The sequence below is a fragment of the Artemia franciscana genome, chromosome 4, assembly GCF_032884065.1.
Source record: "Artemia franciscana chromosome 4, ASM3288406v1, whole genome shotgun sequence".
Taxonomy (NCBI): Eukaryota; Metazoa; Arthropoda; class Branchiopoda; order Anostraca; family Artemiidae; genus Artemia; species Artemia franciscana.
In genome coordinates, this window is record NC_088866.1 from 45,716,774 (window position 1) to 45,974,777 (window position 258,004).

The window sequence follows — 258,004 nt, forward strand, 5'->3', positions numbered from 1 at the left end:
GTTTGAACTAATTTTTTATCTTTTTTTATGGCCTCTTCCTATCTCATTTGAATATGTTATGATTTTTAGTTTTGCCCCAGTTGGAGTGCCATAAGCAATTTTTGGCAAGAAATCATTATTCATCCCCAGAACGTGACCTTAGCTTTTCTTGAATAATTATTGTAAAAAATATAGTCCAACCACCGTTTTATGTATAACTTAATCTTTGAGATGAAATTCTTCTTCAGCACAAAGTATTAGAACTCCAAACATTAGGGTCCTTGTGGCTTCGAAGGTGGCTGACGTGGTCGTTGTAGCTTCGAAGTTGTTAAAGTTGATTAAAGTTAATCGAAGTTGATTAAACTAGATTATCCTTGAACAATTTATATGTTAAAAATATCATATATATTCATCATCTTTTTGTATTCTATACATTTAAAACTGTGCTAGACAATTGTTATTGCTGTGGATTCCCTTTCCATTTCCATTTCCCTTGCCCACTCTTAATTTTGAAGCTTGTCTTCCTTTTCTTTCTTTTTTAACCTTCTTTTTAAACTGCCAAAAATATCCTGGATTTTGACTATTCTAATTTTTTTTATCTTCATTAAATCTATTTCCTTTTTCTAATGTACCCATATAAGTGAAGATAATCCACTAAATCAATTTTCTTGGTAACCATAACCACATCTTCAACATTAATTTTCAAACCGGCTCTTTTACAGTGGCAACGAAAACTCACAAAAATAAGAGGGGGTAAATATGTTCAAAGTTTAAGAGAGTCAGTTTTTTCAATTTCTTCTAATGAAAACACGCAAAAAAGAACATTTGGACCCCCTTCAATTGTTCAACGAAGTTGAGCTATTGTTAAATTGATTTAGCTTAGTAAAAGCCGATCTATAACAGAATTAACTAAAAAGAACAATTTTTTTTTGAACGAAAGTAAGGGGCAACATTAAGACTTAAAACGAACAGAAATTACTCCATATATGAAATTGGCTTTTCCTCCTCAACGGCCCGTCCTTTACTCTAAAGTTTGACTCTTTCTCTTAACTCTGCTTTTTAAATCAGTAAGAAACTTTAGCGTTAAGAGCAGGGCGTTGAGGAGGAAAAGCCCCTTTTATATGCGAGTAATTTCTGTTCGTTTTAAGTTTTAATGTTGCTCCTTACTTTTATTTAAAAAAGCTTGTTTTTTATTTTATTGAATACAGTATCGCCGGTTTTCAAGGAGGCACACTCGTGCCTCTTTAAAGAGGCGAACCACGACAATGTTAAACGATCTTCGGTTCCAGTGGTCGCAGAGGGATGGGGAGGGATGCATTTTGTAGCCCGAGCTCCAACTAAGAAACTTGTCAAATTTCATCCCCCTCCGACTTTTCCTTCATGGGAAAAACCTGGCCAAAAGTTTCGACCCGTCAACCCCAGCCCCCCTTTTAACATTGTCCCATCGGGCTGAAATTCACAAGTTAAGGTCCCCTAGGGCCCAGGAGCTTATCCGCGAAATTTCAGCTTGATCCAATGTTTTTTGTTATGGGGGGCTGCCGCCCCCGCTCTTGGCTTCGGAAAGGCCCTCTTTTAATTAAAAAAAAAATTGAAATGAATGAATAATGGAATAACTTCGAAAAACGTTAAACACATGAGGACAGGAGAACCATTGTGCCGAAACTAGTAATTAGTAACAATGAAGTCCCCCCACAACAAAAAACCTGTACAAAAGAGTCTTTAAAAGCGGAGGGTTTGGGGGGCGGCAGCCTAATTCCTGTACGTTTTAAGGTTCGACTTTGGGACACAGCCTCTTTAACTCTTTAAGAAAACGAAGTTTTTTTTCATATTATATTCTTTTAAGTCACCCATGCTCTTTGCTTAGAAGCATAAATTATACCAGGGCATTTTCTTTTTTTTTTACTTATTTTTGAATTAATGCATGTTTCGATCTTGGCTCTCCGCACATAAATAATTAAAAAAATTTGTATATTAATTAATTTCAACTAATTGGAAGACTTTGAGAAAAAAGGAGTGCTGGAGAAGGCCTAGTTCCCCTCCATGTTTTGATTACTTAAAAAGGCAACTAGAACTTTTAATTTTTTACAAACGTTATCATTGGTAAAAATTATAAGTAACTTATAATTAGGTTACGTAACGAACTTCTATATTCGTATGTTTTTATTGCGTATATGAGGGGGTCCAACCCTCGTCGATACCTTGCTCTTTACACTAAAGCTCAAATGCTCCAATTCCTCAAGAATAACCTCTCAATCACAAAGGCCGTAGAATAAATACTTGAAATAACTAAAATACTTTAGCGTAAAGAGTGAGGTATAACGAGGAGGCAAACCCCTCATATACGTAATAATTTTGTTCGTTTTAAATTTTAGTGCTGGTCCTTACTTTCAGAAAAAAAACTTTTCATATTTATTTTTTCATTGCGTATTATATCATATTATAAATTCTCTTCCCCCGTGAAAATTTCCTCCATGGAAATATTCTCCCACGTAACCCATCCCCCTTAACTCTCTCCCTAAACCAAAAAAATCCCCCTGAAAACGTCTGTACACTTCCCAGTAAACCATTACTATATGTAAACACGAGTCAAAGTTTGTAACTTGCAGCCCCTCCCACGGGGACTGCAGGGGAGTAAGTCGTCCCTAAAGACATAGTTATTAGGTTTTTCGACTATGGTAAATAAAATGGCTATCTCAAAATTTGGATCCGGTGACTTTTGGGAAAAAAAGAGCACGGGAGGGGGCCTAGGTGCCCTCCAATTTTTCGGTTATTTAAAAAGGGCACTAGAGCTTTTCATTTCTATTAGAATGATCCCTCTCACGAAAGGACCAATCAGGACCAATCACCCTCCTAGGACCAATCAGTCGATGCGATCACCCCTGGAGAAAAAAACAAGAATAAAAAAACAAATAAACATGCATCCGTGATCTCTCCTCTGGCAAAAAAAATGCGAAGTTCCAAATTTTTGTAGATAGGTGCTCAACATTTCTACAAAAAGGTTCTCTGATACACTGAATCTGATGGCGTGAATTTCGTTAAGATTTTGTGACTTTTAGGGGGTGTTTCCCCCTGTTTTCTAAAATGAGGGAAATTTTCTCAGGCTCGTAACTTTTGATAGGTAGAACTGATCTTGATGAAACTTATATATTTAAAATCAGAATCAAAATTTGATTCTTTTGATATAACTATTGGTATCAAAATTTTATTTTTTAGAGCTTCGGTCACTATTGAGCCGGGTCGCTCCTTACTACAGTTCGTTACCACGAACTGTTTGATTTCGTTAACAATCCTTGTCTGTATTAAAAAAAACTGTGTAGGAATATACGAGGGAACATTTTCTATCATAACTAATGTTAACTAACCAATCATTGAAATCTTATGAAGGGTTTTGGTGTTGGCTACCACTCGGAGCTGTTTAATTCTCGACGTTAGTTAAATCTCACTGTGACTAAGAATTAACAAATTTTAAATTTTTGTTTGCTGTTTTATTTCAGAGATTTCCAGCAGAATAGGCGTGCATTGAAAGTCTTAACAAGGAAAGCCTTAGACAGAAATCCAGATGAATTTCGAGTTCGTCTTTTTTTAACATAGGGCTGTTAAGAAAATAACCTGTGTTCAGGAACAGAAACGAAATCCATTGAAGGAAATATTTTGTTCATTGGAGATATAAAGGTATAATCTACAATTTGACGTAGTTTCTGCTCATATCAACTAAAAAAAAATGTTTTTCAAGTTAGTTATTTCAAGTGCACTTAATTGCTTTACAATGCATGGGATTGAACCTGCGAATCTTCACTTAGAATCTTCACTTCACTTTTAGGGAAGCCTTGTCCAGTGCGCTATCGCAAGGTATCTATAACAAAAATTTTTCTATAACTACATAAAATTACTTTCTTTAGTAAAACTTTAATGGCTAATGTACATAGTTTAATTAGGATGAAAATAAATGCATAACATGATGCCTTTTTTTTATCCTATTTCTTAATTTAATAATTTCTTTTGGAGGGAATTAAATTTTGTCTCTCGAATTGGGCCCAAAACAGTAAAAAAAAACTCTTGGTAACCCAAAATTTAAAAATTATGTTCCTAAAGAAACCGTTTAGCGAGAAAAATAGCCGTTAATATTAAATTCAGAATTGGTAATAATTATATCAAGAACTCTCATATTGCAATGATAATATAGAAACAAATTTGCTGAAATTTTAGTGAACCAGAATCCCTTCAATAATGACATCAATTTTTATGATTTTTTCAATGAGAAACCAAAAATACTATTGAGTTTTTCTTTTACTGAAGATACGGAGTTGGAAATACAAATCGACGCCTTACAATGCATGGGATTGAACCTGCGAACCTTCACTTGGAAAGGCAGATCTTGTCCAGTACGCTATCGCAAGGTATTTATAACAAAATTTTTTCTATAACTACATAAAATTACTTTCTTTAGTAAAACTTTAATGGCTAATGTACATAGTTTAACTAGGATGAAAATAAATGCATAACATGATGCCTTTTTTTATCCTATTTCTTAATTTAATAATTTCTTTTGGAGGAAATTAAATTTTGTCTCTCGACAGTAAAAATTTAAAAATATGTTCCTAAAGAAACCGTTTAGAGAGAAAAATAACCATTAATATTAAATTCAGAATTGGTAATTATTATATCAGGAACTCTCATATTGCAATGATAATATGGAAACAAATTTGCTGAAATTTTAGTGAACCAGAATCCCTTCAATAATGACATCAATTTTTACGATTTTTTTCAATGAGAAACCGAAAATACTATTGAGTTTTTTCTTTTAATGAAGATACGAAGTACATTTTGAAATTCAAGATAGAAAATTTGTATTTTTATTTTGCTGAATGGAAACATGAAAAAATTAACTTTTTTCCCTTGCTCCTCTCATAGGTGATTGTGTTGAACATTTTGGGGTCCCAAAAGGTAAAAACATTCTTAGTAATCCAAAATTTAAAAATAAATTCTCAAAGAAACTGTTTATAGAGAAAAAAACCATTTATAACCAATTCAGATTTTGTAATTATTATTTTATGTACTCTCAACATTGCAACACTATTATGGAAAAAATTTTACACAAATCTATATATATGAAAATAATTTGTCTGTCTTTTATGTCTGTTTTTTTTTTTCTTTTATGTTTTATATATATATCTTCTATATATATAAAAGAAAACAAACTAGAATGTAAAAACTGGAAATTGCATAAATATTTCGAAATATTTTGACAATAGATTAAAGTAATTCGAAAAAAGAAAAATAGACAATAGATTAAAGTAATTCTAAAAAAGAAAAATGGTAAAAAACTAAAAAAAACTAAAAAGAAAAAACTAAAAAACAAAATTAAAAAAAGAAAAAAAAATCTAAAAACAATGCGGAAGATGGATGGAATAATTTCAGAAAAACAATTTGTGAATTTGCTGATGGCGTTTTAGGGAAGAGTGCTAAGTCTGCAACTAGGAATATTAGTGAAAAGCTTTAAGTTTAATAGAGAATAGAAGGGGTGTGTATAAGAACTATCTGAGTGAAGGTCGTATGAAAACAAAAGAAATGTAAAGAAAGTGGAGAAAGCATTAAAATATGAACTAGGGAGATGTGAAATGGAGGCCTTGGATAAAATTGCTGAGGATCTGGAAGATGCGGCTAGACGCCATAATAGTAAAAAAAAAAAAAAAAATAATAAAAAGAAAAATTAAACACGCATCCGTGATCTGTCCTCTGGCAAAAAAAATGCGAAGTTCCATATTTTTGTAGATAGGTGCTTCACATTTCTACAAAAACGTTCTCTGATGCACTGAATCTGATCGCAGGATTTTCGTTAAGATTGTATGACTTTTAGGGGGTGTTTCCCCCTGTTTTCTAAAATGAGGGAAATTTTCTCAGGCTCGTATCTTTTGATAGGTAGAACTGATTTTGATGAACTTTTCTCAATCCCAATTTCTAAGGTTTTAAACATATGCAAATATATTTCCTAAATTTTGAAAAAAAACATTGATGTCGCTCAGAATTCTCCTCAAACAGCAGGACCTGTCATGTAGGCGAAGCTCATGGCCCTCTAGAGGGAGAAGGAGTGGAGGTGGGTACTTCAAAATATCTTCTCGAGACATAATTTAGCCCTTAGACTCATCCCTCAAAGTTTCATTTTCCTAACCTAACCACTTTCCGAGATAGCCAAATGTCAATCAACTAAAATTTTACCGAAAAATTCTTAGTAACCCGAAATTTAAAAATATATTAAGTTCAGAATTAGTAATTATTGTTTCAAGTACTCTAAATATTTCGATACTATTATCGAAATAAATTTGGGGATATTTTAAAGGACCAGAATACAGAAGACTAAGACTAGCAGGATCAATACAACATACTAGGGTGTATAGGAGTGCTGTTATCGATGTTAAAAGTAAAGATCACCATCTAGTAGTGCCTAAGGTTAATTTAAAGCTGAAATTTTGGAAGGGTAACTACCTCCCGGAAAGTTAGGATGTTGGTAGACTCCAGGATGAAAATTTGAGAGAAAACTTCCAGGAACAGTAGAATACTAAACTTGAGAGTATAAAATCTGACAATGCGGAAGATGGATGGAATAATTTCAGAAAAACAATTTGTGAATTTGCTGATGGCGTTTTAGGGAAGAGTGCTAATTTGCAACTAGGAATATTAGTGAAAAGCTTTAGGTTTAATAGAAAATAGAAGGGTTTGTACAAGAATTATCTGAGTGATAGGTCGTATGAAAACAAAAGGAATGTAAAGAAAGTGGAGAAAGCATTAAAATATGAACTAGGGAGATGTGAAATGGAGGCCTTGGATAAAATTGCTGAGGATCTGGAAGATGCGGCTAGACGGCATAATAGTAAAATATTATACTGGCATGTTAATAAATTGAGAGGGAGTAGCCAATCCTGACTAGTCCCAGTTAAAGATAGAAAGGGGGCCACAATTAGTGGTAAGGAAAAAGTTAAAGAAAGATGGGTGGAACATTTTGAGAATGTGCTAAACCGAGATACAGTTGCAGGAAAAGATAAAGATAAAAATGAAAAAGTTCGTGATACCTTGGATGTAAAGGAAGATTTGTTTAGTGAGGAAGAATTAGCGACAGTACTAAAAGGATTAAAAATAATAAGGCTCCATGTGCTGATAGTGTGATTAATGAGTTTCTTAAATATGGTGGCTTTGAGATTAGGAATAAGCTACTGAAGATTATGAACATGATTTTTGAAAAAGGGGAAGAACCCAATGATTTTAGGAAAACCTTAATTAAACCACTGTATAAGAAAGGTGACAAGAGTGAGTGTCATAATTATCGAGGCATTAATCTGGTCTCTGTAGGTAGCAAATTACTGAGTAATTTGATACTTTTTAGACTGAGAGATACAGTAGACAAAGTTTTAAGAGAAGAACAATGCGGGCTTAGAAAAGGTAGAGAATGTGTCGACCAAGTTTTTACTCCGAGGTAAATAATTGAGAAGTCCCTTCGTTGTCAAACATCTTTGGTCCTCAGTTTTATCGATTATGAGCAAGCTTTCGATTCTGTTGATAGAAGAGCGTTAGCAAAGGTCTTATCCTTATATGGTGTACCAGAAAAATACATTAAAGTGATTTGTGCTATGTACGAGAATAATACTGCTGCAGTTAAGGTAGTGAATGAGGTAAGCAACTGGTTTTGTATTAAATCAGGAGTTGAGCAGGGTTGTGCTCTATTTGCTATTTCTTTGCAGTAGTAACTTTCTTTATTATGATAAAATAATTTAGTCAGAAATAGACTGAACAAATTTATGGATGTATGTTCTAAATAAAAAAAAACTAAAATGAATTTTTCTGCATCAATCGTTTTAATTGGTTTTCATTCTTCTGCCTTACAATGCGTGGGATTGAACCTGCGAACCTTCACCTAGAAAGGGAGTTACAGAAAAAAAAAATTTCTGTAACTACATAAAAAACTTTAATTGCTAATGTACATAGTTTAACTAGGATGAAAATAAATGCATAACATGATGCCTTTTTTATCCTATTTCTTAATTAATTAATTTCTTTTGGAGGAAATTAAATTTTGTCCCTCGAATTGGGCCCCAAACAGTAAAAAAAATTCTTGGTAACCCAAAATTTAAAAATATGTTCCTAAAGAAACCGTTTAGCGAGAAAAATAGCCATTAATAGTAAATTCAGAATTGGTAATTATTATATCAAGAACTCTCATATTGCAATGATAATATGGAAACAAATTTGCTGAAATTTTAGTGAACCAGAATCCGTTCAATAATGACATCAATTTTTATGATTTTTTTCAATGAGAAACCGAAAATACTATTGAGTTTTTTCTTTTAATGAAGATACGAAGTACATTTTGAAATTCAGGATAGAAAATTTTTATTTTTATTTTGCTGAATGGAAACATTAAAAAATTAACTTTTTTGCTTTGCACCTCTCATAGGTGATTGTGTTGAACATTTTGGGGTCCCAAAAGGTAAAAACATTCTTAGTAATCCGAAATCTAAAAATAAATTCTCAAACAAAACTGTTTAGCGAGAAAAATGCCATTTATAACCAATCCAGAATTTGTAATTATTATTTTATGTACTCTCAACATTGCAACACTATTATGGAAAAAAATTTACACAAATCTATATATATAAAAATAAGTTGTCTGTCTGTTATGTCTGTTACACTTTGAAATCTGGAATCTGGGATACAATTGCTATTGCTGCAGTTACTGTATGTGGAAAGAGCACTAAGGCTTGGAATATATGAAGATGAAAATGCAATGTTGGGTAACAAAAAGATCAATCAAGCAGGCAGCTTCAGTTACCTTGGTAGTATTATTAGTAAAGATGGTGAATGCCATGCAAATGTTAAAAAGTAGAAGAGCTATGGGTCAGGTTTTTTTTTCAGAATTGAAAAAAAGTTTGCAAGAATAGGAAAATAAGTCTGCACACCCAGATTAGAATATTGGAAACTACAGTGATAACAGTGGTCAAACATGGTTCTGAAGCATGGGCACTCTTAAAAACGGACCAACATTTACTAGATGTTTTCTAGAGAAATTGGCTATAAATTGGTTTGGGTCCCCAACTGACTGACCATATTTCAAACAGAAGGCTCAATGGAAAGTGTGGTTCAATCCTGCTTTTGAAGACTACATTGAGAGAAAGGTTGAGATGGCTAGGGCATGTTCTGCAGATAAAGGATGACAGATTGCAAAAGATTGTCCCTTTTCAGCAACTGTTTAGGGCTAAACAGAAAACAGGACGTCTGCAGTTGGGGTGATAATATATCACAAAGAAAGACTTAAGGGAAATGGAAACGTCAATGGAGGGCATAAAGAGGCTTTTAATGGATTGAGATGAAGGAGGAGTGTGTATAGCTTTGTTGGTCTCAGGTGGCTTGTTACTGTAGTGAGTTCTCAGTAGTAGTAGTATTGAATTGACATCATCCACAATACAAGGCCTTCATCCACAATAACCCTCAAATCTCTTTTTGAGGTACTCTTGGAAATCAGTTGGCTCTCACCAGGATTTGATAGCATTGAATATTGCCATCATGGGTTATTTCTTTCAAAATGGAGAACCTTGCACTTTCCAAGATTAAACTCAATGCTCCACATATTGGCCCATTTGCAAAAGCAATCTAGTTCAGACTTTATTGAGGCAATGCCCTGCTGTGCGTCAACAGGACCAATAAGTTCAAGTCATCAGTATACAGGTTTAGTCTTTTAGTCGTGTTTTGGGGTGTCGTCAGTGTAGATTTTGAAAGTATAGGTCCCAAAACAGTTCCTTGAGGTACCCCACTTAAGACCTCTGCTATTTCAGAATAGAAAGCTTTGCCAACTTCACCAAAATTCCAACCTGTTGCTTTCTTTCCTTCACGAAATACATATTCCAATCCACCACACCCTCTTCAATACCTGTTGCCTTCAGTTTCAGCTGGAGCCTTTGATGACAGACTTTATTGAAAGATTTAGCAAAGTCTTCTAAAACCATATCAACTGTGGGACCTGGATCAAGAAGTTTAGTTATGTAATTTTATGAGTCAATCAGACTTGTTTCAACTGATCTACCTAGTCGAAATCTGTGTTGGCATTTTGATAGAAGATTTTTTGGGGCCAAATGTATGAGAACAATAGTAATTACAATGCCTTCAACGATTTTCCCAGCAGCAGAGGTAATACTGATTGCTTTGGTCCTGTCACTTCCTTTATGTATTGGTGAGATATGGGTAACTTTCCTGTCCAATGGTATGACTTTGGTGTCAATAGAGTTTTGGAAGAGCCTTGAGGGTGGCAAGACTTATTTGGTGTGAGCTTCTTTTAAGGGTTGTGTATGAATGCCATCTGGCCCAACAGACTTATTTGGATCAAGCTTTTTTAAGCCGAGATTCAAGCTCAGTCTTAATCCACTGTTATTGGTGACACTTGTGTTAATTAAGTAGTGTGGTAAGGTTGGGAGGGGGGCAGTGTCTGCAGGTTTCAATATTGATCTAAACTGGCAATGCAAGACATCAGCAATGTTTTGGGGGTCCTTTGACTGGATTCCATTACAAGCGAGCTCAATGACTGTGTACCTACCAAGCTTATGTGCAGAGGTGTATTTCTGAGAGTTTCTTAAGGCTGGTTTTTGAGCTTGCTGCAGTGACCTCTGCTTAATTCTCTATGAATTTTCTGGATAGTGGTAGAACTTTGTTCTTTGCAGCTTTGAAACTTAAATAGGTAGTCAGCCGTATGTGGGATCTGGTTTATGAGCTTTGACAGTTTATTTTTCTTGTTACTGGCAATCATTTCTCTGTTCATAAAGGGGAGAGTTCTTGGTTTGTGTCTCCATGATAGTTATGCTTTTATTGACAGTGTCTAACAACACATTTTTCATTACCTCCCGCATGCCTTCTACTTCTATAAATTTGACGAATGACCAATCACACTTACTGAGTTCATGCCTGATTTGACTATAGTTTGTATACACATATTTAGTTAGATTTGATGTCTGTGGGCACAGTCGAAATTGGCATTTTATTGCAATTTGGTCACTGTTTCCAAATGGGGGCTGTAATTTCTATGTTAATGAGTGAAACAAAATCAAGAAGTGAAGGATTTTGTCCATCTCGAAATCTTGTTGGAAGCATCGCCATCTGGAATAGAGAGTGTTCCTCTAAGATGTCCAGAAAAGACCATAATACCACATTACTTGTGTGGCTTTATCTCTCAGCCCACTCCATCAAAATTAAATTTTTAGGATTGTTTTTCTCTAAACATGGAGTCCAAAAATAAAGAACGTAATTTTTTCTCAAGTTTAGTAATTTAACTTTTTTCCACCTCAACTCAGTCACTTTGTTAACTGTTTTGAGTATGGTTTTGTTTGTTAAGAACAAAAATTTATGAACATCCATTTGGTTAAGAGAAGACCAATCAAAAATAATTAGTTCTTGTCTAGTCAGACTTTCGTCAACCTACTAATTTCTAACAAATCAATTTATTTTTGGATACAGTCTAAATTGATGAGGAGTAGAAATGTGGTTGCTTTAGCTAAAGGGAGGGTGGGATGTAGCATTCACTTTAGATTCTGGATCATGGTCAGTATGAAAGAGTCCGATGTGGCTTATAGTTTGTAAATTAGGAACTAACAGTCTTCAATTTAAACCCTGTGTGGTCTTTTAGGTGCCTATGTCGCGTACCCTCCTCCAATATTTTCTTCTAGATCTGCCAGTGGAAGTAGCCCTAGCCAGGGTCTACAAGATCCTCAAATATGGTCTTTCTTCTCACTTATTAATGATTGGTACTACATAAAGGTAGTTTTGCAGGCACATTGTTATGGGAAATTATGCAGCTTTTTTGTCCTCATTAACATAGTTGAGTTGATCTTAGTTTTAAGGGCATAGTTACAAAAGAAAAGAGAGGATCTTAACTTTGAGGTCCAAATAGCAGAGAATTGCAAGGACTTAAACTAGGCTTATATACAGTGGGGAAGAGTGCTGGCAGATTTTCCTAGTCTTTAGTTTTTTTTTCTATATATTCGCTTTTCTTTACTATGAATCATTTTTTTTGCAGAGGTTGTGTGTGCTCCTCCTACCATTTATTTGGAACATGTTAGAAAAACTTTACCATCATCAGTTGGTGTGGCAGCACAAAATTGCTACAAGGTTTCTAAAGGAGCATTTACTGGTAAGTTTTTTATTTGTAAAACATCCAAATATTTACATATTTCAGCCTAATAGTTGCCATTATACATTCAGAGTGTTTTCCATATGTAGAACTTTATCTGGTATTAAAAGTATATCCAATCACATGAAGAGACCATCCTAAAAAAATGTAGTCTAACAATTTCTTGCAACGAAAACAAAATCGTGCAATATGCAGTTCAATGAAATCAGTATTTACAAGGAAAGTAGAAAGTAAGTATTTTTCTGGGCAATAAGCGTTATGTTTACTTAAAAAAAAGCTGTCATACAAATAGTTGTACAATGTATCTAAGCCTACAATATAAAAACATGATATATATTATTAAATAAAGGGCTTAAATAAAAATAAGTTCTTTAGGCAATAAAATCCATTTATCAGAACATTTAAGTACAAATATGCAACCATCTTTCAAACGCCATTATTGAAGCACGTATTATAACAGGACACTTTTTTTGTCATGATTGATCATAGAAAGATGCCATCTGTGATTGGAATATTTTTTTAAGCTGATCCTCTTGCCTTGTCATCTTTTTTGAATTTTCGGCTATCTAAGGAATCATTTCATTGGTAATAAAAAGGATAAAAATCTAACTAATATATATATATATATACTAGCTGTTGGGGTGGCGCTTCGCGCCACCCCAACACCTAGTTGGTGGGGGCGCTTCGCGCCCCCCCCAAGCCCCCCCGCGCGCGTAAGTCGTTACGCGCCATAATAGTTACGCGCCATTGTAGTTGTGTCCCTATGTCCCACCTGTGAATATAGATATATATATATATATATGGTTTTAACTACGTAAAACTTGCGAATATACAACATTCTTTGCTGTCCCATTGTCTTTGCATATAAATAGATTGTCAGGTTATCCCCCTGTTTCCCCCGGTGTCCCCGTTGTAGTTGTGTCCCTGTGTCCCGGTCGTCATTTATATTCCCTGTGTCCCGGGTCCCGGTCATCATTTGTATCCCGGTGTCCCGGTCTGTATATACATTCGTTTTTTAGTTTTGTTTTTCTCCTTTATTTTTTTCCTTTTTTTTTCTTTTTTAGCTTATTTAGATTTTTAGATTTTTTAGTTTTTTTTATTAGTTTTTAGTTTTTATTTCTTTTTAGTTTTTTTGTCCCGGTCGTTATTTATATTTTTCTTTTTAGTTTTTTTGTAGTTTTTACCTTCTTTTTAGTTTTGTTAATTTTTTTTTTTACTTGTGTCCTGGTCGTCATTTATACTCCCTGTGTCCCGGTGCTTTGTTGATTGCTAATCGAACATTCCTTTTGTCCTGGTCGCTTTCTCTTTGAGTGTCGTCATTTATTTTTTTCTTTTTTAGTTCTTTTAGTTTTTACCTTTTTTAGTTTTTTTTTAGTTTTTAGTTTTTTTAGTTTTTTACCTTTTTTTAGTTTTTTTAGTTTTTTAGCTTTTTTATTTTTTTTATTAGTTTTTAGTTTTTTTGTAGTTTTTGCCTTGTTTTTTAGTTTTTTGTCCTGGTCGCTTTCTCTTTGAGTGTCGTCATTTATTAGTTTTTTCCTTTTTTTTTTTAGTTTTTTATTGGTTTTTACCTTTATTTTAGCTTATTTTTCAGTTTTTTCCTTTTTTTTAGTTTTTTTTTATTTTTTATTTTTTTTAGTTTTTTACCTTTTTTTAGTTTTTTTAGTTTTTTTAGTTTTTTAGCTTTTTTACTTTTTTTATTAGTTTTTAGTTTTTTTTTGTAGTTTTTGCCTTTTTTTAGTTTTTTCAGTTTTTTTTTTAGTTTTTTATTGGTTTTTACCTTTATAGTTTTTTTAGTTTTTTAGCTTTTTTATTTTTTTTATTAGTTTTTAGTTTTTTTTGTAGTTTTTGCCTTTTTTTAGTTTTTTCAGTTTTGACGTCACCTAATCCAGTTTTTTCAGGTGACGTCACCTGACACATCCATCCACACATCCATCCACACATCCACAGACAGACAACTTATTTTTATATATATAGATATATATATATATATATATATATACTAGCTGTTGGGGTGGCGCTTCGCGCCACCCCAACACCTAGTTGGTGGGGGCGCTTCGCGCCCCCCCCAAGCCCCCCCGCGCGCGTAAGTCGTTACGCGCCATAATAGTTACGCGCCATTGTAGTTGTGTCCCTATGTCCCACCTGTGAATATAGATAGATATATATATATGGTTTTAACTACGTAAAACTTGCGAATATACAACATTCTTTGCTGTCCCATTGTCTTTGCATATAAATAGATTGTCAGGTTTACCGACTCTTGAACATGCAACATATAATGGTCCATGGGAAAACAATCTGTATTCAGATCTATACCTCATGATTCTAATGATTGCCCTTGAGCTTTGTTGATGGTGATTGCTAATCGACCATTCCCTGTCCCGGTGTCCCGGTCGTCATTTACATCCCCCTGTTTCCCCCGGTGTCCCCGTTGTAGTTGTGTCCCTGTGTCCCGGTCGTCATTTATATTCCCTGTGTCCCGGGTCCCGGTCGTCATTTGTATCCCGGTGTCCCGGTCTGTATATACATTCGTTTTTTAGTTTTGTTTTTCTCCTTTATTTTTTTCCTTTTTTTTTCTTTTTTAGTTTATTTAGATTTTTAGATTTTTTAGTTTTGTCCTGGTCGTCATTTATACTCCCTGTGTCCCGGTGCTTTGTTGATTGCTAATCGAACATTCCTTTTGTCCTGGTCGCTTTCTCTTTGAGTGTCGTCATTTATTTTTTTCTTTTTTAGTTCTTTTAGTTTTTACCTTTTTTAGTTTTTTTTTAGTTTTTAGTTTTTTTAGTTTTTTACCTTTTTTTAGTTTTTTTAGTTTTTTTAGTTTTTTAGCTTTTTTATTTTTTTTATTAGTTTTTAGTTTTTTTGTAGTTTTTGCCTTTTTTTTATTTTTTTTAGTTTTTTAGCTTTTTTATTAGTTTTTAGTTTTTTTTGTAGTTTTTGCCTTTTTTTAGTTTTTTTAGTTTTTTAGCTTTTTTATTTTTTTTAGATCCAGTTTTTTCAGGTGACGTCACCTGACACATCCATCCACACATCCATCCACACATCCACAGACAGACAACTTATTTTTATATATATAGATATATATATATATATATATATATATATATATATATATATATATATATATATACAAAATCATACATGGTAATGTCAGGCTGTAGGTTGCATAGAGCTGAAGGTCCAGGCCACAAGAGTGATTGACAACAAAAGTCAGTTATTTTTCTACTTAATAATAAAATGAAAACCTACAAACATAATTATAACATGAGGTATAAATTTTTGTTAGTACAATGAGTGAAAACAAAAAAACCAAATATTTTCTTTTCACACCTGAAATCATTTATTAACAGAAAGAAGGAAGAAAAAACAGATCTAGTACCCAAAACAATACTAAATACATATCAAAAAGTATTTATTAAGAATACATTCTGGTTAAAAACTGTACAGACGGATAATAGATAGACATATCTATTAACAAATGAACTAACATCCTTTCTATACAATCCTATCAAGGGGGGAATTAATCCCATATTTTTCTTCTCACTCAATTGGACTATCTGTCTTGGCTTTTTCTGCAGTTACCCAAGATTTGATGCCCGCAACTATTCAATTTTAATTCAAAAATCAACGGACTCGTTCGAGGGCTCACAGTTGGGTCATTTACCATAGTACCTTGTATTCCTATTTACAGCAATCCTATTTAACCTAGTACCCTGTATTGATCCTGCTAGTCTTCAGTTTACTATAACATAATCAATAAGGTTTGCTGTCTTACCATCACGTGAATACCATGTCAACTTATGGGCCATTTTTATGACCGAACACCGTATTTAAATAACCAATACGTTTATAACAATAATATTTATATCGTTTTATGACAGTATAAATTGTTATACCTAGAAAATTGCAACAGTCAGTAGCCATTACTGTTTTCTTGTCCTACACCAAATTTACCTAGGCTAGGATACTATCTATCCATGTTTCTACCGAGGTGGGCATTAAAATTTCCTAGTTAAAAAACCATATTTCTACCAGGGACCCTGTCTATTTGCTCCTGTAACTGTAGGTAAAAATTCAGAGTCACTAGTATTTCCGTCAGTCGGTTCAACAGGGCATGTACTACTATAACTGATACCCTGAACTTTATAGTCATAAAATGAGCAATTAATATCCTGTTATTAATACCTTCTCAGCCTAGAAAAGACTGAGCAGCTTCCTTATTCATCATGAGCCCTACTCCCTGTCTATGTAGCCCATCCTTCCTGCCTGAGTGAACAAATTCTAATTCACCTAATTTTATGCTTCTTACCCCTGGAATATGAGTTTCTGAAATTTCTAATACGTTCTTTTCGAATCCTCTTAATTGGTCAGACAAAATGTCGGTACGATAGTCACGTTTTAACGTCGCAGCATTTTATGTTCTTTAAATCATTGGAATTATTTTGGTATCAGGAAGAGCAATGATCCTGGATACCACTGCAGGAAGGGGATCAACATAACTTCTCAAGCCTATACCGAAGCACTTAAGCCGGCGTAGAACCGGAGGCTTTGTGTATCCTGGGAATATCTTGATCACAACACGGTTTTCAGCACTTGGCGATGCTCTTCTATCAACAAGAGTCAAAATCCTGCACAGACAGTCCCAAGCCTATTACCTCCGACTCATTATGTGTTCATGCCTACTAATATTATGCTACTACGGAGAGGCAGCCCATAGTAGGTAAATTAGCTAGGAAGAGGTTTTTTCAGCGTTAAAACGCCCGTCAAAACAGACTAAGCCCAGAAGAATTATCCATTAATCAGAATTCCGTGCGAATGCTATGTCGTTTACTAGGGTATTATTTACTATAATGCCAGGGAATTAATGCCAGGTTTTTCTTATCACTCAATTTGACTATCTGTCTTGGCTTTTTCTACAATTAGCCATGACTTGATGCCCACAACTATTCCATTCTAATTCATTTAAAGCTAATAAGAAATTATAGCAGGCTCAAGACCTTCTAATGTAATAAAGGGGAAAAAAAAAATGAATGACTTTTCAGTTTGGCACCCTGGTGGAAGTATGCATTGTTTTTAAATTGTCATTGACAGCTTCAATGTTAATTCAATCGAGAGGATTGGCTAGGCTCTTCTGGGGGTGTTTTTTTCCAAAAGGGGTTTACAAAACTTTATATAACGTATCAAAAATGTGTTTAGGCTGTATGCATTTTTGTTACTCTTTTACGAGTCAGACACTTTATTCTTTAGGAGGGGGGCTCAAACCCGGTAAACAACCCCTCCGACCTGGATGCACACTTGTATCAGATATTTCCAATTCCTAAACTGTCAAAAACCGCTTGCCAAGCTGTTTTTAAAGGGGGGATCATCCGGAAAATAGAGATCAGGAAGATCAAAGTATTATCGAAGATACATTGCCCTACTCCAAAAAAATAGGTTGCGATTGCGACTAGTCGATTGCGAAATACCCAGGGCTATGTATTTTACTTGATATTAGTGAATAGTTTCACGGAATTAATTCTTCACAGAGTAACACCATCATCTTCAATGCCATCTTTTATTTATTACCTTTTTTATTTTTATTATATATTTATTAGTTATATTAAGCTTTACTTTGTAATTTCAAGCTGTTTGAGCATTGGTTTGTTTAATTTATAGATTTCCACTCTAACATACTGAACATCCCACTGAACATATACAGAGTAGGTCAGAACCTCAAATGCTTCAAGTAATGTCATTGCAAATAATCAGCCTCAAACTAGATTTGGGAAATGGAAAGATTCATTCAGTTAAATTAAATGCTGTATGTGTATTTAGTATGTGTATGTATGTATGTGTATTTGTATATCCTGTATGTGTATTTGTGTATCATTGATGTGTATTTAGCTTTAACTGACTTAACCTACAGCTTATACTTTTGCTTAAATAAATTGACTATATCATTGACTATATCAGGCAGACAGCTGATATAATTGATAATTGACTATATCAGGTAATTGACTATATAATTGATAATTGATAATGTATATATCTAATTGATAATTGACTATATAATTTTGATAATTGACTATATCAGACAGACAGCTTTCTCTGTTGCCTTGTGTGTTTTGATATAAAGTAAAATTATCCTCCTTGACAATAATAAAACGTGATGTTTTGTTGTCATTTTGATTTTGTATATTGTTGGTGTTTTTTCCATTTTCCTAATTTGTTTAATTTAGTTTGGGTTAGTTTGTTTCTTCTTTTTTACGGTTGATAAAGGCTCCTTGACATAACGCCTAAGGAGAAAATATTTTTTGATATTTTTTCACTGCCTATTTGAAACATTATACCTGTTTTTATGGCACTTGGTGTTTACCAAGTTACATATAGCGATCGCAAATTCTGTCAGTCTGTCGGTCTGTCTGTCTATCCCGGTTTTGCTGGTTTGGGCACTTCCAAATAAGCTAGGACGATGAACTTTGGTAGGTGTATCAGGGACTAAACCAGATTAAATTAGAAATAGTCGTTCCCCTGATTTGACCATCTGTGGGGGGTGAGTAGGGGGACGGTTAACTCCAAAAATAAGAAAAGATGAGGTATTTTTAACTTACGAAGGAGTGATTGGATCTTAATGAAATTTGATATTTAGAAGGACCTCGTAACTCAGATATCTTTGGGAAACGCTTAGAGTGGAGAGATCAGGATGAAACGTGGTGGGAATGATAAGCACAAGCCTAGATACGTGATTGACATAACCGGACCGGACCTGCTCTCTTTGGGGGAGTTGAGGGGGGGACCTAATTCGGAAAAAAATAGGTATTTTTAACTGTCGAATGGGTCATTGGATCCTAATGAAATATGATATCTAGAAGGACGTGAGAGTCTCAGAGCTATCATTTTAAATCCTGACCGGATCCATTGACATTGGGGGGAGTTGGAGGAAATCTTGGAAAACGCTTAGAGTAGAGAGATCGTGATGATACTTGGTGGGAAGAATAAGCGTAATTCCTAGATACGTGATTGATAGATACTTAACCAGATGCATAACCAGGTCGGATTAGCTCTCTTTGGGGGAGTTGGGGGGGGGAGGGGGTAATTCGGAAAAATTAGAAAAATGAGGTATTTGTAACTTACGAACGGGTGATCAGATCTTAATGAAATATGATAGTTAGAAGGATCTTGTGCTTCAGAGCTTTTATTTTAAATACCGACCAGATCTGGTGATATTGGGGGGAGTTAGAGGGGGAAATCGGAAATCTTGGAAAACGTGAAAATTGAGGTATCTTTATCTTACGAATGGCTGATCGGATCTTAATGAAACTCGATATACAGAAAGATATTATGTCTCAGATGCTTCATTTTCAATTTGAATCGGATCTGGAAATATAGGGGATCAGAGGGGGGAAACAGAAATCTTGGAATCTGGAAATCTTGGAAAACGCTTAGAGTGGAGAGATCAGGATGAAACTTGATGGGAAGAATAAGCACAAGCTCTAGATACGTGATTGACATAATTGGACTGGATCTGCTCTCTTTGGGGGAGTGGGGGGATTTCCAGTGCTTTGGCGAGTTCGGTGGTTATGGCCGTGCTAGGACGATGAAAATTGGTTGGCGTGTCAGGGTCCAGCTCAAATTTACTTGATAAGAGTCGTTTCCCAAATTTGACCATATGGGGTGCTGGAGGGAGAAGAAAAATTGAAGGAAATGGTGTATTTTTAACTTAGGAATGGGTGATTGGATCTTAATGGAGTTCGATATTTACGTATCTCAGTAAATGATACGAAGAAATACGTATCTCAGAGCTCTTATTTTAAATCCCGATCGTATCTGGTGATATTGGGGGGAGTTAGAGGGGAAATCTTGGAAAACGCTTAGAGTGGAGAGATCGAGATGAAACTTGGTGGGAAGAATAAGCACAAGTCCTAGATACGTGATTGACATAGCCGGACTGAATCAGCTCTCTTTAAGGGAGTTGGGTTGGGGTGTTAATTTGGGAAAATTTGAAAAATTGAGGCGTTTTTAGCTTATGAACAATTGACCGGATCTTAATGAAATTTGATATTTATGAGGGACTCGTGTCTCAGAGCCCTTATTATAAATTCCAATCAGATCTGGTGACATTGGGGGGAATTGGAGGGGGAAATCGGAAATCTCGGAAAACGCTTAGAGTGGAGAAATCGGGATCAAACTTGGTGGGTAGAATAAGCAAATGTCGTAGATACGTGATTGACGTAACCGGGCTGGATCCGATCTTTTTGGGAGAGTTAGGGGGGTCAAGTGCTTTTGCGAGTTTGGTGCTTCTGGACGTGCTAGGACGATGAAAATTGGTTGGCATGTCAGGGACCTGCAAAAAATGACTTGATAAAGTTGTTTTCCCCGATTCGATCATCTGGGGGGCTGAAGAGAGAGAGGAAAACTAGAAAATATTTTTAACTTACTTATTTTTAACTTACGAGTGGTTGATCGGATCTTAATGAATTTTGATGTTTAGAAGGACCTTGTGTCTCGGAGCTCTTATTTTAAATCCCGAACGGCAGTAAGCCTCTGATTTTCCTATTAAATCAACCTATTGGTTCTCAGAATTTTGCTAGAGCTCACACCATGAGCTCTTGGCTCTTCCAGCTTCGTCACAAGTGCCATATGAGCTTTTAACTCTTGTTCTATATTTTTGTTTCGTTTCAATTGTACATGAGATTAACCTGCATGCCTGTGATTATTTTTGGAATCTTTAGAGTTGTGTATCGTGGACATAAATCAATCTGTACCAGGGCATGCAAAGACTGAAGAAGAAGGATTTTTCAGTAGATTTTGCAGGGGTTGATTCCGAAAATTTAACTAAACTGATGTTTCTTTCTGTTAAATCCCATTAATTCTAGGTCATAATGGAAACTATTTCTTTTTTGTAGGAGAGACTAGTCCTGCAATGATCAAAGATGTTGGAGTTGAGGTGGCCATCTTAGGTCATTCTGAGAGAAGAAATGTGTTTGGGGAATCTGATGAGGTACTTATAGATCTTTAATTTCTTTTTGTAAGTTGTATGAAGTTGTCCTGCTTCAAAATTAGACCTTTTCTTGTGGCTTTATCCGACGTGCCTTATTCCTTGGTTGACTTGATGTGTTCCTGCTTAGTTTATTTTGTGTTGGTAATCAGGTATGTACCTAGGGTGAAGAATCTTCCCCTAAAAGAAACTCAAGAATTTTCATAGCTGTTCACAATATCCAAGTGTTTCACCTTAATGTCTGATTTTTTTTACACCCTTCCCCTCCCAGCGAAAATTTCACTATATCCCTGGTAGGGGAGCTTTCTCCTGAAAAAAAAAAAAAACAAAACAAAACAAGAATTATCATAGTTGTCTACAATTTCAAAGTAGTTGACCTTCTGTTTATTATTTTCTTTGGACATTCCCTCCCCCATTTCCTACCAAAGAAACATAAGCTTGTGCCTCTTGGTAATGTCAATTTTCGTTCAAAACCTGAACATGCATTTTTATTTCTTCTCAACAGTTCTTAACTGTTCAGTTTTGTTAGATTTTGAGTATTGAGGGGAGTGTATAGTACTTGAAAAAGTTACACACTTAATTTTTTTTCAGTAACTACCTCGAGCCCTATCTTAATTGCTTTGATTATCTTAATAACTCTTTTTATCTAAAATTGTTTGAACTTGACTCCTCTTTTGTCCATTGAAAGAAACTATGCCTGAACATGGAATCTTATCTAATGCTCCACCGTTAATATTCCAGCTAGCAATGTTTACATTCGTTAAGGTCATTGTTTAAGAATTTTCTGTACTACAGGCCATTTAATACTGTAGCAAGGATGGTTCTTCGAGCTGCGGAGGGCACATTTAAGGTCGTTAGTACAGGGAGTCTCTTTCGAGTTGGCATGTCCTTCCCCACATTGGGAGGGTGACTATACTGCTGACAATTGTAGCATCGCAGCGGGAGAAACTTATATTCAGAAATGTTTAGTCTCTCATAACCTAACGTAAGAGGAGGCTGGATAGCATCATTCAGGTAGATAACTGTCCCAGGAAAGTTATCTACTAGTTTCATTCAGGTGTTCTTTACTTTCGAAGTGCAGTTTGTACGTCCGAGTGGAACGGATTGTGTCGGTTTTGCTATAGTTTTTTATGCGAGTGGAGAGGTCGTCGGCGGAGACATCCTCGGGAATGAAACGAATTATTCCATAGAACGAAGGACTAGCGACTTTGACAGTAATAGACTTATATTCTCTTGCTAGGGCAGATGCAAGTGCCTGAGCTACTATCACAACGCGCCATTAATTTTTTCTTGGTTTCAAATCTACAATATGAGAGCGACTCACCACACTTAACTTTCCAAGAAGTTCTTACGTGAGGCAGGGTTATCAAGTTCTGCTGGAGGATGCTTTAAAACGACAGTATAGGTGGACTTTGTTGGGGAAGGGTCGGGCTAAGGGCCCAGTGGGGGTCAGGTTTTGAGCACGCTCAGAAGTGACATAAATTTGAAATTTGCACATGGCTCGTTGACTTTTCTCGTAAGGGTGGCGGTTACTTCACCGGAGAGTATAGGGACCTCATCGGGCTCGAATATTGATAAACGAAAGAGGAGACGCGTTTTTCTTCACAGCTTCTAAAAACTCGGATCAAGTCCAGGACATTATCCTGGTGACTCTGTCTTTCGGTCACGCGCATGGGAACACTGGCAAGAGACAATAATAAATTCCTTGGCCTGAAATATAGCTTCTGGCTTGTAGAATTGTACCGCTTTCATCGCAATTCCTTCGGATAGGTCTCCAGCTTTGTTAGCCCGGTAAACAAAGTTCAGCAAAGGGTTCCATAAAACCTGCTCGCTCGCCATTCTGTCATCGAGTAAAATTCAGGTAAATAAATTCTAACAAAATGGGAAGTGTGGAACCCGGTACACATATCCCCAACAGTTTAAGTAGAAAAGTACGGCCGGTACTACGACTCTTCTGTACCGTTCCTGCTCTCTTTTGCAGAGTTAGAGAGCTCGACGATGCTGATTTTTTTTGGCCAGAATAGGTTGTTGTGGCAACACTGCTGGTTGATTAGATAGTGTTGCCTGAAAATTAGTAATCATATAAATGCCCAAACTTTTAATTATCAGGATATTTGTTGAGAAAAAAAATCCAATAATAAATGCTATACATAAACAATAGGCCCATTTTATAATTAAGACACATTTCCCTAGAGGCTGAGGGGGTCATTTTATCTCCAAAGACATAATCTTTAGGCCTCTCACCTATGCTGAACGATATAGCTGTCTCAAAATTTTGATTGGATGATTTTGGAAAAAGTGGCCTGGGAGGAAGCCTAGTTGCCCTTCATTTTTTTGGCCACTTAAAAAGGGCTCTAGAACTGTTAAGTGAACCCTTTTCCTATATTCCACGCCCACTGAGTCGGTATGATCACTCCTGGGGAAAAAAAAACATGCATCCGTGATCTTTCTTCTGGCAAAAAAAAAAAATTACGTTTGTGCAGGTAGGAGCTTGAAGCCTCAATAGTAGGATTTTCTAATAGGTTGAATTTTATAACGTGTTTTTTATTCAGATTCTATGACTTTCAGAGGGTGTTTACCTCTTTTTTCGAAAATAAGTCGAATTTTCTCAGGTCTTTGATGGGTATGACAAAACTTAATGAGGCTTGTATATTTGAAATCAACATACAAATCCAGTTCTTTCGATATAACTATTGGTATCAAAGTTCTGTTTTTTTCTTTGGCTTCGGTTACTATTGAGCCGGATAGCTTTTTACTTACAGTTTGTTACCACGAACTGTTTGAAATATTAATTCCTTTGCAGCTAATTGGGGCCAAGGCTGGCCATGCCCTTAAAGCTGGGTTGAAGGTGATCCTATGCATTGGTGAAAAACTTGAAGAGAGGGAAAGTGGAAACACAGAGGAAGTTGTTTTCCGTCAGCTGAAAGCAATAACTGATAATATCAAGCCTGATCAATGGCAAAATGTGGTCATTGCCTATGAGCCGGTTTGGGCAATCGGTACTGGTAAAACAGCGTCTCCAGCTCAGGTAAAATTGCTGTTCTATCTTTTGTTTCATCATTATTTTGCTATTGTTATCTCTTTATCTTGCTATTGTCTTTATCGTGTAATTGTTTTATTCTTTATCTTTTGTTTGATCTTTAGCATATTCAGTTTTATACTAGGAGTAGATGGACTAGTTTTTTTTAATGTCTCCAAAAACGACTTGATTGTTTGCATAGACTACTATAATTCAGATAATCCATTTCGTTCTAATAGTAGATTAGTTACACAACATAAGAATAGAAAGATCAGTTTTCTCTAATCTATTTTAAAGATTAGTTTCCTAATTTCTTTTTTTGTCAGGTTTTCAGGACATTTTATTATTTTATACCTTAATTACGTTTCTCTCAATGTAACTAAGAGAATGTTCTTATGGAATAACCTGTGCTGGTGGGTGTACGTGGGTGGGGCGACAGTACGTCTAAGCAGAAGTATTCTTGGTTAATCGAATAATTATGTAGTTGCAAGCAATTCATGAGTTTCCTATTAAGCTGTAATTGAAACGTAAGAATTTTTTTTTTTGAATAAAAATATTTGTAATGATATTGTAATTGTCTATTTTTTTAAATCAATTTTTTTATTAATTTGGAAGAAATCAGTTATCCGTAAAATGTTGTTGGTTATTTAGAGCTCGTTTTAACAATGACTTTCTTGTGGCTTGAATTAACATTGAGAGTAGATGCTTACTCTTCTATTCTAAAAAGCCCCCGGACTATTGTTGAATACGGATTATTAGGGTACAAAACTTACCATATTGTAAGCTACATGGTAACATACCAAGTTACTATGGTAAATCCCTACAGTCTACCCTATGGTAATCCTGGAGGGTGGATCACCAAACACAAATCTGACAACAATCAGTCCTTTGTTACCTGACTCATTGTGTAGCAAAGGGAAAAAAGAGGCCTAAATATTATGTAGATAAACACCTTACTCTTCAGTCAATATGGGGATAGCCTATTAAACTGGTGTAATTTTAAAAACACCAATATCCCACCGCACAAGATTTATTTCAAAACTAAAAAGTGAATTGTCGTGTTTTTTTTACCGCTTGTAAAAAATTCATTTCAAAAAATAACATTTTTGGAATTGGCATTTCCAAAAAAAAATTTCTCTTAGCCAGATTTTGTTTTTGTATTTCAGTATTATCTATAGTTTACCCTATTTTATTTTCTCCTTTTTTTTGCTATTGATGTTTTTGTTTTTGTTTGGGTGAAAGTTTGACAGTTGCTTGGTGATCCATCAAATTTAAAAGAGAATGGAAAAGCAAAAATAGAAACATGTCAGGTTTCTCCTACAATAATAAAAAAAAGTGTTGTGCACGCTAGTGGTTTTTATGTATTTAAAATCTGGGGAAATTCTTTTTTTTTTTTTTTAGTAAAAGCCTTCCAACTATTCCAGTGGTTTTAAAGGAAAACGCTAAACTCCAGGCGAAAACCAGACACTTCGAAATATTTTGAGAGCTGAATAAGATAAAAGAAACCAGACTGAACCAGTAGATGATACTTCCTTAGTTTGATAAGGCGAGCTGTACCTGTCTTTCTTTCTTTCTTTTTAAAACCACATATCACCTTTTGAGCTATAGATATCGAAATGTACAGAAGGTTATAAAATTGGTTATGTTGCAGTTGTATTTTAGAAGCCAAACCACGAAAGCCCATAAAAAATGAAGACAATTAGAAAATAAAGTGTATTGCTGTTTTCCACATAGTGTATATATATCTTCTGCAATAAATATCTAGGATTTCTTCTCAGATTTTTAGTTTCTGTATATTGCAGAATAAGAACACAAGAATTGTTCTTATCAGAGCCCCAAGAACCCAAGCTTCAAACGTACCAAAAGCTTAATATTTTTCAATTCAAAAATTAACGTTACCTCTGACCTTAAATCCTCCAGAGGTGAAACTCAATGAATGCTCGAGTCAAACTTCAAAACGACTAGAAGAGAAACAGGGATTTGACCACCCTCACTGACAATTTAAGACAAGCAACTACTTTAAAGCTACCTAATAAATTATAGTTTTTTTTCCAAATTATTGGGGGCGGGACAACTGCCCTCCCCCTCAGCAACGTCACTGATGAAAACCACCTAGTTTTTGCTGTTGCAACAAGAATAGAAGACGAGGAATTTGTAACAAAATCTCTTCTTTTGAAAAAGTTAATATGTAATTATTTTTGCACTAAAAATTTGTGCTAATTGTTCTTTTTTTTATGGATGACATTATGGATTTATAGATTTATGAATTACAGGTTTTTTCTCTTGATTTTAACATCACATTCCTCCTCTTTTTCTATCTTTTTTTAAGAATTTATCAGTAGACACTGGGTATCATGACAGTTGATTTTGCATAACAAGACTATAGATTTGTTCTTATCAGTACCCCCAGGATCCAAGATTCAAAGGTCTCTTTAAGTTTTTTATTTTTTAATGTCAAAATTGAGCTTAAGTCCTCAAGAGGCAGTTTGGCATCCAAGAAGAGTTGCCAGTCATATCTCATTGATGCGGCTGCCCTGATATCTGCCCATTTGGATTGAAATGAGGCATTGAGATTTTGTAGATCTGTTTGGTAGAAATGTCTGATTGTGTTTTTGGGATGTCCTCCCTGTTGGAGCCCTTCGGCTGCCACTGAAAAACGATCTTGGGAATTTTGTTTTTAGGCTTGCGAATCACATGCTCAAGATACCTCCATTTCCTGTGCTTGATGAATTTGGTTATTAGAATCTAAAATTTCTTTTGCCGTATATAAGCATTTATTACTTTCTACGAGGATCTGTCTTCATAACATGTTTTTGAACCCTAGAAGTTTCTTTTTCAGTTGTTGGTCTAAATGTCATGTTTCTAAGCCCTAGCAGAGTGTGAAAAGGACATTGCTATTAGAGTCTCAACTTTAGTCAAGCTCTTAGCGCCACAATTTTTGTGTTTTTTGTACAGTTCAGTTCATATCAAAAATTTGAATTTTAGCTTCCTATGACTTCTTTTGATCTCTTGCATTGAAAACGAAATACTAGTGTACCGAAATACTGGCTTTTTTTCTAGCATACCCAATAAGGATTTGATGTTTACGACAAAATTGATGTTTACGCTCACGAATAAAAAAAAAAAAAAACGAAAAAAAAAACGAAAAAAATAAAAATAAAAAATGCATACCTGGATTGTTAATGGCTTGATTATCCCTTGTATGGAAAAGGAAATGTTAATTCTCCGAGATACAGGCGTTTTTTGGCTTAATTTTGACTTTTATTCCACAAAATTCGCACTTGTGAAAGCAATAATACTTTTTTTTTTGCAAAGGTGTGCAAACTATGACACCTTCCTGGATGACAATAAACGTGTACACTTTTTTAAATTACCACTAAGAACCGTGATTCTCTTAGTGCGTTCGATCATTTCAAGATTACTTATCCGACAAGCCAGATTACTTAACCTTACCGTTTTACGAGACGTCAATGGCGTCGGAGACTAGAAGTATTTCTACTTGAAACAGTCTGGATAGGTTATCAAATAAGTTACTCTTGAAAATACAGGATAAATGACTTCGTATGTGACAGAAAATTTAATCTCATCTATACTAGAACGAACTTATGAAATTATGCACAGAGAATAAAAAAAGAGAGAGAGGGTAATTGTGAAATACGGACCATATTTATGGATTTGTAAATAAGCTGCGTTTATAATTGAGCAAGTGATTAATGTTGTTATTCACCTAGTTATCCATATCGTTTCAGTTCACAGGTTGCCGCATCAGTATTCTTTGCAACTTTACAGATTACATCCAGGGGTAGTTAGTGTCAAGCTGATAATTTGAATAAGGGCCGATCAGACGTTCCATCTGTCTGATAACAGGGAAAAAGGATCTGGTTTTAGCGGTAACTGGATACAGCAATGACTTTTTATCCTATAACCTTTTATGAGGGGAGCCCAGATTTAATAAAATAAATGCAAAATTGGACAAATTGTTTGACTACAGTTGTAGTAGGGTTGTTCAAGCTACCTGCTAGGGGTTGCAACTACATTTTGGGGAAATTATTGCTATTAAAATGACAAGGAAAGTGTTTATATTGCTCTAAATAAATGTTGGGATTGCCAAATGGCAAAAATTTAGTTTACACATTCTCAAAATGCGTATTATTGAACTTTTTCTATGTGCAGGGCTCGACAGATAAATGGAAAAAGGTAATACTAGTGGAAACTGGAACGGGTGTTAGATGAAGGGCCCGACAAACTGAAACACCATAATTTTATAATCTTTCCTCGTTCTTTCTTATCTTTCATTTCCCCATTCATTCTTATTTGAGCATGCTGAGAGAAAAACGTTGATTTCTCAAGATTTCTCTCAAGGGAATGAAACCTCTACCCATTTTACTTCTGCTAAGCTTCGTTTTTCTTGGTGGTTTTGGACAACGAAGACCATGGAAGGGTACGTTCGCGTATCAGACCTTTCTTTCTCTTGACTTCTTTTTCTTGGGTATGCAAAAAGAAAAGTTAATTCGATGAAGATTACATATTGAAACAACTCAAGGGAACGCATTATCAGTCAGTTCACTGAACTTTACGTCGGTACAGACATAGCATTGAGTTCAATTGAATTTTTCAAAGCGTATTAAGTTGTATATTGAAAATGATGAAAGTCATGTTGAAGTTAAGTTTGGAATTAAAATTTGAATGGAATTTGAATTTATTCTATGAATCGTACATACAGTGACAAACGATTATAATATAAAAAGAGAAAATAAAGAAGGTGAATGACGATATAACAAAAGCGGAATTTTTAATATATAACTAGCGCAACAATAACACATAAATGCTTCATTCAACTTGAAGAGTGACTTAGGGTACATTCTTCACATACTTTCTATAGTGGTCGTAAGCTTTGTCGAAAATACTTATCTCTTACGGATTATAAAAATTAAAATCTTAAAATTTTTATTTTTGTTTTCGATGCACAAAATCATAATCTAATCTTAAAGTTTGTCTTTGAACCTTGCTCTTAAATTTCTTATGAAATCTTTTCTTCAGCGCTTACCCAGTACCATCCAAGCCAATTTTTTTTTTTTGCCTGTTTTCAACATTTTAATTCTAGACCTTTTTTAGGCTCAAGAGATTCACGTCAAGCTTCGCAAATGGCTAAACGATAACGTATCTGCAGATGTGGCTCAGAAAACACGAATTATTTATGGTGGCTCCGTAACTGCTGATAACTGTCGTGAGCTCGCCAGAGAGGGAGATATTGACGGATTTCTCGTTGGTGGCGCGTCCCTCAAGCCAGATTTTGTTCAAATTGTCAATGCCCGTCAGTAAATTATAGAGGATTTTGTTTAGTTTTTTTTTTTTTTTAATCTGATTGTTTGTGATACTTTTATTTTGTTGTGAGATACTGGCTGTGTTGGCTAAACAAATGGCGGAACTGCATTGTAAATGCAACCAGCAAATGTCGGTGTGAAAGATTGGTTGAAATAAAGTAAATTGTGCATGTAATAACTTGTTTTCATTTAATAGGTCAAGTAGCTTAATCTAACTAAACTACCATCTTAAGGCAGCTTAAAGATAATTTCTTAAAACACGTTGGCCTGCCATAATATAAAGAAATAAAACTATCGAAAATGTGGGTTTTAGGGCCAAATGAAAACACTTAAAAAACACACACAGCGAAAAACTTGTCCACATCTTGAATGGTCCACATCTTCTTTTGCTACTTGCGGGAATAATTTAAGCATTACTAATAGGAAATAAAAACTAAGTTTGTTTTTCAGTTTTTTAAATGTCCAAAATTTATTTCTTTTAATTTGACTCAGTATGCTGCCTTAATATAAAGAAAGAACTGATCAAAAATGGGGGTTTGAAGGCCAAACGAAAATACTGAAAAAACACACAAAGCGGATATTTCGAAAGGATAAACGCCTCTCCTCTTCAGTGTGAACAAAAATAATATATTCAAGGAAAATGCCGAAGAAGAAAAACAACAAAACAAATGTGGAAAGTCAATGTGAAAAAAACAAAAAACTTATGAAAAAAAACAACAAAAAATCAAAAGATAAATAAAATTTAATAAAAGCCAAAAATTATAAGAATAAATGGTAGGTATTTGGGTTTATTAAATCTTATTTATCTTTTAATTTTTTGTTTTTTTCCATTTTTTTTCACATTGAATATAAAAAAAAAATTTCACATTATGTAATGAAGGAGTGCTCCACCCTCTCATTTTACTCTTAAAAAGGTCTTTTCATGGAGCAGAAATTGTGTTTTTTGTGCAATTGGAGTTTAAGAATGTTTTATTTATTTTTATATTCTAAAATTGACCTCTGTTTAACAAAATCCGTCTTGGGTAGTGGCTAGGCTTTATTTGTGAATAAATTTGACAGGGATGGTTTGTTTTGCTGAAGAAGGCGAATGGCACTAATAATGCTAAATTGGAGCGCTGTTCACTTTTCTTGCTCATAACAGTATTGAAGTAATATCCCATTTCATGTTCAGAATGGCAATTGAAATAGGATAAGAAGATTTGGCCTCTTTTAACCGTATCATATTTGCTACTATGGAGACTCATAAGGGGGAAAGGTGTGTTCAGTTCTAACTGCTTTATGCGTTAATTAATACAAGACGAAATTTCATGACATTAATTGGTAAATTTTCTGATTAACTGAATATTGAGAAAGCTAAGAAACCTACGCTCCTTTAAAATTAGTGTTTCATCATGAATCCAAATATATCATTCGTCTGCATCGTAAATGGACTTTAAACCACACCGCTCTTACGCCTAGTGGTCATTTATACTGTATGAATTGTGTACATACTCTCAATTTTCGCTTGTTTTGATAAATCGCTAAGTCAATCTGAAAAAAAATATAACGTATGGAAAATTCGGTGCATATATATAATTAAGGCTATATATTTGACCATTTTAAGGGAGAAGGAGCGAAGCGCATTTGGAACGCAAATAAATGCCAGATTTAGATTCGCTATAAAATGGGGTTCACGATTATATGGGACTTTAAGTGAAAGCTATTAACATGACGCTTCAATAGAGTCTTAAAATTAAATTATAAAATCTATATATATAAAAATAAGTTGTCTGTCTGTGGATCAGGTAACGTCATGTTTCTGTGTCGACTGACGTCATGAAGTTAGTTGTCGTCATTTTTGCTATGACGGTGACGTCATTAAAGATGTTTAAGACATATATGTTCACGTAGAAATCTATTAATGTTTAAATTTACAATGACTGATGAACTTATAATGGCAAAAGCCGATGAAGATGCTCAAAGAGTCTATGCCAAAAAACTTGCTGCTGATAGAGAAAGTCAGAAAAGAAAGCGTGCCGAGGAATCAAAAGAACAGCAAGGAAACAGGCTTGAGGCTAAAGAACGCAAAACCGCGCAGATAGATGAAGATACACCTGGACAGCGAGAGTCAAAACATATCAAAACTGAAAATGATAGCGATGATGATTGGGTTTGGGATTTTGACTTGGATAAGGTCATCAATGCCTACCAGATTTTAGTTAAAAAAACAAAGGTTCGGCGATATGTATTTCATAGTGAAACTGAAAAATAAAGAAGATAAAGAAAACTGAAAAAAGAAAAAATGTAAAAAACTAAAAAATACTAAAAAGAAAAAACACTCAAAGAGAAATTACAGAACGGGACACAAATGACGACCGGGACAGAGGGAATATAAATAACGACCGGGACACTCAAAGAGAAATTACAGACTGGGATACCGGGACACAAATGACGACCGGGACACAGGGAAAATAAATGACGACCAGGACACAGGTATTTAATAATATTGTTCAAAGACAAATTTTTAATTGTAAGAAGACCGTTGAAAGAGAAATTTCCAATTGTAAAATGACTGAAGAACCTACAATGGCAACGGTACCACCATCGAAGTAGATAACCAGTGGGTTGTTCCGTATTCCCCATTATTATCAAAAACATTTAATGCACACATAAACGTTGAATACTGTAACTCCGTAAAGGCAATCAAATACATATGTAAATACGTCAACAAAGGCAGTGACATGGCAGTTTTTGGCTTGCAGCCCGAAATCAAAGATTTCGACGAAATCGTACAATATCAGGCTGGAAGATACATAAGCAGTAATGAAGCTGTTTGGCGAATTCTTTCATTTCCGATACATGAACGTAGTTCAGCTGTTGTTCACTTAGCGGTACATTTACAGAATGGTCAACGTGTTTATTTCTCGGAAACCAACGTGCAACAAAGAGCCCTGAATCCACCGGATAAAAAATTAACAGCTTTTTTTCGCTTTGCAAAAATGATTCTTTTGCAAAATAACTGCTATATACTGAAGTGCCTTCGTATTACACGTGGAATACTAAAAATAAAGTATTTGAACGTCGAAAACAGGGTAAGTCAGTCGACGGCCAACCTACCATCTTCAAAGATACCACGATAGGAAGACTCTACACCGTTCACCCCAATCAACATGAATGCTTCTTTCTACGCCTGCTTTTGGTGAATGTACCCGGTCCGATATCCTTTGAGTATTTGAGAATTGTAAACGGTACTATACATGACACTTACCGTAGTGCATGCCAAGCTCTGAATTTATTGGAGAATGACCAACACTGGGATAACTGCCTCAATGACGCGTGCGAAACGTCAACCCCAAGTCAGATTCGTGCATTGTTTGGCATCATTTTAACAACTTGCTCTCCATCAGCTCCTACAGAGTTATGGGAAAAATATAAGTCAAAAATGTCCGAAGATATACTCCATCGAAAACAGTCAGAGACGTCAGATATGACTTTTGATTTTACATCAGAAATTTATAACTACACTTTAGTTATTATAGAAGATTTGTGCGTACGTATGGCAAACAAACCTCTTCAGGATTTGGGAATGCCTTCACCTAACCGTATCGCTGCTGTTTCGACATGTGTAGAATTGGATCGTGAACAAAGTTACAGTACGAGTGATCTATTGTCGTATGTACAAAATAACATTTCCAAGTTAACGTCAGAACAAAAAGACATTTATGATACGATAGACTCAATTTCAGGACGTATACAACTACCTGCTGATTTCTGTAATTTAGTGACGTCCAAAAATGAATTGATTGAAAAATTATTTCTGAATATTCTAAAAAATTATAGAGGCCACAATCTTGACAGGGCCTTTTGAGGGTGAGGCTGTTCTTATTCCTCGCATTCCCATGATTCCAACGGATCTGCCTTTTCAATTTAAAAGATTGCGATTCCCAATTCGATTAGCATTTGCAATTACCATTAACAAAGCTCAAGGTCAATCATTAGAAAAATGTGGTATAGATCTTAATACTGATTGTTTTTCCCATGGACAATTGTACGCTGCATGTTCGAGGATCGGTAAACCTGACAATCTATTTATATACAGCGACAATTGGACAGCGAAGAATCTTGTATATTCGCAAGTTTTACGCAGTTAATTTGTATTGTATCTATCTATCTATCTATCTATATAAAAACGAGTTGTGTGTATGCATGTTTGTTTGTTTGTAAGAAGAGCGTTTGCATATGACGTCATTATTAGTACATACGGCTTTGTATATGCACAGACAATGGGAAAGCCAAGAATGTTGTATATTCGCAATTTTTACGTAGTTTAACTCCTGCAGACGAAATGAATGCTTGCCTGAAAAATTCTAATTTATGGGCACACGTAAAAATATTAAAATTAACTATAAATATGCATGTCCGATTGCAAAACGATGACTCTGGTCAAACATTCACAGATCAATTGCTGGCAATTGGAAACGGAAAGCTCCCAGTAGTGGGAAAGCCAAAAATGTTGTATATTCGCAATTTTTACGTAGTTTGAAACACATATATAAATCTATCTATATTCACAGGTGGGACACAGGAACACAACTACAATGGCGCGTAACTAATATGGCGCGTAACGACTTACGCGCGCGGGGGGGGGGGCGCGAAGCGCCCCACCAACTAGGTGTTGGGGTGGCGCGAAGCGCCATTCCAATGAACTCCACTGAACTCCACCCCATGAACTCCACTTTGATGAGGTAGCTTTTCCTTAATGGTTCACTCGAGTCATTTTAGGTCTCAATGTAAGTAGGGAAAGTTATTTCCTGACACATTATGAAAGTTTCCCCTCATTTATACCTTAGCTATTCCCACTAGAACCCTTTCCATGGGGCCACTTGTGGCTCATTAATGTGCACTACGTACTGCTTGTATGACGTGTGTGTACTTACCTGCGCCTGGAATTATTAGGGAGTAAAATCATGTTCATAGCTCGGAGTTATAATTTCTATGATATAATTTAAGTTTGTGGGTTCTGTCTTAAATATTATATTTGTCCCTGGAATATTTTATGCTTCTAAGCAAAGAGCATCGGTGACTTAAAAGAATGGAAACTGGCGATACTGTATACAAAAAAAAAAACACTAATGCTGTCTAGCGTTTGATGTTTATTAGCATTTTTACAGTGTCGTAATAAGGTAAAATTAGTGTTGGGAATTTGCTTGGAAAAATTAGTGTAATTAATTTAATTGGAAAAATTTGTCTAGTTAAAATTGTCTAATCTGAATTCCTGAAAAAAAAAACGTTAAATTTCTTTAAAGAACCCGGAACGTTTGATGGCGACGGTGATTTTTTTTTTTTTTTTTTTTTTTTTTTTTGTCGAAACCTACGCTCTGTCCACTCTTGTAAGTTACTCATACTCTTTGGTTCAAAATTAATGCTCATTTTCACTACTTTATTATTTCCACATTATATTAATAAATGCCAATGATCACTGCCAATGGAGAAAATGGTGCTGCCCATGGATGAAAAAGCTTGCCCAAAAGCTTAATAGCTTCGCAGTATTTGATTGACCGAAAGATTAAGAGATATGTTCATAATTGCAGCATCAAGTAGCTTTTCACTACGATGCGGCGCGAAGAGCCTTCACTGAGCTATTAAATTTATAAAAGGTAAGGTTTAGAAAAAAAAGCAAAATATTATTCGCTAAGCATGTCCTCATTCTTGGGTCAGGTTCTTTTCCTTTCCTGAGGAAACATATTCGAGGCTCTGGTATTTAAGCACTTCATTCACTGCAATAAATTCAGACTCTGGTAAAACTGCCACCAATAATGGAGATTGAAAAACGGTGTAATGGTGAAATATTGGTGGACGGGCAAAAAGGGTTAGGTGGAACCCAATTGAAGTTAATTATGCATAAGTAAATGTATTACCTTAACTCACCTTACCAACTTGAACTAGAAGCCTTCCTTAGACTAGAGAATACCTTTGGGGTACTTTAGGTAAGATCACTGATCCGTAAGCCCTTTTTATCTATCAAAATGTAAAAAGTACTATAGACACACTTTGCTAGTTTTCGAAAAACGAAGTGAAAAATGGTGAAATACTGGCGGACGGGCAAAAAGAGATTAGGTGAAACCTAATTAAAGTTGAGCATAATTAAATAAATATATTACCTTCACTAACCTTACCAACATGGATCAGAAACCTTCTTTAAACCAGAGAACACCTGTGGTGCACTTGAGGTAAGATTACTGATCCCTACACCCTTTTCTTATCTATGAAAATGTAATAGAAAAGTTTATGTGACAATTGCAGCTTTGAATGTAAACTGATAGACATATGGTGCAACAAATGAAGCAAAAGTAAGATTGGATTTGCCGCTAGCTCAACCAGATATGCTGAGAGCGCTCCTTCAACAACCCATCAACTCCCATCTCCCATAAAAGTAATTTATGTTTAATGGATTAATTTTAAATTGCAATTTCCGAGATATTGGAGGAGTGAAACACACGGGATACTGACTTCCTTTTATAGAGGAGGGAGGGGGGTTTTAGGCCAATACAAGTGGAGTAAATAAAATCGAAAATTAAAGGAAAGAAAAAAAGATTCACTTTGTTTCCAACAGGGTATGATTTCGGTTACAGTTTATTGAATCTTTAAAATTGTTGTCCTATGTTTAACTTGGTCAATTTTATAACAATATGTTGCCTGTTAAGGCGAAAAGTAATTTAAAATGATATTATCTGATTATCTGGGCATTTTTTTTCTGCTGGACAGCAGCTGTGTACAATATTACCTATATTGCTGCTTGTTGCAACGGGTTTGTTACGTTGGCTTCATGTCACAATGCTGCATGCAGTTGTTAAAAAGAGAAGATAATTATGACTTTGGGCTTGCTAACTATTAACAAATTTTAGCTAGGGAATTGTTTTTTTCTAATCTTTGGTCACTGAAATTCAGACCTTGTTTGAATTTAGTATGAATTTTGAAGTTTACAGCCAAGCAAACATTATAGTTGGTGTTCAAATTTGTGGTATTATTTGAAATGTTGTAAATAGTTGGTATTTGCAATGTTAATATTTGAATAGGTGAACTTGTCTGTAATTTTTAATTCTATTAAACACATAATGTAATTGTAGATAAGTAATAACATAAAAAGTGACATCTTTGGCTTAATTTGTCCTCAAGCTGCAAAATTAGAATCTTGAAGTCGTTCCAATGCTGTAAAAAAAAAAACCTTAATTAGTAATTTTTTGATTAATTAGTTAATAATATTAGTCAAACAAAATTTAATTATACGAATAAAGTACTCAATGTAGATTTAATAGATTAAATTTAAGTACAAATAAATTATATAGTAAATAAACAAAATAAAAAAATAAAAAAAGTAGTACTACTACTAACAACTGACTGCAGCACCAAGCTATCTGAGACAAATACGGGTAGGTACGCTCTTCCATCCAAATCGATTTAAAGCCTCTCTCTTTGCACCTTCACAGGAAGTTTAAATTTTTCTTCAATCCTTTCTTATGACCTCCAACCCTATTTGGAGTGGCCTATTTTTTGTTTGGCATTGTCGTCTTAAAAGGACGATGTTGAGCAATCTATTATCCGCAGAACGTGTTCTATTCTTCTCAACCTCTCTGTCATTATTCTCTATGATTTTTGACAGAAGAATGATCACGGATACGTACTCATTATTATTTTTTTTTTTCCCAGGGAGGGTGATATTGAAACAATGGCCATGGATGATCGGGAGACGGTACATTCCAACGTAAATTAAAAGTTCTAGTGCCCTTTTTAAGTGAGTAAAAAGATTGACCGGTTGTAATTGTCTTACTTTCTGTTTGCTAAGTGTTTCATGTGGAGTTGTTCTAGGGGAATTACCTGTGGGCTACTTTATGCGTGTTTTGATTTCTGGGAAATAATCTCCACAGAAGGGGGCATTTCTGAGGTTAAGATTAGAGATTAAAGTCTTATTCAAATGAAAAAATACAAAAACATGTCTTTTTAACTGAACGAGTGACATTAAAACCTAAAACGAACAGAAACTATTCCGTATATGAAATGGGCTGTCTCTTACTCAACGCCTCCCTCTTTACGCTAAAGCTTGACAGTTTGTCGCAACTCCACTTTTTAAAACAAAATTTGTTAAGGAGGGGACAGCGCTTTTTATATACGGGGTGATTTCTGTTCATTTTAAGTTTTAATGTCGCTCTTTACTTTCAGGTAAAAACAAATTGTTTTTCTATTTAATTTCCAACGGAAACTAAGCTAATACCTCTGTTATTACCACGCACACTCCTATAACCTTTATTATTGAGGGGTTTAATTAAAGTTTTTCTGAATATCATAAATTCATACTTTTTTCTTATTCACAAATGAGATATTTTATTTCGCAGCTCAGAAATTTAGTTTTTTAAGAAAACAATAGATTTTTTACAAAGAAGGCTAGGCAAATTAAATATGTTGTTAATTGATTTTAATGTTAATTATACTTTGTTTATTATATTAGTTAATTATGTATCAAAATATTGATTAATCATGGTGCTTCTCAAATTTAACTATTGTTGAGGTTAATAGTTGCAGTTTAATTTTTTCTGAACAACATTTTGATGAAAAGAAGCTCATTTATTATATTTGGCTTTCGAAATAAGGTTATTTGGAGTACTTCCAATAAATAAGAAAATGAGAAACATTCCCCCTTGAATTTTTGTGAAGACAAAGCTTCTGGTAGCACCTGCCGCTCTCCCCTTCCTGATAAATTTCAAGGAGGCATTCATAACCTCTCCCTCTGCCCCACATCTCCAGCATCTGTGCTGGTAAGCAAACTAATGCATTATTCTATGTTGGACAATTTGTCTCATCTATAAGAGGGGGAGCTAACATCAAAGCATCTATACAAATACAGAAAAGAGAATAATGAGGACTTTTTTCTCCACGAAAGTGAATGAAATGTTTGTTCACTGTCTTGGGAAAGAGTCCTCATTATTCTCTCCTCTGTATTTGTATTATGGAAAGGCAGTGCGGTCTTTGCATTATCAAAGCATCTATATTATAAACTTCGTCAAAAAATTTTTCTCTTCAATGAAAGGAGACTAGAAATTGGTTTCAACCCTCCTCCTCTCTAAATTTACCTGAAGGGCTCCCTGGAAAGAAAGAAAACATTGGAAGTTGTGTATAAAAAGAAAATTAGTAATAATACCATTTAATTTTTGGCAAAACAAACACGGATCTATACCCCCCCCTCCTTCCTTTACTCAGTACATCCTTCTATTTTTACCAAAAAGATAATAGAGGGAATAATTTGGGCATAAAAAATATGTTTTGAAGGTTCAGGCACAGTACTCCCCCCACCTGCACAACCAACAGGCGCAGTACCCCCTCCCCCACCTACACAAAGATAAACCGACCCTCCTTCATAATGGCTGATGTGCAGTCATGTACAATTGTCCATACATTTATCAATCCCTAGATGACTCGACCTATTTAAATGAAGCCTTGGATTAAAATTTTTGTGTTAACAGTTTGTTTTGTATGGACTAATTACATCTTTCGGATTGGATCTGCCATGGAGCGACAGTATAGCCACTGAAACTGTGGAGCTCTTTATATAACTTTCTGATAATTTTAAATCGATTAGTTCTCTCAGAATTTTCTGTCGATAGCTTTTTCTCTTTCTTTGGGGTTTAAAGTTCGTTTTGCACCGTAAAATGGCAAAAAACACCACTAGGGTATAGTTCTATCTTTTTTGCCATTTAAGATAGGCACTACAATTTTTTTAATCTCCGTTCGAATGAGCCTTCTTCTGATGTTCTAGGACCGCCGTGGTCCTAGAGGATTCTAGAACCACTGGCTCGATACGATAAAAAAAAACAACAAACAAGCAATTAACACAAATCTGTAATATTTCTCCCTCAAAAATGCAGAGTTTCACATTTTCCAGCATAGGAATTTGAAACTTCTGCAGTGGGGCTCTCTGATACGCTGAATTTGTTTGTGTTATTTTAATCAAAATTATTCACCCTTTTTCGGGTGTTTTCCCCCTATATCGAAAACGGGGTAAATTTTTCAAGCTCGTAAATAAAGGTAGATTGCTTATACTTAATGACTCATATGTTTAGAAACACCATAAGAGACAATTCTTTTAAAGTGTATATTACTATCAAATCGGTGTTTTCCTACAGTTTCGGTTACTATTAGCACGAGAACTTGAACGCTTGCGGTTTTAAGCACAAACTGCTTGAAAAGCTCATAAATAATTTTAAATAATTTTTTCTTAGAATCTCAATTACTAGTAAGAGGAGTTGTGTGCTTGCAGTTGTTTTTTTTTGTTTTTTTTTTTACCGCAAACTGTTTGTAACACTCATATTTTGAACTTATCTGCTTTATAGACATAGGACGACCTTGACAAATAGGCAATACCCTCACAAAGTAAAAGAGAAAGTTCCCTCTAAATGGAGGTTTTCTGTGGCTTAAGGAAAGATTAGACATTTTAAATAAGAGAAGACTTGTCAGACGACTTAGAATCCTATTCTAAGCAAGAAACAAAATTGTTAAACAATTTCAAACACTAAATTTCTAAATAATTTACACATTTACACTGAAATTTTGGTCTTACTAGACCGATCAATCTGGACCGAAAAGAAAGAGTGGAGCTTAATCAGACTAGAGTTGCCACTATGGAATATTTGTGCTCATAGAGGGAAAATAGACTTGAGTTGTGATTACCTTTTTGTAAATTGAAGGCATTTAGCTCCGAATTTCTTATTCTCGCCAATTCCCTCTTGAAATTCATTGCAAGTGCCTTCCGTTGAAAATCTGCTTCTATTTCATGCTTCGTCCGCGGAATGCGGAATTTAATGAAACTGCATATAAGGATTGCTGAAAGAATTGAATATGCATTTGATAATTCTGTTCGTCTATGCTGTCCCCTTCGGGTGGCAATGTCAACGTCAGACTTAGGCTAAGCTGCATGTGTACAACCACTTATAGAGAGGAAAAAAGAGCAAGATAAGGCACTAGCTTGCATCAAAGTCGACCAAAGTCCCGAAAACATAAAGTAAGTGAGCAACAATAAAAAATGCGCTAAGTGTTTTTCTGCTCGTCATTTTTGCTACTGAGACGAATTATTGATGTTTTTGTTGCATTGTTAAGGAATTAACTATCTATATAAAAAAGCTTTACCCTTATTCTTACATTTTAGAATTAAATTTCATTAAAATGGAAGTGGTGTTGGCTCTCTTTATCAGGGTTAGATCTAGGGGGGGCTAGAGGGGGCAAGTGCCCCGGGTGGCACATCCAGGGGGTGGCAAAACAAGCTTAAATTGTAATATTTTTGGGCAAAAATTATGATATTTACAGTTTTGATGGTGCGGCAGGGGGTGACAAAGTCTGAATTTGCCCGCCCCCCTGCCACTTGAGAGAAAACCTAATTGTGGCTCTGCTCTTTAGTCTATATTCGCACTGCAGTCAAGTCACAATTGCTAGCTGCTCAAGACAGTTGCATTCAGGCAAATTTCGCTTTTCGCAAGTTATTGACTGAATTATTAAAGACTGTATCTTACGTGTCTTCTTCTAATTTTAATCGGAAGTATAGGATACTCTTTAACTAAATCTATGTAAATATTGAAATATCGACCGTTGTTGCATATAACTTTAAAATTGAAATTCTTTCTTTGAGTTCACCTCCCCCCAAATCACCTCTACGTCTATTCAGAATATAAAAAAAATCATTTTATATATATATCAATTATCTCTGGAAAATCCTGTATTTCTTTTCCACAAAAAAAAGTTCCACACAATGTCTAGAATTTTCTTGAAGTGGTAACACTGATCGGAACTTCCTCTTTAATTCTAGTGCACCAATAGATTACGATAAACTTACTCAACAAAATGAGTAAACTATAAATAAAAATATTATGTCTAAACAAATATGAAAATTGTTTTCATCATCTTTGCCATAGATCTAATCTCCCTTTACTGAATTAAATAAAAAAAAACTAATTTTTTTAGCTGAAAGTAAGGAGCGACATTAAAACTTAAAACGAACAGAAAATACTCCGTATATGAAATGGGTTGTCCCCTCCGCAATCCCTCGCTCTTTACGCTAAAGCTTTTAATTGTTTTAAAAAGTAGAATTGTGGCAAAGAGTCAAACTTCAGCGTAAAGAGCGAGGGATTGCGGAGGGGACAACCCATTTCATATACGGAGTAATTTCTGTTCGTTTTAAGTTTTAATGTCGCTCCTTACTTTCAGCTAAAAAAATTAGTTTTTTTTTATTTAATTTCTGAACTTTTTTGAATTAATGCATGTTTGGTTTTGGCTCTCCGCACATAAATTATTAAAATGAAATTTGTATATTAATTCTTTTTTTGGCTAAATGGCTTTCTCTTAGTTTTGATCAGACGATTTTGAGAAATAAGGGGTAGAGAAGGAGGCGTAGTTGCCTTCCAATTTTTTGGTTACTTAAAAAGGCAACTAGAACTTTTAATTTTTAATGAACGTTTTTATTAGTAAAAAATACACGTAACTTAAGAATTAACTAACGTAACAAACTTTCATAACCTTATATTTTTATTATGTATACGAGGGGGTTTGTACCCTCGTTAATACCTCGCTCTTTACACTAAATCGTAAGTTTTGTCCCAATTCTTTAAGAATGACCCCTGAATCAGAAAGGCCGTAGAATAAATAGTTGAAATTACTAAAAATACTTTAGCATAAAGAGCAAGGTATTTATCTCCTCCTAAATACCTCGCTCTTTATGCTAAAGTATTTTTAGAACCCCTCATATGCGTAATTATTTCTATTCGTTTTAAGTTTCAATGCTACTTCTTCCTTTCATTTGAAAAAACGTTTTAATGTTTATTTTTCATTGTTTTCTTATAGTAATGCTAGAGAATCCTGCGCCCTTTTCATTGAATTTTTCTTCCCCCATGACAGATTCCTCCAAGGAAAGATCCTCCAACATAGCCCCCTCTCCTCAGCCCCACCCCCAAACAAAATAAAATCCCCCTGAAAACGTCTGTACACTTCCCAATAACCATTACTATATGTAAACACTGGTCAAAGTTTGTAACTTGCAGCCCCTCCCCCAGGGATTGTGGGGGAGTAAGTCATCCCCAAAGACATAGTTATTATGGTTTTCGACTATGTTGAACAAAATGGCTATCTCAAACTTTTGATCCGTTGACTTTGGGAAAAAATGAGCGTGGGAGGGGGCCTAGATGCCCTCCAATTTTTTTGGTCACTTAAAAAGGGCACTAGAACTTTTCATTTCCGTTATAATGAGCCCTCTTGCGACATTCTAGGACCACTTGGTCGATACGATGACCCCTGGGGAAAAGAAAAAAAACAAACAAACAAACAAATAAACACGCACCCGTGATTTGTCTTCTGGCAAAAAATACAAAATTCCACATTTTTGTAGATAGGAGCTTGAAACTTCTATAGTAGGGTTCTCTGATACGCTGAATCTGATGGTGTCATTTTCGTTAAGATCCTACGACTTTTAGGGGGTGTTTCTCCCTATTTTCTTAAATAAGGCAAATTTTCTCAGGCTCGTAACTTTTGATGGGTAAGACTAAACTTGATGAAACTTATATATTTAAAATCAGCATTAAAATGCGATTCTTTTGATGTAGCTATTGATATCAAAATTCAATTTTTTATAGTTTTGGTTACTATTGAGCCGGGTCGCTCCTTACTACAGTTCGTTACCACGAACTGTTTGATACCCGTCTTTCTTGTTTATTATTATTATTATTTGTTTGAAAACCTTCTATACAAGAAAAGAAAGACGGAACATTATCAAAAAAAAGAAGAAAAAACTAAACACAAATAAAACAAGATTTGCGGAAAAAACCCTGTTGAAGTTAATTTTCATCTCCCTGAGCCTCCTTACAAGATAGCCAACGATTTGAACCTGCATCTTGCGTCCATAGTACAAAGTCTCCCCCCTTTCACTGGCTCAGGTCAAACTATTCCTCCCTCCACTTCTTTCCCCCAAATTTCTTCCTCTGATGTTATAAATAAAATCCGAAAGCTCAAAAAATCAAGTACTTGCCCATTAAATATCCCAATTGACTTGAATAAAGCCTTTTCAGACACAATTGCTGGACCTTTATCTGATATTTTCAACCAAATTACAAAATCTGGTAAATTCCCAAGTTGCTGGAAACTAGGTTTTATAACACCCATCCCAAAGAAATCTTCCAGTCTGACTATAACCAACATGCATCCTATTACACTCACTCCAGTTTTTTCTAAGCTTTACGAAGGGTTCCTTTGTCACTGGCTTAAAATTAAAATTATACCACGCATTGACATCCGACAGTTTGGTAATTTAAGAAAAACCTTCACCACCCATTACCTTGTACACTTGATTCACAAGTGTACAGAAGTGGTGTTGGCTCTCTTTATCAGGGTTAGATCTAGGGGGGCTAGAGGGGGCAAGTGCCCCGGGCGGCACATCCAGGGGGTGGCAAAACAAGCATAAATTGTAATATTTTTGGGCAAAAATTGTGATATTTACAGTTTTGATGGTGCGGCAGGGGGTGACAAAGTCTAAATTTGCCCGCCCCCCTCCCACTTGAGAGAAAACCTAATTGTGGCTCTGCTCTTTAGTCTATATTCGCATTGCAGTCAAGTCACAATTGCTAGCTGCTCAAGACAGTTGCAGTGATAAGTTTTCATGTTTTTAAACTCACTGAATAGTCTCGGCCACAACATTGATAGAAGCTTGGGGACATCTCCTCTTGTCCTGACCATTGTGATACACGCAGCTGCAGTGTCTCATTGTGAGCTGGCGCCTTTGAGTTTCTGCTCCTGCTAATAGCAGTGCCTCCTCTAAATAAAATGTCTTCTGAAGAAAGTGAGCTTGATGCATTTGAGTGGAAGACATGGTAGAAGACTTACTGTGCTCTGCATTCAGGCAAATTTCGCTTTTTGCAAGTTATTGACTGAATTATTAAAGACTGTATCTTACGTGTCTTCTTCTAATTTTAATCGGAAGTATAGGATACTCTTTAACTAAATTTATGTAAATATTGAAATATCGACCGTTGTTGCATATAACTTTGAAATTGAAATTCTTTCTTTGAGTTCACCTCCCCCCAAATCACCTCTACGTCTATTCAGAATATAAAAAAAAATCATTATATATATATCAATTATCTCTGGAAAATCCTGTATCTCTTTTCCACAAAAAAAAGTTCCACACAATGTCTAGAATTTTCTTGAAGTGGTAACACTGATCGGAACTTCCTCTTTAATTCTAGTGCACCAATAGATTACGATAAACTTACTCAACAAAATGAGTGAACTATAAATAAAAATATTATGTCTAAACAAATATGAAAATTGTTTTCATCATCTTTGCCATAGATCTAATCTCCCTTTACTGAATTAAATAAAAAATAACGAATTTTTTTAGCTGAAAGTAAGGAGCGACAGTAAAACTTAAAACGAACAGAAATTACTCCGTATATGAAATGGGTTGTCCCCTCCGCAATCCCTCGCTCTTTACGCTAAGGCTTTTAATTGTTTTAAAAAGTAGAATTGTGGCAAAGAGTCAAACTTCAGCGTAAAGAGCGAGGGATTGCGGAGGGGACAACCTACGGACAACCATATACGGAGTAATTTCTGTTCGTTTTAAGTTTTAATGTCGCTCCTTACTTTCAGCTAAAAAAATTAGTTTTTTTTCATTTAATTTCTGAACTTTTTTGAATTAATGCATGTTTGGTTTTGGCTCTCCGCACATAAATTATTAAAATGAAACTTGTATATTAATTCTTTTTTGGCTAAATGGCTTTCTCTTAGTTTTGATCAGACGATTTTGAGAAATAAGGGGCAGAGAAGGAGGCCTGGTTACCCTCCAATTTTTCGGTTACTTAAAAAGGCAACTAGAACTTTTAATTTTTAATGAACGTTTCTATTAGTAAAAAATACACGTAACTTAAGAATTAACTTGCGTAACAAACTTTCATAACCTTATATTTTTATTATGTATACGAGGGGGTTTGTACCCTCATTAATACCTCGCTCTTTACACTAAATCGTAAGTTTTGTCCCAATTCTTTAAGAATGACCCCTGAATCAGAACGGTCGTAGAATAAATAGTTGAAATCACTAAAAATACTTTAGCATAAAGAGCAAGGTATTTATCTCCTCCTAAATACCTCGCTCTTTATGCTAAAGTATTTTTAGAACCCCTCATATGCGTAATTATCTCTGTTCGTTTTAAGTTTCAATGCTACTTCTTCCTTTCATTTGAAAAAACGTTTTCATATTTATTTTTCATTGTTTTCTTATAGTAATGCTAGAGAATCCTGCGCCCTTTTCATTGAATTTTTCTTCCTCCATGACAGATTCCTTCAAGGAAAGATCCTCCAACATAGCCCCCTCTCCTCAGCCCCACCCCCAAACAACATAAAATCCCCCTGAAAACGTCTGTACACTTCCCAATAACCATTACTATATGTAAACACTGGTCAAAGTTTGTAACTTACAGCCCCTCCCCTAGGGATTGTGGGGGAGTAAGTCATCCCCAAAGACATAGTTATCATGGTTTTCGACTATGCTGAACAAAATAGCTATCTCAAAATTTTGATTTGTTGAATTTGGGAAAAAAATGAGCGTGGGAGGGGGCCTAGATGCCCTCCAATTTTTTTGGTCACTTAAAAAGGGCACTAGAACTTTTCATTTCCGTTAGAATGAGCCCTCTTGCGACATTCTAGGACCACTTGGTCGATACGATAACCCCGGGGAAAAGAAAAAAAACAAAAAAAAACCAAACAAATAAACACGCACCCGTGATTTGTCTTCTGGCAAAAAATACAAAATTCCACATTTTTGTAGATAGGAGCTTGAAACTTTTATAGTAGGGTTCTCTGATACGCTGAATCTGATGGTGTCATTTTCGACTTTTAGGGGGTGTTTCTCCCTATTTTCTTAAATAAGGCAAATTTTCTCAGGCTTGTAACGTTTGATGGGTAAGACTAAACTTGATGAAACTTATATATTTAAAATCAGCATTAAAATGCGATTCTTTTGAAGTAGCTATTGATATCAAAATTCAATTTTTTAGAGTTTTGGTTACTTTTGAGCCGGGTCGCTCCTTACTACAGTTCGTTACCACGAACTGTTTGATACCCGTCTTTCTTGTTTATTATATTATTATTTGTTTGAAAACCTTCTATACAAGAAAAGAAAGACGGAACATTATCAAAAAAAAGAAGAAAAAACTAAACACCGACAAAAAAAGATTTGCGGAAAAAACCCTGTTGAAGTTAATTTTCATCTCCCTGAGCCTCCTTACAAGATAGTCAACTATTTGAACCTGCATCTTGCGTCCATAGTACAAAGTCTCCCCCCTTTCACTGGCTCAGGTCAAACTATTCCTCCCTCCACCTCTTTCCCCCAAATTTCTCCCTCTGATGTTATAAATAAAATCCGAAAGCTCAAAAAATCAAGTACTTGCCCATTAAATATCCCAATTGACTTGATTAAAGCTTTTTCAGACACAATTGCTGGACCTTTATCTGATATCTTTAACCAAATTACAAAATCTGGTAAATTCCCAAGTTGCTGGAAACTAGGTTTTATAACACCCATCCCAAAGAAATCTTCAAGTCTGACTATAACCAAAATGCATCCTATTACACTCACTCCAGTTTTTTCTAAGCTTTACGAAGGGTTCCTTTGTGACTGGCTTAAAATTAAAATTATACCACGCATTGACATCCGACAGTTTGGTAATTTAAGAAAAACCTCCACCACCCATTACCTTGTACACTTGATTCACACGATCCTAAGTGAACTAGAGAAACCAAATGTTTGGCTAAACCTGGTTTTAGTCAATTTCCAAAAAGCGTTTGACTTAGTTGACCACACTATCCTAATTCGTTTACTACATTATAACTTTGAAATTGACCCACTTTTAGTAAATATTGTTATATCGTTCCTTTCAGAAAGATCACAAGTTGTAAAATACAAAAATACCTTCTCTTACCCCCTCCCTAGGTACTGTGGAATACCTCAAGGAACCTTATTGGGACCATTATTATTTCTTGTCATGATTAACGAAATTGGCAAAGAATTCCCCCAAAGATGGATATATGTGGATGACCTGTCGATCCTTGAAGTATGTCATAGGAATATTAAAAGTGACCCCGTTGAAATCCTAACCCAATGTTCGGATGAATCTAAACATCTAAATATGACAGTAAATCCCACTAAATCACAGATAATGACAATCAACTTCTTGAAATCTACTCCTGCTTTTTGCGACCCGATCCCACGCGAAATGCTAGTGAAACATGTTAAGCTTCTTGGTGTGTTTCCAACATTGTTAAACAAGCAAATGTTTCACTATCCATTTTTAAGCTGCTAAACAAATTTAATTGTCCTAAGATACATTCCCCCCGTGTTTACTTATCCTTTATCAGGCCGTTATTGGAATATGCATGTCCGGTCTGGCATTCGCAACTTTCAAATGAACTTAGTGACAAAATCGAGTCGGTCCAAAAGCGTTCGCTAAGGATCATTTACAAAAAAGGCAAAATTCCATACTCCTTCCTCCTTAAAGCTGCACGCATTACCACCTTAAAAGAAAGGAGGGAAAAAATTTGCCTGCTTTTCGCTAAATCAGTCATTTCCAATCCCCGTACTGAGGACTTACTCCCTGATTTTCACAATCCCATTAGACTCCGACTCCCCGGGTCAGCCTCCTTAGCAATCCCAACTTACTCTCCGATCCATGCTGTTACAGAAAGGTTTCGTAAAAGTTTTATACCCTTTATTCTGGAACACCTTAATAATAATTCGTGATTATGTACTTGCCAAATTCCCCTTTTCCTCTATTGCCGTTTTTATTCTTTTTTGATTTACTGTAATGTTTTTGTAATTTAATTGTTAAGTTCAGTGATTTGCCCTTTATCTTTGATGATTTTGCTTTTTTAATTCCTTTTAAATTTAAGTTTTTGACTTAATGTACTGTTTTGAATTTTTTTTTCTTAGCTTTTACTGATATATAAAGCAAATTCGGCTCTATAGAGCTTGTGATAGTCTTTTGAAGATAAATATTATCTTATCTTATCAAAATACAGAATACAGTTAATGTAAATATCTATGATAGCGTGTGAGACCATGAATGGCTGTGTACCGTACCTAGCTACGCATTGCGCACAATCAATGTGGCGAACCAAAACAATTGCATATTCCTATATATGCTTTGCAGAGCTAAAGAGGATTATTTAGTGCATTGCTTAAGCTGGTGCCAGGGGCTCTCTACAATAAGGAAAGGGATATCTGGAAATAATAAGTTGATACTTCAAGGTGTCTTAAACAGTATGTCTCCTCAGTTTATTTGTAGATTAGCAAAGAATCTAGAAATTTTGTTAAATAAAAAAAAAAATAATAAATAAATAATTATAAAAAATCTCAGTATAATATAAATGTAATGTTTTATTTATGACTCTTTCCGAGTGGTAAGCGTTCTTTTCAAGCATTCAATGCTAGTATTAGGTTAATGCATATTTCATTTAAGCGTTTTATGATGATCGCTGATCAAAGTTTATGTTATTTGTGTCTTTCGCTTATTTTAGGTCACTGTGTTCATGGCTGTATATTTGACTTTAAAATACACTTATCTATCTATCTATTTATACCTATAGCAAGTAGTTAGTTAAAAGACTTACTAACTCCCAAGAGACCTAACAAAATTAGGCATGTCCAGTGCCAAACTCTAAGACCACCAAAATTATTCTCTATCCATGGAATACCTTCACTCTCCATTCCTAACATAGAATATGGAATTATTTTCTAAGGGAGTCACAACTTCACATACGCCTTGATTTTATCGGCATTTAATTAGCAGGTAGGTAATTAATCTTCTTTGAGTTTAACGTCGTGTTTCCGATTCTATGAATTATTTTGTTGATCCACTGAATTAGGTGATTGTCTGCGGGCAAAAAACGCAGAGAATCTATGGAATACCTAGGGAGAAAACGGAATCCTATTGATAATGTTATATTCTCCTTATAAATAATTTCACCCTATTTACGCCTTTTTTTTAGTTCTGATGATTTTGATTACCATTTTTTTTAATTTCAAATTGAGTTTTTTACGGTCTTCAATCTGCTGTTTGGGCTTTATTTAGGTTTTTTTTTTACTAAGCTAAACACTTAGCTTAGTGGTTTACTTATCTTTTAAGGTTCGGTTCATAAATATCACCTGTATGGCTCTGCCCAGTCTGTTGTCAAGTTTTTCTTAGCTTGCAGATTCTCATTCTTTTAGAAATTGAAATTCCTCTCATAACTCTCTTCAAACTAGAATTTAACAGCCGTGTAATTTCTGTATCCAAATTTTTTTTCCCGGTTTGCGTCATATCATTACTGAACCTGTTTGAGTTCGCTTGTAAAATATTTTGTAGACATGAATGGTTTCTTTAAAGGAATAAGAATACGGCGTTAGACTTTACATTCCCTACCGGCAGTGCTGATCTCCATTTCTTGGCCCTTCAGCCAGGAAATACAATGGCGGGTTGAGGGCCACCCATCCTGTGCTTTCGCACACCCTTCCTGTTTCCCTTCTCCAGATTTATCCAGGTACCCATTAGAGCTGGGTTGACTCTGGCTAAGCTTACAGAGTCACGCCATTGACCCCCGTCCCATACTGAAGAATTGTGTACACTGGGATTCGAACCCACGTCCTCTCAGACAAAGAATCCTGAATCCAGCGTACCAACCCACTCGGCCAGGACGGCTTTAAAGGAATGACAGGAAGAAAATGCTGAAAAAAATCCTTACATAAAAAGAGATTTTTTTATAACCAAGCTGGCTAGCAAAAGAGAAAAAGCTTTAAATGTTTCCAATCTTTTACCCATGAACGATGATCATGGGAAAAGCTACTGGTTTTTGCGGTCATATAACATAGTATATGCTTGAACCACAAGACTTCTAAGGCATGTAGGGGTTTAAGGAATATTATTCAGTATTCTTTGCGCCGTCTACAGAATTTCTATGAAAAACTTCCAACGTTTAGCGGATTATAATTTCTAACCTATAGAAGAGCAACTGTTCAAACTATTTATAGTAAACAGCTATAAATAACTAATTACATTCTAAAGTAATAGTTGGTACGTGGTGAACAGAACTCTTTAACCCAATTTTTCATATGGAACTAATGTGACTGTCATTTGGCTTGAGTATAACGTTACTTCTGGTACGGTTTGGCATCTTGGATGTTGGATGAAGTGATGTTTCAATGGACAAGTCCATGAAAAGACCCATCTGGTTTTCATTACATAAGGTCTCTTGACCTGTGTATATTTACCTTTACCTTAACCCGGAAAGCTTTAATTTCATCTATAGCTTATTCTATTTTAACCTTTTAAATAAAAAAATCATCAGAATTCAAAGCTGATACGTCAATGATAGAATATGTTTATTTTCTTTTCAGCAAATTAATTACGAAATAAATTCTTGGAAATTACAAAAAAGTGCTTGATACTCTCTCCTCCCTATTCACACCCTGAAGAAAAAAATAATGAGTTTAATTTACCAACTACCAGGAAAGGTATAAAAATCTGGTATTTAGACTGAAAATCGATGAGGTCCTACTTGAATGGGGTAATTTTTAACTCTGCCACGGACTAAAAGAAATGTGCAAGCAGAATCCTGACAGAGAAGCGTTGTAATTGGTTGTTAATGACAGAAATTAGTTGCAATCACGGCTCTGCCGATTCTTTGTCTTTGGTCCAAATTAGTTTAGCTTGCCCAAATTGGTAATATAAGTTAGAAACTCTTAACGAACCGTAACAAAAGAAGCATATTTTGAACTTCTAATCAGTATTAGTTCAAACTTATTATTAAACCTTGGGTTGAGTTCAGTCAAGAAGGCTTAATTTAAATGTGCGTTTGTTACATAAGGGTTAAGTCAAAAGAGGATTGATTTAAACGGGGGTTCAGTCGAATATCAGTTTTGTCAGATAAGGCTGAGTTGCATGGAAACTCTGTTATGTGGGCTCAGTTACGCACACGCCTCTTTTGTGCAATGTAAACAGGGTTGAGTTGCACGGGGGCTCAGTCAAGCAAGGGTTCAGTTGCATGAGACTTAGTTAAACGGGGGTTCAATTGTACGACAGTCCTTCCAAATAGAGTTCAGTTAACGGGTGTCCAGTTGGATGGAAGCTCTTTTACAAGGGTTCATTTATATGTATACCCTTTTTATATAATGTATAACGTCATTGCAACACTATAATGTTTTTTTTTTGCTCTTTAGATGCATTTGAATGTGACGTGATCCACATGAAAGCAGGCTTTTTTTTAAATTAAGGCTCTAAAGTAAAGTCAGCCAAAGAATACACGTTCTGTCCATGACCCACCAAAATTTTGGATTTTGCCCTAACTCGGGAGTCACGGAAGTAGGCTGTACCAACAATTGGGTTTGATTCCAGTTTCTATGGCTATGATGAGAGAAAGTATAATATTGCTAGGACACATCTTGCAGAGGAACGTTGATATATTGCCAACGCTTATCCTTCTTGACAAACTGTCTAGGGCCAAAATAAAAGCAGGTTGCCCCCAAATGGGGTGGGAGAATGTTGTAAGGAAAGGTTTAAGGGAAATAGGGGCTTTTTGGAATGGTGAAAATGGGTAGGCTTTAAATAGATTGGGATGGAGGAGGAGTGTGAATAGCTCTAGTGGCCTCATGCAGCTTTGTGCTGTAGTGAGTTGTTAGTAGTAGTACTTGGTTTGTTTACCAGATGTACTTCTACAAACATTATCATAATATATAATCATATATTCTGAAGAGTATATTGAACAGACTACTATCCCTAACAACTCATCCCACCAAAAGTTGCCTGAGATCAATACTGCTACCCACATTTTCGGTTCATCCTGCTCTATAAAGAGTACGTTTTACTAGTTTCCAGGAAGGTTTGAACTAATTTTTTATCTTTTTTTATGGCCTCTTCCTATCTCATTTGAATACGTTATGATTTTTAGTTTTGCCCCAGTTGGAGTGCCATAAGCAATATTTGGCAAGAAATCATTATTCATCCCCAGAACGTGACCTTAGCTTTTCTTGAATAATTATTGTAAAAAATATAGTCCAACCACCGTTTTATGTATAACTTAATCTTTGAGATGAAATTCTTCTTCAGCAGAAAGTATTAGAACTCCAAACATTAGGGTCCTTGTGGCTTCGAAGGTGGCTGACGTGGTCGTTGTAGCTTCGAAGTTGTTCAAGTTGATTAAAGTTGATCGAAGTTGATTAAACTAGATTATCCTTGAACAATTTATATGTTAAAAATATCATATATATTCATCATCTTTTTGTATTCTATACATTTAAAACTGTGCTAGACAATTGTTATTGCTGTGGATTCCCTTTCCATTTCCATTTCCCTTGCCCACTCTTAATTTTGAAGCTTGTCTTCCTTTTCTTTCTTTTTTAACCTTCTTTTTAAACTGCCAAAAATATCCTGGATTTTGACTATTCTAATTTTTTTTATCTTCATTAAATCTATTTCCTTTCTTCTAATGTACCCATATAAGTGAAGATAATCCACTGAATCAATTTTCTTGGTAACCAAAACCACATCTTCAACATTAATTTTCAAACCGGCTCTTTTACAGTGGCACCGAAAACTCACAAAAATAAGAGGGGGTAAATATGTTCAAAGTTTAAGAGAGTCAGTTTTTTCAATTTCTTCTAATGAAAACACGCAAAAAAGAACATTTGGACCCCCTTCAATTGTTCAACGAAGTTGAGCTATTGTTAAATTGATTTAGCTTAGTAAAAGCCGATCTATAACAGAATTAAATAAAAAGAACAAGTTTTTTTTGGAATGAAAGTAAGGGGCAACATTAAGACTTAAAACGAACAGAAATTACTCCGTATATGAAATGGGCTTTTCCTCCTCTACGGCCCGTCCTTTACGCTAAAGTTTGACTCTTTCTCTAAACTCTGCTATTTAAAACAGTAAGAAACTTTAGCGTTAAGAGCAGGGAGTTGAGGAGGAAAAGCCCCTTTTATATACGGAGTAATTTCTGTTCGTTTTAAGATTTAATGTTGCTCCTTACTTTTATTTAAAAAAGCTTGTTTTTTATTTTATTGAATACAGTATCGCCGGTTTTCAAGGAGGCACACTCGTGCCTCTTTAAAGAGGCGAACCACGACAATGTTAAGCGATCTTCGGTTCCAGTGGTCGCAGAGGGATGGGGAGGGATGCATTTCGTAGCCCGAGCTCCAACTAAGAAACTTGTCAAATTTCATCCCCCTTCGACTTTTCCTTCATGGGAAAAACCTGGCCAAAAGTTTCGACCCGTCAACCCCAGCCCCCTTTTAACGTTGTCCGATCGGGCTGAAATTCAAAAGTTAAGGTCCCCTAGGGCACAGGAGCTTATCCGCGAAATTTAAACTCGATCCGATATTTTTTGTTGTGGGGGGCTGCAGCCCCCGCTCTTGGCTTCGGAAAGGCCCTCTTTTAATTAACAAAAAATTGAAATGAATGAATAATGGAATAACTTCGAAAAACGTTAAACACAAGAGGACAGGAGAACCATTGCGCCAAAACTAGTAATTAGTAACAATGAAGTCCCCCCACAACAAAAAACCTGTACGAAAGAGTCTTTAAAAGCGGAGGATTTGGGGGGCGGCAGCCTAATTCCTGTACGTTTTAAGGTTCGACTTTGGGACGCAGCCTCTTTAACTCTTTAAGAAAACGAATTTTTTTTCATATTATATTCTTTTAAGTCACCCATGCTCTTTGCTTAGAAGCATAAATTATTCCAGGGCATTTTCTTTTTTTTACTTATTTTTGAATTAATGCATGTTTTGATCTTGGCTCTCCGCACATAAATAATTAAAAAAAAATTTGTATATTAATTAATTTCAACTAATTGGAAGACTTTGAGAAAAAAGGAGTGCTGGAGAAGGCCTAGTTCCCCTCCATGTTTTGATTACTTAAAAAGGCAACTAGAACTTTTAATTTTTTACCAACGTTTTCATTGGTAAAAATTATAAGTAACTTATAATTAACTTACGTAACGAACTTCTATATTCGTATGTTTTTATTGCGTATATGAGGGGGTCCAACCCTCGTCGATACCTTGCTCTTTACACTAAAGCTTAAATGCTCCAATTCCTCAAGAATAACCTCTCAATCACAAAGGCCGTAGAATAAATACTTGAAATAACTAAAATACTTTAGCGTAAAGAGTGAGGTATAACGAGGAGGCAAACCCCTCATATACGTAATAATTTTGTTCGTTTTAAATTTTAGTGCTGGTCCTTACTTTCAGAAAAAAAAACTTTTCATATTTATTTTTTCATTGCGTATTATATCATATTATAAATTCTCTTCCCCCGTGAAAATTTCCTCCATGGAAATATTCTCCCACGTAACCCATCCCCCTTAACTCTCTCCCTAAACCAAAAAAATCCCCCTGAAAACGTCTGTACACTTCCCAGTAAACCATTACTATATGTAAACACGAGTCAAAGTTTGTAACTTGCAGCCCCTCCCACGGGGACTGCAGGGGAGTAAGTCATCCCTAATGACATAGTTATTAGGTTTTTCGACTATGGTAAATAACATGACTATCTCAGAATTTTGATCCGGTGACTTTTGGGAAAAAAAGAGCGCGGGAGGGGCCCTAGAGCTTTTCATTTCTATTAGAATGAGCACTCTCACGAAAGGACCAATCAGGACCAATCACCCTTCTAGGACCAATCAGTCGATGCGATCACCCCTGGGGAAAAAAACAAGAACAAAAAAAAATAAATAAATAAACATGCATCCGTGATCTGTCCTCTGGCAAAAAAAAATGCGAAGTTCCATATTTTTGTAGATAGGTGCTTAACATTTCTACAAAAAGGTTCTCTGATACACTGAATCTGATGGCGTGATTTTCGTTAAGATTTTATGACTTTTAGGGGGTGTTTCCCCCTGTTTTCTAAAATGAGGGAAATTTTCTCAGGCTCGTAACTTTTGATAGGTAGAACTGATCTTGATGAAACTTATATATTTAAAATCAGAATCAAAATTTGATTCTTTTATGTAACTATTGGTATCAAAATTTCATTTTTTAGAGCTTCGGTCACTATTGAGCCGGGTCGCTTCTTACTACAGTTCGTTACCACGAACTATTTGATTTTGTTAACAATCCTTGTCTGTATTAAAAAAAAAAACTGTGTAGGAATGTGCGAGGGAACATTTTCTATCATAACTAATGTTAACTAACCAATCATTGAAATCTTATGAAGGGTTTTGGTGTTGGCTACCACTCGGAGCTGTTTAATTCTCGACGTTAGTTAAATCTCACTGTGACTAAGAATTAACAAATTTTAATTTTTTGTTTGCTGTTTTATTTCAGAGATTTCCAGCAGAATAGGCGTGCATTGAAAGTCTTAACAAAGAAAGCCTTAGACAGAAATCCAGATGAATTTCGAGTTCGTCTTTTTTTAACATAGGGCTGTTAAGAAAATAACTTGTGTTCAGGAACAGAAACGAAATCCATTGAAGGAAATATTTTGTTCATTGGAAATATAAAGGTATAATCTACAATTTGACGTAGTTTCTGCTCATATCAACTAAAAAAAAAAATGTTTTTCAAGTTAGTTATTTCAAGTGCACTTAATTGCTTTACAATACATGGGATTGAACCTGCGAACCTTCACTTAAAAAGGGAGGCCTTGTCCAGTGCGCTATCGCAAGGTATCTATAACAAAAATTTTTCTATAACTACATAAAATTACTTTCTTTAGTAAAACTTTAATGGCTAATGTATATAGTTTAACTAGGATGAAAATAAATGCATAACATGATGCCTTTTTATCCTATTTCTTAATTTAATAATTTATTTTGGAGTGAATTAAATTTTGTCTCTCGGATTGGGCCCCAAACAGTAAAAAAAAAAAATTCTTGGTAACCCAAAATTTAAAAATATGTTCCTAAAGAAACCGTTTAGCGAGAAAAATAGCCATTAATATTAAATTCAGAATTGGTAATAATGACATCAATTTTTATGATTTTTTTCAATGAAAAACCGAAAAAATACTATTGAGTTTTTTCTTTTAATGAAGATACGAAGTACAATTTAAATTAAAGATCCACGCCTTACAATGCGTGGGATTGAACCTGCGAACCTTCACTTGGAAAGGCAGGTCTTGTCCAGTACGCTATCGCAAGGTATCTATAACAAAAATTTTTCTATAACTACATAAAATTACTTTCTTTAGTAAAACTTTAATGGCTAATGTCAATAATGACATCAATTTTTATGATTTTTTTCAATGAGAAACCAAAAATACTATTGAGTTTTTTCTTTTCATGAAGATACGAAGTACATTTTGAAATTCAGGATAGAAAATGTGTATTTTTATTTTGCTGAATGGAAACATGAAAAAATTAACTTTTTTCCTTTGCTCCTCTCATAGGTGATTGTGTTGAACATTTTGGGGCCCCAAAAGGTAAAAGAAAACAAACTAGAATGTAAAAAGTAGAAATTGAATACAGTGCCTTACAATGCGTGGGATTGAACCTGCAAACCTTGATTTAGAAAGGGAGGTCTTGTCCAGTACGCTATCGCAAGGTATCGATAACAAAAAATTTTCTATAACTACATAAAATTACTTTTCTTTAGTAAAACTTTAATGGCTAATATACATAGTTTAACTAGGATGAAAATAAATGCATAACATGATGCCTTTTTTATCCTATTTCTTAATTTAATAATTTCTTTTGGAGGAAATTAAATTTTGTCTCTCGAATTGGGCCCCAAACAGTAAAAAAAAAATTCTTGGTAACCCAGAATTTAAAAATATGTTCCTAAAGAAACCGTTTAGCGAGAAAAATAGCCATTAATAGTAAATTCAGAATTGGTAATTATTATATCAAGAACTCTCATATTGCAATGATAATATGGAAACAAATTTGCTGAAATTCTAGTGAACCAAAATCCCTTCAATAATGACATCAATTTTTATGATTTTTTTCAATGAGAAACCGAAAATACTATTGAGTTTTTTCTTTTAATGAAGATACGAAGTACATTTTGAAATTCAGGATAGAAAATTTTTATTTTTATTTTGCTGAATGGAAACATGAAAAAATTAACTTTTTTCCTTTGCACCTCTCATAGGTGATTGTGTTTAACATTTTGGGGTCCCAAAAGGTAAAAACATTCTCAGTAATCCGAAATTTAAAAATAAATTCTCAAAGAAACTGTTTAGCGAGAAAAATGCCATTTATAACCAATTCAGAATTTGTAATTATTATTTTATGTACTCTCAACATTGCAACACTATTATGGAAAAAAATTTACACAAATCTATATACATAAAAATAAGTTGTCTGTCTGTTATGTCTGTTACACTTTGTCTGTTACGCCAGATTATATCTTCTATATATATAAAAGAAAACAAACTAGAATGTAAAAACTAGAAATTGCATAAATATTTCGAAATATTTTGACAATAGATTAAAGTAATTCGAAAAAAGGAAAATGGTAAAAAACTAAAAAAAAAAAAAAAAAAAAAAAGTAAAAAAAATTAAAATTAAAAAAAGAAAAAAAGAAAAAACGTAAAAAAATAAAAAAGATAAAAAACTAAAAAGAAAAAAAACTAAAAAAAGCAAAAAAACTAAAAAAAAGAAAAAACTAAAAAAATGGGAATTGCACAAATATTTCAATATATTTTGACAATAGATTAAAGTAATTCGAAAACTTTAAAACAGATACCCCCAAATATTGAGGTTTAATATAAATTGTTGGAGGTTTAGCATGCTTGGCACGTAAAGATTTTTCCAAGTGTCAATGATAGAATGAAGATTGACAAATTGAAGAAAACAAATCAATAAAAAGAAGAAACTGAAAAAAAAGAAAAAACTAAAAAAGAAAAAAAAACTAAAGAAGAAACTGTATCTATATATATAAAAATAAGTTGTATATATGCATGTTTGTTTGTTTGTGGGTTTGCATTTGACACCTTTTGGGGCCCCATTAAAGACTCAAAATTTTATTTTTTCCAAAATCAATATATTAAACTACGAAAAAGTATAAAAAAGGCATCATCTTTCTTAGGATTAGATGGGATCGTCTCTTACTTGGCCGCTAGCTACCAATGCAATCTTATAGGCTATTGTTTTGTAGTATTGGACGTGATCGTCTCTAACTAGCTTGCTAGCTACCGATACTTTTTTAAAAAAATTTCTTAGTAACTCGTAACTCGACTTTTTTCCTTTCCTCCTCCTGTAGGTGATTGTATTGAACATTATGGGGGTCCCAAAAGGTTAAACAATTCATAGTAATCTGAAATTCAAAAATATATTCCTAAAAAAACTGTTTAGCGAGAAAAATGCCATATATAACCAATTCAGAATTAGTAATTATTATTTAAAGTATCTCAATATTGCAATACTATTATGGAAACAAATTTGCAGAAATTTTAAAGAACCAGAACCCCCTCAATAATGACGTCAGTTTTGTTGTTTTTTGGATTTTGCTCAATGAAAAACCGAAAATGCTACCTCGGCTTTTCTTTTTAATGAAAATACGAAGTTCATTTGAAATTCAGGAAAGTAAATTTTTATTTTTATTTTGCTGAATGAAAAAATTTAAGCAAATTTGTTTCCATATTATCATTGCAATATGAGAGTTCTTGATATAATAATTACCAATTCTGAATTTACTATTAATGGCTATTTTTCTCGCTAAACGGTTTCTTTAGGAGCACATTTTTAAAGGGTTACCAAGAATTTTTTTTTTACTGTTTGGGGCCCAATTCGAGAGACAAAATTTAATTTCCTCCAAAAGAAAATATTAAATTAAGAAATAGGATAAAAAAGGCATCACGTTATGCATTTATTTTCATCCTAGTTAAACTATGTACATTAGCAATTAAAGTTTTACTAAAGAAAGTAATTTTATGTAGTTATAGAAAAAGTTTTGTTATTAATATCTTGTGATAGCGTACTGGACAAGGCCGCCCTTTCTAAGTGAAGGTTCGAAGGTTCAATCCCACGCATTGAAAGGCAGAGAGTTGATACGAATCGTATAATATTTTTATTATTATTTTGCTGAATGAAAACATGAAAAAAGGACTTTTTTCCTAAGCTCCTCCCATAGGTGACTGTAGTGAGCATTTTGGGGCCCCAAAAGGTAGAAAAATCCTTAGTAACCGGAAATTTAAATATATACTCCTAAAGAAACTGTTTAACGAGAAAAATAGCCATTTATAACAAGTTCAGAATAGGTAATTATTGTTTCAAGTACTCTCAAGATGACAATGCTATTATCGAAATAAATTTGGGGATTTTATATAAAACCAGAATGCCCTCAATAATGACGGCAATTTTTTTCTTCGATTTTGTTTAATGAAAAACCGAAAATACTACCGAGTATTTTCTTATTAATGAAGTTATAAAGTACATTTTGAAATTCAGAAAAGCAATTTTATTCTTATTTTGCTGAATAAAAACATGAATATCTTAAGGGTTATTGTTTTTTTAGTATTGGACGTGATCGTCTTTTATTAGCTTGCTAGCCACCACTTCTTTGTTCCTTCTTTAATGTAATTAAATAAAAAAAATAAGTTTTTTTTAAATGAAAGTAAGGAGCAACATTAAAACTTAAAACGTACAGAAATTGCTCTGTATATGAAAGGGGCTTTTCCTCCTCAACGCCCCGCTCTTTACGCTATAGTTTGACTCTTTCTCCACTTTTTAAAACAGTAAGAAACAGTAAGCTCTATTGTGACATTGGACCACTTGGACCACTTGTCACATATTGTGACATTGGACCACTCAGTCGATAAGATTACGGTATCTAGATAACGGTATCTCTTAACGAGATGTTTATACAATCCTTTTATGTTTTTGCATCCTCTCGTCCTAATCCTAAATCCTTAGATTTCACTTAGAAGTAATTTTTAACATTTTTTTAAATTGATAAGAGCAGAAACTACGTCGAATTGTAGTTTATACCTTAATATTTCCAATGTACAAAATATTTCCTTCAATGGATTCCGTTTCTGTTCCTGAACACAAGTTATTTTCTTAACAGCCCTGTGTTAAAAAAAGGCAATTTTTCCTTACCTACACGCGAGAATTTACCATACGAACTCGAAATTCATCTGGATTTTTGTCTAAGGCTTTCTTTGTTAAGACTATCAATGCAACCCTATTCTGCTGGAAATCTCTGAAATAAAACAGCAAACAAAAATTTAAATCGGTTAATTCTTAGTCACAGTGAGATTTAACTAACGTCGAGAATTAAACAGCTCCAAGTGCTAGCCAACACCAAAACCCTTCATAAAATTTCTATGATTGGTTAGTTAACATTAGTTATGATAGAAAATGTTCCCTCGCACATTACTACACAGTTTTTTTTTTTAAATACAGACAAGGATTGCTAACGAAATCAAACAGTTCGTGGTAACAAACTGTAGTAAGGAGCGACCCGGCTCAATAGTGACCTAAACTCTAAAAAAATGAAATTTTGATACCAATAGTTACATCAAAAGAATTGCATTTTAATTCTGATTTTAAATATATAAGTTTCATCAAGATCAGTTCTACCTATCAAAAGTTACGAGCCTGAGAAAATTTTCCTCATTTTAGAAAACAGGGAGAAACACCCCCTAAAAGTCATACAGTCTTAACGAAAATACTGCCATCAGATTCAGTGCATCAGAGAACCTTTTTGTAGAAATGTCAAGCACCTATCTACAAAAATATGGAACTTCGCATTTTTTGCCAGAGGACAGATCACGGATGTGTTTATTTTTTTTTTTTACTATTATGCCGTCTAGCCGCATCTTCCAGATCCTCAGCAATTTTATCCAATACGATGCGGCGCGAAGAGCCTTCACTGAGCTATTAAATTTATAAAAGGTAAGGTTTAGAAAAAAAAGCAAAATATTATTCGCTAAGCATGTCCTTATTCTTGGGTCAGGTTCTTTCCCTTTCCTGAGGAAACATATTCGAGGCTCTAGTATTTAAGCACTTAATTGACTGCAATAAATTCAGACTCTGGTAAAACTGCCACCAATAATGGAAATTGAAAAACGGTGTAATGGTGAAATACTGGTGGACGGGCAAAAAGGGTTAGGTGGAACCCAATTGAAGTTAATTATGCATAAGTAAATGTATTACCTTAACTCACCTTACCAACTTGAACTAGAAGCCTTCCTTAGACTAGAGAATACCTTTGGGGTACTTTAGGTAAGATCACTGATCCGTAAGCCCTTTTTATCTATCAAAATGTAAAAAGTACTATAGTCACACTTTACTAGTTTTCGAAAAACGAAGTGAAAAATGGTGAAATACTGGCGGACGGGCAAAAAGAGATTAGGTGAAACCTAATTAAAGTTGAGCATAATTAAATAAATATATTACCTTCACTAACCTTACCAACATGGATTAGAAACCTTCTTTAAACCAGAGAACACCTGTGGTGCACTTGAGGTAAGATTACTGATCCCTACACCCTTTTCTTATCTATGAAAATGTAATAGAAAAGTTTATTTGACAATTGCAGCTTTGAATGTAAAATGATAGTCATATGGTGCAACAAATGAAGCAAAAGTATGATTGGATTTGCCGCTAGCTCAACCAGATATGCTGAGAGCGCTCCTTCAACAAGCCATCAACTCCCATCTCCCATAAAAGTAATTTATGTTTAATGCATTAATTTTAAATTGCAATTTCCGAGATATTGGAGGAGTGAAACACATGGGATACTGACTTCCTTTTATAGAGGAGGGAGGGGGGTTTTAGGCCAATATAAGTGGAGTAAATAAAATCGAAAATTAAAGGAAAGAAAAAAGATTCACTTTGTTTCCAATAGGGTATGATATCGGTTACAGTTTATTGAATCTTTAAAATTGTTGTCCTATGTTTAACTTGGTCAATTTTATAACAATATGTTGCCTGTTAAGGCGAAAAGTAATTTAAAATGATATTATCTGATTATCTGGGCATTTTTTTCTGCTGGACAGCAGCTGTGTACAATATTACCTATATTGCTGCTTGTTGCAACGGGTTTGTTACGTTGGCTTCATGTCACAATGCTGCATGCAGTTGTTAAAAAGAGAAGATAATTATGACTTTGGGCTTGCTAACTATTAACAAATTTTAGCTAGGGAATTGTTTTTTTCTAATCTTTGGTCACTGAAATTCAGACCTTGTTTGAATTTAGTATGAATTTTGAAGTTTACAGCCAAGCAAACATTTGTTACAAATTTGTGGTATTATTCGAAATGTTGTAAATAGTTGTTATTTGCAATCTTAATATTTGAATAGGTGAACTTGTCTGTAATTTTTAATTCTATTAAACACATAATGCAATTGTAGATAAGTAATAACATAAAAAGTGACATCTTTGGCTTAATTTGTCCTCAAGCTGCAAAATTTGAATCTTGAAGTCGTTCCAATGCTGTAAAAAAAAACCTGAATTAGTAATTTTTTGATTAATTAGTTCATAATATTAGTAACACAAAATTTAATTATACGAATAAAGTACTCAATGTAGATTTAATAGATTAAATTTAAGTACAAATAAATTATATAGTAAATAAACAAAATAATAAAATAAAAAAAGTAGTACTACTACTAACAACTGACTGCAGCACCAAGCCATCTGAGACAAATACGGGTAGGTACGCTCTTCCATCCAAATCTATTTAAAGCCTCTCTCTTTGCACCTTCACAGGAAGTTTAAATTTTTCTTCAATCCTTTCTTATGACCTCCAACCCTATTTGGAGTGGCCTATTTTTTGTTTGGCATTGTCGTCTTAAAAGGACGATGTTGAGCAATCTATTATCCGCAGAACGTGTTCTATTCTTCTCAACCTCTCTGTCATTATTCTCCATGATTTTTGACAGAAGAATGATCACGGATACGTACTCATTATTATTTTTTTTTCCCCAGGGAGGGTGATATTGAAACAATGGCCTTGGATGATCGGGAGAGGGTACATTCCAACGTAAATTAAAAGTTCTAGTGGCCTTTTTAAGTGAGTAAAAAGATTGACCGGTTGTAATTGTCTTACTTTCTGTTTGCTAAGTGTTTCATGTGGAGTTGTTCTAGGGGAATTACCTGGGGGCTACTTTATGCGTGTTTTGATTTCTGGGAAATAATCTCCACAGAAGGGGGCATTTCTGAGGTTAAGATTAGAGATTAAAGTCTTATTCAAATGAAAAAATACAAAGGATAATTTTTCACACTGAATCGTCTGCAAGCAATTTTAGAGGGAGGGGATTTTCAGAGAGGATGGTACTGTCTGGAGGGAATTTGGGGGGGGTGCACTTTATGTTAGATGAAATTTCTACGGAGAATTTTTCTGTGAGGGGGAGGTGTATATTTTATAGAGGGTGAGCCAGATTTACTGGCATTATTTAAAAAACAAACAGAAATTATTACATATATGAAGGGTTGCCCCCTTCTCAACACCTTGCTCTTTACGCTAAAGTTTGACTTTGACTGTTAGTCCCAATTTCTTAGGAGTGGCTACTGAAAAAAGAAGAGTCTTTTAATTAGAGTAGGAGAGAGTATCGAAAAGAGGACAACCCTTCATGTCCGGAATAAATCTGCCAAAATTAATGTGCGAGTTTTGTTTTAATTTTCCGTGTACGGTGAGCCAAATTCGTACCTGCATTAGTTGAAAAACGAACAGAAATTAATTAAAAAAAACAAGTCTTTTTCACTGAACATAAGGAGTGACATTAAAACCTAAAACGAACAGAAACTATTCCGTATATGAAATGGGCTGTCTCTTACTCAACGCCTCCCTCTTTACGCTAAAGTTTGACAGTTTGTCGCAACTCCACTTTTTAAAACAAAATTTGTTAAGGAGGGGACAGCGCTTTTTATATACGGGGTGATTTCTGTTCATTTTAAGTTTTAATGTCGCTCTTTACTTTCAGGTAAAAACAAATTGTTTTTCTATTTAATTTCCAACGGAAACTAAGCTAATACCTCTGTTATTACCACGCACACTCCTATAACCTTTATTATTTAACTTAAAGTTTTTCTGAATATCATAAATTCATACTTTTTCCTTATTCACAAATGAGATATTTCATTTCGCAGCTCAGAAATTTACTTTTTTAAGAAAACAATAGATTTTTTACAAAGAAGGCTAGGCAAATTAAATATGTTGTTAATTGATTTTAATGTTAATTATACTTTGTTTATTATATTAGTTAATTATGTATCAAAATATTGATTAATCATGGTGCTTCTCAAATTTAACTATTGTTGAGGTTAATAGTTGCAGTTTAATTTTTTTCTGAACAACATTTTGATGAAAAAAAGCTCATTTATTATATTTGGCTTTCGAAATAAGGTTATTTGGAGTACTTCCAATAAATAAGAAAATGAGAAACATTCCCCCTTGAATTTTTGTGAAGACAAAGCTTCTGGTAGCACCTGCCGCTCTCCCCTTCCTGATAAATTTCAAGGAGGCATTCATAACCCCTCCCTCTCCCCCACATCTCCAGCATCTGTGCTGGTAAGCAAACTAATGCATTATTATATGTTGGACAATTTGTCTCATCTATAAGAGGGGGAGCTAACATCAAAGCATCTATACAAATACAGAAAAGAGAATAATGAGGACTTTTTTCTCCAAGAAAGTGAATGAAATGTTCGTTCACTGTCTTGGGGAAAAGTCCTCATTATTTTCTACTCTGTATTTGTATTATGGAAAGCCAGTGTGGTCTTTGTCATTATCAAAGCATCTATATTATAAACTTCGTCAAAAAAAAAATTTCTCTTCAATGAAAGGAGACTAGAAATTGGTTTCAACCCTCCTCCTCTCTAAATTTACCTGAAGGGCTCCCCGGAAAGAAAGAAAACATTGGAAGTTGTGTATAAAAAAGAAAATTAGAAATAATACCATTTAATTCTTGGCAAAACAAACACAGATCTATACCCCCCCTCCTTTCTTTACTCAGTACATCCTTCTATTTTTACCAAAAAGATAACAGAGGGAATAATTTGGGCATAAAAAGCATGTTTTGAAGGTTCAGGCACAGTACTCCCCCCACCTGCACAACCAACAGGCACAGTACCCCCTCCCCCACCTGCACAAGGATAAACCGACCCTCCTCCATAATGGCTGATGTGCAGTCATGTACAATTGTCCATACATTTATGAATCCCTAGATGACTCGACCTATTTAAATGAAGCCTTGGATTAAAATTTTTGTGTTAACAGTTTGTTTTGTATGGACTGATTACATCTTTCGGATTGGATCTGCCATGGTGCGACAGTATAGCCACTGAAACTGTGGAGCTCTTTATATAACTTTTTGATAATTTTAAATCGATTAGTTCTCTCAGAATTTTCTGTCGATAGCTTTTTCTCTTTCTTTGGGGTTTAAAGTTGGTTTTGCACCGTAAAATGGCAGAAAACACCGCTAGGCTATAGTTATATCTTTTTTGCCATTTAAGATAGGCACTATAATTTTTTAATCTTCGTTCGAATGAGCCTTCTTCCGATGTTCTAGGACCGCCGTGGTCTTAGATGATTCTAGAACAACTGACTCGATACGATAAAAAAAGCAACAACAAACAATCAATTAACACAAATCTGTGATATTTCTCCCTCAAAAATGCAGAGTTTCACATTTTCCAACATAGGAATTTGAAACTTCTGCAGTAAGTTCTCAGATACGCTGAATTTGTAGGTGTAATTTTAATCAAAATTACTCACCCTTTTTGAGTGTTTTCCCCCTATATTGAAAACGGGGCGAATTTTTCAAGCTCATAAATTATTGTAGATAGCTTTAACTTAATGACTGTTATATGTTTAGAAACACAATAAAAGACAATTCTTTTAAAATGTATATTACTATCAAATCGGTTTTTTTACACGTTCGATTATTTTTTACAGGTTCGATTATTATTTTACAGCACGAAAACTTGAACTCTTGCAGTTTTTTAGCACAAACTTCTTGAAAAGCTCATAAATTTTTTTTCTTAGATTTTTTTTTAGGTACAAGGAGTTGTGTGTGCATTTTTTTTTTTTTTTTTTTTTTTTTTTTTTTTTTTTTTTTTTTTTTTTTTTTTTTTTTTTTTTTTTTACCGCAGACTGTTTGCAAGGCTCATATTTTAAATGTACCTGCTTCATAGACATGGGACGACCTTGACAAATAGGTAATACCCTCACAAAGTAAAAGAGAAAGTTTCTTCTAAATGAAGGTTGTCTGAGGCTTGAGGAAAGATTACAAATTTTAACTAAGAGAAGAAATGACAGACGACTTAGAATCCTGTTCTAAGCAAGAAACAAAATTTTTAAACAATTTCAAACACTAAATCTCTGAATAATTAAACATATACACTGAAATTTTGGTCTTACTAGACCAACCAATGATTTGAACTAGACCGGAAAGAAAGAGTGGAACTTAGTCAGACTAAAGTTGCCACCACCACATATTTGGTTCTTTTTAAATCCTTTTTTTTTACCGCAAACTGTTTGCAAGGCTCATATTTTAAATGTACCTGCTTCATAGACATAGGACGACTTAGATAGGATGACAAATTGGTAATACCCTCACAAAGTAAAAGAGAAAGTTCCCTCTAAATGGAAGTTGTCTGATGGTTAAGGAAATATTAGAAATTTTAACTAAGAGAAAAAATGTCAGACGACTTAGAATCCTATTATAAACAAGAAACAAAATTGTTTAGCAATTTCAAACACTAAATCTATGAATAATTTACACATTTACGCTGAAATTTTGGTCTTACTAGACCGATCAATGAATTGAACTGGACCGAAAAGAAAGAGTGGAGCTTAGTCAGACTAGAGTTGCCACTATTGGATATTTGTGCTCAGAGAGGGAAAATAGACTTGAATTGTGATTACCTTTTTGTAAATTGAAAGTATTTAGCTCCGAATTTCTTATTCTCGCCAATTCCCTCTTAAAATTCATTGCAAGTGCCTTCCGTTGAAAATCTGCTTCTATTTCATGCTTCGTCCGCGGAATGCGGAATTTAATGAAACTGCATATAAGGATAGCTGAAAGAACTGAATATGCATTCGATAATTCTGTTCGTCTATGCTGTCCCCTTCGGGTGGCAATGTCAACGTCAGACTTAGGCTAAGTCGCATATGTACAACCACTTATAGAGAGGAAAAAAGAGCAAGATAAGGCACTAGCTTACATCAAAGTCAATCAAAGTCCCGAAAACATAAAGTAAGTGAGCAACAATAAAAAATGCGCTAAGTATTTTTCTGCTCGTCATTTTTGTTACTGAGACGAATTATTGATGTTTTTTGTTTCATTGTTCATGAATTTTTTATCTTCATAAACAAGCTTTACCCTTATTCTTACATTTTAGAATTAAATTTCATTAAAATGGAAGTGGTGTTGGCTCTCTTTATCAGGGATAAATCTAGGGGGGCTAGAGGGGGTAAGTGCCCTGGGCGGCACATCCAGGGGGCGGCAAAACAAGCTTAAATTGTAATATTTTTGGGCAAAAATTGTAATATTTATAGTTTTGATGGTGCGGTAGGGGGTGACAAAGTCTAAATTTGCCCCCCCCCCCCTCCCTGAGAGAAACCCCAATTGTGGCTCTGCTCTTTAATCTATATTCGCGTTGCAGCCAAGTCACAGTTGCTAGCTGCTCAAGACAGTTGCAGTGGTAAGTTTTCATGTTTTTAAACTCACTGAATAGTCCCGGCCGCAACATAATCGTAGTCATGGAGAAGGCACTGACACAAAGCAGTGCCTTCGCACTGCTGTTATGTATGATAGAAGCTTGGAGATATCTCCTCTTGTCTTGACCATTGTGAAACACGCAGCTGCAGTGTCTCATTGTGAGCTGGCGCATTTGAGTCTGCTCCTGCTAATAGCAGTGCCTCCTCTAAATGAAAAGTCTTCTGAAGAAAGTGAGCTTGATGCATTTGAGTGGAAGACATGGTACAAGAACTACTGTGCTCTGCATTCAGGCAAATTTCGCTTTTCGCAAGTTATTGACTGAATTATTAAAGACTGTATCTTACGTGTCTTCTTCTAATTTTAATCGGAAGTATAGGATACTCTTTAACTAAATTTATGTAAATATTGAAATATCGACCGTTGTTGCATATAACTTTGAAATTGAAATTCTTTCTTTGAGTTCACCTCCCCCCAAATCACCTCTACGTCTATTCAGAATATAAAAAAAAATCATTATATATATATATATATATCTCTGGAAAATCCTGTATCTCTTTTCCACAAAAAAAAGTTCCACACAATGTCTAGAATTTTCTTGAACTGGTAACACTGATCGGAACTTCCTCTTTAATTCTAGTGCACCAATAGATTACGATAAACTTACTCAACAAAATGAGTAAACTATAAATAAAAATATTATGTCTAAACAAATATGAAAATTGTTTTCATCATCTTTGCCATAGATCTAATCTCCCTTTACTGAATTAAATAAAAAAAAACTAATTTTTTTAGCTGAAAGTAAGGAGCGACATTAAAACTCAAAACGAACAGAAATTACTCCGTATATGAAATGGGTTGTCCCCTCCGCAATCCTTCGCTCTTTACGCTAAGGCTTTTAATTGTTTTAAAAAGTAGAATTGTGGCAAAGAGTCAAACTTCAGCGTAAAGAGCGAGGGATTGCGGAGGGGACAACCTACGGACAACCATATACGGAGTAATTTCTGTTCGTTTTAAGTTTTAATGTCGCTCCTTACTTTCAGCTAAAAAAATTAGTTTTTTTTTCATTTAATTTCTGAACTTTTTTGAATTAATGCATGTTTGGTTTTGGCTCTCCGCACATAAATTATTAAAATGAAACTTGTATATTAATTCTTTTTTGGCTAAATGGCTTTCTCTTAGTTTTGATCAGACGATTTTGAGAAATAAGGGGCAGAGAAGGAGGCCTAGTTGCCCTCCAATTTTTCGGTTACTTAAAAAGGCAACTAGAACTTTTAATTTTTAATGAACGTTTCTATTAGTAAAAAATACACGTAACTTAAGAATTAACTTACGTAACAAACTTTCATAACCTTATATTTTTATTATGTATATGAGGAGGTTTGTACCCTCGTTAATACCTCGCTCTTTACACTAAATCGTAAGTTTTGTCCCAATTCTTTAAGAATGACCCCTGAATCAGAAAGGCCGTAGAATAAATAGTTGAAATCACTAAAAATACTTTAGCATAAAGAGCAAGGTATTTATCTCCTCCTAAATACCTCGCTCTTTATGCTAAAGTATTTTTAGAACCCCTCATATGCGTAATTATCTCTGTTCGTTTTAAGTTTCAATGCTACTTCTTCCTTTCATTTGAAAAAACGTTTTCATATTTATTTTTCATTGTTTTCTTATAGTAATGCTAGAGAATCCTGCGCCCTTTTCATTGAATTTTTCTTCCCCCATGACAGATTCCTTCACGGAAAGATCCTCCAACATAGCCCCCTCTCCTCAGCCCCACCACCAAACAAAATAAAATCCCCCTGAAAACGTCTGTACACTTCCCAATAACCATTACTATATGTAAACACTGGTCAAAGTTTGTAACTTGCAGCCCCTCCCCTAGGGATTGTGGGGGAGTAAGTCATCCCCAAAGACATAGTTATCATGGTTTTCGACTATGCTGAACAAAATAGCTATCTCAAAATTTTTGATTTGTTGAATTTGGGAAAAAATGAGCGTGGGAGGGGGCCTAGATGCCCTCCAATTTTTTTGGTCACTTAAAAAGGGCACTAGAACTTTTCATTTCCGTTAGAATGAGCCCTCTTGCGACATTCTAGGACCACTTGGTCGATACGATAACCCCGGGGAAAAGAAAAAAAACAAAAAAAAACCAAACAAATAAACACGCACCCGTGATTTGTCTTCTGGCAAAAAATACAAAATTCCACATTTTTGTAGATAGGAGCTTGAAACTTCTATAGTAGGGTTCTCTGATACGCTGAATCTGATGGTGTCATTTTCGTTAAGATCCTACGACTTTTAGGGGGTGTTTCTCCCTATTTTCTTAAATAAGGCAAATTTTCTCAGGCTCGTAACGTTTGATGGGTAAGACTAAACTTGATGAAACTTATATATTTAAAATCAGCATTAAAATGCGATTCTTTTGATGTAGCTATTGATATCAAAATTCAATTTTGTAGAGTTTTGTAGAGTTCGTTACCACGAACTGTTTGATACCCGTCTTTCTTGTTTATTATATTATTATTTGTTTGAAAACCTTCTATACCATAAAAGAAAGACGGAACATTATCAAAAAAAAGAAGAAAAAACTAAACACCGACAAAACAAGATTTGCGGAAAAAACCCTGTTGAAGTTAATTTTCATCTCCCTGAGCCTCCTTACAAGATAGCCAACTATTTGAACCTGCATCTTGCGTCCATAGTACAAAGTCTCCCCCCTTTCACTGGCTCAGGTCAAACTATTCCTCCCTCCACCTCTTTCCCCCAAATTTCTCCCTCTGATGTTATAAATAAAATCCGAAAGCTCAAAAAATCAAGTACTTGCCCATTAAATATCCCAATTGACTTGATTAATGCTTTTTCAGACACAATTGCTGGACCTTTATCTGATATCTTTAACCAAATTACAAAATCTGGTAAATTCCCAAGTTGCTGGAAACTAGGTTTTATAACACCCATCCCAAAGAAATCTTCAAGTCTGACTATAACCAACATGCATCCTATTACACTCACTCCAGTTTTTTCTAAGCTTTACGAAGGGTTCCTTTGTGACTGGCTTAAAATTAAAATTATACCACGCATTGACATCCGACAGTTTGGTAATTTAAGAAAAACCTCCACCACCCATTACCTTGTACACTTGATTCACACGATCCTAAGTGAACTAGAGAAACCAAATGTTTGGCTAAACCTGGTTTTAGTCAATTTCCAAAAAGCGTTTGACTTAGTTGACCACACTATCCTAATTCGTTTACTACATTATAACTTTGAAATTGACCCACTTTTAGTAAATATTGTTATATCATTCCTTTCAGAAAGATCACAAGTTGTAAAATACAAAAATACCTTCTCTAACCCCCTCCCTAGGTACTGTGGAATACCTCAAGGAACCTTATTGGTACCATTATTATTTCTTGTCATGATTAACAAAATTGGCAAGGAACTCCCCCAAAGATGGATATATGTGGATGACCTGTCGATCCTTGAAGTATGTCATAGGAATATTAAAAGTGACCCCGTTGAAATCCTAACCCAATGTTCGGATGAATCTAAACATCTAAATATGACAGTAAATCCCACTAAATCATAGATAATGACGATCAACTTCTTGAAATCTACTCCTGCTTTTTGCGACCCGATCCCACGCGAAATGCTAGTGAAACATGTTAAGCTTCTTGGTGTGTTTCCAACATTGTTAAACAAGCAAATGTTTCACTATCCATTTTTAAGCTGCTAAACAAATTTAATTGTCCTAAGATACATTCCCCCCGTGTTTACTTATCCTTTATCAGGCCGTTATTGGAATATGCATGTCCGGTCTGGCATTCGCAACTTTCAAATGAACTTAGTGACAAAATCGAGTCGGTCCAAAAGCGTTCGCTAAGGATCATTTACAAAAAAGGCAAAATTCCATACTCCTTCCTCCTTAAAGCTGCACGCATTACCACCTTAAAAGAAAGGAGGGAAAAAATTTGCCTGCTTTTCGCTGAATCAGTCATTTCCAATCCCCGTACTGAGGACTTACTCCCTGATTTTCACAATCCCATTAGACTCCGACTCCCCGGGTCAGCCTCCTTAGCAATCCCAACTTACTCTCCGATCCATGCTGTTACAGAAAGGTTTCGTAAAAGTTTTATGCCCTTTATTCGGGAACACCTTAATAATAATTCGTGATTATGTACTTGCCAAATTCCCCTTTTCCTCTATTGCCGTTTTTATTCTTTTTTGATTTACTGTAATGTGTTTGTAATTTAATTGTTAAATTTAGTGATTTGCCCTTTATCTTTGATGATTTTACTTTTTTAATTCCTTTTAATTTTAAGTTTGTGACTTAATGTACTGTTTTGAATTTTTTTTTTCTTAGCTTTTACTGACATATAAAGCAAATTCGGCTCTATAGAGCTTGTGATAGTCTTTTGAAGATAAATATTATCTTATCTTATCTAAATACAGAATACAGTTAATGTAAATATCTATGATAGCGTGTGAGACCATGAATGGCTGTGTACCGTACCTAGCTACGCATTGCGCACAATCAATGTGGCGAACCAAAACAATTGCATATTCCTATATATGCTTTGCAGAGCTAAAGAGGATTATTTAGTGCATTGCTTAAGCTGGTGCCAGGGGCTCTCTACAATAAGGAAAGGGATATCTGGAAATAATAAGTTGATACTTCAAGGTGTCTTAAACAGTATGTCTCCTCAGTTTATTTGTAGATTAGCAAAGAATCTAGAAATTTTGTTAAATAAAAAAAAATAATAAATAAATAATTAAAAAAAAATCTCAGTATAATATAAATGCAATGTTTTATTTATGTCTTTTTCCGAGTGTTAAGCGTTCTTTTCAATGACCTTTTTCAAGCATTAAATGCTAGTATTAGGTTAATGCAGATTTCATTTAAGCGTTTTATGATGATCGCTGATCAAAGTTTATGTTATTTGTGTCTTTCGCTTATTTTAGGTCACTGTATTCATGGCTGTATATTTGACTTTAAAATACACTTATCTATCTATCTATTTATACCTATAGCAAGTAGTTAGTTAAAAGACTTATTAACTCCCAAGAGACCTAACAAAATTAGGCATGTCCAGTGCCAAACTCTAAGACCACCAAAATTATTCTCTATCCATGGGATATCTTCACTCTCCATTCCTAAGATAGAATATGGAATTATTTTCTAAGGGAGTCACAACTTCACATACGCCTTGATTTTATCGGCATTTAATTAGCAGGTAGGTAATTAATCTTCTTTGAATTTAACGTCGTGTTTCCGATTTTATGAATTATTTTGTAGATCCACTGAATTAGGTGATTGTCTACGGGCAAAAAACGCAGTTAGAGAATCTATGGAATACCTAGGGAGAAAACGGAATCCTATTGATATTGTTATATTCGCCGTATAAATAATTTCACCGTATTTACGCCTTTTTTTTAGTTCTGATGATTTTGATTACCATTTTTTTAAATTTCAAATTGAGTTTTTTACGGTCTTCAATCTGCTGTTGACGCTTTATTTAGGTTTTTTTTAACACTTTACTGTTTTACTTATCTTTTAAGGTTCGGTTCATAAATATTACCTGTATGGCTCTGCCCAGTCTGTTGTCAAGTTTTTCTTAGCTTGCAGATTCTCATTCTTTTAGAAATTGAAATTCCTCTCATAACTCTCTTCAAACTAGAATTTAGTAGCCGTGTAATTTCTGTACCCAAATTTTTTTCTAGGTTTGCGTCATATCATTACTGAACCTGTTTGAGTTCGCTTGTAAAATATTTTGTAGACATGAATGGTTTCTTTAAAGGAATAAGGATACGGCGTTAGACTTTACATTCCCTACCGGCAGTGCTGATCTCCATTTCTTGGCCCTTCAGCCAGGAAGTGCAATGGGGGGTTGAGGCCAGCCATCCTGTGCTTTCGCACACCCTTCCTGTTTACCTTCCCCAGATTTCTCCAGGTACCCATTTAGAGCTGGGTCGACTCTGGCTAAGCTTACAGAGTCACGCCATTGACCCCCGTCCCAAACTGAAGAATCGTGTACACTGGGATTCGAACCCACGTCCTCTCAGACAAAGGATCCCGAATCCAGCGTACCAACCCACTCGGCCAGGACGGCTTTAAAGGAATGACAGGAAGAAAATGCTGAAAAAATCCTTACATAAAAAGAGATTTTTTTATAACCAAGCTGGCTAGCAAAAGAGAAAAAGCTTTAAATGTTTCCAATCTTTTACCCATGAACGATGATCATGGGAAAAGCTACTGGTTTTTGCGGTCATGTAACATAGTATATGCTTGAACCACAAGACTTCTACGGCATGTAGGGGTTTAAAGAATATTATTCAGTATTCTTTGCGCCATCTACAGAATTTCTATGAAAAACTTCCAACGTTTAGCGGATTATAAAAAAGAGCTTAACGTTAGTTAAACAACAATTGTCAAGTTCAATATTTCTAACCTATAGAAGAGCAACTGTTCAAACTGTTTATAGTAAACAGCTATAAATAACTAATTACATTCTAAAGTAATAGTTGGTACGTGGTAAACAGAACTCTTTAACCCAATTTTTCATATGGAACTAATGTGACTGTAATTTGGCTTGAGTATAACGTTACTTCTGGTACGGTTTGGCATCTTGGATGTTGGATGAAGTGATGTTTCAATGGTAGGCACAGGTCCATGAAAAGACCCATCTGGTTTTTAATACGTAAGGTCTCTTGACCTGTGTACATTTACCTTTACCTTAACCCGGAAAGCTTTGATTTCATCTGTAGCTTATTCTATTTTAACCTTTTAAATAAAAAAAATCATCAGAATTCAAAGCTGATACGTCAATAATAGAATCTATTTATTTTCTTTTCAGCAAATTAATTACGAAATAAATTCTTGGAAATTACAAAAAAGTGCTTGATACCCGAACGTGTCTCCTTTTTCTTTCTCTTTTTCCCATTGAATATACTTCTGAGGTTCTTGTAATTAGTATTTTATTTCCCCCAGCCCATAATAGATAACTGGCGATTGGTTTGATGTCACATAACGCACTTTACCCAAATTTTCCAAATAAAAAGACGATTGATAAGCTATTCAAACCTGGTCACAAGTATAATAATCGCTACCCTCATTTGCACATTTTTTTTCAGCAGAAATTTCCAAGCCTTTAAATGTTTAGTTTCTTCCCAATACTTTTCAATTGTTCTTCAAGTTCCTTCTGACTTTTGTATGTTCCTAGACTAGAGACTATATTCTGTTAAAATTTAAGCCTGACCAGAGAAAAAGCTATTCCTAATCTTAGAGCTGAGGCCCAAATTCTACGACCCTCTCTCCTCCCTATTCACACATTGAAGAAAAAGATAATGAGTTTAATTTACCAACTACCAGGAAAGAAATCAAAATCTGGTATTTAGACTGAAAATCGATGAGGTCCTACTTGAATGGGGTAATTTTAACTCTGCCACGCACTAAAAGATACGTGCAAGCAGAATCCTGACAGAGAAGCGTTTTCATTGGTTGTTAATGACAGAAATTAGTTGCAATGACGGCTCTGCCGATTCTTTGTCTTTGGTCCAAATTAGTTTAGCTGGCCCAAATGGGTAACATAAGTTAGAAACTCTTAACGAACCGAAACAAAAGAAGCATATTTTGAACTTCTAATCAGTATTAGTTCAAACTTATTATTAAACCTTGGGTTGAGTTCAGTCAAACAAGGCTTAATTTAAATGTGCGTTTGTTACATAAGGGTTAAGTCAAAAGAGGAATGATTTAAACGGGGGTTCAGTCGAACATCGGTTTGGTCAGATAAGGCTGAGTTGCATGGAAACTCTGTTATGTGGGCTCAGTTACGCACACGCCCCTTTTGTTCAATGTAAATAGGGTTGAGTTGCACGGGGGCTCAGTCAAGCAAGGGTTCAGTTGCATGAGACTTAGTTAAACGGGGGTTCAATTGTACAACGGTCCTTCCAAATAGGGTTCAGTTAAACGGGTGTCCAGTTGGATGGAAGATCTTTTACAGGGGTTCATTTCCTTTTTATACAATGTATAACGTCATTGCAACACTATATTGTTTTTTTTGCTCTTTAGATGCATTTGAATGTGACGTTATCCACATGAAAGCAGTTTTTTTTTTAATTAAGGCTCTAAAGTAAAGTCAGCCAAAGAATACACGTCCTTTCCATGACCCACCAAAATTTTGGCATTTACCCTACCTTGGGAGTCACGGAAGTAGGCTGTACCAAAAATTGGGTTTGATTCCAGTTTCTATGGCTATGATGAGAGAAAGTATGATATTGCTAGGACACATCTTGCAGAGGAACGTTGATATATTGCCAACGCTTATCCTTCTTGACAAACTGTCTAGGGCCAAAATAAAAGCAGGTTTTCCCCAAATGGGGTGGGAGAATGTTGTAAGGAAAGGTTTAAGGGAAATAGGGGCTTTTTGGAATGGTGAAAATGGGTAGGCTTTAAATAGATTGGGATGGAGGAGGAGTGTGAATAGCTCTGGTGGCCTCATGCAGCTTGGTGCTGTAGTAAGTTGTTAGTAGTAGTACTTGATTTGTTTACCAGATGTACTTCTACGAACATCATGATAATATCTAATCATATATTTTGAAGAGTATATTTAAGAGACTACTATCCCTAACAACTCATCCCACCAAAAGTTGACTGAGATCAATACTGCTACCGGTTATTGATCTCAAATATTGAGATCAATATTTTCGGTTCATCCTACTCTATAAAGAGTACGTTTTACTAGTTTCCTGGAAGGTTTGCACTACCTTTATATCTTTTTTTATGGCCTCTTCCTATCTCATTTGAATATGTTAAGATTTTCAGTTTTGCCCCAGTTGGAGTGCCATAAGCAATATTTGGCAAGAAATCACTATTCATCCCCAGAAGATGACCTTAGCCTTTCTTGAATAATTATTGTAAAAAATATAGTCCAACCACCGTTTTATGTATAGCTTAATTTTTGAGATGAAATTCTTCTTCAGCTGAAAGTATTAGGACTCCAACCCTTAGGGTCCTTGTGGCTTTGAAGGTGGCTGATGTGGTCGTTGTAGCTTCGAAGTTGTTCAATTAATTAAACTAGATTATCCTTAAACAATTTATATGTTAAATATATCGTATATATTCATCATCTTTTTGTATTCTATACATTTAAAACTGTGCTAGACAATTGTTATTGCTGTGGCTTCCCTTTCCATTTCCATTTCCCTTGCCCACTCTTCATTTTGAAGCTTGTCTTCCTATTCTTCCTAACTTGTCTTCCTTTTCTTTCTTTTCTAACCTTCTTTTTAAACTACCAAAAATATCCTGCATTTTGACTATTCTAATTCTTCCATCTTCATTAAATCTATTTCCTTTCTTCTAATGTACCCATATAAGTGAAGATAATCCACTTAATCAATTTTCTTGGCAACCAAAACCACATCTTCAACATTAATTTTCAAACCAACTCTTTTACAGTGGCACCGAAAACTCACAAGAATAAGAGGGGGTAAATATTTTCAAAGTTTAGAGAGACAGTTTTTCGATTTCTTCTAATGAAAACACGCAAAAAGGAACATTTGGACCCCCTTCAATTGTTAAGCGAAGTTGAGCTATTGTTAAATTTATTTAGCTTAGTAAAAGCCGATCTATAACAGAATTAAATAAAAAAAACAAGTTTTTTTTAAAATAAAAGTAAGGGGCAACATTAAGACTTAAAACGAACAGAAATTACTCCGTATATGAAATGGGCTTTTCCTCCTCAACGCCCCGCTCTTTACGCTAACGTTTGACACTTCCTCTTAACTCTAGTTTTTAAAACAGTAAGAAACTTTAGCGTTAAGAGCGGGGTGTTGAGGAGGAAAAGCCCCTTTTATATACGGAGTAATTTCTGTTCGTTTTAAGTTTTAATGTTGCTCCTTACTTTCATTTAAAAAAGCTTGTTTTTTTTATTTAATTGAATACAGTATCGCCGGTTTCTATTCTTTTAAGTCACCCTTGCTCTTTGCTTAGAAGCATAAATTATTCCAGGGCATATCTTTTTTTACTTAGTTTCTGGACGTTTTTGAATTAATGCATGTTTTGATCTTGGCTCTCCGCACGTAAATAATTAAAACAAAATTTACATATTAATTAATTTCAACTAATCGGAAGACTTTGAGAAAAAAGGAGTGCTGGAGAAGGCCTAGTTCCCCTCCAATTTTTTGATTACTTGAAAAGGCAACTAGAACTTTTAATTTTTTACAAACGTTTTCATTGGTAAAAATTATAAGTAACTTACTAATTAACTTACGTAACGAACTTCTATATTCGTATGTTTTTATTGCGTATATGAGGGGATTCAACCCTCGTCGATACCTTGCTCTTTACATTAAAGCTTAAATGTCCCAATTCCTTAAGAATAACCTCTGAATCACAAAGACCGTAGAATAAATACTTGAAATAACTAAAATACTTTAGCGTAAAAAGTGAGGTATAACGAGGAGGTAAACCCCTCATATGCATAATAATTTTTGCTCGTTTTAAGTTTTAGTGCTGGTCCTTACTTTCAGAAGAAAAAACTTTTCATATTTATTTTTTCATTGTTTTTTCAAATAATTCTAGAAAATCCTGCGCCCCCTTCATTGAAATTCTCTTCCCCCGTGAAAATTTCCTCCATGGAAATATCCTCCCACGTAACCCCTCCCCCTTAACTCTCTCCCTAAACCAAAAAAATCCCCCTGAAAACGTCTGTACACTTCCCAGTAAACCATTACTCTATGTAAACACGGGTCAAAGTTTATAACTTGCAGCCCCTCCCACGGGGACTGAGGGGGAGCAAGTCGTCCCTAAAGACATAGTTATTAAGATTTTCGACTATGGTAAATAAAATGGCTATCTCAGAATTTTGATCCGGTGACTTTTGGGGGAAAATGAGCGTGAGAGGGGGCCTAGGTGCCCTCCAATTTTTCGGTCATTTAAAAAGGGCACTAGAGCTTTTCATTTCCATTAGAATGGGCCCTCTCACGAAATTCTAGGACAACTCAGTCGATACGATCACCCCTGGGGAAAAATCAACAACAACAAAATAAACAAAAAAAAAAAAAATAAAAAAAAATAAACACGCATCCGTGATCTGTCCTCTGGCCAAAAATGCGAAGTTCCATATTTTTATAGATAGGTACTTGACATTTCTACAAAAAGGTTCTCTGATGCACTGAATCTGATGGCAGGATTTTCGTTAAGATTGTATGTCTTTTAGGGGGTGTTTCCCCCTGTTTTCTAAAATGACGGAAATTTTCTCAGGCTCGTAACTTTTGATAGGTAGAACTGATCTTGATGAAACTTATATATTTAAAATCAGAATTAAAATGCGATTCTTTTGATGTAACTATTGGTATCAAAATTTCATTTTTAGAGTTTTGGTCACTATTGAGCCGGGTCACTCCTTACTACAGTTCGTTACCACGAACTGTTTGATTTTGTTAACAATCCTTGTCTGTATTCAAAAAAAAAAACTGTGTAGGAATGTGCGAGGGAACATTTTCTATCATAATTAATGTTAACTAACCAATCATAGAAATTTTATGAAGGGTTTTGGTGTTGGCTAGCACTCGGAGCTGTTTAATTCTCGACGTTAGTTAAATCTCACTGTGGCTAAGAATTAACCGATTTAAATTTTTGTTTGCTGTTTTATTTCAGAGATTTCCAGCAGAATAGGCTTGCATTGATAGTCTTAACAAAGAAAGCCTTAGACAGAAATCCAGATGAATTTCGAGTTCGTATGGTAAATTCTCGCGTGCAGGTAAGGAAAAATTGTCTTTTTATCAACTGTATTATCTAGGAAGAGTGCAGCACGTTATCCGAAGTAATCATTACACGGTTAGCTTGATTGTAAGGCAATGGTATACGGTTTTCTGCATCGAGTAAGCGATATATGCCAATAGAAAGCTCATTTGAAAGGATCATATATGAATGATCCTTCTTCCTTGCGACGCATATGATTGAACGTGCGAACCTTTTATTTAGAAGGTGAGACCTTGTCCAGTACGCCATCGCAGGGAATCATTAACAATACTTCTTTTGTAATTTTCTAAACTTACTTTATTTGGTAAAAATTTTATGGCTAATGTACACAATTTAACTAGGATGAACATGAATGCATAACACGATGCCTTTTTTTTTATCGTCTTTCGAAAGTTAATAATTAGTTTTGGAGGAAATTAAATTTTGACCATCGAAAAAATTCTTAGCAACCCAAAATTTAAAAATATGTTCCTAAAGAAAACCGTTAAACGAGAAAAATAGCCATATCTAATCAATTCACGATTGGTAATTATTATATCAAGTACTCTCAATATTGCAATGGTAGTACGGAAACAAGTTTGCTGAAATTTTAAATAAAATTAAATAAATTTGAAATTTATCGATTTTGTTCAATGAAAAACCAAAAATGTTACCGAGTCTTTGTTTTAAATGAAATGTAAATTTCATTGCTTTCAAAAAGCGATGTAAATGGATTTCTCACGTTATAAAAAAAACATGTATTTGAATTAAACTCTAAAGTATGCATCTCCATATTGTTGTTCTATATTTCCAAAGATAGAAAAATCTTTTCTTTATTTTAGTTTTCAGTTCATACTGCATACATCCATAAATTTGTACAGTCTATTTCCGACAAAATTCTTTTATCATAGTAAAGAAAGTTATCAAACAGTTCAAGGTAACGAACTTTAAGTAAGGAGCGACCCAGCTCAGTAGTAACCGAAACTCTAAAAAATGGAATTTTGATACCAATAGTTACATCAAAAGAATAACATTTTAATGCTGATTTTAAATATATAAGTTTCATCAAGATCAGTTATACCCATCAAAACTTAAGAGCCTGAGAAAATTTGACTTATTTTAGAAAATAGAGGGAAACACCCCCTAAAAGTCATAAAATCTTAACGAAAATCACACCATCAGATTCAGCGTACCAAAGAACCTTGTTGTAGAAGTTTGAGGTCCTTATCTACAAAAATGTGGAATTTCGCATTTTTTGCCAGAAGACAGATCACGGATGCGTGTTTATTTGTTTTTTTGTTTGTTTTTTTTCCCAGGGGTAATCTTATCGACTGAGTGGTCCTAGAATGTCACAATAGAGCTTACTGTTTCTTATTGTTTTAAAAAGTGGAGTTAAGAGAAAGAGTCAAACTATAGCGTAAAGAGCGGGGCGTTGAGGAGGAAAAGCCCCTTTCATATACGGAGCAATTTCTGTACGTTTTAAGTTTTAATGTTATTCCTTACTTTCATTTAAAAAAACTTATTTTTTTTATTTAATTACATTAAAGAACGAACAAAGAAGTGGTGGCTAGCAAGCTAGTAAGATACGATCACGTCCAATTACAATGCGTGGGATTGAACCTGCGAACCTTCACTTAGAAAGGGAGGCCTTGTCCAGTACGCTATCGCAAGGTATCAATAACAAAAATTTTTCTATAACTACATAAAATTACTTTCTTTAGTAAAACTTTAATGGCTAATGTACATAGTTTAACTAGGATGAAAATAAATGCATAACATGATGCCTTTTTTATCCTATTTCTTAATTTAATAATTTCTTTTGGAGGAAATTAAATTTTGTCTCTCGAATTGGGCCCCAATCAGTAAAAAGAAAATTCTTGGTAACCCAAAATTTAAAAATATGTTCCTAAAGAAACCGTTTAGCGAGAAAAATAGCCATTAATAGTAAATTCAGAATTGGTAATTATTATATCAAGAACTCTCATATTGCAATGATAATATGGAAACAAATTTGCTGAAATTTTTTCATTCAGCAAAATAAAAATAAAAATTTAAGATATTCAGCAAAATAAAAATAAAATTTACTTTCCTGAATTTCAAATGTACTTCATATTTTCATTAAAAAGAAAAGCCGAGGTAGCATTTTCGGTTTTTCATTGAGCAAAATCCAAAAAACAACAAAACTGACGTGATTATTGAGGGGGTTCTGGTTCTTTAAAATTTCTGCAAATTTGTTTCCATAATAGTATTGCAATATTGAGATACTTTAAATAATAATTACTAATTCTGAATTTGTTATATATGGCATTTTTCTCGCTAAACAGTTTTTTTAGGAATATATTTTTGAATTTCAGATTACTATGAATTGTTTAACCTTTTGGGACCCCCATAATGTTCAATACAATCATCTACAGGAGGAGGAAAGGAAAAAAGTCGAGTTACGAGTTACTAAGAAATTTTTTACCTTTTGGGGCCCCATTAAGGACTCAAAATTTTATTTTATCCAAAATCAATATATTAAACTACGAAAAAGTATAAAAAATGCATCATCTTTCTTAGGATTAGATGGGATCGTCTCTTACTTGGCTGCTAGCTACCAATGCAATCTTATAGGCTATTGTTTTGTAGTATTGGACGTGATCGTCTCTTACTAGCTTGCTAGCTACCGATACTTTGTTCGTTCTTTAATGTAATAACTTTCTTTATTGTAATAAAAGAAATTAGTCAGAAATAGACTGTACAAATTCATGGATGTATCCAGTATGAACTGAAAACTGAAATAAAAAAACATTTTTTTTTCTTTGCAAATATAGGACAACAATATGGAAATGCATACTTTACAGTTTAAGCCAAAAAGAGTTTGATTCTAGATGAAAATTATAACTTTGAACTGAGAGATAGAATAAATATATAATATTTTAATTTACTGGAATTACTTTAGTTCCAATTTGCAAATCAAATATTTTGTTAAAACCTCGAAAGAGAATTTCTCCTTTTTATATACTCATATCTACATGCTTTTTATAATGTTAAAAATCCATTTATATTGCTTTGTGAAAATCCTTTTTTCATATTTCCATTCAGCAAAACAAAAATTAAAATTTTCTTTCCTAAATTTCAAATTGTACTTTGTAGCTTCATTAAAAACAAAAAACACAGTAATATTTTCGGTTGTTCATGGAATAAAATCAAAAAATAAATTGACTTCATTATTGAGAAGATTCCCGTTATTTAAAACTAGCTGTTGGGGTGGCGCTTCGCGCCACCCCAACACCTAGTTGGTGGGGGCGCTTCGCGCCCCCCAAGCCCCCCGCGCGCGTAAATCGTTACGCACCATATTAGTTACGCACCATTGTAGTTGTGTCCCTGTGTCCCACCTGTGAATATATATATATATATATATATATATATATATATATATCTATATATATAAAAATAAGTTGTCTGTCCGTTACGCCAGATTATATTTTCTATATATATAAAAGAAAACAAACTAGAATGTAAAAACTAGAAATTGCATAAATATTTCGAAATATTTTGACAATAGATTAAAGTAATTCGAAAAAAGAAAAATGGTAAAAAACTAAAAAAAAACTAAAAAGAAAAAACTAAAAAAAAAATTAAAAATTGAAAAAATAAAAAAAAAGAAAAAACCCAAAAAGAAAAAACATAAAAAAATAAAAAAGATAAAAAACTAAAAAAAAACTAAAAAAGCTAAAAAACTAAAAAAAAGAAAAAACTAAACAAACTGGGAATTGCACAAATATTTCAATATATTTTGACAATAGATTAAAGTAATCCGAAAACCTTAAAACAGATACCCCAAATTTTGAGGTTTAATATAAATTGTGGGAGCTTTAGCATGCTTGGCACGTAAAGATTTTTCCAAGCGTCAATGTTAGAATGAACATTGACAAATTGAAGAAAACAAATCAATAAAAAGAAGAAACTAAAAAAAAGAAAAAACTAAAAAAGAAACAAAACTAAAGAAGAAACTGTATCTATATATAAAAATCTATATACATAAAAATAAGTTGTCTGTCTTTTATGTCTGTTACACTATGTCTGTTACGCCTGATTATATCTTATCTATATATAAAAATAAGTTGTATGTATTTTTTTATTGAGAGTTTGCATATGACGTCTGAAAAACAGAGAAGAAAAAGAAAACTGAAAAAAGAAAAATGGTAAAAAACTAAAAAAAACTAAAAATAAAAAAACTAAAAAATTAAAAAAAGAAAAAACTTAAAAAGAAAAATGTAAAAAAAAATAAAAAAATAAAAAGGTAAAAAATTGGAAGAAATTTAAAAAAGAAAAACTAAAAAAGAAAAAACCTAAGAAAAGAAAAAACTAAAAAAGAAAAAAAACTGAAATGAAACTGTATCTATCTATATATATATAAATAAGTTGTCTGTCTGTGTGTCTGTCTGTCAGGCGACGTCATGTTTCTGTGTCGACTGACGTCATGTTTTCAACTGACGAAATTACAGACTTGGACATCGGGACACAAATGACGACCGGGACACCGGCACATAGGGAATATAAATGACGACACTCAAAGAGAAAGCGACCGGGACAAAAGGAATGTTCGATTAGCAATCACCATCAACAAAGCACCGGGACACAAATGACGACCGGGACACAGGGAGTATAAATGACGACCAGGACATAAGTAAAAAAAACTAAAAAAACTAAAAAAAAGGTAAAAACTAATAAAAAAACTAAAAAAGCTAAAAAATAAAAAAAACTAAAAAAGAAAAAAAATAAAAAAGGAAAAAAATGAAAAAATAAAGGAGAAAAACTAAAAAAACGAATGTATATACAGACCGGAACACCGGGATACAAATGACGACCGAGACACAGGGAATATAAATGACGACCGGGACACTGGGACACAACTACAACGGGGACGCCGGGGGGCACAGGGGGATATAAATGACGACCGGGACACCGGGACACAAGGAATATAAATGACGCCCGGGACACTCAAAGAGAAATCACAGACTGGGACACTGGGACACAAATGACAACCGGGACACAGGGAATATAAATGACGACCGGGACACAGGGACACAACTACAAAGGGGACGCCGGGGGCACAGGGGGATATATAAATGACGACAGCGACACAGGGAATGGTCGATTAGCAATCACCATCAACAAAGCTCAAGGGCAATCATTAGAATCATGAGGTATAGATCTGAATACGGAAACCTAACAATCTATTTATATGCACAGAAAATGGTACAGCAAAGAATGTTGTATATTCGCAAGTTTTACGTAGTTTAAAACATATATATATATATATATATATATATATATATATATATATATATATATATATATATATATATATATATATATATATATATATATATATCACAGGTGGGACATAAAGCCCCCCCGCGCGCGGGGGGGCTTGGGGGGGCGCAAAGTGCCCCCACCAACTAACAGCTTGCATATCTATATAAATGACGACCGGGACACTCAAAGAGAAATTACAGACTGGGATACCGGGACACAAATGACGACCGGGACACAGGGAATATAAATGACGACCTGGAAACAGGGACACAACTACAACGGGGACGCCGGGGGCACAGGGGGATATATAAATGACGACGGGGACACAGGGAATATTCGATTAGCAATCACCATCAACAAAGCTCAAGGGCAATCGTTAGAAAAATGCGGTATAGATATGAATACGGATTGTTTTCAAATGGACAATTATTATGTTGCATGTTCAAGAGTTGGTAAACCTGACAATCTATTTATATGGACAGACAATAGGACAGCAAAGAATGTTGTATATTCGCAAGTTTTACGTAGTTAAATATATATATATATATATATATATATATATATATATATATATATATATATATATATATATATATATATATATATATATATATATATATATATATATATATATATATATATATATATATATATATATATATATATATATATATATATATATATATCTATATATATAAAAATAAGTTGTCTGTGTGTGGATCTGTGGATCTGTGGATCAGGTGACGTCATGTTTGTCCGCATATGACGTCTGAATTATTTCACACTAATACAAAAGAAGAAAAAAACTAAAAAAGGTAAAAACTACAAAAAAAAACTAAAAAGAAAAAAAAACTAAAAAAGCTAAAAAACTAAAAAAAACTAAAAAAAGGTAAAAATCTAATAACTAAAAAAAACTGTAAAAAATAAAAAAAGGCAAAAACTACAAAAAAATAAAAACTAATAAAAAAACTATAAAAACTAAAAAACTAAAATAAACTAAAAAAAACTAAAAAAAGGTAAAAAACTAAAAAAAACTAAAAACTAAAAAAGAAAAAAACTAAAAAAAAGGAAAAAACTGAAAAATAAAAGAGAAAAAGAAAACTAAAAAAATATGAATTTAATATATATAAAAATAAGTTGTTTGTGGGTTATGTCTGTCTGTCTGTCTGTCGAGTGACGTCGTGTTTGTCCGCATATGACGTCTGAATTATTTCACACTAATACAAAAGAAGAAAAAAAACTAAAAAAGGTAAAAACTACAAAAAAAACTAAAAAGAAAAAAACTAAAAAAGCTAAAAAACTAAAAAAAACTAAAAAAAGGTAAAAAACTAAAAACTAAAAAAAACTGAAAAAACTAAAAAAAGGCAAAAACTAAAAAAAAACTAAAAACTAATAAAAAAACTAAAAAAGCTAAAAAACTAAAAAAAAAAACTAAAAAAAGGTAAAAAACAAAAAAAAACTAAAAACTAAAAAAGAAAAAGCTAAAAAAAAGGAAAAAACTGAAAAATAAGAGAAAAAGAAAACTAAAAAAATATTAATAAATATAAAAAATATAAATATAAATATAATATAAATTAGCAATCAACAAAGCACCGAGACACAAATGACGACCGGGACACAGGGAGTATAAATGACGACCAGGACATAAGTAAAAAAAAAAACTAAAAAAACTAAAAAAATGGTAAAAACTACAAAAAAACTAAAAACTAATAAAAAAACTAAAAAATCTAAAAATCTAAATAAACTAAAAAAGAAAAAAAAAAAAAGGAAAAAAATAAAGGAGAAAAACAAAACTAAAAAACGAATGTATATACAGACCGGGACACCGGGATACAAATGACGACCGGGACACAGGGAATATAAATGACGACCGGGACACAGGGACACAACTACAATGGGGACGCCGGGGGGCACAGGGGGATATAAATGACGACCGGGACACCGGGACACAAGGAATATAAATGACGCCCGGGACACTCAAAGAGAAATCACAGACTGGAACACCGGGACACAAATGACGACCGGGACACAGGGAATATAAATGACGACCGGGACACAGGGACATAACTACAAAGGGGACGCCGGGGTGCACAGGGGGATATATAAATGACGATGGCGACTCAGGGAATGGTCGATTAGCAATCACCATCAACAAAGCTCAAGGGCAATCATTAGAATCATGAGGTATAGATCTGAATACGGATTGTTTTCCCATGGACCATTATATGTTGCATGTTCAAGAGTCGGTAAACCTGACAATCTATTTATATGCACAGACAATGGGACAGCAAAGAATGTTGTATATTCGCAAGTTTTACGTAGTTAAAAACATATATATATATATATATATATATATATATATATATATATATATATATATATATATATATATATATATATATATCTATCTATATTCACAGGTGGGACATAGGGACACAACTACAATGGCGCGTAACTAATATGGCGCGTAACGACTTACGCACGCGGGGGGGCCTGGGGGGGTTCGCGAAGCGCTCCCACCAACTAGGTGTTTCTATATATATATATATATATATATATATATATATATATATATATATATATATATATATATATATATATATATATATATATATATATATATATATATATATATATATATATATATATATATATATATATATATATATATATATAAAAATAAGTTGACTGTCTGTGTGTCTGTCTGTCAGGTGACATCATGTTTCTGTGTCGACTGACGTCATGAAGTTAGTTGTCGTCATTTTTGCTATGACGGTGACGTCATTAACGGTATTTAAGACATTTGTTCACGGAAAAATGTTTAATTGTAAAATGACTGAAGAACCTACAATGGCAACAGCCGAGGAAGCTGCTCAAAGAGTTTATGCCAAAAAACTTGCTGCTGATAGAGAAAGTAAGAAAAGAAAGCGTTCCGAGGAATCACAAGAACAGCAAGAAAACAGGCTTGCGGCTAAAGAACGCAAAACCGCGCAGTTAGATGAAAATCCACCTGGACAGCGAGAGTCAAAACATATCAAAACTGAAAATGATAGCGATGATGATTGGGTTTGGGATTTTGACTTGGATAAGGTCATCAATGCCTACCAGATTTAAGTTAAAAAAACAAAGGTTCGTCGATATGTACTTCATAGTGACGCTGAAAAATAAAGAAGAAAAAGAAAACTGAAAAAAGAAAAAAGGTAAAAAACTAAAAAAAACTAAAAAGAAAAAACACTCAAAGAGAAATTACAGACCGGGACACAAATGATGACCGAGACAGAGGGAATATAAGTGACGACCGGGAACCTCAAAGAGAAATTACACACTGGGACACCCAGACACAAATCACGACCGGGACACAGGGAATAAAAATGACGACCGGGACACAGGGACACAACTACAATGGGGACGCCGGGGGCACAGGCAGGATATATAAATGACGACCGGGACACAGGGATTTTAATCCCTGTTGACTTTTGGAAAAAAAATAGCGTGGGAGGGGGCCTATTTGCCCTCCAATTTTTTATCACTTAAAAAGGGCACTAGAACTTTTCATTTCCGTAAGAATGAGCCCTCTTGCGACACTCTAAGACCACCTGGTCGATACGATGACCCCTGGGGAAAAGAAAAAAAAAACAACAAACAAACAAATAAACACGCACCCGTGATTTGTCTTCTGGCAAAAAATATGAAATTCCACATTTTTTTAGATAGGAGCTTGAAATTTTTGCTATAGAGTTCTCTGATATGCCGAATGCGATAGTGTGATTTTCGATAAGATTCTATGACTTTTAGGGGATGTTTCCCCCTTTTTTTTCCAAAATAGGGCAAATTTTCTCAGGCTCGTAATTTTTGATGACAAAGATTAAATTAATTGAAACTTATATATTTAGAATCAGCGTGAAAATTCGATTCTTTTGATGTATCTTTTAGCATAAAAATTCCATTTTTTAGAGTTCCGTTTACTATTGAGCTGGGTCGCCCCTTACTACAGTTCTTTACCACGAACTGTTTGAAAAGAAAATTATTCGGTATTTCGGGGCTTCTGACATTATTACTCTTTTGCGGAAGTTAGGCTCAAAATTGAAAAAGGATTATATTTTTTCTCTGTGCCCCTTCCACCTCTTAGTTCGTTTCTTTTCCCGTTAGTTTTCACCTGTTTTCGCTTTATAGTTGTGTTATCTCTTAGCAGTTCTTTCGTTAGTTGAGTTATGGTTGTGGTATATATGTTTTATCGCTCATATAGTTGTGTTATTTTCAAATTATACTCCATAATAGAGAAGCTCCGAACACCCAGCATTGTATATTAAGTTCTGAATTTGACGTTTTTTTCTAACGTGACCAGATTCGTCCTGCGCCCTTTTCATTGAATTTTTTCCCCCATGGCATATTTCTCCAAGGAAAGATCCTCCCACATAGCCCCCTCCCTCAACCCTACCCCCAAAACCCCAAAAAAAATCCCCCTGAAAACGCCTGTACACTTCCCAATAACCATTATTATATGTAAACACTGGTTGAAGTATGTAACTTGCAGCCCCTCCCCCAGGGACTGTGCGGGAGTAAGTCATCCCCAAATACATATTTTTTATGATATTCGACTATGCTGAACAAAATGGCTATCTCAAAATTTTGATCCGTTGACTTTGGGAAACAAATGAGCGTGGGAGGGGGCCTAGATGCCCTCCAATTTTTTTGGTCACTTAAAAAGGGCACTAGAACTTTTCATTTCCGTTAGAATAAGCCCTCTTGCGACATTCTACGACCACTTGGTCGACACGAAGACCCCTGGAAAAAAAAAAAAAAAAAACAAACAAATAAACACGCACCCGTGATTTGTCTTCTGGCAAAAAATGCAAAATTCCACATTTTTGTAGATAGGAGCTTGAAACCTCTACAATAGGGTTCTCTGATACGCTGAATCTGATGGTGTCATTTTCGTTAAGATTCTACGAAGTTCCATATTTTTGTAGATAGGTGCTTGACATTTCTACAAAAAGGTTCTCTGATGCACTGAATGTGATGGCAGGATTTTCGTTAAGATTGTATGAGTTTTAGGGGGTGTTTCTCCCTATTTTCCTAAATAAGGCAAATTTTCTCAGGCTCGTAACTTTTGATGGCTAAGACTAAACTTGATGAAACTTATATATTTAAAATCAGCATTAAAATACGATTCTTTTGATGTAGCTATTGATATCAAAATTCAATTTTTTAGAGTTTTGGTTACTATTGAGCCGGATCGCTCCTTACTACAGTTCGTTACCACGAACTGTTTGATTCTAGGACCACTCAGTCGATAAGATTACCCCTGGGAAAAAAACAAGCAAAAAAACAAATAAACACGCATCCGTGATCTGTCTTCTGGCAAAAAATGCGAAATTCTACATTTTTGTAGATAGGGGCCTGAAACTTCTACAATAAGGTTCTTTGGTACGATGAATCTGATGGTGTGATTTTCGTTAAAATTGTATGACTTTTAGGGGGTGTTTCCCTCTATTTTCTAAAATAAATCAAATTTTCTCAGGCTCTTAAGTTTTGATGGGTATAACTGATCTTGATGAAACTTACATATTTAAAATCAGCATTAAAATGTTATTCTTTTGATGTAACTATTGGTATCAAAATTCCATATTTTAGAGTTTTGGTTACTATTGAGCCGGATCGCTTTACTATTGAGCATCATACGTTAGCGTAAAGAGCGGGGCGTTGAGGAGGAAAAGCCCACATTCTGAATTGGAGTTACGAGTTACTAAGAAATTTTTTACCTTTTGGGGCCCCATTAAAGACTCAAAATTTTATTTTATCCAAAATCAATATATTAAACTACGAAAAAGTATAAAAAATGCATCATCTTTCTTAGGATTAGATGGGATCGTCTCTTACTTGGCTGCTAGCTTACCAATGCAATCTTATAGGCTATTGTTTTGTAGTATTGGACGTGATCGTCTCTTACTAGCTTGCTAGCTACCGATACTTTGTTCGTTCTTTAATGTAATAACTTTCTTTATTGTAATAAAAGAAATTAGTCAGAAATAGACTGTACAAATTCATGGATGTATCCAGTATGAACTGAAAACTGAAATAAAAAAACATTTTTTTTTCTTTGCAAATATAGGACAACAATATGGAAATGCATACTTTACAGTTTAAGCCAAAAAGAGTTTGATTCTAGATGAAAATTATAACTTTGAACTGACAGATAGAATAAATATATAATATTTTAATTTACTGGAATTACTTTAGTTCCAATTTGCAAATCAAATATTTTGTTAAAACCTCGAAAGAGAATTTCTCCTTTTTATATACTCATATCTACATGCTTTTTATAATGTTAAAAATCCGTTTATAAGGTCATCAATGCCTACCAGATTTAAGTTAAAAAAAAAACAAAGGTTCGTCGATATGTACTTCATAGTGACGCTGAAAAATAAAGAAGAAAAAGAAAACTGAAAAAAGAAAAAAGGTAAAAAACTAAAAAAAAAACTAAAAAGAAAAAACACTCAAAGAGAAATTACAGACCGGGACACAAATGACGACCGAGACAGAGGGAATATAAGTGACGACCGGGAACCTCAAAGAGAAATTACAGACTGGGACACCCGGACACAAATCACGACCGGGACACAGGGAATATAAATGACGACCGGGACACAGGGACACAACTACAACGGGGACGCCGGGGGCACAGGCGGGATATATAAATGGCGACCGGGACACAGGGATTGTTCGAATAGAAATTACAGACCGGGACACCGGGACACAAATGACGACCGGGACACCGGGACACAGGGATTGTTCGAATAGAAATTACAGACCGGGACACCGGGACACAAATGACGACCGGGACACCGGGACACAGGGAATATAAATGACGACCGGGACACTCAAAGAGAAATTACAAACTGGGACACCAGGACACAAATGACGACCGGGACACAGGGAATATAAATGACGACCGGGACACAGGGACACATCATTAGAATAATGAGGTATAGATCTGAATACGGATTGTTTTTCCCATGGACAATTATATGTTGCATGTTCAAGAGTCAGTAAACCTGACAATCTATTTATATGCACAGACAATGGGACAGCGAAGAATGTTGTATATTCGCATGTTTTACGTAGTTAAAAACATATATTTATATCTATCTCTATTCACAAGTGGGACACAGGGACACAACTACAATGGCGCGTAACTAATATGGCGCGTAGCGACTTACGCGCGCGGGGGGGGGGGCTTGGGGGGGCACGAAGCGCCCCACCAACTAGGTGTTGGGGTGGCGCGAAGCGCCACCCCAACAGCTAGTATATATATATATATATATATATATATATATATATATATATATATATATATATATATATATATATATATATATATATATATATATATATATATATATATATATATATTAACTACGTAAAACATGGAAATATACAACATTCTTTGCTGTCCCATTGTCTGTCCATATAAATAGATTGTCAGGTTTACCAACTCTTGAACATGCAACATAATAATTGTCCATGGGAAAACAATCCGTATTCAGATCTATACCACATTTTTCTAACGATTGCCCTTGAGCTTTGTTGATGGTGATTGCTAATCGAACATTCCCTGTGCCCCCGTCGTCATTTATATATCCCCCTGTGCTCCCGGCGTCCCTGTTGTAGTTGCGTCCCTGTGTCCTGGTCGTCATTTATATTCCCTGTGTCCTGGTCGTCATTTGTGTCCCGGTCTGTAATTTCTCTCTGAGTGTCCCGGTCGTCATTTATATTCCCTGTGTCCCGGTCGTCATTTGTGTCCCGATGTCCCGATCTGTAGTGTCATCTTATAATGACGTCATATACAAAGCCTTATATACTTATAATGACGTCGAATGCAAACCCGCAAACAAACAAACATGCATATATACAACTTATTTTTATATATATAGATACAGTTTCTTCTTTAGTTTTTTTTTCTTTTTTAGTTTTTTCTTTTTTTTAGTTTCTTCTTTTTATTGATTTGTTTTCTTCATTTTGTCAATGTTCATTCTAACATTGACACTTGGAAAAATCTTTACGTGCCAAGCATGCTAAAGCTCCAACAATTTATATTAAACCTCAAAATTTGTGGGTATCTGTTTTAAGGTTTTCGAATTACTTTAATCTATTGTCAAAATATATTGAAATATTTGTGCAATTCCCAGTTTTTTTTAGTTTTTTCTTTTTTTTAGTTTTTAGCTTTTTTAGTTTTTTTTTCTTTTTAGTTTTTTATCTTTTTTATTTTTTACGTTTTTTCTTTTTTTTCTTTTTTTAATTTTTAATTTTTTTTTTAGTTTTTTCTTTTTAGTTTTTTTTTATAGTTTTTTACCATTTTCCTTTTTTCGAATTACTTTAATCTATTGTCAAAATATTTCGAAATATTTATGCAATTTCCAGTTTTTACATTCTAGTTTGTTTTCTTTTATATCTATATATATAAAAAAAAGTTGTTTGTCTGTCTGTCGACTGACGTCATGTTTGTGTGTCGACTGACGTCATGTTTGTCGACTGACGTCATTATAAGGATTGAGCTGTATGTCGTCATGAAGTTGTTTGTCGTCTGACGTCATGTTTGTCGACTAACGAAACTACAGACCGGGACACCGGGACACAAATGACGTGTTATGTCTGTTATAACGTAATAGAGGCAACAATCTTGACAGTGCCTTTTGAGGGTGAGGCTTTTCTTATTCCACGCATTCTCATGATTCCAATGGATCTGCCTTTTCAACCTAAAAGATTGCAATTCCCAATTTGATTAGCATATTTAGTTTTCAGTCCAGAACCACTAAAGCTATTATGTAAATATCAAAAATATTTATGTTGTCTGAGCAATAATTTTTAGTTTGAACCTTGGCTTTAGCATTAATACAAAAGAAGAAAAAAACTAAAAAAGGTAAAAACTACAAAAAAACTAAAAAGAAAATATATATATACGGACACAGGGACACAACTACAACGGGGACGCCGGGGGGCACAGGGGGATATATAAATGACGACGGCAACAAAGAATCATAGAATCAAAGCAATCAATAGAATCATGAGGTATAGATCTGAATACGGATTGTTTTCCCATGGACCATTATGCGTTGCATGTTCAAGAGTCGGTAAACCTGACAATCTATTTATATGCACAGACGATGGGACAGCAAAGAATGTTGTATATTCGCAAGTTTTACGTAGTTAAAAACATATATATATATATATATATATATATATATATATATATATATATATATATATATATATATATATCCGATGAAGATGCTCAAAGAGTCTATGCCAAAAAACTTGCTGCTGATAGAGAAAGTCAGAAAAGAAAGCGTGCCGAGGAATCAAAAGAACAGCAAGGAAACAGGCTTGAGGCTAAAGAACGCAAAACCGCGCAGTTAGATGAAGATCCACCTGGACAGCGAGAGTCAAAACATATCAAAACTGAAAATGATAGCGATGATGATTGGGTTTGGGACTTGACTTGGATAAGGTCATCAATGCCTACCAGATTTTAGTTAAAAAAACAAAGGTTCGGCGATATGTATTTCATAGTGAAGCTGAAAAATAAAGAAGAAAAAGAAAACTGAAAAAAGAAAAAATGTAAAAAACTAAAAAATACTAAAAAGAAAAAACACTCAAAGAGAAATTACAGACCGGGACACAAATGACGACCGGGACAGAGGGAATATAAATAACGACCGGGACACTCAAGGAGAAATTACAGACTGGGATACCGGGACACAAATGACGACCGGGACACAGGCAATATAAATGACGACCAGGACACAGGTATTTAAGAATATCGTTCAAAGACAAATTTTTAATTGTAAGAAGACCGTTGAAAGAGAAATTTCTAATTGTAAAATGACTGAAGATCCTACAATGGCAACACCCGAGGAAGCTGCTCGAAACGGATGTATTCACGCCGAAGTAGCTGAGTTGGTAAAGCGTTATGTTTCAGGTTCTAGGTCCGAGAGGCTCCAGGTTTGAACCTTGGCTTTAGCATTAATACAAAAGAAGAAAAAAACTAAAAAAGGTAAAAACTACAAAAAAACTAAAAAGAAAATATATATATATATATTTATATATACCATCTTTTCCACAAAAATAATAATTTAGTGCTTCTGCTTTAAAACAGCAATCGAATTGATGCCTCCTGATACGCAACTATCAAAAAAGTGGCAATCAGTTCTTACCTCGAGATAATATTCTTTATAGGCGAAACAATCAGTTGACAAGAATTGCTTAAACTCATCGATGCTACGATGCCCTACAATATCCTGACGAATATAAATGACGCCCGGGACACTCAAATAGAAATCACAGACTGGGACACCGGGACACAAATGACGACGGGGACACAGGGAATATAAATGACGACCCGGACACAGGGACACAACTACAACGGGGACACCGGGGGGCACAGGGGGATATATAAATGACGACGGCAACATAGGAAATGGTCGATTAGCAATCACCATCAACAAAGCTCAAGGGCAATCAATAGAATCATGAGGTATAGATCTGAATACGGATTGTTTTCCCATGGACCATAATGCGTTGCATGTTCAAGAGTCGGTAAACCTGACAATCTATTTATATGCACAGACGATGGGACAGCAAAGAATGTTGTATATTCGCAAGTTTTACGTAGTTAAAAACATATATTTATATATATATATATATATATATATATATATATATATATATATATATATATATATATATATATATATATATACTCACAGGTGGGACATAGGGACACAACTACAATGGCGCGTAACTAATATGGCGCGTAACGACTTACGCGCGCGGGGGGGGCTTGGGGGGCGCGAAGCGCCCCCACCAACTAGGTGTTAGGGAGGCGCGAAGCGCCACCCCAACAGCTAGTAGAAGATATAATCTGGCGTAACAGACAAAGTGTAACAGACAGACAACTTATTTTTATATATATAGATTTGTGTAAATTTTTTTCCATAATAGTGTTGCAATGTTGAGAGTACATAAAATAATGATTACAAATTCTGAATTGGTTATAAATGGCATTTTTCTCGCTAAACAGATTCTTTGAGAATTTATCTTTAAATTTTTGATTACTAAGAATGTTTTTACCTTTTGGGACCCCAAAATGTTCAACGCAATCACCTTTGAGAGGAGCAAAGAAAAAAAGTTAATTTTTTCATGTTTCCATTCAGCAAAATAAAAATAAAAATTTTCTATCCTGAATTTCAAAATGTACTCCGTATCTTCATTAAAAGAAAAAACTCAATAGTATTTTCGGTTTCTCGTTGAAAAAAATCATAAAAATTAATGTTATTATTGAAGGGATTCTGGTTCACTAAAATTTCAACAAATTTGTTTCCATATTATCATTGCAATATGAGAGTTCTTGATATAATAATTACCAATTCTGAATTTACTATTAATGGCTATTTTTCTCGCTAAACGGTTTCTTTAGGAACATATTTTTAAATTCTGGGTTACCAAGAATTTTTTTTACTGTTTGGGGCCCATTTCGAGAGACAAAATTTAATTTCCTCCAAAAGAAATTATTAAATTAAGAAATAGTATAAAAAAGGCATCATGTTATGCATTTATTTTCATCCTAGTTAAACTATGTACATTAGCCATTAAAGTTTTACTAAAGAAAGTAATTTTATGTAGTTATAGAAAAATTTTTGTTATTGATACCTTGCGATAGCGTACTGGACAAGGCCTCCCTTTTTAAGTGAAGGTTCGCAGGTTCAATCTCACGCATTGTAAGGCAGTTTCTTATAAGAATTAAAACCAATTAAAGCGATTGATGCAGAAAAATTCATTTTAGTTTTTTTTTATTTAGAACATACATCCATAAATTTGTTCAGTCTATTTCTGACTAAATTCTTTTATCAGAATAAAGAAAGTTACTACTGCAAAGAAATAGCAAATAGAGCACAACCCTGCTCAACTCCTGATTTAATACAAAACCAGTTGCTAACCTCATTTACTACCTTAACTGCAGCAGTATTATTCTCGTGCATAGCACAAATCACTTTAATGTATTTTTCTGGTATACCATATAAGGATAAGACCTTTGCTAACGCTCTTCTATCAACAGAATCGAAAGCTTGCTCCTCTATATATATAAAAATAAGTTGTTTGTGGGTTATGTCTGTCTGTCTGTCTGTCTGTCTGTCCGACGTCTGAATTATCTCATCATATACCAATTCAAAAACGAAAGTATACAAGCTGATGTAGCTGAGTTGGTAACGCGCTATGTTCAAGGTTCTAGGTTCGAGAGATTCCAGGTTCGAACCTTGAATACAAAAGAAGAAAAAAAACTAAAAAAGGTAAAAACTACAAAAAAACTAAAAAGGAAAAAAACTAAAAAAACTAAAAAAGCTAGAATACTAGAAAGTTAAAAAACTAAAAACTAAAGAAGAAAAAAAAAACAAAAAAAACGTAAAAAATACAAACCTAAAACCTAAAAAAAAACTAAAAAAAAGGGTAAAAACGAAAAAAAACTAAAACAAAAGAAAAACTAAAAACTAATAAAAAAACTAAAAAAACTAAAAACTGAAAAAGAAAAAAGACTAAAAAGAAAAAAGAAAAAAACTAAAAAAGCTAAAAAAAAGGGTAAAAACCAATAATAAAACTAAAAGACACAGGGACACAACTACAATGGCGCGTAACTAATATTGGTAGAACGTTATGTTTCAGGTTGTAGATCTGAGAGGTTCAACCCTGAATAAAAAAGAAGAAAAAAAAACTAAAAAAGGTAAAAACTACAAAAAAACTAAAAAAAAGAAAGAAAAACTAAAAACAAAAAATTTATTTCATCAACCAATTCAAAAACGAATGTATTCAAACCCGAGTAGCTGAGTTGGTAACGCGTTATGTTCCAGGTTCTAGGTCTGAGACACTACAAAAAAAAAATAAAAAGAAAAAACTAAAAAAAACTAAAACAAGGTAAAAACTACAAAAAAACTAAAAAGAAAAAAACTAAAAACTAATAAAAAAATTAAAAAAAAAACTAAAAAAGAAATAAAAAGAAAAAAGAAAAAAACTGAAAAATAAAGGAGAAAAACAAAACTAAAAAAAAGGCTAAAAAGATAAAAGCTACAAAAAAAAACTAAAAATAAAACAGAAAATATTCGAAATATTCGTATATTCGAAAGTTTTACGTAGTTAAAAACATATATATATAGTAAGAAAAGAAAGCGTTCCGAGGAATCACAAGAACAGCAAGAAAACAGGCTTGCAGCTGATAGAGAGAGTAAGAAAAGAAAGCGTGCCGGGGAATCACAAGAACAGCAAGAAAACAGGCTTGCGGCTAAAAAACGCAAAACCGCGCAGTTAGATGAAAATCCACCTGGACCGCGAGAGTCAAAACATAACAAAACTGAAAATGATAGCGATGATGATTGGTTTTAGGATTTTGACTTGGATAAGGTCATCAATGCCTACCAGATTTAAGTTAAAAAAACAAAGGTTCGTCGATATGTACTTCATAGTGACGCTGAAAAATAAAGAAGAAAAAGAAAACTGAAAAAAGAAAAAAGGTAAAAAACTAAAAAAGAACTAAAAAGAAAAAACACTCAAAGAGAAATTACAGACCGGGACACAAATGACGACCGAGACAGAGGGAATATAAGTGACGACCGGGAACCTCAAAGAGAAATTACAGACTGGGACACCCGGACACAAATCACGACCGGGACACAGGGAATATAAATGACGACCGGGACACAGGGACACAACTACAACGGGGACGCGGGGGCACAGGCGGGATATATAAATGACGACCGCGACACAGGGATTGTTCGAATAGAAATTACAGACCGGGACACCGGGACACAAATGACGACCGGGAGACTCAAAGAGAAATTACAAACTGGCACACCGGGACACAAATGACGACCGGGACACAGGGAATATAAATGACGACCGGGACACAGGGACACATCATTAGAATAATGAGGTATAGATCTGAATACGGATTGTTTTTCCCATGGACAATTATATGTTGCATGTTCAAGAGTCAGTAAACCTGACAATCTATTTATATGCACAGACAATGGGACAGCAAAGAATGTTGTATATTCGCATGTTTTACGTAATTAAAAGCATATATTTATATCTATCTCTATTCAAAGGTGGGACACAGGGACACAACTACAATGGCGCGTAACTAATATGGCGCGTAACGACTTACGCGCGCGGGGGGGCTGGGGGGGGGGGTGTGGCGCGAAGCGCCACCCCAACAGCTAGTAATCGATAAAACTGAGGACCAAAGGTGTTTGACAACGAAGGGACTTCTCAATTATTTACCTCAGAGTAAAGACTTGGTCGACACATTCTCTACCTTTTCTAAGCCCGCATTGTTCTTCTCATAATACTTTGTCTACAGTATCCCTCAGTCTAAAAAGTATCAAATTACTCAGTAATTTGCTACCTACAGAGACCATATTAATGCCTCGATAATTATGACACTCACTCTTGTCACCTTTCTTATACAGTGGTCTAATTAAGGTTTTCCTAGAATCATTGGGTACTTCCCCTTTTTCAAAAATCATGTTCATAATCTTCAGTAGCTTATTCCTAATCTCAGAGCCACCATATTTAAGAAACTCATTAATCACACTATCAGCACATGGAGCCTTATTATTTTTAATTCTTTTAGTACTGTCGCTAATTCTTCCTCACTAAACAAATCTTCCTTTACATCCAAGGTATCACAAACTTTTTCATTTTTATCTTTATCTTTTCCTGCAACTGTATCTCGGTTTAGCACATTCTCAAAATGTTCCACCCATCTTTCTTTAACTTTTTCCTTACCACTAATTGTGGCCCCATTTCTATCTTTAACTGGGAATAGTCAGGATTGGCTACTCCCTTTCAATTTATTATCATGCCAGTATAATATTTTACTATTATGCCGTCTAGCCGCATCTTCCAGATCCTCAGCAATTTTATCCAAGGCCTCCAGTTCACATCTCCCTAGTTCATATTTTAATGCTTTCTCCACTTTCTTTACATTCCTTTTGTTTTCATACGACCTATCACTCAGATAATTCTTGTACAAACCCCTTCTATTCTCTATTAAACCTAAAGCTTTTCACTAATATTCCTAGTTGCAGACTTAGCACTCTTCCCTAAGACGCCATCAGCAACTTCACAAATTGTTTTTCTGAAATTATTCCATCCATCTTCCGCATTGTCAGATTTTATACTCTCAAGTTTAGTATTCTACTGTTCCTGGAAGTTTTCTCTCAAATTTTCATCCTGGAGTCTACCAACATCCTAACTTCCCGGGAGGTAGTTACCCTTCCAAAATTTCAGCTTTAAATTAACCTTAGGCACTACTAGATGGTGATCTTTACTTTTAACATCGATAACAGTACTCCTATATACCCTAGTATGTTGTATTGATCCTGCTAGTCTTCTGTATAGTCTCCTTTAAAATATCCCCAAATTTATTTTGATAATAGTATCGAAATATTTAGAGTACTTGAAACAACAATTACTAATTCTGAACTTAATATATTTTTAAATTTCGGGTTACTAGGAATTTTTCGGTAAAATTTTAGTTGATTGACATTTGGCTATCTCGGAAAGTGGTTAGGTTAGGAAAATGAAACTTTGAGGGATGAGTCTAAAGGCTAAAGTATGTCTCGAGAAGATATTTTCAAGTACCCACCTCCACTCCTTCTCCCTCTAGAGGGCCGTGAAATTCGCCTACATGACAGGTCTATACCTATTGAAATTTTGTCAAAACAACATTTTACCTTAACTTTCAGTTACCAGTTACTTTTTCTCTACCTATAGTTCCGAAAAAGCAAATCCTGCTGTTTGAGGAGAATTCTGAGCCGCATCAATGTTTTTTTTTTCAAAATTTAGGAAATATATTTGCATATGTTTAAAACCTTAGAAATTGAGATTGAGAAAAGTTTTGAAGTTGAAAACAGTTTTGTCGTACTTCATTCAAGCAGAAAATCTATCTTGTAAGGTTTCACTTTAGAACGCACTAGCTGTTGGTGTTCGCGCCACCCCAACACCTAGTTGGTGGGGGCGCTTCGCGTCCCCCCAAGCCCCCCGCGAGCGTAAGTCGTTACGCGCCATATTAGTTACGCGCCATTGTAGTTGTTTCCCAGTGTCCCACCTGTGAATATAGATATATATATATATATATATATATATATATATATATATGTTTTTAACTACGTAAAACTTGCGAATGTACAACATTCTTCGCTGTCCCATTGTCTGCGCATATAAACAGAAACAACCCGTATTCAAAATATATTGAAATATTTGTGCAATTCCCTGTTTTTTTTAGTTTTTTCTTTTTTTTTAGTTTTTTAGCTTTTTTTAGTTTATTTTTCTTTTTAGTTTTTGATCTTTTTTATTTTTTTACGTTTTTTCTTTTTATTTTTTTTCTTTTTTTCTTTTTTTAATTTTTAATTTTTTTTTAGTTTTTTCTTTTTAGTTTTTTTTAGTTTTTTACCATTTTTCTTTTTTTGAATTACTTTAATCTATTGTCAAAATATTTCGAAATATTTATGCAATTTCCAGTTATTAAATTCTAGTTTATTTTCTTTTATATATATAGAAGATATAATCTGTCGACAGACAAAGTGTAACAGACATAACAGACAGACAACTTATTTTCATAAATATAGATTTGTGTTAATTTTTTGCCATAATAGTGTTGCAATGTTGAGAGTACATAAAGTAATAATTACAAATTCTGAATTGGTTATAAATGGCATTTTTCTCGCTAAACAGTTTCTTTGAGAATTTATTTTTAAATTTCGGATTACTAAGAATGTTTTTACCTTTTGGGACCCCAAAATGTTCAACACAATCACCTATGAGAGGAGCAAAGGAAAAAAGTTAATTTTTTCATGTTTCCATTCAGCAAAATAAAAATAAAAATTTTCTATCCTGAATTTCAAAATGTCCTTCGTATCTTCACTAAAAGAAAAAACTCAATAGTATTTTCGGTTTCTCATTGAAAAAAATCATAAAAATTGATGTTGTTATTGAAGGGATTCTGGTTCACTAAAATTTTAGCAAATTTGTTTCCATATTATCATTGCAATATGAGAGTTCTTGATATAATAATTACCAATTCTGAATTTACTATTAATGGCTATTTTTCTCGCTAAACGGTTTCTTTAGGAACATATTTTTAAATTTTGGGTTACCAAGAATTTTTTTTTACTGTTTGGGGCCCAATTCGAGAGACAAAATTTAATTTCCTCCAAAAGAAATTATTAAATTAAGAAATAGGATAAAAAAGGCATCATGTTATGCATTTATTTTCATCCTAGTTAAACTATGTACATTACCCATTAAAGTTTTACTAAAGAAAATAATTTTATGTAGTTATAGAAAATTTTTTGTTATTGATACATTGCGATAGCGTACTGGACAAGGCCTCCCTTTCTAAGTGAAGGTTTGCGGGTTCAATCCCACGCATTGAAAGGCAGTTTCATATAAGAATCATAGAAAATTTTTATTTTTATTTTGCTGAATGAAAACATGAAAAAAGGACTTTTTTCCTAAGCTCCTCCCATAGGTGACTGTAGTGAACACTTTGGGGCCCCAAAAGGCAGAAAAATCCTTAGTAACCGGAAATTTAAATATATACTCCTAAAGAAACTGTTTAACGAGATAAATAGCCATTTATAACAAGTTCAGAATAGGTAATTATTGTTTCAAGTCCTCTCAAGATTACAATGCTATTATCGAAATAAATTTGGGGATTTTATATAAAACCAGAATGCCCTCAATAATGACGGCAATTTTTTTCTTCGATTTTTAAATGAAAAACCGAAAATGCTACATTCTTTTTAATGAAGTTATAAAGTACATTTTGATATTCAGAAAAGTAATTTTATTCTTATTTTGCTGAATAGAAACATGAATATCTTAAGGGTTATTGTTTTTTTAGTATTGGACGTGATCGTCTCTTACTAGCTTGCTAGCCACCACTTCTTTGTTCGTTCTGTAATGTAATTAAATAAAAAAAATAATTTTTTTTTAAATGAAAGTAAGGAGCAACATTAAAACTTAAAATGTACAGAAATTGCTCCGTCTATGAAAGGGGCTTTTCCTCCTCAACGCCCCGCTCTTTACGCTATAGTTTGACTCTTTCTCTTAACTCCACTTTTTAAAACAATAAGAAACAGTAAGCTCTATTGTGACATTCTAGGACCACTCAGTCGATAAGATTACCCTTGGGAAATCTTACGCTAAAGTTTTTAATTGTTTTAAAAAGTAGAATTGTGGCAAAGAGTCAAACTTTAGCGTAAAGAGCGAGGGACTGCGGAGGGGACAACCCATTTCATATACGGAGTAATTTCTGTTCGTTTTAAGTTTTAATGTCGCTCCTTACTTTCAGTTAAAAAAAAACTAGTTTTTTTTGTATTTAATTTCTGAACGTTTTTGAATTAATGCATGTTTGATTTTGGCTCTCCGCACATAAATTATTGAAATGAAATTAGTATATTAATTTTTTTTGGCTAAATGGCTTTCTCTTAGTTTTGATCAGACGATTTTGACAAATAAGGGGCGGGGAAGGAGGCCTAGCTGCCCTCCAATTTTTCGGTTACTTAAAAAGGCTACTAGAACTTTTAATTTTCAACAAACGTTTTTATTAGTAAAAAATATACGTAACTTTAGAATTAACTTACGTAACAAACTTTTATATTCTTATATTTTTATTATGTGTACAAGGGGGTTTGTACCCTCGTTAATACCTCGCTCTTTACACTAAATCTTAAGTTTTGTCCCAATTCTTTAAGATTGACCCCTGAATAAAAAAGGCCGTAGAATAAATAGTTAACATACAGAGCGAGGTATTTATCTCCTACTAAATACCTCGCTCTTTATGCTAAAGTATTTTTAGAACCCCTCATATGCGTAATAATCTCTGTTCGTTTTAAATTTCAATGCTATTCCTTACTTTCATTTGAAAAAACGTTTTCATGTTTATTTTTTCATTGTTTTTTTTATAGTAATGCTAGAAAATCCTGCGCCCTTTTCATTGAATTTTTCTTCCCTCATGACATATTCCTCGAAGGAAAGATCCTCCCACAAAGCCCTCTCCCATCAACCCCACCCCCAAGCCAAAAAATCCCCATGAAAACGTCTGTACACTTCCCAATAACCATTACTGTATGTAAACACTGATCAAAGTTTGAAACTTGCAGCCCCTTCCCCAGGGATTGTGGGGGAGTAAGTCATTCCCAAAGACATAGTAATTATGGTTTTCGACTATGCGGAACAAAATGAATATCTTAAAATTTTAATCTGTTGACTTTTGGAAAAAATTAGCGTGGGAGGGGGCCTATTTGCCCTCCAATTTTTCATCACTTAAAAAGGGCACTAGAACTTTTCATTTCCGTAAGAATGAGCCCTCTTGCGACACTCTAAGACCACCTGGTCGATACGATGACCCCTGGGGAAAAGAAAAAAAAACAACAAACAAACAAATAAACACGCACCCGTGATTTGTCTTCTGGCAAAAAATATGAAATTCCACATTTTTTTAGATAGGAGCTTGAAATTTTTGCTATAGAGTTCTCTGATATGCCGAATAGGATAGTGTGATTTTCGAAAAGATTCTATGACTTTTAGGGGATTTTCCCCCCTTTTTTTTCCAAAATAGGGCAACTTTTCTCAGGCTCGTAACTTTTGATGACAAAGACTAAATTAATTGAAACTTATATATTTAGAATCAGCGTGAAAATTCGATTCTTTTGATGTATCTTTTAGCATCAAAATTCATTAGCATCCATTTTTTAGAGTTCCGTTTACTATTGAGCTGGGTCGCCCCTTACTACAGTTCTTTACCACGAACTGTTTGAAAAGAAAATAATTCGGTATTTCGGGGCTTCTGACATTATTACTCCTTTGCGGAAGTTAGGCTCAAAATTGAAAAAGGATTATATTTTTTCTCTGTGCCCCTTCCACCTCTTAGTTCGTTTATTTTCCCGTTAGTTTTCACCTGTTTTCGCTTTATAGTTGTGTTATCTCTTAGCAGTTCTTTCGTTAGTTGAGTTATGGTTGTGGTATATATGTTTTATCGCTCGTATAGTTGTGTTATTTTCAAATTATACTCCATAATAGAGAGGCTCCGAACACCCAGCATTGTATATTAAGCTCTGAATTTGACGTTTTTTTCTAACGTGACCAGATTCGTCCTGCAACCTTTTCATTGAATTTTTTTCCCCCATGGCATATTTCTCCAAGGAAAGATCCTCCCACATAGCCTCCTCCCTCAACCCTACCCCCAAAACCCCAAAAAAATCCCCCTGAAAACGCCTGTACACTTCCCAATAACCATTATTATATGTAAACACTGGTTGAAGTTTGTAACTTGCAGCCCCTCCCCCAGGCACTGTGGGGGAGTAAGTCATCCCCAAATACATATTTTTTATGATTTTCGACTACGCTGAACAAAACGGCTATCTCAAAATTTTGATCCGTTGACTTTGGGAAAAAAATGAGCGTGGGAGGGGGCCTAGATGCCCTCCAATTTTTTTGGTCACTTAAAAAGGGCACTAGAACTTTTCATTTCCGTTAGAATGAGCCCTCTTGCGACATTCTAGGACCACTTGGTCGACACGATGACCCCTGGGAAAAAAAAACAAAAAAAACAAACAAATAAACACGCACCCGTGATTTGTCTTCTGGCAAAAAATGCAAAATTCCACATTTTTGTAGATAGGAGCTTGAAACCTCTACAGTAGGGTTCTCTGATACGCTGAATCTGATGGTGTCATTTTCGTTAAGATTCTACGACTTTTAGGGGGTGTTTCTCCCTATTTTCCTAAATAAGGCAAATTTTCTCAGGCTCGTAACTTTTGATGGCTAAGACTAAACTTGATGAAACTTATATATTTAAAATCAGCATTAAAATGCGATTCTTTGATGTAGCTATTGATATCAAAATTCAATTTTTTAGAGTTTTGGTTACTATTGAGCCGGATCGCTCCTTACTACAGTTCGTTACCACGAACTGTTTGATTCTAGGACCACTCAGTCGATAAGATTACCCCTGGGAAAAAAAAACAAACAAAAAAACAAATAAACACGCATCCGTGATCTGTCTTCTGGCAAAAAATGCGAAATTCCACATTTTTGTAGATAGGGGCCTGAAACTTCTACAATAAGGTTCTTTGGTACGATGAATCTGATGGTGTGATTTTCGTTAAGATTGTATGACTTTTAGGGGGTGTTCCCTCTATTTTCTAAAATAAGTCAAATTTTCTCAGGCTCTTAAGTTTTGATGGGTATAACTGATCTTGATGAAACTTATATATTTAAAATCAGCATTAAAATGTTATTCTTTTGATGTAACTATTGGTATCAAAATTCCATTTTTTAGAATTTCGGTTACTATTGAGCTGGGTCGCTCCTTACTTAAAGTTCGTTACCTTGAACTGTTTGATAACTTTCTTTACTGTGATAAAATAACTTAGTCGGAAATTGACTGTACAAATTTATGGATGTATGCAGTATGAACTGAAAACTAAAATAAAGAAAAGATTTTTTATCTTTGGAAATATAGAACAACAATATGGAGATGCATACTTTACAGTTTAATTCAAATTCCTTTTTTTTTTATAACATGAGAAATCCATTTACATCGCTTTTTGAAAGCAATGAAATTTACCTTTCATTTAAAACAAAGACTCGGTAACATTTTTGGTTTTTCATTGAACAAACTCGAAAAATTTCAAATTTATTTAAAATTTCAGCAAACTTGTTTCCGTACTACCATTGCAATATTGAGAGTACTTGATATAATAATTACCAATTGTGAATTGATTAGATATGGCTATTTTTCTCGTTTAACGGTTTTGTTTAGGAACATATTTTTAACTTTTGGGTTGCTAAGAATTTTTTCGAGGGTCAAAATTTAATTTCCTCCAAAACTAATTATTAACTTTCGAAAGATGATAAAAAAAAGGCATCGTGTTATGCATTCATGTTCATCCTAGTTAAATTGTGTACATTAGCCATAAAATTTTTACCAAATAAAGTAAGTTTAGAAAATTACAAAAGAAGTATTGTTAATGATTCCCTGCGATAGCGTACTGGACAAGGCCTCACCTTCTAAGTAAAGGTTCGCACGTTCAATCATATGCGTCGCAAGGAAGAAGGATCATTCATATATGATCCTTTCAAATGAGCTTCCTATTGGCATATATCGCTTACTCGATGTAGAAAACCGTATACCAGTGCCTTACAATCAAGCTAACCGTGTAATGATTACTTCGGATGACGTGCTGCACTCTTCCTAGATAATACAGTTGATAAAAAGGCAATTTTTCCTTACCTGCACGCGAGAATTTACCATACGAACTCGAAATTCATCTGGATTTCTGTCTAAGGCTTTCTTTGTTAAGACTATCAATGCAAGCCTATTCTGCTGGAAATCTCTGAAATAAAACAGCAAACAAAAATTTAAATCGGTTAATTCTTAGCCACAGTGATATTTAACTAACGTCGAGAATTAAACAGCTCCGAGTGCTAGCCAACACCAAAACCCTTCATAAAATTTCTATGATTGGTTAGTTAACATTAGTTATGATAGAAAATGTTCCCTCGCACATTCCTACACATTTTTTTTTTTTAAATACAGACAAGGATTGTTAAAAAAATCAAACAGTTCGTGGTAACAAACTGTAGTAAGGAGCGACCCGGCTCAATAGTGACCAAAACTCTAAAAAATGAAATTTTGATACCAATAGTTACATCAAAAGAATCGCATTTTAATTCTGATTTTAAATATACAAGTTTCATCAAGATCAGTTCTACCTATCAAAAGTTACGAGCCTGAGAAAATTTCCATCATTTTAAAAAACAGGGGGAAACACCCCCTAAAAGACATACAATCTTAACGAAAATCCTGCCATCAGATTCAGTGCATCAGAGAACCTTTTTGTAGAAATGTCAAGTACCTATCTATAAAAATATGGAACTTCGCATTTTTTGCCAGAGGACAGATCACGGATGCGTGTTTATTTTTTTTATTTTTTTTTTTTTTTGTTGTTGTTGATTTTTCCCCAGGGGTGATCGTATCGACTGAGTTGTCCTAGAATTTCGTGAGAGGGCCCATTCTAATGGAAATGAAAAGCTCTAGTGCCCTTTTTAAATGACCGAAAAATTGGAGGGCACCTAGGCCCCCTCTCACGCTCATTTTTCCCCAAAAGTCACCGGATCAAAATTCTGAGATAGCCATTTTATTTACCATAGTCGAAAAACTTAATAACTATGTCTTTAGGGACGACTTGCTCCCCCTCAGTCCCCGTGGGAGGGGCTGCAAGTTACAAACTTTGATCCGTGTTTACATAGAGTAATGGTTTATTGGGAAGTGTACAGACGTTTTCAGGGGGATTTTTTTGGTTTAGGGAGAGAGTTTAGGGGGAGGGGTTACGTGGGAGGATATTTCCATGGATGAAATTTTCACGGGGGAAGAGAATTTCAATGAAGGGGGCGCAGGATTTTCTAGAATTATTTGAAAAAACAATAAAAAAATAAATATGAAAAGTTTTTTCTTCTGAAAGTTAGGACCAGCACTAAAACTTAAAACGAGCAAAAATTATTATGCATATGAGGGGTTTACCTCCTCGTTATACCTCACTTTTTACGCTAAAGTATTTTAGTTATTTCAAGTATTTATTCAACGGTCTTTGTGATTCAGAGGTTATTCTTAAGGAATTGGGACATTTAAGCTTTAATGTAAAGAGCAAGGTATCGACGAGGGTTGAATCCCCTCATATACGCAATAAAAACATACGAATATAGAAGTTCGTTACGTAAGTTAATTAGTAAGTTACTTATAATTTTTACCAATGAAAACGTTTGTAAAAAATTAAAAGTTCTAGTTGCCTTTTTAAGTAATCAAAAAATTGGAGGGGAACTAGGCCTTCTCCAGCACTCTTTTTTTCTCAAAGTCTTCCGATTAGTTGAAATTAATTAATATGTAAATTTTGTTTTAATTATTTATGTGCGGGGAGCCAAGATCAAAACATGCGTTAATTCAAAAACGTCCAGAAACTAAGTAAAAAAAGATATGCCCTGGAATAATTTATGCTTCTAAGCAAAGAGCAAGGGTGACTTAAAAGAATAGAAACCGGCGATACTGTATTCAATCAAATAAAAAAAAACAAGCTTTTTTAAATGAAAGTAAGGAGCAACATTAAAACTTAAAACGAACAGAAATTACTCCGTATATAAAAGCGGCTTTTCCTCCTCAACACCCCGCTCTTAACGCTAAAGTTTCTTACTGTTTTAAAAACTAGAGTTAAGAGGAAGTGTCAAACGTTAGCGTAAAGAGCGGGGCGTTGAGGAGGAAAAGCCCATTTCATATACGGAGTAATTTCTGTTCGTTTTAAGTCTTAATGTTGCCCCTTACTTTTATTTAAAAAAAACTTGTTTTTTTTATTTAATTCTGTTATAGATCGGCTTTTACTAAGCTAAATAAATTTAACAATAGCTCAACTTCGCTTAACAATTGAAGGGGGTCCAAATGTTCCTTTTTGCGTGTTTTCATTAGAAGAAATCTAAAAACTGTCTCTCTAAACTTTGAAAATATTTACCCCCTCTTATTCTTGTGAGTTTTCGGTGCCACTGTAAAAGAGTCGGTTTGAAAATTAATGTTGAAGATGTGGTTTTGGTTACAAAGAAAATTGATTAAGTGGATTATCTTCACTTATATGGGTACATTAGAAGAAAGGAAATAGATTTAATGAAGATGGAAGAATTAGAATAGTCAAAATGCAGGATATTTTTGGTAGTTTAAAAAGAAGGTTAGAAAAGAAAGAAAAGGAAGACAAGTTAGGAAGAATAGGAAGACAAGCTTCAAAATGAAGAGTGGGCAAGGGAAATGGAAATGGAAAGGGAAGCCACAGCAATAACAATTGTCTAGCACAGTTTTAAATGTATAGAATACAAAAAGATGATGAATATATACCATATATTTAACATATAAATTGTTTAAGGATAATCTAGTTTAATTAATTGAACAACTTCGAAGCTACAATGACCACATCAGCCACCTTCAAAGCCACAAGGACCCTAAGGGTTGGAGTCCTAATACTTTCAGCTGAAGAAGAATTTCATCTCAAAAATTAAGCTATACATAAAACGGTGGTTGGACTATATTTTTTACAATAATTATTCAAGAAAGGCTAAGGTCATCTTCTGGGGATGAATAGTGATTTCTTGCCAAATATTGCTTATGGCACTCCAACTGGGGCAAAACTGAAAATCTTAACATATTCAAATGAGATAGGAAGAGGCCATAAAAAAAGATATAAAGGTAGTGCAAACCTTCCAGGAAACTAGTAAAACGTACTCTTTATAGAGTAGGATGAACCGAAAATATTGATCTCAATATTTGAGATCAATAACCAGTAGCAGTATTGATCTCAGTCAACTTTTAGTGGGATGAGTTGTTAGGGATAGTAGTCTGTTAAATATACTCTTCAAAATATAGGATTAGATATTATCATAATGTTCGTAAAAGCACATCTGGTAAACAGATCAAGTACTACTACTAACAACTTACTACAGCACCAAGCTGCATGTGGCCACCAGAGCTATTCACACTCCTCCTCCATCCGAATCTATTTAAAGCCTACCCATTTTCACCATTCCAAAAAGCCCCTATTTCCCTTAAACCTTTCCTTACAACATTCTCCCACCCATTTGGGGACAACCTGCTTTTATTTTGGCCCTAGACAGTTTGTCAAGAAGGATAAGCGTTGGCAATATATCAACGTTTCTCTGCCAATAACATACTTTCTCTCATCATAGCCATCTCATTCTAACTTATATTACCCATTTGGGCTAGCTAAACTAATTTGGACCAAAGACAAAGAATCGGCAGAGCCGTCATTGCAACTAATTTCTGTCATTAACAACCAATGGGTAATATAAGTTAAAAACTCTTAACGAACCGAAACAAAAGAAGCATATTTTGAACTTCTAATCAGTATTAGTTCAAACTTTTTAATAAACCTGCGGTTGAGTTCAGTCAAAAGAGGCTTATTTAAATGTGCGTTTGTTACATAAGGGTTAAGTTGGTTGTGTAAACACGGTTGTATGTAAACACGGGTCAAAGTTTGTAACTTGCAGCCCCTCCCACGGGGACTGAGGGGGAGCAAGTCGTCCCTAAAGACATAGTTATTAAGTTTTTCGACTATGGTAAATAAAATGGCTATCTCAGAATTTTGATCCGGTGACTTTTGGGAAAAAATGAGCGTGAGAGGGGGCCTAGGTGCCCTCCAATTTTTTGGTCATTTAAAAACGGCACTAGAGCTTTTTATTTCCATTAGAATGGGCCCTCTCACGAAATTCTAGGACAACTCAGTCGATACGATCACCCCTGGGGAAAAATCAACAACAACAAAATAAACAAAAAATAAAAAATAAAAAAAATAAAAAATAAACACGCATCCGTGATCTGTCCTCTGGCAAAAAATGCGAAGTTCCATATTTTTGTAGATAGGTGCTTGACATTTCTACAAAAAAAAATACCCTATTTTCCTAAATAAGGCAAATTTTCTCAGGCTCGTAACTTTTGATGGCTAAGACTAAACTTGATGAAACGTATATATTTAAAATCAGCATTAAAATGCGATTCTTTTGATGTAGCTATTGATATCAAAATCCAATTTTTTAGAGTTTCGGTTACTATTGAGCCGGATCGCTCCTTACTACAGTTCGTTACCACGAACTGTTTGATTTTGTTAACAATCCTTGTCTGTATTCAAAAAAAACAACTGTGTAGCAATATGCGAGGGAACATTTGCTATCATAACTAATGTTAACTAACCAATCATAGAAATTTTATGAAGGGTTTTGGTGTTGGCTAGCACTCGGAGCTGTTTAATTCTCGACGTTAGTTAAATCTCACTGTGACTAAGAATTAACCGATTTAAATTTTTGTTTATTGTTTTATTTCAGAGATTTCCAGCAGAATAGGCTTGCATTGATAGTCTTAACAAAGAAAGCCTTAGACAGAAATCCAGATGAATTTCGAGTTCGTATGGTAAATTCTCGCGTGCAGGTAAAGAAAAATTGCCTTTTTTTTAACATAGGGCTGTTAAGAAAATAACTTGTGTTCAGGAACAGAAACAGAATCCATTGAAGGAAATATTTTGTACATTGGAAATATTAAGGTATAAACTAAAATTACTTCTAAGTGAAATCTAAGGATTTAGGATTAGGACGAGAGGATGCAAAAACAGAAAAGGATTGTATAAACATCAAACAGTTCGTGGTAACGAACTGTAGTAAGGAGCGATCCGGCTCAATAGTAACCAAAACTCTAAAAAATTGGATTTTGATATCAATAGCTACATCAAAAGAATCGCATTTTAATGCTGATTTTAAATATATACGTTTCATCAAGTTTAGTCTTAGCCATCAAAAGTTACGAGCCTGAGAAAATTTGCCTTATTTAGGAAAATAGGGTATTTTTTAGGAATTAGGAATAAAAGTCGTAAGATCTTAACGAAAATGACACCATCAGATTCAGCGTATCAGAGAACCCTACTGTAGAAGTTTCAAGCTCCTATCTACAAAAATGTGGAGTTTTGTATTTTTTGCCCGAATACAAATCACGGGTGCGTGTTTGTTTGTTTGTTTTTTTTTTGTTTTTTTTTTTCCCAGGGGTCATCGTATCGACCAAGTGGTCCTAGAATGTCGCAAGAGGGCTCATTCTAACGGAAATGAAAAGTTCTAGTGCCCTTTTTAAGTGACCAAAAAAATTGGAGGGCATCTAGGCCCCCTCCCACGCTCATTTTTTCCGAAAGTCAACGGATCAAAATTTTGAGATAGCCATTTTGTTTAGCATAGTCGAAAATCATAATAACTATGTTTTTGGGGATGACTTACTCCCCCACAGTCCCTGGGGGAGGGGTTGCAAGTTACAAACTTCAACCAGTGTTTACATATAATAATGGTTATTGGAAAGTGTACAGACGTTTTCAGGGGGATTTTTTTGGTTTTGGGGGTAGGGCTGAGGGAGGGGGCTATGTGGGAGGATCTTTCCTTGGAGAAATATGCCATGGGGGAAAAAATACAATGAAAAGGGCGCAGGACGAATCTGGTCACGTTAGAAAAAAACGTCAAATTAAGAGCTTAATATACAATGCTGGGTGTTCGGAGCCTCTCTATTATGGAGTATAATTTGAAAATAACACAACTATACGAGCGATAAAACATATATACCACAACCATAACTCAACTAACGAAAGAACTGCTAAGAGATAACACAACTATAAAGCGAAAACAGGTGAAAACTAACAGGAAAATAAACGAACTAAGAGGTGGAAGGGGCCCAGAGAAAAAATATAATCCTTTTTCAATTTTGAGCCTAACTTCCGCAAAGGAGTAATAATGTCAGAAGCCCCGAAATACCGAAATATTTTCTTTTCAAACAGTTCGTGGTAAGGAACTGTAGTAAGGGGCGACCCGGCTCAATAGTAAACGAAACTCTAAAAAACGGAATTTTGATGCTAAAAGATACATCAAAAGATTCGAATTTTTACGCTGATTCTAAATATTAAGTTTCAATTAATTTAGTCTTTGTCATCAAAAGTTACGAGCCTGAGAAAATTTGCCCTATTTTGGAAAAAAGGGGAAAACATCCATTAAAAGTCATAGAATCTTAACGAAAATCACACTATCGCATTCGGTATATCAGAGAACTCTATAGCAAAAATTTCAAGCTCCTATCTAAAAAATGTGGAATTTTGTATTTTTTGCCAGAAGACAAATCACGGGTGCGTGTTTATTTATTTGTTTTTTTTTTTGTTTTTTTTTTCCCAGGGGTCATCTTATCGACCAAGTGGTCCTAGGATGTCGCGAGAGGGCTCATTCTTACGGAAATGAAAAGTTCTAGTGCCCTTTTTAAGTGACCAAACAATTGGAGGGCAAATAGGCCCCCTCCCATGCTCATTTTTTTCCAAAAGTCAACAGATTAAAATTTTAAGATAACCATTTTGTTCAGCATAGTCGAAAACCATAATAACTATGTCTTTGGGAATGACTTACTCCCCCACAATCCCTGAGGGAGGGGCTGCAAGTTACAAACTTTGACCAGTGTTTACATATAGTAATGGTTATTGGGAAGTGTACAGACGTTTTCATGGGGATTTTTTGGTTTGGGGGTGGGGTTGATAGGAGAGGGCTTTGTGGGAGGATCTTTCCTTTGAGGAATATGTCACGGCGGAAGAAAAATTCAATGAAAAGGGCGCAGGATTTTCTAGCATTACTATAAAAAAAAACAATGAAAAAATAAACATGAAAACGTTTTTTCAAATGAAAGTAAGGAATAGCATTGAAATTTAAAACGAACAGAGATTATTACGCATATGAGGGGTTCTAAAAATACTTTAGCATAAAGAGCGAGGTATTTAGGAGGAGATAGATACCTCGCTCTTGATGCTAAAATATTTTTAGTGATTTCAACTATTTATTCTACGGCCTTTTTGATTCAGGGGTCATTCTTAAAGAATTGGGACAAAATTTACGATTTAGTGTAAAGAGCGAGGTATTAAAGAGGGTACAAACCCCCTCGTACACATAATAAAAATATAAGAATATAAAAGTTTGTTACGTAAGTTAATTCTTAAGTTACGTATATTTGTTACTAATAAAAACGTTCGTTGAATATTAAAAGTTCTAGTAGCCTTTTTAAGTAACCGAAAAATTGGAGGGCAGGCTAGGCCTCCTTCCCCACTGGCTTTTTTCTACAATTGGCCATGACTTCCACTTTTCTCCACAACTATTCCCTCTTTTTTAAATTCAAAAATCAACGGATCTCGGTCGAGGCCTTTGATCAAAACTAAGAGAAAGCCATTTAGCCAAAAAAAAATTAATATACTAATTTCATTTCAATAATTTATGTGCGGAGAGCAAAAATTAAACATGCATTAATTCAAAAACGTTCAGAAATTAAATAAAAAAAACTAGTTTTTTTAACTGAAAGTAAGGAGCGATATTAAAACTTAAAACGAACAGAAATTACTCCGTATATCAAATGGGTTGTCTCCTCCGCAGTCCCACGCTCTTTACGCTAAAGTTTTTAGTTGTTTTAAAAAGTAGAATTGTGGCAAAGAGTCAAACTTTAGCGTAAACAGCGAGGGACTGCGGAGGAGACAACCCATTTCATATACGGAGTAATTTCTGTTCGTTTTAAGTTTTAATGTCGCTCCTTACTTTCAGTTAAAAAAAACTAGTTTTTTTTATTTAATTCTCGTTAAGAGATACCGTTATCTACTATCCTGACTAAAGGAAATATATCAACTGTATTATCTAGGAAGAGTGCAGCACGTCATCCGAAGTAATCATTAGACGGTTAGCTTGATTGTAAAGCACTGGTATACGGTTTTCTACATCGAGTAAGCTATATATGTCAATAGGAAGCTCATTTGAAAGGATCATGTATGAATGATCCTTCTTCCTTGCGACGCGTATGATTGAACTTGCGAACCTTTACTTAGAAGGTGAGGCCTTGTCCAGTACGCCATCGCAGGGAATCATTAACAATACTTCTTTTGTAATTTTCTAAACTTACTTTATTTAGTAAAAATTTTATGGCTAATGTACACAATTTAACTAGGATGAACATGAATGCATAACACGATGCCTTTTTTTTTTTATCATCTTTCGAAAGTTAATAATTAGTTTTGGAGGAAATTAAATTTTGACCCTCGAATGGGGCCCCAAAAGCTAAAAAAATTCTTAGCAACCCAAAAGTTAAAAATATGTTCCTAAACAAAACCGTTAAACGAGAAAAATAGCCATATCTAATCAATTCACAATTGGTAATTATTATATCAAGTACTCTCAATATTGCAATGGTAGTACGGAAACAAGTTTGCTGAAATTTAAAATAAAATTAAATAAATTTGAAATTTATCGATTTTGTTCAATGAAAAACCAAAAATGTTACCGAGTCTTTCTTTTAAATGAAATGTAAATTTCATTGCTTTCAAAAAGCGATGTAAATGGATTTCTCATGTTATAAAAAAAAAAGGAATTTGAATTAAACTGTAAAGTATGCATCTCCATATTGTTGTTCTATATTTCCAAAGATAAAAAATCTTTTCTTTATTTTAGTTTTCAGTTCAAACTGCATACATCCATAAATTTGTACAGTCTATATCCGACTAAATTATTTTATCACAGTAAAGAAAGTTATCAAACAGTTCAAGGTAACGAACTTTAAGTAAGGAGCGACCCAGCTCAATAGTAACCGAAACTCTAAAAAATGGAATTTTGATACCAATAGTTACATCAAAAGAATAACATTTTAATGCTGATTTTAAATATGTAAGTTTCATCAAGATCAGTTATACCCATCAAAACTTAAGAGCCTGAGAAAATTTGATTTATTTTAGAAAATAGAGGGAAACACCCCCTAAAAGTCATACAATCTTAACGAAAATCACAACATCAGATTCAGCGTACCAAAGAACCTTATTGTAGAAGTTTCAGGCCCCTATCTACAAAAAAATGTGGAATTTCGCATTTTTTGCCAGAAGACAGATCACGGATGCGTGTATATTTGTTTTTTTGTTTGTTTTTTTTCCCAGGGGTAATCTTATCGACTGAGTGGTCCTAGAATGTCACAATAGAGCTTACTGTTTCTCACTGTTTTAAAAAGTGGAGTTAAGAGAAAGAGTCAAACTATAGCGTAAAGAGCGGGGCGTTGAGGAGGAAAAGCCCCTTTCATATACGGAGCAATTTCTGTACGTTTTAAGTTTTAATGTTGCTCCTTACTTTCATTTAAAAAAAACCTTTTTTTTTATTTAATTACATTAAAGAACGAACAAAGAAGTGGTGGCTAGCAAGCTAGTAAGAGACGATCACGTCCAATACTAAAAAAACAATAACCCTTAAGATATTCATGTTTCTATTCAGCAAAATAAGAATAAAATTACTTTTCTGAATTTCAAAATGTACTTTATATCTTCATTAAAAAGAAAATACTCGGTAGCATTTTCGGTTTTTCATTAAACAAAATCGAAGAAAAAAATTGCCGTCATTATTGAGGGCATTCTGGTTTTATATAAAATCCCCAAATTTATTTCGATAATAGCATTGTAATCTTGAGAGTACTTGAAACAATAATTACCTATTCTGAACTTGTTATAAATGGCTATTTATCTCGTTAAACAGTTTCTTTAGGAGTATATATTTAAATTTCCGGTTACTAAGGATTTTTCTACCTTTTGGGGCCCCAAAATTTTCACTACAGTCACCTATGGGAGGAACTTAGGAAAAAAGTCATATTTCACTGATATTCCTAGTTGCAGACTTAGCACTCTTCCCTAAGACGCCATCAGCAAATTCACAAATTGTTTTTCTGAAATTATTCCATCCATCTTCCGCATTGTCAGATTTTATACTCTCAAGTTTAGTATTCTACTGTTCCTGGAAGTTTTTTCTCCAATTTTCATCCTGGAGTCTACCAACATCCTAAATTTCCGGGAGGTAGTTACCCTTCCAAAATTTCAGCTTTAAATTAACCTTAGGCACTACTAGATCTTTACTTTTAACATCGATAACAGCACTCCTATACACCCTAGTATGTTGTATTGATCCTGCTAGTCTTAGTCTTCTGTATTCTGGTCCTTTAAAATATCCCCAAATTTATTTCGATAATAGTATCGAAATATTTAGAGTACTTGAAACAATAATTACTAATACTGAACTTAATATATTTATCAATTTCGGGTTACTAAGAATTTTTCGGTAAAATTTTAGTTGATTGACATTTGGCTATCTCGGAAAGTGGTTAGGTTAGGAAAATGAAACTTTGAGGGATGAGTCTAAAGGCTAAAGTATGTCTCGAGAAGATATTTTGAAGTACCCACCTCCACTCCTTCTCCCTCTAGAGGGCCGTGAAATTCGCCTACATTGACAGGTCTATACCTATTGAAATTTTGTCAAAACAACATTTTACCTTAACTTTCAGTTACCAGTTACTTTTTCTCTACCTATAGTTCCGAAAAAGCAAATCCTGATGTTTGAGGAGAATTCTGAGCCACATCAATGTTTTTTTTCAAAATTTAGGAAATATATTTGCATATGTTTAAAACCTTAGAAATTGGGATTGAGAAAAGTTTTGAAGTTGAAAACAGTTTTGTTGTACTTCATTCAAGCAGAAAATCTATTTTGTAAGGTTTCACTTTTATAACGCACTAGCTGTTGGTGTTCGCGCCACCCCAACACCTAGTTGGTGGGGGCGCTTCGCGTCCCCCCAAGCCCCCCGCGAGCGTAAGTCGTTACGCACCATATTATTTACGCGCCATTGTAGTTGTTTCCCTGTGGCCCACCTGTGAATATAGATAGATCTATATATATAAAAATAAGTTGTTTGTCTGTCTGTCGACTTACGTCATGTTTGTGTGTCGACTGACGTCATGTTTCTCGACTGACGTCATTATAAGGATTGAGCTGTATGTCGTCATGAAGTTGTTTGTCGTCTGACGTCATGTTTGTCGACTAACGAAACTACAGACCGGGACACCGGGACACAAATGACGTGTTATGTCTCTTATAACGTAATAGAGGCAACAATCTTGACAGGGCCTTTTGAGGGTGAGGCTTTTCTTATTCCACGCATTCTCATGATTCCAATGGATCTGCTTTTCAACCTAAAAGATTGCAATTCCCAATTTGATTAGCATATTTAGTTTTCAGTCCAGAACCACTAAAGCTATTATGTAAATATCAAAAATATTTATGTTGTCTGAGCAATAATTTTTAGTTTTTATTTCAAAATAGAAAATTACCTGACAATTTTAGAATTATATCTATCTATATATATAAAAATAAGTTGTCTGTCTGTGGATCAGGTGACGTCATGTTTCTGTGTCGACTGGCGTCATGAAGTTAGTTGTCGTCATTTTTGCTATGACGGTGACGTCATTAAAGATATTTAAGACATATATGTTAACGTAGAAATCTATTAATGTTTAAGTTTAAAATGACTGATGAACTTACAATGGCAAAAGCCGATGAAGATGCTCAAAGAGTCTATGCCAAAAAACTTGCTTCTGATAGAGAAAGTCAGAAAAGAAAGCGTGCCGAGGAATCAAAAGAACAGCAAGGAAACAGGCTTGAGGCTAAAGAACGCAAAACCGCGCAGTTAGATGAAGATCCACCTGGACAGCGAGAGTCAAAACATATCAAAACTGAAAATGATAGCGATGATGATTGGATTTGGGATCTTGACTTGGATAAGGTCATCAATGCCTACCAGATTTTAGTTAAAAAAACAAAGGTTCGGCGATATGTATTTCATAGTGAAGCTGAAAAATAAAGAAGAAAAAGAAAACTGAAAAAAGAAAAAATGTAAAAAACTAAAAAATACTAAAAAGAAAAAACACTCAAAGAGAAATTACAGACCGGGACACAAATGACGACCGGGACAGAGGGAATATAAATAACGACCGGGACACTCAAGGAGAAATTACAGACTGGGATACCGGGACACAAATGACGACCGGGACAGAGGCAATATAAATGACGACCAGGACACAGGTATTTAAGAATATCGTTCAAAGACAAATTTTTAATTGTAAGAAGACCGTTGAAAGAGAATTCTCTAATTACAATTAGATTTCTAATTGTAAAATGACTGAAGAACCTACAATGGCAAAACCCGAGGAAGCTGCTCAAAACGAATGTATTCACGCCGAAGTAGCTGAGTTGGTAAAGCGTTATGTTTCAGGTTCTAGGTCCGAGAGGCTCCAGGTTTGAACCTTGGCTTTAGCATTAATACAAAAGAAGAAAAAAACTAAAAAAGGTAAAAACTACAAAAAAACTAAAAAGAAAATATATATATATATTTATATATATCATCTTTTCCACAAAAATAATAATTTAGTGCTTCTGCTTAAAAACAGCAATCGAATTGATGCCTCCTGATACGCAACTATCAACAAAGTGGCAATCGTTGTGGTCGGTGATCAGTTCTTACCTCGAGATAATATTCTTTATAGGCGAAACAATCAGTTGACAAGAATTGCTTAAACTCATCGATGCTACGATGCCCTACAATATCCTGACGAATATAAATGACGCCCGGGACACTCAAATAGAAATCACAGACTGGGACACCGGGACACAAATGACGACGGGGACACAGGGAATATAAATGACGACCCGGACACAGGGACACAACTACAACGGGGACGCCGGGGGGCACAGGGGGATATATAAATGACGACGGCAACAAAGGAAATGGTCGATTAGCAATCACCATCAACAAAGCTCAAGGGCAATCAATAGAATCATGAAGTATAGATCTGAATACGGATTGTTTTCCCATGGACCATTATGCGTTGCATGTTCAAGAGTCGGTAAACCTGACAATCTATTTATATGCACAGACGATGGGACAGCAAAGAATGTTGTATATTCGCAAGTTTTACGTAGTTAAAAACATATATATATATATATATATATATATATATATATATATATATATATATATATATATATATATATATATATATATATATATATATATATATATATATATATATATATATCTATATTCACAGGTGGGACATAGGGACACAACTACAATGGCGCGTAACTAATATGGCGCGTAACGACTTACGCGCGCGGGGGGGCTTGGGGGGCGCTAAGTGCCCCCACCAACTAGGTGTTGAGGTGGCGCGAAGCGCCACCCCAACAGCTAGTATATATATATATAAGTTTTTAACTACGTAAAACTTGCGAATATACAACATTCTTCGCTGTCCCATTGTCTGCGCATATAAATAGACTGTCAGGTTCACCGACTCTTGAACATGCAACATATAATTGTCCACAGGAAAAACAATCCGTATTCAAAATATATTGAAATATTTGTGCAATTTTTTTTTAGTTTTTTCGTTTTTTTAGTTTTTTAGCTTTTTTTCTTTTTTTTTCTTTTTAGTTTTTTATCTTTTTGATTTTTTTAAGTTTTTTCTTTTTAGGTTTTTCCTTTTTTTATTTTTTTAACTTTTATTTTTTTTTTGGTTTTTTCTTTTTAGTTTTTTTTAGTTTTTTACCATTTTTCTTTTTTCGAATTACTTTAATCTATTGTCAAAACATTTCGAAATATTTATGCAATTTCTAGTTTTTTCTTTTATATATATAGAAGATATAATCTGGCGTAACAGACATAACAGACAGAGAACTTATTTTCATATATATAGATTTGTGTAAATTTTTTTCCTTAATCGTGTTGCAATGTTGAGAGTACATAAAATAATAATTACAAATTCTGAATTGGTTATAAATGGCATTTTTCTCGCTAAACAGTTTCTTTGAGAATTTATTTTTAAATTTTGGATTACTAAGAATGTTTTTACCTTTTGGGACCCCAAAATGTTCACTTTGCTCCTATGAGAGGAGCAAAGGAAAAAAGTTAATTTTTTCATGTTTCCATTCAGCAAAATAAAAATAATCTATCCTGAATTTCAAAATGTACTTCGTATCTTCATTAAAAGAAAAAACTCAATAGTATTTTCGGTTTCTCATTGAAAAAAATCATAAAAATTGATGTCATTATTGAAGGGATTCTGGTTCACTAAAATTTCAGCAAATTTGTTTCCATATTATCATTGCAATATGAGAGTTCTTGATATAATAATTACCAATTCTGAATTTACTATTAATGGCTATTTTTCTCGCTAAACGGTTTCTTTAGGAACATATTTTTAAATTTTGGGTTACCAAGAATTTTTTTTTTACGGTTTGGGGCCCAATTCTAGAGACAAAATTTAATTTCCTCCAAAAGAAATTATTAAATTAAGAAATAGGATAAAAAAGGCATCATGTTATGCATTTATTTTCATCCTAGTTAAACTATGTACATTAGCCATTAAAGTTTTACTAAAGAAAGTAATTTTATGTAGTTATAGAAAATTTTTTGTTATTGATACCTTGCGATAGCGTACTGGACAAGGCCTCTCAGGACAAGGCAATTTCATATAAGAATCATAGAAAATTTTTATTTTTATTTTGCTGAATGAAAACATGAAAAAAGGACTTTTTTCCTAAGCTCCTCCCATAGGTGACTGTAGTGAACATTTTGGGGCCCCAAAAGGTAGAAAAATCCTTAGTAACCGGAAATTTAAATATATACTCCTAAAGAAACTGTTTAATGAGATAAATAGCCATTTATAACAAGTTCAGAATAGGTAATTATTGTTTCAAGTACTCTCAAGATTACAAGACACAGTTTTTTTTTAAATACAGACAAGGATTGTTAACGAAATCAAACAGTTCGTGGTAACGAACTGTAGTAAGGAGCGACCCGGCTCAATAGTGACCAGAACTCTAAAAAATGAAATTTTGATACCAATAGTTACATCACTGGGTCTATAGTAAGTGTGAACATTATTTTTCCTTAGATATTCGGAAATGTGGTCTGAAACCCCTTTAACGTGCGGGAGACCAATATAAACTGAATTTTCCTTTTTATTTGCGTTTACTGTGCCACTATCTGATGATATTTTAGTGCGTTTTGCAATTACAGAATTTATTAAGCTAGTTAGATAACCATTCCCAAATAAAATATCTTTAAGATGGTCAAGTTCTTAGCCCAGGAAATGTAGTGAACAAATTTGCAATGTTCTGTCAACTAGAAAAGTGCCCACTCCTCTTTAATGATTAGAGGAATAATTTAAGCATCGGTCACTATGTGTGATTTTTTCTATAGACTCCAAACTCGAAGCATGTATCATTTCGGTGAGACAGGATTTTTATAAAAGGAAGACGCATTTCTACCTCTCATTCCTGATTCAGTTAAGCAAGTTTTGGATCCAAGTTGATATCTTCATGGCAACCCTATAGCCTTGCCTCTGACCAGATAGTCTTCAAATGCAGTGCTGGGAGCTTTGCAACGGTGGTCGGTTCTCTTATTCTCTCCAAATAAAAAAAGCTCAACTTGATAATGACACGATAAACCGAGCCACGGCCAGAGAGCTTGGTACCCTCCTTTAGTGATCCATTTTCCAAAATGGATTTGTATATTCTTGCGTCTATTCTAACAAAGATAAACACACCGAACGTGAATTTTCAGAGTGTGTGACGTGAATTTACTCACTTTTGAAAGATATAAATAAAAAATACAACAAGTTTTTCAACTGAAAGTAAGGAGCGACATTAAAACTTAAAACGAATAGAAATTACTCCGTGTATGAAAGGGGCTGTTCCCTCCTCAACGTCCCGGTCTTTACGCTAAAGTTTGACTCTTTCTCTCAATTTTACTTTATAAAACAGTAAATAAATTTAGCATAAAGAGCGGGACGTTGAGGAAAGAACATCCCCTTCCATTACGGAGTAATTTCTGTTCATTTTAAGTTTTAATGTCGCTCCTTACTTTCAGTTGAAAAACTTTTTTCTATTTAATTTCTGAATGTTTTTGAATTAATACATTTTTGATTGTGGCTCTCCACAAATAATTAAAATAAAATTGGCGTATTAATTTTTTTGGCTGAATGACTTTCGCTTAGTTTTGATCAAACAATTCTTAGAAAAATGGTAGGGGAGGAGGCCTAGTTGACCTCCAATTTTTCGGTTACTTAAAAAGGCACTAGAATTTTTAATTTTTAACGAACGTTTTTATTAGTAGAAAAATATACGTAACTTACGAATTAACTTACGTAACGAACTTCTATATTCGTATATTCTTATTATGTAATAGCCGTTGGGGTGGTGCTTCGCGCCACCCCAGCACCTAGTTGGTGGGGGCACTTCGCGCCCCCCCCAAGCCCCCCCCGCGCGCGTAAGTCATTACACGCCATATTAGTTACGCGCCATTGTAGTTGGGTCCCAATGTCCCACCTGTGAATATAGATATATATATATATATATATATATATATATATATATATATATATATATATATATATATATATATATATATATATATATACATATATATATATATTTATATATATATATATATATATATATATATATATATATATATATATATATATATATATATATATATATATATATATATATATATATGTTTTTAACTACGTAAAACTTCATTTGTGTCCCGGTATCCCAGTCTGTGATTTCTCTTTGAGTGTCCCGGGCGTCATTTATATTCCTTGTGTCCCGGTGTCCTGGTCGTCATTTGGGTCCCGGTGTCCTGGTCTGTATATACATTCGTTTTTGAATTGGTCTTTTTTTAGTTTTTAGTTTTTTACCTTTTTTTAGTTTTTTAGTTATACCTCATGATTCTAATGATTGCCCTTGAGCTTTGTTGATGGTGATTGCTAATCGAACATTCCCTGTGTCCCCGTCGTCATTTATATATCCCCCTGTGCCCCGCGGCCTCCTCGTTGTAGTTGTGTCCCTTTGTCCCGGTCGTCATTTATATTCCCTGTGTCCCGGTCGTCATTTGTATCCCGGTGTCCCGGTCTGTATATACATTCGTTTTTGTAATGGTATATGATGAAATAAATTTTTGTATTTTTCCCCTTTTTTTCTTTTTAGTTTTTTTTTGTTTTTATTTTTTTTTAGTTTTGTTTTTCTCCTTTATTTTTTATTATTTTCCTTTTTTTCTTTTTTAGTTTGTTTAGTTATTTTTTTACTTATGTCCTGGTCGTCATTTATACTCCCTGTGTCCTGGTCGTCATTTGTGTCCCGGTGCTTCTTTGTTGATGGTGATTGCTAATCGAACATTCCTTGTGTCCCGGTCGCTTTTTCTTTGAGCGTCCCGGTCGTCATTTATATTCCCTATGTGCCGGTGTCACGGTCGTCATTTGTGTCCCGATGTTCCGGTCTGTAATTTCGTCAGTCGAAAACATGACGTCAGTCGAAACACAAACATGACGTCACTCGACAGACACACACACACACAGACAACTTATTTTTATATATATAGATATGAGTGGGTTTGCCCCATCGTTAATACCTCGTTCTTGACACTAAAGCTTTGATTTCCCCCCAAGTCCTTAAGATTGACCCCTAAATCACAAAGGCTGTAGAATAAATAGTTGAAATTACTAAAAATTATTTAGCGTTAAGACCGAGGTATTTAGGAAGAGATGATCCCCCTATATGTATAATAATAACTGTTCTATTTCAGTTTTAATGCTGGTCCTTACTTTCAGAGGAGAAAAACTTTTTCATATTTATTTTTTCATTGTTTTAATTATTTATTTTTTAAATATTTATTTTTCATTCAATAGTGCTAGAAAATCCTCCACCCCCTTCATGGAATTTCTCTTTTTCCATGACAAATTCCTCTAAAAGAAGATCCTCCTAAGTATCCCCCAGCCCTCAACCCTCCCTCCCCAACCAAACAAATCCCCCTGAAAAGGTCTATACACTTCCAAATAACCATTACTGTATGTAAACGCTGGTCAAAGTTTGCAACTTGCGGCCCCTCTCCCGGGGACTTTGGGGGATTCAGTCGGCCCCAAAGACATAGCTATTAAGTTTTTTGACTATAATGAACAAAATGGCTATCTCAAAATTTTATCCGTTGACTTTTGGGAAAAAAGACCGTGGGTGCCTCCAATTTTTTGGACACTTAAAAAGGCACTAGAACTTTTACTTTCCGTTATAATGAGCCCTCCTGCGACATTCTAGGACCACTTGGTCGATACGATAACCCCTGGGGAAAAAAACAAATAAACAAATAAACAAACAAACAAAAAATACACACGCACCCGTGATTGGTCTTCTGGCAAAAAAACACTAAGTTCCACATTTTTGTAGAAAGGAGCTTGAAACTTCTACAGTAGGGTTCTCTAATACGCTGAATGCGATGGTGTAATTTTTGTTAAGATCCTATAGCTTTTAAGGGGTGTTTACCCCTGTTTTCCAAAACAAGGCAAATTTTCTCAGGCTCGTAACTTTTGATGAGTAAGACTAAATTTATCTATTAGCATCAAAATTCTGTTTTTTAGAGTTTCGTTTACTATTGAGCCGGGTCGCTCCTTACTACAGTTCGTTACCACGAACTGTTTGATTGTGGTTTCTAAAGATGTCCATTGTGAAATCCTTTGTTGAGAATTTCATGAAAACCATGAACAGGATATCTGATATTACGAGTATAATCATTGCGTCGGATACCTATGTCAAACAGTTCGTGGTAACGAACTGTAGTAAGGAGCGACCCGGCTCAATAGTAACCAAAACTCTAAAAAATGGAATTTTGATACCAATAGCTACATCAAAAGAATCGCATTTTAATGCTGGTTTTAAATATATAAGTTTCATCAAGTTTAGTCTTACCCATCAAAAGTTACGAGCCTGAGAAAATTTGCGTTATTTTAGAAAATAGGGGGAAACGCCCCCTAAAAGTCATAGAATCTTAACGAAAATCACACCATCAGATTCAGCGTATCAGAGAACCCTACTGTAGAAGTTTCGAGCTCCTATCTACAAAAATGTGGAATTTTGCATTTTTTGCCAGAAGGCAGATCACGGATGCGTGTTTATTTGTTTTTTTGTTTTTTTGTTTTTTTTTGTTTTTTTTCCCCAGGGGTGATCGTATCGACCCAGTTGTCCTAGAATGTTGCAAGAGGGCTCATTCTAACGGAAATGAAAAGTTCTAGTGCCCTTTTTAAGTGACCAAAAAAATTGGAGGGCACCTAGGCCCCCTCCCACGCTAATTATATATATATATATATATGTATGTTTTTAACTACGTAAAACCTGCGAATATACAACATTCTTCGGTGTCCCAAAGATAGATACGTCAGTTGACAAACATGACGTCAGTCGACACACAAACATTACGTCAGTAGACAATCACACAGACAAACAACTTATTTATATATATATACTAGCTGTTGGGGTGGCGCTTCGCGCCACCCCAACACCTAGTTGGTGGGGGCGCTTCGCGCCCCCCCCAAGCCCCCCCCGCGCGCGTAAGTCGTTACGCGCCATAATAGTTACGCGCCATTGTAGTTGTGTCCCTATGTCCCACCTGTGAATATAGATAGATATATATATATATGGTTTTAACTACGTAAAACTTGCGAATATACAACATTCTTTGCTGTCCCATTGTCTTTGCATATAAATAGATTGTCAGGTTTACCGACTCTTGAACATGCAACATATAATGGTCCATGGGAAAACAATCTGTATTCAGATCTATACCTCATGATTCTAATGATTGCCCTTGAGCTTTGTTGATGGTGATTGCTAATCGACCATTCCCTGTCCCGGTGTCCCGGTCGTCATTTACATCCCCCTGTTTCCCCCGGTGTCCCCGTTGTAGTTGTGTCCCTGTGTCCCGGTCGTCATTTATATTCCCTGTGTCCCGGGTCCCGGTCGTCATTTGTATCCCGGTGTCCCGGTCTGTATATACATTCGTTTTTTAGTTTTGTTTTTCTCCTTTATTTTTTTCCTTTTTTTTTCTTTTTTAGCTTATTTAGATTTTTAGATTTTTTAGTTTTTTTATTAGTTTTTAGTTTTTTTTTCTTTTTAGTTTTTTTGTCCCGGTCGTCATTTATATCCCCCTGTTTCCCCCGGTGTCCCCGTTGTAGTTGTGTCCCTGTGTCCCGGTCGTCATTTATATTCCCTGTGTCCCGGTCGTCATTTGTATCCCGGTGTACCGGTCTGTATATACATTCGTTTTTTAGTTTTGTTTTTCTCCTTTATTTTTTTCCTTTTTTTTTTCTTTTTTAGTTTATTTAGATTTTTAGATTTTTTATTTTTTTTATTAGTTTTTAGTTTTTTTTTCTTTTTAGTTTTTTTGTAGTTTTTACCTTCTTTTTAGTTTTGTTAATTTTTTTTTTTTTACTTGTGTCCTGGTCGTCATTTATACTCCCTGTGTCCCGGTGCTTTGTTGATTGCTAATCGAACATTCCTTTTGTCCTGGTCGCTTTCTCTTTGAGTGTCGTCATTTATTTTTTTCTTTTTTAGTTCTTTTAGTTTTTACCTTTTTTAGTTTTTTTTAGTTTTTTACCTTTTTTTAGTTTTTTTAGTTTTTTTAGTTTTTTAGCTTTTTTATTTTTTTTATTAGTTTTTAGTTTTTTTGTAGTTTTTGCCTTTTTTTTAGTTTTTTTAGTTTTTTAGCTTTTTTATTAGTTTTTAGTTTTTTTTGTAGTTTTTGCCTTTTTTTAGTTTTTTTAGTTTTTTAGCTTTTTTATTTTTTTTATTAGTTTTTAGTTTGTTTTGTAGTTTTTGCCTTTTTTTAGTTTTTTCAGTTTTGACGTCACCTGATCCAGTTTTTTCAGGTGACGTCACCTGATCCACGATCCACAGATCCACAGACAACTTATTTTTATATATATAGATAGTTTTTTTTTTTTTACTTATGTCCTGGTCGTCATTTATACTCCCTGTGTCCCGGTGCTTTGTTGATTGCTAATCGAACATTCCTTTTGTCCTGGTCGCTTTCTCTTTGAGTGTCGTCATTTATTAGTTTTTTCCTTTTTTTTTTTAGTTTTTTATTGGTTTTTACCTTTATTTTAGCTTATTTTTCAGTTTTTTCCTTTTTTTTAGTTTTTTTTTATTTTTTATTTTTTTTAGTTTTTTACCTTTTTTTAGTTTTTTTAGTTTTTTTAGTTTTTTAGCTTTTTTACTTTTTTTATTAGTTTTTAGTTTTTTTTTGTAGTTTTTGCCTTTTTTTAGTTTTTTCAGTTTTTTTTTTAGTTTTTTATTGGTTTTTACCTTTATAGTTTTTTTAGTTTTTTAGCTTTTTTATTTTTTTTATTAGTTTTTAGTTTTTTTTGTAGTTTTTGCCTTTTTTTAGTTTTTTCAGTTTTGACGTCACCTGATCCAGTTTTTTCAGGTGACGTCACCTGATCCATCCATCCATCCACAGACAGACAACTTATTTTTATATATATAGAAGATATATATATATATATATATATATATATATATATATATATTTATATATATATATACGACAATTTGTCCTTGTCTATTTCTATCATTTTCATAATGGTGAAGTATTAATATACATGTCACCTAAAAGAAATTTGCTTTACTTAAGAGTTCACTTTTTGCGATCATAACATCAATGCATCTGGATAAACAATGCGACACTACCAATGCGACAAAAATTAACGCTTAAGTCTCAAGTATTATTCTCATTGCTGGTCTTTTATTTTGCTTTCGTATTTCATCGATCAGGCTTGTGTATAAAAACAACAAAAAGAGGTAAATTTCAATGAAAAGACAAAAAACGAAAATGCGGCCAGTAGAGAGAAAGGCTGAAAATTAATTAAATATTCTTTTGCGAAATAATTCTTTTGTTAGCAATTATTGAAACAACTCTTTTTGGACATTATCATTGTTGATTTAACACTGGGTCTAAAGAAGAAAATAGGAAAAGGGAGAATGAGAAGAAATACAGAAAAACAAAAAGAGAAAAGTAGAAAAAGAAATGAAAAGAAATACAATAAAGGCTAAAATGAGGCTTGAATAAAAGTCAAAATGACAGTTTGGCATTGTGCTTGGGAACAAAAGCTCGATCGATAGACCCCACATAGTAATTTCACTTATAACACAACGCCGAATTTCTGTCAGTGCGACTCGAAATTTATGATTTAAAACTTTACAAATTTGTCTGGATTGCCTGGACACTTGCGGCAGCCTCACCATCTGGGTTTCCACCTGTATTGCGAAAATGCTATTTTTGCACTATTACAGTCAATGTTTTGACTATAGCACCGAAAATTGCTGACGCAAATTTGGGCAAATATAGCACTTCCGCAACCAAACACATTTGTATCCCTGCCCGACATACTTCTGGCGGAAAAACTCAAATAAACAAAATTCATTATTATTTTTTCAGGATACAACTTCTGGAATTGGGAATTGGAATTTTTCAACTAATGGAAAGAAATGAATATCTTTTGGAAGTAGAGGTAGAAGTTTGTGATTGAGTAATTTTTTAAAATTAAAATGATGAAATTTTAGTTTAATGGCTTAATTTTCTGGGAAAGTTTTTGGGGTGGCTTCGCGCCACCCCAACACCTAGTTGGTGGGGGCGCTTCGCGCCCCCCCCAAGCCCCCCCCGCGCGCGTAAGTCGTTACGCGCCATAATAGTTACGCGCCATTGTAGTTGTGTCCCTATGTCCCACCTGTGAATATAGATAGATATATATATATGGTTTTAACTACGTAAAACTTGCGAATATACAACATTCTTTGCTGTCCCATTGTCTTTGCATATAAATAGATTGTCAGGTTTACCGACTCTTGAACATGCAACATATAATGGTCCATGGGAAAACAATCTGTATTCAGATCTATACCTCATGATTCTAATGATTGCCCTTGAGCTTTGTTGATGGTGATTGCTAATCGACCATTCCCTGTCCCGGTGTCCCGGTCGTCATTTACATCCCCCTGTTTCCCCCGGTGTCCCCGTTGTAGTTGTGTCCCTGTGTCCCGGTCGTCATTTATATTCCCTGTGTCCCGGTCGTCATTTGTATCCCGGTGTACCGGTCTGTATATACATTCGTTTTTTAGTTTTGTTTTTCTCCTTTATTTTTTTCCTTTTTTTTTTCTTTTTTAGTTTATTTAGATTTTTAGATTTTTTATTTTTTTTATTAGTTTTTAGTTTTTTTTTCTTTTTAGTTTTTTTGTAGTTTTTACCTTCTTTTTAGTTTTGTTAATTTTTTTTTTTTTACTTGTGTCCTGGTCGTCATTTATACTCCCTGTGTCCCGGTGCTTTGTTGATTGCTAATCGAACATTCCTTTTGTCCTGGTCGCTTTCTCTTTGAGTGTCGTCATTTATTTTTTTCTTTTTTAGTTCTTTTAGTTTTTACCTTTTTTAGTTTTTTTTAGTTTTTTACCTTTTTTTAGTTTTTTTAGTTTTTTTAGTTTTTTAGCTTTTTTATTTTTTTTATTAGTTTTTAGTTTTTTTGTAGTTTTTGCCTTTTTTTTAGTTTTTTTAGTTTTTTAGCTTTTTTATTAGTTTTTAGTTTTTTTTGTAGTTTTTGCCTTTTTTTAGTTTTTTTAGTTTTTTAGCTTTTTTATTTTTTTTATTAGTTTTTAGTTTGTTTTGTAGTTTTTGCCTTTTTTTAGTTTTTTCAGTTTTGACGTCACCTGATCCAGTTTTTTCAGGTGACGTCACCTGATCCACGATCCACAGATCCACAGACAACTTATTTTTATATATATAGATAGTTTTTTTTTTTTTACTTATGTCCTGGTCGTCATTTATACTCCCTGTGTCCCGGTGCTTTGTTGATTGCTAATCGAACATTCCTTTTGTCCTGGTCGCTTTCTCTTTGAGTGTCGTCATTTATTAGTTTTTTCCTTTTTTTTTAGTTTTTTATTGGTTTTTACCTTTATTTTAGCTTATTTTTCAGTTTTTTCCTTTTTTTTAGTTTTTTTTTATTTTTTATTTTTTTTAGTTTTTTACCTTTTTTTAGTTTTTTTAGTTTTTTTAGTTTTTTAGCTTTTTTACTTTTTTTATTAGTTTTTAGTTTTTTTTTGTAGTTTTTGCCTTTTTTTAGTTTTTTCAGTTTTTTTTTTAGTTTTTTATTGGTTTTTACCTTTATAGTTTTTTTAGTTTTTTAGCTTTTTTATTTTTTTTATTAGTTTTTAGTTTTTTTTGTAGTTTTTGCCTTTTTTTAGTTTTTTCAGTTTTGACGTCACCTGATCCAGTTTTTTCAGGTGACGTCACCTGATCCATCCATCCATCCACAGACAGACAACTTATTTTTATATATATAGAAGATATATATATATATATATATATATATATATATATATTTATATATATATATACGACAATTTGTCCTTGTCTATTTCTATCATTTTCATAATGGTGAAGTATTAATATACATGTCACCTAAAAGAAATTTGCTTTACTTAAGAGTTCACTTTTTGCGATCATAACATCAATGCATCTGGATAAACAATGCGACACTACCAATGCGACAAAAATTAACGCTTAAGTCTCAAGTATTATTCTCATTGCTGGTCTTTTATTTTGCTTTCGTATTTCATCGATCAGGCTTGTGTATAAAAACAACAAAAAGAGGTAAATTTCAATGAAAAGACAAAAAACGAAAATGCGGCCAGTAGAGAGAAAGGCTGAAAATTAATTAAATATTCTTTTGCGAAATAATTCTTTTGTTAGCAATTATTGAAACAACTCTTTTTGGACATTATCATTGTTGATTTAACACTGGGTCTAAAGAAGAAAATAGGAAAAGGGAGAATGAGAAGAAATACAGAAAAACAAAAAGAGAAAAGTAGAAAAAGAAATGAAAAGAAATACAATAAAGGCTAAAATGAGGCTTGAATAAAAGTCAAAATGACAGTTTGGCATTGTGCTTGGGAACAAAAGCTCGATCGATAGACCCCACATAGTAATTTCACTTATAACACAACGCCGAATTTCTGTCAGTGCGACTCGAAATTTATGATTTAAAACTTTACAAATTTGTCTGGATTGCCTGGACACTTGCGGCAGCCTCACCATCTGGGTTTCCACCTGTATTGCGAAAATGCTATTTTTGCACTATTACAGTCAATGTTTTGACTATAGCACCGAAAATTGCTGACGCAAATTTGGGCAAATATAGCACTTCCGCAACCAAACACATTTGTATCCCTGCCCGACATACTTCTGGCGGAAAAACTCAAATAAACAAAATTCATTATTATTTTTTCAGGATACAACTTCTGGAATTGGGAATTGGAATTTTTCAACTAATGGAAAGAAATGAATATCTTTTGGAAGTAGAGGTAGAAGTTTGTGATGGAGTAATTTTTTAAAATTAAAATGATGAAATTTTAGTTTAATGGCTTAATTTTCTGGGAAAGTTTTTAAGCCACCATTCCTATAATTTACCATAGTTTGTTATCCCGGCAAATAGGCCTATAGGCTATTATGTAACATCGGTAAAATTTTCAGTGTCTAACCTTAAGAAAGAAACATTTTAATCAAGATTATGCACTTACATGAGTATTAGGGGTCTTACCTTAGGATTGTATGTGATAGTAGATTTTTTTTTTCAAATTAAAGACACAATTTTCCAAATTCTCTAAAACCTTATAAATTTTTATTTAGCAAAATTATGAGGCTAAAAAATTTTCTTTGGGATTTTTCTTGGTAAAATTTTAGTTTAGTGACTTCTTGCTATCTTGGAAAGGGGTTAGGTAAGGAAAATGAAACTTTTGGGGATGGGTCTACAAGCTAAAGTTTTTCCTGGAAAGGTATTTTGAAGTACCCACCTCCACTCCTTCTCCCTCTAGAGGGCCTAAAATTTGCTTACATGACAGGTCTGTACCTAGGCTACTAAAATCTTGACAAAACAAAATTTTACCTTAATTTTCAGTTACCAATTGCTTTTTCTCTGCCCGTAGTTCTGAAAATGCAAATCCTGTTATTTGAGTAGAATTCTGAGCCATATCAATGTTTTATTTTTCAAAATTTAGGAAATGTATTTCCACATCTTTAAAACCTTATAAATTGGGATTGAGCAAAGTTGTGAAGCTGAAAAAATTGTTGTTGTACTTCATTCAAGCAGAAAATTCTTTTGCAAGGTTTCACTTTTATAACACACATATTTTTAAAGGTCAGGGCCCTCTAGAGGGAGAAGGAGTGGAGGTAGGTACTTCAAAATATCTTCCCAGAACATACCTTAGCCTGTAGACCCATCCGTGAAAGTTTTATTTTCCTAACCTAACCCCTTTCTGAGATAGCAAGAAGTCACTAAATTAGAATTTTACCCCTTTTTGTGATGTATAGTTCTTTCTGAAATTTGTATTTATAACATGATGTTCATTAAAGTTCAAAATCATTTTGAGAGGGAAGCAATAGAGGTTGATATTTAAAAAAAAAAACTTCTTGAACATAGTATAAGCTCAGAATTTTTTTCCATAAACATTATTCTCCTAATGCAACTGATTTACAAGATAGCCAAAAAGGGTTAATTTATAGCAAACAGTATTACTGGCTTTTGTATAAAGTGAATATACCACTCAATGCCTTTTTTTATGCTCTTTCAAATAGGCTATAATAATTGCTTCTACTAGAAATTCAGATTTAAGCACTTTCTGACCTCTTAAAAATGACCTAAATATGGGGTATAAAAAGGCTTAAAACATTGATCTCAGACTTTAAAACATTAGATTCAAACTCAAAATATCCAGTTAAATTTTATATCTGTTCACAGTCAATAAAAAGGTTTCATCCCTATTTTGAACTGTTTTACTTTTGACAAGCTGTGATTTTCCATAGTTAAATTGGATAAATAAGTTTTATCAATGTTATGGCATTTTCTTCTTCCTTGATATCAGATTTTAAATAAAAGCATGCGTTTTTGGTTGAAAATATGAAAGCCGGCTATTACAAACACCAGTTATACTGTGTGCTATAAATTTAACTATATTAAATACAGCAATGGTTAGTTTATGTATTTAATATATGCTTTATGCTTTACCCCCTGATGTGCAAATATATAGCCCAAATTTGTTTCTAAACTATTACAGATTTGCAATTTCAAATATCCTATTATTTTGTAAAAAAAAGATGGAAAACGCATGCTTTAATTGAACTTTCAGGGACAAGGAAGAAGAAAACGCCATAACATTGATAAAATTTATTTATCCAATTTAATCATGGAAAATCAGTGCTTGTGGATAATATAACATTAAAAAAATGGATTTATAATGAAATGGTAAGTTTGAGCCCAATGTTATAAAATTTGAGACCAATGTTTTTAGCCTTTTTTATACCCCATATTTAGGTCATTTTAAAGAGGTCAAAAAGTGCTTAAATCTGAATTTCTGGTAGAAGCAATTATTATATTTGTAAAGAGCATAAAAAAAGGCATTGAGTGGTATATTCACTTTATATGAAAGCCAGTAATACTGTTTGCTATAAATTTACCCCAAAAAGTCCCTCATCTTAAATTTTGTCCTTGGATATATACAAGACTAAAAGAAAACACAAATAACAATGAAGACCACACTGCCTTTCCATCAAAAGCAAGAATAACACAAGGGGATTATTTTCATAAGACAGTGGAATTCTAAATTGAATAAATATTTCAGCTCTATGTCCAAGGGTCATCCTCAGCAAAACATAAATATATAAAAGGAGAAAGACTTACAACAACATGACCAATAAAACTAAAATAGAGATTTTTTTAAAACAGTCCCAGCATCCTTACTTCAGTAAACTTCAACCAGGACTGATAAATAAAGTGAGGCGAAACAAGGCAATACATTGAAATGAAAGAAGAATAATTAAAAACACGTTTTTATTGCTAATCTTGCCTTTTTGGCAGCTAATCTCAAAGGTCATTTTGTAACAGGTTCCGTGTTAATGTCTGCTGTTTTTTTTAAATATTTTTTAATATCATTTTTATTTAAATTTGTGCACAGAGCATTTAGTGAATATTCCCCCAAGTCCCTATTTAAGGAAATATTATTATTAATCTTAAGCCTGATTTCAATTGCTTCTTGAACTTCCTGCTTTATGCCTAGGTCATTGCTAACAAGGGCAGATTCTTCAAAAAGTATTTTGTTGCTAGGATTTTCAAAAACGTGACTGTTTCAAGTAGAATCCAAAGAAACATTAGGGATATTAGAATTGAGAGTTTTGGTGATATCATCTTTATGCTGTTGTAGGTGTTTCTCTAAATTCTGCTAAGTTCTACCTACATAATATTTGCCACATTTGCATGGTATTTGATAGACCTCTCTTTGGCAAGTAACTGTGGTTTTATCTTTACCAGAATTTAGGAAATTTATGATTTTAAAATTATTTGTAAATACTACATACAGACCATTTTGTGTGCAAACTTTTTTATGATTTGTAGTGATTTTTGGGATGTATGGCAGATGAAATTATGTTTGAAGATTAAAACATGGTAAACTACCATTGATTTTACAGGAGTGTCTTTTCAGTCTACAGTCAATTGTATTATCAATAAACAAATTGGATGCCCATTTCCAAAAAGTATGTCTGATTAAGTTTAGTTCTGCTGTAATGTGGGAATCAGAACACATATTTAGGGCACAATTGACAAGAGAGATTATGACAGCTCTTTTAACTTGGGGGTAGTGGTGGTTTGATTTAAAATGCAAATATCTATTGTTTTGTGTTGGTTTTCTGTAAACTGTAAATTTCTATTGTATATATTAAGGTGATCTAAAAAACCCTTAAGTTCATCCCAAAGTGAAATTATGTCATTCATGTAATGTCCCCAAAAGATATGTTTCAAGAAATATGACTTTAATGCCCAATTTTCTAGTTTCAACTTAAATATTTACCAGTGACTTTGAGAGGGTTGTTCCCTTTATTTGCTGGTAAAAAGAATTTCAGATTTGGAAATGCATTGAATAATGTTACAGTTTAACCAAGGTTAGCTGCTAAAAAACCAAGATTAGCAATAAAACCATGTTTTTAATTTTTCTTCTTTCATTTCAATGAATTGCTTTGTTTCACCTTGCTTTATTTATCAGTTCTGGTTGAACTTTGCTGAAGTAAGGATGCTGGGACTATTTAAAAAAAAATTATTTTAGTTTTATTGGTCATCTTGTTGTAAGTCTTTCTTGTCTTATATATTTATGTTTTGCTGAGGGCAGCCCTTGGACATAGAGCCAAAACTTTCATTCAAATTAGAATTTTACTGTATACAAAAAGAATTCTCTATTTTTCTTCTTGTTTTTGATGTCTGTAACACTAAAACAATGAAAGTTCTTACTTAATCAAATTCTTGAATCATTTCAAATGATGTTTGGTGTTAGTTTGGCATTCCACCTCTCTAGAATAAAACATTATGCAATTCTGAAAACTACTTTATAAAATTTGAAAATGCTTGGTTTTATCATTCATTATAGGGATACCCATAAACTTTATCAGCCATAATAAATGACCCTAATCTTATTGCAGTGAATTTTTTTCTACCTCAAATCAGGCCAATGATAGTATTGACCTCTATTATCACATTACAGATATTCAGAACTGTTCTGACAGAAGTGAGTTTAATAGACTACCTGAAGGTAATAAACTTTTTCCTGAAGTAAATGTGTTAAAATAATTTTAGCAAGATTTTGCAAGTTAGCAGATAGGCTAATTATAATTTTGAAAATCTTCATATTTCAAACAAGTTAATCAAAAGTCAACTTTAGAAGTAGGATTGATGAAAAATTGCTAATTTTTTCAACAAGATAGGAAAATTTGCTGCAAAGGCCCTTAAAATCATACAACTATAATTTCAAACCTTCAAAAGTGCAGTGAAGCTAGGTTGAGAGTTTGTTTTATTTTTTTACACAGCAATTATTCTCTTTATAAAGCCATGACCATGTCTGGGTTTATAAGTTAAGATCAAAGCCATCAAGGCACCAGACTATTTTTTAATTTCAAAAAGATATTGGCCCATTAACCAATCAAGCATTGAATACTTTCAGCAGAAACCATGTTGGTGGTACTGATGATGTGAATGATTGGAAATGGCTTATAAAATTTCCTAATCCAGGAGAGGAGGCTAACAGACATACATGAGCCCCTGCTCATTGGGTTGCCATATGGCTAGGTTTAGGAATGACATGGCCAGATTTCTATGTGTGTGGAAAGATTCCAAAGGAAAAACACTGTCAGAAAAGCAAGGAAAAATGTCCAGCTAATTCACCACTGCAGAACTTCAAGACAGCATTAAGTATACTGTCAGGACCTATGGATTTGGTCACAACAAGTTGCTGAAATATGACTTGAGGAGTGAAATAGTTCTCATAATCAAGGACAGGATTTATTCAATCATGGAAATTGGGGACTCCTTTACCATTGTTGTCCAGATTTGAGAATCTGGCAAATGTCTTATCAAAAGCTTTGGTCTTTGTCTGTAGATCTTGAATGACAGCTGCATCGTTAAGTTATGGAAAAGGAATTGAAGTTTTTTTTAGATGACAGTAAAACCTCTTTGGCAATTTTCCACCAGCCCTTAGCAGAAGTATTTTAAAGCTTGGTAGAGAATTTTTCTTTGTACTGAACCCATGATTGTACTAATAATCCTCAGAAGAATAAAGAGTCCACTCAACAAGTTCTTGAGAGAAGAGCAACATGGCTTTAGATCAGGACATTCCTGTACTGATTTGATCTTCACCCTAAGGGTGTTAATAGATGATAGCCATGAATGGCATAACTAATTGTACATGGCATTTATAGACTTTGAAAAGGCCTTTCACTTGCTACATCATGCGACTCTTTGGAAACTACTAACCTTTTATGGGATCCCTGAGAAGTCGGTAGCCCTCATAATGGGTCTACACAGAGACTCTGAATGTTATGTTAAAACAGCAGAAGGAAGGACAAGATACTTTTGGGTCCTTTCTGGTGTTAAACAAGGCTGTGTCTTGTCACCTTTCCTGTTTGCCCTAGCTATTGACTGTTTGTTCTGTAACACTGGCACCAGAAGCATACAATTAAACATAGAACACCAAATTGATTATATAGACTTTGCCATCAATATCACACTCTTTTAGTCCTGTAAACAAAGACTGCAAGAATTGCTAGAAGCTGCACATTATAGAGGCCAACTTATGGGACTAAGAATCAATGCTGACAAAACAATAAGTATGTCAGTAATGGATTCACCTTTGCATCTGAGATGTGATAACCAGCACATTGAGCAGGTTCTAGATTTTAAATACTTTGGCAGCACAGTGATAAATACAGGATCTACTGAAAAAGATATATGCTGCATTGGGTAGGCCTCCAGTACATTCAATAGACTGAAACCAGTATAGAGATTGCAGAGTTTCTCCTTTTGACTCAAACGTCATCTATTTAATAACAACGTCATCCCCATCCTGTTAAATGCTTTGGAAACCTGGCATCTGAATAACACACAAAAAAGGCAAATTCTAGCTTTTGAGAATGCATGCCTCCTGAGAATATTAAACATCCATTAGTCATGAAAATCTCTAATGAGAAGTTGAGATGGATGACCAGACAACTTAATGACAGATGTCCCTAGGACACGTTGGTAGAAATATCTGGGGTATGTACTTTGTATGGATGAATCCTGGATCCAAAAGCGACGTTTCAGAAACAAAGCAAAGGAAAAAGAAGAAGAGGCGGGCTGCACAATACACTTTTTCACACCTTTCAGACAGACCTGTGAAACATAAACGCTTCCCTTCAACTTAAGTGGGAAGATGTTCTTGCTGCAGCACACTTGAGGGATGACTGACGGCTGCTTGTAGATGTCCTGGGCACCTCTGGAGGCACAGGAGTATCTAAGACAAGGAACCCATGACTGTCAAATTGTGAAGACTGTGTCTTTACAAGCTTTTGTAAAATTAAGTTTGTCCTTTTTGCTCTTTGAGAGTAGCCATTGCTTGTGTTTCTTTTGTTTTGGTTGGATAGCCTTTTTACAGTGTATATTGAACCAAGGTTTGTCCTTGCTGGACACCTGATCCACTTTAATGAAATATAATTTGCAATACAGTTGACTATGGCCTGTTGTACTTTTCTTCAATTTTCTTGAACTCTTCATGGAAGAAGGGTCCCCATTTTTGAGATGCAAGTGTGTTTTTAAGCAGTTTCAATCTCCACTTTTATCTTGCCAGATCTGTTGCTCATGGTTTATAGGAAGAGGAATACTAAAAGTTCCATGTGCAATGATAGCAATGTGGTCACTTGTGAAGGAATGAGTATCAACCTTAAAGGATATAGAAGATATCAAGGCAAGAGGGTTCATTTGAGCCATGCTGTGTATAAAATTCCGCAAGTTGTTCAAGCCCATATAAAAGAGAAAGATCATGCAGGTCTGATGTCTCCTTGTCACTGTTTTTGCTGTGGAGCCATATGCTATAATGAACATTTGAGAGAGAGAGAGAGAAAGAGAAAGATGGGTGTATTAATATAAACAAAACAACCAAATGGCCCAAAGCAGAGCTTGTTTAGGCTTACAACCCCAATACACATACAAATAAAAACAATACAAAAAACGAGAGGAAAAAAAAGAAAAGAAAAAGAAAAATATTCTCTTAATTAATTCTGTTAATTCTCTTAATTAACAGCTTAATTAATTAATTCTGTTAATTCTCTTAATTAACAGCTACCACAGCAACCAAGATTCGCTAGGTTGTGGCTACTGCTGCAGCAATTATCAGAATTATTTTTCGTTAGTTACAAAAGGCACTGGCCTATATGTAGCAATATCCTTTAAAACGAGCCATTCAAGAGTTCTCTATAATGTTTGAGTTTGAGCTAATATGTTTTGTTTTATGCTACATTACAATGTTTTTATGTTACAACTTTTATAATGTTTGAGCTAGCTACAGAGAAGAAGGAACCTAAATATGCCTTTGATGAAGAATATTCTGGTTACAAAAAGGCACTGGCCCATATGTAGGAATATCCTTTAAAATGAGCCATTCTAGAGTTCTCTATAATGTTTGAGTTTGAGCTAATGTGTTTTGTTTTATGTTACAATGTTTTGTAACATAAACATACACATGTAACACTACAATGTTTTTATGTCACAACTTTTATAATGCTTGAGCTAGCTACAGAGAAGGAGGAACCTAAATATGCCTTTGATGAAGAATATTCTGGTTGGAGCCATTTTTCTTCTTTTTCAAGCCAATAGATTTTCCTTGTTGTTCAAGCCAAGGGATTGCCAGTTTCATTTATAAGTTTTTCAGACAAGGCAGTTCTAATAGTGTCCTTCGTGTTTTTATCTGACTCAGTTCTTAGGATTTTTAGGAATATAGTGCTATTTGATAGCTGTAAAAATAAAGTGCAAGGGTGACAAAAACAACTAGATTTGCTGATTTGATATAGTGTATAGCTAAAATAGAAAATAACTATGAAATAGAAATAAAAAGGTATCCTTTAAAGTCTTGGGAGGGCAATTGCCCCCACCCTAATTGACGCGCTTTATTGACACTCATTTTCATATCACGTATCATGCTATGTTAGATGTTTTCTCAGTCCTTGTTTGAGCCCAAACTAGAGTTTTCGGTTTCCTAATGTTTGCTTAAGTAAACCAGAGTTTACTTAATATAATGTACCTCTTGCTAGCATACTCCCTTTTCACCGCCACTATCTTTTTAGCATGCTACTCACCACCAGAATGTTAAAATCATGTAAGCTCTTTGTATTTTAGTAGATTAGGTAAAAATACATTCACATAAGTTCAAGACCATATCTTAGCTCCTGTTACACTACTTTATGCTTGAACGTGACTTTGTTTTCAGCCTTAACACTAGGGGTTGTAGGAGGCTAATTGAGATTTTGATTATTGTTAGTCTTGCTCTGGTGTGAAATATTTGCCTCTCACCTGTTAAAAATATTGAAAAATATTGACCAGAAAACGCTTCCTCTTTCGTCCAATTATGGGGAAAGATGATGAAGGAAGACGTCTTTGAAATATTATCCCTACTCCTATTTTACTCCTGAGTAAAAATTTCCCAATTAGTTTTCTTATAATGACCATGAAGGTTATTTTTGTCAATCCAAGTTGTTGCTTTACATACTCCTCAGAGGGACACAAATTTCTGCAAAATGTTTTTTTTTTACTTCTTCTAAATGTGATTTTCCAGTGAAGTGTAAAAATATCAACCAAGGCGAGAAATTGTCATTTATCTTATGTCTATTTTTCTTTTCTTTTCAGCTTACTAATGCCTTCGAGAAGCTCAAAAATCTCTCCAGTAGAGAAAAAGAAAAAGCCATCATTCTAATCAAGAATCTCATTAATGAAAATGAAGTTCCAAATTGTTTCAAGACACAGGGCTGTGAGAAACCAAACAGCTCGATTGAGCCTTGTGAGAACTCGGGAAACATTTTTTCAGAAACTAATTTTACAGCTGATACAAGCGAAAGCAAAAGGGATCCTAGGAAGGATGTTGGTGTGCTTATGGTAGAGACTTTTGAAACTCGACACAATAATTGTGAAATTTTAAAAGAATCTTTGGTTTCTCCTAATTTGGAGTTCCAAAGTAGAAGTGTTGTGGATTCTACCATCACTATAGGAGGTGAAGATCAAGGTGTCAAAGTTAAATCAGATATTCGCACGTACAGTAAAAGAAAACAAGTTAATAAAATAAATAACTACAATGATAGTGGATGCTTGAAGGGACCAGTTGAGTCTGCTTTCAAAGGTGACTTTGAAAAGAAAAAATGGTATTATAGCAGTGATAAATGGTTGGCACGAACCCAAGATGTGACTACCTGTTCTGGTTTAGATGTTGACAATGAATCTATTGAATATCAGCATGAGCTGTCTACAATCAAGAGATGTAATCAGTATACCCAAAATTGTTCAGGTAAAATAATTTGGATAAAATTGGCTATAGGACAAGATTTAAATTCATAGTTGCACTAGTGTAAGTTCAATCGTTTATTATTCTGTATACTATTCGTATATATGTTTTGAGTAGGCTATTGAATACACTACTAATATGTGTTTGAATAGTCCTATGGAGAGCTAAGCTCATGATGCTAGGCCTAGTTGAGAATAACATAAAGAAAGAAAACGATCTAAAATGGGGTTTTTAAAGCCCAAATGAAAATACTGAAAAAAAAAAAAACACAGAAAGCGAATATTTTGAGAGAACAACCGCCTCTCTTCTTCAGCGCGAAACAAAATAATATAAACAAGGAAAATGCCAAAAAAAACAGCCACAGAAAGTACAACAAAACTAGTTAAAAACCAACGAAAAAACGCCAAAAAATTATAGATAAATAAAATTCAATAAAATACAAAATATTAAAAGAATTAAAATCAAATACCTAACAACAATAAAGTTAGTTAATCGCCAATATCCGCGATTTCCATAAAATTCAAAAATAAAGGTGAACTGCCATCAGCGGAAACTAATTAACAACTAAGTGTTCTTACATAATGTATTGTGTTTTTCGATCTGACTCTATTTTAGGAGTTAAGAGCTATTTTATATTTTGTTACGGGATGATTGTCTCTTGCTAGGTTGATAGCTACTGCTACAACCCAGATGAAGACAGGGGCCCTGGAGCATCGGCTGATCTCCCTGCTCGCATTGGAGTTGCCTTTTGCTGATAATGCTATAATAGTGATGATAATGCTATTATAAGAATGCTTATCATGCAAAAGATTTCAAGAGCTATACGTTTTTACCGAAAAAAAAAATCGTTATGTAATCAAGAAAAGCTCTTAAATGATACTTTGTTAACAAATAAACTTTCACAGCAGCAAACTGCCAAATTTGTCGTTTTCTGTCTGGTACATTATAATATATATATATATATATATATATATATATATATATATATATATATATATATATATATATATATATATATATATATATATATATATATATATATATATATATATATATATATATATATATATATAGATAGTAAAGTCGAGTGACAAATATTTAATGTTTGATGCAGTTTATTTCAGGTTTTTGCCTATGATGCTTTTGAATATACCAACTATTTATATTCTTAAGGTTCTGATATATTCTGTATAGGCGGTCACTGTTTTAATAATGAAAATACTGATATATATTAATTTTATTTGTCACTAATTTTAATTTATTAATCTTGAAACAGCACATGCTGCTTTTTGTGTTGCTATTTATCAATTTTTGTGCTATAAATTTGTATTTATCAAATATTTGTGTTGCTATTTATTTGTTTTTGTTTTTGATCCTTGTTTTGTGTCTTTTTTTTTGTCATGACATGCTTATATTAGCTCCAGCTATTGTATTTCAACAAACGCCAACACAAAGCTATTTCGTTAGTGCTCAGTTCTTGCATTGATAGGATTTAGAACCGGAATATATCAAGTTGTATCTTGAGTGGATCTTGTCATATTTTGAGATACATCTTTTAGACTCAGTAAAGCAGTAAAGGTAATAATTCAGAGCAGTAGCACGAAGAAAGCTTATGAAAATATCAAGTTGTATCTTGAGATACAGCTTTTCCACTCAACAGTGCATTGGGCGAAGGTTCAAGCTAGTTGTATGACTTCAAATTTTTTATTATTTTAGAGCCATATTTGTCAAACAGTGCTGAAAAATTGATACCTCATATAGATCTTCCATCTACTTCTGGGGATAGATACAACTGCTCATTTCAGGGTTGTGGACGTTTGGCTGGATACCAAAGTCGAATGGATTTAGATATGGCTAAGCAAACCAGAGAGAGAAAGTTTAAGGGCGAAAGATGTTCTAAGGAATATTCACAGAAAAGTACAGTCAGTAAGACAGTTTTATTCTTCTATTCTGTTGTTTAATGATTCTTCAACCTTAAATTTTCTAGTGAGCACATACATTTTTAAGAGTGTGATATCCGCCCTGAACAGTTGATCCTATAGCTATTGGTTGTTAGGCAAGGAGGTATAGTCATATAAAATGACTTGGATAATTATAGATATGTTCCGAAAGGGCCGACGTAAAATCTATTCTGTTGTTTAATGACTCTTCAACCTTTCTTATCAATTGTGTTTATCTTCGTCTTTTTAGAGGATAAATTTTCTAGTGAGCACATACTTTTTTAAGGGTGTGATATCCACCCTGAACAGTTGATCCTATAGCTATTGGTTGTTAGACAAGGAGGTAGATATGGTCTCTGCATTAAGTTTTATGCACAAGATTTTGTTTGAGGGCCTATCAAGCATGGATTGTTTTATTAGTATGAAAATGGAAATAATAATTTTTTTGCTCTAGAAGATTTTCTAAAGATTAGAAACCAAAAATAAAACCAAAATATAAAAAGTGCTTATTCCTCCACATTTTGTTAAAAATAAAATTTGATCCCATTAACCAAGAAAATTTTGTTATTATTGGCTTAAAAATTGAAGCGTGAAGTAGTTTAGGTGTGAGAGATACTCGAAGGAATATTAAAAAACTCAGTAAAATATTTGTGGTAAAATTCTAGATGAGGGAGTTTTCATTTATCGTCTTGAAGATTAGTTGAGAAAGGAATGATATTATCAAGAAATAATTCAGACCCTAAAAAATAGTCTGAGAAGTGATTAACAAGCTACTATATCCACTCGCCCCTTGTTTTAAGGCTTAGAAGATTGCATTAAAGACAGGTCTATTCTTATCCAAACTGCAACAAAATTCTTTACCTTAGTTCTTGATTTCTATCCTCTTCTTCTGTGTTCTAGGTTGTGAAAAATGCAATCCCTAGCATTTTAATTGGATTGTAAGCCATACTAGGCTTCTTTTCTAAATTTAAGAAATAGTTTACATATATTTAAAACCTTATAAATTAGAATCGACCATAAGTTGGAATCTCAAAATAATTTCCTTATGCCTCACTTGTGCTGTAGATATATTTTTCAAGGTTTTACGTTTGTAACACAATTAATTTCCAAGTTGTTTCTGACCCCTTTAGATGGTATATACTTCAGGAGAACTTTCTTTGGGGTATTATTGAGGCTCTGGATCCAATCCTGAAAGTTTCATTCACCTAAATCTACTACTTCTACTAAATTTGCTAAATCTGCTACCTAAATAATCTACTTTTAGTTATTTAAATTTGCAACTTTCCAAGATAGATGTAAGCCTCTTCTTTGGAGTTTCACCAACGTTTTTCCCAGTAAAAATAATCGCAAATGAACAATGGCACATTTAAGTGTAATACGCAAGCCCCACTGTAGTCACGGTTGTGACTACAGTTGGGAACAACCCAATGAGAAATTTTTTTGGAACAACCCAATGGGTTTCCTTGATGGTTATTGAATGTTGTTATAAGCATTGTCTTCGGTAGCCTAATAAACTTATCTTCCCAAATTAATATAACTTTAATATATCTTGTTCTTGCAAATAAATGTTAACCAGAGCTAGAGTTAGGTTTTTTCAGGGGGAGGGGGCAAATTTAGACTGGTGTCCCCTGCTGCACTATCGACACTGTAAATATTACAATTTTTGTCCAAAATTTTACAATTTAAGCTTTTTTTTGCTGCCCTACGAGCGTTTCACCCGGGGCGCTTTACCTCTCTATCCCCCTTAGATTGCCCACACACCATTGACCCCCGTTATAAACCAACTGACCAGCGACACCCGGACTCGAACTCTTATCCTCACGGGCAAAGACTTTCAAGTCTATCGTGTGGCTAGGACGGCTTTGGTAGACATTTGTTAGAGGCAATTGGGTAGACCCATAAAAAAATGCACATACTTAACTGTCATCTTTCCATGTATTTGTAACTCTGTAACTCTACCTGTGGAGTTAGCACGAGGATTGTTAATGATTACATGCTACTGGTGTTGCTGAGAGGATAAATCGAAAATGGAGTCCATGATTATGATAGACTGTATTTGGTCTATGTTTTGTCTTTTTCTCTAGATTTCGTTAACAGCTTCCTAATGCTAAGGGAATGTATTTTTTCTAGGCTTGCCTTACCTTCGGAAACATTAAAGTATGTTGTGGTGGAATTATTTCAGTCACTTGAGAATTCTTGGGGTTTTGGCCCCATTGTTTTAAGTTTTTAGTTTAGTAACAAGTTTTCGTTTGATGATCTTTGAACCAGGTTTCGAAGCTTTCAATTTTACCAAAGCTTTACCCTTAAATTCTGTCATATTTGGGTGCTACTTTTGATTGATTTGCTGCTGTTAAATGTTTTGTGAACAGAAGCCTCATTATGTAAAATTTTCGTTACGGCATCTTTAAGACGGTCATAAATGCTTTCAACAATGCAGTTTTCCACCTAAATTACATCGTATTTCACTGTTACTGTTGAACATATTCGTCTTACCAAACGTCTTCTCAATAGAAACCTCATCACGTCAGATTTTTGGTTGGTCATCCTTAAACTAATGCGCAACACTCAATTAAAAATTTTCCTCTAATCAGATCAGAATATATTTATCTGCCCTATTATATATATATATAAATATACTAGCTGTTGGGGTGGCGCTTCGCGCCACCCCAACACCTAGTTGGTGGGGGCGCTTCGCGCCCCCCCAAGCCCCCCCGCGCGCGTAAGTCGTTACGCGCCATAATAGTTACGCGCCATTGTAGTTGTGTCCCTATGTCCCACCTGTGAATATAGATATATATATATATATATATATATATATATATATATATATATATATATATATATATATATATATATATATATATATATATATATATATATATATATATATATATATATATATATATATGGTTTTAACTACGTAAAACTTGCGAATATACAACATTCTTTGCTGTCCCATTGTCTTTGCATATAAATAGATTGTCAGGTTTACCGACTCTTGAACATGCAACATATAATGGTCCATGGGAAAACAATCTGTATTCAGATCTATACCTCATGATTCTAATGATTGCCCTTGAGCTTTGTTGATGGTGATTGCTAATCGACCATTCCCTGTCCCGGTGTCCCGGTCGTCATTTATATCTCCCTGTTTCCCCCGGTGTCCCCGTTGTAGTTGTGTCCCTGTGTCCCGGTCGTCATTTATATTCCCTGTGTCCCGGTCGTCATTTGTATCCCGGTGTCCCGGTCTGTATATACATTCGTTTTTTAGTTTTGTTTTTCTCCTTTATTTTTTTCCTTTTTTTTTCTTTTTTAGTTTATTTAGATTTTTAGTTTTTTTATTAGTTTTTAGTTTTTTTTTCTTTTTAGTTTTTTTGTAGTTTTTACCTTCTTTTTAGTTTTGTTAGTTTTTTTTTTTACTTATTTCCTGGTCGTCATTTATACTCCCTGTATCCCGGTGCTTTGTTGATTGCTAATCGAGCATTCCTTTTGTCCTGGTCGCTTTCTCTTTGAGTGTCGTCATTTATTTTTTTCTTTTTTAGTTCTTTTAGTTTTTACCTTTTTTAGTTTTTTTTAGTTTTTTAGATGAAATTTTTTTTTAGTTTTTTCCTTTTTTTCTTTTTAGTTTTTTATTGGTTTTTACCTTTATTTTAGCTTATTTTTCAGTTTTTTCCTTTTTTTTAGTTTTTTTTTTATTTTTTAGTTTTTTTAGTTTTTTACCTTTTTTTAGTTTTTTTAGTTTTTTTAGTTTTTTAGCTTTTTTACTTTTTTTATTAGTTTTTAGTTTTTTTTGTAGTTTTTGCCTTTTTTTAAGTTTTGTTTTTCTCCTTTATTTTTTTCCTTTTTTTTTCTTTTTTAGTTTATTTAGATTTTTAGATTTTTTAGTTTTTTTATTAGTTTTTAGTTTTTTTTTCTTTTTAGTTTTTTTGTAGTTTTTACCTTCTTTTTAGTTTTGTTAGTTTTTTTTTTTACTTATGTCCTGGTCGTCATTTATACTCCCTGTGTCCCGGTGCTTTGTTGATTGCTAATCGAACATTCCTTTTGTCCTGGTCGCTTTCTCTTTGAGTGTCGTCATTTATTTTTTTCTTTTTTAGTTCTTTTAGTTTTTACCTTTTTTAGTTTTTTTTAGTTTTTTAGATGAAATTTTTTTTTAGTTTTTTCCTTTTTTTTTTTTTTAGTTTTTTATTGGTTTTTACCTTTATTTTAGCTTATTTTTCAGTTTTTTCCTTTTTTTTAGTTTTTTTTTATTTTTTATTTTTTTTAGTTTTTTACCTTTTTTTAGTTTTTTTAGTTTTTTTTAGTTTTTTAGCTTTTTTACTTTTTTTTATTAGTTTTTAGTTTTTTTTGTAGTTTTTGCCTTTTTTTCGTTTTTTCAGTTTTTTTTTTAGTTTTTTATTGGTTTTTACCTTTATTTTAGCTTATTTTTCAGTTTTTTCCTTTTTTTAGTTTTTTTTAGTTTTTAGTTTTTTTAGTTTTTTACCTTTTTTTAGTTTTTTTAGTTTTTTTAGTTTTTTAGCTTTTTAATTTTTTTATTAGTTTTTAGTTTTTTTTGTAGTTTTTGCCTTTTTTTAGTTTTTTTAGTTTTTTAGCTTTTTTATTAGTTTTTAGTTTTTTTGTAGTTTTTGCCTTTTTTTTAGTTTTTTTAGTTTTTTAGCTTTTTTATTTTTTTTATTAGTTTTTAGTTTTTTTTGTAGTTTTTGCCTTTTTTTAGTTTTTTCAGTTTTGACGTCACCTGATCCAGTTTTTTCAGGTGACGTCACCTGATCCACGATCCACAGATCCACAGACAACTTATTTTTATATATATAGATAGTTTTTTTTTTTACTTATGTCCTGGTCGTCATTTATACTCCCTGTGTCCCGGTGCTTTGTTGATTGCTAATCGAACATTCCTTTTGTCCTGGTCGCTTTCTCTTTGAGTGTCGTCATTTATTTTTTTCTTTTTTAGTTCTTTTAGTTTTTACCTTTTTTAGTTTTTTTTAGTTTTTTAGATGAAATTTTTTTTAGTTTTTTCCTTTTTTTCTTTTTAGTTTTTTATTGGTTTTTACCTTTATTTTAGCTTATTTTTCAGTTTTTTCCTTTTTTTTAGTTTTTTTTATTTTTTATTTTTTTTAGTTTTTTACCTTTTTTTAGTTTTTTTAGTTTTTTTTAGTTTTTTAGCTTTTTTACTTTTTTTTATTAGTTTTTAGTTTTTTTTGTAGTTTTTGCCTTTTTTTCGTTTTTTCAGTTTTTTTTTTAGTTTTTTATTGGTTTTTACCTTTATTTTAGCTTATTTTTCAGTTTTTTCCTTTTTTTAGTTTTTTTTAGTTTTTAGTTTTTTTAGTTTTTTACCTTTTTTTTAGTTTTTTTAGTTTTTTTAGTTTTTTAGCTTTTTAATTTTTTTATTAGTTTTTAGTTTTTTTTTGTAGTTTTTGCCTTTTTTTAGTTTTTTTAGTTTTTTAGCTTTTTTATTAGTTTTTAGTTTTTTTGTAGTTTTTGCCTTTTTTTTAGTTTTTTTAGTTTTTTAGCTTTTTTATTTTTTTTATTAGTTTTTAGTTTTTTTTGTAGTTTTTGCCTTTTTTTAGTTTTTTCAGTTTTGACGTCACCTGATCCAGTTTTTTCAGGTGACGTCACCTGATCCATCCACAGATCCACACACAGACAACTTATTTTTATATATATAGATAATATATAATATTTATTAATATATAATATTAATTATATAAATATATATATATATATAAATAAGTTGTCTGTCTGTCTGTGTGTGTGTGTGTGTCGAGTGACGTCATGTTTGTGTGTCGACTGACGTCATGTTTGTCGACTGACGTCATTTTAAGGATTGAGCTGTATGCGTCACGAAGTTATTTGTCGACTGACGTCATGTTTGTCAACTGGTGAAATTACATACCGGGACACAAATGACGACCGGGACACAGGGAATATAAATGACGACCGGGAACCTCAAAGAGTAATTACAGAATGGGACACCCGGACACAAATCACGACCGGGACACAGGGAATATAAATGACGACCGGGACACAGGGACACAAGTACAATGGGGACGCCGGGGGCACAGGCGGAATATATAAATGACGACTGGGACACAGGGATTCTTCGAATAGAAATTACAGACTGGGACACAAATGACGACCGGGACACCGGGACACAGGGAATATAAATGACGACCGGGACACAGGGACACATCATTAGAATAATGAGGTATAGATCTGAATACAGATTGTTTTTCCCATGGACAATTATATGTTGCATGTTCAAGAGTCAGTAAACCTGACAATCTATTTATATGCACAGACAATGGGACAGCGAAGAATGTTGTATATTCGCATGTTTTACGTAGTTAAAAACATATATATATATATATATATATATATATATATATATATATATATATATATATATATATATATATATATATATATATATATATATATATATATATATATATATATATATATATATATATATATATATATATATATATATATCTATTCACAGGTGGGACCCAGGGACACAATTACAATGGCGCGTAACTAATATGGCGCGTAACGACTTACGCGCGCGGGGGGGCTTGGTGGGCGCGAAGCGCCCCACCAATTAAGTGTTGGGGTGGTGCGAAGCGCCACCCCAACAGCTAGAACAATATATATATATATATATATATATATATATATATATATATATATATATATATATATATATATATATATATATATATATATATATATATATATATATATATATATATATATATATATATATATATATATATATATATATATATATATAAATATATAATATTCATATATAATATATAAATATAAATATATAATATTTATATATTTATGGGCAAGATATAATATATTTATATTATATCTTGCCCAAATCAGAATATATGTGGCTGCTGCTGTAAAATGTTTTGCCAACCGAAAACTCAGCGTGGGATTTCAGCTCGTTCATCTTTATGCTGCTTTAAAATACATTCAATGTCAAGGCTTACATCACATAAGTTTTCTAGGATTTTTTAATGTAAAAATAAAAATTATATTATATGTTAGGGCCGATGAATGTTTATTTGGTACTATTAAACTGTTTTTTCAACAAAGATCCTATCAGATAATATTCCCTTTAGACCACCTTTAAACTAGTATACAACATTTTGAATTATAACATCATATCTCCGGTTTGGCCATCCTTAAACTAATGCACAACACTTAATTAAGAGTTTTATCCTTAAATTAGATTATCTTTGGTTGCTGCTGTCAAATGTTTTGCCAACAGAAGACTCAACGTGGGATTTCCGCTCGGTTATCTCTATACTGCTCGAAAATACATTCAGTTTTAAGGTTTGAATCACGTAAGTTACATATGATTTTTTACATGTAAAGAATATAATTTGTCATATGTTGCCGCTGATGTTGATTTATTTGCTGCTATTAAACGGTTTGTCAACAAAGATCTGATCAGATGATATCGGCCATCTTTAAACTAGGATAAAACATTTTCAATTATAAGGTTTTTCTCTCAAGTTACTCTGTATTTTATTGCTGCTGTTGAACGTTCTGTCAGCAGAAATCCTGTCCCTTAAAATTTTAGTTTAGAGGTCTGAAGACCAACACTCAACACTTTGAATAAGACGCTCTGTCCTTAAGTATATCATATTTCATTTCTGCTGTAGACTGATCTGCTGCCTTTCAAAATTCTGTCAAAAGGAACCTTGTCTTATAAGATTTTCCTTTGGCCTGGACTGATGCCAAATATTTTCGATTGCAAAGTTTCGTCCTTTAAGTTGCGGCACATTTAATTGGCTTCTGTTGATTGATATGCTACTGCCAAATGTTTTTTCCAGCGAAAATCGTAATCCGTTAGATTTTGATTTAACCATCTCAAAATCGACGTTCAGCGTCCAATTCACCACCTGTTTCATTCAATCCAGCAAATGCTTTACCTTTTATTATTGTTTATTTCATTACTGTTGCTCATGGGTTTGCTGCTGCTCATTGATATGCTGGTGTCAACAGATATTTTTAAGATTTTTCTTCAGTGATCTTTCAATTGATACAAACAGTTTTTTTTTTTCTTGTAAAAAAGCCAAACCAAAAAGCACGAAATAAAACTATAATATGTACAGTTGAATTATAATGTGTACATTAAATCATAATACAATTTTCTTGAAGAAATGAAAACCCATTTAAAATTCTGTCTCTTTTGTTTGCTCTTAGGATTCCTGCAGAAAACTAAATACATTCCTGGAAAAAAGTGAATATTATGGTGCAAAAGGGTCTTTTACTTTACAAAAACTTGTTTACCATTTTTTCGTCATAATATTTTACTTTTTCAAAAGATTACCTTGTTCTTTTTCCATTTCAGCAGAACATCAAAAATCCAATTGTCAGCCCTCGTCAGTACAGCCATCTTCTAACATAATATCTCATGAAATCGAAGCAAATAAAGATGGCAATCATCTCCAAAGGGGGTATCGTCGAAGGTCTGAAAATGACTGTAGTGTATCGTCTGCAGAGGTATATATTTAACACTATTTTTGCAGCCGATTCTTTTTATTTTTTATTTTGCTTGTTTCATTTTTGATGCTTAAGCTTGTGATTTAAAAAAGAAATTTTATTCTTCTTTTTTCTTAGAAACATATTCCTGGTGTCAGTAATATCGCAGTTGCCAAGTATGTCGCTATGCCCTCCACCTAGTTTAATTACTGAAGATTTTGGATAACATCACAAGACCAAACAAAATCACTTTTCAATGATTCCGTTTCCAGATGTTTCTTCTTTCATCCTTCTTCTTCTTCTCCATTGAATTCTTCTTCATTCCTTTCTAGAGTTTTCTGTGCATCTACGTGCTTTTCTTCTGCCACCCGTGACCATGAATGGCCAAAGACAGCTCTAACTCCCACATCAAGCCTTACCTTTAAAGTTAGGTCCTGACAGTACTCGAATTTTGCTTTTGCAACCGGATTTCATATATTTAAAAAAAAATGCCTTTTATCTGTGAATATTTGGTTCAGTTCTGCTTCCGATCAAAGTTTAGAAATTTGCTTCTTCGGCCAGCAAAACTGTGTAGAAGAGATCGCAGCTTCTTGTTTATGCGGTGGTGAAAACTTAATATAGGTATACTTTTTTTTACTGGATTCGTCCAAAATACCTATTAGCAATTAAACATTTATCTATTTTAGTAAGGAAAATATTATGGGAAAACCTCGAAGAAATCACTTTCAGTCAGTCACTTCAGCCACATGTCATTTAGTGTCGCTCGGTCATTTTTGCTCAATAAAATTTATTGTCATCTTTCAGACTTGACTTTCTTGACTGAAGTTTGGTCCGTCCTTAAAGATCCTCTAAGGGCATCTTTCTTCGAAATAGTGTGGATGCCAGGTGGTCTTCTGCCTGATGAAGCAAGTCCAAGAGGTGGTAAGGTGCAGAGTTGTGCCTCCACTTCTTTGGAGGATGACCTCAAGGGCTTGAACCGCGAATTTCGCTTTTGATGATGATTTTTCGTAAATGGGACTGATTCATCCGTTGGACGTGACCGAGCCATCGAATTTACTGCAGCTGTACCTTGAAAGGGGTTGTTTTGTTGAATTTTTAAGTGTTAGACTTCCACAGAGCCGAGCAGTTCAGATTTTCAAGACCCCAAGAGTTCAACTAGGTACTGATAAAAATTGAGTTTTTATTAGGCAGCTGGATTTTCCATTACGTTATAAAAAAAAGATATCTTTACGTGGAGGAATATTCAGTTCTATTTTTTTTTTGGGGGGGGGGGAGGAGGGGACCAGAGATGCAAAAAAAAAAAATCGAGCCAACGGAATTTTGTTATCAACAAATGAAACATTCCTGTTTGAAGAATGTACTTTTACGTGTAGGCTACAGTGCCAATACGCTGAGCTTTCTTTTTCAGATAGGCATTCAGAGGAGCCTTTATTTGAGAAATTATTTAGGAACACCTTTTAGTTTTTTTTTTTTTTTTTTTTTTTTTTTTTTTTTTTTTTTTTTTTTTTTAAAGAAATGTCAGCCGGAATGCTAGAGACCTCAATTTTCCGTTTTTGTGAGGAACATTTTACCTATTACACCTTCACTTTTTATCCTATCAAGCTCATTAAAAATTCGTTGTCTCCTCCAGTAGTGCAAGTAAAGAGTAGCAAAGATTATATGTTGTCACGTTTATATACTGTAATTAGTCTATGGTGTCTACTGTATGTTGTTAAAATATTATGCGACAACATATTTAACTTAAAAATTGAAAACAATATAATTAATTAAAAGATATATATAATTCCAAAGTGGTTTTGAGTCTACATTGCGAGAATGAGTATTTTTGTTACTTACAGTCTTATAACATCCGAATTGATATGAGTGTGATTGTTTCCTATTAATTTTTGTAGAAGCAGGTAAACGATAAAACTATAACGCATATTGTATATTAAAATTAACATTAAACAAAAAAAATTATGTGGTAAAAGGATAAACCCCATTTTATACTTTATTTTAAAAAGGAAATATTTAAGTAATTATTTGGTTAAAGTATCAGTATTCCCAAAAGCGGGACGCTTCTCAAAAGCTTGGCAATTTCGTAATATAAATGAAATCACTCACTTAATTTCTGCTGTCCAGCAGAAGTTAAATCGATCGATCCCCAAAGTTTCTCTTTGGGGATCGATCCCCTAAAGAAGTTAATCGATCCCCAGAGTCCCTCTTTGGGGAACGATCCTGCAATCCCAGGGGTTTTCCACGCATTTGCCAAAGTGTTTAAGTTTTACTGCTGGTATATTTATCACTGAATAAAAACTCGAGAATCAGTCCGTCCAAACGATAAAAGAGAAAGCCTGAAAGGATAAAGTTATTGTACTATATTTAATACCACAGATGCACCTCCGTTAACTCCGTAATACAGAGATTACAGTTACCAAGAACGGTTCTAGTTAAAAAATTTTTTAACTTAACACATTTAGGTGAAAGTTTCGTTATTTAGTAAATATTTGGTTTAATATACAATTCGACGCATTCGGCAAGGGTAAACCCTCGAAGTATGTCTTATTATTCCGCCTGGACCTCTTCACCTTTGTCAAACTCCTGCTTAGTGTCAGCAAAGATAAAACTATGGATTACTTTGCTTCAGCCCCAGGCTGAAAAGTGTGCTTTCTTTTAATGACTTACATCTGTGACGTAATTTTGTCAGAGAGCCATATTGTTCTTTATTTCTGGAGTGAAAATAAACCCCTCTTTTTTAAAATATGTCTGGGGACAATTTTTAACCATTAAAAAAGTAAGAAACTTGTAATCCCATCAGAATCCGAAATTCGTTCTTCGTTGATAAAGGCATCCGGACGCGAAACCGAAATACTCGAATTGTTTTGATTATTTGTTTAAAAAAAACTGTTTATTGTTCTCCATTGTTTATAAGATTGAAGATGAAAAATGTTCAGTCCATCATATTTATACTCATATTTAAAATTTGTTCCTTGTTGATAAAGTTTTCCGGATATGAAGCCGAAGCATTCGGATTTTTATTATCATTAGTGAAAAAGACTTTTTGTTATTGTCTTCTATTTATGGGATTGAACATAAAAAATGTTTAATCCCATCAGATTTATATTCATATGCGAAATATTTTCATCGTTTATAAATACTTCCGGGTGTGAAACCGAAAAATTTGTTTTTTTTATTATTATTAATGAAAAAAAATTATTTTTCGTTATTTTCTACTATTATGGGGAACATAAAAAATGTTCAATCCTTTGCGATGGATGTACGCATGGGAAATTTGTGTCCCAAGATTCTTCTTAGTGTCCCTACTATTCTCTGGCCATTTCGCTTCATGGCAGTCAATATATATCATTGCTGACTTTAATCTTTTTTAGTCTGATGAGTTCTCTGATAGTAACAGGCGTTACAAACAGAAGAAAAAGATAGACTTGATCAATAAAAGTGGTGAGTAGTATTCGTTTGTAGATCTCTTTGCTGAAGCTTTGATGAGTTAAATTTTACCAGTATGTATGTGTTAACCTTTTTTGTATCTTTTTTTTGTCCTATTTTCTCCTGTTCTTTTTATCTTTATTTATTTTTGTTTCATTATATTTATTTTATTTCTATGTTGATTAGATTTTTTATTCGTTTATTTTTTTCCCTACTTTTTATCCTATTTTGGTGTATGCCTTTTTTCAACTTTTATTTTGTACTTTTTGACCAAGAACCAAAGAACGGTTTAGGAAACTGAAAAAAAAAAACTTGCACAGACACAAAGAATATTTCCAACATCACGAGTGAATGAAAAAATGTTGTACGACTCATTGTAAATGTGACATATGGAGTTTGAAATAAAAAGAGGAAAGTAAGAATGAAAGTGAAAACAAAAGAAAGGTGAAATTCACAACATAATACAATCCCAATAATGAACAAAGAAACACTAGAAACGTGAACAAAGCCATGAACATGAACATATAATTAGCAGTCTAAAGTATCTTTCTTTTTTTTCTAACATGCCTCCTTCTGGAGAGCCACTATTCTGTATCTTTATTGAATTATTAACAATTTCTGCCAAATTCAGTTAGTAACAAATAGCAATAAAGCATAAAACAGATTCTGGTAATTTGTGTAAAGTTTTTGTGTATGTAGTATCATTTAATTAGAATTTAATTTTTATTTCAGAGTTTTATTTTGCTTTGTCATGGTCCTTGGGCTTTTAGAGGAATAAAATTGTTATTATTATACTATTTAGTTGCTTCGGTTAAAACCATAAATTAATTAAATATACAATTTGATTATTTTCTTTGGTCTTATTTGAATAATGTTTTCAATTTGAAATCGCTTTGGTTTTTATGTTTCCTTCCTTTTTGGGTTTAGTCTGTACTGGAGACGTCTTATCTGATATAGGTTAAATTGCATTAGTTTCCTCTGATTTTATCTTTTTAATAGGCTTTAGACCACTGTCCTTGCTAAAAAAGTATCCTTTCTTGTTTTTTTTTCTCACCAGCTTTCCTTTCCCTTCGGGATTTTTCTTTGACTCAAGTTCTATGCCATCTTATCTGTGCTTCGTCACTCAGATTTACTAAAGAGTTATTAGCGACTTGGGCCGTAATATTAGAATTTCTCATTGATATTCTGCTATCGTATGATTTATCCTATTTCAGGGCCAGATTTGTCAAGCAATGCTAAAAGATCTCCATCAAAAAAAGTCAGCATTGATGCATTAACTTCTTCCGGGGAGAGATTCGTATGCTCAGTCAAGGGATGTGGATACTCGGCTAGTTACAAGAGTCGAATGAACGTACACATGGTTAAGCATACTGGAGAGAAAAAATTTAAGTGTGAGTGGTGTTCCAAGGAATACTCACAGAAAAGTACACTCAGTAAGTACGCTCAGGAAAGTACACTCAGTAAAGAAAGTACACTTTTATTTAACTCGGCTATTTAATGATTTTTCAACGTTATTTAACACTTTATATTTTTTCGAAATCCGCTATAAACAAGTAATCCCGTGGCTATTGGTTATTTGAAATGGAGGTTGATGTAATCTCTGCATGAGGTTTCAACAGCAGGATTTTATTAGAAAGCCTATAGAGTATTAATTGCTTCGTTTGTATGAAAAATGGGAACATTTATTCTTTTCTTTAGACGATTTAAGTTTGAGGTTGTTTCAATATCAGAAACGCTCCAAGGAATAATCACTGATAAAGACACTCAGTAAGACATTCTGAAGACACTTTTATTTTACTTCGTTATTTAATAATCTTTCAAACCACTTTTATGTTAGTCTGATTTGGAGATAGTCTTTCTCAAAAGTATATACCTATGCATGTTGTTTATATATATATATATATATATATATATATATATATATATATATATATATATATATATATATATATATATATATATATACATATATATATATATATATATATATATATATATATATATATATATATATATATATATATATATATATATATACATATATATATATATATATATATATATATATATATATATATATATATATATATATATATATATATATATATATATATATATATATATATATATATATATATATATATATATATATATATATATATATATATATATATATATATATGAATGTGCATGTGTAATTACTTGTAATTGCACATGCATATGTGTATGGCATGGTCTGATTTGGAGATAGAATGTTCCTAAAATACATACCTGTATATGGTATGTATTTAGGAAGATTCTATCTCCAAATCAGAAATTTTATCTCTTATCTCCTTTTTAAAATTTTTTTAGCAACATTTTTAGTTTTAAAGTTCGCATTTTAATGCAAGTTTATATATATGTATTTTTTTTTTTTTTTTTTTGTGGTTTGCTGAAGACGATCCTTGGATATAGAGCCAAAATCTTCACTGAATTGAATTTCACTGTCTTGAGAAAATTTCCCTGTTGTATCTAAGTTGTGTTTGTTTTGTTATGGAAAGACAGTTTGGTCTTCGCCGCTGTTTACTTCTAGCTTATGGGGAGCAGTTGATCTATGACATCTTTCACTTTATTAGTTTAGGTTTAAAAAAGTTTAAAAAGATGGTTGGATAGTTTAAAAAAGATGCGAATATTATCAATCAACAAAAATTTTTAGAATCCGGCAGAAATGAAAATCTTATTCCCAAGTCTTTAACATATAAATTACATTTAAATAACCGGAAAGTAGTGCAATTCGCTGATATACTACAATTAAAAACCTTAGTCTATATTATTAAGGACAAAAAACCAAAAAGACATATTATTTCTTCAGAAAGAAAATCTTTTGAAAATGTTTTGTTGGAAAACTTGTCAACTGTTGGTTTTTTTCGAGTTGTTAGATTAGAAAGGAATTTGTTTAGCCTTAATTTTCGCTTGTCAAAGGAACGACTTCATAAAAAATTGGAAGGCTTGAGAGATGAATCTTTGATGAGATACCATAAATATTCTCCAAGCTTCAATCGTGGACCTGCTGTTGTTAACCCCTCTTCTAGAAGGTTTGAACCCCAGGAAATTAAAACACCGGAAAAACGTCCAAAGTTCTCTTTTCCACCGAAACACGTTCCTGTGGCAGATATAGTTCCCTCTCCAGAGCCCGCTTTGCATAAACACTACCCATCTCTTTCTAGCCCCGATGAAGTTAGGTTTTGTCCCATAAATACCCTTTATAACAGCCAAAAAAAATGGTTAAGTGTACTACCATTTTCGCACCAAAAAATTGGTGTGACTTTCAACACCAAACTATGATCCTACTGATCAGTTAACTAATAATATTATAAATGAATTCAAGCGGCTAAAACAGAATGGTAAAATCACCCCATAATTATACAAAAAAAATTCCCCCGTGGTAGTTTCTGTCCAAAATTCCACGGTTTACAGAAATTCATATTCATAAAGTATTCCCTTGAGACCTATCGTAACATGTACTAAATCTTCCGCTTCCAATATTGGGGAAATGGCTTTGCACAGCTTTCGAACCTTTACTGTATTCCCATAATTCCTAAATTAGTAATTTGGCAGATTTAGTTAAAAAACCTAATAATACGACTTTTGCAGAAAACACAAAAGTTAGTAGTTTTGACATTGTTTCCATGCACACGAATATAAATGTGTCTATTTCTGAGCAATTGTTAAAAAAAAAGTAGAGAACTATTACTCTATAGAGGTTTCAGCGACAGGAATTTATTGTGAACTTTTAATGGCTCTAGTTAAAATTTGTAATAAGTTTTCAATGTTTTTTTTTATTTTCGTGATTCCTTTTATCAGGAAATAAATGGGCAACTGATGGGAGTACCTCCATTTGGGTGACTAGCGAATATTTATGCCGAGAACCTTGAAAGTTGGGCATTAAATTCTTATTTTTTAAAACATATCTATTGGGCTTGCTACATGGAAGACGTGATTTCACTTTGGAATTATGTGAAGATTGAACTTCTAGGCTTCTTACATCATCTTAGTATATATCATCTAAGATATATATTTGTAATCTAATATATATATATATATATATATATATATATATATATATATATATATATATATATATATATATATATATATATATATATATATATATATAGATATATATGGATATATATAGATATATATGTATATATAGATATATATATATATATATATATATATATATATATATATATATATATATATATATATAATGGCCACCTAGGTTTGAAACACCTTTTTTTGTAGATCTAATTTGAATAAGTCAAACATGAGACAGGTATGCATGAGAGGCAGGTGTTTTTTTTAGACAGGCATGTACGCACTAATTTGTTTTAATGAAAAATAAAAAAAAGATAAAATCACAACAATTCCATATTTCTGAGGATGTTTGGCTGTCTGACCAAGAGTTTGATTAAAGAGGAGAGTTCAACTTAGTCCAGGCACATCCATCTGATGAAATAGTCATACATTTTGCCATCTAACGAGAAAGTCCTAGACTTCGCCCAAAAAAAACTAGCCAATTCAGCATTGGTTATAATGAATCAACGGAAAGAGACGAAAGGGACCATACCCCTCCATTGAAAATTCGTGTTGTGTTGAAGACGGCCTGACATAGGGTCGAAATATTCACTGAATTGAATTCCACTATCTTGTGAAAATTTCTCTATTGTTTTTAAGCTGTAGTTTTTTGGCATCCTTTGTCCGTGTCGACAGTGGTTCGAGCTCTGGTGTTAATGGTTGTTTTGTTTAGATCGGGGTCAGTGTTGTGATTCTGTAAGCTCAGCTAGAGTCGACCTAGCTCTAAAAGGGCACATGGAGAAAGGGAGGAAGGTAAACAGGAAGGGTGTTTGAAAGTGCAGGATGGCTGCCCCTACCCCCCCCCCCCCAATCCCGTATTGCACTTCCTGACTGAAGGGCAATGAAACGAAGATCAACACCGCCGGTAGGGAAGTCCAATGCCGTATCCTATTTTATACTATTTTATAGGCTGTACAATAGATATTTAATAAAATTTGACTAAGGAGGAGTAGGTATGAAGTAATTAGCAAAGACGATAATTCCAATTATTGGCTCAGGGATGCTTGACAAAAGCAGAACTGTAGAAGCATCTTATATGCTTAAACGTTATAAACATAATAAAAACACAACTACAATGCATTGCAGTCGTATTTGAGCTTAAGTGCAGAAATTATGTCTATTTCCCTACCGCGGTAGTAATAAGTTAGTATATATGAATATTTCAGCTATATTAATAATAGCAGTCCTCAGAGAAAAGAATAAAACTGTAATAAAAGCCAAAAAAGTAACATACGGTTTATACATTCTTTTCTCTTTAGACATTGATCATTGAATTATTCGGAATTTTCTATGTAGGGGTATGGTCCCTTTTTCCCTTTCCGTTGATTCATTATAACCATTGCTGAATTGGCTAGTTTTTTGGGGCAAAATCAGATGGCAAAATGTATGACTATTTCGTCAGATCGATGTGCCTGGACTAAGTTGAACTCCCCTCTTTAATCAAACTCTTGGTCAGACAGCCAAACATCCTCAGAAATATGGAATTGTTGTGATTTTATCTTAATTTTATTTATTTTTCATTTAAACAAATTTGTGCGTACATGCCTGTCTCATATAAAACACCTGCCTCTCATTAATGCCTGTCTCATGTTTAACTTTTTCAAATTAGATATACAAAAAAAGGTATGTTTCAAACCTAGGAGGCCATTGCTGCCCCCTCCCAATTCCAATTTTTAAAAATACCTAGGAATCTGCAGAACTGTTTTATTCTGCAGATAAAAAATTAATGATTAAATTCACAATTGGGAAGTCAGTATCATTAAACATGTCGCACAAACGGACAGAACTAAAACTTTGTTGTTTTTCTTTTTATTTGAATATATTTTTTTTCTTCACAAGAAATGTTGCTCTGTTGTTGTTTTTTTTAAATAAGAAAACACCAAACAAAAAGTATAAATATAAAAAAGTATAATGGTTTTTCAATTCCTGTGTATTTAATTTATATAAGCAATAATTTGCCATTGAAAATGTGTTTGCAAATGGATTTCCTAACAATACTTTTTCTCGCAAATTTCTTTTGAGTGGTAAAACTTAAATAAAATTTTTGCTAGGCTTTGAAACCTTCATACTTTTCAGGCAACCCATCCCCAAACGAAGACTATTCTTAATTTTCGGATCAAATTTTCTGTTAGGTGCAGAAGGAATGGGATAATATCTGGAGAATATAACTTTTCCATAGGTTTATATTTACATCTATGCAAGCTACATACTTCTACTATATATATATATATATATATATATATATATATATATATATATATATATATATATATATATATATATATATATATATATGTGTGTATATATATATGTATATATATGTATATATATATATATATGTATATATATATATATATATATATATATATATATATATATTATATATATATATATATATATATATATATACATATATATATATATATATATATATATATATATATATATATATATATATATATATATATATATATATATATATATATATATATATATATATATATATATTATATATGTGTGTGTGTGTGTGTTTGTGTGTGTGTGTGTGTGTATGTATATTTTTTTACAATTACTATATATATGAATGAATGACTGTATTTAAAGCCATTTTTCAGGCCGTATACATACATATATAACAACAAAAAAACTAAATTATGTAACAATCGACTTTCGAAGACCCTTCCGGACAAAATTTGCCACTGCTACTATATTTATTTTCGACGTCGACTTCAAAGTTCCAAGAAGGGGCTCACGACCACCCACTCCAAGAAGTGGGTGGAGGGTATATATTATATACAACTCAATCACAACAGCACCATGCCGCCTAAGGCCGACACAGCTGTGCAAGCTACTCCGCCCTAATCTGTTCAAAACGTTGCTTTAATAGAAGTTCCATATTCTTGTAATCCTTTCTTTTGACATCCTCCAACCCACTTGATGGTGTCTTGAATTCTGTCTGTCCCTGGATGGATGGCCAAAAGCACCATTTTTAGTAATCTGTCATGCTTTGTCTGTAAAATGTGGCCTAAACATCCTAACCTTTTTTTTTGGATATAGCATTAGACAGTTGGACCTATTCATATCTTTTTTTAATTTTTTTTTAATATTTGTCAGTCATAGTGTACCTCACAGTGGTATCAGGGTGGAACTTTCATAATTTTGCTTAAACATAACTGGGTAATAGGGCTGCAGAGTGACCTCAGAGGATGGCGCCCCCTGATTTATAGCCTAGTATAAGACACAATAGGCCACTGGATTTTGATTAAGGGATGTTTTCTGCGACCTTTTGTAGCTGTTTAACTTCTTCCTAGCAATATTATTTATTATGGGCTGCCTTCCCATCGTAGTGAGATATTTACACAGGCTGATAGACATATGTATGAAATAAGTTGTGATATGTATTTATAATTTATATAACAAGTTACGTTACCTAATATTTTATGCATTGCTGTGTGTATATTTGTAATTTAGGATACTTATAAAAATAACTTTCAGCTCAACATCAAAAAGCCTGTTGCAGTCAGCCCACATCAGTGCAGTCATCTACAATTCTAACGTCTTATCAAGATGAGTTCAGAAAAGACAGCGCTATTGATAAAAGCAGCTTTGAAAATAGAAGCAATACATCCTCGGTAGAGGTAAATAATCCTGTATGTTTATACTGCTTTAGGAATTGAGACCTAATTTTTCTTACTGGATATAATTAAATATAGTTACAAACTAATACACAGTTACTGTTTTCTAACGGAAGATGCTTTTCTCATAAGAAACATTTGCCTTTGTCATTTCCAAGAGATGGGCTGTCGGATCAGTGCTATCAATCTTAAAACTAAAGTTCTCAAAATGACTGATTAACTTTTGCATCATCAATCCATCTATGAAGATACCGGATGTGTTACCTTGGACATTGAATTTTTATTATTTTTGTTAACGGAATTTAAATATTTTATTGATGAACAGTTTCTCGTCATTACTGTAAGATATAATCATTAAAATAAAATTTTGTATTTTTTTCTGAAAACTAAAGAATCCTACTGGAAAACTAAAGAAATATTAAGAGACCTGCAAATAACTAGAAATTGATAGCTGGAAAAGCTACTGGCATTGTTCAGCAAAATACCTACTGAGATACCCAACTTGGAAACGCAATTTAAAGCTCATCAACAGTTTTCACATAGCAAATCTTACTAGAGCTGTTGCTAAACTTACGGAGAAGCAAAACTGCAAGGTTTCAAGACATGCTTTGAGCCAACTTCTTCAACTATAGTTACCATGTCATAGTTGTATAGTGATATTTTGCTTTTTTTATGGCACTTGGTATTAACCAAGTGACATATAGCAATCGAAAATTTCTGTCGGTCTGTCCGTCCCGGTTTTGCTACTTTAGGCACTTCCAGGTAAGCTAGGACGATGAAATTTGGCAGGCATATCAGGAATCGGACCAGATTAAGTTAGAAATAGTCGTTTTCGCGATTTGACCATCTGGGGGGGGGGGGGGTGGAGGGTCATTTAATTCGGAAAAAAATAGAAGATAGGAAGTATGTTTAACTTACACACGGGTTAATGAAATTTTGTGTTGGAAAAATATCGTGTCTCAGAGCTCTTATTTTAAATCCCGACCAGATCTGCTGAAATTGGGGGGAGTTGGCGGGAGGAACCTAACATCTTGGAAAACGCTTAGAATGGAGGGATCGGGATGAAACTTGGTGGGAAAAATAAGCAGAAGTCCTAGATACGTGATTGATATAACCGGAACCGGATCTGCTCTGTTTGGGGGAGCTGGGGGGGGGGGGGGGGGTTAATTCTGAAAATTAAAAAAATGAGGTCTTTTTAACTTACGAAGTTCTGATCGGATCTTAATGAAATTTGAAGTTTGGAAGAATATCGTGTCTCAGAGCTCTTATTTAAATCCTGACTGGATCTGGTGATATTGGGAGGAATTGAGGGGGGAACCTAAAATCTCGGAAGACGCTTAGAGTTGAGGGATCGGGATGAAACTTGGCGGGAAAAATAAGCACAAGTCCTAGATACGTGATTGACATAACCGGAGTGGATCCGCTCTCTTTGAAGGAATTGGGGGGGGGATGAATTCTGAAAAATTAGAAAAAATGAGGTATTTTTAACTTACGAAGGAGTGATCGGATCTCAATGAAATTGGATTTTTGGAAGGATATCGTGTCTCAGAGCTCTTCTTTTGAATCCTCACCGGATCCGGTGACATTGGGGGAGTTGGGGGGGGGGGCGACTAAAATCTTGGAAAACGCTTCGAGTGGAGGATCGGGATAAAACTTGGTAGTAAAAATAATCATAAGTCCTAGATACGTGATTGGAATAACTGGAACGGATCCGCTCTCTTTGGGGGAGGAGGGATAATTCTGAAAAATAAAAAAATGAGTTATTTTTAACTTACGAAGGAGTGATCGGATCTCAAGGAAATTTGATGTTTAGAAGGATATCGCGTCTCAGAGCTTTTATTTTAAATCCCGACCGGATCCGGTGAAGGGGAAGTTGGGGGGTTGATGGAACCTAAAATCCTGGAAAACGCTTAGAATGGAGGGATCGGGATGAAACTTGATGGGAGAAATAAGCAGAAGTCCTACATACGGGTATGACTTAACCCGAATTGATCTGCTCTCTTTGGGGGAGTTGGGGGGGGGGAGGTTTGATTCTAAAAAATTAGAAAAAAATGATATATTTGTAACTTACGAACGGGTGATCAGATCTTGATAAAATTTGATATCTAGAAGGATCTTGTGCTTTAACACTCTCGTATTAAATCTCGACCAGATATGGTAACAATGAAGGGATTTGGAGGGGGAAACCGAAATTCTTGGAAAACGTGAAAATCGAGGTATCTTACGAATGAGTGATCGGATCTTAATGAAACTTGATATATAGAAGAATCTTATGTCTCAGATGCTCCATTTTCAATTCGAATCGGATCGTTGACATAGAGGGCTGGAGGGGGGAAACAGAAATCTTGGAAATCGGAAATCTTGGAAAAACCTTAGAGGGGAGAGATCGGGATGAAACTTAATGGGAAGAATAAACACGAGTTTTAGATACGAGATTGACATAATTGGCACGGAACCGTTCTCTTTGAGGGAAATGGGGGTTGTTAGTTTAAAAAAAAAAAACAGAAAAATTGAGGTATTTTTAACTTAAGAACAGGTGAGGGATCTTAATGGAATTTGATATTTAGAAGGAATTCATGTCTCAGAGCTCTTATTTCAAATCCCGACCAGATCTTTCGACATTGAGGGTAATTGGAGGGGGAAACCGAAAATCTTGGAAAACGCTTATAAATGTCGTAGATACATGATTGACGTAACCGGACTGGATCCGCTTTTCTTGGTGGAGTTAGATGGTGGGTTTCAGTGCTTTGGCGAGTTTGGTGCTTCTGGACATGCTAGGACGATGAAAATTGATAGGTGTGTCAAGGAGCTGCACAATTTGACTTGATAAAGTCGTTCTCCCTGATTCGACCATCTGGGAGGCTAAAGGGAGAGGAAAAATTAGAAAAATTGAGGTATTTTTAACTTACGAGTGGGTGATCGGATCTTAATGTATTTTGATATTTTGAAGGACTTTGTGACTCAGAGCTCTTATTTTAAATCCCGACCGGCATTAAGCCTCTGATTTTCTCTTTAAAGCAATCTATTGATTCTTAGAATTTTGCTAGAGCTCATACCATATGAGCTCTTGGCTTTTGGCTCTTTCAACCTCGTCACAAGTGCTATATGAGCTCTTAGCTCTTGTTTTGTTGTTGTTTTTCTCTCTTTGTAGTGCTCCATCATTTGCTTTTTGTAAAAAAGACAGGTTTTCAGTAAATAATAACAATAGTACTTGAAAAAAGTCAGTATAGACACTATCTTGGCTCAGTGGAATAAACTTTTTTGATAAATTTACGGTATGCATTTTCCAGGAAGGGGCAGGGGCTGTATTAAAAATAATTAGGCTGGTATAAACTTCATTTTTAAAAAGTGAAGTACTTAGTCATTTAAGAAAATCTTTAATTAAACCCCTCCATAAGAAAGGCTATAAAAATGAGTTCGGTAATTATAGAGGCATTAGCCTGGTCTTTGTAGGAAGCAACTTACTTAGTATGGTGATATTTTTTATTATAGATAATATAAATAAAGTTTTAAAAGAAGAATAGTGCTTTTAGGAAGGGTAGCGCATACGTTGACAAAACGTTCACCCCTAGTTTAATAATTGAGAAGTGCCTGAGTCATCAAACTCCTTTTTTTTTCTCCGCTTTATAGATTATTAGCAAGCATTTGATTCAGCTGATAGATGATCTTTAACGAAGGGCCTATCGTCGTATTGTCTACCTAATAAATTCATTAAAGTGATTAGGGCCATGTACAAGAATAACATTGCTGTGGTTAAGGTAGGAAGTGAGGGTAGTAGCTGGTTTTGTATTACATTAACTTAAGGAGCTAAGCAGGGTTGTGTTCTATCCCCATTCGTATGGATCATTTTGATGGTCTTTGTTCTAAGGAGCAAAGCAAAGGCAGTTGAAGAACACGGTTTCAAATAATGAAGTAATATTTCTAGACTTCCGTTACGCTGACTGATTTAAATATCTTAGATGAAAATATTAGTGAATTGAATGAATGAATTCTCAGAGTTTTGCGAGTTTAGGGTGCAAGAATATATTTAAAAATTAATGTTCAGTATACTAAGTCATTGAGATTAGGAATAAGTGAAGGTGAAGGTATGAAGCTGGGTAAGGAGAAGACCAACCAAGTAGACGGCTTCACTTACCTTGGTAATTTTATTGATAAAGAAGGCTTCACCTACTTTGGTAATATTATTGATAAAGGTGGCTTCACTTTGTAGTATTATTGATAAAGACGGCTTCACTTTCCTTGGTAGTATTATCGATAAAGACTGCTTCACTAACCTTGTTAGTATTATCGATAAAGACAGCTTCATTTACCATGGAAGTATTATCGATAAAGACGGCTTCACTTACTTTGGTAGTATTATTGATAAAGGTGGCTTCACTTACCTTTATAGTATTATTGATAAAGACGTCTCCCCTTTCCTTTGTAGTATTATCGATAAAGACGGCTTCACTAACCTTGTTAGTATTATCGATAAAGACAGCTTCATTTACCTTGGTAGTATTTTTGATAAAGACGGCTTCACTTACCTTAGTAGTATTATTGATAAAGAAGGCTTCACCTACTTTGGTAATATTATTGATAAAGGTGGCTTCACTTTATAGTATTATTGATAAAGACGTCTCCCCTTTCCTTTGTAGTATTATCGATAAAGACGGCTTCACTAACCTTGTTAGTATTATCGATAAAGACAGCTTCATTTACCTTGGTAGTATTTTTTATAAAGACGGCTTCACTAACCTTGGTAGTATTATCGCTAAAGACAACTTCACTTACCTTAGTAGTATTATCGATAAAGACTCCTTCACTTACCTTGGTATTATTATTGATAAAGACGACTTCACTTACCTTGGTCACGAACCAAGATTAGAATATAGGGAGTCACAGTAATGACAGTAGTCAAGTATGGTTCTGAAGTATGGGTACTGGTACTTTGAAAAACGGAGGAGAATTTGCTAGATTTTTTTCCAGAGAAAATACCTACGGACTGTTTTGGGTACCCGGATCACTGAAAAAGTAACTTTTGCTTCAAATTTGCTTAGATCCCGCTTTTTAGGGCTATTATGCAGGAAAGGTTGAAATGCCTAGGACACATTCTGCGAATGAAGGATTATCAAAGTTTGTCCCTATTGGCCAACCTTCTAGGGCCAAACGAAAAGCAAGGATGGGGTGGGAGGATGTTTTAAGGAAAAAAGAGAAGTAGGTACTTTTTGGGATAGTGTAAAAAAGGAGGCTTTGAATGAATTAAGCATACATATTTAAACCTCGATTAATTACAGTTCTCCATTAATCTTGGAACCCATTCTCACACCCTGGACTAAAAACTCGCGAAGTTGGTTCGCATTATAGCGTGACTCCCTCTATTTAGGGGTCTTAAATTCTCTCTGTAAGATAAAAGGGGGTGCTTAGTTTTGTGCTAAGACTGTAATTAATCAACAAAGCCCTAAAGGGAGACATAAACCTTAAATAGAAGGTAATTAGAAGGTAAGATTAATGGACTTACCTTGCCTTGCTATTGTTCTTGGTAATAGTGTGAGAGGTAATTATTACGGAGTAATCACCCATCGGATCTAATAATATTTCTTCTAATTCGCGTTTACGAGTAGGATTCTTTGTTTTTCAGAAAAAACCTCAAAATTTTATTTTAATGATTATATTTTGCAATTTCTCTTGATAAGATTGTCTAAACCTTTTTGCCAAATATGAAATGTGAAAAGAATTTTCTGGTTTTTGATTATATTTTAGTTTATAATAGCAATTTTAATTATGGTTTTGAGAAGTTTTTCTACCAAAAAGTGGGTACTACGGAATTTATAATTTTCTTCTTCTTAGCAAATTTCAATGTGAATTCTTGAAACGGAAAGTCTAACTATTCCATTTTCTATTTGGCACGAAGTAATTACCCTTGGGTAACTTCAACACTCGGGAAAATATACGCGCCAAAATTCGTTTGTTGTCGGCAGGTTTTACAGAATTTTCACTGTGGTTGCTTACGTTATGTAATCCGGGTTAGCTACTTAATTATTTACGAAGATCTATTAAAAAAAAAAGCGGTTTAGTTTGTTAGAAGTGTTAGAATGTGACTTTGATTTTATATTAAAGAGTTATGTCCAGAAAGCATATTATTGGCCCCAATGCTTACGAGGATGCAACTTAACTGTGATTCACTTTAACCCCCCCCCCCCTTTCTTCTTCCCCTCTAATGATCGGTTAGAATTACTTTGTTTAGTAAAGTCGGTAAAATTCTCTTTTGGTATTTGACCAGTTAACAAAAAAAAAAATGAATTTAAGCCAGAGTAACTCTGTACCTATTACCTATGTAACTCTGTAACCTAAGTAACTCTGTACCTCTGTACCTATTCGGAATAAGTAACAAATGAAATTCTTTTGAACTTTCTGATGAATTTATAAACTTGTAAGTGATTATGGCTTAAGGATTATTTATGGATTGTGGCTCTACATTAATTTGGAATAAATAACAAGTGAAATACTTTTGAACTTATAGATGAATTTATAAACTTGTAAGGGATTGTGACTTAAGGATTATTTATGGATTGTGGCTCTACGTCAATATTCAGCACTATTATCACTTGAGTTGCGTATTGAAATTCTTGGAGTTACTTTCCAAACCTTTTGCCCGTGACTTTGGTTTACGGCAGTTTTAGACTCGCATTGCATTACCCATTACGTTGATTATTGAATAGTGTATGGGGTTGAAATGTAAAACATGGACTGAACATGGAGGTTGGATTGGTTATCAGCCGTATATTGAATTTTCTCCAAAGATACATTAAGAAAAATGTAGAAACCGACAAAATTTTGAAACATATTATTTCATAACGGAGTAAAACACGGTGGTTTTCTTTTTTTCAATGACTGTTGTCCGACATGCTCTTTGGCAATTTACTTAACTGAGTAGGTTTTTTAAAATTGCTCGCAGTACTTGTTTAATTAAAATAATTGTATTCTACTAGTTACTTGTTTAATTGAGAGTTTGGCTCCTACCCCCTTCCCTAACACTAAAAGTCTAAAGCCTACTGTGTCATTTGCGCTTTAATGAAAACAAATTATATTACAAATATTTTCTTTTCTAGTTACAACACTGAAAATAAGAATTACAGTGAAATCAAATTGCTGAGGTTTCAGGAATTCGTAACATTGTATATCAAAATATTCAGTTTAATTTTTTTAGTTCTTTCCAATGACGGTTCAAGACGCTTAGTTTTCAAAAAAATGGGTTTCAATAATTAGTTTATTCATCATCCGTATATACTTCACTTATCAGCAGTATATTGAACTTTCTCCAAAGATCTACAAAGATTTAAACAAAGGGAATTTATAAAAAATCTAAAAGTAGATGGTATAAAGAGACTTATTAACAAGAAAGATAAGACAATCCTCCACATGAAAAACGAGTCCTCTGTGGCGGCAGCTGTTAGAATCGTGGTGTCAGTTGTTAGAGCCATGCCTGTGTAGATCAAGTCTTGGGAAGCTTTTAGAAAAAAATATTTTTGACCATGTTTATGATAGAGCAAGTACGGGGGATAATCAGTTCTGGTTCTGTAGACGTCTTGGTGTTCAGAATGCTCACGGAACATTTCTTTCATTTCTTCGTCAGTATGAGTACTCCAAGAAAGAATTATTGGCCTGTGCACTCGATATGTCTGGAGCATCTGACTTCCTATTGACTCATAATTCATTTATCTCTCTTGAAATCTGTGATTAATCCTTTCATTTGCAAGTCTCTTTGGTCATGGTACAAAAGTTCCACCACTCGAATCGGAGTTGCCCGTCCAATTTCGAGCAAGATGCCCCTTAGGAGAGGGATTAAACAGGGGTCTGTGATTAGTCCTACAATTTTCAATATTGGTCTTCGCTTGGCTACAACGATTTTGCATACTTTGGTCACTCTAGATGGCCTTGATATCAGTCATATTTCATACGCTGATGACCCTATTACCCTATTATTAGGTGAGAATCTATCTGGGTTGCAGGAAGCTGTAATCTCGATTTCTAGGAGTTAAAAATCAATAGGGTTAATAATTGCACCGCCAAAAACTTATTTTTTAATTTTTGGTATTAATCGAGAGATTAGAGGTCCTCTTTCTATTAATATAGATAGAACTGTATTTCCAGAAAAAAAAATATCTTTCCAGAAAAAGATATTTTGGCCTTCCTTATGGCAAAACTATTTGCGATACTAAACATCTCATAATCCATAGTCTCAAAGAAAAAGTAAGATAGACATATGGAGAACTTGCCCGAGTGAAAGATCAGTTCGACTTACGCTCACTAGGCCACCTTTATAAGGCTTTCTTTGGCCCTCATATTTTCTTTTTGGTCCCTGTTTTGTTTTTCCCCTGTAGAGAAAAAAGATCTTTTAATTCAGTGTATTTTAAATTTGTAAAGTTTTTTTTTTACGATTGCCTCCGTGGTATTTATTATTTTTATTATACTTCATAAAATGGAAGATGTTCATAACCGTTTCCAAAGGAATAGTAAAATTCCTAATTTTCCATTGGCACCGTTAATTAACTAGGTCCATCACTTGTCATATCCTTCCTATAAAGATATTCTATAGTATGTTGAACTGTTTCTAATTGTTTATTTTTCTTTTTATGATTATGTTTGTTCTAATTTTCCTTTTTCATTTCTCGTATTTTTCCAGTTTTGTATTTTTCAGTCTGTGTGTTCTGAGAATATTTTTTTCTTTTTTTTTCTCTCTCTCTCTCTCCTTTACTACTTTTCCAGAGTTTTTATAATTTTTGTTATAGAAGGTTTCCACACTGTGTACACTACATACACTGTGTACGTAGTTCACTTCACTGAGTGGTTAAGTTACCTTAATTTGAGTATAACCTTGCACACTGAAACAAGTCCTCTTACACTAGGATGACATAAAAATCCATAAAAACCCTTATACTCATAGTCGAAAATCATCACAATCGTCAGTAATTGTCATAAGCAGACAATTCAAAGATTAAAACACGGAATGGAGGTTCAAGCTGTGTTCAAGCGTGAAAGATATTCTATTGAAAACTTGTTTATTTATTTTCCAAATGATTAGTGGTATATCCAGAAATTCTGTTTTGTTGCTGCTGTGTTGATTTTTCTGTGACTTGCGATTAAGGTAGATAAAGTAAAGTGCTAAGTAGAAGTCGATTTTACTTAGTAACATCTATGTAGTGCGACTCTTAGCGGTTTTAAGGAATGTTTTGAGAGCGCCAATATGGTTCGCGATATTATGCCGTAACGTAAGCTATTTTGCGTCTAGAATGGTCCATGATTGGCCAGCTAAAGATAATCTACCAATCAGAATACGAGTAAAGTTTAAGTTTTTACGAATATCAAGTGGGATTGGTCTACTTAGCAAATGTTAAACTACTATTAAAGGGCTATAATCACTTTGTTATATTAGGTTTGCTTTGTTGGAAAGGGTCCTGCCCTTTCTTTGACAACTTTATTGCTGGTAAACACAGGAATTTAGCTTGTTAAGCATATGTTAAGTTGAAATATAACTTAATTGTGTTGCGGAGCAACACTACTGCTTTTGTAGTTTTTTTTTTTTTTTTTTTTTCACCGTTATCAGCGACCTGTAGCTCCGAAGTGGTAAGAGTTAAAAATTTGAGATTTTTCAGAGGGAAGGGAAACGTGAAACAGAGTAAAAAAGTTCCAGAGAAGTTCCTAAAATTTCTAACAGTTTTCCATAAAAAAAAATAAAACCGTTTTTTTCTTAGAAACTGTGCGTTCGATGTTTGGCGTCAAGTTAAGACGACCCTAGCTTCGGAAATAAACTTGTTAGAAATACAGTTATGCTGAACTCATGTAGAACTTTCATTTGTCTCTTCGAGAACCGGAGCACAAAATTCCGTAGCTCTTACAGATTTCCCGGAAATAATTCCGGAAAAGTCCATCTCGTTCCGATTTTTTTTGGAATTTTCTCATTTCATTAAACTTTTCAAATGAACCGTATTCATTATCTGAAATATTATTAATTAGACAAAATGTCTAATTAAAAAAGTCAAATGTCAGAATCCTGTCTTAAATGAGGTTCGAAGTGTGAACATCCCCCTCCCATGGGAAATTTCAAAAGTAATGACCTAAGAATAGACTCTCTGGGATTTATTTTCTTTATTTTTGTACCGTGTTAACATGAAAACAAGGCTAACCCAATTCTGATCAGCCTTTGTTTCAATTCCAAGGTTTTTTTTTGATTTTTTCTTTTTCTTTGGTCTTATCTTTCCCTCTTTTTTTGTCAGTTCATTTTTTTGTGTTCCTATCTATTTTCTTTAGTGATATTTCTCTTCTTATCTTTGGCTTCACCTATTTTCGATTTGATGAGTAAATAAATGTTTGTCAAAAAGTTGAAGAATGGCATTTGATAAAAAAAAAAAAAAATCAAAGGCTATACACGTCATCTTAGACTGTGATCAAGTTGTAACGCGCCTTTGATATCGGAGAGCTTTTGAGAGATGGCTACATGTTCTTGGTTTGGAAACGTATTGCATAGCTGTATTTTTCAGAATAAAAAAAAAAAAAAAAAAAAAAAAATAAAGGGTGACAATTATCTGCATGAATAATATTTTTGAGTAAATTAGTTTTAGACCCTAGAAACTTCAAAAATACCTGATTTTCCACTAGTTTCTTAGCTCGCCTCGCTTTTAAGTTTAAAAATATGTTAGACAGTTAATTGAAGGGATCAATAGCCGAAATGATTAACGAAATGATTGACGAAATGATTGACGAAATGATTAGAAAAGAACTCGTTTCTTGATATGAAACGGGGAGAGACCTCTTTATGGTGTCTCGGTCTTTTAACCTTTTTGAAGTCTTTTTCTTTTAACCTTTTAACCTTTTCCTTTTTTTGAAGATTTATACTTTATGCAAATTTTTAAGGCTCCAGGTACTCATAGTGTGGTAAATGAGTTTCTTGAATATGGTGGCTCTGAGGTTAAAAATAAGCTACTGAAGGTTATGAACATGATTTTTGAAAAAGGTGAAGTACCCAACGATTTTTGGAAAACCTTAATTAGGAGACCCTAGGAAAACCTACTGTATAAGGAAGATGATAAGAGTGAGTGTCGTAATTATCGAGGCATTAGTCTGGTCTCTGTAGGTAGCAAATTAATTAGTAGTATCATACTTTTTAGACTGAGAGGTGCTGTAGGCAAAGTTTTAAGAGAAGAACAGTGCGGTCTTAGAAAAGGTAGAGGTTGTGTCGACCAAATTTTCACTCTTAGGTTAATAATTGAGAAGTGCCTTAGTTGTCAAACACCATTGGTCCTCAGTTTTATAGATTATGAGCAAGCGTTCGATTATGTTGATAGAAGAGCTTTAGCAAAGGTCTTATCCTTATATGGTATACTAGAAAAATACATTAAAACGATTAGTACTGCGTATGAGAATAATACCGCTGCGGTTATGGTAGGAAATGAGGTTAGCAGTTGGTTTTGTATTAAATCAGGAGTTAAGCAGGGTTCTGTTCTATCCCACTTTATATGGCTCATTTTTGATGGGATTTTTCTTAAGGAGCCCAAGAAAGGCAATAGGAGATCACGGAATCAAATGTGAAAGAAAAAATCTCCTGGACTTGGATTATGATGACGATTTTAGCATCCTAGATGAAAGTGTGAGCAAAATGAATGAACTTTTAGAGGTTTTGTGAGTTCAGGGTGCTAGAATAGATTTGAAAATTAATGTTAAAGAGACTAAGTAACTAAGGCTAGGAATAAGTGAAGACGATAATGTGACGTTGGTAACGAAAAGATTGATCAGGTGGGTAGCATTACTTACCTTGGTAGTATTTTTAGTAAAGATGGTGGGAGCAGTGAAAATGCTAAAAGTAGAATAGCCAAGGTTCGGGGTATTTTTTTACAGTTAAAAAAAAGTTTGGGAGAATAGAAAGATAAGTCTGAAAACCAAGATGAGAATATAGGAAGCTACAGTGATGACAGTGGTCAAATATGGCTCTAAAGGATGGGCGCTCGGAAAAGCGGACGAAGATTTACTAGATGTTTACCAGATGAATTGCCTATGGATTGTTCTGGGTACCCGGCTGACTGACCGTGTTTCAAACAGTAGGCTGTGCGAAAAATGTGATTCAATCCCGCTTTCTATGGTTATAATGAAAGAAAGGTTGAGATGGCTTGGCCACGTTCTGTAGATGAAAGATGACAGAATGCCGAAGATTGCCCTTTTCGGCCAACCGTCTAGGGCTAAACGGAAAGCAGGTCGTCCTTGTCTTGGGTAATAGGATTTCATAAATAAAGATTTAAAAGAAACGAGAACTTCCTGATAGGATATAAAGAGTGAGGCTTTTAAAAGATTGGGATGGAGGAGGAGTGTGCGTAGCTGTGTTGACCTCAGGTGGCTTGGTGCTGCGATGGGTTGTCATTAGTAGTAGCAGTAGTTTATAAAGTATTTCTCTCCTACTGATTTCAAATGACAGACTCTTTTGATTGTTGGTCTCTTTTGAGTTTCTAAATTTTCCACCTTTTTATTACACTGTGTTTAATGTTGTTTTCTTTTCTTCTGTTACGAGAAATGCAAGTTCGGAATTCTTTGTTTCCGAAATCAATTTTGATCATAAAATGACAAAACAAATAAGATTTCCAAATAGGAGCAAGCCATTTTATTAGACAGTGAAACCAAAATATATAAAGGCTCTAGATTTTTCTATGACATTGTCGGTCATCATCATCAGTAGAGGTATTAACGTATCAAAATAAACTATATTTATACTAAACAAAACTATCACTTCAGGGTCAAGGCAAGTTACTGGTCTATTGACTCAAATAGTTCATTCACTATTCTTGAATTTTGTAATACTGAGTAATAAAGGTGGTACAATTTTCTTCAGAATTGTAAGTCGAAGCAAGTTACCGGTCCATTGACTTAAAAAGTTCATCAACTGTTCTTGAATTCATCAATATTCATAATCAATATTCATAATCATATTCATGAATATTCATAATCAATGTTCTTCTAATTAAAACTGAAATGCTGCTGAATTTATAAGTGCCAAATTTTTGTTCTTATTCTTCTAATAGCAAATGAAATATTGCTGATTTTAAATTTGATCTGTCATCCCCATGTATACGACTACGGTATTTTTTCTTTTCAATGGAAAAAATAAAAAAATACCAAATTGAAAAAAGTGCCATTCGAAAAAAATACCAATGATCATCAATTTTTTCTTTATTTTAAACGTTTACCTTTTGGTCAATCAATCAATCAATTTTTTTTCAAAATTTACAAAAAAATCTCAATTCAATCATAACTGGCCTCATAAAAGGTCTATGGCCTGTGCTTGTAGGGGGAACAACTAAAGGGTATAGGTAGTGGGTAGTTTATTTGAGTGTGTGTTTATTATTTTTTCTACATTCTTTTATTGCATCATTATTCTATCGTTTTTTTTTCCTACGAGAAATATGAGTTACGGATTGTTTGCTTATGAAGGCAATCTTTAAATAAGCTTTATAATTATATAAAATTTTCAACTTTTCAATTTTTTTTTTTTTGTATTGCATTATTATGGGTTTTTTGTGAGAAGAAATGTAAATTAGGGATTTTTTAGCTTGCTTATGCCATTCTAAAAATAATTTTTTATCTTTATTTTAAACTTTTCTCTTTTGAATATGTTTTGACCTTCTCCTGAGAATTATTCTGGTCATGTTTTTTTTTTCAGTCTGATGACATATTTGATCGTGGCAGGCTTTATAAGAAGAACAGGCAAATGGATTTGACGAATAAATGTGTTCAGTATCCCATTGAATCTCAAAATCGCTGCTTGGAGGAGCTAAATATCACTAGTATGTTTTTTTGTTGTTTTTTTTTCATAATTCATGACACCATGCAATTTCAAATCCCCAATTTGGCGCTAGCCATAGCCTTAGTTATGGCGTGTACCCATGAAGTAGAAGACTTGATTCCAACGGATATGAATGACATATTTTTCTAGCGTAGCGAATCGTCGTAATTTTTAAGCTGGTTCTAGCCAGGTTTACCACCCGACTAAGAAAAGAGCGCAGAACACTATTTTCAAAAATTTGATTTAAATCAAGGAAAAATTGCAAAAACCAAATCTAGTAAGTTAGGTCTACTATAATCCAAAAGTACATACAAAATTCGGTTAGGACTATTTAGTTACCAGCTGGGTGTTCTTGTGCGAAAAGTATACAAAAGATTAAGCCAGCCTTGGGGGGGGGGGTATACTAAAAACTACGCAAGAATGTGCTTCTTAAAGTGGTTTTGGCCAACGGATGAAGAGTGTAGTGATGAATACACGACACAAACATAAACAGACATTCGTTTCCTATATAGACTTAATAGCTGTAATATAATATTTGTAATATATTTGTATATATATATATATATATATATATATATATATATATATATATATATATATATATACATATGTATATATATATACTAGTTCATGTATACTATATATATATATGTATATATATATATATATATATATATATATATATATATATATACTATATATATATACTATATATATATATATATATATATATATATATATATATATATATATATATATATATATATATATATATATATATATATATATATATATATATGTACATATATATACATATATATATATATATATATATATATATATATATATATACTATATATACTATATATATATATATATATACTATATATATACTATATATATATATATATATATATATATATATATATATATATATATATATATATATATATATATATATATATATATATATATATATACTATATACTATATATATATACTCATATATATATATATATATATATATACTAGCTGTTGGGGTAGCGCTTCGCGCCACCCCAAAACCTAGTTGGTGGGGCGCTTCGCGCCCCCCAAGCCCCCCCCCGCGTGCGTAAGTCGTTACGTGCCATATTAGTTACGCGCCATTGTAGTTGTGTCCCTGTGTCCCACCTGTGAATAGAGATAGATATATATATATATATATATATATATATATATATATATATATATATATATATATATATATATATATATATACATGTATATATATATGTATTTAACTACGTAAAACATGCGAATATACAATATTCTTCGCTGTCCCATTGTCTATGCATATAAATAGACTGTCAGGTTTACTGACTCTTGAACATGCAACATATAATTGTCCATGGGAAAAACAATCCGTATTCAGATCTATACCTCATTATTCTAATGATGAGTCCCTGTGTCCCGGTCGTCATTTATATTCCCTGTGTCCCGGTCGTCATTTGTGTCCCGGTGTCCCAGTTTGTAATTTCTCTTTGAGTGTCCCGGTCGTCATTTATATTCCCGGTGTCCCGGTCGTCATTTGTGTCCCGATGTCCCGGTCTGTAATTTCTATTCAAACAATCCCTGTGTCTCGGTCGTCAATTATATATCCCGCCTGTGCCCCCGGCGTCCCCGTTGTAGTTGTGTCCCTGCGTCCCGGTCGTCATTTATATTCCCGGTCGTGATTTGTGTCCGGGTGTCCCAGTCTGTAATTTTTCTTTGAGGTTCCTGGTCGTCATTTATATTCCCTCTGTGTCGGTCGTCATTTGTGTCCCGGTCTGTAATTTATCTTTGAGTGTTTTTTCTTTTTAGTTTTTTTAGTTTTTTACATTTTTTCAGTTTTTTTTCTTCTTTATTTTTCAGCGTCACTATCAAGTACATATCGCCGAACATTTGTTTTTTAACTTAAATCTGGTAGGCATTGATGACCTTATCCAAGTCAAAATCCCAAACCCAATCATCATCGCTATCATTTTCAGTTTTGATATGTTTTGACTCTCGCTTTCCAGGTGGATTTTCATCTAACTGCGCGGTTTTGCGTTCTTTAGCCGCAAGCCTGTTTTCTTGCTGTTCTTGTGATTCCTCGGCACGCTTTCTTTTCTTACTTTCTCTATCAGCTGCAAGCCTGTTTTCTTGCTGTTCTTGCGATTCCTCGGCACGCTTTCTTTTCTTACTTTCTCTATCAGCAGCAAGTTTTTTGGCATAGACTCTTTGAGCAGCTTCCTCGGCTGTTGCCATTGTAGGTTCTTCAGTCATTTTACAATTAAACATTTTTCCGTGAACGCATGTCTTAAATACCATTAATGACGTCACCGCCATAGCAAAAATGACGACAACTAATTTCATGACGTCAGCCGACACAGAAACATGACGTCACCTGATCCACAGACAGACAGACAGACAACTTATTTTTATATATATAGATATATATATATATATATATATATATATATATATATATATATATATATATATATATATATATATATATATATATATATATATATATATATATATATATATATATACACATATATATATATACATACATATATATATATATATATATATATATATATATATATATATATATATATATATATATATATATATATATATATATATATACGAAATAATTTCTGTTCATTTTAAGTTTTAATGTCGCTTCTTGCTTACAGTTGAAAACAAATCTTTTTTTGTAATTTAATTTTACTCAGAGAGGCCGGGTTAATGCCAGAATTAGGTGCAAGTAGGACACCAACTCTTGCTAGTGGATATTCATTCTAATGGCAGTGATGATGTTGAAAATTGAGGAAAAACATCAATGGTCGAGTCAGGTAAAGACTGCCAAATCCAGTATCAGAGGAATTAGCTTTCTCTTAATCTCTTCCAGTTTGGGCGGGATATGAGGTCCAATTCTGTTAAACGAGTTGATAGTAGATTTCGGATTTTTCTTCTCGTATCCCTCACGGAGGTCGGAATGGATCTAGATATGCAATGGGCGCAGTTAGAACAGTAGTTCTTTATGTCGAATGATGTTAATTGAGATATGACGGCTTTATCGGAAACGTCTGACGACTAGAAATTTTTGGTGTTCTTTCCCCTCCTTCCAAAGAATGCGGAGGGATCCTGATTCTCAAAAACAAACTATTGGGGCATTTGTTCTTAGCTCCCACTAAGCTTTGGTAAGACCATATGAGCCATCAAATAAATGTCTTAGATAAGAATTTATGGACCTTTACTTAGCCAGGATCAGTTCCCAGTAAGCAGAACTAGAACACGCTGTCTTACTCTCCTCCAAGTTTGTTTAATATTCAACCAATTGTTCTGCTAGATGTCACGGTGAAAAATGTATAAATAGCCTCTATCCTCTTAGAGGGTGGAATAGGTGCAAAAACCCAATAGCCACCGTTAAGACACTTACTCATACTTTTCACCAAGTTTATTTTAGGTTCGATAACTCATTTTATGAGTAGGCCTGAATAGGATCTCCTACCCTCTGCATCCCGTTCTAAGATTGTATCGTGATCCTATCCTTTGAAGAGCTTGAACACTAGCTCTTATTTCCTGGAAAGTTTGAGTGAGATCAGATTACATTTTCTGATGGGTATCGTGAAGACATTAATTTAAGGCCCCCTCCAATCCCTGCAGATAGAATATTTTGCCTAGACATCCAAAAAGTAAAGCTAGGCGGCCGCTCATTCTTTTCACAAAGTTTAAATTTGGTCGGATAGACCCTTTTTCAACGTACTTTTATGACAAGAATTTAGAAGAAGATTTCTCATCCTGGAATATCAAAAGAGGAGCAGGTAAAATCAGAACACCTTCAGACGTAGGGCCTGACGAGAGAAATCTAGAACATCTAATTATATAAGAGAAATAATCGGGTGTTATTTGGGTGAGTTTATGATAATCTAACCAAAAAATCGGCTTCAACTTTGAGTACTCAAGTCATTTTCATAATGTAAATCTGGAAGTGTTTTCCTTTCCCATTTCCTGCCACCTGAAATTATACAATTAAATCTTCCTTATTAAGTCTCCCCTTCCCGTTTAACGCCACCTGCAACTGTCGAATAACATCCCCTTATTGCAACTCCCTATGTATTTACCTCCTCCCATCCCAGTTTAATACCCCCTGAAACTGTGCAAATACAACTTCCTTATTGCCCTTTAATGTCTTGATTTCTTCGCTTTTTAATAGGAGATGAACGAAGAGAAGGGTTGGGTGGAGAGCAATTGACTGAAGGATGTAGGAAACAACGTGGAGGGAGTTTATTATGTGAAGCATGTGGAGCCACGTTCAGAAATGGGACTCATTTGAAAAAACACACAAGAAACGAACATAGTGGAAGTGTCAGCTGTGCAAAGGTATCTCATTAGAACTCTTTCTAGTCTATACACATAGAATCAAGTTTATATCTGTCTTTTTATCTATCTGTCCTTGGAATGGGTTTGCAGCTAAATATTCAAGCTTGAAACGAGAAATTTTTGCAGAATAAGAGAAATTTTAGTAGTAGTAGTAGTAGTATAGATGTGAAACCAAGTATGTGTCTGTATATTTATCTCTCGTTCTGGAGAATTCACAGCCAAACCATTCAAGCTAGAAACGTGAAATTTTGCAGAATAACTTTGGAGCCACCAGAATACAACTGATTCATAGAACGCTAAAGTTTTTTACTGTTTTAAAAAGAAAAGTTGAGAGAAAAACTCAAACTTAAGCGTAAAGAGCAGGGCACTGAGGAGGGAATAGCCCCTTACATATACAGAGTAATTTCTGTTCGTTTTAAGTTTTAATGTCGCTCCTTACTTTCAGTTAAAAAAATTTGTTTTTTTGTTTAAATAAGGGTAAAAATCTATTGGCAGGCAGCCCAAATTTTTTCCATGGTTTATCCCTATTCAGCTCTTTCTTCCTTTAGTTTCCTTGTAATTACTTTATAGTCCCAAATTTACAGGGGGCCCATGCCCTCTGTCCCCCTGCTGGTGCCCATACACCATTGTTGGTTTCCTCTTCTTTGGCTTATTATACTAGTTTGATTAAATAACTTAATCAAAAATAGTGCCGTAGAAGTAGATATTTACCCCAACCTAAATGTAGGGAAACTATTAGTTGCAACCATCAATCTAGTTTGAAAAACTGTATGTAAGAGAAATATTCACTAAATATTTCTTAGAATATAGCACACAAGCGTACGCAAAAGGAGCTCAATAACTAGGAGAATCACTCTTTCCCTTCCCGTTCCCCATAGCACACCTTGTTATGTTGTTGTCCTAGAAACATGATTTAAAAACCCTATTTTCCTCTCCTCCCTCTTCCCTACTGAGGTCAGAATGTACCTGGTCACCCAAAAGGAAAAAAAATTGAACACTAACTCTTTTTATTAACCAAGATGGCTTAGTTTTGGCAAACCCTTCTGGTTTGTGCCCTGATGATAGAAAATTAAGAATCCAATCCTATTTCGTAAATCCTGGATTCTCGGTTCTCAAGACTCTTGACAATAACAATGACAACTTGGGTAATATAAAATTCCAGATGTTCTGGCCACACAAATTTAAAAATCCAATCCTTATTATTAAATCCTAAAATCGTGAATCTTATGATAATTTGACAATAACAATGAGAATTTGGTGATAATAAATTCCCGTGTAAATCTATAGGCAACTAAAACTTTTATTGAAGCACTTTACAAATATTACCTTTAGCGGCGAAGTTCTTTGCCTTAATCTCTCTGAATTTAGGGCAAAGTTCTTTGTTGGAGTCTGAATGCAATGAATCTACTATTTATTTTATATTTATTTTTCGCATTTACATTTTTTTTTTCTATTTTTAAGCCTTACCACGCTCCTCTAAAAAACTTAATGTAACCTAGGAAGGTGTTATATGTGTTTTGACCTTTTTTCGTTTATTCTTTGCTGCTTGTGTTCCTCTGTTGGAATGTTGGGTCACCTGTAGATCTTTGACGGAATCACCGCGGTAATAAAACTGTCGACTGTCTTTTTTTTGTGCCCTATGTCCCTTTCTGATCTCATAACTTCCTTGGTTAGGCCTGTAGCTTATGCAAGTTGCCTTTTGTTCAGACAGGGTATTAAGCTGAAACTTTAAGTAAATGTTGAGAAGTGTGTCGAAAAAAAAGTACATTGCGTAGTGGTTCGTGGTTGCAGTGGTAGCTGTAACTTAGTAAAGTATGAACCACGGCCCAAAGTAACCAATACAAATAGACTGAAATTCCTAAAAATGGCATCGGATTGAAAAAAGTACACCACTGGAGTTGCCTTGACCAAAATATAGTCCCTTGATTTGAGCAACAAGAAAAATCATTATTTTGAATGGAAAGAATTTATGTGCCCTCTTTTTTCAGCTGTTATCAGTGAAATGGAACATCATAGAGAGCTCTTTAATGGCTCATTTAACGTAAATTGCTTCATCTACTCGCTTTTATAATTAACAAGACACAATATTCAAAGTAAAAAATGCTGAAAAATAAATGCATCTTCGCACACAATTTGATGGAGAATGAAATGATTGGTTGTCAAAAATGACGCTAAGATTAAAAACTATGCGATGACGTACGTTTTAATAACGTTAGTTTATAATATCATTCTACGGTCAGTATAGAAAAGGGCGTCCGGTCACATCGCCTTAACAGTTTCAGTTGGTAACTCTTGATGGTATCTGCATTTATATCCATGGTACTGCAGGATACCATCGTAGGAGGATTCTCTCCAGTAAGACAACTGAAGAAGAGCGGAAGATACGAAATTAGACAACCGTCTGTACAAGTTGACAGAGAGGAGTGACACCACCGTCCACTTATCAGCTAGCAAACCTCCCCCTTTCATCAAATATAATTACAAGTTTGTGAGACCAAAGTGTTAGATAAACCTTGATAGCCTAGTTAATTCATCAGTTTCATCACATACAATTACAGGTTTGAGAGATCAAAGTGTTAGAGAAACCTTGTTAGCCTAGTTAGTTCATCAGTTCCATCAAAAATGATTATAGGCTGGAGAGACCAAAGTGAAAGGGATCCCACGCATATTTACATATTATAGAGTATAAAGCACATCATACAATAAATACATTATACAATAAATTAGACACTGTACAAATAAAGATTTAAGGGAAATGGGAACTTCCTGGGAGGGTGTAAAAAGGGAGGCCTTGAATAGATTAGGTTGGAGGAGGAGCATGCGTAGCTGTGTTGGCCTCAGGCGGCTTGGTGCTGCAGTGAGTTTTTAGTAGTAGTATAATGCACATAACAAATAAGCCTTCTTAGCGTAATGTCTTACTCTACATACTTGCGCGTTGGGTTACGATCTTGCGCCTTCAGTTGTTCGTTAATACGCGTTGCCGGTGGTTCGAGCCCACCCGGGGGCGCTTCCTTTTTTGGTTGATATTACATTTTTACTTAAACAGTCAAAATTTCTTTGCTTTTATTATTTCTGCAGCACAAGAGAAAGAATTTGTTTGTTAACATCCTATTTTAATCTGATCCGATCACAAATAATTTCAATTGGATGTAATGGATTAATTGGATTAATTGGAGCAGTAAAATCGAAGGGAATGAGGCAGCAGTTGCCAAACACATATTTATATCCTTATAAACTAAAGTAAAGTCATTTGAATAATGGAACGTGTTAGTTTAGAGTGTATGAGCCTATGAAGGTTAAACGGGAATTTATGCTAAAGAACGAACTCTGGTCCATAGGACCCTGACTTCGCTATCTGATTCCTTGCGGTTTCTTCTTTACTGATCCTACTAGCAAAAGGCGATTGGCTTTTTCCTGTGTGATGTACCATATAAGGATAGTAATGAATAAAGACGGATATTCAGTTAAAATATCCAATTGAAAATAAAGCTGGGTTTTCAGACCGTTTACTGAAAGCTGTCGGGAATCCTAGATATTAGATATTGGTGGCTATTAGGATAATGGTGTCTATTAGAAGCTACCGTACCGTTGCTTACCGAGGTATGCAACATGGGTATATGATTGTTTTATCCCATTCCTTTTCTTTGGCTTGTTGTATTAGTTTGATTAAATATTTAAAAAAAGATATTTAACCGAATATCTATTCCAAACTAAATCTAGTGAAGTTTTTAGTTCCACCCATAACTGTAGTTTGAAAAACTGTATGTAGGAGAAATATTTACTAAATTTTGCTTAGTCTGTAACATACAGGCGTATGCACAAGGAGCACAATAACTATTAGACTAACTCTTTCCTCTTTCCGTTCCCCATAGTACACCTGTTTATTTAGTTGTCATGAAGACATGAGTTGAAACCCCTCTTTTCCTCTCCTCCCTCTCCCCTACTGAGATCGGAATGTATCCTGTCACCGAAAAGGCAAAAAAAGACCACTTAACCAAGATGTTTTAGATCTGACAACCCCTTCTGGCTTGTGTCCTGATGACAGAAATTTAAGAATTCAATCCTAATTCGCAAATCCTGAATTCTAGGTTCTTATGACAATTTAACAATAAGAATGACAATTTTAGCGACATAGAAATCCATAATTTGGGTAAATATATTGGCAACCAAAATTTTTGTTGAGGCAGTTTCCAAATATTGCATATGGTAGCTGACAATAATGACAATAACAATAACAATATGGGTAATATAAAATTTCCTGATGTCCCAATGAGACAAATTTAAGAATCCAATCTTAAATTCTAGGTTTCATGCACCTCCCAATTATTGCTTGTGGCGGCAAGTTTCATTGTCTAGCTCTCTTTGAATCTAGGATAAGGGTCTTTACTAGAGTTTTAATCGAATGAGCATTTCTAAGGCTTACCATGCTCCTCCAAAAAAAAATTCTGTAACCTAGGAATGTGTCATATGCGTGTTTGACCTTTTTTTGTTTATTCTTTTGCTTTTTGTGTTTCTTGGTTGGTATATTGGGGTCAAGTTTGAATCCCTGACGGAATTACCACGGTAAGAAAGATGTCGATTGTCTTTTTTGTCACAAGAATGTGATTTTGTTTAAGAATTATTTTTTATTTGAAAATTAATATAACTAAAGAAATATTCTAGCCTGTTGTATGCTAATCTTATTGTATACTAAAGGGTAATAATCTGAAAAGGTACACTTACTTAGAGAATATATTATTTTTTCCTATAGTGTCTTATGCCCATTTCGTCAACTTTTTATTTTTAAAGTCCCCCTCCCCCTTCCAAAAAAGAATGCTTGCATTTGTTTCTTCCTTTGTATGCATCTTGCAATAACTGACATCATTGAATGTTTTGTAGTTTGTATTTCTTGTCTATATGATACACCTCGTAGGCTAAAACAAAGAAATCAATATAAAGACGACTAACGGGTCTATGGCCAGTAAATGAAAGCGAAGAGAAACAAGAAAAATCTAACGAATATTTCGCCCGTATGTAACAAGGCGTCTTCAGTGTAAAAAAACAAAACAAAAAAAAACTAGCAACTCAAACTAAAAACTATACATAGAACCAAAACAGAGTAACATAAAATATATAATATACAATTACTTATATTTACAATTTGCAGCTATCTTTATTAAACAAACGAAAGTACCTATGCTTATTTTCGTGTATTTGATGAAGGTAACCGCAAATCATAAATGTAAGTAATTGTATATTATATATTACTCTATTTTAGTTTTATTTATGTTTTTAGTTATACTTTTTTTTAGTTTCTAGTTTCTTCTTTTGTTACGCTGAAGACGCTTGTTATATACGGGCCAAATATCCGTTGGATTTTTCTTGTTTCTCTTCGCTTTCATTTACTAGCCCTAGACCCGTTTGTCGCCTTTATATTCATTTCTTTGCTTTGTCACGGCTGGCCAGTTTGCCTTTGGATCTTTTATACTGTACAGGTTGTGTGATAATCGCCGGTCAAACAAGGTGGCTGAATAAAAGAGGTCTCATGTGAATAGAGCCAAACAAATGCTTACAGAATAGTAAATTAATAGAATATGTTTGATTATATTTAAAACGAATAATCCAAATTAAACCATCGAAATAATTTAGATAATTTAAAAGTATTTCTAAAACTATGAAGTTTAAAAAATAATGTATATAATAATTATTTACAAACGTAATAATTATTTACTTGTTATCTGCAAGTATTGTAATATATTATTGATTTAATTTTTTTATAATTGCCTGTTTTCTTTTAACGTGGGCCCCCTATGCAGTCCTTATTCACTGTTATTTTTGCTTTTAGTGTTCATTTTTTGGTACACTGAGAGAAGTACGGATCCACGAAAGGGAATGTCACGGGAAGAAAGTGGTCGAGTGTCCTGTTTGTAACAAAACTATAGTTGCTTCGTTCTTCCAGTCCCACATGACCCAACACGTAAACCAAACACCTTTTCTCTGCAGTCTCTGTGGAAAGTCATTCAAGGTCCACCGATATTTACAGAGCCACCTAAGACTGCGTCATCAGAAGCGTCAATTTGACTGTAAAGTCTGTGGTAAGGAGTTTGAAACTTTTGCGAAGTTGCAAAGGCATGAGATTGTGCATACTGCGTCCAAGCCCTTTGGATGTCCGTTCTGCTCGTATAGGGCAAATGTCAAGAATAACGTTTGCAAACATGCTAGAATGGTAAGTTTATACAGTCATGAGAATCGTTAGTCATTAGTTTATATTAATCACACTCAAGAATACTGAAAGAAAAGATGTTAGGCGTTGCATGTGGGGGTAGTAATTCGTGAAAATTGAGGAGATGGGGGGTAAAATTTATTTTTCCAAATTTAGGGGTGGGGGCAATTTTCTTTTTTTCATTTTTTCTATGAAAATACCACAAAAATTTTAAAAATCACAATACAAAATACTTAAAAAAAACTTTTAAAAATCAGAATATTTTGTTTAAAACAATTAAAAATACTTACCTCATTCCCAAACATTCATCACCTGAATTACCATCAACCCCCATGATGGAGGAATATACGGCCTACGATGTATATTCGCACTATATTTTATATTTTATTTTATTTTTATTATTATTATTTCACGGCAGATGCTAACCAATCGGTGGGGAAAAAATGGGGCTATTTTAAGATGTAGCAATCGGCTATAAGATAAGATTTATTGCAAAAAGTCTTTGGGCCATCGCAACACAGATTACAGTATACAAACAAAGCTCAGGAACAAAATACAACTTTAGATAATAAAAATCAAAAAGAAAAAAAAAGAACAACAAAAGACAAAAAAAGAAGCACGTCTAGGTCTAACATATTAACCAATAAATACCAATCATAATAAAATTTAATACCTAAAAACCGAAACAAGCTACCCCCTCAAACATGATTCCCTATGTTTAATCCCTAAACGAAGAAGCTTACACAACTGTTAAATAGCGCATGCGTTCCTCTCAGCCAGCTGCTCAATTAACCATCACGCTCGGATACAAAATGAAATAGTTTTCATTCTCACATCCACACAAAGGACAAAAATAGGGACCAGTCACCAGCCTAAACTGTTCCAAAATTTCCCTTCTCTCACCTAAGTCCTAGCTCTCCCCTCTTGCCAACAACAAATTCTTCAAATCCTCTTTATTCAACCCAAATTTAAAATAAACCTCTTCCTTCCAACAATCTTTTGCTTGGGAGTAAAAACTCAAAGACATAGATTGGTCCCTGTGAGCTTGCCACTATTGGATTTCTTGGTCATTCAGGGTTTGCAGGACTTCCTTCCATACTGACACGCTTTCACCCATTTGGCCTTTTCCTTCATTCCGCATCTCTAAAAGGCCATAAAGGTCCAGTATTTTCTGGACCTGATTTGGCCACGAATCATGTCTACCGTCCTTCAAGCTCTCCAAATAAGCTGCCTTAAGAAGCCGAAATCTAGGAAGTCTAATTATTTTCTCTCAGAATTTCACCATTCTAACCAACCTAACCCTCATTAAGGTGAAAAGGCCCAAGTCTGCTTTCAGTACCACTGAACTAAATGAGTCCTTCAAGTCTAAATTTTCTTACAATATCTTAGCTGAACTACTAGCTTAGATGCTTTAGAAAAACCTCAGAACCTCAATGTACACTAGAAGCTACTTTTTTCTGGCAAACTCTTTTTTGGATCCTCATGTCAGCTAGCTGATTTAAATTACTTCTCAAAAGCATATTTATTAGCCTATTACCTCTTAAATTACAATTTTATACATGCCTAGACATCCCCCTTAATGCACCACCCAAATAAGAAACTTTTTGCTAAGTGAACCTTATTTTTAGGCTAGCAATAGCAAGTGGAAGTAACCATGGTTTTAAGGGAAGATAGATACCGGGAGATTTCCGCAACCGAATCATTGATGTGATTTCTGACGAAATGAAATATATATTTTGCTAGTGAATGCTGATGATCAGTTGACTGAGTGTGATGCCGGCAAAGTGTCTTTGACCGATTCCAATGAATTTTTTGATATTTTTGACGGTTGTTGGGACGATTACGGATTCCTCTTTTGGCTACAACATGAAAGTTCAGTTCAATTATTGAACCTCATGTACGATAAAACTGTTCGATTGAGGCCTTGAAAGAATATCCGGACGTAGCAAATTTTCCTATAGCCCAATACTGTCATAGCATCGTCTGCTCTGGTAGATCGTCTTTTTCTGTTGGGGGTCGGGTAATCACCGCAAAGTGAAATCAGTATGGAGATGAGAAGTTTGAGAAACTTCTTTTGTTGAAAGCAGATTCCCAACTTTGAAAAAAAAAAATTGTAAAAAATTTCTTCACAAACGGTACGCTCTTAGAAAAAAGAGTTCTGTAGCTAGTGTGATTAGTATTTTAAATACTTATTCTGTAATTAAATACAAATTACTTCCCTGGTAATTTAATTTCCAATTAGTAATTAATTTGCTTTATGGTGTGTGTAATTTGTTACTACATTTAAAAAGTTTTAGCTTGTTTAGCTTGAACAAACTAAAACTATAATAACCTCACAATTTTCCCAACAAATAAAAAATTGCACCCAAAAACTTCATGTTACAAGTCCTAGAGTTCTAGTCCTAGAGTCCTAGAGATCTAAATTGTCTTTTGCTTTCATTTTTAATTTCATAAGAAAATAAAATACTGGCAGTATTAGATTAAAAAAAAAAATCTTTCTAATATAACATTAAAGCATAAGATTTTTGGTGCCACTAGAGGAAAATATAAAGTAAGAATTACTAATACATTTGTTTTATCAAGATTTTAATGTGCAGACACCCATTACTTGATAAAACAAGTAGGGTAGGAATAGTATAGGCCAGAGGTCAGCCGCCATATGGAGGAGTCGAATAATTTATAAAGAAGAGTTTACCTATTGGTAGACCACTCCGCATTGTATCTCATTCTGATATCTTGTTAATGCTACTTGCTAATCTAAATTACTTTTTTATTTTTTTTTTCTTAAAGCCTTGAGTTTCTTTCCTTATTTTAACCTGGTTGCTGTCTATTAGTTTGAATTCCTTCCTGTTTTCTCCTTCACAACCAAAAGCCGATTCAATAGTTAATTGTTGTTTTTTTTTTTGTATTGACAAGAGGCAATAATTTGCTTTGCTTGAGAAAAATTCTTTCTTTAAGGCAGTTGTTTTGAAACGGAGATTTTGCTGATGAATAACAAAAGAAATAACAAATTAACAACTGAAGAATAAAAAACACCAATTCAGGTTGGTTTTAATAAGAACCACTTCAGGTTAGTTTTTATAAAAACCACTTCGGGTTGGTTTTTATAATAACAACTTCAGGTTGGTTTTTATAAAAACCACTTCAGGCTGGTTTTTATAATAATCACTTCAGGTTGGTTTTATAATAACCACTTCAGGTTGGTTTTTATAAAAACCACTTCGGGTTGGTTTTTATAATAACAACTTCAGGTTGGTTTTTATAAAAACCACTTCAGGCAGGTTTTTATAATAATCACTTCAGGTTGGTTTTAATAAGAACCACTTCAGGTTAGTTTTTATAAAAACCACTTCAGGTTGGTTTTTATAATAACCACTTCAGGTTGGTTTTTATTTAAATATTACATGGTAAAGGAGAAATGTTTAAAAATTTCTTATGAATTCATGGTTACGAAAGAATTTTTTCGGGCGGAGGGACAAAAAACTTCTTCAGTTAATTCTTCCGTTTAACATATATACGATCATGGGGTATCAGTTCATGATTATTTACAGGGTGGGAGGGGGTCAAAATGTAATTTTCAATATCTTGAAGGGGAATTTTTTCCTTTTTTGTAACGGTTTGATTAAATTCTCGACATTCACTAACTACTTGACCTTTTTTGGTTGTCAAACTACCGACTCTATCTACCTTTATTCCTACCTACCTACCTAACCACCTACATTCAACATACTGGACCAGTTAGGTCGTCTACGAACGACCAAAAATTTGTCTTCTTGACTTCTCTATTGAATTATTCGTCTTGTTTGTGTAATCAACAATTTCAGAAATCCTTAAATACCTGCTTGAATGGAAAATCAACTACCATATGTTGGATACATACAGTGTCTCATTTTCGATCTATCTTCTGAATTATTAGCCTCGGGTGTTTAATCAACAATTTCAGAAACCCTTAATACCCACTTAAGTGGTAAGCACACACACCAGTTGTTGAGTATCGATGATCGAAACATGTGGTGTAACAAGACTTAAATTTTAAAGGAACCAAAAAAAGGAACCAAAAAAAGGAACTTGGATTTGTTTTTTGTTTTGCATAAAAAGGATAAAATTTGCTTCCAAAAGATTGTCGCAAACAATAATAGTGCTTGTGAATAATTCTCTTCTTATGCCAAAAAAAAAATTATTTGACTCTGAGCCCTTAAGCCCTTCTAGCTTGCCAGTGCAAGTGGTCACCAAAAACCTACAATCTACTTTTAAAAAAACCAATTTTTACTTTAAAACAATTAAAAAATACTTGCCTTATTCCTAAACTCGTATCACCTGAACTATCACTACCCCCCATGATGGAAGAATATATGGATCGCCACGTATGTTCCTACTATATTTTACGATTTTTATCTTTATTATTTCACGGTGGATGCTAATCAATCGATGGGGAAAAAAGAGTAGTACTATTTCTAGATACTTTAGGAATACACATAATCGGCTATATATAGTTCCGTCCAAGGAGAGTTGCGGTAAAGTGAAGAAATACATTTTTAAAAATGAAATAAATAAGAATTTTTGGCGATTTACGATAGTTTTCAGAAATTTTAGAATCTGTTTTCTAGACAATGATAAACAAGATGTTTCTTCAAGGGCTCAAAATAGAATCTACGAAGGAAACGATTGATGTATTTGGAAAGAATAGAAAACAAGCATCGATTGGTGGTTGCACCTACCTTGCAAAGCAATTGAACAACTGTTAATTTGCTGGCCGTCCGGCTTTATGAAATAATATACCAGATTTCCATAGCTGGTATATAATATTGCCAAAAATTGTCGTATAACTCCAATCTAAAATTTGCACGACCAATCATTGTATATGCCTTAAAAGGCCTCAAGAGGCCTTAAAAAATACATGCAAGACCAAGCTCTTCTCTCACTATTTAATACTATGGGGTTGAAATTTTGAATTTTTTGCTGTTCAGCAGACACAATTGATGTAGACACTATTATCGCTGTCACGCCTAATGTCGCATCTGACATTCTCCAAATTTTAAAACAATTGTTGAAACCCTTCTGCTCAGCTTTTGTTAAAGTAAGGATCAGCGCGACAGTTTTATCTCATTTAGGTACTCCTAATTTGTATTCCCTGGATTATCCGCCCTTTGAGCACAGCTTAAGACATAACGCTAAGAGCTACAGCTAAAGAGCCCCAAAGGCTCTTTGGCGTCCAAAGAAGGGGGAAGATAAACGAGTAACTTACTATGCGAAAAAAATTTAAATAATCACTTACTCACAGAGAGATGAGCAAAAAATGAGAAGAAAGGAAAATATAAATAAAATGAAAACTAATGAAAACAAAATTAAATAAACTAATAGATTGAATAGACTAAATTAGTTGAGTAAATCAGGAGATTAAATAGACTCCAATAAAATAAAAATAGATAAATAACCTCTAAGAGGCCGAAGAGTTTTTAACAATTTTTTTGAACAAACCGAATGAGTGGCACCTTCGGACTGATTCCGGCAACTTATTCCATACAATATGACTCGCAATTAAAGGATTAAAATCTGACCTTAAAAAAGGAGTAAAAGGAACCTGAATATGATTTTCGGTATTGCGAAGATTATAATTATTCTTATCAGAGGTGAAAGATGGTAGAAGCCTTAGGGGATGGGGGAGGTCACCATGAAGCTGAGAAAGAGTAAAACATGCACACGAAAGAATATACAGTGACTCGAGATCAAGCATTGAGATAACTCTTGAAAGATTAGTTTCCTTAATGAGGTTTCTAGCTTTATTGTGACCCTTAGGAAGTGGTTTTAACAATGAAGGAAAGGTTGGCATCCATACTATTGGACAGTAAGAAACGTAAGATTGGATCAAGCAGTGAAAAAAGATTTTCAAAATTGATCCAGGGAAAATATGTTTAAGTTTCCTTAAAATACCGAGACTCATGCATATCGTCATTTTTATCAAATCAATGTGATGATTGAAAGACAAATTTTCATCAAAAAGAATGCCCAAAAAACAAATATATCAATCTTTAGATCTATGAAGTATCTCATTTGGCTGATGAATTTCTTATAACTGGGGATAAATCTGAGAAACATGCGAAAATATCAAAAAACTAGTTAATTAGCATCAAACCAGAAAATTACTCTCTCAAATAAATTTTCCAGGTTTAATCGATGCTCAGATTCGCAATTTCCCGAAGTGCCAAGTGCGCTGTCATCAGCAGAACAAACAAGGACATCAGAAGAGGGTGAACTATAGTTGGCACTATGGGCAAGGGAAGGCTTAGAATGACACAGTCTACAGCAATTAATAAGTTTCTGCTTTTTTACTACATAAAAAAAATCATTTACATAAATCAAAAATAGCGCAGGCCCTAAAACTGATCCCTGAGGGACGCTAAAATTCACTTGTGAGGGTGAACAGAAAAGTAGATCGACAGAAATTAACCTATCATTGAAATAAGATTGAAACCAAGTAAATACATTGCCCCTAATGCCAAAATGAGACATCTTTGATAGAAGAATTTCATGGATTAAAGAATCGAAAGCCTTACGAAGAATCGAACGCCTTAAGAATATCCAGGAATGTAGCACACGGAATCTAATACAGAAGTATTAAATTCAAAAGGGTCGTACAGGCATCTTCAGTTGAGTGCTTCATTCGGAAACCAAATTGAAAATGATAAAGAAATCTTTAGATTTTAAATAAGTAAGGAGACGAGAAAGCATGGCCTTTTCGAAGATTTTACTAACTAATGATAAAATTGAACTGTTCGATAACTTGCTGGATGATTTCTTTGTCCACCTTTATACGGAACAATAATCCGGGAGCCCTTGAGAGCATCCGGAAAAAAACACCATATTTAAACGAAAGATTAATAAGTTTTGTTACATCACAGCTATTGAAGGAAGAAAAGATTTAATTACCTTAGTAGGAACAGAATATGACTAAGATGAGGATGAGTTTTCCAAGCCATTAAAAATTTTTTTAATTTTCACTTACTGTTACTGGCTCTAGAAACATATAATCAAAAGGATAATAAAAGGAGTAAAAGAAAAATAAATAAAAAGAATGAGGATAAACTTATACTGAAATGGTAAACTTCCTAGTATCTTGTTCTTTATTGGCTCATTTTTCTTCTTTTTTACTGTTTTTTGTAGTAAGAACATTGAAAAAAGCAAAACAGCAAAACTTCAGACCAATGAGAAGGGAAAAATTACATTTGTAAATTTGTTAGTTCAAAAGACGGTATAAAAAATATTTTTTTGACGACTGGGTCTTTTACTTCACCACTCTAAACTAAGAATCATCAACCATTAGGAAAACCAGCCGATAAGAACTTGCCTTTTTATTTGGGGGGGGGGGGGTTAAATAGTAAGTATCATATTTTAAGACCACTCCTTCTCCCATCTTTCATGGCACCTTTGCCTCTCCTCAGACGAAAACTGAGATGGTGTCTCTGACTGAATTAAGTTGTTTATATAGGAGAGAGGGAAGATAGGGATCCTTCAGCAAATTAGCCGAGCAAAAATACACCGAGGCATCCTCATGATATACAACCCTTAAACTAATTTTTTCATCTTTCATAGAAAAATATCTCACATCTTCACCCCCACTATTAAGGTTCATATATTCAGTAAGTTGTTGGGGAAGTTTTCAGATCAAATTTGATATGTTTAAGGGAAGCTTTATAAGCCAAAACAAAGGGCATTTTATGTATTTTCAAAATTTATGTATTTTTAATCATTGAAATTTATCTCCGGTAATTTCTTCTTTTCCCTGTGCAAAAGTGTGATCAGAGACGTAACTAGTCAATTTATTTTCTGGGGGGGGGGGTACTTTGCGTACTGGCTGGCAATTAAGATGACCTAGATTAAATTTTTAACTAAATTGTAGTAGAGCCAATAAAATACTGGGATTTTCATGAGCTTTTGAAGTAATTACTGTTTTTAGGTTCACGGCATGACGAATTTCAGAGGTGAACAAGTCCTAGTGGATCGTTGGTCATTGACAAACATAGGACAGGGAGCAATTCCCGTTGAAGTATATGATGATAGAGATGCAGAATTCCTTGTCGTTGCAAACGAACGAATTAAAACAACAACCGTGAGTTAGAATTTTTAGCTGACCTAAAAAGGACGTATTTTATTATGCCTTCATGCGAAATTTTCATTCATTGTGACAACAAAGAAAGTTTTTTTTATGAATCATCCTGACACGCATTTATGTCATGACTTTAAAAAACAAGCAATTCCAACAAGGTTGAACACGTAAAGATTCTAACTTGTGTTTTATCTAATGGTATTGCCTCATACTTGTAGAATTCTGAAAAACTGAGTACGGTGGTACGGTTGCACGGGGGTTCAGTTGCAAGGGGGTCCAGCTACGTTGAGGTTATGCGGCAAGGTGGTTCAGTTGCACTGTGGTTCAGTTATATGGGGGTTTAGTTAAATTGGGTTCATTTCCGCAAGGGTTCAGTTAAATGAGAGATCATATGCTCAGTGATTCAATTACACAGCGGTTTATTTAGACGGGGGTTTAGTTACACGGGGCTCAGTTAGATTGGGATGGTTCGGATGCAAGGGGGTTCAGCTACACGGAGGTTGCGCGGCAAGGTGGTTCAGTTGCACTGGGGTTCAATTTACACGGGGATTTAATTAAATTGGGTTCAGTTGCACAAGGCTTTAGTTATACCAGGGATCATATGCTCAGTGATTCACTAACACGGTGGTTTATTTAGACGGGGGTTTAGTTACAGGGGTTCATTGCAATGGAACCATGATCACCATTATATAGGAAAACATTCCTACAAGTTTATCCCATTCTTGATAAACATAATTGAGCAAGCTGATGATATGCTGCAAAAACAAAAGTATATGTTCAATTCAGTCAGACAGAACAATCTTGAAATGGAAACGTTACGTGGAACTCTTTAAACAAAATAGTGTATGAAGTGCATGCTTTCAACTGCTTTCAGTCAGTCTATGGATTTATGTTAACGTTAACAACGTTGACGTTAGGCATGTTTTACCTCAGTTTCTAATTGATCATCCAAAAACTAGAAGCTATCTTTAAATTACTGCTTCGCTAAAAATCCACCGATTATGTTAATATCCTTCAGGGCTTGCTTTTGCAGATTATAATATCTGCATTGTATGCACTCCCATGAAGGGAGTGCAGGATTGTCAATATGTTTTTCTTCGTTTAACGCAGTTGGCTGTTTCGCGGCAATTTTTGAATCATTAAGTGTTGCAGCCCAAAAAATTAAAAATCTGATGGGAATTGATAGCTTTGTAATCCGTTGTTAATTCTGTTTTACACAGATGTAAAATACAAACAGAATAATTTCTGTTTGTTTTAAGTTTTAAGGCTGCTCCTTACTTCCAGCTGAAAAAAACTTTTTCATATTTATTTTTTCATTGTTTTTTTTTTTAAATAATGCTAGTAAATCCTGCACTCCCTTCATGGGAGTTTATACAATGCAGATATTATAATCTGCAAAAGCAAGCCCTGAAGGATAATAACATAATCGGTGGATTTTTAGCGAAGCAGTAATTTAAAGATGGCGTCTAGTTTTTTGATGATCAATTAGAAACTGAGGTAAAACATGGCTAACGTCAACGTTGTTAACGTTAACATAAATCCATAGACTGATTGAAAGCAGTTGAAAGCAGTTGCACCAACTGAGTACCAACTGAAATTGACCTCCATATCCAATGACCTGCTGACGCTACCAATTAATCAATCTGGCTGTTCATGCGTTACAGAAAACAGATTTGAAATATATTTTTCTTATTTAATGTATTTCGCCTTTCTGTACCTTACTACACAACCGTGAACAATGCCTAAGTATTGTTCTATATTTTACCTTTTCTGTATTACTCACAATAGGCTACATTTTAAGCACCTTTCTATCCTTGAAGTCTGTATTTTCAATCACCTTTTGATAGATCAGTCGACAGATAACTTTTTTTTTACATTTTTATTAACATAAACACAACTCAATACAAAAAGAAAGCAGAACAAAAAATAATGCTTCAGAAAGTGACCGGGATATCTTTCATGCCAATTCATCGAGTTAATTCAAATTAAAACGAAACCGTTGCAAAAATAGTTATAGAGAAGGAAAAAATAATGGCAAAGAAGAATAAATAAATAAACTATTTTCATGCAGTCCAGATTGTAAAATCTGGTACCGAAATCAATGAACCAAAACCAAATTTAACGAGTCGATAAATACAAAGCATTATTTTAAATGTCAAAAGAAGATATATTAGTACCAGTAAAAGGTCTTGAGGTGCAAAATATGTCGTGTTGAAAAAATGATATTAAAAGTCAGCATAAAGAGGCTTGTGTATCTTGAGCACATTGTATGCTAGGAAATGTATATTCTATGAAGTTAAAAAGAAAAACCAAGATACTGTTAAATTCCAGACAAATTTTATTTACCTATCAGATGAAGTTTTTCAATCCTCAGAGTCATTTTTTGTCACTCGAAACATTAATTGTTTTATCCCTTGCTTTTGGCTTTATTTGTTTTTAGGTTATTTATTTTTTACCTTTGTTTCATCAGCCTTGAAGACGCTGATGAATGTCGACATTTGAAAACGTTGAAAATATTATTCAAGACAATTAACTGTGAACAACAACAAAAAAGAGTATAAAGCTAGTGGTTAACGACGGTTAAGTCGTGGACGGTTAAATCGGAAAAATTAGAAAAAAGGAGTTATTTTTTAACTTACGAACGGGTGATCAGATCTTAATGAATTTGATGTTTGGAAGGATATCGTGTCTCAGAGCTCTTATTTTAAATCTTTCAAATCTTTCAATTCTCGACATTCGTTTTTTATTCAAACTTTCTGATTGTGGGAGTTTTTTTATATTACGTGAAATAAGGGAAGTTTGGTGGCATACACAAATTGATAATATACAAACATTTGATGACATATAAAGATGTTATACTATACAGAAGATCCTCAAAAAGCGACAAAACGTGTTTCCATATCCTTTCTTTAATCCCTTAATTTCCTAGTCTTTTAATGTCCTACCATTATTTTTAGAAGATTAGTCCTCCAATTGAAGATGTTCTAAAGAAGCTGGAGAGGAAAACGGGTCTCTCAGTTACAATAGAGGAATTGATACTCATTGAAAGGAAGAAACAGGCAAAGCGAAAATTGAAAATATCTTGAAAATGCAAATATATTCTTTGGGATGGAATAAATTTCAATTAAAGGACTTCAAGGGTTAGTAGTTCTTGCTTTTGCAAAATTAATTTTCTTATGACAAAAATTATACTATTTGATATGAAAACCCTTTTTGGTATTCTTTTTTACAGTTCGTCTGAATATTTTTTAGATAATATCTATTTTTCTACGGTGTTGTCTTCTGAGAGGAAAATTGAAGTATTAGTTAATCCAATAGTTGTAGTTAGTCGAAAAAAAGTTGGAAAATATATTGTATGGTTTACAATAACTCAAAAGTTGCTGATTTTGTGAACTGAATTTGTTTTTATGAAAAAAACAAACAAAAGTTACATGTAATTGTAAGATCTAGTTGGGAAACATCTCTGTCTTCTTAATTTCTTTGCTCTGACTATTTTTGTACTTCACTCGGTTCCTTGATGGAACAGCTAAAAATTTTATTATTTGCACTCTAAAAAGTTTCACCGAATCTAGTCAGTCAAATATAATAAAATATAAACCCATATCAGCGGATCACAAGAGATGTTTCTCTGTTTTCCTGCTTACTGACTTGCCAAAGCTGCTATGCAACCCAACAAACAGATTATTGGACAATTAAAGGACAATGCCGGCAGTTGCAAATTGGCTGTCATAATTAAAAGTGCAGAATATGCCTTTGTAACTTTTCAGGAAAGCCAAAAACGGAAAAAAGTTTGTTACCTGTGGTGGTCTGAAGGATGGGGCTAATGAAGATAAAGGGAATATTTAACTAATCAACTTCTTATGCTCTTTTCAATGGTATAAATTAAATTCAAGCATTTCGAGTGACTTCAAAGTTTTTCGATTTTATAGCGTATGTCTCCTGTTTCCTCGACAAAAAAAGGATACAAACGCCATACAAAAGCGTACATACAAGCGTCCCTTGTTTACATCTCATTTCAGGCAATCTAATGGTCCTATGTCAATTTTAAATTCGCAGTTAACCTGCCTGAGACTCTTGGCAGGCGTGACTTGCTAAAAGATAACAAACCGTGTATTGGTCCAATATAAGAGGCACCCGCATACTTCCACCATTTACCCAAGCCAAATTAATCAAACACTTGGAAAACTATAGGTTCTATCACTATATTAGCCTTAGGACTATCTACCTTCGTTCTACTGCCCTAGCAATGATGCATGGACGGATAATAGATAGACATATCTATTAACAAATGAACTAACGTCCTTTTTATGCAATCCTAATAAGGGGGCAATTAATGCTAAGTTTTTCTTATCACTGAATTGGACTATCTGTCTTGGCTTTTTCTACAATTAGCCAATACTTGATGCCAACAACTATTTCATTTGAATTCAAAAAGGTCTTAAAAGACCTTGATATAAAAAATATCTAATTTTGCTCAGTTTTGATGCTATTTCTATGGATCCATTTTGCGAAAGATATAAAAAATATGAACTAGCTCCTCAAAGAAAATTAGAAGAAAATATTGACCAAATGGACTACAACACTGGATATAGAAACTATTATGTGTCTTCTCCGTCTTTGCAATAGTTTTTACTCATATTTCCGATATAATGACAAGTTTTTCACCCAGAACATGGGTTTACCCATGGGTACGAGCCTTTCACCATTATTGGCATCTTTTTATATAGAATTTATTAAAAACTTCTGCTTTGGAAAATTTCCCTCTAAAACACCAGTTCTGGGGTCAGTTTGTGGATGGTGTTATTTCTGTGTGGGATCAAAAGAGGAGTCATTTAGCTCCTTCTTGACTCATCTAAACACTTTGGATTCCAACCTTCAGTTCACTTTAGAACTAGAAGATAAACATAAACTCCCTTTACTAGATGTATTAATTTTCAATAGGTTTCCTAGCCTTGAATTTTCTATTTTTCGGAAACCTACGCATAATGATAGGTATTTATATTTTTCCTCCAACCACTCTCCTCGCTTAAAAAGAGAAGTGGTTATTCCTTTGGCTGATCGAGTTATAAGAATATGCTCGGAGCCTCACATAGTCTCCGAATTGAACTATATTAAGGATATTTTGTTTTGCAACGGATAGCCCATCAAATTACTTGGAACCATTATAGAGAAAAGGCAAAAAAAAAGGCAGAAAAGAAGAGATGAGAAGCAAATTTTCACTCTTCTACCCTACATTCCAAAACTGAGTGACAAACTGAGAGAAATCCTTTAAACATAAACTCAATGTCACTTTTAAACATTCAAATAAAATACAGAGCTTTTCAACAATGGCAAGGGTAAAACCAGTCCCATTCTGGGTTTGTTGTTTATAGAATTCCCTGTTCTTGTGGCCGTTTTTATATTGGAAGAAACCAACAGCAACTAGGGTAGAGGCTATTAGAACATAGGTCTTCATTAGACAAGGCCATGAGGCTACGCCAAAGGCCTGAGATTCTTTATTCCGCCTTGGCTCAACATTTGTACGATGCACCATTCCATCTTATTTGACAGTACCTCCTTTATTGCCCCTGTTAAAGGTCTCATGAAAGTTTTCGGGGAAGCAATTGACATAAAAAAGCACACGCACAAAAAGGTTGCTCTCAATAAAGGCACGGGAAAAACTTCTCTAAGTCCCATTTATGACAAAATTATTAATTCTGATCGTTTTCATAAGAATCCACAAATTTTGTTGCACAATCCAATAAAATATTTAATTATAATCTACATAAAAAGTGATAAGTAAGATGGCTGTAAGATGGCTGTAAGAAGGGCTGTAAGTAAGATGAAATTGTGAAATGTCATTTAGACTTGTGTTTTTTATTCAGTTACCCTTTCACCGTTTCTGAGAAAGGGTCATCATATTTTATTTTTTGTTTTGTTTCACGGTTCGGTTTTTTTATATTTTAATCAGTTTATTCTGCACTGAGGCCGGTCAAGCGGAGGTCTTGACCAAAATATTTGCACAGTTTTCAATGTTTTTACTGGCTGTTTATTGTCCTCGTTCTTCTTTTCTTTGTGATTTTGTGTTTTGCCATGATTAGCCATTGTGGTCTCAGAAATTATATTAGCTAATGGGGAGCATTTGACCAAGTCTGTTCTTAATTATTTTGATTTATCTAAAAAACACTCCAAGCTTATTAATCAACAAGAATTTTTTACAGAATTGTAGAGTAAAGAGAATTCTTCCAAATTCTCTTCGTTTCTGCCTAAATCTAGGTATGCAATCTCAAAGGCAATTTAGTGATAGGGTTGGTTTTCAGTTATTAATCCATATTTTAAAAGACCAAAAACGACGTTTTTTCTTAGTAATACAATTTCAAAAACTCGTCATTTTTTACAGCGCAACCGTTCACCGACAGATTTTCAGCAGATTTCTAGAATAGCTCAGAATACTTATCGCCATGACTTTTGTATGGCTAAGCCTCGTTTATCAGAAATGTTTGAAAAATTAGAATACAAAAAGTTTCAGAATTCCAGATGTTTTCTACCTAGATTCCCTCCTGGTCCGGCAATTGAGAACCTATCTTCTAAAGTTCTTACACCGCACTAAAACCGTGTTTTTGTCTAAGGGATCTAAATTTGCCTACCTCAAACACACCTCAAACACAAACACTACCTCAAACACAAGTGATCAGAGATAGTCGCCAATGTGGAGCCATGTATGTTTGGTTTAAGTGGTAATGTGAAAAATCCAGATTTACTTCGAGAAGAGGTGGTTAAGAATTTTCTCGATTTCACTCTGCATTCCTCAAGGTAAAAAAAAAAAATCAGGAAGCACAAATTCTCAAGCATTTAAAAGAAGACACACATATCAGTATCACCAGGGCTGATAAAGGAAATAAAATTGTTATCCTTGATAAAACGTCATATAATCAAAAAATTACATATATTTTATCCGATACCCTTACTTACAAGCCCTTAGATTGAAATCATGAGTTTACCCATGGGTACGAGCCTTTCACCATTTTTGGCAACTTTTTTATGTGGAATTTATTGGAACTTCTGCTTTGGAAAATATTCTCTGAGACACCAGTTCTGGGGCCGGTTTGTGGATGATGTTATTTCTGTGTGGGATCAAAAGAAGAGTCATTTAGCTCCTTCTTGACTCATGTAAACACTTTGGACTCCAACCTTCAGTTCACTTTAGAACTAGAAGATAAACATAAACTCCCTTTTCTAGATGTATTAATTTTCAACAAGTTTCCTAGCCTTGAACTTTGTATATATAATAATAATAATATTTATTACCCACAAACATACAAAAGTATAAACAGTGAAGTACAGAGAAAAAATTAATAAACAAAGCAAAAACAAAAGTACAGGTAACTCAACAATGACAAGCACAACAAAGCTAATATAACAAAGAAAAACAGTATAATAAAATGGACTAACAGAGCAGTAGAACAAACGAAGTACAGCTACATTGATAAGTAGAAATATTTACAAACACAGTATAGACCGTCGCTCATGTTTCGCATTCATCAAGTTCATCATTTAATAATAACCCACAAAGATAACCCTATGGAGAAAAGAAAAAGCAAACGATCTTAACACATCGACCAAAAAAACTAAATACTTATCCTACACAATACATAAATAACAAGAGAAAATATAACTAAACTAGAAAGATAACTTATAAGAAGAAGAAGATTATGGCACCATCGACCCATACAGGGAGTTATTCTTGCAGAGAGATCGGACATAGCGAGAAAGCTGATTTTGAACGGCCAAGTATTTATAAGCAATGCCATATCTTTCACTAATCCAAGAGTTTCCAGTCCAGGGTGGTAGGCCTAACAAGAACTTGAAAAAACGATAAAAGCATGACCGGATGGTACGTTTATTCCGATCGGTTAATAGAGCCCAAAACGGGGAAAGACCAATAAGATGTGGCTATACCAGCGCATTGAAAAGTCTTGCTCTGATATGTCTATTATTATTTGTCTTGGTAGATATGAGTAGACCATAAGATTTGCGGATCTTGCTGGTCAAATGTTCAACTAGCAGTGATCTTGTAGATTTCACATTATAACCGATTGGGAGCCCGCGATAAACTAAACTAGGCGCTTGTCTCACGACACTTTCCAAGTCGAATATCAGGAACGTCATCTGAGCTTTGACGGTTGAAAACAACAATTTCGCTCTTACTTTCGTTACAAGACAGGTTTATATCGGAATAAGCGTTACTTAGAGTATCAAAATTATTTTCTGTCATCCTAAAAAAACGGCTTAAATTCCTATATCATCGGCATAATTTAACAGTGATATATCTCTACCTCTAAACACAAGACTCATCTCAACATCTTTTTGTGATTCTATAACACTATTATTGTAAAGTGAAGGGGAAGAAACTAACCCTTGCCGTATGCTTTTTTCTTCAGGAACTACTACAGCATGAACTACAGGAACTACAAATGAGATGATGAACATGTTCCCCACTTACAGATTGTTCAAACCATATTGATTATCTTGGCTTTCACAAACTCTACATAACTCATCAATAAAAAGAAGCTCAAAAATTTTGCAAGGAACTGGGGCAACTGTTATGAGGCGGTGAGAGCCGCATTGATTAGGGTCTTTTCCTTTCTTTAATATCGACGTGACCACCCCAACACAAAAGGAATCTGGCACTAAACCGCAAGTGAAGATCATCAGGTATAACAGAGTGATATAGTCAAGGACCCTTTGGCTGCCATGAGCTAAATGCATGCCACAAACTTGGTCAATGCCTCACGAAAACTTCTTCTTTGCTTTAATTATCGCCACCCGAACATCAGAAATAGTTACCACAAACCCGACTGAAGGCGATGCTTCACTTAACAGGAGATCACGGTTATCCTCATATTTCGACACCAGCTGAGCGTCGGGTGCGGCAAATTCTATTTTGTAATAATTGTTCCACTGTTCTTCTGTGGGCCAGAGGCTGGGACCGTCGCAATCACTTCTTTTGTTCCTTTTGAGGAAATTCCACACGGCATTTGGATCACTTTTCAGCGTGTTACTATTTTCGTCCAGAATGGTAGCATTTTGCTTCTGCAGGCATTTGTGCAGATAATCCGCATCGTATTCACAGCACCTGACCGGGGCTTTCCTATATCCATCTACATTTTGTGCCAAAATTTAGAAGCATGACAAAGCTGAGCTAGGAGTGGGTTTTCTTTCCAGCGTGGAACTTCAGTACCAATGCAAACCTTGTGTTGTGGTACCGCAGCACTTTCAGCGACTCTCAAAGCATGGATTATTTCCGTACAATATACATTCAAGTCAATCTCTTTTTCAGTGGTTTCTAGACTGGGATTCACTTGTAGAAGGTGGTAGGGTACCTTGATCCTTCCCATAATTTTACTACAAACAGACTGGTATACGTCTATATTGATCTTCTTCCACTCGGATTTCTTACGCCACTTCCTGACTTTGCTGAGACCTTTGCTTGGCTGTATAGTTGTATCGAAAGAACAGGATACGGGTAAGTGATCGGAAATGTTGATCGTAGTGTTCACATATGGAAAAAGGAGAGGCAATGTCGTTTGGTTGGTTTGAAGAAAGAAATCAAGGGCCGGGGTTGCTCCCGAATTATGGATGTACTTAAATCCATATTTAAAGATCGTTCAAAAGAACCTCAAGACCGCTGAGGGCATTAAGGAAGATTTGTGAACGTGGGTTTGTACCAGACAGATTACAGTTCATGTTACCCGCTAGTATAACGTTTAGTCCCTGTTGTTTTGAACCACTAACTGAACTAATTTTTTGCAAGAAATACTGAGCTTGCGTTCAGACTTAAAGTCTCGGTAGTCAGTTGGCATGAACACTGAGTAAATGACGGTCTTGTTTATTTTGACTGCAACATAATTGTCAGAAGACGAGTGAAAAGCCGGTAGAATTTCTACTCGGGCGAGTACCACTATGCCATCGGATGGCCTACCTTTTCCACTTTGACTGGTTATCGCTGAAACCCCAAATACTTGCAACCATCCGTCCAGTGAAAGAATATCCAGACTTTCACTGGAGAGAAAGTGTTCTTGTATACACAATACGTAACATGACTCCATTAGGCTATACAGAAAAAGCCTTTTATTAATAACACCACCATTTATGTTCCAAATAGTTATCCTTAAAGTTTGACTGTTAATTTCTTTAGCATTTCTTAATCCATTTCTTATCGGAAGCCTACGCATAATGATAGGTATTTATATTTTTTCTCCAACCACTCTCCCTGCATAAAAAGAGGAGTGGTTATTCCTTTGGTTGACCGAGTTATAAGAATCTGCTCGGAGCCTTACATAGTCTCCGACTTAAACTATATTAAGGATATTTTATTTTGCAATGGATACCACATAAAATTACTTGTAACCATTATAGGGAAAAGACAAAAAAGGTAGAAAAGAAGTCATCAACTCCACAAATCCTAACAGATATTCTCCCATTCTTAGATGAGAAGAAAATTTCCACTGTTCTTCCAAAACTGAGTGACAAACTTAAAGGAATCCTTAAAAATCGTAAACTTAATGTACTTTTAAAAATTCAAATAAAATAGAGAACTTTTACAACAATGGCAAGGATAAAACCAGCCCAATTCTGGGTTGTGGTGTTTATAAAATTCCCTGTTCTTGTGGCAGTTTACATATTGGAAGAAGAGCAACTAGGGGAGAAGTTATTAGGACATAATTATGTCTTCAAAAGACAAAGCCATAGGGCTACTCCAAAGGCCTGAGATTTGCTATTCCGCCTTGACTCAATGTGTGTACGATAGTCTTCACCGTTTCATCTTATTTGACAACACCTTCATTATTGCCCCAGTTAAAGGTCTCATGCAAGTTTTCAGGGAAGCAGTTGAGAAAAAAAAGCACATACACCAAAAGATCGCCCTCAATGGAGACACGGCTGAAACTTCTCTAAGTCATATTTATGACAAAATAATTAATTCTTATCGTTTTCTCACAAATCCACAAATTTTTGTTTCAAAATCAAATAAAATATCTGATAATAATCTACCTGGAAAGCGATTAGCCTTTAAGAGTGCTGTAAGCAAGATGAAATTGGGAGATGTCATTTAGACTTGCGTTTTTTATTCAGTTACCCTTTCACCGTTATTGAGACGTCAAATTAGAGTGACCTTCATGTTGTCCAACAAGCCATTCTCTAATTGAGCCTGATGAGAGACTTTGTCAAAATTGATTGCCTTGTTGGTTAAACGTCGTGTAAGTGTATTTTTAATTGCTATAAGACGACTTTTAGTTACATATCGTAGTTATAACAATACGTAGCAGTTATTTCTGAATTATTTTTTAGACACCCATACGGAGGTGGTATCACCCATACGGAGGTGGTATCGTAGTGAATATGGGGACTATGACTCAACTCCAGAGAATACAGTAGACGCTCTGTGAGACAGAACTCCAGCAAACGCATCTGTCAGGAGTAATATAGTTAGCTCTTCAGAAGAAAAGAAGTATTCAAGGCCTGTGTCATCAGATGATTAAGAAGCAAAAAGGTCTCCTATAATAATGATATCCCCTTTCCTGACTGGAAGTATTTTAAAACAACTTCAGACAGTAAAAAACCTCAGAACCGGTTTTGAAAAGTCAGTGGAGAAGCTGCGAGACATACGTGAATCAGCCGTTGATAAAAGACAAATTAAAAAAATCAAGGGGAGTTTAATGAGGAGTCACTGAGGGGTTTAATCATCTTAGGGAGTAAAATTAATACCCTTGTCGCAACTAACTACTTACTCAGTTTGGATGCTGGGCGAGGACAGTCTTCAGGCAGCGCTCACTTGTCATCATACAGCAGTAACTCTTAGATCCGATCTTACAGCAGGAGACGTCAATCCCACGCCTTTAGTACAAGAAATTGCTGGGTTCGTTTTTGCCGTTCTGTCAAAATCCAATCCTCTGTTTTTCCTAATCGGCCGCTCGTTTGTAAAACCTCGGTTTTATTTTGCGCTTATGAGCCGTTCGTTGAAATGCAAGTGTTTTCGAGACAAAACACAACATAAGAGTAATATAACGCTTTACCAACTGAGCTACTGTATTTGTATTTGTATCGGATTAACGACGCTTCTTGACTACTAAGGTCCCTGCGCCGGCCCTGTACTGCATTCCTGCAGCATGGTTCGATCTCCGGGTCCCGTATTACCACGCTAATAATTCAGACGTCATATGCGGACAGTGACGTCACTCGATAGGCACACAGACACACAGACAACTTATTTATATATATATACTAGCTGTTGGGGTGGCGCTTTGCGCCACCACAACACCTAGTTGGTGGGGCGCTTCGCGCCCCCCCAAGCCCCCCCGCGCGCGTAAGTCGTTACGTGCCATTGTAGTTGTGTCCCTGTGTCCCACCTGTGAATATAGATAGATATAAATATAGGTTTTTAACTACGTAAAACATGCAAATATACAACATTCTTCGCTGTCCCATTGTCTGTGCATATAAATAGATTGTCAGGTTTACTGACTCTTGAACATGCAACATATAATTGTCCATGGGAAAAACAATCCGTATTCAGATCTATACCTCATTATTCTAACGATGTGTCCCTGTGTCCCGGTCGTCATTTATATTCCCTGTGTCCCGGTCGTCATTTGTGTCCCGGTGTCCCAGTCTGTAATTTCTCTTTGAGTGTCCCGGTCGTCATTTATATTCCCTGTGTCCCGGTGTCCAGGTCGTCATTTGTGTCCCGGTGTCCCGGTCTATAATTTCTATTCGAACAATCCCTGTGTCCCGGTCGTCATTTATGTATCCCTTCTGTGCCCCCGGCGTCCCCGTTGTAGTTGTGTCCCTGTGTCCCGGTCGTCATTTATATTCCCTGTGTCCCGGTCGTGATTTGTGTCCCAGTCTGTAATTTCTCTTTGAGATTCCCGGTCGTCACTTATATTCCCTCTGTCTCGGTCGTCATTTGTGTCCCGGTCTGTAATTTCTCTTTGAGTGTTTTTTCTTTTTAGTCTTTTTTTTAGTTTTTTACCTTTTTTCTTTTTTCAGTTTTCTTTTTCTTCTTTATTTTTCAGCGTCACTATGAAGTACATATCGACGAACCTTTGTTTTTTTAACTTAAATCTGGTAGGCATTGATGACCTTATCCAAGTCAAAATCCCAAACCCAATCATCATCGCTATCATTTTCAGTTTTGATATGTTTTGACTCTCGCTGTCCAGGTGGATTTTCATCTAACTGCGCGGTTTTGCGTTCTTTAGCCGCAAGCCTGTTTTCTTGCTGTTCTTGTGATTCCCCGGCACGCTTTCTTTTCTTACTTTCTCTATCAGCTGCAAGCCTGTTTTCTTGCTGTTCTTGTGATTCCTCGGAACGCTTTCTTTTCTTACTTTCTCTATCAGCAGCAAGTTTTTTGGCATAAACTCTTTGAGCAGCTTCCCCGTCATAGCAAAAATGACGACAACTAATTTCATGACGTCAGTCGACACAGAAACATGACGTCACCTGATCCACAGACAGACAGACAACTTATTTTTATATATATAAGATATACTAGCTGTTGGGGTGGCGCTTCGCGCCACCCCAACACCTAGTTGGTGGGGCGCTTCGCCCACCAACGCGCGCGCGTAAGTCGTTACGCGCCATTGTAGTTGTGTCCCTGTGTCCCACCTGTGAATATAGATAGATTTATATATGTGTTTCAAACTACGTAAAAATTGCGAATATACAACATTCTTGGCTTTCCCATTGTCTGTGCATATACAAAGCCGTATGTACTAATAATGACGTCATATGCAAACGCTCTTTTTACAAACAAACAAACATGCATACACACAACTCGTTTTTATATAGATAGATAGATAGATAGATACAATACAAATTAACTGCGTAAAACTTGCGAATATACAACATTCTTCGCTGTCCAATTGTCGCTGCATATAAATAGATTGTCAGGTTTACCGACCCTCGAACATGCAACGTACAATTGTCCATGGGAAAAACAATCAGTATTAAGATCTATCCCAAATTTTTCTAATGATTGACGTTGAGCTTTGTTAATGGTGATTGCAAATGCTAATCGAATTGGGAATTGCAATCTTTTAAATTGAAAAGGCAGATCCGTTGGAATCATGGGAATGCGAGGAATAAGAACAGCCTCACCCTCAAAAGGCCCTGTCAAAATTGTGGCCTCTATTAGGTTTTCCATTGTTTTTTTTTACGGCAAGTCGCGTGCCATTGCAAAGCTTTGGTGGGTTGATATTTCTTAAAAGTATTATTGGTACGCCTATTTTTAGTTGTAGCACGTGTGGTGGAAACCCTGAAGGATCTATGGCATTTAAAAATTCAGATGGATAATTAACCGCTTCATTTGGTTCCAAAACTGTGTCGACTGACTTGTAAAGGACTGCCTGGTCTTGAATCTTGGTCAAAACAATATTGTTGATTTCGTGGACGTCTATATTTTTGGGTGCGAGAATCGCTCTTTGACTTAGCCATTTATTATTTTTATAATTTTTTAGAATATTTGGAAATACTTTTTCAATCAATTCATTTTTGGACGTCACTAAATTACAGAAATCAACAGGTAGTTGTGTACGTCCTGAAATTGAGTCTACTGGGAGCTTTCCGTTTCCAATTGCCAGCAATTGATCTGAAAATGTTTGACCAGAGTCATCGTTTTGCAATCGGACACGCATATTTGTAGTTAATTTTAATATTTTTACGTGTGCCCATAAATTAGAATTTTTCAGGCAAGCATTCATTTCGTCTGCAGGAGTTGATCTAGGTATTATAGGTAATGTTTGCCTGAAATCTCCCGCAAGCAATATTAATGTGCTGCCAAAGGGTTTCGACTTCCCTCTCAAATCTTTCAAGCATTGATCCAGAGCCTCGAGCGATTTTTTGTGTGCCATTGTGCACTCATCCCAAATAATAAGTTTGCATTGCTGCAATACTTTACCCATCCCAGATGATTTGGAAATATTGCACGTGGGAGTTTCTGTAGAATGCAAATTCAGAGGCAATTTCAAAGCGGAATGAGCAGTTCTTCCACCAGGCAGCAATGTTGCGGCTATTCCAGACGACGCAATTGCCAACGCTATATCATTTTTTGATCGAATTGATGCCAGAATCAGTTTTATCACAAACGTTTTACCAGTACCTCCTGGCGCATCCAAAAAGAAAATTTCTCCAACGTTGTTATCGACACAATGCATTATCGTATCATAAATGTCTTTTTGTTCCGACGTTAACTTGGAAATGTTATTTTGTACATACGACAATAGATCACTCGTACTGTAACTTTGTTCACGATCCAATTCTACACATGTCGAAACAGCAGCGATACGGTTAGGTGAAGGCATTCCCAAATCCTGAAGAGGTTTGTTTGCCATACGTACGCACAAATCTTCTATAATAACTAAAGTGTAGTTAGAAATTTCTGATGTAAAATCAAAAGTCATATCTGACATCTCTAACTGTTTTCGATGGAGTATATCTTCGGACATTTTTGACTTATATTTTTCCCATAACTCTGTAGGAGCTGATGGAGAGCAAGTTGTTAAAATGATGCCAAACAATGCACGAATTTGACTTGGGGTTGACGTTTCGCACGCGTCATTGATGCAGTTATCCCAGTGTTGGTCATTCTCCAATAAATTCAGAGCTTGGCATGCACTACGGTAAGTGTCATGTATAGTACCGTTTACAGTTCTCAAATACCCAAAGGATGTCGGACCGGGTACATTCACCAAAAGCAGGCGTAGAAAGAAGCATTCATGTTGATTGGGGTGAACGGTGTAGAGTCTTTCTATCGTGGTATCTTTGAAGATGGTAGGTTGGCCGTCGACTGACTTACCCTGTTTTCGACGTTCAAATACTTTATTTTTAGTATTCCACGTGTAATACGAAGGCACTTCAGTATACAGCAGTTTTTTTTTGCAAAAGAATCATTTTTGCAAAGCGAAAAAAAAGCTGTTAATGCTGTATCCGGTGGATTCAGGGCTCTTTGTTGCACGTTCGTTTCCGTGAAATAAACACGTTGACCATTCTGTAAGTGTACCGCTAAGTGAACAACAGCTGGACTACGTTCATGTATCGGAAATGAAAGAATTCGCCAAACAGCTTCATTACTGCTTATGTATCTTCCAGCCTGATATTGTACGATTTCGTCGAAATCTTTGATTTCGGGCTGCAAGCCAAAAACTGCCATGTCACTGCCTTTGTTGACGTATTTACTTATGTATTTGATTGCCTTTACGGAGTTACAGTATTCAACGTTTATGTGTGCATTAAATGTTTTTGATAATAATGGGGAATATGGAACAACCCACTGGTTATCTACTTCGATGGTGGTACCGTTACGCTTCTTTATTATTGCTGTTTTACCGCCATCTTCAGTAGATCTTCTTCTATATTGTTGGTAACCATCATTGCCAGTAATTGTGTTGGATACTAAAAGTCGAGGATATTGCTTTGTGCACCTTCCTTTGGCCATGCATGGTGAATTTTCGTTCAGTGCACCGCAAGGTCCATGTATCATATTTTTTACAATAATATCATGTAACCCCTTATCGACATTTTTATCAGGTATTTCAGCGGAAATCACATCATCAATTTCGTTAGAAGTAATTTTTTTATGTAGCCAGATTAGTATATGTGCGTGTGGCAAACCTCGTTTTTGCCATTCCACTGAGTACATCCAGCATCGCACTGACCCAAACACTTCAAGTTTTACTATGTAGTTTATCAGTGATTTCAACTTTTGCCGGAAGACACGGGCCGTAATGTCATGTCTATGAACCGCCGATTGTCCTTGAAGTAAAAGCTGCAGTATCTCGTCCCAAGATTGATTACATGTAAATGTAATAAATAAATCTGGACGACCATAGAGACGAACATACGCAATAGCATCTTGAGCATATTCATGCATATGACGGGGACTGCCAGCATATGACGAAGGTAAAATTGTTAATCTTCCAACGTTTGTGGTATTACAGTCATTTATAACTGCATCTCGAAAATGAATGTATTGTTCAGAGCGGAGCTTGGTCTGGTTCAGGCGGATATATAGCAAACGTTCTGATTCAATTTTAGCATACATATCAACGACAAATTGGTGAAACAATTCACGGCATTTTAAAATATAATTTTCTTCATCCTGCCGAATCATTAGTCTATAGGAATAATAATGCATTGCACTGCATTTCTTATTCATTTCTTTGTTAGTGGCCGGATTCATCAATTTAATATTAAAGTGATAGCCGTCGGCTCCATCCCAAAAAATGATAGGATATTGTAGGGCATCGTTGCATCGATGAGTTTCAGCAATTCTTAACAACTAAGCGTTTCGCTTATGAAGAATAATATCTCGAGGTAAAAACTGATCACCGACCATAACGATTGCCACTTCGTCGATAGTTGGAGCATTGTATCTACGCACATGTTGGCCAGGAGGCGTTTTGTCAGCGGAAATAACAATTTTATGCGTATCAGTAGGCATCAAATCGATGGCTGTTTTGAACAGACGCACTAAATTATTATTTTCGTGGAAAAGATGTTGCAATTGGGAAACGATTGTCCTTTCAACGTTGGGAGAAATTTCGCAACGTGCATTCAGTTCAGAATTTCTATCACTGATGAAGTACAATTGTAAAAATTTATGATTCTCGCCTGAGAATGGTAGAAGGGACCCTGCTCTATGATAAATTTGCCCTTTTACTTTGAAAGTAGACATAAATTGATCTGGATTTTCAATTTGGGCTCCAAACGACGTCATTTGGAAACATGAGTTGTATTTTCTGATTTTTGACAAAAAACGCTTAGATTCTGACGTAGTTCCAGTAAGGAAAGTCTTCAATGGCTCTGGTGGTGCAGCCAATAGAGGAAGTTTAACTTTTCCTGAGGCGCAACACATTCCCATTGTTTCACCATTGAATTTCAAGGCCTTGCAATAGGGACAAATTTGAGACATTGTCCCGATTTGAACATATCTACTCAAGCTATAATCATCGACTGGGCTGTACCTGAATGCCAGGCGATAACTTTCAGGTTGCTCTGATTCCTCGGCACGCTTTCTTTTCTTACTTTCTCTATCAGCAGCAAGCCTGATTTCTTATAGTTCTTGTGATTCCTCTGCACGCTTTCTTTTCTTACTTTCTCTATCAGCAGCAAGCCTGATTTCTTGCTGTTCTTGTGATTCCTCGGCACGCCTTCTTTTTTCACTTTCTCTTTTAGCAGCAAGTCTGCTTTCGCGTTGCTCTGGTAGTTCCTCGGTACGCTTTCTGTTCTTTCTTTCTCTATCAGCCTCAAGCCGGTTTCCTTGCTGTTCTTTTGATTCCTCGGCACGCTTTCTGTTCTTTCTTTCTCTATCAGCCTCAAGCCTGTTTCCTTGCTGTTCTTTTGATTCCTCGGCACGCTTTCTTTTCTGACTTTCTCTATCAGCAGCAAGTTTTTTGGCATAGACTCTTTGAGCATCTTCATCGGCTTTAGCCATTGTAAGTTCATCAGTCATTTTAAACTTAAACATTAATAGATTTCTACGTGAACATATATGTCTTAAATATCTTTAATGACGTCACCGTCATAGAAAAATGACGACAACTAACTTCATGATTAAATATCTTTAATGGCGTCACCGTCATAGCAAAAATGACGACAACTAACTAAAAATGACGACGACGACATCTTAGATATATATTAACTATCAATTACCCACATGATTGCTTTTTTTTCTGAATATATACCGCAGTAAATGTCATATGGATTAGCAGGTACTTGATCTAATTAAAGTTTAATTTCTATATCAGCAGTTGATCTACTTCGATAAATATTCGATTCATGCTTTGAAACATCAAAACAAAACAAAGGATATACTGTTCTCAAATCATTGTACCTTCAATTGTTCCACTGTCCACAATTTTTGTTTCTATCCTAACTGTAAAAATCGTTGATGAGCGTTAAAATAATTTTCATTAGCATTACTGAAATCATAATTCAAATCTTCTTGTGGACATTTATACCCATTTAGTCTCACTTTAATTGTATTAGTGTTCATATGATCAAACACTATATTGTTTTGCGTATAACTGTTCAGATTTCTGTAACACAATAAGAATTTTAGTTGTATTATAGTGTTCACTGACTACTCTCTATGTTAATTCTTGATCCATTTATTATCCCTTTTATAGGTATTACACGCTTCCCATCTTGATTCAAATGACCTGCCTTTTCCTAGTCCAACTTTTAATTATTCCACCTTCTTCATGATTCCGGCTTCTAATTAACGTGTTATGGGTAAACCGGGATGTAATGGTAACACACATGGGTAACATTGTAACATGAGTAACAATGGGTAGCATGGGCAACATCCATGAAAAAAGCATTACATCTGCTTTAACATTTTGAGCTCCACATTTTATAATCTATTAATATTGGCTAATATTAATAATTATTATTAATATTAAATTAAAATTTATATTAATATTAACATTTTTATAATCTATTAATATTAATATAATATTAATACTAATCTATTTAATATTGGAAAAATCGTTTCTTTTTAATTTAATTTGATATGTCACACCTCCAAAAACACGATTAATATCCTGACAAAATCCAAATCATCGTGATAATGGTAAATACATACTAACCACGTGACTTTCTTTGGTTTTATTCAATCTTTTAAATAAACCACTATTCAAAGAGTTATTTGTTTTATTGCAATGGTTTCGAGTAGAGGAGTAGGTTTTTAAAGGGTTCAAAGGAGTAGGTTTTATCTTCATATCAAAACATATTAGTAGCTACGCTTCGACTATAACCATCTGAAAATTCTAATAAATTTCTAACTGTAGTCGTTATGCTTACATAATCAATACTTTCAATGTATTTTTCATTGATAATATACTCCGCATTTCTAAACAAATTAAATCCATTATTTGTTAAAGTAGCTTCATTATTATTTCGCATATATGCTCCATCCAATCGTGTTATTTTCACTTTTGCATAAAGGTAACTATAACTTGGAAGAATCCAAGACTCTACATCTTTTATAATGAAAGTAGAATTTAATCGTTGAGATACAACCACGTTGTTTTCTCTAATTTTTGTATATTCGTATTTGGTTGTAGATATTTCAAATATTATATTTCAAATATTTCCTAATAAGGAGCAACAACTTGATTCACTGCCATTTATATACATAAAAAAATTACTAAATAAACTTTAAAAGATTTTAAACAGTGAAGGTGGATCTTCAATTGTCACTGAGGGTGTCAATAAGAGCATCACCGGGGGTGTAGTTTAGGTCCCTTCCCTAAAATCATTGCATCCAATAAGCCTTCCTCTGTTCATCAAGGTGTTTATTGCAATATCTCTTATTAAATGGAACTATGTCTTTTAGAGATCTCACAACATTTAACTCTTTGACTATAATCTATCCAATCTTTTCCATATTCAATCGCTCTATTTTTAAATAATTTCAGTAGAGGTTTAATCACCGTGTTATACTTGGAACGAGCTTCATCTCTCATATTTTTTATGAAGGTCTTGAATAATTGACGATTGGCGATATTTTTAAAGAAACTACCAATGCCGCTACCATACTGTCTTGCATACAATTATTGTTTCTTATTGATTAACATTTATAATAGATAAATTTTACTAAATAATGTCATTAAACTCTTTGCAAATCCAAAACATATTCAATTTTTCTCTCCATTCAAATCAATTAATTTACCGAATTGATCAATGATGGTCAAATTTTCGCGAGTTGATATATTCGTTTCGATTGACTGGAAGATATTGCCTTTCAATAAGAATATCATAGAGTAGCATTTCTCTGGCTACGATACTGATTTCTTGTTAAACTCTCATGAAATAAATTAAAAAATGACCCGAACAACCAAAATCAGGCAGGCAAAAAATACTTACAGTCCAGCCTTCAGTGCCACAAACAGGGGCAAAAATCTATACCCCAGACTAGTATATTTTGAAACGATGCTTTTATTATCTTAAGTTTTAGTTGCTTTGTGCCGCAGTTGGTTCTTTACTAGGTTATAGCTATAACCGATGAAACTTACATAATCCCTATTTATAACGAACTATATAGATCCTTTATGTAATCCATTTAGTTTATACTAGAGTTTTCTCTATTATAATAATTGTCTTACTAATAATCAACAGACATATGTCATTAGTACAATAGGTTTTCTGCTCTTAATATTCTGATTGGCCAATAAGATATTTTAACACTTCCAGCACTGCAAAAACTGTAATTATCTAACCAATTACCGATAAATGTTTATCTCTAGAATAGCATATATTTCTCCTCTTTCAATATTCAAATTGGCAAAAAAGATATTTCAAACACTTACAGAACTGTCAATGCTGGAATTGTGTGACTATTAACCGACAAACTTGTGTCACTATTACAACAGGCATATATCCTCACTAAAGTTAAATTGGCAAAAAGGATGTTTAAGAACTTACAGATCTATAAAAACTGTATTTGATTGACTGCTAACTCAAAAACAAGTGCCATTTACAACAGGTATTTCTCTTCTTTAAAGTCAAATTTGAAAATAAGGTGTATTAAAAACTACCAGAACTGCAACAACTGTAATTGTCATACTAAGAACTAACAGACATGTGTCACTATTACAATAGGTACTTCTCCTCTGTAAAAACAGAAAAAATACTCAAACAATGGCTAAGGTTACACGAAGGACATTAGCACTGGGCAGACATTAAGAGTTGTAGTGCAAAAAAAATCAACAATTTCATGGAAAAATTCTGTGTTATTAAGATTCCAATCCCCAACGCTGGTTATCCAGAATATAGTAACCGATACTCTAAAAAGGGTATTTTTGATACCAATAGTTACATCAAAAGAATTCAATTTTCAGATCACGGATGCGTATTTATTTGTTTTTTTGTTTGTTTTTTGTTTTTCCAAGGGTGATTGCATCGACTCAGTGGTTCTAGAATGTCACGAGAGGTTTCATCCTAACGGAAATCAAAAGTTCTAGTGCCCTTTTTAAGTGACCAGAAAAAATTGAGAACACCTAAGCCCCTTCCCACCCTCAGTTTTTTTCCTTCGTATCATTGATTAAGTGTTCCTGATTCATCTATTGCCTTTTTCAAGGCAATTAACACGACTTAATAACACGACTAGCGTGTTATTTAGATTCCAATCCCCGACGCTGGTTATCCAGAATATAGTAACCAAAACTCTAAGAAAGGGTATTTTTGACACCAATAGTTACATCAAAAGAATTCAATTTTAATGCTCATTTAAAATATATAAGTTTGATCAACTTTAGTCTAATCCTTCAAAGGTTAAGAGCTAGAAAAAAATTGCCTTATTTTAGATAATAAGGAGAAACACCCCCTAAAAGTCCTCAAAACTTAACGATAACACCATCAGATTCAGTGTATTAGAGATTAGCTCTACTGTAGAAGTTTCAAGCTCCTATCTACAAAAATGTGGAATTTTGTATCTTTTGCAAGAAGACAGATCACGGATGCGTGATTTATTTATTTGTTGAATCTGAACGGATTTATTTTTTTTTTTTTTTTTTTTTTTTTCAAGGGTGATTGCATAGACCAATTGGTCCTAGAATGTCACGAGAGGTTTCATCCTAACTGAAATCAAAAGTTCTAGTGCCCTTTTTAAGTGACTAAAAAAATTTGAGCACACCTAAGCCCCATCCCACGCTCAATTTTTTCCAAAAGTCACCAGATCTAAATTCTGAGATAGCCATATAATTGAGCATAGTCAAAAAACTTAATAATCATGTCTTTGGGGACGACTTACTCTCCCAGAGTCCCCGTAGGAGGGGCTGCAATTTACAAACTTTGACCAGTGTTTACATAGTAATAGTTATTGAGAAGTGTATAGACGTTTTCAGGGGGACTTTTTCGTCGGGGGAGGGGAGGGAGGGGTTGAGGGGATGGAGTTACGTAGGGGATTAAATTATTACTTTTTATCGGCAGTATAGGAAAAATGGAATATAATAAAACTCTTATTTTGGAAATTAAACTAATTTTTATTTGACAAGTCCTGTTTTGATCTTAAAGCTCAGGCTGGGAAACTGTAAAAATGTTGGAAGTTTTTAGCTAAAATGGCGTGAACTCAATTGAAAATGAGGTAAATTGATAGGGGGATCGAGGTGGAGTCTAGAACTCGTGTTTTCATTATGAAAAAAGAATAAAAATGAGACCAAATTTGATTTCCGAGGACCTGTTTTGGTTTTGAATGTTGGGATGGAAAATTGTAAAAATTTTGAAAATTTTAGTTTAAAATAGTACAGACTCGATTAAAATGGGCGTAAATTTAATTTATTTGATGATTGGTCCTGAGCATGCATTTACTATGCTACTATTAAATAAAAAAAAATTATTTTTAAGAAACCCCTCCCCCTGGCTGTTATCTATTTTTTTAAATAAGTTATTAAAATTTGTTCAGTAGATAAATTAATAGAATATACATAAACTAAAAATTAAACAAAAGTAAAATTTTAATTTTTGTAAAAACCCCTCTTCCAGGCTGTTATCCATTTTTTTTCTAATTTAATAAATTATGTAGATCTTTTCAATAGATAAATTCATATATTATACTTAAACTAAAAATTAAATAAAGATAACATTTTTTTGATTTTTGCAAGACCCCTCCCCATGCTTTTATCCATTTATTTATTTTTTATTTTATTTTTGGTATTAGTAATCTCATATCAGCCTGGGTAAACTGCGATTTACGGCTTACTTCAATAGAGACTATTCTTCTTCTTTTGAATTTTCCCGTCTTTCATGATACGGTGCGATTTTTTCACAGCTGACAAAGCATATAATTTATAAATAAACAATCGCAGCCTACTGGATAATATGTAGACATTTATTTAGCCCCTCTTCATCAAAATTTAGTTACAAGTACTAACTGGGTTACAAGTATAATACATATGCAATATTATTTTTTTTATTTTCATAACTTTATCTCATAGTCCAGCTGTGAACAAGTATCTTCCTCTAAAGGTGTCTAATAATCAGGGGGAGGGGGTCATGGCATAGGTGGTGGGGGAAAAGGCCCGTCAAAGAGTACACTTTAATGTCCGAAGTTATAATGTCCGATGATAAATATGGAAACGGGGCCGGGGACTTGTTAATAGTACAAGAGGCAAGGTACAAGAGCCAGTTCCCGGGTATAAGAGAGTTCATTGCTATTTATTTGGCATAAATTGCGACGCAGCAATTAGGCTACTTCTCCTGAAACTAGAGTGGATTATAAATTCTGCCGAGTAAAAATTTTACCTGGAGGCGAAACCCCCCTTAAATCCCAATATGGTATCTTATTGGTATCTTCGCTGTTGTGGAGTATCAAGGGAATATGTCAAGTTCCCTTCGCTTCTGACGCTCATTAAAATTGCGGTAAAGTTTCACGGTTTAAGCATCTGTGCACCTTTGTAGCTGTACTCAGTTGATGAGCATAGAATTTGAAACATCAAGAGAAGGAGTTGACTAGCATACCAGTGGAGACCCAAGAAGAGAGAGCCTACGCGCCTGTCAATCTTTATTGATTCATATATCTAAATCCACAAAGCATTGCAAAGGTGCCGTTGATGTTGACTGATGAGTCAAAATTAACCCATCGCTCTCAGTTTTTTCGCTATAAGCTTTTTAATTTTCATATTAAAATAATTACGAAATGAAGGATTTACAACTCCTTAGGAAAACGAATTTATTTTCTAAAAAGACAATTCTACTGGTGTTTGTGCAAAATTAAGGAGCCAAACAGATTTCGTCTATGACCCTCAGTTTCTGCTGTTTGGTTTTTTTCTTATGTCTGAAAAGTAAACAAGCAGCCTTAATTAAAATTTTGAATTATAATCTCCCCCCCCCCTCAAAAAAATAGCCTAATCTCGGAAAAAAATTGAAAATGACTTTTGGCAAAATAAATACACTTTTTCCATTACCAAATAAGTTTTGCAACTTAAAGTAAAGATTGATAAGCCTTTGTAAAACTAATTTTTGCCTAGTTATGGTGAAAGATCGTTCTGTTCGGCGATTTATAGAACTTAAATGTTAAAACCATCAAAACTTCTTCTGAAAAAAAGAACAACTGTTTATGTAACGACTAATTGAAATCGACAAGTTTGAGTATGCTTGATAAACTCACACTTAATGGACCAGTCTTTAAGTGTTTTTTTTTTCAATAAAATGTGACACTATCTTTTGGAAAGAAAAGATGGAAATTGCGAAATGTTCATGCGCTCCCCCTCCCCCTAATCCTCGTATATTAAAGATGTATCAAAGGTACTGATACGTTGCATCCAAGCGTGTTATTTTTACATTTGCATATAATTTAATTGTTGAGATACAGTTACCTAGTTTTCTCTAATTTCTGTATATTTGTATTTGGTTGTAGATATTTCAAATGTTATATTTCAAATATTTCCCAATAAGGAGCAACAACTTGATTCACTCCCATTTATATACATAAAATATTACTAAATAAACTTTAAAAGATTTTAAACAGAGAAGGTGGATCTTCAATTGTCACTGAGGGTGTCAATAAGAGCATCACTGGGAGTGTAGTTTAAGTCCCTTCCCTAAAATCATTGCATTCAATAAGCCTTCCTCTGTTCATCAAGAAGTTGCAATATTTCCTATTATTTGGAACTATGTCTTTTAGAGATCTTACATCATTTAACTCTTTGACTATAATCTATCCAATCTTTTCCATATTCAGTCGGTCTATTTTTAAATAATTCCAGTCGAGTTTTAATCATAGTGTTATACTTGGAACGAGCTTCATCTTTCATATTTTTTATGAACATCTTGAATAATTGACGATTGGCAATAGTTTTAAAGAAACTACCAATGCCGCTACCATGCTGTCTTGCATACAATAATTGTTTCTTATTGATCAACATTTATAATAGATAAATTTCATTAAATAATGTCATTAAACTCTTAGCAAATCCAAAACATTCAACTTTCTCTCCATTCAAATCAATTAATTTACCTAATTGATCAATGATGGTCAAATTTTAGCGAGTTGATATATTCGTTTAGATTGACTGGAAGATATTGCCTTTCTATGGGAATCTCATAGAGTAGTGTTTCCGGTTCTGTTTTTGGAGCAAAACTCTTGATCATATCAGATGATCATATCTGTATTCCTATACTGATTCCCCATACTGATCATATCAGTATTCCTATTTACAGTTAAACTATCCACTAATAAGGAGTGAATATATATTTTATCAACATTAATGTAGTATTAGGAACTTTAGTGCTTTCATTATATTTATTACTTAGTTCAGCCACACTTTTAAATCTTAAAATACAATATAAATCACTATGAAGCTGAAATTTATAATTCTCTTCCAAAATAATAAAAATTTTTATTGTTGCTAGATTGGATGATATACTGATTGGGCATCGATCTAGGGATGAATTGAAATAACGAGTTAAGAAGTAACTTAAACCCTCTTTATCATACAGCCCATTCGGAATAACAACAGTAGCCCATTCATCCATTTTTCTCTCTATTCAAACGTACTGTTTTTAAATTGATCATTAATGTTATACCATGAGTACCATAGTGTACATTGAGTAAAATCTATTTTATAATTACGATTTTTGATCTAACGTGATCGGATTACTTGTATAATACTGTTTGATTTCACTTTTGGTACCATTAATAATAATAATCAAAGCATTTATTAGAAAATATTTTTCTTCATAAAATTCAGCTGAGATAGCTGTTGTAAATAGTATTATATTAATTTTTCTTAATAATTTTGTTTTTGAATAATGAATCAATCTGGTCAACAGCTTCATTTTTCAATTCATCAGATCTATTTCCAGCCACTCTGCTACCTAGCAAACTGTATAATTTTTCAATCATATCATTTATATTCATGTAAATCCCAGTTCCTTACTGAGGTTGTATATAATCAAGTTATCTTTAATAGCTTATAACCACTTTTGTAGATTTTTATGAACTGAGAGTTTTTCTTTAATTCACTAAATTTCACACCTTTCGTCTTTCCTTCGTATCATTGATTAAGTGTTCCTGTTTCATCTATTGCCTTTTTCAAAAATTGATTATTGTCTAAATAAAAACTAGGGTATTTCAAAATTGGGTTCCTTAGTATCATAGTCCTTATTAATTCCAAATTGATTCTAAAAGTTATTGCTCACTTGTAAACCTTATGCGTTGCTTATATGTTTATCCAGTCGTTTTAATTCTATACTTAAACTTATGTAATTTTTATGTAATTTATCAGTTTTTTATTGGTATTTTTATCTTCTGCCTCAGCGATTGGAGCACCCAACTTTTCAGCATTGTCATGAAATCCAGGCTGCTCTAAGGAACGTTCTTGAATTATATTTCTTTGTATTTCTCTACTTTTCACTATGCTCGCAAATAATTCATTTAACTATATAAGATCCATTTATAGTCTTAAAGTTTGTACTGAATAACTTTCCAGAGGACTTTTTTCGTAAAAACCACGAATGATGACTTCACCAGTTTTTTCTGACAGTTCATATGCTAAGGAAGTTGTATGGTTCACTGCAGCTAGTTGAAACACTTTGGTTGTATAATTTGGTTGGTAACCTTTATCAAAAACTCCCTTATTTTTATTAATTCTAACCAAAGCACCAACATTGAATTTGGTTATGGATTGTTTTTGAGCTTCGACATCAGGAAATAAATTAGTGTAGACCTTCTTTTCATTTCCTTTTTTACTCTCTTCTATTGGTTTCAATTTGATTGATCGATGATAAGAATTGTTATAATTGTCAACGAAAAAGGGTAATCCTGGTCTATCCAAGTGTAGTTATAAGTAAATTATTTCCATAATTTTTCTGGGATTGTTCTATTAAACAAGGTCAACAATTTGAGCTTTCAATTCATTTTCAGATGAGAAACAATGAATTTCATGACTCTTAAAAAATACATGACCGTTTTTCAAAACAAATTCTTTGCCTTTAAATGTTTTTAATTTTTTAGGTTTTCTATTTTTAAATAGACCCAAAAAAGTATTAATAATTTCCTTACCTCTTTTATCTTTTAAAGGAATATACCAAGTGTATTTACTACAACAATCTATGACTGTAAGAGCATAACTACAATTATTATTTTCACTCTTATGCTGCTTCATATCAACCAAATCTGCTTGCCCCTGGTCATCGATGATATGAATGTAAACTTGTCTTTTTTAAAATGTATGATAAGCTGGATGGTGTGAAGAATAGATATTTTGATTTTGCAACATTTCTTTGATTTTTGTTTTTTTTTTACAGTAAAATCATGTTCTTTTGATTTTCTATGTATATCAGCAATCCCTGAACAGTTTGAATTATAGAGATCTAAAAATTTGTTTTTTAAGCTACTCATGCAGTACAAATACTACTTCCTTTTATCTATTATTTTTATTTCTTTTGATTATTTTTTAGATTTGGAATTGTGTTTAATGGAATCAGCTCCTAATAAGTGGCTGACATTGTAGAAGTGATTAAAAGTTGTTTGCAACAAAAATTCAAATTCGCCAAGGTCAAAATCAACTGTCGAATTATACAATTAATGAATTGTGGTCTTTTGCAAAAAACCATAATTTAAAGATTATTGGCAAAAAACCTAAAATATTCAGTACCATCAATAAAATATATATGCACGATCACTATACTCAGTGGTCCCAAAATGTAAAAACAGAAAAAGACAAATAGCAGTATCACTACAACATTCAACCTGAATTAAAAGTAAAATTGAAAAATAAAATCAAAGAAAAGAATAAATTATTTCAGATTTATAACTTTAATTTAATAGGGTACAAAACAAAGATATAACTGAACTTACTTTTTGTTTACATAAAAACAGATTTCAAGTGCTGGAAATTAAAATGAAGTGAAGAATAAAGTAAAAAGTTATTTTAAACTCCGTATACAAAAATTTATCGTTTGTTTGTTACAAACAATATATATTATATACACCTTCTATCTATATAAAAAAAAATTGTTTAAAAAACTAAAAAAAAAATGCCAGAGAAACAAAATAAAACTGAAAGAAGAACACCAAAAAAAACTAAATAAAACACTGAAATACAAAAAACTAAAAACAACAAAAAAAAGAGAAGACACAAGAAAAATAAAAAAATTACACACTTTAAAATTAGCACCTTGCATACAGAACGCGTGGAAAGAGTCAGATACTAATTAAATAAAAATCAATAAAAAGGATGTTGATCAAAATCGACAATTCATTCACGATATAACTGGTAGAAACAATGTTAAAAAAAAATGCAATATTGACATTTCCAATTTATTTATAAATACAAAATAAACAAGAGAAGTTTCAGATGATTCAGAGAAGTATGTTTTCAAATAAGAAGACCACGACAATAATCCAAGTATTAAACGGAATAAAGTTAATATTTGAATTCAAATGCAATTGAAATTGAACCACTTTTTGACTCGTGTTATTAGAGATTAGAAAAAAAGGAATGAATTATAGAGATAGTTACAGGGTTCAATTTACAACCCGTCTAATATTTTATTCTCTGAAGGATAATAAAGAACTCTAACCTATTCATTATCATAGCTACTCCAAGATTTTTCATAAAAATAGTGACATCAAACAAAACCATCTAAATCGTAGCCACATGAATATATACACATTAGTCATAGAGAATAGACCCATATCATCCTTACGGTGGGAAAGAGTCGATGGAATTAATTATTGAATGACAAGAATTCCAAATTATGCGGAATGTACTTATAAAGAATTGCCTGAATTCAAAAAAAATAAAAAGTTTCTCAAGACTAATTTCTCAAGCTTTCCAATTTTTTAAAGAGTCGTTCCTTTGACAAGAAAAAATCATAGCTATGCAAATTCCTTTCTGATCTAACAACTTGAGAAACATCAACAGCGGACCTGTTTTCCAGCAAAAAAGTTTCCAAAGATTTTCTCTCTGAAAAAATTATATGTCTTTTTTGATTTTTGTCCTTAATAATATGGACTAAGGTTTTTAACTGTAGTGTATGGGCGAATTGCGCTTCTTTCCGGGTATTTAAATGTAATTTATATTTTAAAGCCTTGGGATAAGATTTTCATTTCTACAGGATTCTAAAAAATTGTGTTCTCTATTTTTGTTATTTCGAGGAGGGGAAAGAATAGAAACCTTGGATATCCTTAGCTTATTAGCTTTGTGAGCACTTCTGAATTAAGGATGCCATTATATAGAATATTTGGGAAAATACAGAAGTTTTGAAAAGTACTTCAATTCAATCTGCCTTTACTTTTTCCGGTCATTGGTTAAAATCACTGATATAACAAAAATAGATTTCCTACCCGAAGAATAAAACGGCAACCCATTTTTGTATATCATGAACTTCAATCAACGCCTATTCTTAGCCATGTCGTCAATTGAAGAAGGGCGCAGCAAGCAAGGTCAGCAAATATTTTGTATTAATAGAAAAGAATTTTTTTTTTTAGCCATTATACGATTGGTAGCTTAACAAGTCTATTCGGAATTTAATCTTACCAATATGATGAAAAAAATTGTGAGTTTGGCAACTTATATACATTTTTTTTTAAAGCTCAAATTGGTCCTTATATTAAATTAATATAGGTTTCAATTTGTCCTGCTGAATAATCTATATATATAAAAATAAGTTGTCTGTCTGTCTGGCTTTGGATCAGGTGATGTCATGTTTCTGTGTCGGCTGACGTCATGAAATTAGTTGTCGTCATTTTTGCTTTGACGATGCTTAGTATATTGTAAAACACATTAATTTGGTTAATAATATACCATTTAAAACACCAAAATGAACATGCTGGAGTAGTCACTCGATGAGAGAGGGTGTCAGAACGGAGAATGAAGGTCCCAGGTTCAAATCCTGGTTAGGCTAAAAAAGGTAAAAAACTAAAAACTAAAAAAAAAACTGAAAAAACTAAAAAAAGGCAAAAACTACAAAAAAAAACTAAGAACTAATAAAAAAAATAAAAAAGCTAAAAAACTAAAAAACTAAAAAACTAAAAACTAAAAAAACTTAAAAAAAAGGAAAAAACTGAAAAATAGAAGAGAAAAAGAAAACTAATAAAATTAAGAATAAAAATAAAAAAAATAAAAAAGATAAAAACTAAAAAAAAAGTAAAAAGAAAAAACGAAAAAAACTGAAAAAGCTAAAAAAAAGGTAAAAACCAATAAAAAACTAAAAAGAAAAAAAGGAAAAAAACTAAAAAAATTTTCATCTAAAAAACTAAAAAAAACTAAAAGAGGTAAAAACTAAAAGAACTAAAAAAGAAAAGGACACAAATGACGACCGGGATACTGGGAATATAAATGACGACGGGACACAGGGAATGTTCAATTAGCAATCACCATCAACAAAGCTCAAGGGCAATCATTAGAATCATGAGGTATAGATCTGAATATGGATTGTTTTTCCCATGGACAATTATATGTTGCATGTTCAAGAGTCGGTAAACCTGACAATCTAAATAAATGACGACACTCAAAGAGAAAGCGACCGGGACAAAAGGAATGTTCGATTAGCAATCAACAAAGCACCGGGACACAGGGAGTATAAATGACGACCAGGACATAAGTAAAAAAAAAACTAAAAAAACTAAAAAGAAGGTAAAAACTACAAAAAAACTAAAAAGAAAAAACAACTAAAAACTAATAAAAAAATCTAAAAAATCTAAAAATCTAAATAAACTAAAAAAGAAAAAAAAAGAAAAAAGGAAAAAAATAAAGGAGAAAAACAAAACTAAAAAACGAATGTATATACAGACCGGGACACTGGGATACAAATGACGACCGGGACACAGGGAATATAAATGACGACCGGGACACAGGGACACAACTACAACGGGGACGCCGGGGGGCACAGGGGGATATAAATGACGACCGGGACACAAGGAATATAAATGACGCCCGGGACACTCAAAGAGAAATCACAGACTGGGACACCGGGACACAAATGACGACCGGGACACAGGGAATATAAATGACGACCGGGACACAGGGACATAACTACAAAGGGGACGCCGGGTGCACAGGGGGATATATAAATGACGATGGCGACTCAGGGAATGGTCGATTAGCAATCACCATCAACAAAGCTCAAGGGCAATCATTAGAATCATGAGGTATAGATCTGAATACGGATTGTTTTCCCATGGACTATTATATGTTGCATGTTCAAGAGTCGGTAAACCTGACAATCTATTTATATGCACAGACAATGGGACAGCAAAGAATGTTGTATATTCGCAAGTTTTACGTAGTTAAAAACATATATATATATATATATATATATATATATATATATATATATATATATATATATATATATATATATATATATATATATCTATATTCACAGGTGGGACATAGGGACACAACTACAATGGCGCGTAACTAATATGGCGCGTAACGACTTACGCGCGCGGGGGGGCTTGGGGGAGGGCGCGAAGCGCCCCCACCAACTAGGTGTTGGGGTGGCGCGAAGCGCCACCCCAACTGCTAGTAAATAATATAAGGATATAATGTAATGCCAGATAATATTTAGTAATGGTAGAGGGACTAAATATTATACTGAACTCATTGTTTAATTTAAATCCAATTGTTAAATATAAGTTTGAACTCTTTTTGATATTTTGAACTGTCTCTCTTATTTTAGAGAGAGATCAGCTTTTTCCTGGACAGGTGCTTGTAATAGATACTAACCCTTGTCAAAATTGCCCTTGAGGTAACATTAATTGGCAAGTTTCTACACAGATTTCATAAAAAAAAAATATTGGAAAGGATTTAAGCTTTGAACTTTGACTCAAAAATTTATCCATATACCCAATGATAATGAGACAAATTTATTTAAAGGGACAAGCTAAATTCTAAAGGCCATTCAAAATGTCAAAGCTTTGTCTCCGTTTTTAAAATTCAATTTCTTTTAATTTTTTTCTTTATTTGTTTTTAATTTAGTGTCTTTCTCTGAACTAAAATTTAATGCACCGGTCTCTTGATGTAATGTGGAAAATTTCAAAAATATTTCAAAAAGTGAAATTAAAATTTTATTATTTATTAAAATAAATATTTTATTTTATTACAAATATTTAATAAAAAATTTCAAAAAGTAGAAAATTTCAAAAATATAATGTTATATCATATTCCAAGAAATCTATGAAATAGGAAAATATTAGCGGATTTGCGTTCAGTTGAATTGAATCTTAACCCCTCCCCGTAATTACTGGATGCTGTCCTAGGATGTATGTAAATTTTACTAATTTTGTTCGTTGGAAGTCGTTTTCACTCTTATTTTTCATCAATCAAGAGGTTCATACTAACGATCATAAAGAAAACAGAGACAAAAATTTCAGTGTGATAATTTTTTGGTATTACTAAGGGCTATGTAAGTGATGATATTGCTAAGGGTTTTTTGGTAGTGCCATGGGCTGTATCCAAGCACAGATGGAAGGAGGAGAGGCTAGGATGCAGCTAAATAGAGAATCTGTATTAAAATCGTTGCCATGCGGTAGAGCTGCATCCGGAAAAGGGAAGGGGATACTGGTTTTGAGCCGCTCATCCCTAAATTTTTTCTCCTCTAATAAAGAGCTCTTAAGAGTGCAGGTTAAAATTTTTTCTGAGACTATTAGACAAATGTCATATCCAGTCTTCTTCATATTTTGGTGCCATTCCCCAAGATCATTTTTGATATAGTTTTCTCCCATCTCCCCAAACACAAAACTTCTGGATATAGACTAGCCCTGATTTAGAGGCTCTCGATGAAAATGAAGCATTGAATCAGGTCGTAATTTTAGATTGTTTAGGATACGAGTCTTGTATCCCTATTTTCATGTAAAGCAGTAATTGTGCAATTGTACATATGACTTGATTTTTGACCAAATATGATCCTTGTTCTTTTCTCTCCATTACTTCAAAAAAATGTTTTTTGTTTATTTTGTAGAATCAAACAGTTCGTGGTAACGAACTGTAGTAAGGAGCAACCTGGTTCAATAGTAACCGAAACTCTAAAAAATGGAATTTTGATACCAATAGCTACATCAAAAGAATCACATTTTAATGCTGATTTTAAATATATAAGTTTCATCAAGTTTAGTCTTACCCATCAAAAGTTACGAGCCTGAGAAAATGTGCCTTATTTAGGAAAATAGGAGGAAACACCCCCTAAAAGTCGTAGGATCTTAACGAAAAATGACACCATCAAATTCAGCGTATAAGAGAACCCTACTGTAGAAGTTTCAAGCTCCTATCTACAAAAATGTGGAATTTTGTATTTTTTCCCAGAAGACAAATCACGGGTGCGTGTTTATTTGTTTGTTTGTTTTTGTTTTGTTTTTTTTCCCAGGGGTCATCGTATCGACCAAGTGGTCCTAGAATGTCGCAAGAGGGCTCATTCTAACGGAAATGAAAAGTTCTAGTGCCCTTTTTAAGTGACCAAAAAAATTGGAGGGCATCTAGGCCCCCTCCCACGCTCATTTTTTTCCCAAAGTCAACGGATCAAAATTTTGAGATAGCCATTTTCTTCAACATAGTCAAAAACAATAATAACTATGTCTTTGGGGATGACTTACTCCCCCACAATCCCTGGGGGAGGGGCTGCAAGTTACAAACTTTGACCAGTGTTTACATATAGTAATGGTTATTGGGAAGTGTACAGACGTTTTCAGGGGGATTTTATTTTGTTTGGGGGTGGGGCTGAGGAGAGCTGCTATGTTGGAGGATCTTTCCTTGGAGGAACCTGTCATGGGGGAAGAAAAATTCAATGAAAAGGGCGCAGGATTCTCTAGCATTACTATAAGAAAACAATGAAAAATAAACATGAAAACGTTTTTTCAAATGAAAGGAAGAAGTAGCATTGAAACTTAAAACGAACAGAAATTATTACGCACATGAGGGGCTCTAAAAATACTTTAGCATAAAGAGCGAGGTGTTTAGGAGGAGATAAATACCTTGCTCTTAATGCTAAAGTATTTTTAGTAATTTCAACTATTTATTCTACGGCCTTACTGATTCAGGGGTCATTCTTAAAGAATTGGGACAAAACTTACGATTTAGTGTAAAGAGCGAGGTATTAACGAGGGTACAAACCCCCTCGTATACATATTAAAAATATAAGGTTATGAAAGTTTGTTACGTAAGTTAATTCTTAAGTTACGTATATTTTTTACTAATAAAAACGTTCATTAAAAATTAAAAGTTCTAGTTTCCTTTTTAAGTAACCGAAAAATTGGAGGGCAACTAGGCCTCCTTCTCCACCCCTTATTTCTCAAAATCGTCTGATCAAAACTAAGAGAAAGCCATTTAGCCAAAAAAAGAATTAATATACAAATTTCATTTTAATAATTTATGTGCGGAGAGCCAAAACCAAACATGCATTAATTCAAAAACGTTCAGAAATTAAATAAAAAAAAACTAAATTAAATAAATTAAAACTGAAAACGAACAGAAATTACTCCGTATATGAAATGAGTTGTCCCCTCCGCAATCCCTCGCTCTTTACGCTAAAGTTTGACTCTTTGCCACAATTCTGCTTTTTAAAACAATTAAAAGCTTTAGCGTAAAGAGCGAGGGATTGCAGAGGGGACAACTCATTTCATATACGGAGTAATTTCTGTTCGTTTTAAGTTTTAATGTCGCTCCTTACTTTCAGCTAAAAAAATTAGTTTTTTTTTATTTAATTTACTTTAAAGAATCACCTAAAAGTGCTTGTGTCTCAATACAGGAGACGTTATTTAAAGTCATGAATATTTACACATTTCTTGAATATAGGGTGAATTGATAACAGCAAAACAATCAAACATTTGGGTGAAAATTAAATAGAAAAAACAAGTTTTTTTTCAACAGAAGTTAAGGAGCAACATTAAAACTTAAAACGAACACAAATTATCGCATATTTGAATGGAGTTTCAAAAGTGCTATAACACTAGCTTAAAAAGCTTGGTGTTGAGGAGAGGGCAACCATCCTCCTCATGGTCAGCAATGTTGCTCCTTACCTTCAGTTGAAAAAACTTGTTTTTCAATTTAATTTCTGATCGTTTTTTAAATAACACCAGGAAATCTGGCCCCATCTTCAAGGAGAAATCCCCCTCCCCATGAAAATATCCTCTATCTTTAATAACTTCACGCGTAAAATTGAGCCGGAAAAGAGAAAGCAACCTTATAAAAAGAATTTCATATATGATTTCTGGCAAATTCCCCGTGAAAAAATTTCAGAAAATTTGCCCAACCCACCCACCCGAAAATGTATGCATACTTCTCAATAACAGATACTATGAGTAAACAATGGTCAGATTTTGTAACTTAAAGACCTTTCCCTTGGGATGTGAGGGGGGGGGCGTTTTATATTTAAAGGAATAGTCATAGCACCTTTCATCAATAATGAACAAAATGGCTATATCCTACGGACGGTTTTTGGAAAAAAGTTTTTGGTTTTTGAAGTTGCCCCCCAATTTTTTTGGTCACTTGAAAAGTGCACTACAACTTTTTATTTCCATTAGAATGTTCTCTCTTCCGATATTCCTGGACCACTGGATTGATACAATTACCCTTTGGAAAAAAAAAACAAATAAGCACGCATCCGTGATCTTTCTTCTGGCAAAAATAGAAAATTTTACATTTTTGGAGATAGGAAGTTTAAACCTACGAATTAGGGTTCTCTTATACACTAAATCTGACGGTACAGTTTTTATTAAGATACTTAGACTTTTAGAGGGTGTTTTTCCCCTTTTTTGAAAATCAATCAAATTTTCTCGGGCTCGTAGCTTTTGATGCGTAACACAAAACTTAATGCAACTTACATATTTGAAATCAAAATAATAAGCTGATTCTTTTGATGTATGTACCAATATCAAAATACTGCTTTAAATTGTTTTAGTTACAATTGAGCCACGTTGCTCTTTACTTACAGTTCGTTACCACAAACTCTTTGATTTTCTCTCTATGAACAGTACTATTTATAAAGTGGCTACATTCACCAATATAATGTGATAATATAACATCCACAAAAATGCCCATGTTTCCTAAGTATAATCAATCACAGGTGACAAAAAATAGTATGCAAAAATTATTAAAGAAATTTAAATTATAATTTAAAGCTCTGCTTACAATCTCATCACTCAATAATATCAGTGCCCGTAAGTATATACACACAGTACCTAGTATACGATGCCTTCGTATTACACGAAAATGAGACGTTGGTGATACCCATATAAAATCTTCCTGCGGGAAATTCTAATGGATTATTGAGCAAAAGTTTAAATTCCTTGTCGAGTAAGAATAATAGCTTTCCCCGTATGAAAACAATGCATCCCGTAAATGAGCCATTTCCTTCAATCTTCAACGCATAGATTAACTTCCAGATTTCTTTATTCTATTTTTTATTGTTGATTTTCTGTCATTTTTCCTTTTTTCTTTCTTTTATTTCTTTATTTCCTGCTCTTTACATCCCACGTCATTTTTATACGATTACAGGTTTTCCTAGCAATTGTCTCCATCGCTCTTGCAACATCTTTAGAAGAAAATACGGTAGCAGATCTACAAGCCAGTGAGTCTTATGCTCCCAGCTACGGTTACGGATATGGTATCTCACACGGCTATGGCTACGGAAACCATGGAGGACATAGTGTTGTGGTAAACAGAGCTTATTATCGACCACATTATGGCGGTTATGGCTATGGCGTACCATACGGTTATGGTCTTGGAGCAAGTTATGGTCATGGAATTGGATCTGGCTATGGAAATAGATACGGTTATGCATACTGATCACAATTTGATAATGTCTCTTAGAATGTGATTATTATTAAAAATAAATTTCGACAAATTGTATTTATTTCTTATAGACAGACATCATTTTATAGTCATAGTAGGAGTAAACAGGAAAGGTTTCATTTCCCACCCTTTCTCCTTCTATATCTATTCTTTTTGTTTAGGTAACTATTTGGTATAATTTCTCTCCAAGATTTTAATTTTTGAGATGAACAAATTGAATTGCAACTGAAAAGCAACTGAATTGGTGAGCAATATCTATGATTGGTCATAGTCTCTGGTTATTTACGCCTAAAGAGACTTGTGTCCATAAGCCAAGTTTTCACGCAAATAGAATTTTATTGAAACTACCAGCCTCATCTAATTGTACTTAATACATAATCTTTCATTAGTATATGCTATGACTATTTACAATGGAACTTGGGTGTCCCATAGGATTGAAACTTTCAGGGATAGTTCCCTCGGCCAAGAATACAACAAGCATTTGGTGAAAGGAAGAGGGTACTTTGAGGTTCGAAAAAAACACTAAAATAATTTAGTCCCATATCAGTTTGAAATGTAGAATTGTAATTTTTTGGCCCAAAAGAAAACTGGTGCAAAAAACACAGTTTTATCTAAGAAGTTGTAACTGGGAAAACTAAGCTAGAAAATGGGCCATTCCTTTTTTGATTAGCTTCAAATTTACGTTTAAAAGTCTCTGAGTCAAACGAACCGCAGAGAAAAAATAAAATAAAGAAGAAGATAGTGTTACTCGAGAAGGCCAGGAAACTTTTTTTGAAACTTCTTGAGACTTGCATCTTAAGTTGAAGAGTAAGGCGTATACAAAAATACAGAAAAAGGGGGGTTTAGGGCACACAGACACAAAATAATTGGACTTGAAACGGGACCGTGAACTTTCTTTTACCGGCTTGATACAATACTTTTGTCTGTATGTGCTTTGAATCCCATTGAAAAAATAATAATAATAGACAAGAACATTGACTTGAAAATAAGGTCTAAAAGAAGTGAGGGAAAGGTTCAAACTACTAACGTCAATCATTGTGCAAAAACAACCCTATATATAACACTTTTGGATTAGAGCACTGGTCTCCCCTAGAAAGAGACCTGAAAAGGGTCAAATTTCAGCATTTTCGATAGGCTCGAGACTTGTATACTTTATCCTTGAGCCAAGAGGACCACAATGGGCAAGGCAGAATGAAGGAGAATTTAGGTTCTTCCAGTAATGAGGTCAAAAATACACCAAAACAAAATCTCTTATTCTAATGGCCTGAAATTTAAATCTTTAAAGCCTTATCCGATTAAACCCAAATGCAAGGGCTTATTCAGGATATTTGTCGTGGATTGGGTATTTCTTTGGGAGGAGGGGGGAACAAAATTTTACAAAACCGATCCAAAACATTGTACTTTTTTTACTTATTGATTTTAAACTGTCAATACTTCAGTCAGAGGCTCATAGAACAATGGGAATCCATTTGCAAAATAAAATCAGGTAGAGCTAAAATTTGCGGCTTTTTTCCCGAAAAAAAAATTTTATATTTAAGTCTATTGGTCAAGGAGGCTCTAATGAACAAGAAAAATATATAAAAAATATGGCTTCTTTACTGATTCGAAAATTGTATTTGCAAGTCTCTCGGACAAGTGAACCATGATGTGCAAAAGGAATTTTTAACTGCAGAGCTACGTCACCCAAAAATGACACCATAAAGAGTCATAAAGACTTTTAATTTAGTCCAATCAGAACTTTTTATTAAGTTTTTGGGCTTAGTTGACCCAACAGAAGAAATTATTAACCCAAAAAGGAAGCCAAAACAAGGATTTTTTTGAACGGCTTGAAACTTACATTTGCAAGTTCCTGGGTGAAGATATTCTCGATGAAAACTAAAGATGCTGGCGCGATTCCTCTAAAAAATAAATTCCAACGAATTTCTTTTCCGACTCGAACTAAAAAACAATAGACCAAAATAAGTCTTACTACGTCAAGTAGTTATATTTAGTATTCAAGGTTTTCTTCAGGAAAAGAGTTGGAATGGTCAGCCTCATAAAAGACAAAAACTGTTCAGCTTTTCAATCTTTATTACAGAAAACCTTTTCCCAATGTATCCAAAATTTTGAATAAAACGTTTTATTAAAAAATAATTATTCAAAGTTGAACTTTGATATTTTAACTCAATATTTAAAATTTGCCTAAAATTTAAATTGTGATACAACAATAAAGAATTTAAAGTAACAAGAACAGTGAAAATGAAGCTTAGTATTTTGAATTACTTAAGGAGTGACTTGCAAAACCATACACATCTTCAGAATTTAGGATTTATACAGATCTTTCATACACATCTTCAGAAAATTCGAAAATTAAAAGACCTCTACGTGCAGAAAGCGATTTTTCAGCCTTAGCGGCACAATCTTGAAATTAAGGAACTAAATCAGTTTGTATTGTCAGTTCCGAAACAGCCAATAGAAAAGTATTAGGAAATAATGACTCGGGTATGAATATACTCAAGATAGGTTGAGGGAAGAAATGTTTTTATTCTCGTGTCCTTTGTGCATTAATCAGAACCAACTAAAATCAGATCCAATTAAAGCCATTAACTAAGATTAGCTTTTTATGTGATTAAATAAAAAAAAAAAGTTTTTTTTAACTGAAAGTAAGGAGCGATATTAAAACTTAAAACGAACAGAAATTACTCCGTATATGAAAGGGACTGATCCCTCCTCAACTCCCCGCTCTTTACGCTAAAGTTTGACTCTTTCTCTCAACTCTACTCTTTAAACAGTAAAAAACATTAGCGTAAAGAGCGGGGCGTTGAGGAGGAAACAGTGCGGAGTAATTTCTGTTCGTTTTAAGTTTTAATATCGCTCCTTACTTTCAGTTAAAAAAAACTTGTTTTTTTTATTTAATTTCTGAACATTTTTGAATTAATGCATGTTTTGATTTGGACTCCGCACATAAATAATTAAAGCGTAATTTACAATTTTTTTTTTTGGCTAAATGGCTTCTTCATAGTTTTGATCGGACGATTTTGGGGAAAAATGAGCGGGGAGTAGGCCTAGTTACCCTCGAATTTTTTGGTTATTTAAAAAAGCAACTAGAACTTTTTATTTTTTACGAACGTTTTTATTAGTAAAAATATAAGTAACTTGCGAATCAACTTACGTAACGAACTTCTATATTTGTAGGTTTTTATTACGTATATGAGGGGGTTCATCCCATCGTCAATACCTCGCTCTTTACACTAAAGCTTAAATTTTGTCCCAATTCCTTAAGAATGACCACTGAATCAGAAAGGCCGTAGAATAAATAGTTGAAATTAATAAAATTACTTCAGCGTAAAGAGCGAGGTATTAGGAGGAGGTTAACTCCTCACATGCATAATAATATCTGTTCATTTTAAGTTTTAATGCTGCTCCTTACTTTCAGTGGAAAAAGTTTTTCATATTTTATTTTTCATTGTCCTTAAAAAAAATGCAAAAATATCTTACGCCCCCTACATGGATTTTTTTCCTCCTTGACAAATTCCTCCATGGAAAGTTACCCCAGCGTAAAACCGTCCCCTCAAACCCTCCCCAACCAAAAAATCCCCCGAAGGCGTATGTAAACTTCCCAATAACCATTACTATATGGATACACTGGTCAAAGTTTGTAACTTGTAGCCCCTCCCACGGAGACTGTGGGGGAGTACGTCGTCCCCAAATAAATAGTTATTGGGTTTTTCGACTATGTTGAATAAAATGGCTATCTCGGAATTTCGATCCGATGACCGATGACTTTGGAAAAAAGATGAGTGTGGGAGGGGGCCTAGGTGCCCTCCAATTTTTTTGGTCACTTAAAAATGGCGCTATAACTTTTAATTTCCGTTAGAATGAGCCCTATCACGACATTCTAGGACAATTGGGTCAATACGATTATCCCTGGGAAAAAAAAAAACAAAAACAAAAAAGCAAACAAATACACGCACCCGTGATCTGTCTTGTGGCAAAAAATGCAAAATTCCACTTTTTCGTAAATAGGAGCTTGAAAGTTTTACAGTAAGGTTCTCGGATACGCTGAATCTGATGGTGTGATTTTCTTTAAGATTCTATGACTTTTAATGGGTGTTTCTCCCTATTTTCTAAAATAAGGCAAATTTTCTCAGGCTCGTAACTTTTGATGGGTAAGTCTAAACTTAATGAAACTTATATAAACTTATATATTTAAAATCAGCATTAAAATGCAATTTGTTTGATGTAGCTATTGTTATAAAAACTCCGTTTTTTAGAGTTTCGGTTACTATTGAGCCGGGTCTCTCCTTACTACAGCTTGTTACCACGAACTGTTTGATGATAAAGTTTCAAAGGCTCTATATTTGGAAAAATATTAAACACACTATGAATTGTAATGGACCCAAATTTTTCTCTTTTTATCTATGTTAAAAACAAACATGGATTAATGTAAAATAAAAATCATCTGTTCAAAGTGAAGACCAAATTCTACAACTCAAATGAGCAACAGTTTTAAAGCTACTTAATAAATTAGTCTTTTCTTCCCTCAGTGACGTCGATGCCCAGACTCTAATTCAATCGCTCTGTTATATATTTTGAAAACAGGACGGGTAAAAGAATAAAATATCGATATCCATACTGTTCGATAGTGATACATATAAGGTTGAATGAGAGAGTGAAATAGCATCTTTATTATAGAACCAGGGAAACAATGACGAAGCTTCCGAAGAATTCCTAGGTTTCTGGAAATCTTACGTTTCAAGAGAGCACAATAATGTTTGTAAGAAAAATTTCCTTCCAACAAAATAACATGTCTATCAGAGAGACGAGTTATATCACCATGAGTGGTAGAAATAGTTTGAACCAAAGGACAAGAAGTACCTGGAAAAAATACATAGACTAGATATAGCTAGATTTAAGGCAAGGCGATTTGCACCAAACCAAGCAAAAGTTCTTTATAGAACAGAATACACTTTCTTGATAAGAGAATAATCCTTAATTTCTGAACACCCATGAGTACTATCATCTACAAATACAAATAGCACTGGATCTTGAGCTGCCTCACTAGGTGGAGCAAAATTGTGATCACAGATACTACAGCAACTTCGATTAGTTTGTTCAGGTCCTAGAATAGACCCTTGAGGTACACCAAAATCAACACGGATTTGATCTTGGAATTAAGGATTAATACTGATAGACTTTTCTGATAAATAAGTTTCAAACCAATCATCACTGTTTCCCCGTATCAATATGCGTTCAATTTCGGAGAGTAGGATAGTATGTGATATGTTCTCAAACGCTTTTCCACCATCAAGAAAAGTTGCACCTAGAATTCTACCCTCATCAAGCACCTTGTGAATGAACTTTAGCAAGGCCATGGAAGCATGTTCTATTGAGCGTTCAGGGTGAAAACAAAACTGACTGTAATGAAAAAGAATGTTTTTTTTTTATCGAGAAACGACAGAAGTCTAGAGTATATACATTTTTCAAAATTTTACCAAAGGCTAATAACAGAGAAATTGGTCGATAATTAGAAGAATCATCTCTAGAGCCACCCTTATTTAGATCAACTAATGTTTAATAATATTATGGTATCCTTTTTATGCTGTCTTTAAAAAAAAATGTAGGGTTGTAAATACAAATTGTTTTCAGTAAAGATCAATTGTACAAGCTGTTTGTGCTGGCAAATGGGGTATTTGTGGTATTTTCTGTTTGTCTTACGTATGACTTGATTATTTATTTTACTTTCCATTCCTTATAAGTTAAATTTATTGATCCAGATATGTAGGCTATCTGCTATCTTTAAATATAATATGATTATTAATTTTATTTCATTTTAAATGTCTGCTCGTCTAAGCATTAGTATCATTCCTTTTTTTCCTTCTATCGTTCCTTTTCGTTCCTTTTTCATTAGTATTTTCCTTGTAAAATGATTTTTGAATTAACGCTAAGCAGGGAATTGAAGGGATGTAAGCCAGGTAATAGCACAAATATGGGGTATGGGATAGAAGACTATTTTTGAAGATATAATTTGTTCTACAATAGTTCTATTTAATTTAATTTCTTTAATTCTTATTTTTTTAAAATGTAAGAAAAAATGTCTCATTCTCATTAAAGGAAAATGACCATTTAGTACTGAAAGTTATGAATGGGGAGGAAGGATATAACTATAAAAAAAATTATTAACATGAAAAGTAAGAAACAAACCGAATTAAAAAAGCAGGTGTTTTCAAATGTAAATGAAAAATCGATTACCTTAAAACCAAACATAAACTGCTCCGCAAAGGAGTGTGGCTACTGTATCCCTCGCCCCTGTACTATTTACATCAAATTACTATTTGTATTTAACTGTTATAATCTTTTCCTAGGGCCTGTTCAAACATCCTTGCTGTTTTTAAAAATGAATTATTATAGACCAATTTCCCACTTTGTATAAATGGGTATTTGTTTTAATTAATGATCATTTCTTTGTTGCTGTTTTTGCTTCTTGGGCACGTACACAATACTTTTTTTGGTTGGGGAGGGATATCTGGTGAGAAAATTAATTAGTTGTATTATATGAATAACAAATCAGAAAAATTTAAAGTTTCAGGGTGAGGTTGTGATTTCAAAATGCCACCTCTTCCCCTTTATGTATATCCCTGCGTCTCTTTTGTGATTTTATTCATGAATGATCAAATAATTTTTTCTACTAGCAGGAAGGTCGAGGGGTTCAAATGCTATTTAATCGTGAAAAGTTAGTAATTAGTTGTTTCGTTTTCTTAAGCAAATTTGACTAATAATCAGTTTTTTTTTTTATTTCTACTGAGAAAATCACTTTTTAGCTTCCAATATATCAGACGAAATCCTAGAACCTGGACTATCAAACCTAGCCGTTTTTTTCGTTTGTTTCTAGTAGGATTCCAGTCATATCTTTCATAAAGTTTAGTTGTTTGACCAAATTGTCATTATGAAAGAGAATTAAAAAGGAGCACACAATCGAAATGGAAAAACTCACATAATTAATAAGAAAATATAAACCAGAGAAGTACAAACACAGTTTTACACAGTATTCCAAAGATTGCCGTAGGCAGCGCGGTAGCGGTGCTTAAGTAAAGAGCGATGTGAACACAATGTATTATTTTTTTTTTTTTTAGACCAGGCTACTTCGTGTCGAAGGAGTCGAAGCAAAGAGCGATGTAAACACAATGTATTATTATTTTTTTTAGACCAGGCTACTTCGTGTCGAAGGAGTCGAAGCAAAGAGCGATGTAAGCACAATGTATTATTTTTTTTTTTAGACCAGGCTACTTCGTGTCGAAGGAGTCGAAGCAAAGAGCGATGTAAACACAATGTATTATTTTTTTTTTTTAGACCAGGCTACTTCGTGTCAAAGGAGTCGAAGCAAACAGCGATGTAAACACAATGTATTATTATTTTTTTTTTTTTTAGACCAGGCTACTTCGTGTCGAAGGAGTCGAAGCAAAGAGCGATGTAAACACAATGTATTATTTTTTTTTTAGACCAGGCTACTTCGTGTCGAAGGAGTCGAAGCAAAGAGCGATGTAAACACAATGTATTATTATTTTTTTTTTTTTTTTAGACCAGGCTACTTCGTGTCGAAGGAGTCGAAGCAAAGAGCGATGTAAACACAATGTATTATTTTTTTTTTTTTTAGACCAGGCTACCTCGTGTCGAAGGAGTCGAAGCAAAGAGCGATGTAAACACAATGTATTATTATTTTTTTTAGACCAGGCTACTTCGTGTCGAAGGAGTCGAAGCAAAGAGCGATGTAAACACAATGTATTATTATTTTTTTTTTTTAGACCAGGCTACTTCGTGTCGAAGGAGTCGAAGCAAAGAGCGATGTAAACACAATGTATTATTTTTTTTTTAGACCAGGCTACTTCGTGTCAAAGGAGTCGAAGCAAAAAGCGATGTAAGCACAATGTATTATTTTTTTTTATTTTTTTTAGACCAGGCTACCTCGTGTCGAAGGAGTCGAAGCAAAGAGCGATGTAAACACAATGAATTATTATTTTTTTTAGACCAGGCTACTTCGTGTCGAAGGAGTCGAAGCAAAGAGCGATGTAAACACAATGTATTATTATTTTTTTTTTTTTAGACCAGGCTACTTCGTGTCGAAGGAGTCGAAGCAAAGATCGATGTAAATACAATGTGTTATTCTTTTTTTTAGACCAGGCTACTTCGTGTCGAAGGAGTCGAAGCAAAGAGCGATGTAAACACAATGTATTATTATTTATTTTTTTTTAGACCAGGCTACTTCGTGTCGAAGGAGTCGAAGCAAAGAGCGATGTAAACACAATGTATTATTATTTTTTTTTAGACCAGGCTACTTCGTGTCGAAGGAGTCGAAGCAAAGAGCGATGTAAACACAATGTATTATTATTTTTTTTTTTTTAGACCAGGCTACTTCGTGTCGAAGGAGTCGAAGCAAAGATCGATGTAAATACAATGTGTTATTCTTTTTTTTAGACCAGGCTACTTCGTGTCGAAGGAGTCGAAGCAAAGAGCGATGTAAACACAATGTATTATTATTTATTTTTTTTTAGACCAGGCTACTTCGTGTCGAAGGAGTCGAAGCAAAGAGCGATGTAAACACAATGTATTATTATTTTTTTTTAGACCAGGCTACTTCGTGTCGAAGGAGTCGAAGCAAAGAGCGATGTAAACACAATGTATTATTTTTTTTTTTTTTAGACCAGGCTACTTCGTGTCGAAGGAGTCGAAGCAAAGAGCGATGTAAGCACAATGTATTATTATTTTTTTTTTAGACCAGGCTACCTCGTGTCGAAGGAGTCGAAGCAAAGAGCGATGTAAACACAATGTATTATTATTTTTTTTAGACCAGGCTACTTCGTGTCGAAGGAGTCGAAGCAAAGAGCGATGTAAACACAATGTATTATTATTTTTTTTTTTTTAGACCAGGCTACTTCGTGTCGAAGGAGTCGAAGCAAAGAGCGATGTAAACACAATGTATTATTATTTATTTTTTTTTAGACCAGGCTACTTCGTGTCGAAGGAGTCAAGATTCAAGATTCAAGATTTTATTTAAACTTCTGTACAACACACACAATATGTAAAAAAAGGGTCAAGCCGGAGACACAAAGTCGATTGACAAAGACCCGGTATAACAATATAGCACACCTATTTGACAGAAAAAAGAAACAAAAACAAATGTATAAAATTAATATCAATAAATCCACGACTCACCACTAAACGAAAACCCACCCACAAAACAACTGCCACTCGGCAAATATCAATCCGAAAAACAAAACAAAACAGTGTGCAAGCAAGGGTGACCGATGACTGGCAACTTATTTGAAAAAAAAAAAAAAAAAAAAAAAATGAGCCCACCTTATCAATATCAAACAAACAACTGTTCACTTTAAGATTATTTTTTATTACTGATTCTTGAATTTATTTATAAGGATAGAATGAAGTTGCTTTTTAATATGTGGGAGAGATTTACTGCAGTCAATATATGGTCGATAAAAATGCCATGAACCCATGATTGAAAAATATGGCGAGAACCGTGATCTCTCAGTGGTTAATTTCAGGTGCTGCATTCTCCATTTATTACGGGTTTCATAAACATGGTCAGGATGCTCAGGGAAAAAATTTCTCGTACGAAAGTACGGAGGCAGTTCTGAGCGGTTATATTTTACCTTGAATAAAAAAGAATGAAGAGTGAATAATTCTGAAACAGGCAAAATATTAGTTAATAAATATATAGTTTCAGTTTTAGATTTATTTGGATAGGAAGAAGGTGACGGTAAATATCTTTGCAAAATTCGAAGAGCCCGGTTTTGAAGAGTCTGTATCGGTTTTATATGATATTTGAAAGTTGCTAAATAAATTAGGGGACAATACGTAAGATGGGAATGCACCAAGGCAAAATAAATGAGTCGTAGAACTTCATAGGGGAAAAAATGCTGAAGCCTCCTCATTACACCAACTCCTTGGGCGATTTTAACACATGATCTATTACAATGTTCTTTATAAGATAGATTTTCATCAATAGTTATACCAAGATACCGGAGTGAAGTTACCCTTTGAATTCGAATATCTGTAGCCTGATCAAATATAGTTGAAATTCCTTTTGCTTTTTGTCCAAGTCTACTATAAATGATGAATTTCGTTTTGGCGGCATTCAATGACAAAAGATTAGCTTTTAGCCATACAATCAGCTGGGAAAACACGATTTGCAGCTTCTCTTTGACATCATCTTCCGACTTCCCTGCAAGTGTTGATCCGGTATCATCGGCGAAAAGGACATTCAGGCTGTTGGTTTCTGTTGCTGATGGAAGGTCATTTATGTATATTAGGAAGAGCAGTGGTCCCAGAATTGAACCCTGAGGAACACCAATATTGGGCAATAAGCATGGATCCGAAGCTGTTTTATTGATAGTTGTTACTTGGGATCGACCTGTTAGGTAAGATGCGATAAAATCGTTCGCTGGTCCTCGTATCCCGCCATGGTTTAATTTAAACAACAATATTTCGTGACAAATCGTGTCAAATCCCTTCTCAAGATCCAAAAAAATACTTGCCGGGATCATTTTTATATCAAGAGATTCGTGAATAAATTGGACCATTGTCAGGATAGCGTCCTGCGTACTATGTCCCTTTCTAAACCCATACTGATTTTTTGAAAAATAATCACTCGAAGTAAGGAAATTATACACTCGATTATAAGAACATCGCTCCATTAATTTAGAAAAGCCTGAAAGAATAGATATCGGTCTGTAATTCGTGCAATCGCTCCGGTCAGAGCTTTTATACAGTGGTATCACCTTTGCTTTCTTCAATGAATCCGGAAAAGTTCCTGATCTAAATGACAGATTTATCAAATGACACATTACTTTATTAATACTCGGTAAAACAACTTTCACAATGTTCGTAGGCGATTCATCAATCCTCGGGGAATTCCCATTTTTCAAAAGCTTACCAATATTGGCAAGCTCTTTCTCTGTTACTGGTGTTAAAAACATAGATTTTACAGAAGGCTTAACAAGGTATGTACGATAATCACATTGACCATAGGGCAGGTTATGTTGGAGCTTGTTGGCTACCGAGTGTCCAATTGACGCGAAATGCAAATTCATGTAATTAGCTATTTCTAGCTCCCTTTCAATTATATGACCATGAGCGTCCTTTATTTCTGATGGTTTAGAAGTTTTTGGTGATCGATTTAAGCATGAATTGATTAGCTCCCAAGTTTTCTTTGGTGACTTACATACTTCTCAAAAAGAATCAAAATAAAATTTTGTTTTAGCATTACGTATTATTTTTGAAAGTAGATTTTTGTATTTTTTGAATGTTGTTTTATTTTCTTCGCTTGGGAATGATAACAATTTTTTATAAAAACAGTTTTTTTGTTTTATTGAGGTCAAAAGGGAGGGTGATATCCACGGTTGAATGGGTTGATTATATTTCCCTTTTCGTGTTTTTACTCTGGGGCATGACTCGTCAAAAGCAGCGTTAAATTTTTCGAAGAAATGAGCCATTGCAGAATTTACGTCTTCAGCATCAAATACACGAGACCAATCAAAAATATTCAATTTATCCTTTAAACAGTCCAGATTTTTTTTGTTGATAATCCGGTGTGATATTTCTGGTACTTTTTTTGTTTGAAGCTGATATTTCACATCGGAAATTAACAAAAAAATGATCAGAAAAATCCGTTAAAACAACTTGTGAAGACGTGGCTGGTGTTGTTAAAAATATGTTGTCGATGAGAGTTGCACTAGTGAGTGAAATCCGCGTTGGTATTGTACATGAGGGAATCAGTGATTTTGATGTCATTAAAGAAATAGATTCGGTTGTTTGAGTATTTTCATCATAATTCAGTAAATTTATATTAAAATCCCCCATGACCACAACATCTTTATCGTCTAAAGATGCTAATAAGGATTCCAAAGATTGGAGAAAAAGCGGGATTGGTGCCAACGGAGGCTTATAAACGACACAAATTTGTAATTTCTTGGTTCCGGCCCGACATTCAACAGCCAAAATTTCACACAATTTTTCAACGTCATATTTTTCGAGCTCTGGCAGACGTTTAAAATGCACTCCTTCTTTCAAAAATAACCCGAGGCCCCCTTTTCCATGGTTTTGTCTACTTTTTTCAATGAAATTATATCCCGGAATTTTAACATTATGTTTTGTCGCATCACTGATGAATGTTTCACAAACTCCCAAAATATCAAGTTGATTTCTTGGCAATAATCTGGTTAGTTCATCAATAGAACTAATTAGTCCCTGTGTGTTTATAAATCCAATTCTCTTCGAATTATCTTCAAGTCTATTTATTTCATCAGGAGAAACATACGATGACGGTTTTATTTCTGAAAAAGTATTATTTTCTCTTTGGCCAAAAACATTAAAAGTTTCAGAAAGTAACGAAAGGTTTAGAGGTTTCCCCTTCAAAGCTGCCAGCCTATCGCGTCCCCCCACAACTGCAAACTTAAAATTCATTTAAAAAGAGTCGGAAAGATCCTACCTCGTGCCAGCAAGTCCGCGCGACAAGGACCCCGTGCCATTGATGAATCATGAAAAACCTGCCATCCTTCGAGCAAACTTATATTGAGTAGGTATAAGTGAACAGAAATAACTGGGGCAAAAATAATGAAGAGAATCTTGAACCAAGTTAGCCTAAGTAACACACGAAAGTAAATAATCAACATCACACAAACACAAAAATGCAAAATATATCAATCAAGAGCGGAGTAGACCTTATTTTCTCACACTAGTCGCCTTTAGTGATCTTACGCTTTTTCCCACTGCGACTCTGAATCCGATTTGTATTCAAGCCACAATTTGGCACCTTTTTGCTTCAGACGTGTAAATTGTACGGATCCATTATCTCGTAATTCCTTACCTTTAGCCAGTAATTCATTTCTCACAGTATTTAATTTGGTCGGCAAGTCCGTGCAGATCCGGACCCCAGTTCCTTTCAATTTCGATATTGATCTGAAAATACATTGAATATCTTTTTCTGAGGATACTGAGAGGAAAACTGGAGGGGCGGTCGGCTTACGGGTAGACACATTCGACTTCTGAGACATTCGGTAGCGCTGTAATATTTGAACCTTATCCGTGATTTCCATTGTCTATGAGAAAAATGTTGACACATTCGCGAAAACTGTCTGTTGCTGTTTTTCTTTTGATAATCCGTGGATGATTAAGTTGAGTTTACGGTCTTTAACTTCCATTTTGAGTAATTTCGCTTCGATTGCATCACATCTCGACTTTGGCTCTTCAAGCTGGTTTTCAAGGATGACAATCTTCGAATCACGAGACTTCGATTCATTTTTCAAAATTTGAACATCGTCCGAAATCGACGACACTGTAATAGCAAACTCAATTTGTTTGCTAATTATGAAATCTAGCTTCTTTTCCAGAGCCTTCATTCTATCATCAAACATTTTTTGGCTGATTGACGACATATTTATTTAGCTTTAAAGACCGCTCTCAAGTGAAATTTAAACTTTAATTAAAAACATTAGCTCAGTGGCTAGCCGTATCCAAATAACAGAGACTGGGCTCCGTCAGTAATACTAGTCAAACAAGTTCTCTAGTTCACACGTTGAATGACAGATCGGTATGAAAAAGTATATTGATTTGTTAATGTTAAAAAAAAATATCCAATCTAAGACAGGTGCGTTCACTTTGAACTCTGAATCAATACTGATTCATACAGTCGAAGCAAAGAGCGATGTAAACACAATGTATTATTATTTTTTTTAGACCAGGCTACTTCGTGTCGAAGGATTCGAAGCAAAGAGCGATGTAAACACGATCTATTATTGTTTTTTTTTAGACCAGGCTACTTCGTGTCGAAGCAAAGAGCGATGTAAACACAATGTATTATTTTTTTTTTTTTTAGACCAGGCTACTTCGTGTCGAAGGAGTCGAATAAAAGAGCGATGTAAACACAATGTATTATTATTTTTTTTGACCAGACTACTTCGTGTCGAAGGAGTCGAAGCAAAGAGCGATGTAAACACAATATATTATTTTTTTTTTAGACCAGGCTACTTGGTGTCGAAGGAGTCGAAGCAAAGAGCGATGTAAACACAATGTATTATTATTATTTTTTTAAGACCAGGCTACTTCGTGTCGAAGGAGTCGAAGCAAAGAGCGATGTAAACACAATGTATTATTATTATTTTTTTTTTTTTAGACCAGGCTACTTCGTGTCGAAGGAGTCGAAGCAAAGAGTGATGTAAACACAATGTATTATTATTTTTTTAAACCAGGCTACTTCGTGTCGAAGGAGTCGAAGTAAAGAGCGATGTAAACACAATGTATTATTATTTTTTTAGACCAGGCTACTTCGTGTCGAAGGAGTCGAAGCAAAGAGCGATGTAAACACAATGTATTATTTTTATTTTTTTTAGACCAGGGTACTTCGTGTCGAAAGAGTCGAAGCAAAGAGCGATGCAAACACAATGTATTATTATTTTTTTTTTAGACCAGGCTACTTCGTGTCCAAGGAGTCGAAGCAAAGAGCTATGTAAACACAATGTATTATTATTTTTTTTAGACCAGGCTACTTCGTGTCGAAGGAGTCGAAGCAAAGAGCGATGTAAACACAATGTATTTTTTTTTTTTAGACCAGGCTACTTCGTGTCGAAGGAGTCGAAGCAAACAGCGATGTGAACACAATGTATTATTATTATTTTTTTCGACCAGGCTACTTCGTGTCGAAGGAGTCGAAGCAAAGAGCGATGTAAACACAATGTATTATTATTTTTTTTTAGACCAGGCTACTTTGTGTCGAAGGATTCGAAGCAAAGAGCGATGTGAACACAATGTATTATTATTATTTTTTAAACCAGGCTGCTTCGTGTCGAAGGAGTTGTCGCAGAAAGATCAAAAACGGCTCATTTGATTGGATTGGAAATTTGATTGGAAATTGAAAGGGGTAGTGACTTTTTATTAGTCAAAAGTGATTGGAGGGCGACCAGCCCCCCTCCCACACCCACCATTTTCTTAAACACATGCAATCTAAATTTTGAGATGCCTAATAATTTCAGCGTAGGTAAAAGGTCAGGAAATTAAGTCTTTGAGGATGACAACTCCCCCACCCACAGCCCTCAGGAAAAGTTTATAATTTATGCCCTGGGGCCATATACGGTATTTATAGAAAGGGTGGTCGTATAAACTTCGGATGGGACTCATTAGATTGTTAATCATAAGTTATATTGCTCTTTTTAAGTTTCAAAGGGATCAGAGGGCAGATACGCCTCCCACACCTCATATTTTCTCTAAATACATCTAATACAAATTTTAAGATGGCCAGTTGTCGTCACAAAAACTTCGAAAAAGGTTAATTCAATTGGAAATTGAAAGGACTAAAGTCTTTTTTAGCAGTGAAAAGTTATTGGAGAACAACAAGCCCCCCCCCCGTGCCCATCAATTCCCAAAACACATCTAATCAAAGTTTGTGATAGCCATTTTGTCCAGCATATTTGAATAGTTTGGAAACTATGTCTTTGAGGATGCCCCCCTCACTACAGTCCTCAGCTCCAGGGTTTTAAAATATACCCTGAGGACACATAAGGCTTTTTTCATAGAAAGGGTGATTGTATATACTTCAGGGAGAGGAGCTCATTGGAAGAGAAATCATATATTCTAATGGCCTTTTTAAGAGTCAAAATCATCGGGAAAATACTGAAAACGAACAAAAATTAACATGAGTAGTGCCGATACCCCCATGCCTTTTCAAGACCAGAACATAATTTGATCTTTACTGGAAATAAATATGTTTTAAATGTTTTCCCTCTTTTTACTTTAATCATTAAAAAAAATAAAAAATTTAAGGAATAAATATCAGTATAATATGTCAATTACACTGACCATCCACGCTTATATGTCTTTTTTCCGTAAAGCACAAATTATGCTCTGGTCTTGAGATGGCATGGGAGTTATCATCCGTACTAATGATAATTTTTGCTTTTTTTGAGTTTGACTTGGCTATTTATTGTAATTTATGTTCATTTTGAGTATCATTTATCTATTAACAGTGATTTGCAGTAGTTTTACGCTTGGAAGATTATTTGACTTTATTTCTGCTCTATTTTGACGTAATGGAGCTCTTTACTTTTCTTTGAAAAACTTGTTTTGTAAAAAAATTTCTTCAGTTAATCACATAAGAAGACCACAAAAATAAGAAATAAGGAGCTTCTACCTAAAAAAAAAAAAAAAAAAAAAAAAAAAAAAAAAAAAAAAAAAAAAAAAAAAAATATGAAGGCGTCTGTTTTAGCAGAAGTGTTGTACGAATCGTGGCAACGATTCTCATGTACATGTCAATGTTCATTGACAAATTATTTTCTTTTGTGGTATTTTCATTGAAAAAATTGTTAAACATGACAAATTTTTACCGTCTAAAACTAGAATCCCCCCCCCGACACACACTAAATTTTTGTGAATTCAAGCTGCTCCACCCGAGGTGAAAATATGAAAATAATCTCTAAGAATATTTTCAGCAGCCCTGGTTATGATGTTATCTTTAAGTCACAGGAATTCCACAGTTCATGGAGTAGAAATTTCTCAGGTTCCATTTTTAATACCTTTTGATTTATACAGATTTTAAAGTTATAATCAAAAAGAAAAACTTGTAAGAAAAATTTATGATTATTAAAATTAATGTTGAAGTTGAAAACGTAGGTTACTTAAAATGTGCTGAAAATGTGTGAATTAAAGCCATTGCAATATTCTGCCGTCCCGCACTTGTGCTTTCGTATAGGCCGTGTTCACAATAGCACTTAATTCTGGAAAACTTATTTTTGAGTTAATTTCACAGCGGGTGTAATTTCACAATCAGCTTACCCGGAAGAGTATTATTTAAATCAAATTTGAAACAATGTCTAATATAATAATAGAATCTTTGTCTCAGCCTCTTTTACAAAAAAAAAAAAAAATGTAGAATTTGGGATTTGTTGGTTCAAGGCTGAAATCTATCTTGATTTGGATTATAAATACCAATAGACCTATTTACTTGACATCAGTATCTGAAATAGTCTCCTAAGAAAATTCTCAAGCAATATAATAAAATGATGAAACTTTTCGTAAGTTATTTGACTTTCTTTAATTTAACCAAAAATTAGCCAATAGTATTTTTCTGAGTAATCATAACATGTAAATTAACATATTTTTAAATTACATCCATCCAAGATTTATTCATTAATCTTTTTATATAATTATATTATATAAATTAAATTATTATATCATAGTCAATATTGTACTATAGAAAAACTTTAAAATAGGGAAAATTTTCGAGACAATTTTTTGAGACAAGTGTGAATTAAAGCAATGGCAAAATTCTGCCTTCTCGTATTTCTGCTTTTGTACAGACCCTGATCACAATAGTACTTAATTCTGGAAAGTTCATTTTTGACGTAATTTCACAATGGGTATAATTTCAGAATTAGCTTAACTGGGAGAATTTTCTTAAGATCAAGCTTTAAACATTGTCTAGAACAATAATGAAATCTTTGTCTCAGCCTCTTTTGCAGAAAAAAAAACACGGAAAAATATAAAATATGGGATTGGAGGGTTCAAGGGTAAAATCTATCTTGATTTGGATTACAAATGCCCATAGACCTGGCTGCTTTAAATCAGTGTCTGAAACAGTCTCTCCAGGAAATACTCAAACAATACAATAAAAATAACGAAACCTTTCGTAAGTTATTTGACTTTCATTAATTAGCGAAAATTAGCTAAATATATTTTTCTGAATAATCGTAATATGTATACTAACATACTTTTGAATTCTATCTATAAGATAGAATAATAAGATTGAAAGCCTTTGAAAACTTAGATATTGTATGAAAAAATCGAATCCCAGTGATAACTTTTTTGAGAGAGCTACTAGTTCTGGAACTAATCCTGATTGAATAATTTCAAGTCCAGCAAAAAGTAATTAGTTTTAGCAAATTACTAAAATCCTCTTTATCCTGTTAATCTAGCGAAAATTCTTATCGAATATTTCAAAGCTTAGTAAAAAAGTGTTTAAAGTTAGCTAACTTCACGCAAAATTATTGAGAACTTGGTCAAAATTTGGAAGTAGGAAAAAATTTAAAACAGGAAAAGTTACTATTGATCCATGAAGACATGTGAGCAAGTGTGAATTAAAGCCATTGCAATATTCTACCGTCCCACATTTCTGCTTTTGTATATACCTGTTAACAATAGTACTTAATTCCGGAAAATTTATTTTTGATATAATTTCACAAAGAGCTTACCTGGAAGACTTTTATTCAAATTCAGTTTCAAAAAATGTCTAGTGCAATAATGGAACGTTTGTCTCAGCCTCTTTCTCAAAAATAAAAAAATTGATAAGCTCTGTCTTGAATAGAATTATAAATACCCATAGACCTGTTTACTTGACATCAGTATCTGAAATAGTCTCCTAAGAAAATTATCAAGCAATAAAAAAAATGATGAATCTTTTCGTATGTTATTTGCCTTTGTTAATTTAAGCAAAACTGAGCTAAATATATTTTTAAGAACAATCATAATAAGTAAATTAAAAAGTTTTTAAATTATATCTATGCAAGATTTATTCGTTAATTTATTTTAGCTAATTATATTATTTAAATTAACCTACTATGTCATAGTCAGTATTATACTGTAATGTAATAATATTTTACTAAAAAATGATTGATTTTATAGTATCAATTACAATATTATAAACTATATTATTTTAGAATCATGAAAATAAAACTTAAAACTAGATTTAAGACTAAGCTTATCATACAGCTCTTCATTCATCAAGCAAACTTGAACGCATTTTTAAAGCTGAAATTTTGTAAGAGAAAATCAAATTCCCAGGAATAAATTTTTTTGGAGGAGCACTAGTTTTAGAACTAATTGTGATTGAATATTTCAAAGTTTAGTTAAAAGTGTTTAGTGTTAGCGAACTTCATACAAAAATTATTAAGAACTTCATCAAACTTTGGAAGTAGGAAAAAATTTAACATCAATGAGAAGCTACCTAATTTACAGAAGTAAATGGTAATTTCATGTCATTTTTAAAGAGAAAGAATAGTAATATTAAGCCGTTATAATATTTCGATTAATTCTTTAAGAAACGCACATCTCCCCTATCGCCAGAAAAGAGAGCCCACGAGTTTGCTTTATAAAGCAAAATTGATTTTTATTTATGGCTAATAATATTTTCTATATAAATTTAATTTTCATTCTTATGATGATTCAACAATGACAATAATTCCTAATAATTTTTTCCAAGGCTTTTTCTATTAGAGATAGCGGCAATAGAAACGGTTAATAGCGATGGAGAAATATATAGATATTCGCCTGTTTATATTTATTTTTTGGGGATTATTGTATTTCCTAGATTTTGGGATTAATTTACAAAATTTAATAAGCTTAATTCGAATTCGCTTTAACGAAATTTATGAGATCAATGAGTATTCAGTCAACGAAGTATCATGACAACAGAAAAATATGAAATTTGCTTTTGCATTGAAGCTGTTTTGAATTTTGAAAGACACAGGGAATGATAAAGTATTTACAATTACATATAGACTAGAAAATATATAATAAAATTACAGTTCACTTATAGTTATATATATTTTATAAATATGTTATATTTATGAGAAGTTATAAAAATTAACGATAAATAAGCATAACCTTAAACTGCTTTTAGTCTTCTTAAATTATAACGGAAATGTTATTGGGTCTACAATTTCGTCACACATATTCTTTAATTGGACTGATGTTTCCACCATTTCCATGAATGCAACAATAACAACTGTCTCAAAGTAGTATCAGTAATGTCAAAGAGCTACCTAAACTATCAGTTTTGAAAAAGGTATTTAACCCTATTTTCCTCACTTGCAGGTATTCCTTGCTCTTTTCGCTATTGCCTTCTGCGCCCCAGCAGAGGAAAAGGAAGAAGCTGACGTTGAAGGAAGTGAATCCTTTCTTCCAAGCTATGGTTTCGGCTATGGATCAAGGCTAGGCTACGGCTATGGTGGACTGAATGGGCTATATGGGGCTGGTATTCATAGAGGTCTTTACAGTCCATATTACGGTGGATATAGCTATGGTGCAGGATTGGGCCTCTGGTGAACATTGTGAACTTCTATTTTTACGGTTCCCTTCTTTAAAATAAAACATGATTCTTTAGAAAAATTATGGTATTACTTAGTTTTTTTAGACTGCAGACATCCGATATATCAGAACTGAAGCTAAAGAAAGACTTACACTTAAAACGGAGGGGGGGGCTACTTAGTGCTCTTTTCTATTCATAAAATTGAATATACCCTTAAATCCAAAAACTACATAGATAGTGAGAGAGAGGGAGAGGGAGTAAGAGATAGAAAGGAACAGTTTTGTTTTTTAATTTCATTAAATAAAAAAAACAAGTTTTTTTAACTGAAAGTAAGGAGCGACATTAAAACTTAAAACGAACAGAAATTACTTCGTATATGAAAGGGGCTGCTTCCTCATCAACGCCCCGCTCTTTATGCTAAAGTTTGATTCTTTCTCTCAACTCTTCGTTTTGAAACAGTAAAAAACTTTAGCGTAAAGAGCGGGGCGTTGATGAGGAAGCAGCCCCTTTCGTATACGAAGTAATTTCTGTTCGTTTTAAGTTTTAATGTCGCTCCTTATTTCAGTTAAAGAAACTTGTTTTTTTATATATTTAATTTCTGAACGTTTTGAATCAATTCATGTTTTGATTTTGGCTCTCTGCAGAGGAATAATCAAAACAAAATTTGCATTTTTTTTTTGGATAAATGGCTTTCTCATAATTTTGATCGACTGATTTTGAGAAAAAAAAAGCGGGGGAGGAAGCCTAGTTGCCCTCAGATTTTCGGTTAATTAAAAAGGCAACTAGAACTTTTAATTTTTTACGAATCTTTTTATTAGTAAAAGATATACGTAACTTATAAATTAGCTTACGTAGAACTTTTGTATTTTCATGTTTTTATTACATATATGAGGGGGTTTACCCCTCGTCAGTACCTCGCTCTTTACACTAAAGCTTAAATTTTGTCCCAATTCATTAAGAATGACCCCTGAATAACAAAAGCCGTAGAGTAAATAGTTGAAATTACAAAAAAATACTTTAGCGTAAAGATCGAGGTATTAGGAGGAGGTGAGCCTTTCATATCGGCAATAATTTCTGTTCGTTTTAAGTTTTAATGCTGCTCCTTACTTAAAGCTGAAAAAAAAATTTTCATATTTATTTTTTCATTGTTTTTTTTTAAGTAATGCTAGTAAATCCTGCGCGCCCTTCATGGAAATTTCCTTCCCCCATGACAAATTCCTCGATGGAAAGTTCCCCCAGCATATCCCCCCTTCTCAACCCCTCCCCCAACCAAAAAATCCTCCTGAAAACGCCTGTACACTTCCCAATAACCATTGCTATATGTAAGCACTGGTCAAAGTTTGTAACTTGTAGCCCTTCCCACGGGGACTGCGGGAGAATAAGTCGTCCCCAAAGACATAGTTTTAAGGTTTTTCGACTACGTTGAATAAAATGGCTTTCTCAGAAGTTTCATTCGTTGACTTTGGGAAAATAATTAGCGTGGGAGGGGGCCTAGGTGCCCTCCAATTTTTTTGGTCACTTAAAAAGGGCACTAGAACTTTTCATTTCCGTTAGAATGAGCCCTATTGCAACAATATAGGAAAACTGGGTCATTACGATTACCCTTGGGAAAAAAAAATAAAAAAAAAATAAACACGCATCTGTGATCTGCCTTCTGGCAAAAAATACAATATTCCACATTTTTGTAGATAGGAGCTTGAAACTTCTACGGTAGGGTTCTCTAGTACGCTGAATCTTATGGTGTGATTTTCCTTAAGATTCTATGACTTTTAAGGGGTGTTTTTCCCTATTTTCTAAAATAGCGCAAATTTTCTCAGGCTCGTAACTTTTGATGGGTAAGACTAAACTTGATGAAACTTATATATTTAAAATCAGCATTAAAATGCAATTCTTTTGATGTAGCTATTGCTATCAAAATTCAATTTTTTAGAGTTTTGGTTACTATTGAGCTGGGTCACTCCTTACTACAGTTTGTTACCACGAACTGTTTAATAACCAAAGATACAATTATTTTTTGTTTAGTTTTCAATATCTTAAGTATGCAATGTTTCAAAAACTTAAAGAAGTGCCCCAATGGGGGTGCCATTTCTAAATTATCCAGACAGGGCACTAAATCTTCAATTTGTTTTTTATCCCACTCCTTGCAATATTCTACAATCAGCGGTTCGGTACGGTTACCCCAGAATTAAAACAAAACAAAACCCATCCATAACCATTCTTAAGGGGAAGAGGTATGAAGCCCAGTCCTATAGCTGACTAATTTGATGTCTTAGTTCAACTTAAACCTTACCCTATACGAGGTTGTAACTATGAACTAAATAAATATTTGACATTAGGAAGCAATATGGAATTATACTTTTTGAATGTGTGCTTTTCAATAGAACTTTCACTTTATAGAGTTCTACTGTGAACATGGGTTATACTTTACTTACTATTTGCTACTGTAAATAGTTTCAAGATTTTATTGTTCAAGAATCCACTTAATAAAAAGCATGAGTAAAAACAGCACCACAGATGAATGGCATTTCTTGAGGAGACTATCGCCTTGTAAGCGACATAGCATCGCACCAGATCTCGATTAATGGATATTTCTTCCGGGTTTTGTCTGTTCTCATTCAGTACAAAATCTGTTTTAAGGCTTGAATATATATTTGGTGATTATTCAGGCACGAAGAATGGGGCATATAGGGTTGGGAAAAAAAAATAGCTACAAGTCTTGCTTAAGATGGGAAGGTATTAATAATTGAATTCTTCTTTCTCCCTTCTTGACCAAAACGAGCAAGGTATCATGTATAGTGTTGTATGACTTTTCAGAGGAGACTGACATACATAGTAGCGACTCTGCCGAATTTTACTTATAGCTATAAAAACTCTTTCAAAGAAAAGTAAATGACGTATTAAACTTAAGATCAGCACAAATGAATTTCTAAAATAATGAAACAGTTTGTAGGAACGAACTGTAAGTAAGGGGTGATCATTAGTAACAGGAATTCTAAAAAAACTGAATTTTGATATCAATAGATACATCAAAAGAATCATATTATTATGCTGTTTTAAAATATATAAGTTGCATCAAGTTCAGTCTTACTTACAAGAAGCTACGAGAAAAAAAATACCTTATTTTCGATAAAAGGGGGAAACATCCCCTAGAAGTCATAGAATCATAGTGAAAATCACATCATCAGATTCAACGTATTAAGAAACCTTACTGTAGAGGATTCAAGCTCCTATCTGCAAAAATGTGGAGTTTTGTATTTTTTGCTAGAAGAAAGATCAGGGATGCGTATTTATTTGTTTGCGATTTTTTTTCCCCCGGGGTGATCGTTCCAACCTAGTGGTCCTAGAAAATTGCGAGAGGGCTTATTCGAACGAAAATTAAAAGTTCCCTTGCCTTTTCTAAATAACCAAAAAACTGGAGGGCAACTACGCTCCCTCCCTCGCTCATTTTTCCCGATCACTTGATCAAAGTTTTGAGATAGCCATTTCGTTCAGCATAGTCGAAATATCTAATAAATATATATTTGGGCGTAAAATGACCCCCCACAGACTCCGTGGGAAGGGCTGCATGTAGTGAGCTTTGCTAATTTTGTGCATACAATGTTTGTTATTGGGAAGTT

At 34.0% G+C, this 258,004-nt stretch overlaps 3 protein-coding genes and 3 long non-coding RNA genes across 16 annotated transcripts; 4 read left to right on the top strand and 2 right to left on the bottom strand.

Annotated features, from left to right (window-relative positions):
- The first annotated feature begins 4,294 nt into the window (after positions 1–4,294).
- Positions 4,295–29,640, top strand: LOC136026492 (triosephosphate isomerase-like). 3 transcript variants are annotated; one of them, XM_065703113.1, is made up of 5 exons: positions 4,295–4,376; positions 12,029–12,142; positions 21,028–21,122; positions 23,923–24,147; positions 29,254–29,640. In XM_065703113.1, the coding sequence occupies exons 1-5, from the start codon at positions 4,310–4,312 to the stop codon at positions 29,458–29,460; spliced, it is 708 nt and encodes a 235-aa protein (XP_065559185.1). In that variant the 5' UTR covers positions 4,295–4,309; the 3' UTR covers positions 29,461–29,640. The 3 variants fall into 3 exon arrangements, with proteins under 3 accessions (XP_065559185.1, XP_065559186.1, XP_065559187.1); XM_065703114.1 differs by lacking the exon at positions 4,295–4,376 and adding an exon at positions 11,220–11,256; XM_065703115.1 differs by lacking the exons at positions 4,295–4,376; positions 12,029–12,142 and adding an exon at positions 12,304–12,372.
- A 6,073-nt stretch (positions 29,641–35,713) lies between these two features.
- Positions 35,714–40,313, bottom strand: LOC136025663 (uncharacterized). Its single transcript, XR_010617138.1, has 2 exons — positions 40,161–40,313; positions 35,714–36,650 (listed from the first exon to the last, which is right to left on the bottom strand). It is a non-coding gene; the product is annotated as an uncharacterized LOC136025663 (long non-coding RNA).
- A 21,220-nt stretch (positions 40,314–61,533) lies between these two features.
- On the bottom strand, positions 61,534–134,436 carry LOC136026494 (uncharacterized). Its single transcript, XR_010617319.1, has 3 exons — positions 134,359–134,436; positions 67,311–67,463; positions 61,534–62,875 (listed from the first exon to the last, which is right to left on the bottom strand). It is a non-coding gene; the product is annotated as an uncharacterized LOC136026494 (long non-coding RNA).
- Positions 72,622–112,235, top strand: LOC136025664 (uncharacterized). Its single transcript, XR_010617139.1, has 3 exons — positions 72,622–72,799; positions 79,763–79,865; positions 112,139–112,235. It is a non-coding gene; the product is annotated as an uncharacterized LOC136025664 (long non-coding RNA).
- Positions 132,747–234,379, top strand: LOC136026493 (zinc finger protein 37 homolog). Of its 9 annotated transcripts, none has more exons than XR_010617313.1 (14): positions 132,757–132,886; positions 141,775–142,426; positions 144,140–144,349; positions 152,735–152,886; positions 156,234–156,303; positions 157,503–157,721; positions 163,903–164,045; positions 177,727–177,850; positions 182,078–182,244; positions 188,069–188,449; positions 196,401–196,553; positions 199,508–199,690; positions 207,663–207,787; positions 234,026–234,379. XR_010617313.1 is itself a non-coding variant. In XM_065703116.1 (12 exons), exons 1-12 carry the CDS (start codon positions 132,854–132,856, stop codon positions 199,634–199,636), a joined length of 2,433 nt encoding a protein of 810 aa, XP_065559188.1. In that variant the 5' UTR covers positions 132,747–132,853; the 3' UTR covers positions 199,637–199,757. The 9 variants fall into 9 exon arrangements, 1 of the variants encoding a protein (XP_065559188.1); XR_010617314.1 differs by lacking the exon at positions 207,663–207,787 and adding an exon at positions 207,879–208,080; XR_010617311.1 differs by lacking the exon at positions 207,663–207,787 and adding an exon at positions 224,608–227,090.
- Positions 234,380–251,311: 16,932 nt separating this feature from the next.
- LOC136025665 (keratin-associated protein 19-2-like) lies at positions 251,312–254,467 on the top strand. The gene is made up of 2 exons (XM_065701645.1): positions 251,312–251,376; positions 254,174–254,467. The coding sequence occupies exons 1-2, from the start codon at positions 251,362–251,364 to the stop codon at positions 254,402–254,404; spliced, it is 246 nt and encodes an 81-aa protein (XP_065557717.1). The 5' UTR covers positions 251,312–251,361; the 3' UTR covers positions 254,405–254,467.
- Positions 254,468–258,004: the final 3,537 nt, after the last annotated feature.

What these genes read in the sequence shown, in the direction of transcription:
- LOC136026492 (XM_065703113.1), top strand. Translation starts at nt 4,310, where the DNA reads ATGCATGGGATTGAACCTGCGAACCTTCACTTGGAAAGGCAGATCTTG. An exon ending in TTCTAAAGGAGCATTTACTG is followed by an intron (nt 12,143 to 21,027) that starts GTAAGTTTTTTA and finishes TCTTTTTTGTAG; the next exon opens with GAGAGACTAGTCCTGCAATG. An exon ending in TGTTTGGGGAATCTGATGAG is followed by an intron (nt 21,123 to 23,922) that starts GTACTTATAGAT and finishes ATTCCTTTGCAG; the next exon opens with CTAATTGGGGCCAAGGCTGG.
- LOC136026493 (XM_065703116.1), top strand. Translation starts at nt 132,854, where the DNA reads ATGGAAAGAAATGAATATCTTTTGGAAGTAGAG. An exon ending in GTATACCCAAAATTGTTCAG is followed by an intron (nt 142,427 to 144,139) that starts GTAAAATAATTT and finishes TTATTATTTTAG; the next exon opens with AGCCATATTTGTCAAACAGT. An exon ending in CTCACAGAAAAGTACACTCA is followed by an intron (nt 157,722 to 163,902) that starts GTAAGTACGCTC and finishes AATAACTTTCAG; the next exon opens with CTCAACATCAAAAAGCCTGT.